The 288,358-nt window shown below is 45.3% G+C and overlaps 3 protein-coding genes across 7 annotated transcripts in view; 2 read left to right on the forward strand and 1 right to left on the reverse strand.

Moving 5' to 3' along the window:
* The first annotated feature begins 11,415 nt into the window (after positions 1–11,415).
* On the forward strand, positions 11,416–136,047 carry TBC1D12 (TBC1 domain family member 12). 3 transcript variants are annotated; one of them, XM_077258968.1, is made up of 14 exons: positions 11,416–12,039; positions 53,741–53,864; positions 75,491–75,547; positions 109,162–109,277; positions 109,921–110,003; positions 116,514–116,631; positions 117,988–118,094; positions 118,181–118,261; positions 122,194–122,288; positions 123,403–123,474; positions 129,851–129,979; positions 132,289–132,398; positions 134,290–134,548; positions 135,679–136,047. In XM_077258968.1, the coding sequence occupies exons 1-14, from the start codon at positions 11,552–11,554 to the stop codon at positions 135,742–135,744; spliced, it is 1,905 nt and encodes a 634-aa protein (XP_077115083.1). In that variant the 5' UTR covers positions 11,416–11,551; the 3' UTR covers positions 135,745–136,047. The 3 variants fall into 3 exon arrangements, with proteins under 3 accessions (XP_077115083.1, XP_077115084.1, XP_077115085.1); XM_077258970.1 differs by lacking the exon at positions 11,416–12,039 and adding an exon at positions 37,440–37,465; XM_077258969.1 differs by lacking the exon at positions 75,491–75,547.
* A 15,194-nt stretch (positions 136,048–151,241) lies between these two features.
* Positions 151,242–219,596, forward strand: NOC3L (NOC3 like DNA replication regulator). The gene is made up of 21 exons (XM_077258974.1): positions 151,242–151,406; positions 160,509–160,716; positions 161,550–161,673; positions 166,354–166,511; positions 166,810–166,860; positions 168,387–168,517; positions 168,812–168,973; positions 180,277–180,370; positions 183,302–183,477; positions 186,337–186,465; positions 187,356–187,487; positions 190,487–190,567; positions 191,265–191,365; positions 192,911–192,983; positions 204,866–204,929; positions 205,622–205,693; positions 209,633–209,814; positions 213,210–213,338; positions 214,314–214,411; positions 216,105–216,189; positions 219,340–219,596. Exons 1-21 carry the CDS (start codon positions 151,398–151,400, stop codon positions 219,457–219,459), a joined length of 2,379 nt encoding a protein of 792 aa, XP_077115089.1. The 5' UTR covers positions 151,242–151,397; the 3' UTR covers positions 219,460–219,596.
* Positions 219,597–219,646: 50 nt separating this feature from the next.
* Positions 219,647–288,358, reverse strand: part of PLCE1 (phospholipase C epsilon 1) — a 328,150-nt gene continuing 259,438 nt past the window's right edge. For 2 of the 3 annotated variants that reach the window (XM_077258972.1, XM_077258971.1), the window contains exons 18-34: positions 287,869–287,985; positions 287,619–287,777; positions 285,932–286,061; positions 284,362–284,403; positions 282,413–282,537; positions 282,109–282,226; positions 279,392–279,523; positions 278,949–279,239; positions 257,897–258,060; positions 254,845–255,106; positions 249,630–249,745; positions 247,257–247,385; positions 234,539–234,745; positions 233,250–233,417; positions 232,927–233,145; positions 229,902–230,114; positions 219,647–223,775 (exon numbers count right to left, since the gene is read on the reverse strand). In XM_077258972.1, the coding sequence (XP_077115087.1) occupies positions 229,935–230,114; positions 232,927–233,145; positions 233,250–233,417; positions 234,539–234,745; positions 247,257–247,385; positions 249,630–249,745; positions 254,845–255,106; positions 257,897–258,060; positions 278,949–279,239; positions 279,392–279,523; positions 282,109–282,226; positions 282,413–282,537; positions 284,362–284,403; positions 285,932–286,061; positions 287,619–287,777; positions 287,869–287,985 (2,559 nt within the window). In that variant the 3' untranslated portion in view covers positions 219,647–223,775; positions 229,902–229,934. The remainder of the gene's footprint in view (positions 223,776–229,901; positions 230,115–232,926; positions 233,146–233,249; positions 233,418–234,538; positions 234,746–247,256; positions 247,386–249,629; positions 249,746–254,844; positions 255,107–257,896; positions 258,061–278,948; positions 279,240–279,391; positions 279,524–282,108; positions 282,227–282,412; positions 282,538–284,361; positions 284,404–285,931; positions 286,062–287,618; positions 287,778–287,868; positions 287,986–288,358) is intronic. The other variant, XM_077258973.1, reaches the window with a different exon arrangement.

Raw genomic sequence — 288,358 nt, forward strand, 5'->3', positions numbered from 1 at the left:
AAAACCCAGAGTATTTTGAACAAGGGGGTTCTAGAGCAGATCGGGCTCAAAGACGTCTACAGGAAGAATGAATGTTATCATTGAACTCTATGGCTGGAAAAAAAAAGTAGGGCACTCGGCTGCTGAAGCTGGCAATATTGCGGGTACTCCACTGGCATGCCATCATGGGGCAGTCTACAGCAGGGGTGTCAAACTGCATTCCTCGAGGGCCTCAAACCATGCGTGTTTTCAAGATTTCCTTCTCATTGCACAAGGTGCTGGAATCATTCTGTGCAGGTGATTAAATGATCACCTGTGCAATACAAGGAAATCCTGAAAGCATGACCTGTTTGCAGCCCTTGAGGAATGCAGTTTGACACCCCTGGTCTACAGCATTGCTTATGTTGGATACAAAAACAAGACAAGATGACCTGAAATGTAATCTTAAAAGTAGTCATGCAAGAATGAAAGACCCTGTACTTGCTGTGGGGACCACGTAGAAGGAGATTCCATCATAGATAAGTTTTGCCCCTTTGTCAAGTGGGTCCATCCTTTCTGGGTCAGATAACCCTTCTCTCCAACAGCTGCTGGTGTACAAAAGTGGAAGCTCATTCTCAGGGCCGGCTCGAGGTTTTTGAGGGCCCCGGGCGAAAGAGTCTCAGTGGGCCCCCCCTTTAACACATACCACGATTCATGATCGCATATAACACAGCCATGTAGTATATAACACAGCCCACGTAGTATATAGCACAGCCACGTAGCATATAACACAGCCATGTAGCATATAACAGCCCACGTAGCATATAACACAGCCACATAGTATATAGCACAGCCCACTTAGCATATAACAGCCCATATAGTATATAGCACAGCTACATATAACACATGGAAAAACAGGAGAAAAAATGAGTCAAATGCTATTAATTGACAAAAGTGAACAAACTTTATTAAGTATCAATGTAAATAGAATTTAAAACCATAAATATATGTGCACACAGTTCATTGAGCAATCAATGTGTAATGTAACACTATGATGTACATGACAAAAAACCCAACTAAGTGAGTACCGATACGGCCTGCCTCCACAAATGGGCTTTCATAATGTAATATGGTAAAAAAAGGTAATTATTGTTTGTAACTATGTATCACTGTGGCTCACGTTGTTGTTATTAGCAGCTTGCTACATCGGCTGATATAGGTTTTATACACTTTGGGGGTGGTCAGAGTGGATGAGATTAGGAGCGGTCAGTATTCACAGGGATCTGAATTGCTTTCTCCGCTTACTGATTACATCAACCAGCCATAGATACCTTTATAAACTGTGGTAGTATATTGTGCATAGGTGTGCCACAGTGATTCCTTTTTCTACCATATTACATTATGAAAGCCCATTTGTGGAGGCAGGCCGTATCGGTACTCACTTAGTTGGGTTTTTTGTCATCTACCTCCATTACTACCTACATTACACATTGATTGCTCAATGAACTGTGTGCACATATATTTATGGTTTAAAATTCTATTTACATTGATACTTAATAAAGTTTGTTCACTTTTGTCAATTATTAGCATTTGACTCATTTTTTCTCCTGTTTTTCCATATATTTTTGAGTCGCTTTGCTCATTGAAATATGCAATTTAGCATATATATGCTACTATATGCATGGTAATATTTTGAGATTAATATGTCTTCGGGATTATTTGTTAAATTAATATTATACAACACAGCCCATGTAGTATATAGAACAGCCATGTAGTATATAGCACAGCCCACGTAGCATATAACAGCCCATATAGTATATAGCACAGCCACATAGTACGGTATATAACACAGCCATGTAGTATATAACAGCCCACGTAGCATATAACACAGCCACGTAGTATATAGCACAGCCCACTTAGCATATAACAGCCTATATAGTATATAGCACAGCCACATATTATATAACACAGCCCACGTAGTATATAGAACAGCCATGTAGTATATAGCACAGCCCATGTAGCATATAACAGCCCATATAGTATACAGCACAGCCACATAGTATATAACACGGCCCACGTAGTTTATAGAACAGCCATGTAGTATGTAGCAAAGCCCACGTAGCATATAACAGCCCACGTAATATATAACACGGCCCACGTAGTATATAGAACAGCCATAGTATATAGCACAGCCCACGTAGCATATAACAGCCCATATAGTATATAGCACAGCCACATAGTATATAACATGGCCCACGTAGTTTATAGAACAGCCATGTAGTATGTAGCACAGCCCACGTAGCATATAACAGCCCACGTAGTATATAACACGGCCCACATAGTATATAGAACAGCCATGTAGCATATAGCACAGCCCACGTAGCATATAACAGCCCATATAGAATATAGCACAGCTACATAGTAAATAACACGGCCCACGTAGTTTATGGAACAGCCATGTAGTGGAACGCAAAAACAGCAAATTTGAATATATCTATTTGGAAATTATCCAAAAAATCCCACCAATATTAGAGGAACAAAGCTATAGTAGGAATTAAAACATAACCTTTATTATTATATAAGGTAAAAACTAAACACCAAAAAACAAACAAATAGTGTCACCCCAAGAAAGGTACTCAATGATATAACCTGTATGGTGAAGTACCATTAATGAATAGTACCGATAGATTCTAGTAGGAACAGTCGTTATACACACCAGGTGTGCTGTCCCAAACTGTCAAGATACCTCTAGTTTATAACAAGAGCACACATAAGTGCGAAAATGCTTTACCAGGTAATCTTGTTTATATAAGTATCAGCAGGTATCAAAGGCAGATAATAGGCAGGCGGGATGAATTAAAGCAACATAAGGTAGACATCATATAAAAATGTTTAAAACAGGAATGATCTCACCAATTGCCGTAGACCAGGTAAGTGAAGCCCACAATTCGCTGGAGCGGAGAAATCCATAGATCAGCGATGTCGGGAGACAATACCCTGTCAATCCCTGAGGGGCTATCAGTAAACCTAGGTCCCAAGCTCCCGCCCCTTACAAAGGCAGTCCACAGCTACCCCTGAGCAATATCATGCCCTGCACTCTCCCTATTGAAGTGTCATGTAGCCATGTAGTATATAGCACAGCCCACGTAGTATATAACACGGCCCACGTAGTATATAGAACAGCCATGTAGTATATAGCAGAGCCCATGTAGCATATAACAGCCCATATAGTATATAGCACAGCCACATATTATATAACACAGCCCACGTAGTATATAGAACAGCCATGTAGTATATAGCACAGCCCACGTAGCATATAACAGCCCATGTAGTATATAACATGGCCCACGTAGTATATAGAACAGCCATGTAGTAAATAACACAGCCCACGTAGCATATAACAGCCCACGTAGTATATAACATGGCCCACGTAGTATATAGCACAGCCATGTAGTATATAGAACAGCCATGTAATATATAGCACAGACATGTAGTATACAGCACAGCCCCCCTCCCCCCAAGAAAGGCCCGATAGTCCAGTACTCACTGTTACAAAAAAAAACACTCCTCACCTCTCAACGTTCCCGCGCCGCGCTGCTCCCTCCCTGCTCTGGTCTGAGCGGCTGCCGCTGCACTGCCTGACACAGTGAGTGTGCGCGATGGCGTCATCGTGCACCCGCAGCGGCAGTGTCAGAGGCAGAGCAGGGAATGATGGGAGAGGGAGCGTCAGGTGATGCTCACTCCTCCATCCTTTGCTTTGAACTTTACCGGCAGATGCCGGTAAAGTTCAAAGTGGCGGCGGGGGAGTTGGCGCTTGCGACAGGCGGCCCCGGGCCCCCTCTGCCTCACAGGGGCCCCATAGCAGCTGCATGGTGTGCCACTAGCTGAGGGCCCCTGGGGGAGTGGGGGCCCTAGGCACTGGCAGCTGCCTGCCCCTAACGCCGGCCCTGAATGGGTCCCACTGACTCGCCAGGGCCCCGGCATTTGCCCGGGTACACCGGGTGCTGACACCAGCCCTGCGCATTCTCATCATTCTCTCACCAAATACAGTATATTGTGAGAATATTTGGCCACATTATGAGGACATCATGAGAGAAGGTCACATTGGTTCTACTTCCAGGATTATGGTGTGGGGTTAGGGTTACAGTAGCAGGACCCCTCTAGCTTACATTCCCCTCTAGTTTACATTCCATGTACTGTTACAATGATTTGGTGGTGGAATTCGTGGTACGGCCATTGCTCAAATTGTCCCAGGAGACGTTTTTCAACAGAACTCCAGACCACATGTTGCTGTTGTTACTGTGAGGGGCCTAAACATGCCACTATGGCCTTCATCTTCTCCTAACTTTTCTCTCATCGAGTACATCTGGGACGTCATTGGTCAGTGATTAGACAGGAGCTGCCAGCAGTGGATCTTGATGATTAGCCCAAGTGCATTCAGAGGCAGAACCTTCCTCAGGCAACCATTAATAACAGCATTGATAGCAGCCGAGGCTGTAAGTGGGGAGATTTCTGCACGTGGTGCTCATACTCCAGACTGAATAGATGGAAATGTTTTGAAAATTTGGCTTCTATTTTTTCATCATTTGCAGATGGGTAACCTGTCTCCATCCTGTGATTTCCATTACTCCATGACTTTTCCTTCCTGGTGGTGCAATTTCTATATTACGGAGTATAGTTACACTACAACTTTTTAAGTGGATTCCGCTAACTCAATTGTTGTGTTATGTGGCTTCTTGTCAGGGCTCCCAGTCTAGTACATTGTAAGCTGCTTCTGCACTGGAAATTAGAAAGTGACCTAGCGCTAAATGTGGGCATCAAACAATTAAAATGAACCAGTCATGGTGGAAAAGGCATCTGATCTGCATTTTGTTTATTGAAAATCTCTGGTGTTTGTATGCATGAGTCCAGTAGGCGGTCCTACTCAATGACTGACAGTCTTCTCTGTATGGCTGTGCATGCAGAGAACTGTCAATCACTATTAGGACCGCCTACTGGACTCTACATATAAACACCAGGGATTTAAATGAATACAATACAAGTTATAGTGAAACTTTTCAAACAAACCCATATATAATTCTGCTCAGCTTCTCCTTCCCTATACCATGCTATCCACAAATGGGACTGTGACAGGTTCCCTTTATGAAGCAAAGGAAACCATGTGTCATGTATTTCCAACTTCATCCATCATGACTTTTCAATTCATGAAATATTCATGGTTAATTTTCTGTCTGGCGTATATACGGATTACTTTATAGGTCAGACACAAGTATTCATGTATGCATTATAGAGCGCTCACATGGAACCCTAAGCCTCATTCCACCCGGTAATTGCCTTTGTATTAATAATTAGATGTCTACAACTGGAAACCTGCTGTAAATCACTTGATCCGCAGCTCAAGTGTTACACTTAGTTTTCATTTTCCATTTTGTCAGTATATTAGGGAAGTATCTCCATTATTTGAGCAAATGAGGAGTATTGTGTTTTAAAGGGGATAAAAAAACATGGCTCCTTTCTCTTGTTTATAGGTTGTGTGGCATCGGAGCTTCCTATTCACTTCAATGGGACTGAGAGAAATCTTTAGAATAAAATAATCATGTTTTCTAATCCTGGGCAACACATATAATATGTAACTGTAAGTGCTTATACACACTTCCGATCCCTGTGAACAGAGACTGTCCTGCAATGCATGGATGCCCAATTAACCATCGGATTCCGGATTTATGAAGAATATGACTTTAAGCTACATCCCAATTTTTGGGGGTTGGAAGATTGAATCAAACCCAAGGTCAACAATAAAATATAAGTAACACAAAACAAATAGATTCTGGTTCCATTTTTAGGAGTCCGGCCTATCAGAAAGATAGATTCCCTCCATCCCGGTTCACAATCCCAAAATTCTTGGATTAATCTATTCTTTATCATGCTTCACAATAGTCAGGACTCCCTCATTCTGTCAAAATATGGAAGCCCCAGATATGACCACACAGTGCATATCAGACAGGGACGTAGAGATATTGAGGACTTCAGATTTTTCTAAATTTTAAAGTTAGTTCACCGAATTGGTCAAAGGTGTCTAAAGGTTTAGGAAATGCTTTTTTAGGGTTGGATGACATGAGAAACGAGTTGTACTTTTGAACGACACCATTGGTTTTGCCATATCGTGTACTGGAAGTGAGGTGAAATTGCAAAAAAAGTGCAATTCCACAATTGTTTTGCTATTTTACCATTTGCTAAAGGCTAAAACTGACCTGAATTATGATTCTCCAGGTCACTACAAGTTTGTAGATACCTAACATGCCTAGGTTCTTTTTTATTTATGTGGTAAAAAAAATCAAAATTTACTAAAAGGAAGAAAAAGTCGCCATTTTCCAATTTTGGGCTGGGTGAGGGCTTATTTTTTGCGTGCCGAGCTGACGCTTTTATTGATACTATTTTGGTGCAGATATGTTCTTTTGATCACCTGTTATTGCATTTTAATGCAATGGTGCAGCGACCTAAAAAAGTAATTCTGACATTTTTACTTTTTTTCTCCTAACGCCGTTTACCGATTGGATTCATTCTTTTTATATATGGATAGATCGGGCAATTCTGTACACGGTGATACCAAATATGTGTATTTTTTTTTTCTTTAATGTTTTATTTTGAAAGGGGTGAATGGGGGTTGATTTGAACTTTCATATTATTTTAATTTTTTTAATAGTTTTTTAAAACTTTTTTTTTTCTTTTCACTTACTTCAATAGTCTCATAGCAATCTAGCAATGACAACCACAGGGGTCTGCTGCAGACCCGTGGTTGTCATGCCAACCCATTGGCGACCCACGATCATGTCACATGGGCGCCGATGGGCGGGATTAGTGATGCGCTTCTGGAGCGAGTATGTTAAATGCCACTGTCGGAGATTGACAATGGCATTTTACATGTTATTAGCCGCGGGTGGATCGCGATTACACCCGCGGATGTTAGGGGTGTAACAAATCAGCTAAAATGTGCCAGAAAAGTTGCAGGCTCATTGCCGAAGCCCACAGCAAACAGGCGGAGCCCACCTTAGACGTATCTATACGTCTAAGGTGGGAAAGGGGTTAAGATTGGACTTCAGAAAGGTAGATTTTTTATGGACTCCGAAAGTGGGTGGGAAAGGTCCAATGGCTGGATGTTCTAAAGGACAGAAACGTCCAAGAAGGATGGGAAATTTTGCTAAGTGAAATTCTCACTGCACAATTAGTAACAATCCCGAAAATAAGGAAGAATTGGAAGAATTTTAAGAGACCAAGATGGATGAACACAGAACTTAAACACTTACTAAAAAGGAAAAAAGAATTGTATATCAAATGGAAAGAGGGGGCATATATAAAGAAGAATATAATGTTGTCTGCAGGGAACGCAGGGCAAGAGTTAGAAGAGCTAAAGCCAGCAATAAAGTGAGGCTTGAAAGGGAGACCAAAAGCAATAAAAAAGGATTTGGGGGTAGGTCAAAAGCAAAAGAAAAGTCAAAGATGCTATAGGATTTCTAGAGTATGAAAGGGGTGAAGTGTTAAAAATGATGTTGAGAAGGCTGAACTTTAAATTCCTACTTTGTTATCTAAGAAAGCAATTGTAATATCAACTGATCTTCATGATGCCATTGAAGGAATAAAATAATCCACATCATGGTGTGGGAATACTTAGCTAATTTAAATGAATTTAAATCTCCTGGTCCAGATATATTACATCCTAGGGTATTGAAAGACTTATAGGAACTTGCAGAACAACTAGCCAGAATCTTTGAAAAAGGATGAAGAACAGGAGAAGTCCCAGAAGATTGGAGAAGGTCAAATGTTGTCCCTCTCTTCAGAAAAGAAGATAGAGCGAGAAACTTACAGGCCAGTGAGCCTTACTTCTATACCAGGAAAGATATTTGAACAAATCATTTAACAGCATGTAAGTACTTGGATAGGAATACAGTAATTAACCAGCGCAGGTTTGTAGCAAACAAGTCCTGCCAGACTAATTTAATTTCCTTCTATGATGGAATCACTGACTGGATGGATCAGGGAAATGCGGCACATATAGTATATCTTGACTTCAGCAAAGCATTCGATAAGGTATCTCATACTATCCTTATTGAAAAAATGACCAAGTATGGTATTGACAAGGCTACAGTTAGGTTGATTCATAACTAGCTCAGTGATCGTACTCAAAGAGTGGTAATAAATGGTTGCACATAAAATTGGAAAAGTGTTTCACGTGGGGTGCGACAAGGCTCTGTCCTGGCCCCAGGGTTGTTCAACATTTTTATAAATTATCCAGATAAGGGAACTGAAGGTAAACTGATCAAATTTGCAGACGATGCAAAGCTAGGAGGGATAGTTAACACTAGAGAAGATAAAGGATTCAGAAGGACCTAGATAAGCTTGAACAATGTGCACGACTGATAGAATGGTATTTAACAGGAAGAAATGCAAGATTCTACATCTGGGCAACAAAAATGAAAATTACATCTGCAGAATGGGGGAATAGATCTAAGCAACAGCATGTGTGAAAAAGACTTGGGTATACTAATAGATCACAGACTACACACGAGTCAACACTGTGATGCAGCAGCAAAAAAGACAAACACGGTGTTAGGGTTGGCGGATCGACCTAAATAAAATAAATAATAAAGCGCAATAGCAACCCGGGGTCCACCGTGCAGAGATGGAAAACTGCTGCTAGTGAATAATGATGGAATACACGGCGCGCAATTACCCGTACACACTGGGTTGAACGCCACTCAGTGTGAACAGCACATGAACCGAACTCGCACACAGAAACAAAGGAGATGCTCTGCAACTGAGCTGTGTCACTCGAACATAGAAACAAAAGAGATGCTCTGCAAATGAGCTGTCACTTGCACACAGAAACGAAAGAGATGCTCTGCAACTGAGCTGTGTCACTCGCACACAGAAACGAAAGAGATGCTCTGCAACTGAGCTGTCACTCACACACAGAAACGAAAGAGATGCTCTGCAACTGAGCTGTGTCACTTGCACACAGAAACAAGAGATGCTCTGCAACTGAGCTGTCACTCGCATACAGAAACGAAAGAGATGCTCTGCAACTGAGCTGTGTCACTCACACACAGAAACCAGAGATACTCTGCAACTGAACAGTCACGCGCACCCAGAAACAAAAGACATGCTCTGCAACTGAGCTGTCACACGCACACAGAAACAAAAGAGATGCTCTGCAACTGAGCTGTGTCACTCGCACACATAAACGAAACAGATGCTCTGAAACTGAGCTGTCACTCGCACACAGAAACAAAAGAGATGCTCTGCAACTGAGCTTTGTCACATGCACACAGAAACGAAAGAGATGCTCTGCAACTGAGCTGTCACTCACACACAAACAAGAGATGCTCTGCAACTGAGCTGTGTCCCACGCATACAGAAACGAAAGAGATGCTCTGCAACTGAGCTGTGTCACTCGCACACAAACGAAAGAGATGCTCTGCAACTGAACTGTGTCACTTGCACACAGAAACGAAAGAGATGCTCTGCAACTGAGCTGTGTCACTCGCACACAAAAATGTAACAGATGCTCTGCAACTGAGCTGGGTCACTCGCACACAGACACGGAACAGATGCTCTGCCTAATACCCTGACTAGGGTTTTGCTTGCTCTGGAACTCAGCTGTGCCAACCGCACACATGTAGGAACCAGATGCTAAGCCAACGGCTAATTGCCCCCACTGATGCTAGCTGCCTGCCTACGTGTACAGTCCCAAGGCTAGACAGACACACAACACATGCAGACAGAGTGGTAGAGTATCCACTGGCAACAACCACGCACAAATGATACTAGCGCCTAGGCGTGCGCCTCTGAGAGTCTTTTATACACTAGACTCATGTCCAGATGGACCAATCTGGAGCTGCCACATCACCAGAGCAGCTGATATCCGACCACAAATGAGAAGACGCCACCTCATGGACATGATCAGTAAGGTGATTTATGGACTTAGACGCCAGAGCTTCAGGCTTCAGATGCCCATCGCTGGTGGATATAGACTTGGCTGGAGAGCCAGCAGTGACCAAACGAACACTGCAAGCCTGAGCAAGACACTGGGACCGAGGTCTGTGCTGAGCAGCGGCCGAGTCCGAATGGGAGACTGCAGAGGCAGATAAGGCTTGGGATCTATACCCGCAGCAGGAAGATCCCGAGACCTAACACACAGTTCTAGGATGTATTAAGAGAAGCATAGAGTCTAGATCACATGAAGTCATTATTGCCCTCTACTCCTCCTTGGTCAGACCTCATCTGGAACACTGTGTCCAGTTCTGGGTTCCACATTTTAAAATAGACATTGAAAAACTGGAGCAAGTTCTGAGAAGAGCGACCAGGATGGTGAGCGGACTGCAAGGTATGTCCTATGAGGAACGGTTAAAGAATCTGGGAATGTTTAGTTGTTAATGCTAAGAGGAGACGTAATAGCTGTCTACAAATATCTGAAGAGCTGTCGCAGTGTAGAAGGATGATCCTTATTCTCATTTGCACATGGAAACACAAGAAACAATGGAATTAAACTGAAAGGGAGAAGATGCAGATTACATATTAGAAAAAACTTTTTGACAGTGAGGGTGATCAATGAGTGGAACAGACTGCCACGAGAGGTGGTGAGTTCTCCTTCAATGGAAGTCTTCAACCAGAGGCTGGACAGACATCTGTCATAGATGGTTTAGTGACTCCTGCTTTGAGCAGGGGGTTGGACATGATGACCCAGGAGGTCCCTTCCAATTCTACCATTCTATGATTCTGGGCCAAACCAAGGGAGGACCCAGCACCCGAATTAGCAAATTTAATAAAACTGATTTTTCGCAGACTGGAGAATAGAGGAAGCGATTACATCACTAATGCCACAGTCACATGGTCCTCATACACGGACTGTCTGGGCCTAATCCAAATTTAAAGGGGTAGTCCTCATATTATTCTATTTCATTTGTTGACGACATGGAAATAAGCAAGTTTTTTCCATCTGATGTCATTATCCTGCAGTGGAAGCTTTTATCTCCTACAGAGCACAGCTTGTTTCCAGGAAGCTTGGCCACTAGATCCTGATGCGACGCATGGCCGCTGCTTGAGATGAAATACAAGACGTCCCGGTTTTATTTTAAGGGGTTAGGTATGTAGCCGATAGCAACCGATTAGATTTCAGCTTTCAGTCTGTCAGGCCCTGACAATTACGTTGTGGAAAGTTGACTTTTCGTAAGAAATGTATTCCTTTCAGCGACACAAGAGGAAAAGACCACAGAACGGAGCCGCCAGTCAGTCTCCGTGGGTAGTAGTCATCATCATCACATGGCACAAACTACAACTCCCACAATGCACCGGGGCCGGGGAATCCAAGGACTTCCGTGTTTACGCGTCACGTGATCACATTGCGCAGCAGGGACGTTCCTCTCCTCAGACCCCCGGGCTGGCTGGGGATGTACTTGTGAAGCAGTCGGTGGCCGCCCACCACCACGGAGCACTACACCGGGACCAGGCAGCGGCGGCCCCTGCAGCGCTCCCGGGGGCCGGCCCGTCACACGCAGCTCCTGTAGGCCGTGCCTGAAGGTGGCGGGGGAAGCGGCAAATGGTTGGGCCGGAGGATGCCGGCGGCCGCTGCGGGGAGAACGTGACCGAGGAGGGGGAAGAAGCGGAGGAGGAGGAGACCGGGCCGTACATCAGCGCTCCGGGCATGAGGCTGACCAACGGGGACCTGGGCTACCTGCCCGGCGGGGCCAAGCTGCCGAACGGCGGGGTGAGCGGGGGCTGCGCCTGTCACCGGCAGTGCTGCTCCGCCCCGGCCCCCTGCACCCCGCCGCTCAGCCCGTCCAGCTGCGACTCGTCCCCGCTCAGCGCGCACACGGTGGCCGGTTACTTCGTGTCCGCCGAGGCTGATCGGTTCCGTTTCCTGGATGTGACTCTGAGCTCCCGGAATACGTACGAAGTGAGCCGGAGACAGAGCGCCCCCGACCACCTAGCGGACGGCCTGAGCCTCGCCGAGGGGGGCGGCCCGGGGCCCGAGGACCAGGATGGAGACCGGCCCTGGAAGATGGGCATCACCGACTTCTTCACCAGGTGAGGCGCCCACCTCCTGTCACCATGGCAACGGCTGCTGGCTGTGACGTCATGGAGGACCAGGAGGGCTTGTCACCTCACACCAGGGCTGTGGGAAAGCTGGGTGACGCCCTCCGCTGTGCCCCCTGACTGGCTGTCACCACAGTATGTGATAAAGCTGGGTGACGACCTCCACTGTACCCCCTGACTGGCTGTCACCACAGTATGTGAGAAAGCTGGGTGATGACCTCCGCTGTACCCCCTGACTGGCTGTAACCAGGGCTGTGAGAAAGCTGGGTGACGACCTCCACTGTACCCCCTGACTGGCTGTCACCACAGTATGTGAGAAAGCTGGGCGACGACCTCCGCTGTGCCCCCTGACTGGCTGTCACCACAGTATGTGAGAAAGCTGGGTGACGACCTCCGCTGTGCCCCCTGGCTGGTTGTCACCACAGTATGTGAAGACTGTAGGAAAGCTGGGTGACAACCTCCGCTATGCCCCCTGACTGGTTGTCACCACAGTATGTGAGAAAGCTGGGTGACGACCTCCGCTGTACCCCCTGACTGGCTGTAACCAGGGCTGTGAGAAAGCTGGGTGACGACCTCCGCTGTGCCCCCTGACTGGCTGTCACCACAGTATATGAGAAAGCTGGGTGACGACCTCGGCTGTGCCCCCCGACTGGCTGTCACCACAGTATGTGAGAAAGCTGGGTGACGACCTCCGCTGTGCCCCCCTGACTGGCTGTCACCATAGTATCTGAGAAAGCCGGGTGACGACCTCCGCTGTGCCCTCTGACTGGTTGTCACCTGACACCAGGGCTGTGGGAAAGCTGGGTGACAACCTCCGCTGTGCCCCCCGACTGGCTGTCACCACAGTATGTGAGAAAGCTGGGTGACGACCTCCGCTGTGCCCCCCGACTGGCTGTCACCACAGTATGTGAGAAAGCTGGGTGACAACCTCCGCTGTGCCCCCTGACTGGCTGTCACCATAGTATCTGAGAAAGCCGGGTGACGACCTCCGCTGTGCCCTCTGACTGGTTGTCACCTGACACCAGGGCTGTGGGAAAGCTGGGTGACAACCTCCGCTGTGCCCCCCGACTGGCTGTCACCACAGTATGTGAGAAAGCTGGGTGACGACCTCCGCTGTGCCCCCCGACTGGCTGTCACCACAGTATGTGAGAATGCTGGGTGACGACCTCCGCTGTGCCCCCTGACTGGCTGTCACCATAGTATCTGAGAAAGCCGGGTGACGACCTCCGCTGTGCCCTCTGACTGGTTGTCACCTGACACCAGGGCTGTGGGAAAGCTGGGTGACGACCTCCGCTGTGCCCCCTGACTGGCTGTCACCACAGTATGTGAGAAAGCTGGGTGACGACCTCCGCTGTGCCCCCTGACTGGTTGTCACCACAGTATGTGAGAAAGCTGGGTGACGACCTCCGCTGTACCCCCTGACTGGTTGTCACCACAGTATGTGAGAAAGCTGGGTGGCGACCTCCGCTGTGCCCCCTGACTGGCTGTCACCACAGTATGTGAGAAATCTGGGTGACAACCTCCGCTATGCCCCCCCTGACTGGTTGTCGTCACAGTATGTGAGAAAGCTGGGTGATTACCTCCGCTGTGCCCCCTGACTGGTTGTCGTCACAGTATGTGAGAAAGCTGGGTGATGACCTCCGCTGTGCCCCCTGACTGGTTTTCGTCACAGTATGTGAGAAAGCTGGGTGATGACCTCCGCTGTGCCCCCTCACTGGCTGTCACCACAGTATGTGAGAAAGCTGGGTGACGACCTCCGCTGTGCCCCCTGATTTTTTGTCATCACAGTATGTGAGGACTGTAGGAAAGATTGGTGATAACCTCCGCTGTGCCCCCTGACTGGTTGTCACCATAGTATGTGAGAAAGCTGGGTGACAGCCTCCGCTATTCCCCCTGACTGGTTGTCATCACAGTATGTGAGGACTGTAGGAAAGCTGGGTGACACCAGTGTTAATTGAAGACATTGATCAGTGGGAGCCGCAGCAATCACATTGATTGGGGTCCTGTTCCTCCTTACTATTGTGGGCAGTGACTGGGCTGGCATGGCTGCACTTGATTACTGCTGCTCTATTTAACATCTTTGGGTCTTCGGCCTGTATCCAGGTAATGGCGACCACCATACTCCACTCCCGGCTACAGAGAGACTAATTGTGACCTGCAGTGATCAGATATTTATCACCTACGTGGATTTAAAGGGAATCTGTCAGGCGGTTTTTACTATTTAATCAGAGAGCAGCACCGTTTAGGATCAGAGACACGTCCGTTTTATGTTCCCCTGCATGTGTTTTTTTTGTTTGGGCTGTGTTATTTTAGTACAATTAATGTTTTATCAGCAGAATATTATTACAGTGCTAGTTGCCTCATGCCTTGTACTTCTCCATATCCATGAGCTCTGTGTAATATTTCCTCTACCATTGAGTGGCAGCTTTCTATCAATGCAGAGTGTACAGAGTACGATGCCTCGTCACACTGCTTCCCCATGAGTTTCCCCCCCCATAAACAATACCAGGTTTTGTCATGTAAAAAAAATCATGCCAAGAAGAATCTTTTCAGAATTCTTTCCACTTTTAATCTGTACAAATCAATTGAGGTCGATTTGATTGTGAAAATAAAAATAACAAAACTAAAATGATGTGGTTGCATATGTGTGTATATGCTCAGAATTAGCCAATCACATGTAAACTCATGTTAAATAATAGGCGGTGCACAGCTGCCATTATGTACAGTGGTTTTGATTAACCCCATATAAAGTTAAGCTGTGCTAGTAGGGTATTCGTGACATTTTCCTACTTGCATTTTACAGTAAACATCATGGTCCATAAATAGTTTACAACACAGCAAAGGGATCTCAGTGTTGAAAGTTATCAGTTAGGAGAAAGGTGCAAAAACATTTCCACTGTTAAGACATTATCAAGAAGTGGCTTTCATTTGGCACAATAGAGACATTACCAAGAACTGGACGTCCCACAATAATGAAAACTTCTAAGGAAAATTGATCCATGTGGCTGAAAAGAGGCCTCCAGTAACATTAAAGGAGCTGCATGAATTTGTGGCCAGTACCTCGCTGGTTGTGTTCTGCTTGTGACCACAATCTGTCATATTCTTTATGTCTAGTGTGTGCGGTAGGGTGGCAATATAGAAACCTTTACTTGCAAGGAAAAATATCCAAGCCTGATAAGTTTTGCTAAAACTTGCATCATGGCTGCAAAAACCAAGCTGGAAAATGTATTGTGGTCCAATGGGACCAAGGCCGAACTTTTTAGCTGCTATTTTTCATCAGCTAGAACTGGGGCCCTTGGTCAAGGTAGGAGGAAATTATCTGTTGTGCTGGTTAGGCAGTGTGGAGGTTGTAATTGAAATGTCTGTGTCCAGACCTGGTCAACCTTTATCTGTGCTGCCCTCTCTGGTGCCATGGGAGTGATTCAGAAATGCTTCAGGTACAGCTTGCATTTAATGTGGTCTTGCTTTTAATACATTTAGGAGGCCGTAATGGCACAGCGAATATGAAAAAAGTAGAGTAGGACTGCCCCATTATGAGAATGCCGTGAAGTGGCGGGTGACTCAAAGAATTGATCAATTGTTTGCTAAATGTCTCATTTTGAAATACAGTTAGAAATCAATATGTGCTTGTGCGCTTTATGTTTTGCGTTCTGACCTTAAGCAGCGCTGGCTTCTCCCCTTTTTTTTTTACTTAGGAGGAAATTATGACCAGTTTCAAACATCAGTCAATTTTGCTTCAAAATGTTTATGCTGCTGCTGAAAAGCTTCCAACAAAGAGAAATTTCACTTTTTAGCAAGCCATCCGACCCTTAGCATATCTCCAAATCGATTAAAGAATGGCTTCACCAGTTTAAGATGAAGGTTTTGGAATGGCTCAGACCTCAGTCTTATTGAAAATCCGTTGGTGACCTGAAGAGGGCGCTGTACACAGGAGATGCCCTCACAATCTGACAGATTTGGAGCTCTTGCAAGGAAGAGTGGGCAAAGATCACCAATTCTAGATGTGCCCTGCTAATAGACCCTGAATGCTGTCATAAATTAAACGGTGATGTCAACAAAGTATTAGTTTAAGGGTGTGCATTTTTATGCAGACACATTATTTTAGTTCTTTATTTATCCTTTTCCACCCAAAAGATTTGTATATTTTTCACCAAATTTTAAATATCATGGATGACTTTAAGGCTATGTGCACACGTAGGGAGGTTCCTCTGCGGGTTCTCCCGCAGAGGATTTGATAAATCTGCAGGGCAAAACCGCTGTGGTTATCCCTGCAGATTTATGGCGGTTTGTCTTGCGGTTTCCGCTGCGGGTTTACTCCTACTATTGATGCTGCATATGCAGCAATATGCAGCATCAATAGTAATGTTAAAAATAATTAAAAAATGGTTATATACTCACCCTCTGACGTCCCGACCTCCTCGGCGCTGCACGCGGCGGTCCGGTTCCAAAGATGCTGTGCGAGAAGGACCTTCGTGACGTCGCGGTCATGTGACCGCGACGTCATCGCAGGTCCTGCTCGCATAGCAACCCTGCGACCGGACGGCCGCGTGCAGCGCTGAGAGGTGAGTATATAATTCTTTTTTATTTTAATTCTTTTTTTTTTTTTTTTACACAAATATGGTTCCCAGGGCCTGGAGGAGAGTCTCCTCTCCTCCACCCCGGGTACCATCCGCACATGATTCGCTTACTTCCCGCATCGTGGGCATAGCCCCATGCGGGAAGTGAGCGGATCAATGCATTCCTATGGGTGCAGAATCGCCGCGATTCTGCACAAAGAAGTGAATGTAAACCGCTGCGTTTCTGCGCGTTTATTCCCGCAGCATGTGTACAGCGGATTGCGGTTTCCATAGGTTTACATGTAACTGTAAACGCAATGGAAACTGCTGCGGACCTGCAGCTGCAGAAACGCTGCGGTTCCGCTGTAAAAACCGCAACGTGTGCACATAGCCTAAAGGTGGAGAGAGTTTTTTTTATATCCAGTGCATATTTTCCATGCAGGTATTTCTGTGGCTTGGACCCAAGCTATGGACCCCACAAGCACAAGTACCTCTCCCCCGGTGTCGGGGACAAATGTTGCCAAGTAATGGTGGTTCTATTCTCTGTGATGTGCTCCAGACACAGATTTCTGCTGATCTGATCTTGTACAGTTATGACTTTTGTATTTAACACTGTGGGAAATCCTCTGTCATCTCAGATTGTCCTTGTGAATGAGGATCGCATGCTGGTCACTGATGAATCTCCAATGTGTATTTTGTGGTCAGACACTTATTTATTTCCACTTTACTATTACACTTTTTCTTGAGTAACATTTCTCCTGATGTGTTCCTGCCATTGAGGTTATGTACATGACTATGCAGTGTGTGTGGACCCTACTTATTGCAGCAAGCCGTACATATCTTTTTTCATGAAATCTGATATAAATGAACACCTGTGTGCATGGGTCACCATGTATTGCTGGAGGTCCATCTGTACTGTGTGTGCTGTTTGTCTAAGGCTATGTGCACACGTTCAGGATTTTTAGCGGGTTTTTTTTTCCGGCCATTTTCCGCCGAAAAAACACTAGAAAAATGCTTGCATAAGCATCCCATCATATTTAATGCATTCCGCATTTTTTGTGCACATACTGCATTTTTTTCCGCTACGGAATCGCATTCTGGAAATAAGCGCAGCATGTTCATTCTTTGTGCTGAATCGCTGCGATTCCGCACACATAGGAATGCATTGATCCACTTACTTCCGTGGGTGACGTGGGTCTCGCGTGATGCTGTGTCATCTGGGGTCATTGCCGCGAGACATTACTGAGAACGGGAGTATCGCGAGGAGCAGGAAGGGTGCGGGGGACGCCGAAAAGTGAGAATATCACGATTTTTTTTTTTAACATTATTTTTAACATTAGATCTTTTACTATTGATGCTGCATAGGCAGCATCAATAGTAAAAAGTTGGTCACACTTGCCAAACGCTATTTGACAAGTGTGACCAACCTGTCAATCAGTTTTCCAAGCGATGCTACAGATCACTTGGAAAACGCTAGTGTTTAGCGGGAATATGCATGGAATATGCATGTCAATTCCGCATGCGTTATACCCGCGGCAGGGAGTTGCGGAATTGCCGCGGAAATTTCCGCGGAAAATTCCGGACGTGTGCACATAGCCTAAATTAGGATATCAATGCCAAGTAGGTAAAGTAAAGGTTACGTTTTACTCCCCTCACTGCACGCTATACCACAGTTTGATTTGGTGGGCTTTTTTTATCAATTTACTCAGCAATCTCTTTTTTTTTTTTTTTTTTTTTTTTTTTACAAATAATAGTGCAGAATATTGACCAAAATCCGGACATGTGATGTGATTTACAGCTGATTATTGTCCTTTACAATCCAGATCCCCACACAATATAAACTGACAGAGAGTTATGGCTGACACTGTTTTGATTTTTATGTTTTAATGAAGGGTGTTGGAGGTCCAAAACATTATGATGGTACCATGGTGAAGTATTATCGTGACTAATACAGTGTCTGTTGTATCCCGATGCCTTTTTTTTTTCATATTTTAGCTTAGGCTGCTTTCACAATTACGTTATTTAGAATCCGTCACAATACGTCGTTTTGGGGAAAAAACGCATCCTGCAAATTGACCCGCAGGATACGTTTTTTCCCATAGACTTGTATTACCGATGGATCGCGACGTATGGCCACACGTTTCATCTGTTGTGCACTGGTTGCGTCGGATTTTGGCGGCCCGTCGTCTGGAAAAAACGTTCAAGGGAATGTTTTTCTGTGCGTTGTATCCTGTTTTTCCGTCTGCGCATGCCCGGCAGGAAATCTCTCTCTTTCCTCCCCGGGACTGCAGACGGAAATGTGAAAGGACACACTTCTGTCGGTCCGTCGCGCTGACCCTTTGTGACGGGCGACTACTGACGGAAATGTGAAAGTAGCCTTACATTGTGGTACTCTTTGGGTAGTGACTGCTCCATGGACCATACCTACAGTTAGGTCCATATATATTTGGACAGAGACAACATTTTTCTAATTTTGGTTATAGACATTACCACAATGAATTTTAAACAAAACAATTCAGATGCAGTTGAAGTTCAGACTTTCAGCTTTCATTTGGGGGTATCCACATTAAAATTGGGTGAAGGGTTTAGGAGTTTTGTCTAATAAACATGTGCCACCCTGTTTTTAAAGGGACCAAAAGTAATTGGACATTTGACTCCAAGGCTATTTCATGGACAGGTGTGGGCAATCCCTTCGTTATGTCATTCTCAATTAAGCAGATAAAAGGCCTGGAGGTGATTTGAGGTGTGGTGCTTGAATTTGGAAGGTTTAGGCCACGTTCACACTTAGCGGTTTTTCCCGCGGATCCGCGGCGATTTTGATGCTGCGGGTCCGCAGCAGTTTCCATAGCGTTTACATTAACATGTAAACCCTATGGAAACCGCAAACCGCAGTGCACATGCTGCGGGAAAAACCGCGCAGAAACGCAGCGGTTTAAAACCCGCAGCATGTCACTTCTTTGTGCAGAATCGCAGCGATTCTGCACCCATAGGAAAGCATTGAACCGCTTACTTCCCGCATGGGGCTGTGCCCACGTTGCGGGAAGTAAGCGGCTAATGTGCGGTTTCTACCCGGGGTGGAGGAGAGGAGACTCTCCTCCAGGCCCTGGGAAGCATAAATAGTGTAAAAAAAAAAAAAAAGAATAAAAATAAATAATCATGTTATACTCCCCTCTCAGCGCTGCACGCGGCCGCCCGGTCTCAGTTGCTGTGCGAACAGGACCTGCGTTGACGTTGCGGTCACATGACCGCGATGACGCCGCGGTCACATGACCGTGACGTCACGAAGGTCCTTCTCGGCACAGCATCTTTGGAACCGGAGCGCCACGTGCAGCGCCGAGGAGATCCGGACATCGGAGGGTGAGTATATAACCAATTTTTATTATTTTTTAACATTACTATTGATGCTGCATATTGCTGCATATGCAGCATCAATAGTATAGGAGCAATCCCGCAGCGGAAACCGCGGAACAAACCGCGATAAATCTGCAGGGATAACCGCAGTGGTTTTGCCCTGCAGATTTATCAATTCCGCTGCGGGAGAACCCACAGAGGGACGCCGCAAAGTGTGAACGTGGCCTTAGGCTAGGTTCCCATTGCGTTAATGGGATAGCGCTGAGCCAGGTGGTCGGTATATGACGGCCATTTGGAGATTGGAGGGAGCGTAAATACGGACAGTAGCATGATGATACCTGTGTACCCTGAAGGTACAGTATGGTTCCCAACAATGCAGGGGACTTCATGTGAACTCTAGTACATTGATAATGACCAACAAAGCCTGGCATCTCAAACCTTTTTGTTGCAGACTCAGAGGTTTTCTGCCACCAGAAACCTGTAATGTGCGGTGTTCGCCAGTTTCTGATCACAGCCTGGAAAAACCCTGGAGGAAAAGCAGAAGTGAAAACAGCACCAGCTGTGACTAGTAGTGCGAACACCTCATAGCACTTCTTAACTATTTCACAACCAAGTTAGTATTTTCTTTTTTCTAATATCAGTCATTGGTTGAGGGCAATATTATGCAGAACAGATGCTGACCTCAGAAAGGTGATGGCTGTGTGGTCTTACAGCCCCTGGCTATTCCTTATTTCTGTGGAGTCTGGAGCCAGCTGCTTCTAGACACCTTTGACCACCCGTACAATGGGAGAAATAATAGGATCAGACCATTTGACATCCAGTCTTTCTGATCCCTGTTAATCCAGAAACCTTGGGTCACTCTCTTTGCTAGTGTTTCCCTTTGTTTTCTGGGACTTTGCTGCTGTCAAACTTTTTTCCTTTTACATTTAAACAAAATAAAAAAAAAAAAAAAAAAAAAAGTTTGTACTTAGAGCTCTAAGCAATTTGTCCAGCCCCGTGTAAAGTCTGATACTATTGCAATTCAATATTTAGGACAGTATTTCCCATGTTTTTCATGATTGAGGCTCTCCTGGAGAAAAAGCTGCTACCTTTGGGATTCCCTTCTGAATATTCTTTTTGCAAAAGACAAAAACCAGTAATAATACATAATATCTTTAAATCATGGAAAACTATTTGAACCTAAATTTAACTATAAAATGGAAAGAAGAAGCCTAACTTCTTTGTAACTCCTGTAAATTTGCAGAACGATTCAACTTTTGCGCAAAAAGCAAAGAAGTCAATCAATGGGCTTTTACCTTTCAATGCCATGCGGTTGATTGAAAAAAAAAGGGAAACTTTTTAATGTTATTGCACCGTTAGGCCTATTTTACATGTGCTTAATCTATACTATCAGTTAGGGCTCCAGACAGCTTTTAAAGGGAACCTGTCAGCTAAAACATCCACAAACTGTGGGTAGCATGTATTGGCGACTTCCTATCATATCCGAACCAGGCCAGTTTCACACATCCATGAAACACAAGGCTGTTCACTTATCGGATGACTTAGCTGCCAGACGTGGCCTGAGCTTTCTTATAATCATGAAAGACGAACGGAGGTATCACTTATGCGCTGCTGAGATGGAATATCCTTAGATTAAAAACACTTATTAGAACAGGTTAAAAGTCAACGCGTTTCGAAGTCACGCAGGACCTCTTCATATGCCACCATGACACCCATCCTCAAAAAAGCTAACCTTGACCCAACTGCTATGCCCAGCTATCGCCCTATATCACTGCTCCCATTTGCTTGCAAACTCCTTGAGCAGCATGTCCATGCTCAACTTTCCTCCAACCTCTCATCTGACTCTAAGGGTATGTGCACACGTTCAGGATTTCTTGCAGAAATTTCCTGAAGAAAACCGGAAATTTTCTGCAAGAAATCCGCATTTTTTTTTTTGCGTTTTTTTTCCGTTTTTTTTGCGTTTTTTTAACATTCTGCAAGCGTAATTAGCTTGCAGAATGCTAAAGTTTTCCAAGCGATCTGTAGCATCGCTTGGAAAACTGACTGACAAGTTGGTCACACTTGTCAAACATAGCGTTTGACAAGTGTGACCAACTTGTTACTATAGATGCTGCTTTTGCAGCATCTATAGTAAAAGATAGAACGTTTAAAAATAATAAAAAAAATAAAAAAAATGCTTATACTCACCCGCAGACATCAGATCTCACCGGCGTCCATTCCTATAGCTGATGTGTGCGCGCAGGGCCTTCCATGACGTCACGGTCACGTGAGCGGTCTCGACCAATCACAGGACAGTGACGTCATTCGGCAAGGTCCTTCTCCGCACACCAGCTACAGGAACCAGCCAGCGTGCAGCACAGAGGCGGGAACACTGCGCTGGACATCGAGGGTGAGTATAGGACTGTTTTTTATTTTATTTCTTATTTTTTGACCACTTATATGGTGCCCAGTGCGTGGAGGAGAGTTTCCTCTCCTCCACCCTGGGTACCAACCGCACATAATCTGCTTACTTCCCGCATCGTGGGCACAGCCCCGTGCGGGAAGTAAGCAGATCAATGGACCCCTAGGTGTGCGGAATCCCCGCAATTCCGCATTTTTAATGAACATGTTGCTTTTTTTTCCGCTATGCGATTTTTTCGCGGAAAAAATCGCAACATTTGCACAAAAAATGCGGAATACCTTGTAAATAATAGGAGGCATATGTTAGCGTTTTTTTCGCGTTTTTATCACGTTTTTATAGCGAAAAAACGCGAAAAAAACGCTAAAAATCCTGAACGTGTGCACATGGCCTTAGTCCTTGTCCTGTCCTGGATTGCTTCATACCTTTCTGACCGCACATTTAGCGTTTCCCACTCCCACACTACCTCCTCATCCCGCCCTCTCTCTGTTGGAGTCCCTCAAGGCTCTGTCCTAGGGCCCCTACTTTTTTCCATCTATACCCTTGGCCTAGGACAACTCATAAAGTCCCATGGCTTCCAGTACCACCTGTATGCGGACGACACTCAGATGTACCTCTCTGGCCCAGATGTCACCTCTCTGCTGTCCAGAATCCCGGAGTGTCTGTCAGCCATATCCTCCTTCTTCAACTCTCGCTTCCTAAAACTCAATGTAGACAAAACCGAACTCTTCATCTTTCCCCCATCTCATGTATCCCCCCTACCTGATCTATCTATTATGGTAAACGGCATCACGCTCTCTCCCGCACCTGAAATCCGCTGCCTCGGGGTAACTTTCGACTCTGCCCTGTCCTTCAAGCCGCACGTCCAAACTCTTGCCACCTCCTGTCTCCTCCAACTCTAAAATATTGGCAGAATCCATCCCTTCCTCAGCCCACAATCTACTAAAACTCTTGTGCATGCCCTCATCATTTCCCGCCTCGATTACTGCAACACCCTCCTCTGTGGCCTCCCCGCTAACTCCCTTTCACCACTCCAGTCCTCAACACTGCTGCTCAGCTAATCCACCTCTCTCCTCGCTACTCCCCTGCTTCTCCCCTCTGCAAATCCTTCCACTGGCTCCAAATTCCCCAACGAATCCAGTTTAAACTACTAACACTGATCTACAAAGCCATCCACAACCTGTCCCCTCCCTATATCTCTGAACTAATCTCCCAATATCTTCGCTCACGTAATCTTCGATCCTCCCAAAACCTCCTACTCTCCTCCACACTTATTCGTTCCTCACACAACCTCCTCCAAGATTTCTCCTGAATATCTACCATCCTCTGGAACTCCACGCCTCAACATGTCCGATTATCCACCACCCTCGGATCCTTCAGACGGAACCTGAAAACCCATCTCTTCAGGAAAGCCTACAGCCTGCAATAACCATGCTGCTTCGTCACCAGCCGCCAGAGCTGCCGTTCCTCCAACCTTCTGTCTCCTCCCCATTATCCCGTAGAATGTAAGTCCGCAAGGACAGGGTCCTCTCCCCTCTGCACCAGTCTGTCATTGTAAATTTGTTTACTGTAAACGTTATCTATAACCCTGTACGTAACCCCTTTTCTCATGTACAGCACCATGGAATTAATGGTGCTATATAAATAAATAATAATCAGGACAAACCCCGGCCTTACATTTCCCTCCTCCCTACCTGGTGATTGAAACTTTTGGCTTGTGTAGTGTGATCACTGCTTGCACAGAGATCGAGCAAGCCAGGGCTGTGGAGTCGGTAAGCCAAACCTTCGATTCCGACTCCTCAATTTCCATGACTCCACAGCCCTGGCCAGCGCTGTCAGTCACCGGTGAGGGAGGCAGGGAAGTGCAAATCCAGTGGGTGGAGCGATGCACTAAGGGTACTGTCACACACTGCAATTTTGATCGCTACGACGGCACGATCCGTGACGTCGCAGCGATCGTATGATTATCGCTCCAGCGTCGTAGACTGCGGTCACACGTTGCAATCACGGCGCTGGAGCGATGCCGAAGTCCCCGGGTAACCAGGGTAAACATCGGGTTACTAAGTGCAGGGCCGCGCTTAGTAACCCGATGTTTACCCTGGTTACCAGCGTAAACGTAAAAAAAACAAACAGTACATACTTACATTCCGGTGTCTGTCCCCCGGCGTTCTGCTTCTCTCCACTGTGTAAGCACCATAGCCGGAAAGCACAGCGGTGACGTCAGACGTCACCGCTGTGCTCGCTTTCCGGCCGCTGTGCTTACACAGTGCAGAGAAGCTGAGACGCCGGGGACAGACACCGGAATGTGAGTATGTACTGTTTGTTTTTTTTACGTTTACGCTGGTAACCAGGGTAAACATCGGGTTACTAAGCGCGGCCCTGCGCTTAGTTACCCGATGTTTACCCTGGTTACAAGCGAACACATCGCTGGATCGGTGTCACACACAACGATCCAGCGATGTCAGCGGGTGATCAAGCGACGAAAGAAAGTTCCAAACGATCTGCTACGACATACGATTCTCAGCAGGATCCCTGATCGCTGCTGCGTGTCAGACACTGCGATATCGTAACGATATCGCTAGAACGTCACGAATCGTACCGTCGTAGCGATCGAAATTGCAGTGTGTGACAGTACCCTAAAGGCCCCGTCTCACATAGCGAGATCGCTAGCGAGATCGCTGCTGAGTCACTAGTTTTGTGACGCAACAGCGACCTCCATAGCGATCTCGCTATGTGTGACACGTACCAGCGATCAGGCCCCTGCTGCGAGATCGCTGGTCGTGTCAGAATGGCCTGGACCTTTTTTTGGTCGTTGAGGCCCCGCTGACATCGCTGAATCGGTGTGTGTGACACCGATCCAGCGATGTCTTCACTGGTAACCAGGGTAAACATCGGGTTACTAAGCGCAGGGCCGCGCTTAGTAACCCGATGTTTACCCTGGTTACCAAAAAAAAACAAACAGTACATACTCGCCTTTCGGTGTCCAGGTCCCTTGCCGTCTGCTTCCTGCTCTCACTGACTCCCGGCCGTACAGTGAGAAGTGAGAGCACAGCAGTGACGTCACCGCTGCGCTCTGCTCTCACAGTACGGCGGCTCAGTCAGAGCAGGAAGTAGACGGCAAGGGACCTGGACACCGAAAGGCGAGTATGTAGTGTTTGTTTTTTTTGGTAACCAGGGTAAACATCGGGTTACTAAGCGCGGCCCTGCGCTTAGTAACCCGATGTTTACCCTGGTTACCCGGGTGCTGCAGGGGGACTTCGGCATCGTTGAAGACAGTTTCAACGATGCCGAAGTCGTTCCCCTGATCGTTGGTCGCTGGGGAGAGCGGTCTGTGTGACAGCTCCCCAGCGACCACACAGCGACTTACCAACGATCACGGCCAGGTCATATCGCTGGTCGTGATCGTTGGTAAATCGCTTAGTGAGACGGGGCCTTTAGTCTTTTGGCCAGGCTGAGTGACACCAGGCCCCTAATTAGCATGTTTGATTAAACTTCACTTCCTGCAGAATGAAGGCAGTAATTAGGACACTAAAGGTATAATTTGTATAGTGTTATGTTACCTACAAGGCTCTGTGCTTAGTTTACGCAGACTCCCTTTTTTCTCACAAAATATACCCTGATGAAGGAGTTATAATCCTCACTATGCCCACTTAATAAAATAAAAGTAATAATATTTATATGCATTTTTTGTGCCCCTTAATATAAAGAGGCCCCCACTGTGACCCCTTGATTGAAGATATGCCCCACACTGCACGCCTAAATACAATACTGGGCACCAATTTAACCCTAGAACGCATACCTGAGGCCTCCCAGGCCTGCCAGGTTACTGGTTTTCTATTTTCTGTAAAAGTACTTAAGTTAGAATTTTGAAAATCTAGGTAATCCTCAGGTATATAGTTGTTAGTAATTTCCAGTTATTCATATATTTTTATGTTACAGACATTTCGGTATAACAACCTTTTTTTGGGACTACCCCATATTCACGCACCTGGGGCCTTTTAGGCTAGGTTCAGATTGCGTTAGGGCAATCCGTTTAGCGCTAAGCGCTAGCGGATTGCGCTAACGCAATGTCTTTTAAGGGGTCGCGTTAAACGTCCCCGCTAGCGCAGATCCCCGATCTGCGAGAGCGGGGAACGGACCTCGGGCGCGCCGCGGACGCTGCAAGCAGCGTCCGAGGCGCGCTACAAAAGAACGGCACATCGCTAGCGCGTGCCGAAAATGACACGCGCTAGCAATGCGCTTAAACATTGCTGGCAATCGGAGCGCTAACGGACGCGGTGCACGGCGTTAATTTCGCCGTGCAATGCTGTCCGTTAGCGCTCACCCATTACCGCAATGGGAACCTAGCCTTAGGCCTGTACTAGGTTTACATGTGATACTCAGTCTTTTTGTCTGTATTGTTGCTGGGGAAGAACTTTTATGACTCTGCTATTGCTGCTATTGCTGGGAAGAGTGCGTATTCTGCATTCCCTTTTTTCCAATATCCTTGATGTGTCAGCCCTCAATAGCTACATTGTTTATTGTCAAACTAATCCAGAATTCCATGCCAACAGGAAAGACAAGAGACGTCTATTTTTGACAGAACTTTGTTATGAACTTTTGATGCCTACTATGATGGAGAGAAGCAGCATGATATGCTTATCAAGGCAAATTACGGAGGCAATGATCCGATGTGGAATACGCTTTCTGGAACATCCAGAGCAAAGAGAAAAAAAAAGAAAGCGCTGCTATATTTGTCCAGCAAAGAAGGAAAGAAAATCGGAGCGTTTCTGTTCTACTTGCAGACAAAATGTATGCAAGGAACATTCAGCCGAAAAAATAATACGCGAGAATTGTCGGGGGAATATGTAAAGTTACAAATAAATATTCCTGCACCAAGTTTGCTGCAACCAAAAAATGTTTTCATAAAAAAATTGCATATAGAATGCCTATATTTGGCGTGCCCGTTTACTGACTTTTTTGTTGTTTTATGCACATAATTATGTTTTGAAATATACACATCTTAGGCTGTGTTCCCAGTAGCGCTGGGGTTCGCCAGAAGGGGATCCATAATGGATCTGACCTCCTGGTAACTCCAGCTAAGGCTGCCGGAATGGCGGGATTCCGCCAGCCTTAGCTGGGGTCACCAGGAGGTCAGATCCATTACGGATCCCCTCCTGGCGGACCCCAGCGCTAGTTGGAATGCATCCTTACCTTGCAATTGTAAAACAAATTTTGAAAAGTATTTTTATTTGAGTTATTCCGTGTTATTTGCACACAGGCCTAAAAGGCCCCAGGTGCGTGAATATGGGGTAGTCCCAAAAAAGGTTGTTATACCGAAATGCCTATAACATAAAAATATATGAACAACTGGAAATTACTAACAACTATATACCTGAGGAATACCTAGAGTTTCAAAATTCTTACTAAAGTAATTTTACAGAAAATAGAAAACAAGTAACCTGGCAGGCCTGCGAGGCCCCAGGTATGCGTCCGCCAGCCTTAGCTGGGGTCGCCAGGAGGTCAGATCCATTACGGAATCCCGTCCTGGCGGATCCTTACTTTACAATAAACTTTAAAAAGTATTTTTATTTGAGTTATTCCATGATAATTGTAAACAGGCCTAAAAGGCCCCAGGTGCGTGAATGTGTAGATTTCAATGCGTATGCGTTCTAGGGTTAATAAAATGCCTAGACTTTGCCTCCTGAATACAGATATTTCCCAAAACTGAGTGCCTTGAGTGCCCAAACTGTGCTCCCTTGAACATAAGTATGCCAAACACATTGCCTCCTGAACACTACTACCATTATACCGCATATTTTGTGATGAATTAGAAAAATACTGACATGGTAACACTCTGCCCCCATAGTAATAATAATAATAATAATAAATAATAATGCTATTCTCTGATGAGAAGAGAAGCCCATGCTGCCCCTATAAAGAATCATAACCTCTCGATGTTCTCATGCTGTCACCCAGGAGGCACCATGATGTGATTGTGGGCTCTGTACCACTGAGATGATGTGCAGGAAGCAGGACTAGTGTTCTTCACCCTGTAGCCCAACACTATATAGAATTGTGTCCTATGTGGAAACACTGGAAGTCAAGAAGTGGGGACCAGGATTGACACAGAATCCTCTAGTCTGAAACTTCACAGGACCTCTGCTATAAATCCCTACTCTTGGAAGATGTCAGGACTATTGTTCATGCCATTCTATAATACTTACCTGAATTGACCATATCCCTCCCTGCCTGTTACCTACATACTAATGATGATAGAGTGAAAGATGAACTTGAAGAGATGATAGACTGGTAATCTGTACCAACCTGCCGGTCTATCACAGTGACGCCCCTCTGTTATTTCTCTGGCATCCAGTGTAATCCACTGTGAAGGCATTGCCCACGGTTCTGGTTGTTCTTTTGTTCTGTCAGATAGAATAAGTAATTGTATAAATCCTTGTAGGTTTCCAGATGTCTTTGTGCTGTGTTTGACGAGCACTCTATATCAGTGTGTTACATTCAGGCCTCAGGTTTTTCATGTTGTGCCAGGAAAGGATATTCATTTCTCTTTGTTTCTTTCTTTTTCTCCTGCCAACCAAGTCAGTGGGTGCGAAAAGTCCTGATGCCAGTGGTGCTAATCAGCTCTTATCTCTCTTCTCTTGGTTGGAGTTGTTGGCTTCTCTGGTGATGACCATCTTTGCTTCAAATGACGAAAAAATATCTACACTCTTGAACACTGAAATTATAACTCCAAAAAGAAAAATCGTGGACTTATGGAAATCCAGGGATGGATATATATGATAATGATATGGAATGATAAAAAAAAATGTAAAGTAAATTTTCTAAACATTTCAATCTACTTTGTTTGGATTGTGAGCCCCACATGCAGAAATCCCGACACTTAGACGGCCTGGCTGCTATCTGTGAGGTTATTAATGTTTGGGGATTGTTCTTCCATTCTGAAAGCACTGAGGCACACAAATCATCAAGATCCGCTGCTGGCATCTCCCTGTGCAATTTCCAACCAAATAAGACACAGATGTACTCAACAAGTCTGGAGATGCTGCAGGCCATGGGAGCACGTGCAGGCTGCTCAAAGTAGCACGAGAAACATGCAGTCTGGGATGGTTGTGTTGAACAACGGCTCCTGAAACACTTTGGAGAAATGGCCGTACTAGTTTCATGACCAAATCCATGTGACGCCAAGCTGAATATAAATGTTTTATTTGGAGCCAATTGGCTCTGTACCTGGGTAAATGGTGAAGAGGAAGCAATGCTCATCAGACCTCACCAGTCAAATATATAAAGCGATAGGCCATCACTTTCAAATTCAAGGAGAAGGCTGTTACGCTGGAGGCACCATAGAGCATTAAAATAACCTTGCTAAAACTTCACTTCTATTATAGCGATGCAGTAGGAGAGATTAGTGAAAACTGGAGGAGTTGCCCTTATTGATTTTTGGGGGGTCTGAGCTTTCTTTTCCAATAAGAGTCTGAAATACAAGAGTCAGGCTGATCACTGTAGGCAGACCAGCGGCCATCTTTCATTGTTTGAGCAATAAATGTCCCTCCAATACCTCTGTGGTTTGGAAAGTGTAGTCACATCCAGTGATGTTTTGCTGGTAGATGGCTTTTTAACTGCAGTTACATAGATGGTTCATTAGCTCTGTGCCCGGCCACCTCACTCCTGCACTGCACATTATCAATGGCCGGGTTCTAGTGCACATAGTTACAGCCTGTGTAGTGGCTCCATGCCCGGGCACCTCACTCCTGCACTGCATATTATCAATGGCTGGGTTCTCTCTAGCGCACATAGTTACAGCCTGTGTAGTGGCTCCGTGCCCGGCCACCTCACTCCTGCACTGCATATTATCAATGGCTGGGTTCTCTCTAGCGCACATAGTTACAGCCTGTGTAGTGGCTCCGTGCCCGGCCACCTCACTCCTGCACTGCATATTATCAATGGCTGGGTTCTCTCTAGCGCACATAATTACAGCCTGTGTAGTGGCTCCGTGCCCGGCCACCTCACTCCTGCACTGCATATTATCAATGGCTGGGTTCTCTCTAGCGAACATAATTACAGCCTGTGTAGTGGCCCCGTGCCTGGCCACCTCACTCCTGCACTGCATATTATCAATGGCTGGGTTCTCTCTAGCACACATAGTTACAGCCTGTGTAGTGGCTCCGTGCCCGGCCACCTCACTCCTGCATTGCATATTATCACTGGCCGAGTTCTCTCTAGCGCACATAGTTACAGCCTGTGTAGTGGCTCCGTGCCCAGGCACCTTATTCCTGCACTGCATATTATCAATGGCTGGGTTCTGTCTAGCGAACATAGTTACAGCCTGTGGAGTGGCTCCATGCTCAGGCACCTCACTCCTGCACTGCACATTATCAATGGCTGGGTTCTCTCTAGCGCACATAGTTACAGCCTGTGTAGTGGCTCCGTGCCCAAGCACCTCATTCCTGCATTGCATATTATCAATGGCCGGGTTCTCTCTAGCGCACATAGTTACAGCCTGTGTAGTGGCTCCGTGCCCAGGCACCTTATTCCTGCACTGCATATTATCAATGGCTGGGTTCTCTCTAGCGCACATAGTTACAGCCTGTGTAGTGGCTCCGTGCCCAGGCACCTTATTCCTGCACTGCATATTATCAATGGCTGGGTTCTCTCTAGTGCACATAGTTACAGCCTGTGTAGTGGCTCCGTGCCCAGGCACCTCACTCCTGCACTGCACATTATCAATGGCTGGGTTCTCTCTAGCGCACATAGTTACAGCCTGTGTAGTGGCTCCGTACCCAGGCACCTCACCCCTGCACTGCATATTATCAGTGACTTGGTTCTCTGTAGCGCACATAGTTACAGCCTGTGTACAGTAGTGGCTCCGTGCCCGGCCACCTGACTCCTGCACTGCATATTATCAATGGCTGGGTTCTCTCTAGCGCACATAATTACAGCCTGTGTACAGTAGTGGCTCCGTGCCCGGCCACCTGACTCCTGCACTGCATATTATCAATGGCTGGGTTCTCTCTAGCGCACATAGTTACAGCCTGTGTAGTGGCTCCGTGCCCGGCCACCTGACTCCTGCACTGCATATTATCAATGGCTGGGTTCTCTCTAGCGCACATAGTTACAGCCTGTGTAGTGGCTCCGTGCCCAGGCACCTTATTCCTGCACTGCATATTATCAATGGCTTAGCCAACTTGTGTGAAAGCACTATATGAGGAGAGCTTCTAGACAGGACGGCTGTACAGTCAGTGCGCATAGAACCCGGCCATTGATAATGATAAACTCCTTATTAACTGCGCAAGAGCGGCCGGGAACACCATAGTGGCCGAAACTATGGACACCCGAGTGACTGCAATACGTTCACATGGGGTGAGCGATGCAACTACATAAAGTATACAGAATGTCTAATTTGAGGTAATTGCTAATATAAATATTGCACCTAGTACATATTGAAATGGTATCTTTGAGATGAGACTACCTGTTTAAGTAAGGTAACGTTCATATTTGCGTTGTTGGGCGCAGCGTCGTCGACGGATACCGACGCATGCATCATGCGCCCCTATCTTTAACATGGGGGGCGCATGGACATGCGCCGGTATGCGTTGTCAAGCGTTTTGTGACGCATGCGTCATTTGGGCGCAACAGTCAGGCCGCAGCCGACGCTACATGATGCAGTTTTTTGAGCGTCAAATTTCATGTAAATGTCGGACGCATGCGTCACAAAACGATGCGTTGTGCATGCGTTTTGCGTTGCGTCGCCGACGCTGCGCCCAACAACGCAATTGTGAACGTAGCCTAAAAATCAATGGACAGTGTCTATTTTGCTTGGGAAAAATAAACATCTGCTTTAATGTTTTAAGACCGTTTTAGAATGAGATGCTTTACAATCTGTTATGTACAGTCTGGTTTGCTATGTTGTTGCATTAGTTTTGTGTGTTTTTTTTATGTATAACGTCACAGACTGTTACATTGCTTTGTAATTGTTGGACATTGGAAAACAGATCGTCTGCTGGAAAATAACACTGAGGCTTACCAGACCAGAGAAGGCTGTGTCCTGTTTCCATCATTTCTCTGTGCAGATGGAAATTTCCAGTTCTGGCTTCTCAGACAGTTTGTGAAACTTTATTACATACAGTTGTGTGAAAGTGTTTGCTTAATTCCTGATTTCCTATTCTTTTGCATGTTTGTCACACTTTTAAATGTTTCCAATCACCAAACAAATATAAGTATTAGACAAAGATAACACAAGTAACCACAAAATGCAGTTTTTAAATGAAGGTCTTTATTATAAAGGGAAAAAGAAATCCAAACCTACAGGGCCCTGTGTGAAAAAGTAATTTCCCCATAAAACTAAGAAATGGATGGGCCACCCTTAGTAGCAACAACCGCAATCATGCAATAACTGGCAATGAGTCTTTTACAACACTTAGGGTATGTGTCCACGGGCCGGTCTACTTCCGGATTAGCTGCAGATTGGATGCTGTGTACAACCGCAGATGTTACAGCATAGTGGAGGGGATTTTATGTAATCCCGTCTCCACTATGCGTGTGAACACGCACCCGGCGGCCCTGCGTTTCTGAACATGCGGCGCGTTTTTTTAGAACGCAGCATGTCTGTTTACCTTGCGGCGACGCTCTGTCGCCACAAGGTACAGTAAATCACAGGGCCCTTTGTATGGGGTGCGGAGATTCCAGATGTGTTCAATGAACACATCTGGAATCACCGCGCGTACAGAAGGGGGCGGCGCTTTGGGCGGAGCTGGTTATCCGCTCCGTCCAAAGCGCCGTAAATCCGGACAGTGGACATGCACCCTTATGTTGCAATATTTTGGTGGTGGGGATCTCTTTTGTGGCCCAGCAGGGTCCCTCTTTGAAACAGTTTTACATATCCGACTTTCCCAATCCTGGTAGGATCTGTGATGTCTGGTCCGGCTTTGGGTTTCGTCACCCAAACTCAGCTTCCGCATTAGTGTATATGAGACTGATGAGCTTAGTTCAAGTCAGATCGTGGAAGTCAGATGTGTGAATCTGCTCTTTGCAACTGTAGGGCAAAACCTCCTGAGTCCATATTGCTATCAGCTGAAATCCACAGCAGATTTTTCACTGTTTGCATTTACTCAAGTGGTTTTCTCAGTGCAGGATGTCCTATACCATCACATCCTCATCAGTGGGGTTCTGGCTGCAGGAAGGCAGGGTAAGGGGCTGCAGAATTGCTTATGGTCAGCTGTTCTTTTTTTGTATTTTCCTGCACTCTGTCACCCGCTAAAGTTCCCTGTATCTGAGGTGGCAGGAGAAACGTCCATTCATTTTTGCTTTTTCAGGGGGCCTGATAAAAGCTACTTGCATTTTCCATCCCAAAATGGGAAATCCTGTTAGAACGACGTCCTGATCTGACATAGAAGAACGTGAGAGAATGGGATTAATTTAGCAAAGCTATAAAAAAGAAAAAAAAAAACTTGTTGCCCATAGCAACCAATTAGAGCGCATTTCATTTTTGATACATGCTGCTCAATCTGTGGACAGCTTGTATCACTCTCTGGCTGTATTATATCAGATAGGTATGTTTGACTCTGGAACGCTACGAGTTCCGGTGATGGAGAGGTCACACAGGGGTCATTGCAGGCTGTGAGCTTTTTCGAGATGGGTTTTCAAGTTCTGTCTGAAATTTCCTAATGTGGTGGATAATCGGATATTTCGGGGCACAGAATTCCAGGATCAGAAATACTCCGGAGAAGTCTTGAAGGCAATTGGGTGAGGTGCGTATAAGTGATGAGGAGAGGAGGTCTTTAGAGGGTATTAGGAGATTCGTTCAGAGGAGACCGATTATGGACGGCGGTGTAAGGGCAATGTTAGTCCGAACTAGATTAGGAGCCATAGGATGCAAGGACTAGATGCAAAAACGCCGCTATCAGTTTTTGGTGGAAAAAAAAACAGGTTCAGCAGGTGAAACCCATTTATTTTTGTGTCCCCCCCCCCCCCCCCCCCCCTAAACAAATTTAAAGTATCTTGGTCTCCTCACATGAGTATGGATGTTAGTATTAGTACAGTTGAATTAATTTAGTGATAGGCCATGTTCACACGATCCTTTTTTTTATCCTTTTTTTTTCAGGTCCTGATTTGGAAAACCCGCAGTGCAAAACTGCACTGCTGATTTTCCTGCAGTTTCTTCTGCAGATTCCTCTGCGGGTTTTCAACAGCACTTTCCTATTGGTGCCTGTTGAAAACAGGAGCTGAATCCGCAGAAAGAAGTAACATGGTACTTCTTTTTTTCTGCAGGCAAATCCTCGCGGATTTGCCTGAGAAAAAAAGGATAGTGGGCACAGCAGTTTTTGTTTTCCATAGAGTAACATTGGACTGTACCCTGCATGGAAAAAGGACCTGAAAAAAAAAGGATCAAAAAAAGGATAAAAAAGAGGATCGTGTGAACATGGCCATAATGTGTGAAAGTAAACAAATCCTGGCCAATTCAACTTTCCTCTCTGTTTTACATTTGCAATTGTGTATTTTTTCATGAACTCGTGTAACCTCAGGGTGGAAGCAAAGCTGAACTTTGGGAACTTGAAAAATGTAGCAAGAAAAATAGCAAAAAAAGAGAGCAAAACCTGCGTTTTTACTGAAGCTTTTTTACTGCCCATATATCGGGTTTTGGCTGCAGGAAAAAAACAGCAGAAAAGCAATGTTTGAACATAACCATAATTAAATGCGTTATCCGGTCTAAAATGAAAAGTCTGTGTGACTTCAGACTTATGACTTAGGAAACCGCTGTGATGTATGCGATACGCCTACCCCTGGCCAGAGCCCGTCTAGTGGGCATGGCCTCTCTCAATACAAGTAAATGGAGCGAGGCCACGCTGGGGGGATTCAGAGGTCTGAAGTCACGCTGGGGGGATTCAGAGGTCTGAAGTCATACAGAGTGACTGCAAACTTCTCATTTTAGACCAGACAGCCCCTTTAATAGGTGCAGAAATAGTGCAGAAAATATGCAACATCAAAAGCTCATAGTGGGACATAGCTCCTGTTCTCTTTCCAGGTCACACAATATGACCGTTTTCTCGTTTAAAGGTTTTTTTTTAATTTAACACATTTTTTACGACTTTAGGCTGCGGTCACACTATCAGTATTTGGTCAGTATTTTACATCAGTATTTGTAAGCCAAAACCAGGAGTGGGTGATAAATCCAGAAGTGGTGCATATGTTTCTATTATACTTTCCTCTAATTGTTCCACTCCTGGTTTTGGCTTACAAATACTGATGTAAAATACTGACCAAATACTGCTAGTGTGACGGCAGCCTTATTCGCATGTGGTGAGGATCAATGCACGGATTTTAGGATGAGCTGTGCTTTTTCATTTTTTCAGTAGTAGTTTGGAGCAGAGACTTTGCAGATTCCTCTTGTTATTATTATTATTATTATTTATTGTTATAGCGCCATTTATTCCATGGCGCTTTACAAGTGAGGAGGGGTATACATAATAAAAACAAGTACAATAATCTTGAACAATACAAGTCATAACTGGTACAGGAGGAGTGAGGACCCTGCCCGCGAGGGCTCACAATCTACAAGGGATGGGTGAGAATACAGTAGGTGAGGATAGAGCTGATCGTGCAGCGGTTGGTTGATCGGTGGTTACTGCAGGTTGTAGGCTTGTCGGAAGAGGTGGGTCTTCAGACTCTTTTTGAAGGTTTCGATGGTGGGCGAGAGTCTGATGTGTTGTGGTAGAGGGTTCCAGAGTAGGGGTGATACGCGAGAGAAATCTTGTATACGATTGTGGGAAGAGGAGATAAGAGGGGAGTAGAGAAGGAGATCTTGTGAGGATCGGAGGTTGCGTGTAGGAAAGTACCGGGAGATGAGGTCACAGATGTAAGGAGGAGACAGGTTGTGGATGGCTTTGTACGTCATGGTTAGGGTTTTGTACTGGAGTCTCTGGGCAATGGGGAGCCAGTGAAGGGATTGACAGAGGGGAGAGGCCGGAGAATAGCGGGGGGACAGGTGGATTAGTCGGGCAGCAGAGTTTAGAATAGATTGGAGGGGTGCGAGAGTGTTTGAGGGGAGGCCACAGAGCAGGAGGTTGCAGTAGTCAAGACGAGAGATGATGAGGGCATGGACTAGGGTTTTTGCAGATTCTTGGTTGAGGAATGAACGGATTCGTGCAATATTTTTGAGTTGAAGTCGGCAGGAAGTGGAAAGGGCTTGGATATGTGGTTTGAAGGAGAGATCAGCGTCAAGGATAACCCCGAGGCAGCGAGCTTGTGGGACTGGGGAGAGTGGGCAGCCATTTACTGTAATGGATAGGTTCGTTGGGGGGGTCACGTGAGATGGGGGAAAGATGATGAATTCTGTTTTGTCCATGTTAAGTTTCAGAAATTTAGCGGAGAAGAAGGATGAAATAGTGGACAGACATTGAGGGATTCTGGTTGTTCCAATTGTTTGGTGTAATCACCATGTAGGGATGACTGGTGGTAACATTTGGTTACTTTGGGTGGGGTTGTATAGACTAGCATAGTATATAGGAATAGTCACAAGACGGCCCCATGTATGTGCAGCTATCTGGCCACATGACAAGGGGAAAGACGTGGGGAGGAAACTGCTCATACAGACAAGTTGTGCTAGTGTCACTGATGAGCAATCCCTTTATGTGGAATGTGTTTACTGGGAGTTTTCCTAATGAGCGCGCATCATCTCAATTACAAGAAATATAATTTCTCATATTCTTTCAGTGTTTCTGGACAAGTTTTTACAACATTATATAAAAAAAAAATAGGTGGAAGCTATGTAAAAAAAAAAAAAAGGGAAAAATCACAGCATGCTACATTTTAGTTTTTTTTCTTCACCAAGATGATGCCCCAGCGGACCCCATTATAGACTGATCAGTGGGTTGAGTGGCCTTTGTGTCCTCACAGCTGTGAATTGTTTTATTGCTCCTTTGTCAGAACAGACAACCAGAATTGATAATGCAGATGTGAACAGAGCCCAAAGGCTTTGAGACAGATCGCATGCTCAGGGCAGTGAAGAGTAAGCGGCTAACAGAGCCCGGGAGAACCAAATCACAAGCAGTCTAAATTTACACTACCCGATCTGTATCTTATAAATAAGGAGAACATGTGGAGCATCGATGAAAACTAGGTAACAAAGTTTGTTTAATTAATGATCCATATAAAAGTTAAAATTTGTTTGTACCACAAAGTAACACACTCACAAGATGATGCTAATCAAATGCTGAAAAACACCCACAGCGCCCCAAAAAAGAAAAACCCCATAATTTAATAATGTCAAATAATGACAAACCATAGCAAATGGTCTAAATTAGGTAAGCCAGCTGCACAGGATTTATAGTCATGGTCACCGACATCCCGAGAATATATTTTAAGTATCGCTAAATTCCATAACAAGTAAAAGGAGTCTGACGGACAAAAGGCCAGGCTTACCAATAAGGGGGACGAAGTGGGGGGACAGCCGGAGAATGGACCCCGACGCGCGTTTCGCGGCAGCACCGTGCTGCTTTCTCAAGGGGAAAGATCTGTATCTTTCCCGACATCGTTACTATGTATCAATAAATCCAAACTTCTACAAAGAACTTCCCCGGTAAGGGGGATAATGAGAGGTCGGGCTATTTTGTTATCACGGTTACAGAAGGGCAATGATTGGAACGTTTCTGGTATAAAACTGAAAATTACTTAGAATTGAGAGTCCTCGGTGGTTGATGCCTTTTAACTGAAAACTGTGGTATAAAATAATAATTTATACTTTTGATCTGTATCTTCGTTTGTGTCTTGGAATGAGATATTGTCGGGGTGTGTCATTCTGTGTAATTATGGTGCTTGAACCTCCTAGGTTCAAGCAACATATTGTAATCCGATTTCTTATATTTTCTTATTATTATTATTATTCTTCTCCGCGTTTTCCGCAATTAATGCGGCCCGAACCGCTCGGCGCAGAGACCCCGTTCAGGCGGCGTTTCGAAGCCCTCGGTGGGGACAGGTGTGCTATGACTTTTATAGTCGATCCGATATGTAGATTTTATTTAAATCGCATTTAAAAAAAAAAAATTCCCATAGGAAATAATGGCGAACTTTCCATTACCCCAAACTTGACCTTCCAAAGATGGCAGCTATGCAAATGTACGGTATCAATTTTAGGACATGATCATTTATCACACGGCCCCGTGTGCAAAAGTAAGTGCGCCCCCGGCCCCGTGTGCAAAAGTAAGTGCGCCCCCGGCCCCGTGTGCAAAAGTAAGTGCGCCCCCGGCCCCGTGTGCAAAAGTAATGGCGCCCCCGGCCCCGTGTGCAAAAGTAATGGCGCCCCCGGCCCCGTGTGCAAAAGTAATGGCGCCCCCGGCCCCGTGTGCAAAAGTAATGGCGCCCCCGGCCCCGTGTGCAAAAGTAAGTGCGCCCCCGGCCCCGTGTGCAAAAGTAAGTGCGCCCCCGACCCCGTGTGCAAAAGTAAGTGCGCCCCCGGCCCCGTGTGCAAAAGTAAGTGCCCCCCCGGCCCCGTGTGCAAAAGTAAGTGCGCCCCCGGCCCCGTGTGCAAAAGTAAGTGCGCCCCCGACCCCGTGTGCAAAAGTAAGTGCGCCCCCGGCCCCGTGTGCAAAAGTAAGTGCGCCCCCGGCCCCGTGTGCAAAAGTAAGTGCGCCCCCGGCCCCGTGTGCAAAAGTAAGTGCGCCCCCGGCCCCGTGTGCAAAAGTAAGTGCGCCCCCGGGCCCGTGTGCAAAAGTAAGTGCGCCCCCGGGCCCGTGTGCAAAAGTAAGTGCGCCCCCGGCCCCGTGTGCAAAAGTAAGTGCGCCCCCGGCCCCGTGTGCAAAAGTAAGTGCGCCCCCGGCCCCGTGTGCAAAAGTAAGTGCGCCCCCGGCCCCGTGTGCAAAAGTAAGTGCGCCCCCGGCCCCGTGTGCAAAAGTAAGTGCGCCCCCGGCCCCGTGTGCAAAAGTAAGTGCGCCCCCGGCCCCGTGTGCAAAAGTAAGTGCGCCCCCGGCCCCGTGTGCAAAAGTAAGTGCGCCCCCGGCCCCGTGTGCAAAAGTAAGTGCGCCCCCGGCCCCGTGTGCAAAAGTAAGTGCGCCCCCGGCCCCGTGTGCAAAAGTAAGTGCGCCCCCGGCCCCGTGTGCAAAAGTAAGTGCGCCCCTGGCCCCGGGTGTGGAAAGTAAGAGCCCCCCGGCCCCGTGTGTAAAAAGTAAGTGCCCCCCCGGCCCCGCCCACCAAATCGGAGGCCGAGGGTACCCGGCCACCGAATCGGAGGCCGAGGGTCCCCGGCCTCCAAATCGGAGGCCGAGGGTCCCCGGCCTCCAAATCGGAGGCCGATGGTCCCCGGCCTCCAAATCGGAGGCCGATGGTCCCCGGCCTCCAAATCGGAGGCCGAGGGTCCCCGGCCTCCAAATCGGAGGCCGAGGGTCCCCGGCCTCCAAATCGGAGGCCGAGGGTCCCCGGCCTCCAAATCGGAGGCCGAGGGTCCCCGGCCACCAAATCGGAGGCCGAGGGTCCCCGGCCTCCAAATCGGAGGCCGAGGGTCCCCGGCCTCCAAATCGGAGGCCGAGGGTCCCCGGCCTCCAAATCGGAGGCCGAGGGTCCCCGGACTCCAAATCGGAGGCCGAGGGTCCCCGGCCTCCAAATCGGAGGCCGAGGGTCCCCGGCCACCAAATCGGAGGCCGAGGGTCCCCGGCCTCCAAATCGGAGGCCGAGGGTCCCCGGCCTCCAAATCGGAGGCCGAGGGACCCCGGCCTCCAAATCGGAGGCCGAGGGTCCCCGGCCACCAAATCGGAGGCCGAGGGTCCCCGGCCTCCAAATCGGAGGCCGAGGGTCCCCGACCTCCAAATCGGAGGCCGAGGGTCCCCGGCCTCCAAATCGGAGGCCGAGGGTCCCCGGCCACCAAATCGGAGGCCGAGGGTCCCCGGCCTCCAAATCGGAGGCCGAGGGTCCCCGGCCTCCAAATCGGAGGCCGAGGGTCCCCGGACTCCAAATCGGAGGCCGAGGGTCCCCGGCCTCCAAATCGGACGCCGAGGGTCCCCGGCCTCCAAATCGGAGGCCGAGGGTCCCCGGCCACCAAATCGGAGGCCGAGGGTCCCCGGCCACCAAATCGGAGGCCGAGGGTCCCCGGCCTCCAAATCGGAGGCCGAAGGACCCCGGCCTCCAAATCGGAGGCCGAGGGTCCCCGGCCACCAAATCGGAGGCCGAGGGTCCCCGGCCTCCAAATCGGAGGCCGAGGGTCCCCGGCCACCAAATCGGAGGCCGAGGGTCCCCGGCCTCCAAATCGGAGGCCGAGGGTCCCCGGCCACCAAATCGGAGGCCGAGGGTCCCCGGCCTCCAAATCGGGCAGAGGGTCCCCGGCCTCCAAATCGGAGGCCGAGAGTCCCCGGCCACCAAATCGGAGGCCGAGGGTCCCCGGCCTCCAAATCGGAGGCCGAGGGTCCCCGGCCTCCAAATCGGAGGCCGAGGGTCCCCGGCCACCAAATCGGAGGCCGAGGGTCCCCGGCCTCCAAATCGGAGGCCGTGGGTCCCCGGCCACCAAATCGGAGGCCGAGGGTCCCCGGCCTCCAAATCGGAGGCCGAGGGTCCCCGGCCACCAAATCGGAGGCCGAGGGTCCCCGGCCTCCAAATCGAAGGCCGAGGGTCCCCGGCCTCCAAATCGGAGGCCGAGGGTCCCCGGCCTCCAAATCGGAGGCCGAGGGTCCCCAGCCACCAAATCGGAGGTCCCCGGCCTCCAAATCAGAGGCCGAGGGTCCCCGGCCACAAAATCTGAGGTCCCCGGCCTCCAAATCGGAGGCCGAGGGTCCCCGGCCACCAAATCGGAGGCCGAGGGTTCCCGGCCTCCAAATCGGAGGCCGAGGGTCCCCGGCCACCAAATCGGAGGCCGAGGGTCCCCGGCCACCAAATCGGAGGCCGAGGGTCCCCGGCCTCCAAATCGGAGGCCGAGGGTCCCCGGCCTCCAAATCGGAGGACAAGGGTCCCCGGCCTCCAAATCGGAGGACAAGGGTCCCCGGCCTCCAAATCGGAGGCCGAGGGTCCCCGGCCTCCAAATCGGAGGCCGAGGGTCCCCGGCCACCAAATCGGAGGCCGAGGGTCCCCGGCCACCAAATCGGAGGCCGAGGGTCCCCGGCCTCCAAATCGGAGGCCGAGGGTCCCCGGCCACCAAATCGGAGGCCGAGGGTCCCCGGCCTCCAAATCGGAGGCCGAGGGTCCCCGGCCACCAAATCGGAGGCCGAGGGTCCCCGGCCTCCAAATCGGGCAGAGGGTCCCCGGCCTCCAAATCGGAGGCCGAGAGTCCCCGGCCACCAAATCGGAGGCCGAGGGTCCCCGGCCTCCAAATCAGAGGCCGAGGGTCCCCGGCCTCCAAATCAAAGGCCGAGGGTCCCCGGCCACCAAATCGGAGGCCGAGGGTCCCCGGCCACCAAATCGGAGGCCGAGGGTCCCCGGCCTCCAAATCGGGCAGAGGGTCCCCGGCCTCCAAATCGGAGGCCGAGAGTCCCCGGCCACCAAATCGGAGGCCGAGGGTCCCCGGCCTCCAAATCGGAGGCCGAGGGTCCCCGGCCTCCAAATCAAAGGCCGAGGGTCCCCGGCCACCAAATCGGAGGCCGAGGGTCCCCGGCCTCCAAATCGGAGGCCGAGGGTCCCCGGCCTCCAAATCGGAGGCCGTGGGTCCCCGGCCACCAAATCGGAGGCCGAGGGTCCCCGGCCTCCAAATCGGAGGCCGAGGGTCCCCGGCCTCCAAATCGGAGGCCGAGGGTCCCCGGCCTCCAAATCGGAGGCCGAGGGTCCCCGGCCACCAAATCGGAGGCCGAGGGTCCCCGGCCTCCAAATCGAAGGCCGAGGGTCCCCGGCCTCCAAATCGGAGGCCGAGGGTCCCCGGCCTCCAAATCGGAGGCCGAGGGTCCCCGGCCTCCAAATCGGAGACCGAGGGTCCCCGGCCTCCAAATCGGAGGCCGAGGGTCCCCAGCCACCAAATCGGAGGTCCCCGGCCTCCAAATCAGAGGCCGAGGGTCCCCGGCCACAAAATCTGAGGTCCCCGGCCTCCAAATCGGAGGCCGAGGGTCCCCGGCCACCAAATCGGAGGCCGAGGGTTCCCGGCCTCCAAATCGGAGGCCGAGGGTCCCCGGCCACCAAATCGGAGGCCGAGGGTCCCCGGCCACCAAATCGGAGGCCGAGGGTCCCCGGCCTCCAAATCGGAGGCCGAGGGTCCCCGGCCTCCAAATCGGAGGACGAGGGTCCCCGGCCTCCAAATCGGAGGCCGAGGGTCCCCGGCCTCCAAATCGGAGGCCGAGTATCCGGCCTCCAAGTCGGAGGCCGAGGGTCCCCGGCCACCAAATCGGAGGCCGAGGGTCCCCGGCCTCCAAATCGGAGGCCGAGGGTCCCCGGCCTCCAAATCGGAGGCCGAGGGTCCCCGGCCACCAAATCGGAGGCCGAGGGTCCCCGGCCTCCAAATCGGAGGCCGAGGGTCCCCGGCCTCCAAATCGGAGGCTGAGGGTCCCCGGCCACCAAATCGGAGGCCGAGGGTCCCCAGCCTCCAAATCGGAGGCCGAGGGTCCCCGGCCTCCAAATCGGAGGCCGAGGGTCCCCGGCCACCAAATCTGAGGTCCCCGGCCTCCAAATCGGAGGCCGAGGGTCCCCGGCCACGAAATCTGAGGTCCCCGGCCTCCAAATCGGAGGCCAAGGGTCCCCGGCCACCAAATCGGAGGCCGAGGGTCCCCGGCCTCCGATTAAAGTGGCTACCAAGGATTCCTAAATGCCAAAATGGCTACCAAGGATTCCTAAATGCCAAAATGGCTACCAAGGATTCCTAAATGCCAAAATGGCTACCAAGGGGCCAAAGTTGCTAACAAGGGGCCCCGCACATCAAAGTTTCTACCAAGGGGCAAAAGTTGCTAACAAGGGGCCCCGCACATCAAAGTGGCTACCAAGGGGCCAAATTGGATACCCAGGGGCAGGGCCCTGCATGCCAGACTTGCTCCTGAGGTTCATTGGCAGCTGGCAGCGCTGTTCAAGCACCATGTATTTCCTTCAGGAAATGCCCATCTAGTTCTAACTATTGTTCCCAGCAGGAAAGGGATCGACCTGGTCGCAGTCATTATCTCTCCCCTCAGTCGGAGATCCTTCTGATAAGTAATAGGTGCCAGGCCCCAGATTCCTTCCTCACATATTTACATTGTAACATTTCTTCTGTGCTGCCTGGAAATACTTTGTCCCAGAGTTTATTTTTACCATGTGCACATGTTAAGTGTTTGCAGAAATTTCTGCATCTCTTGGCAGGAAAAACGCCACATAAAATACATATTTCTGCTTAGTTTTTAATGCATTTTTTTAACACGAGATTTTTTTTTACAGATTTTTCTCCACTCATTAGTATGGGTGTGATCTGCAGCAAAACTTGTTACCATGGCAGCACACGTCCTGCTGAAGACCCTCGTTGCTACTCCTATGAGGCTCAGTCACAGATCACCATAGTAGACTATAGGCCACTTTCACATGATCAGTATTTTCCATTAGTATTTGTGAGCAAAGACTAGTAGTGGGTAAATAAAATGCAGAAGTGTTGACATGTTTCTATTATACTTCTTCGGTGATTGTTCCACTCTTGATTTTGGCTTACGCATACTGATGTAAAATACTGACCACATACTGAATGTGTGAACGTTGCCATATACTGCAATACTGTATTATTATAGTAGAAAAGATCAACCCCCCTAACGGATGTGACCTGGACAGTCATATTTCCAGATCCTTTTCACCACACAAAAGCAAAAAACGAAACCCAAAAAGCAATGGCGGAATAACCTTTTTTTTTTCCATTTCATCCCATTTGGAAGTTTTTTTTTTCACGGTTTTCAGTGCATTGTATGGCAAAATGAATGTGTCAATCAAAACTACAACTTTTCTTGCAAAATTAAGCAAATCCCTCAAACATCTATTTAAGTTATGGCTTTGTATTATTATTTATTATGCTTTGCTTATATAGCATATTCCGCAGTGCTTTACATACATTATTGGCACTGTCCCCATTAAGGCTCACAACATTAATTCCCTGTGGAATGTGGGAGGAAACCCACGCAAATACGGGGAGAAAATACAAACTCCTTGCAGATGTTGTCATTACTAACCACTGAGCCACCATGTTGCCCCATAGAAGAAGGTGAGAAAAAACACAAACCAAAGCACAAGGCGAAAAATTCTCTGGTCCTTCAAGGGTTAAACAAAAGCAAAGACTATGGCTCTCCAGTGTGGGTGGCTGCATATCTTTATTCCATTCAGTAGAATAATAAGTCCAGGCGTCTAGATGTCTCCTCAGTCACATGTACAAGGAGGAGAATGGCAGGTTTGGCCATAAACACAAGGACAATATTGTGAAGAGATTTCTCTGATCGTTCACTCCTTTTTGGCTGACATAATCTGTCTGCTGCGGTGGTCATGGTTGTATTGTGCATGTGACATTACTGTTCATTTGTTCTTCTTCTTACAGTGGGTACATTGTTGGTAGCACATCACCTGGTTATGAGGGGCGATAAACTAGCGTTTTGGTTGTTTGTGGTAGTTGGCGTCATGTTTACACGTGCCAATGATTGTTCACAATCTGTAAAGTGACCTTAAAGAGGTCTATTCATTATTAATTTTCAGAAGTACACTGCTTGGTGGGGGCTTGGCAAGTCCGGCCGGTGGCATGGTGGAGCTGCTGACCTGAACTGTGGACTCTTTGATTCTGCAAGCCGGGGCAGCTTCGGAGGAGCTCAGAGGGACGGAAGCTGGCCGGGTCTAATGATACTGTAACACACGGCTTAGTTGTTACTCTCATTGCCTAGGAAACCAGCCACCTCTGATAGTCTGCATAGGTGGCCAGTAACCTAGGTAACACACTGTTGACTATAGAATTGAGAGGATATTTAATAAGGGGAACCTTGTGAAGTTGCTTGTTTCTACAATATAATTGTGCAGTGTAGCAAGTCTAATCATAAGTGTGCTTTAGTGATGAGTGAGCGTGCTTGGATAAGGTGTTCTCAGCACGCTAGTGTCTTGGAGTATTTTTGGCGTGCTTGGAAAAAAATACTCTGGCTGCCGCGGCTGTCAAACAACTGTGGTGTCGGGAGTATTTTTTCAGGCACGAGAAAAATACTCGATTAGGACATGAACGTGCTCGCTCATCACTAGTGGGCTTCAATGAAAGGTGAAGTAAGAATCCACAGAAGAAAATATTCGGCTTAGAAGTAGATATACAGATGTACAAAAAAAATCCACAATGGTCACTGAAATAAATTGAAAATTACTTTTGTCGGTTCCAAGTTATATTTACTGAACATCAACTAATGAAAATCAGACATTGCTTTTGAATTTTGGTTCAACAGAAAATTAAAATAAATAAATAAATAAAAAAAACTAATGAAAACGGCCTAGCTAAAAATGATGGTACATAACTTTATATTGTGTTGCACAACCTTTTGATGCAATTCCTGCAAACTAACGATTTCTGTAACTCAGTGAGACTTCTGCACCTGTGCACAGGTATTTTGGCCACTCATCATGATCAAACTAATCCCGCGGTCTCAGGCGTGAAGGCGCCTTCTCCAGACGGCAGGTTTAGCTCCGTCCACAGATATTCAACAGGATTTAGATCAGGGAACATAGAAGCCACTTTCAGAATAGTGCAATGCTTTGCTTTGAAATATTCTTGGATGTTTTCAGCTGTGTGTTTTGGGTCATTATCCTGTTGGCAGACCCATGACTTGCGACTCAGACCAAGCTTTCTGACACGGGGCAGCACATTTTGCCAGAATGCCTTCATAGTCGGGCAGCACATTTGGCCAGAATGCCTTCATAGTCTTCATATTTTGTTGTACTAGGGTAGGTGCACACGGTCAGTAATTGGCAGCGCTTTGGACGCAGCATATGTTGTCCTCTCCATCCAAAGCGCTGCCGGCTTTTGAACGCATGTGTTCATTGAACCGTGTGGATTCACCGCCTCCAATACATTGTATGAGTGAAATTTTATCTTACGGAGGCTCGCATCTCCACAAGATAGACATGCTGCGGTCTGGAAAGCCGCGCCACACGTCCGTCTCCGCAGATAAGCTGAGGTCGTCTGTGCACGCATAGTGGGCATGGGATTTCTTGAAATCCCATCCACTATTCTGTAACATGTGGACACTTCAGAGGTACGCAGCGTCCAACCTGTGTGCTCCTACCCCTATGCACAGTTTCAAGTCACCTTGTGCAAATGCAGCAAAGCAGCCTCAAAACCTAGCTGAGCCTCCTTCATGGTTCACAGTAGCTACAATGTTCTTTGTATGTTTGTTTTGAATCTGTGAACATAGATCTGATGTGACTTGCCAAACTGCTCATCTGTATTAACTTAGAGTAATTGTTTTAAGCTCATCTGTATTTAACTTAGAGTAATTGTTTTAATTAACAGTACACATGGAAATAAGTAACTTTGTAGATTATATTATCAGAGAAATGTTCTCCTTTCTCTTCCTGGACTGATCATCCACTCTCAATTCTCCATAAACTCTGTATTCAGTGATTACAGGCTTTTCCCATTACTGAGAGGCGGCAGTTGGTGCTTTTAACACTCTATAGGGAGGAGCTCGAGGCGGACACAGGCCTTCTGCTGCAAGTTCTGCTCTAAAACATCAGTTCCCGTTCTCCATAGAACTCTATGAGCACCAACTGTCAGCACCTATCTCAGTAATGGGTAAGTCTGTACTCCCTGAAAACAGTTTTCTCTAAGAAATGATATATTACAAGTTTCTTATTTTCACATATACTGCAGATTTATGGGGGGGAAAAAACTGTAATTCCCGAAGTGCCAGTGACATTTTGTAACTGCAGTAGCTATTGTTTGCCCTTATCGGTCATAAAGATCAGGTATGACATTTACATTTAGATATGGTTATAGATTATATATGACCTTCCTCATCCAGAGGATGAAAGCGTCTACAGTATACACATTGCAGGGTGAATACACCTGCCTTCCCCCATGTCAATGTGAGAGAACAATTTGGGTGTGTTGATGGGGGGTGAAGGTCATCAGCACTTAAGACCAGGCAATCTAAACCTCTTCCCTTTAGCCATCCTTTACCTCTCAGCTGGTTCCTAATGCAGAATTGCTCCCATTTTTCTCTTGCACACTTAAGGTACGTGCCCACGATCAGGAATAGTAGCGTTTTGGCTTCCAAAACGCTGCGTTCTACATTGCACACTTTTAATGCATGTGTTTTGTAACCAGGGCTGTGGAGTCGGTAAGCCAAACCTCTTGACTCCTCAATTTCCATGACACCAACTCCACCAAAATGGGCTCTGACTCCACAGCCCTGTTTGTAAATATATGGATTACGCTCATGAGACTAAGCATCTCCACTACAGAAATTGACATGCTTCTGCTTCATGAGTTTATGAAGCGTTAAAAAGCACAGTGGGCATGGGGTTTCTATAAATCTCATCCACTGTGCTTGTAATGTAAAAGACTGCAAAAATACGCTGCGTCCAAAACACTGCTATTCCTGATCGTGGGCACGCAGCCATAGATTTTGCTTCAGGTTCAGTGTTTTCCAGGACTTTTAATTAAAAAGGCATGTTTCTCATGTTTGTGTGAATGTGCTATGAAATCTATGGTATATTTTTATTTTTTGGATGTCATATACTCTTGAGTGGTTTCTCACCTAAGGGTACTGTCACACAGTGCCATTTTGATTGCTACGACGGCACGATCCGTGACGTCGCAGCGATCGTATGATTATCGCTCCAGCGTCGTAGACTGCGGTCACACGTCGCAATCACGGCGCTGGAGCGATGCCGAAGTCCCGGGGTAACCAGGGTAAACATCGGGTTACTAAGCGCAGGGCCGCGCTTAGTAACCCAATGTTTACCCTGGTTACCAGCGTAAACGTAAAAAAAACAAACAGTACATACTCACATTCCGGTGTCTGTCCTCCGGCGTCTCAGCTTCTCTGCACTGTGTAAGCACAGCGGCCGGAAAGCACAGCGGTGACGTCAGACGTCACCGCTGTGCTCGCTTTCTGGCTGGCCGGCGCTCACAGTGCAGAGAAGCTGAGACGCCGGAGGACAGACACCGGAATGTGAGTATGTACTGTTTGTTTTTTTTACGTTTACGCTGGTAACCACGGTAAACATCGGGTTACTAAACGCGGCCCTGCGCTTAGTTACCCGATGTTTACCCTGGTTACAAGTTAACACATTGCTGGATCGCTGTCACACACAACGATCCAGCGATGTCAGCGGGTGATCAAGCGACTAAAGAAAGTTCCATACGATCTGCTACGACGTACGATTCTCAGCAGGATCCTTGATCGCTGCTGCGTGTCAGACACAGCGATATCGTAACGATATCGCTAGAACGTCACGAATCGTACCGTCGTAGCGATCAAAATGGCACTGTGTGACGGTACCCTTAGGGCCCCTTCACACTGGTCGATTCTGCTACGATTACGACGCATTTGCGTCATATTCGACATCGCAGTACGAGCTCGTAGCCAGCGGTCACACTCTACGATGTTAACGCTTTTTCTGACGTAGTTGCGATGTGAACGTCACGCGTCGCAATCGTACGCTACCCTTCACACCGCCATAGTCCTACGACTCCGAGCGTGACGTATTACCAGCATGGGCGTGCTAAAACGTCACGCCCAATCAGGAGACAGGTATGCGGAAGCCCAACCCACGTAGTCGCATTACGAGCTCGTATGACCGCCGTCACATACTACGATTTCGACCGCCACAGCGAGACATTTACGACGAAAGAAAGTTCTGCTCTTTCTTTCACATCGTACGATGCTGGGCTGCGTCGCAAATCGTAACGCCATGTCACACTTTGCAACCTCGGAACGAGGACGGATAAACGTCACAAATCGAACGCTCGTTCAGACTTTGATTGCACAGTGTGAAGGGGCCCTTAGTCGAATATGCAGGACATCTCCATTTTCTTATTTGAACAGATGGCTATATTGGCAGGACCTCCCGAGCGATGTCAGAGTGTGATGTCTAAAGTGAGTCATGTTGAATGTAGCATTACTAACCAAAGCACCACTAGATTTATGCTAGAAATGCTGTACTGTGGAGACTTAATTTTTAACGTTCCACTTGTGATGCCCCTGGGGTTGCACATCTGAGCCACGTGATGCACGGGCTGACTGCAGGCTCACAACCCAAACTCACCAGCCTCCGCTGTTCTGATGAGCCCAGCGGCCGTCCATGCATCCATTCGTCTGCACTCAGACCACGACACACATGTGAATCCTGCATTAATTTTCTGAATGGTTTGCGTAACCCAAAGCTATTAAAACACATTTCCTTCATGTTATTGTAAGACACCCACTTTAATTAAAGTTATCCCAACTACAGGAGTACAGTGCACTTATCCTCTGCAGCGAATAGCTTGGCTCAACAGTCATGAAAAAATAGCTGGCACGAGACTGCCGAGTCCAGTGATTAGCTGCCACAATCACATATGCTGTAGTTGTGATGTCACCACTGCAGCCTGTCAGCAAAGACTAGGGGCAGCGGTGAACTGGCAGCATTTGGACCTTAGGTGAGTACAGTGCATCTTGTTATTTTTGTACTGGACAAGCCAGGACACACAAAATAATTGTTCCAGAAACCTCTTGAACCAGAACTGGCCAAGATTAAGATTTGTTAATGTTTTGGACCCGTTCCTGCTTTTTGGCATTTAGAAGTTCTCCTGATGCTCTGTAAAGACATCTGGACATAAATGAGTGGTGGTACTCATAGTAGCCATCTCTGGGGGCCAGAATGGAGCCAGTAGTACAGAGTAATCTTTCCATGTCTCCTTGTATTACAAGAACGGCCATACTGCTGCTGAGATGGCCCTGACTCTCCAATACAAACGAGCTGTTTGATGGAAGTACTGGAAACGGGACCTGGGGAAACCCATGACTGTTCCTTATTGCTGATATTTCTCTGAAAGATTTATTCTGTGTTGATCTGTGCAGGAGACAAAGTTAACTCATTAATGACTGCCAACATGTGTGGTGGTTTTTTTTTTTGGGGGGGGGGGTGGTATTAAGGGACTTTATTCTATAGGTTCATCAAAAGGCTGAAGTGTATAAGTCCTAACCCCCCCTCCATTGATTTCAGCCTCTGATCATGACTGTTTAAAGGGAACGTGTGATCTGCTTCTTGCTGTCCGAGCCACGGGCAGCATAACTCAGAGCCTGGTTGTGTGATTGCAGCCAGGCATGTTTTACCCTGAAGTGCCCAACTGAACGTGAGCTCCAGAAGCTTCCTGCCATCCATATTGGTTATTGGTTCTCTCGCTTCCTGGTAGCTTCAGCCATCGTTTCCTCCCTCTCCCTTCCTTTTCTCTCTACAGACACTCGAATATCTGTCTACTGATTATTGGGGGCTGACCAAGTATTTTTAACATGACTGAGCAAAGATTTCACCCTAAAGCCATATACTGCTATCCAAACAAAGTTTCTCCCAGCTCCCCGATATATAGTGTGCATGTGTTCTCAGTGGGGAGAGGGCAGTAAGTCTATCCAGGCTTCTCGCGAGGTGGGTAATGTGCTCTGTCAGCAGTTCCTCCCCTGACAACAAAACAAATACGCATACTGCAATCCAACATCCCCGATCCTTCTTTCTTTCCCCAGACATCTGCCATTGATTAGATTATTGTCCAGTTTTCGACAATTCAGCATCTCCATGTAATATTCATGTATGGTCCCTTTTAGGCTTAGTTCACAATACGTTGAGTCTGGTCAGGTTTTCTTTGACAGAGCTGGAAACAAATGATGAAATGTGCAGTTTTACGCGCTTGTTTTTTTCTACAGCCACCATTTCACTGTCATCAAAGGACACCACGTGATGGTGTCTCCGCAGTGTTGGATGTTTTGATCTCCCCGAGGTCATTAATCCTTATGTTTATAATCAAAGGACATCAGACACAAACGAAGAAACTGTCATGTTAGTTTTGTTATCTTTTTCCTTTTGATGCTTTACTAGACTGGAGAAAAGCGGCTGGTGGACCCTACAGATGTGAACAAGCTTTTCTTTTGCCCAAATGCTGAATTGATTGGATGATCTGACAAGAAAAAGGTCAAATAATAACAAAAAGGGTGGGTGAGTTCTGGGGTTGTCTCCAGTGCCGCATAGTTTCTGCAGGGCCGTATGGGACGCTGGTGTTTTGACACATGGTTTCACTCAGATTTCATGGAAGAAAAAGAAGAGGAAATGGCTGTGGTAGATCACAAGGATTTGAGAAGAAATCACATACCGCTCTCCAGCAAGGAGGAAAAGTGAAAACATCATTTGGATGACCTATTTTCCTTGGAAGAACTGAAACTCTATTATTAAGTGCAACCCAGAAGTTGTTAATGAAGGACTTGTTATCTTCAGTTTCTGATGAGACATCACTTCCATGATACTTTAGTAATTACAGCGGCAAGATCTCGCCACAGATGGGGATGGTACATTTCACAGCATTTCGGGCTGCATCATTGAACTAGTCCTCTAGGCCTTTAAAATATATTTGCAGTAGGCAGAAGGAATACTCATAAGAACTGAGCTTTCAGGAAATTACCTGAAGGACTGCTCGCCATGATACATTTCAGCTAAAGAGGTTAATAGATGCTGAAAGCTGAACCGAAGCTGTATTTTTACAGGGATTTTTCTACATACATGCCAAAATCTGCATCAAATCACTGTTTTTCACTGTAGGAAACGTATTTGGATTTTAACATGTTTTTATGTAATTAACAGATGCACACAAATTGTTAAAATCAGAACAAAAACTGTGGAAACTTACAATATCTGCTTGACAAATGCACGGCAGTGTCCTTTTTTTGCCACATGAAATGGCACAGTAGAGACATTCATGAAAGAAACTTTTGCCATGCGTGTTGTTGTATTAAGGGGAAAAAAGGAGCCTATGCTGGCAAATGGCACTGTATGCCTTTACATGTGTCGGAGGTATATGTTGGGGGAATTCTTCCATCCGATGGACACAGCTAATTTCACTTTGGAAAGACCCCTAGAGGAAAGACAAGTTTGCATATATTCAGACAGCCAAATTTTATGGTTATTGTGCACGTGATTAATTTTGCACATGAAAAATTGCAACATGGGCTAGTCTCGTCCATTTTAGAGACCAAATGTTGCATGTCTAAATGGCAGGCATCTCCATCATGCAGATGGGCAGCATAAAGCAGCACGTGGACCCTGCAGATTAACCTGAAATAAGAACTCGTACAGTAACTTTTAACAGGCGTGATTTTTTTTTTTTTTCTTTCTTTCTTGTAGCCACAGTCAAAGCTTTTGTCATCAAGCAACCCCAAAAACTTGAGTTAATTTTCCAGGCTCTTTGGCTGCTTTTGAGTTTGTTGAGGGCTGTGGCAACAGCAGAGTAGGAGCTAGTTTTTGGTGGAGTTGAAATTTGTAGAAATCCATTAATTCACGCACTAAAAAAAAAAATATATATATATATATACACATTGTTTATTTTTGGTTAATATATTAAATATCCAGAACTTTTTTTTTGCCTATTGGACTAAGAACTTACCAGAAGGTAGTTCGTAACTACCTGCTTGTTCTGCCCAGCGCCGAACTGTTTCAGCTCAGAAGGATTGCGGACCACTCCTGATAGCGGTTCTTACAGTGACGTGAGTTTGACAGAGCAGCTCCTTCTCTTCTCTGCTCTATTGGTCAGGCGTCACTGCCAATGTCATGCGGATTGATGGTCTGCTGCCCACTGCCTGACTGCAGGGAGTAGGCTGGCAATCAGCATGACGTCGGCAGTGACACTCCATCAACAGAGCAAAGAAGAAGAGCTGGTCTGTTGAAATGAGATCAAAGGAAGCTGGAGAATCACCGCCTGAGCCGGACCACATTGTCACAGGGCAGAACAGCCAGGTAGATGGCAACTACCTGCCCGTAAGTTCTTAGCCAGATAGGCCAAAAACCTCATAGTCCTGATAAAGATTAGAACCGTCAATAGAATATAAAATATATTTACAGTAAATCACTATATGGTCCCTATTTAATACTGATGTTACCATTTTACTGCAGTAAATTTGTTCTTACTAATTCTTGACTGTGAAGGAGTCAGAGTGTTGAAAAATAGGCAGTGTAACCATGGTTTACTGACTCCACAGCCCTGCTTCTATCAGCTGAGATTGTTACTACTTTTTGGAAAAGCAGCTACTGATACTTTCTAGTGTAGGAGAGGATAGCCTTTGAATCCATAGCTAGTTGTGACCTTCATTATTATATTTGTTTCCCGCTGTACAATATTGTGTTATGTGATTTTGCACATTATTTCGATAAGCGGTATCCTGCTAATTGTTATAAATTATTATTAAACCCTTTGTGCTAAGAGGCAGTGTCACAATCCATTCATTGATGACTCGTGTAGCTCTATGGCTAAACAGGCATTTAATATACGTCTCTTTTCTTCCAGGAACTTCTTTTCTAAAAGATCAAAGGACCTCAAATCCGCAGCATCGAGTGCTCCTGGCTGGAAGCTGTTTGGTAAAGTTCCTCCTAGAGAGAACGCTCAGAAAGACTGTAAAATCATTCAGCAGGTGAGCGGCCCCCTTGTGTAGACGCCATCCCTGTCCATATAGGATACGCCATGAACTGTTTAGATACAAACCTGACATGAGAAGTCTTCGCTGTGCGATCATAGACTGGACACACAATTGTTTAGTTTTGCACTCTCTGTCTAAGCTTTGTGCTCGGGTTACAGACATAAGCATCACTTATCTGCACTGTAAGTTTCCCAAAACCTGCTTTCTGTATTAATTTTATTTTTGTTTTCCTACTGCTTTCTGAATTTATTTTTTTAGGGTAAGATCAGACTTACTGGATTTTTCCAGTAGAAAATGTGAATAGGTGGAAAAACTGCAATATAGTAAAATCCACAGCACTAACTTTATCTGCTACATGTGAATAAGTCTTTGAATGTGGCCTCTTTAACCAGCCCTTCGGTCTCATTACCCTCTTATGTTCAGCAGTTAAAAATCAGTCTTCTTTTTAATTTTATTTTACTCACTTATATAGCCCCAATTCTTCTACACCGCATTACAGACATTATCATCACGGTCCCCATTGGGGCTGATCATCTACATTCCCTATCAGTATGTCTTTGTAGTGTGGAAGGAAACCAATGTAACCACGGAGAGAACAAATAAACTCCTTGCGGATGTTGTCCTTAAGCTCTTCCTCTTCAGCTCTTCTTCCCGGCTGCTCTGTTGCTGGGGCGTGATTGCCTACGTCATGCTGATTTGATTCACTGCCGACTTCACGCAGTTAGACAGCTAGTGTCGGTGCACGGACCCCAAACACAGATTTCTCCAGGAAGTCTGTACTACGGTTCGGAATCTGCACCCTGAACATCAGAGGTTTCCCACGCTGCCATCTGAATGACAGCACAGAAAATACTGGCAGTAAGAACCGTACCATCGGTCAGAGAGCTGTTAGATTACTGCATGTGAGCCAGCAGCTATGACTGGCCGTTAAAAAGGTTACTTATTTTTAGGGGGTAGGGGCAATATCCATGACCCGTTACAAGACTGAGAATCTTTTTTTTTTTTTTTTAATTAATATACATAATAAAAAAACACAGAGTGGGACCCCTCAATTCTTGATAGCCAGCCATGATAAAGCTGACAGCTGAGGCAACCCTCAGTTTTGCAGCTGTCAGTTTTGTCTACTCTGGTTAACAAAAATAGAGACCCCACCTAATTTTTTAAGTTATTTATAGCACTGGCGGTGGCTGATGAACTCTCATCACCGTACTTCTCCCGCTTCTATCAGCAACAGCAGGCGTACGCTGATGAAAGAAGTACTCATTAGCCGATGCCTGTGACCAGTGGTAACCTTTTTACCGCCAGACACATCATCCGACAGCATTGGAACCGCAGCTCTCTATCCGGGGGTAACGATCTTGCTGCCGATCAGAGCCCATGTTTGCTGCTCTGTCACATAGATGACAGTGGGGCAAACAGGTGTTCGGTCCCCTCGGTCATCTGAATAGGGTTGGGGTACTGGTCTGGTACCCAAACCAACCTTTTTTTTTTTTAATTTTGAAATGATCGGCTGAGCCTGAACATCCACAGGTTTGCCTATCACTATTAAGGACCTTTGGTGACATCACGATCATGTGACCATGATGTCAACGTTAAGGATTCTTTATTGTGGAAGTCAAGAGCAACTGAAGCGTAGACAGACTGGTATATAGTGTAGGCGTTAGAGGGAAGGGGAGAGAACTGTGCAATTTCTCTAGACCCCCGCTCTCTTAGAGGCCCCCAGCATTTCTTATCTGAGGTTAAGACTGCTTAACAACATTTGGTGACATCACGATCATGTGACCATGATGTCACCAAAGGTCTAAGTGCATAAGTCTAAAGGAACTGAAGAGGAGACGGGTTTTTATTTATGTGCAGTGTCTGTGTCTACACATGTATATGTGCAGTGTGTGTCACACGTGTATGTGCAGTGTGTCTGTATACACACGTGTATGTGCAGTGTGTGTGTGTATACACACGTGTATGTGCAGTGTGTGTGTATACACACGTGTATGTGCAGTGTGTGTGTATACACACTTGTATGTGCAGTGTGTGTGTATACACACTTGTATGTGCAGTGTGTGTGTATACACACTTGTATGTGCAGTGTGTGTGTATACACACTTGTATGTGCAGTGTGTGTGTATACACACTTGTATGTGCAGTGTGTGTATACACACTTGTATGTGCAGTGTGTGTATACACACTTGTATGTGCAGTGTGTGTGTGTATACACACTTGTATGTGCAGTGTGTGTGTGTATACACACTTGTATGTGCAGTGTGTGTGTGTATACACACTTGTATGTGCAGTGTGTGTGTATACACACTTGTATGTGCAGTGTGTGTGTGTATACACACACGTATGTGCAGTGTGTGTGTGTGTGTGTATACACACGTGTATGTGCAGTGTGTGTGTATACACACGTGTATGTGCAGTGTGTGTGTATACACACGTGTATCTGCAGTGTGTGTATACACACGTGTGTGTGCAGTGTGTGTGTATACACACGTGTGTGTGCAGTGTGTGTGTATACACACGTGTGTGTGCAGTGTGTGTGTATACACACGTGTGTGTGCAGTGTGTGTATACACACGTGTGTGTGCAGTGTCTATACACACGTGTGTGTGCAGTGTGTGTGTATACACACGTGTGTGTGCAGTGTGTGTATACACACGTGTGTGTGCAGTGTGTGTGTATACACACGTGTGTGTGCAGTGTGTGTGTGTATACACACGTGTGTGTGCAGTGTGTGTGTATACACACGTGTGTGTGCAGTGTGTGTGTATACACACGTGTGTGTGCAGTGTGTGTGTATACACACGTGTGTGTGCAGTGTGTGTGTATACACACGTGTGTGTGCAGTGTGTGTGTATACACACGTGTGTGTGCAGTGTGTGTGTATACACACGTGTGTGTGCAGTGTGTGTGTGTATACACGTGTATGCAGTGTGTATGTATGCACACGTGTATGTGCAGTGTGTATGCAGTGTATGTGTGTATACACGTGTGTGTGCAGTGTGTGCACATGTGTAGTGTGCAGTGTCTGTATATACACATGTGAATGTGCAGTGTGTCTGTATACACACGTGTGTGTGTGTGTGCAGTGTGTCTGTGTGCACGTGTGTCTGTGCATGCACGTGTGTGTATTGTCTGTGTATGCAAGTGTGTGTAGTGTGTATGCACGTGTGTGCAGTGTCTGTGTATGCACGTGTATGTGCAGTGTGTGTATGCACATGTGCAGTGTGTCTGTGTATACACATGTGTATGTGCAGTGTGTCTGTGTATACACACGTGTATGTGCAGTGTGTCTGTATGCACACGTGTATGTGCAGTGTCTGTATACACATGTGTATGTGCAGTGACTATGCACACGTGTATGTGCAGTGTATATGCAGTGTATGTGTGTATACACGTGTGTGTGCAGTGTGTGCAGTGTGTGTGTATGCACATGTGTAGTGTGCTGTCTGTGTATACATGTGTATGTGCAGTGTGTCTGTGTATACACACGTGTATGTGCAGTATGTGTGTATACACGTGTAATGTGCTGTGTCTTTGTATACACACTTGTATGTGCAGTGTGTGTCTGTATACACGGTATGTGCAGTGTGTGTGTATACACACGTGTATGTGCAGTGTCTGTATATACACATGTGAATGTGCAGTGTGTCTGTATACACACGTGTGTGTGTGTGCGCAGTGTGTCTGTATGCACGTGTCTGTGCATGCATGTGTGTGTAGTGTCTGTGTATGCATGTGTGTGTAGTGTCTGTGTATGCACGTGTATGTGCAGTGTGTGTATGCACATGTGCAGTGTGTCTGTGTATACACATGTGTATGTGCAGTGTGTCTGTATGCACACGTGTATGTGCAGTGTGTGTCTGTGTATACACACGTGTATGTGCAGTGTGTGTCTGTGTATACACACGTGTATGTGCAGTGTGTGTCTGTGTATACACACGTGTATGTGCAGTGTGTGTCTGTGTATACACACGTGTATGTGCAGTGTGTGTCTGTGTATACACACGTGTATGTGCAGTGTGTGTCTGTGTATACACACGTGTATGTGCAGTGTGTGTCTGTGTATACACACGTGTATGTGCAGTGTGTCTGTGTATACACATGTGTATGTGCAGTGTGTGTCTGTGTATACACACGTGTATGTGCAGTGTGTGTGTCTGTGTATACACACGTGTTTGATGATATGATGATTACCGTATATACTCGAGTATAAGCCGAGACCCCTAATTTTGCCAAAAAAAACTGGGAAAACTTAATGACTCGAGTATAAGCCTAGGGTGGGAAATGCAGCAGCTACTGGTAAATTTAAAAAATAAAGATAGATACCAATAAGAGTTACCGTAAATTAATTGAGATATCAGTAGGTTAAGTGTTTTTGAATATCCATATTGAATCAGGAGCCCCATATAATTCTCCATACAGTTCATGACGGGCCCCATAAGATGCTCCATACAAAATACACCCCATATAATGCTGCACAAATGTTGATTATGGCTCCATAAGATGCTCCATAGACACATTTGCCCCATATAATGCTGAACATGGCAGGAAGAATCTGTCAGCGCCCGGAGAACCAGGGACTGCACCGCGCCAGGAGCAGGTGAGTATTATTAAACAGCTGCCGCTCCCCCTCCCCTGCCGACCCCTGGGTATGACTCAAGTATAACCCGAGAGGGGCAATTTCAGCCTTAAAAAAATGGGCTGAAATTCTCGGCTTATACTCGAGTATATACGGTATATTTGAATAAATATTGATTTATTTTTTTGTGTTTAAGAATAAAGGTGGATTGTTGTTCATGGAAAAAAGCAAGACATCCCCTGAAACTAAATAAGCCCTAACCCATCTTTTGTAGCAAAAAATAATATAAGGTCCGGCCTTATTTTGGGGGAGCCTAGTAGATCAGATGGCCTGCCCAGCACTATACTAGTGCACAACACAAGAACAAATACACGGCTTCCACCACCAACACTACAAATGCCTAAGAAAAAGGGACGCGAGTCCAGCTCCAGATGAAACCAATGTGTTTATTGATGAAAAAATGCTTTAAAAATGACATCCTTGACAGGAGGGGCGTGAAGGGGTAGATGGGCACTGCTCCTCACATGAGCCATAGCAGGTGACCTGGCGTACTTCTACTTTACTACAAAAGCCTGTCTGCATCCTGCAATAATGGAAAATTACATGAGGTATTAGCTGATATTTTGACTAAACTATGCAGCACTGCACCCATATCAGGCTGCACATTGTTTTCCATATAATGCATTGAAAAAAAAAAAGACTGTTTAAAACAGGCAGTGAAATGCTTTAAGTCAGAGAATCCTGTGCGATCCCGTGCTGTCCTGTCTGTATACTCTTTTTATTCCTCCCCGGTACAGTCACAGCCAATATATAGTCTAAGATTTTCTTGGCATAATAACATAATTTTTTAACACATCCAGTTGTGGAACTTATTATTATTCCAAGGTCTATTGATTGAAATGTACTTTGTAAACCCCTTTGGTACTGGGCAGTAAAGGGTCCCTCCGTGCAGCAGTCCTAAAGGGCCAGAGGCAACACTCGCTTGTGGAAGGGCAGATAAGTGAGCGTGTTTGTTGGTAATGGCTGTATCGTCGGACGTTTGTGCCCTTTATTGAACTTGCAGTAGGCGTTGTTTGTAGCTACTTGTGGCATCTGCGCCATGAGAACCTACCCTTAGTTAAAGGGGTTGTCCGTACTTGGACAACCGCATCTTAAGTGCCAGTCTCTGTTGTGAAATAGGTAGACGGTATACTCTCCTCTCACACCAGTGCTCACGTGAGAATGTCACTGGAAAGCTGCAGCCAATTGGGGGGTGATCGTCCCCTCTGATGAAATAATAAAGGGAACAACTGGTGACATAAATGTCATGCTAGCACCAGGAGGTGGGGGAAAGCATTATTTAACATGGTGGACTTGGGCATTCAGGAACGAATTGTCAAAGTAGAACTGTTGTGTATATTATTGAGCCTACAACCAAAATGAAAATGTACACATGTGTAAGTATATTTAGCCTATTACTCTGAATTCAGTTATTTCTCCTCTGATCTGATCAATGGCTGTTCATTCAAAGCCACGAAGTGTGTGTGTCCTGATATCTGGTGGTGCAGCCTGGCCTTGCATGGGTCCTCCTCCTGCTTATCTCGGGCACGCAGTATCTGCACCCTCCCTATTTTCATGCCTCTTCTTCTTTATATCGAATGCAGGAAGACAACCAGGGAATGTAGCTTCTGATCTCTTAAGTCTTTTCTCATGTGATTGGTTTCATTATACCCTTATGCCATTCACTTGTAAAGCGCCATGGAATAAATGGCGCTATAACAATAAATAATAATAATAATAATAATTCACATCAGTGCTACAAAAAGGAGCGTAGGTGTGAGTTGTGCGGAGGTAGTGGCTGCACCCAAGGCACGTATTAAGGAAATGCCAGCTCCCCTCTGCCACATAACAATTCACCAGTGTTATTCATGCATGGTAGTTCAGCAGAGCCCTTTTATACATTTTACACTAGAATCTGTCTCAGCATAACTACTAAATAATTGTATGTAATAATGACACATCTGTTACCAGCAGTTTCTGAAGTTGCGGAGCAATGACCAGAATCTCCCCAGTTTGTTCTTTCATACCCATATTCACCAGCATTGGCTGCGATTTCATGACTTTGTGACAATGTTTCCTATTCTCTGTGTAATTACATCTATGGCTATTATGTAGCAAATGTCCAAATTAAAAAAAAAAAAAAAATCCGTTCCAACTTGCATTTCGAAATCAGAATATATGGACATCCCATTGCAGCGTCTTCATTTTCATTACTGTTCCTTAAAGGGAAGCTGTCAGGGTACATGTATGGCGCATGTTGGTTCTCCCTCTTTGATGTGGGCTGAGGCGCTGAGCCCACATCTGTCCCCGCACATGTCAACTATTTTGAACAGCTGATATATGCCCGGAACAGCTGCGGTGGAATCGCGTTCCTCCCCAGCTGTTAACCCGTTAAATGCCGCTGTCAAACTCTGACAGCATCATTTAACATGCGCTTCCGGCAATCGTGCTGGAAATCCGCCCATCGGTGACCCCGGTCACTGATGGGTTGGCATGACAACAAGAGGTGTCCCACAGACCTCTAAGGTTGTCACTGCCGGATTGCTATGAGCGCCGCCCAGCAGTCGGCGCTCATAGCGAGTCAGCAATTGTGCTACATACAGGCGATCTGATCATCGCCTGTATGTAGCAGAGACGATCGGGTTATGGCAGCTTCTAGTCTCCCATACACTATTGAAGCATGCCAAAAGTAATTTAAAAAATAGTCCAATCACCCCCTTTCGCCCCATTCAAAATAAAATTTTAAAAAAATCAACCATACACATATTTGGTATTGCCGCATTCAGAATCGCCAGAATTAAGTTTTTTGGGTCGACGCAACATTGCAATAAAATGCAATAAAAAATGATTGTACTTGCACCAAAATGGTATCATTAAGAACATCATCTTGGCACGCAAAATATAAGCCCTCACCCAACCTCGAGATCACGAAAAATGGAGATGCTATGGGTCTCTGAAAATGACACAATTTTTGCAGGGATTTTTTTTTTCACCACTTAAATAAAAAAGAACTTGGACATGTTTGGTGTCTGTGAACTCGTAATGACCTGGAGAATTATAATCCAAAAAATAGTTGTGGAATTGCACTTTTTTTTGCAATTTTACTGCACTTGGAATTTTTTGTCCCGTTTTTGAGTACACGATATGGTAAAACCAATTATGTCATTCAAAAGTAGAACTCGTCCCACAAAAAAACAAGCCCTCACATGGCCATATTGACAGAAAAATAAAAAAGTTATGACTCTGGGAAGAAGGGGAGCGAAAAACAGAAATGCAAAAAGCAAGGGGGGCACAGGGATGAAGGGGTTAAAGCGGACCTCCTGTAGGAGCTTCATGGCTCCCCGGCATCGCGCTCCTACGCAGGCGTAGACCTCCTGTAGGAGCTTCATGGCTCCCCGGCATCGCGCTCCTACGCAGGCGTAGACCTCCTGTAGGAGCTTCATGGCTCCCCGGCATCGCGCTCCTACGCAGGCGTAGACCTCCTGTAGGAGCTTCATGGCTCCCCGGCATCGCGCTCCTACGCAGGCGTAGACCTCCTGTAGGAGCTTCATGGCTCCCCGGCATCGCGCTCCTACGCAGGCGTACTGATTTGCCCTGTTGAGGGCAGAGCAAAGTACTGCAGTGCCCAGGTGCTGGGCCTCTGACCTTTCCTGGCGCCTGCGCACTACAGTACTTTGCTCTGCCCTCAGCATGGCAGATAAGTACGCCTGCGCAGGAGTGCGATGCCGGGCAGCCATGAAGCAACAGGAGGGCAGCATCGCAAGAAGATGGGAGGTGCCGGACCCAGACATGCGACACACGAGCCCCAACGCGAAACACGCATCGGTGTTATACACACTTGGTTCTTGCCTGTTCATGGACTCTGGATCTTCATCCTAAGTTCTTACCATATTATCTACTGAGCACTGGTCATTTTTTTGTCCTTTTTCTCACTGTGGACGTTACCATGGGTCTAATCTTCGGTGTAGATGAATAAATAGTTATTTTTGCTGTTTTTGTCCCTCCATACATTGTGCATTCTACCATGGTGTTTTTGCTTGAGTCTTCACCTTTGATTCAGATTTTATTTTCCCTTATTATGGTTTTGTGTCATTCTAATGGAATTTGTAATTTGTTGTTGGTTGCATGACTCCATGTTTTGCAGGACATATACTGTTTGTTGGTAGGATTTTCCTACTTGCCTGAAGTGGTAACAAGTCACCACTAATTCACAGTGGCCACGCGCAGACAATACATATGCAGCTTAACCCCTTCATGACTAGGCTGTTTTCCTTTTTTTTTTTTTTTTTTTTTTAGTTTTTCCCTCCTCTTCTTCTAAGAGCTATAACTGTTTAGTTTTCCATCCACATAGCCATATAAGGGCTTGTTTTTTGCCGGACGAGTGAATGGTGTCATTCAAAAGTACAAGTCATGCACTGGAAAGTGGGGGAAAAAATTGAAATGTGCTGATATTGCAAAAATGTCCAATTAATAATGTCCTGTTGACAACAGGGGAGATGATACAGCTCCAGTCAGTTGTCTTACCACCAGATAGTCAGAAGCAACAATGAAGAGAATGGAATTTTGGGGTGGGAATTATTGGCTTTTTTGTGTTTCATTTTTATGTTTAGTTACCATTCACCAACATGACCACTTCTTGCAGCCGGGACTCTGCTAAAAAAGACACATCTGAATTTCACACATTTCAGGCACCGTCCCCATCTATACCCAACCTGCACAAACTACTCATCCTGCTGATACCCCTCTGCTGCAAACTGCTTGGTACTGTGTGCCTCCTCCTGGTAAAAGAACCCTCTAGAGTACAATAATTAGAAAACAGTGCCCACATTTTGCTCCCTAGAAAGTAATAATGTCCTCAGTGTACCACTTTGACAGTCGCAATAACCTGAGTTCCCCTGTAACAACAAGTGCCCACTTAGCTTTTAACCCCTCTACTCCCCCCCCCCCCCAAGCTTGTTTTCACCTTCCTGATGAGGCCAAATTTTAGCATTCTGACCAGTGTCACTTTGAGTTAATATCTCTGGAGCGTTTCATTTCGATCACATTTGAAGTGATTTCGAGGGGCCTATATGGCGGAAAATGCGCAAAAGGTAAATCATTCTAAAAATTGCACCCCTCAAGGTGCTCAAAACCACATTCAAGAAGTTTATTAACCCTTCAGATGCATCACAGGAATGAATGGAATGTGGAAGGAAAAAATTAACACTTTTTCTGACAAAAAAATATTTTTTTTTATTTTCATAAGGGTAACAGGAGAAAATGGAATCAAAAATTTGTTGTGCAATTTCTCCCGAATTATGTTAAGTGTATGCCTTGTCACGTTTGGAGAGCCCCTGGTGTGCCCAAAGAGTGGAAACCCAGATAAGTGACACTTTTTTTCTAAACTAGACCCCTCAAGGAACATATCTAGATGTGTATTGAGCACCTGAACCCACAGATGCTTCACAGAAATTTGTATTGTTGAGCCGTGAAAATAAAAAAAAATCACATTTTTGCCACAAAAATGTGCTTTTAGCCGCATTTTTAACAAATTTTTCACAAGGGTAACGTGAAAAAATTAACCCCCAAATTTGTTGTGCAATGTCTCCGGAGTATGATGATACCCCATATGTGGGAGAAAACTACTGTTGGCAGGGCTCGGAAGGGATGGAGTGACGCTTTGGAATGCAGACTTTGATGGAATGTTCTTCTGGCGTCATATCGTGATTGGAGAGCCCCTGATGTACCTAAACGGTGAAGAGCCCCCACAAGTGACCCTATATTGGAATTGATCTAGGGTTTCCTGTTATATGAATTTTAGAATGTAATTGCATACTTAAATCGTGTAGTGTACGTGAGTTGTTCAAGTCAGAGATGAATGTAGTCGTCCATGTATGTGTGGTACAGTATGAAGCTTTCTTTTATACACAGGCCAGGTTTGTCGGGGCAGGTGTCGCATTGCCAAACAGTGTCCTTGTGTATCCCCCTTCTGTAACACACTTGGAACCTCTTTTATGACTTTCCTTTTTCTGAGATTTGAGGGACCTCACCGGCGAAATGTTGTTGACCTGGTACGATACGAGCACCTCCACTTCCGGAAGTACTGGGGCCCTCTCCTTCCTGACTGCCAAAGATTAGGGCCTTGATCACTACCTCCTGGAACTGAAGGTACGACCTACCGGTCTGGCCTGCACATAGTAAATGTGATAGAACGAGAGCGTTGTACAATGCCGTCTGTACGATGTGCACGCCCGGTTCTTTTATTTTCTTGTATTTTGTCTTTTCCCATGGTGCTGTATGCCTGGAGGACTTGATCAGAGAGATCAGCTCCAGCTATGTTCTTGTTGTACCCCAGTACACAGTCTGGTTTGGTGATCTGTGTAGAGGTACCTATTACAGCAGTGGGGTTGCTTTCATTACCATGTATAGTGGTCAAGAAAAGGACATCCCTTTTGTACTTTGCCACCAGCATGTTGTAGCTACATTGGGCTCTGCTCTCACCCTTTCTATGCAGCTGCCCAATTTGTGTCTCAGGGAGGCGTCTCTGATTTTTGCAGACATAACAGCATGCTGTGGTAGATCTCGCAGAGAGGGACTTAAAGTGTGGGGTGCTGGCAGGGCCGTATTTAGAGTTTCTGCTGCCCTAGGCACTTTTAGCGCTGCCCCCCCATTGGTGAGTATGACACTATCGGCAGTGACTTTGGCAAGAATCGCTGTTGTGAAAATAGCCTTTTGCAGCAGATCGGGCAGTTTTTTTGCATCTGCCACGTAACGGATCACTTACAACGGATCACTTACGGCAACACTGCGCTTGGCTTCATTCATTCCCTATGGGATTTGTGGCACTTGCTGTGATCTGGCAAATGCGGTACCATACCTCCCAACTCTTGAAGGGAAAGAGGTATAAAGGTTGCGGCAAATTTTAGGCCACGCCTCTGACCACACCCATTTCACAACTAGTCACACCCATATCCAAGTCCCAACCACACCCATTTAGCACTGCTGATCACAACTGTTTCATATACAATAATTATAACCAAAAAAATATGGCCACACATGATGCTCCATACTGTATAATGACCGCACATGATGCTCCATACACTGTATAATGACCGCACATGATGCTCCATACACTGTATAATGACCGCACATGATGCTCCATACACTGTATAATGACCGCACATGATGCTCCATACACTGTATAATGACCGCACATGATGCTCCATACACTGTATAATGACCGCACATGATGCTCCATACACTGTATAATGACCGCACATGATGCTCCATACTGTATAATGACCGCACATGATGCTCCATACTGTATAATGACCACACATGATGCTCCATACTGTATAATGGCCGCACATGATGCTCCATACTGTATAATGACCGCACATGATGCTCCATACACTGTATAATGACCGCACATGATGCTCCATACACTGTATAATGACCGCACATGATGCTCCATACACTGTATGACCGCACATGATGCTCCATACACTGTATAATGACCGCACATGATGCTCCATACACTGTATAATGACCGCACATGATGCTCCATACTGTATAATGGCCACACATGATGCTCCATACTGTATAATGGCCGCACATGATGCTCCATACTGTATAATGACCGCACATGATGCTCCATACTGTATAATGACCGCACATGATGCTCCATACACTGTATAATGACCGCACATGATGCTCCATACACTGTATAATGACCGCACATGATGCTCCATACACTGTATAATGACCGCACATGATGCTCCATACACTGTATAATGACCGCACATGATGCTCCATACACTGTATAATGACCGCACATGATGCTCCATACTGTATAATGACCGCACATGATGCTCCATACTGTATAATGACCGCACATGATGCTCCATACTGTATAATGACCGCACATGATGCTCCATACTGTATAATGACCGCACATGATGCTCCATACTGTATAATGGCCGCACATGATGCTCCATACACTGTATAATGACCGCACATGATGCTCCATACACTGTATAATGACCGCACATGATGCTCCATACACTGTATAATGACCGCACATGATGCTCCATACTGTATAATGACCGCACATGATGCTCCATACTGTATAATGACCGCACATGATGCTCCATACTGTATAATGACCCCACATGATGCTCCATACTGTATAATGACCCCACATGATGCTCCATACTGTATAATGACCCCATATGATGCTCAATAGTGTATAATGCCGCCCTCCCATCCCATATGCATGGCTCATATCCCCCCCACGTATGCATGGCTCATAATTCCCCCCCCCCCCCCCCCCCGTATGCATGGCTCATATCCCCATATGCATGGCTCATAATTCCCCCCCACCTCCTGTATGCATGGCTCATAATTCCCCCCTGTATGCATGGCTGATATCCACCCCCCCGTATGCATGCCTCATATCCCCCTATGCATGGCTCATAATTCCCCCCCCCTGTATGCATGGCTCATATCCGCCCCCCTGGCTGTATGCATGGCTCATAACCCCCCCCACCTCTTGTATGCACGACTCATATTCCCCCTATGCATGGCTCATCACTCCCCCCTCCCCCCCCATGCATGGCTCATCACTCCCCCCTCCCCCCCCCCATGCATGGCTCATCACTCCCCCCTCCCCCCCCATGCATGGCTCATCACTCCGCCCTCCGCTCCCCGCTCCTTCTCCCATGGCACGGGCGGCTTACCGTCCTCCTTCAATCCCCCCTGTCCTCTGTCCCTCATACTCACCTGTCAGCTGTCTCACACCAAGCGGGCGCGCCGACGGCGACATCCCTCCGGCTCTCTGTCCCGGCGCACAGGCGCAGGCTCGCAGCTCCTTCTTCCTGCGTGAGCGGTCACGTGATACCGCTTCATTAAGGCTCATGAATATGCGCATATTCATGAGCCTTAATGAGCGGTACCACATGACCGCTCACTCAGGACGCGCTACAGAAGCTGAGACCAGGCATCGCTGGAGCAAGGTGAGTATCGTCTTCAAGGAGGGCGGGGGGGCGGCGGTCGGAGGGTGGGTGGGAGGCTGGTCCCGGGGGGGGTTGGGGCGGTCGGGAGGTGGGGGAAAAAAAAAAACAAAAAACCTTGCTCGCTTGCTCTGGTGCCGCCCCCCGCATCGTCCCCGCCCTAGGCACGTGCCCTCGGGTGCCTAGTGGCAAATACGGCCCTGGGTGCTGGTATAAAAGTTATATACGTAGAGATGATAACCTTGATCCAGCAGTGGGTGCAGCAAATCCCACACAATTTTCACACTCCAAGGACAGGGGGCATTCGGGGGGTTGAATCTGGATGCCCTTCCCGTCCTAAACCTGTGGATGTACCCTGATGTACTCTCACACAGCTTGTAGGCTTTAATTCCGTAACTGGCCGTCTTACTGGAATTTGATCCTCCCCTTGAAATATATTGGTGATTCATCCACGCAAATGTCCCTTTGGGGAATGCGCACCTCGGCAAGTTTGTTGCGGAGTCCGAACTTGAAAACACGGTCAAAGTTGGGGTCATCTCTGGGAGAAAGCAGACACTGTGCATTATCGTTGTAATGCAAACATTTGTGGCTGGCCTCTAAAAGTTTCCAGGTCATAGCCATATGGAACATTGTTGTGAAAAACCTAAACATTCCAATATTGCTGAAGTTCTGGCTTCTTCTCTAGCCCCATGTGAAGAGCAAGGCACCAAATTGTCATAATTTCTACTGCGACTACAGGGGTCAAGTTAGAAAATTAAGTAGTTGTGTTTTGGGCCAAAAATTGTTGGGCGTACAAATTTGTCTCAGCCACCATGACGTTTACAAAATCCTCAGAGAAAAAGACTTTGAAAGTCTATTTCTGTGAGGCCGGTGGTGTCAAATTGGATTCCTAATTGCACCACAAAATCTGGAATCTGTGACTGGGTCAGTAACTGTGGGCACTTGTTCATTTTCAATCCTGGGGCGTCTGGCGGTTCAGTAATACTTGAGGAGAGGAGGAGGATGAAAAATAAACAAAGGTGGCATCCTCTCCCTCACTATCAGTGAGGCAAGGAAAGTGTATGCCTCCTCTGCTGAATATTGCATTTGGGATGAGCGGGATGACATTTTTTCACGTGTGTGTGTGTATGTATGTGTGTCTGGAAAGAAAAAGATTTACAAAAAAAAAGCTAAAAATTTGGTAAAATAAAAAACGATGTGAATACTTTTCTGCCCAATGATGACAGAAGTATTCTAGGAGTGATACCTTTATTGGCTAACTAGAAAATATGTTTGTAAGCTTTCAGAGCACAGTGGCTCCTTCTTCAGGTTTTGTAGTCTTGCCTGAAGAAGGAGCCACTGTGCTCTGAAAGCTTACAAACATATTATTTTCTGGTTAGCCAATAAAGGTATCACTCCTAGAATACTTCTGTCATCATTGGGCAAAAAAGTATTCACATCGATTTTTCTGGCTAACACGGTACCACAATACAATTTGTTATTGTACATCACGTAAAATAAAAAACAAACTTTTCTTTTTAAACTGACATCTCTTTATTTCTGACACTAACCCCGTCTAAATTCAGTCAAAAATACTATAGTAGGCACAGATTACTACTGTATATTTTTACTGTCCCTAATCTAGTCCTATCAACTAATCTAAATATTTTTTTTTATTTTTTTTTCACACACACAAACAACTGGAGGCCAACCAGTGATTTGTGTCACTGACCAGCGCTCAACGGCTGTAGGACTCCTACACAGATGTGGTGCAAAATGGGGATAAAAAAAAAAATGGGAAAACAAAAAATCCTGGCCAAAGGTGAGCACGCATGCAAAAATCAGTGATCTGCGGCTGTAGGACGCACACACGGAGGTGGTTCAAAGGATAGAGGGGAGACAGTGAAATAGCAAAGTCTAGGGAAACAACTAGCACAAGTGGCCTATCAGTGATTTTTGCGACTGACCAGCGCTCAGTGGCTGCAGGATGCACACACGGATATGATGCAAAGAGGCAGGGTAGGCTGGACCAAAAAAGTCCTGGAAAACAGCGAATACAGATGTTGATCAGTGGTTTGTGTCACTGATCAGCGTTCAGTAGCTGCAGGTAACACGAACAATAAAATAACTGCTAAAACTTGAGTAATCAAGTACTGATCAGTGATTGGTTGCAGAAGAGGGGTGCGGAGGGAGATTGAGGTGGATTAGGAAAGATCATGGAGCACGGAAGGATCAGGAATGTCATCTTTCTCCAGGAGCAGCACCAGCTGTGATGGCACAGGCTTGAAAAGTCTTTGGTGTCTCAAGGCACAGCCCGACAGTATGACCGCTCCTCATTCTAGCTTCGAACAGTCAAACTGAGATCAGATCACCTCTGTGCACTCTGGTTCAATCAGCGCCCATAGCACCAATCAGAGCTGGCCCTTATGATGCCGTCTTTGATAGGCTGGACATCAGTGTTTCAGGCATTTTCATTGCCTGAAACACTGAAAACACTTGGATAGGCTGTTTGTTGTAGTTACGGGGGGTGGCACCAACCCCCGTGGCTATGAGTCCCAGTGCTCTGCTGTTAAAAACAGAAGGCACCATAATGCGCTCACCATGACTGCGGTCACGGTGCCATATTTTAACCATGACGTACCCAGTATGTCCAACGGCGGAAAGTACTTGCCAACCATGATGTACTGGGGACATCCAAGGTCAGGAAGGGGTTAATAATGTCCCAAGTCTACCACCTGTACAGCTCCCCTCTACACAGTGTGATTATCTCTTATACACAGTATAGTGCCCCCTCACTGTATGTATACTGACCCCATAGTAACACCAAACTGTATGATGGCCCCCATACTGTGCAAAGACCCCACATTAGCTCCCACTTGTATGACCACTCCCTCACTGTATGATAGCCCACTCATTGTAATCCCCACACTATAATATGGCCCCCTAATTAGCCTCCATATAGTATAATACACCCCATAGTCCTCCATATAGTATAATGCACTCCCCATAGGCCTCCATATAGTATAATGCTCTACCCAGAAAAAAAAATTACAATACTCACCTCTCCTCATTCCCCCCAGTCCTCCAAGCACCCACACAGCTGGCGGAATGTAGTGACATCCTTGTGCGCTGTCAGTGTGTGCGTCGGTGAAGCCAGACGCAGAGGGGGAATGATGGGAGAGGGAGCGTGACGCTTCCTCTCTCATCATTTCTTTCAACTGTATCAGCCCCATGGTAGCTACACTTTTGCCTAGCGGTTTATGGAAATAGCCGTCATTCACTTGGTGTGGTAATGGCTGCCCAACGACTCCTACAGTGGGTCAATATCAGCCCCTTCTGTTGGACACGATCGGTGCTATACCTAGTAATGAACGCTGATTGTCCCCACTGTTAGAGTACCTTTAGCCAAATACTCTAGATGGAGATTATTACTGTGTAGATGGGACAGGTTTTTAGCTTCTTGTGCAGATTGGTAAGGAAATGATTGAGAATTTTGGAATGTGTGTGGGAGAGGCATCTCGGGTATCCCAGGGCTGGGCCTTGCAAACCTCTTCAAAGGAACAGATGCTTCTTGCTGCTTTCCTATGCAGTCCTTCTATAGCAATAGCACGGGACTTTTTCTTCAGCAATTTTGTCAATTTTTTTCAAATCGGCAAAGACATGAAAATAATTAAATTTGCTTGGCATTAGAATATTTTGCTGGACATATATTTTTTCACGTCTGTGTGTGTAGATGGCAATAAAAATCCCATTAAATGTGTGTATAGATACATTAGACATGACAGAATATAATATATATAATTTTACAGTAGTACGGTCATGTGCAATATCGATCTTGGGGTTGTCCAGTGAAAAGAAGTTATAAGTTATAACCTTTCTTCAGGATGATCGATGCTGAGACTTGCACCAATTTGACAGAATGAGGAGCTTTTCTCCCCGTTAAATCCAGTGGCAGGGCCCATGCTCCACCGCTGCTCCATTTGTTTCCTAGGGTGAGCACTGTTCTTGGCCTTTACTGGCAGCTCCTTAGATAACGAGTGGAGCCGCAGATGGGAATGGGCCGTGGCCGCTCCTCATTCTGCCAATCGATGCCGGTTCCAGTGAGACCTTACTGATCAGTATGCTGTCACCCATTCACTTGTTTGCACCAGGTGGCCACCTTTAAAATGAAGCATTCAATAAACAATATGAATGTGTAATTTTTGTGCAGGCTGCGACTCATGTGTGATTGCTGGCCATCGTCCCATTGATCTCAAACTTCCTGCTTCGTACAGCACATGTCTGCAGTGAGAAGTGACTCCGTCCGCTCTTACATGGCTGGTGGTGCATCTGCCACACAGGCCCTGTTCTAATGTAATATGTGTATGGTCTCTAGCCGTAATAACCAGATGGCCTTCTCCTGCTCCAGTACTGGTTCCTCATCAATAGGCCGTTTTTTTCCTGGCCAGATATTTTGCTCAGAGATCTGTTTACAGCAGCATTGTCCTTTCAGAATTAATCAATGGAGAAACTGTAGGAGAAAAAGAGCGCAAATAGGGTCTTATCTGGAATACTTGAAAAAATTATATTAGACTAGACTAACCTGATAGATCCAATGTTTGAGCATTAAGGGTATGTGCACACCTTCAGGTATTCTCGCGTTTTTTTTCGCGATAAAAACGCATAAAAAACGCATACATAAGCATCCCATTATTTAGAATGCATTCCGCAATTTTTATGCACATGATGCATTTTTCTCCGCGAAAAAAAACGCATCGCGGTAAAAAAAAAAAGCAGCATGTTAATTAATTTTGCGGATTTTTTCACGTTTTTCCCGCTATTTAATGCATTGGGAAAAAACGCGCAAAAAAACTTGAAAAAAACACATGCAGATTACTGGCAGAATTGTCCGGTTTTTGTCAGGAAATTTCTGCAAGAAATCCTGAACGTGTGCACATACCCTTAGTATAAGTGGTAGCTGCAGCAGATCCACGGGTCAGCAGGTGACGTTCACATAGATGTCAGGCTATCTGTGGAGTGATTCCGTGCTGCTGATAGTATGAAGACGTCAGTCCAGAAGTTGATTAATGAATAGTGGTTTACTCAACGCGTTTCAAAGTATTAATTGCTTCTTCATCAGGAAGACATGGTTATTTTACTGATTAAGAAGTAATTAAGTGGAACCTGTCACCAGGTGTGGGTGATACGAGCTACGACCTCCGCCTTTCAGGGCTGATATCCAGCATCCTATAATGCTGTATATCTGCCCCGATCGGACCTGTATGAGAAGAAAAATAACTTTTATTATACTCACCTGCGGGGCGGTCCGGTCCGATGGGTGTCGCAGGTCATTGTCCGGCACCTCCCATCTTCTTATGATCCCCGCCCTCCTGTTGCTTCACAGGCTCCCCGGCATTGTGCTCCTGCGCAGGCGAAGTCATTTGCCCTGCAGTGCGCAGGCGCCGGGCCTCTCTGACCTTTCCTGGCACCTGCGCACTGCAGGACTTGCTCTGCCCACAACAGGGCAGATAAGTAGGCTTGCACAGGAGTGCGATGCCAGGAAGCCTGTGTGGATGACGCAGGGACGCGTCATCCACATGAAGCAAGCAGGAGGACGGCATCGCAAGAAGATGGGAGGTGCCGGACCAAGACCAGCGACACCTGTCGGACCGGGCCGCCCCGCCGGTGAGTATATCTTTCTTCTCTTGCAGGTCGGATCGGGGCTTATATACAACATTATAGAATGCTGTCTGTCAGCCCTGAAAGGTGATGGCCGTAACTCGTATCTGCCAAAACTGGTGACAGGTTCCTTTAATACTTTGAAATGCGTTTTATAATAATAATAATATTATAAACCACTATTCTTAAATCTACTTCTGGATTGACGTCTTCATACTATGAGCAGTGTGGAGAAACTCCACAGATAGCCTTCTGACATCTTTGAGCATGAATAGCACTCCATAGGTAATGTGGCTGTAGTGATCACTGTAACGTCTATTGGTGGAGGGTACATGGGCATCCCCCTAAATGTATGACTAGTTTCCAGCAGTAGTGGGAGTAGCGGAGCACTGGTAGCCTGACAGTGATGTTATGCTACGTTCTCATTTGCGTTGTGCAGCGCAGCGTTGGCGGCGCAACGCACAATGCATACACAACGCATGCAAAACGCTGCGACGCATGCGTTGTGTTTTTGGATGCCAAAAAATGCAACTTGCTGCGTCCACTGCGCCCTGACGCTTGCGTCAAAAAAGACCCAAGCGTCTAAAAACGCAAGACAACGCATGTCCATGCGCCCCCATGTTAAATATAGGGGCGCATGACGCATGCGTCGCCGCAGCTGCGCCCGACGCTGCGCTGCACAACGCAAATGTGAACGTAGCATTACACAGTATACACTACACCACTTCCTTTCCTAGTAACTGGGGGATAATTCTGTGACTAATCACTAATGTGGAAAACAGTTTAAGCAGTGTATTTCTAATGAATAACTTTGTTGTATGGGGGTAAAAAAAAAATCCAGGACATACTGAGCAAAAATACAGTAAGATATTGTGATCTATTCTGAACTAATGTGACCATGCAAATGATAAAGTGTGATAAAAGTTACAAACTAGGTACTATTCTATACAATGAGGTACACTGACGTATAGCCATAAGACGAACAGCTTTCTTAAGGTAAATTGTAAATGAAGAGCTATGGGGCAGTCATGGGGTCTTTAGCAAGACAGAGATTTGGGGTATGTGCACACGTTGCGGATTCTCTGTGGATCCGCAGCGTTTTTTGCAGTGCAGAAACGCTGCAGATCTGCAATTGATTTACAGTACAATGTAAATCAATGAGAAAAAAAAAATGCTGTGCACACTTTGCGGAAAATCCGCTGCGGAAACGCTGCGGTTTAAAAGAAGTAGCATGTCACTTCTTTTTTGTGAATCTGCAGCGTTTTTGCACCCACTCCATTATAGAAGACAGCAGGGGTAAAAAACGCAGCAAATCCGCAAGAAAACCCGCAGCAAAAACGCACAAAAAAACGCTGCGGAACCGCACAAAAAACCCGCAGGTGCGTTTTCTGCCAGGAGAGACAGAATCCGCACCAGAAATTCCTAAGCCTAATCCGCAACGTGTGCACATAGCCTAACTGGGTAAGTTCACACAGGGCGTTTTTGCTGCGTTTTTTTATGCAAATTTTCAGCTGCTTTTTACAGTACCAGCAAAGCCTATGCGTTTTCAGAAATCTCATACACACACATTGGTTTTTTGTGTGATCAGTATTTTGTGCTTTGCTGTGTTTTTTGGACATAGAGCATGTCACTTCTTTCAGCGTTTTTGCTGCTGAAAATCCAAGGACATTAGCATGGACTAAGAGGGAAAAAAAAAAACGCTCTTTCCTTTCAGCCTCTTTCCTTCCAAGAATATCCGGTTTTGCTGCAGAAAAAAAAAGCAGCAAAAAAGCCCTGTGTGATCTTACCCTAATTAATAGTGCAGAAGTAGCTTAAAGGGGTTGTTTAGGATTTAAAAAAAAATGGGTAAAAAGCAGAAAATGGAATAAAAGTAGTATTGCTTGCCTATTCAAACGCCTCTCCTGCTGTCACAATGACATCACATCCATCATTACTGTGACCGCTTCAGCCAATCATATTCCACAGCTTTCACGTGGGCATGAATGACTGAGGCCAGTGATTGGCTGCAGCGAACACTGAAAGATAGACATGATGTTATTTTTATATCTAATGTTATCTGAGCAACAATGCCTTGATTAGGTGATTATTTTGTTAGTTTATACTATTTTATGCTTATTTAGACTTGTGCTTTCCCACAGGCGCCCTGTGTAGGGTGTCCTCATACTGTAGGTTAATAACCTATGGTCAGGAGGATGTCCCCTAGACAGAAGAAAGCGCTGATGACGTGTTAGGATGTGGGGAGGGGGCAGATATATCCGTATTGTTGAGTATTTCACATGTTTGTTGTTTTTCATCACAGATGGCATTATGATTGCTCTTTCTTTTCCTCCATGTTTAGTGTGTCACTAAGGCTTCACTTCTGTTTTTCTCATTAGGATGACAGTTCTGGCAGTCTCTCTTCAGTCTCCACACCAAATCTATTAAACACAGGGGTATGGAATTTAATATATTCATTTCTTAGTTACTGTTTGCTCGATGCATGGGCTGTCTGACAGTCAAGTCTTGTTGTGCATGTTTATTGCAACCCATTCATCAAAACGATCTAATGTGTACCGAACCCAGCGACAGCTCTGCATGTTACATGTCTGACCATTATGACCATTGCGAGCATTTGTATAAGACTTGTGCGGTTAGCATGGTATGTCCTGTGTCAGGCTCCTCATATACTGCTGTACATTAAAGCAGATAAATAGTAATTATTGTGTAAAAACAGTCTGCATAGATTGACCAGATGCAACATATTTGTACATTCTATAAACCTACTAGAATATTTCACATGCAGCCATGACAAATTGCCCATTTTGTGCCAAATTTAGCAACTAGGGCCACAGATATATAAAGTTTTGCACACCAGTCTTTATGAAGAAAGCTCTGAAATAGGAGGCACCAAATTCATTAAGATGCGTGCTCCAGTCGTGGACAACAGTACATTGTGGCGTAAGTTGATCGTCTGCACTCCCCATCCTGGCTAAGTTCTGCTCATTTTCCAAAAATTCACAACTTTTTTGTGAAACTTTTGAAGTATGTAAAAATATTGCCCTATTTCACCTTTATTTGCAAGATTAGGTCCTTTTGGAGTACCGTATTTTTTTGTTCTTTTGACAATATTACTTCCACTGTACAAGGGTAGTGTGGATTGAACTCATCGCCATCCTAGCAAAATTGTGTGCATGTACAGTCATAGCTGAAAGTGTTGGCACCTTTTGAAATTGTTCCAGAAAACTATTGTAATTACACATGTGTATTTCCATTGTGTGTATTGGAACATCAGAAAAACTGAGAAAGGCAAATTGGACATAATTTCACACAAAACCCCAAAAATGGGTCGGACAGAAATGTTCGCATCTTTCCAAAATTGTGGATAAACAGCTTTGTTTCAAGCATGTGATGCACTTTCAGATTCACATGTGGCAAGTAGTAGGTGTCTGCAATATGAAAATCGCACCTGAAACCAGATAAAAACTGTGGAAATTGACTTACCGTATATACTCAAGTATAAGACGAGATTTTCAGCCCATTTTTTGGGGCTGAAAGTCCCCCACTCGGCTTATACTCGAGTCATACCCAGGGGTAGGCAGGGGAGGGGGAGCGGGGGCTGTCTAGTTATACTCACCTGCTCCTGGCGCGGTCCCTGCAGGTCCCTGGCTGCCCGGCGCCCCAGCTTCTTCCTGTACTGAGCGGTCACATGGTACCGCTCATTACAGTAATGAATATGCAGCTCCACCTCCCATAGGGGTGGAGCCGCATATTCATTACTGTAATGAGCGGTAACGTGACCGCTCAGTACAGGAAGAAGCTGCAGCGCCGGGGAAACAGGGACTTTACCGCGCCAGAAGCAGGTGAGTATAACGGGGAGGGGAGCGCAGCGCTGCGCGATATTGTCCTGCTCCTCGTTCCGGGCGCCGCTCCGTCTTCAGCATCTTCTGCAGTGACGCTCAGGTCAGAGGGCGCGGTGACATGGTTAGTGCGCGCCCTCTGCCTGAACGTCAGTGCTGAAGATGGAGCGGCGCCGGAACGAAGTCAGGTGAATATTGAATGTGCCGGGGGCCTGAGCGACGGAGAGGTATGTGATTTTTTTTTTTTTTTTTTTTTTTTTTATCGCAGCAACAGCAAATGGGGCAAGTGTCTGTATGGAGCATCTTATGGGGCCATAACGTTTGTGCAGCACTATAACGGGGCAAGTGTCTGTATGGGGTCATAATCAACGTTTGTGCAGCACTATAATGGGGGAAGTGTCTGTATGGAGCATCTTATGGGGCCATCACGTTTGTGCAGCACTATAATGGGGCAAGTGTCTGTATAGAGCATCTTATGGGGCCATAACATTTGTGCAGCATTATATGTGGCAAATGTCTGTATGGAGTATCTTATGGGGCCATAACGTTTGTGCAGCACTATATGGGGCAAATATCTTTATGGAGCATCTTTTGGGGCCATAATTAACGTTTGTGGGGCATTATATGGGCAAGTGTCTGTAGGGAGCATCTTATGGGGCCATAATCAACATTTGTGCAGCATTATATTGGGCAAATGTGTCTATTGAGCATCTTATGGGGCCATTATTAACCTTTATGCAGGATTATATGGGGCATATTTTAATATGGAGCATCTTATGGGGCCATCATAAACTTTATGGAACATTATATGGGGCTCATGATTCAATATGGATATTCAAAAACACTTAACCTACTGATGTCTCAATTAATTTTACTTTTATTGGTATCTATTTTTACTTTTGACATTTACCGGTAGCTGCTGCATTTTCCACCCTAGGCTTATACTCGAGTCATTAAGTTTTCCAAGTTTTTTGTGGCAAAATTAGGGGGGTCGGCTTATACTCGAGTATATACGGTAGTTTTTGCATTGTGTGTCTGTTTGTGCCACACTAAGCATGGAGAACAGAAAGAAAAGAACTGTCTGGGGACTTGAGAACCAAAATTGCTGAATATTGGCTATCTCAAGGTTACAAGTCCATCTCCAGAGATCTTGACATTCCTTTGTCCGTGGTACGCAACTTAATCAAGAAGTTTACAACCCATGGCACTGTAGCTAATCTCCCAGGATGGGGAAGGCACAGAAAAAGGATGCAATGCAGGATAGTCCGAATGGTAGCGTCCCCAATCAAATTCCAAAGAAATTCAAGCTGTCCTGCAGGCTCAGGGTGCATCAGTGTCAGGGTGAACTATCTGTCGATATTTGAATGAAATGCTATGGCAGGAGACCCTCAAGGACCCCCACTGCTGACACAAAGGAATAAAAAAAGCTAGACTGCAGTTTACCAAAATGTATGTAAGCCAAAATCCTTCTGGGATCGTGTCTTGTGGACAGATGAGACAGAGAGGTTTTTTTGGTAAAGCACTTAATTTTTCTGTTTACCGAAAATAGAATGAGGCCTACAACGAAAAGAGCACAGTACATACAGTCAAATATGGTGGAGGTTCAAATATAGTTTGGCGTTGTTTTGCTGTCCCTTGCACTTGGTTCCTTGACTGTCTGCAAGGCATCATGAAATCTGAAGGTTACCATAGGAGTTACCGTATATACTCGAGTATAAGCCGACATTTTCAGCCCAAATTTTTGGGCTGAAAGTGCCCCTCTCTGCTTATACTCGAGTCATGATCGGCAGTGGGGTCGTCGGGTGAGGGGGAGAGAGGACTGTCGCATACTCGCCTAGTCCTGGCGCTCCCCCTGCCCGTCCCACGGTCTTCGGTGCCGCAGCTCTTCCCCTGTTCAGCGGTCACGTGGGACCGCTCATTAAAGCTATGAATATGGACTCCACTCCCATAGGGGTGGAGCCGCATATTCATTCCTCTAATCAGCGGTAACGGTGACCGCTGACAGAGGAAGAGGCTGCGGCACCCGGAGACCAGCTGTCCGGGATAAGGAGCCAGGGACGCCGGGAGCAGGTGAGTATTACATAGTTACCTGTCCCCGTTCCACACGCCGGGCGCCGCTCTGTCTTCCCGTCCTCTTGCTCTGACTGTTCAGGTCAGAGGGCGCGATGACGCACTAATCTGCGCGCCGCCCTCTGCCTGAACAGTCAGTGCAGAGAGACGCCGAGACGGGACGCTGAGGAGCTGCAAGCAAGAGAGGTGAGCATGTCATATTTTTTTTTTTTTTTTATTGCAGCAGCAGCATTATATATGGCACAGATTTATGTGGAGTATCTATGGGGCAACAATGAACGGTGCAGAGCATTGTATATGGGGCACAGCTTTATATGGAGCATCTATGGGGCAACAATGAACGGTGCAGAGCATTGTACACTGTGTTCCAAATTATTATGCACAAAGAGTTTAGGAGTGATAAGGTTAGAATTTTTTGGATTGTCATTTAAACTCATTGATGGTGATGTGTGTCAGGGCTCATTATATCACTGAAAGCAATTGCAGATACCTGTGCAAATTAGTTTGGCAGGTGTGTCCAAATAAAGGCAAGACTACTTAAGAAGGCTGTTCCACATTATTAAGCAGCCTACATTTTTGGCCAAAATGGGAAAGAAAAAGGATGTGTCGGCTGCTGAGAAGCAACAAATTGTGGAGTATTTAGGTCAAGGCATGACTACAATCAACATTGCCAAGACACTTCATCGTGATCATCGCACAATCAAGAAGTATGTAGCTGATTCCCAGCACACACGTGTGCGTGCTGATAAGGAAAAATTGAGGACCCTTTCCAACAGGCAATTGCATAAGGTTAAAAGAGCAGCTGCAAAAATGCCTTGTCATAGCAGCAGACAAGTTTTTGAAGCTGCTGGTGCCTCCATCGTCCCCAGAACAACAAGATGCAGGGTCCTTCAGAGGTTTGCAGCTGTGCGTAAGCCATCCTGTCGACCACCTCTATCCACTGCACACAAGCAGAAACGGCTCCAGTGGGCCAAACGATACATGAAGACTGACTTCCAAACTGTTTTGTTCACCGATGAGTGCCGTGCAACGCTCGATGGTCCAGATGGATGGAGTGGAGATGGCTGGTTGATGGACACCCCATGAAAACACGGCTAAGGCGCCAACAAGGAGGAGGTGGAGTAATGTTTTGGGCTGGAATCATGGGGAGAGAGATTGTCGGCCCCTTTATGATCCCTGAAGGGGTAAAGATGAACTCCATAATCTATGTGGAGTTTCTAAAACAACACTTCCTGCCATGGTTCAAGAGGAAGAACCGTGCTTTCCGCAGCAAGATCATTTTCATGCATGATAATGCACCGTCTCATGCTGCAAAACACATCTGCATCTCTGGCTGCTATGGGCATAAAAGAGGACAAACTTATGGTGTGGCCACCATCTTCCCCTGACCTCAACCCCATTGAGAACCTCTGGAGCATCATCAAAAGGAATGTCTATGATGGCGGGAGGCAGTTCTCATCTAAGCAACAGCTCTGGGAGGGTATTCTGTCCACATGCAAAACAATTGAAGCAGAAACCATCCAAAAACTGACAAATTCAATGGACGAGAGAGTTCAGAAGCTTCTTTCGAACAAGGGGTCCTATGTGCAAATGTAACATCACCTAGAATAAAGTTTTCACTTGAAAACTTTAATTTCATTTTGTAATAAGCTGATAATGCTTATAACTTCACAATTGACCATTTTTTTGTTCAAAATAAAAAAAAAAGGTTGAAAACTCTGCTGTGCATAATAATTTGGAACATGCATTTTGAGTGTTTATTTTTTTTAAAAAGATACTGTTTTCATAGGCAGTTTGTTCCAAAACATTGCAATTATACTAGAATAGTATATGACTGGAAAATAACAATGACTGCAATTCAGATAGGTAATTTAGAGAAAATATGAGGAAATATTATTTGCATAATAATTTGGAACACAGTGTATATGGGGCACAGCTTTCTATGTCACATCTATGGGGCAACAATGAACGGTGCAGAGCATTGTATATGGGGCACAGCTTTCTATGGCACATCTATGGGACCATAATGAATGGTGCAGAGCATTATATGTGGCACAGCTTTATATGGAGCATCTATGGGGCCATAATGAACGGTATGGAGCATCTTTTTTTATTTTTGAAATTCACCGGTAGCTGCTGCATTTTCCACTCTAGGCTTATACTCGAGTCAATAAGTTTTCCCAGTTTTTTGTGGCAAAATTAGGGGGGTCGGCTTATACTCGGGTCGGCTTATACTCGAGTATATACGGTAAGTCATGGGACTTCCAGCAGGACAATGACCCCAAACATACTTCAAGAAGCACCCAGAAATGGATGGAATCAAAGCGCTGGAGAGTTCTGAAGTGGCAGCAATGAGTCCGGATCTAAATCCCATTGAACACCTGTGTAGAGATCTTAAAATTGCTGTTGGGAGAAGGCGCCTGCACATGAGACCTGGAGCAATTTGCAAAAGAGTGATCCAAAATTACAGGTGAGAGGTGCAAGAAGCTGATGGTTATAGGAAACCAGTGATTGCAGTCATTTATTCCAAAGGGTGTGCAGCCAAATATTAAGTTGAGGGTGCCCACAATTTTGTCCAGCCCATTATTGGGATTTTGTGTGAAATGATGTCCAATTTGAAATAAACGTATGCAACAAAAAAATGTGTAATTGCAATAATTTTCTGGGAGAAATACTTCATTTTCTGGGACAAATTCAAGGGTGCCAACACTTTTGCCATGACCATATAGGATTCCTATGTTCTATCAACACTAGAGCAGCTTTCCTTCAGACTATGCTGTCCTCAGTTATTCCTTTCCTTTCAGAAGGAAAGCCATAATGCTGTGACTTATCCCTAATCTGATGACCGGCAGCAGCCCAACCTTGTCCAATCCGTGCTGACTGTCAGCTGCAGGGACACGTCCTACTGACATGGACAATGGCGACACTGTGACCTTGTCTATGGGGTGAATTGTGACGTGATACTGCGCTGTTACTTCACAGCATATTGTCAGTGGATTTGTGTTTCTACGAACAGCACATGAAGACATAACTGGAGCAGAGGAAAAAAATCCAGTCCTGTTAGATTTTGGGTTGCAAGTTGCACACAATGTTTTCCCCCAAAGGATTCAATGTAACAATGTTTTTTTTTTCAACCAAATCACAGGTCTAAAATGCTCACACCATATCTAGTCACACAAATGTTTTAGGAGGCTTATCTAAGAATTCTAATTGTCCCTACCCTAGGATGCTGATTTGTTCATACTTTTCTCAGGAGTAACCAAGAGTTTTAAGGAAAAGATTCAGTAGTCTTTCATTGCCGTCGCCAGCATTTCCTTACACAGGAGAGCTAACCGGTCCTCTTTACATACAAAGTGATGGTGTATGCAGGGATCTGGAGGATTCCTGAGTGGGATGTAATCGTGCTGGATTTCTATGTCATACATTGCATTTACAGCACGTTTGTATTGTGCAAATTGTTCTCCTGACAGAAAGATGAATGACTATAACAAGTGTATAGCACTGTATGAGCCATCACATATCAAAGTGCTGGAAAGTATATAGAATGGCAAAGAAAAGCTAAAAAATAACCTAGAAAAGACTGGACCGAGCTAAACTGATATCAGGAGTAAACTTTTCCAATCCTGGTATTTTGTGGGTGGTGAGGTCCAGTAGGCCAGAATAAAACTAGTTAAAGGGGATGAACCATGAACAAAATGTGTCACCTGTCCAGAAGATATGTGGTATCTATGTGATCTCTGATGGCCCCGGCCCTGGGATCCCCACTGACTATGTGCCCTTCCAGACCTGAGCAATGGTCCCACGTGCATTCATCGTCTATAGGACTGGCCAATGGCAGAGTACAGCGCTTAGCGATTTCCTTCAGTCCTATATACTGCATGGATAAGTGATAAATGTTGTACGTGGATGGTTTATGCCCTTCAGACCTCATTCAGACTTTCTTGATTTTTTTTTTTTTGTGTGTGCATAATGGCATTCATGTGAATATCACCCTATACTATACTAGTATGTGTTCCATTCAGGGGAAAAACAGTGGCACATGTACGTGAGATCTAGGCATCTGAATGATGTCTTTAAAGGGGTTGTCCAGCTACAAATCTGCAGTCACTCCATGTGACTGCAGACTTGTGAATCCTCACATCACACACACTGCGAGGATTCTCCGGTAACAGCAAGTATGCGATTTGCTTTCATGCGGTCACGTGCCCTCTAAACGTGCGCGGCCTCACGCAATGCAAGTGTATTGAGCGAGGCTGGACACAGTCGGAATGTGGCTGGGAGTATGCATATTTTATAGTTGTGGTCACATGACCACCCGCCACCACCCGAGAATCCTTACCGCGTGCAGTCCTCGCCATGTGAGGATTCACCAGTCTGCAGTCTTTGGTGGTACCCAAGTATCTTGGGTGTGCCCTAATAATATGTCCCTGTTACAGCCGCAACACATGCGGGGGTTGCCTAACAAACAAGCTGTACATTATTGGAGCCAATTAACCCCTTCATGACCTTGCCGTTTTTTGCAATTCTGACCAGTGTCCCTTTATGAGGTAATAACTCAGGAACTCTTCAACGGATCCTAGCGATTCTGAGATTGTTTTTTCGTGACATATTGGGCTTCATGTTAGTGGTAAATTTAGGTCGATAATTTCTGAGTTTATTTGTGAAAAAAATGGAAATTTGGCAAAAATTTTGAAAATTTCGCAATTTTCACATTTTGAATTTTTATTCTGTTAAACTAGAGAGTTATGTGACACAAAATAGTTAATAAATAACATTTCCCACATGTCTACTTTACATCAGCACAATTTTGGAAACAAATTTTTTTTTTTGCTAGGAAGTTATAAGGGTTAAAATTTGACCAGTGATTTCTCATTTTTACAACAAAATTTACAAAACCATTTTTTTAGGGACCACCTCACATTTGAAGTTAGTTTGAGGGTTCTATATGGCTGAAAATACCCAAACGTGACACCATTCTAAAAACTGCACCCCTCAAGGTGCTCAAAACCACATTCAAGAAGTTTATTAACCCTTCAGGTGTTTCACAGCAGCAGAAGCAACATGGAAGTAAAAAATGAACATTTAACTTTTTAGTCACAAAAATGATCTTTTAGCGAAATTTTTTTTATTTTCCCAAGGGTAAAAGGAGAAACTGGACCACGAACTTTGTTGTCCAATTTGTTCTGAGTACGCTGATACCTCATATGTGGGGGTAAACCACTGTTTGGGCACACGGCAGGGCTCGGAAGGGAAGGAGCGCCATTTGACTTTTCAATGAAAAATTATCTCCATCGCTAGCAGACACCATGTCACGTTTGGAGAGCCCCTGTGTGCCTAAACATTGGAGCTCCCCCACAAGTGACCCCATTTTGGAAACTAGACCCCCCAAGGAACTTATCTAGAAGCATAGTGAGCACTTTAAACTCTCAGGTGCTTCACAAATTGATCCGTAAAAATGAAAAAGTACTTTTTTTCACACAAAATTTCTTTTAGCCTCAATTTTTTCATTTTCACATGGGCAACAGGATAAAATGGATCCTAAAATTTGTTGGGCAATTTCTCCTGAGTATGCCGATACCTCATATGTGGGGGTAAACCACTGTTTGGGTGCACGGCAAGGCTCGGAAGGGGAGGCGTGCCATTTGACTTTTTGAATGGAAAATTAGCTCCAATCATTAGCGGACAACATGTCGCGTTTGGAGAGCCCCTGTGTGCCTAAACATTGGAGCTCCCCTACAAGTGACCCCATTTTGGAAACTAGACCCCCCAAGGAACTTATCTAGATGCATAGTGAGCACTTATAACCCCCAGGTGCTTTACAGAAGTTTATAACGCAGAGCCGTGAAAATAAAAAATAATTTTTCTTTCCTCAAAAATGATTTTTAGCCCAGAATTTTTTATTTTCCCAAGGGTAATAGGATAAATTGCACCCCAAATGTTGTTGTCCAGTTTGTCCTGAGTACGATGATACCCCATATGTGGGGGTAAACCACTGTTTGGGCGCACCGCAGGGCTCGGAAGGGAAGGCACGCCATTTGGCTTTTTGAATGGAAAATTAGCTCCAATCATTAGCGGACACCATGTCGCGTTTGGAGAGCCCCTGTGTGCCTAAACATTGGAGCTCCCGCACAAGTGACCCCATTTTGGAAACTAGACCTCGGAAGGAACTAATCTAGATGTGTGGTGAGCACTTTGAACCCCCAAGTGCTTCACAGAAGTTTATAACGCAGAGCCATGAAAATAAAAAATAATTTTTCTTTTCTCAAAAATGATTTTTTAGCCCACATTTTTTTATTTTCCCAAGGGTAACAGGACAAATTGGACCGCAAAAGTTGTTGTCCAGTTTCTCCTGAGTACGCTGATACCCCATATGTGGGGGTAAACCACTGTTTTGGCACACGTCGGGGTTTGGAAGGGAAGTAGTGACGTTTTAAAATGCAGACTTTGATGGAATGCTCTGCGGGCTTCATGTTGCGTTTGCAGAGCCCCTGATGTGCTTAAACAGTAGGAACTCCCCACAAGTGACTCCATTTTTGAAACTAGACCCCCAAGGGAACTTATCTAGATGTGTGGTGAGCACTTTGAACCCCCAAGTGCTTCACAGAAGTTTATAACGCAGAGCCGTGAAATTAATAAATGTGTTTCCTTTCCTCAAAAATATTATTTTAGCCCAGAATTTTTTATTTTTGCAAGGGTAACAGGAGAAATTTGACCCCAAAAGTTGTTTTCCAGTTTCTCCTGAGTACGCTGATACCCCATATGTGGGGGTAAACCACTGTTTGGGCACATGCCGGGGCTCGGAAGGGAAGTAGTGATGTTTTGAAATGCAGACTTTGATGGAATGGTCTGCGGGCATCATGTTACGTTTGCAGAGCCCCTGATATGCCTAAACAGTAGAAACCCCCCACAAGTGACCCCATTTTGGAAACTAGACCCCCCAAGGAACTTATCTAGATGTGTGGTGAGGACGTTCAACCCCCAAGTGCTTCACAGACGTTTACAATGCAGAGCCGTGAAAATAAAAAATCATTTTTCTTTCCTCAGAAAAGATGTTTTAGCAAGCAATTTTTTATTTTCACAAGGGTAACAGGAGAAATTGGATCCCAATATTTGTTGCCCAGTTTGTTGTGAGTACGCTGATACCCCATATGTGGGGGTAAACCACTGTTTGGGCACACGACAGGGCTCGGAAGGGAAGTAGTGACATTTGAAATGCAGACTTTGATGGAATGGTCTGCGGGCATCACATTGCATTTGCAGAGCCCCTGATGTGCCTAAACAGTAGAAACACCCCACAAGTGACCCCATTTTGGAAACTAGACCCCCCAAGGAACTTATCTAGATGTGTGGTGAGCACGTTCAACCCCCAAGTGCTTCACAGAAGTTTATAATGCAGAGCCGTGAAAATAAAAAATAATTGTTCTTTCCTCAAAAATTGTTTTAGCAAGTAATTTTTTTTTTTTGCAAGGGTATCAGGAGAAATTGGACCCCAACAGTTGTTGCCCAGTTTGTCCTGAGTACGCTGGTACCCCAAATGTGGGGGTAAACCACTGTTTGGGCGCACGTCGGGGCTTGGAAGGGAGGGAGCACCATTTGACTTTTTGAACGCAAGATTGGCTGGAATCAATGGTGGCGCCATGTTGCGTTTGGAGACCCCTGATGTGCCTAAACAGTGGAAACCCCTCAATTCTAACTTCAACACTAACCCCAACACACCACTAATCCTAATCCCAACTGTAGCCATAACCCTAATCACAACCCTAACCCCAACACACCCCTAACCCCAACACACCCGTAACCCTAATTCCAATCCTAACCCTAATCCCAACCCTAACCCTAATCCCAACCCTAACCACAACTGTAACCCCAACACACCCCTAACCCTATCCGTCACCCTAACCACAAGCCTAATCTTAACCCTATTTCTAACCCTAGCCCTAATTCCAACCCTAACTCTAATTCCAACCCTAACCCTAAGGCTATGTGCCCACGTTGCGGATTCGTGTGAGATTTTTCCGCACGATTTTTGAAAAATCTGCAGGTAAAAGGCACTGCGTTTTTCCTGCGGATTTACAGCAGATTTCCAGTGTTTTTTTTGTGCGGATTTCACCTGCGGATTCCTATTGAGGAACAGGTGTAAAACGCTGCGGAATCTGCACAAAGAATTGACATGCTGCGGAAAATACAACGCAGCGTTTCTGCACGGAATTTTCCGCACCATGGGCACAGCGGATTTGGTTTTCCATAGGTGTACATGGTACTGTAAACCTGATGTAAAACTGCTACGAATTCGCAGCGGCCAATCCGCTGCGGATCCGCGGCCAATCCGCTGCGGATCCGCGGCCAATCCGCTGCGGATCCGCGGCCAATCCGCTGCGGATCCGCGGCCAATCCGCTGCGGATCTGCGGCCAATCCGCTGCGGATCCGCGGCCAATCCGCTGTGGATCCGCAGCCAAATCCGCACTGTGTGCACATGCCATAACCCTAACCCTAACCCTACCCCTAGTTCTAACCCTAGTTCTAACCCTAACCCTAGTGGAAAAAGAAAAAAAAATATTTTCTTTATTTTATTATTGTCCCTACCTATGGGGGTGATAAAGGGGGGGGTTATTTATTATTTTTTTTATTTTGATCGCTGTGGTAGAACCTACCACAGCGATCAAAATGTACTTGTAACGAATCTGCCAGCCGGCAGATTCGGCGGGCGCACTTTGCATGCGCCCGCCATCTTGGAAGATGGCGGCGCCCAGGGAGAAGACGGACCGACTTCGGGAGGCTCGGTAAGTATGAGGGGGTGGTGGGGGGGTGGATCAGAGCACAAGGGGGGGATCGGAGGACGGGGGGAGCGGACAGGAGCACGGGGGAGCGGACAGGAGCACAGGGGAGCGAACAGGGGGAAGGAGGGGGGTACCGGACAGAGCGGAGGACTGGGGAGGAGATCGGGGGCGGTGGGGGGGGCCAGTACATGATTTCCAGCCATGGCAGATGCTATTGCAGCATCGGCCATGGCTGGATTGCAATATTTCACCATTTTCATAGGTGAAATATTGCAAATTGCTCTGATTGGCTGTTGCACTTTCAACAGCCAATCAGAGCGATCGTAGCCACGTGGGGGCAAAGCCACCCCCCTAGGCTGAAGTACAACTCCCCCTCTCCCTGCAGATCGGGTAAAATAGGAGTTAACCCTTTCACCCGATCTGCAGGGATGCGATCATTCCATGAAGCCACATAGGCGTCATGGGTCGGGAAGGGGTTAAAGGGGGGTCTTCTAAAATAATGTAACTCGCTTATAAATTGGACTCACATGAACATCGTAATTTTTCCCCACATTAGGATGGAGTGGCACTGTGCACACGCGACCACTGCTCCCCTTTCAATACTTCAGCTAGTTTTCAGCTGCTGCATAGCGTCTTCTGCAGACAGAGTGGCGGCCAAGCATTAGACCGTACAAGGTATGATGGAAATGTTTTATCCTCACTCACTCCAAAGGAGATGCAATGCTTGGTGTTAACAAAGATGTCTGACAAAGGCTATCCTCCTGCTCCACATTGAAACTTATACACAACACCTTATGCTGATGTCCACCACATTACAGCAGAGCTAAAGATGGCCATACACCACCTCCCGGTCAGCCGTTCAGATGTACACTCGGTGCACTCATTAGGTGGGATAGGCTCCTGTGGAAGCTAATCTGCTATACGGACAAAGGATCAGGCATGTTTCAATGCAACATGTCCAATCCCCTTTCACCCACCATCATCTTTTGGGGAAGAGTCTGGAGGCCCCATATCCCATAAGACCATGTGCCCCTTGCAGTTCCCTACTTGTCCTTTATCTGTAACATGGTCACCATTGTAGCCTTATTTCTTCCTGCTATATACATCACTTTTTGAGGTTCGCTTAGTAATTCCTAGTTTGGGCAGAATCGCTTCCTATAAAGGTGGAGCTGCAGCTGTCCTGACTCCCTGACTCATGGATGAGGGAGCCTGGAGAGCAGCGAGCGTGAATCCTCCTGTGATACTGCAGGAATGACCTCATCCCTGCCTGAATATATCATGGGGAGGGTCCGCATGACCTTGGGAACCTTTGGCTGCCTCCCTAATAACATCATTCTGATAAATGGGGACATCATATTTGTGTTGCCAAGAGCAAGGAGAGGAATGGAGCTGTGATTTATACAAGATGGAACAATCTGCTTTCAAGGACATTGCAGCTGACTGCCGTCTGAATGTTAATGTTGGCATCCACAACATATATTACAGCTCTGTACTCTCCATTCCCTAGACAATTAAGTTTCCTTATTTATTTTAGTCGCTTATACAGGGCCATCATGTTCCGTAATGCTTTACAGACATTATCATCGCTGTCCCCTTTGTGGCTCATATTCTACATTCCCTATCAGTCTGTCTGCAATGTGGGAGGAAACCAGAGAACCCGGAGGAAACCCCCGCAAACACTGGGAGAACATACAACCTCCTTGCAGATGTTGTCCTTGGTGCAGTGCTAACCACCGAGCCACCGTGCTGCCCAAGTCACGCTTTACCTGTCCACTCTCCTGGCATTGGGTAACCCTGCTGGAGCATCATTTCTCGTCTCTGCCATTCCTCTGCTATTCTTCCTGGAATTAAGTGACAACTGACTGGTGCCCTTTTTATGTCTTTGTCCATGCCCAATCTAAAGCCCCCTGTACACATCAGACTAACGTTGGCCGAACTTGTCGATATTGACTGGTTTGCCCTATTGTCAAATGTATATGGGGAACCCCAACAGATAGTTGTCAGGACAGATAAGGAACCAGCTTGTATGAACTCGGACTGCCAAACTTTTGTTCTCTGTGACATAAGCCACCTCTATATACGTCTGGCAGCATGTCTCTCCTAGAGCGCCCGGAGCGCTGGGCCGAGTGACTGCTACTGTGTATGGGAGAATCAGAGAGACTCTCCCAGGGAACCATTGTTGAGCCGACAACCATTTAAAGTGTATGGAGAGGGAGGCTTAGCTCTCAGCATTTTATCAGGGCATGCCCTATTAATAAAGGGAATGTTCATAGCCACTGATAATTCATACATTTCAGGGACCAATAATGGAGCGATACCATGTACAAGATTCTCTGGGATAATTGTTTTAAGAAAATTGCAATTATTTACTTAAAATGTCATGTTAGGATTTCAAAATGGGTAGTCTTATGGGTCCAAAATAAGATCCCATGCAGATTTGGTCAGTACAGTGGCTCAGTGGTTAGCACTGTTTATTTGCAGCCCTGGGGTCAAAGCTCACCAAAGACAACTTCTGCAAGGAGTTCAATGTTCTCTCCGTGTTTGTGAGGCATACTTATAGGGAATGTAGACTGTGATCCCCAATGGGGACAGTGATGATATATGTAAAACGCTGTGGAATATGATGAGCAAAGGATAACTAAGATTTTGTTGCTCGGTAAAACCCTTCATACACATTTGCTATATGTTATTTTACACCAATATTTAGGGAAGGGACAACTGACAGATCCTAGATGTCTGCTGTGAATGGGAGGAGGATCAAGCATGTTTTGAAACCTTAGACTTGACCATACAACTTGTGAATATGCCCTTAATAGTTTCCAATGGGCAGAAGGGAGTACACTGCTGCCAGACACTTCTTATCTCCAGAGATGTCAAAAGGATTCTGTGTTTTATTTAAGACTGCCAAGTCCTTCTCTTCCCTGACATTATCTGTTGGTGGAGAGTCTGAACATATCTATACACGTCAGATGGCCAGTTGGACCCGCCAAAATCAGTGTGTTCAAGGTGTTATCAGGGATGCTTTTGTTTTTTTTTTACAGTGTGCCTAAGAACTGACAGCTAGTTGTTACATGCCTGCCTGTTGTGACTGGCACCAATCTCAGCTGTCACAGACTGCTCCTGCCAGCGGCTCTGTTGATGTTACATCAACAGAGCAGCATCTTCTCTTCCACGCTGCTCTGTCGACGGGGTGTGAGTGCCAATTTCATTCTGATTAACTGTCGGCTCCCCGCTACCTAACTGCGGGGAGCCTGCTGTCAATCAGCATGAAATCGGCAGTCGTGCCCCGTTGACAGCAGCCCAGAAGAAGAGCTGCTCTCTTGATGTGGAGCGGCTGAATTGCCGGCAGGAGTGGTCGATGACCGCTAGTTAAGCCAGATAACTGTCATCTACCTGTATGTTAATTTTTAGGCCCATGGTTAAAAAAAAGAAAAAGTAAAGTAAGTCCTGGACAACCTCTTTAAGCTGACTTTTATTTGCATGGAGCGTTTGGGCTTTGCAGCCCACTACCTACGCGACAGTATTTCTAGGTTATTTTTTTTTTTCTTTTCTTTTTAGAAAGGTGACTTCATACACAGCATTTACTGCAGTCAGCAGTGGATACAAGCGGAATGGGAAATGTAAATGAATGACTTTTACTTCTCCATCCCACTGGATTCACTTCATGCACTGGCAAAAAGCTGCACTGAGTATTCCCACAAAATGGTAAAAGAGCAGGTCAGACACGGGTCTTGGCTGCAGCCCCAATGACCTCTTTTAGGGCTGTTAGTTATTTCTACCCACCAAGTTTAATTGTTCTGTTTTTAAAGGAGAAAAAAATGTCTGTGTAGATGATATTGCATAAATAGTAGGAAACATTTAAAGAGAAACTGTTGGCAAAAAAACAAACATTATTCATCCTTAGCCATAGTCGTAATCTGCAAGGAAATATTGTTCTATATGTGCAGCAGTGTAATTGGAAGTTCCATTCTCCCTGCAGTCGCTCGCTTCCAGGCACTGGGGCGGGTATTGGTGGGATCGGTGAGCGCTCGCTGCACAGTGATCGGCTGAATCACTCTCCTGCTCCCTGACACCGCACGCTGCACGCATAGGAGCAGGAGAGTGATGACTGTAAGCGAGCGGCTCAAGGAATATAGCTGCGTTTTCTCTCTGCAGTTGTGCTTCCCATTAGAACGCTGCACATTTTTAAGTGGTATTTGCATCAGGTTATCACTGTGGCTGCAGGTAAGGCCATGTTCGCATGAATATGGTGCGCCCTGCTGAGCGCTGTCAGTCCGTTTCTGAATTCCCAAAAATAGTTCTACAAAAGGAGCCCCGACATTGCCATTCACTTGAATTAATTCTGTCCTGTGGACACTGTGACATTCAGCTGTTGCACATACAACAGTGTCCGTGGTGACCCCGTCTGGTCCATTCACGGCTCTGGCTGCTGGGTCCCTCGTCGGAATACTGTTTTTCGGTTATTCCTATAGAAAACCTGACGCAGTGATCGGCAAAAGAGCGCTGTATTAGGCTGTGTGCACACGTTCAGGATTTTTCGCGTTTTTTTTCACGTTTTTCCACGATAAAAACGCATCTAAAACGCACACATATGCATCCCATCAATTATAATGCATTCTGCAATTTTTGTGCACATGATGCGTTTTTTTCTGCAAAAGAAACGCATCGCGGTAAAAAACGCAGCATGTTCATTAATTTTGCGGATTTTTCTCGTTTTTCCCGCTATTTAATGCATTGGGAAACGCCGGAAAAAACGCGCAAAAAACGCGGAAAAAAACGCATGCGGATTTCCTGCAGAAAAAGTTCGGTTTTGTTCAGGAAAATTCTGCAGAAAATCCTGACGTGTGCACATAGCCTTAGGCTACTTTCACATTAGCGTCATGCACTGCACGTCGCAATGCGATGTTGCGGCTCACCGACGCTAGCTGTGAATGCGCCGCACAACGGGGGCAGCGGATGCTGTTTTTCAACGCATCCGCTGCCCCATTGTGAGGTGCGGGGAGGCGGGGGTGGAGTTCCGGCCGCGCATGCATGGTCGGAAATGCTGGACACGACGCACCAAAAACGTTACATGCAACGTTTTTTGGTGGCGACGGTCCGGCACAACACGATGCAACCGTCACACGACGGTTGCGACGTGTGGCAATGCGTCGCTAATGCAAGTCAATGGAGAAAAAACACATCCTGCAAGCACTTTTGCAGGATGCGTTTTTTCCTACAAAACGACGCATAGCAACGTGCAGTGCAGGATGCTAGTGTGAAAGTAGCCTAAATGTGAACGTAGCCAAAATACAGTTTTTGTTTGTTTCTTTTTCTAACTGATTCAATGTAACCAAATATTTGGCAGATTTCCCAGATTGTCCCCATGGAAGCAGGACTGAGTGTCTTTGTTGGAATTGAATCTAGGTTGTAACATTGTACAAAACCGTATTCATGTGCATGTGATTGTTCAGAATAAGAGAGCAGTAACCGCCGGCCAAGCAATGCTTCAGCCGATCTTTCAGCCCACACCCATCCTCGGCCATATCACCCGTACACAGGAGCGCACGGTCGGCTGACCCGTCACCGACATTTGTCTATGTGGGGCCTTACACCGTAGCAATTGTTTCCAAAGTATGACTGGAGAGCCAGGACGTGCTCCAATATTTGGGGAGGGGTGGAAGGAGTGGGGTAGCACTCAGGTGCAGTGTCATGAAGGATAGCGCTGAGCCGTGGCCATAACATAAGTGTTGCAAGATTGTCTGTAAGAACCATAGTCACCCCTGTAGTAATTTACACAAGCAGCGCACGCAGAAGAAGTGGGAAGGTTTTCTATCGTTCAGTTTCTCATCTGCGGATATTAACATCACTTTGTGAGTCACCGAAAATTGTACTTTCAGAAAGCTCCAGCCCATTACAATGAAACAAGCGTGAAATGAAGTCTTTGAAATGGGAAGTCATCAGCTATTGTCAAATGCAATAATCCGTGGGCCCCACTTACAATCAAAAATATTTTTTTTTCAGCTCAACCCAGCAATGCTGCAACATTACGAAGATGTATCCCACTTAATCCCTTTGAAAAAGAATGTCAAAAGGTTTTTGCTATTTAATGAGAGCACCATAATGTAGGAGCTGAGATCCTGATTCCACTGATGTCACTTATTAGACTGTGTACTTTAGCTCCATTAAAGTCAATGTTTTATCAGCATGGGATTCTCACTAGAGGACTACGTGTCACGTGCAGACTAGATCACCAAGAAAATGGGTATTCTATCAAAACTACACCAAGAAGGCTATTAAGCGCCACAGCACTGGCATCAGGGTTGAGCAATGGGCAGAAGGTTACAGTGTTGTAGTAGGGTGATTTGAATATAATACAGATCCCGACCCCTCCCCAGGTTTGGTGACCGTAACAAGGAGCATAATAATTTTTTCTTCTCATGTGAAATTGCTGAGTTCCTCCAAGCTTTACCGGTGCTAGGATTTATTTATATATATATATATATATATATATATATATATATATATATATATATATATATATATATATATATATATATATATATACTAGATGGCAGCCCGATTCTAAAGAATCGGGAGTCTAGAATCCATATATACTTTATTTATTCAAATGTAAGAATAATACAATTAATAAATAATAGTAAGAAAGAACAAAAAATGGCTGCACTCACCAGCTCTTGACAATTCTTGACAGTACGGCACATTTCTGATTGGTCGCTCGCGGCAGGCGGCAACCAATCAGAAAAGTGCCGCGCACCACGAAGGCATATATCTTTGTCCACCCTGAGCGGGTGTAGGACGCTGGTGACGTCACTTATCTCCGGACATTATCTCCGGACAAAGCCACGGAAGTTGGCACAAATTGCCGGAAGTAGTATTCTAGGCAATTATATATTAGATTTTAATGTTATCAGTGTTTACCTTTGAACGTTTATATTGTATTGTCCTGTCACCAGCCATGTGTACGATTATCGGCCGAAAGCCTCTCTGGAACCAATAATCACCCCATGTAAAGGTATCTTTATAAGTTAAAGATTCAGAATACTATGACTTTTATCATATCCTGAACAGTCAAGTTTTTTATGAACCGTTAAGGTTTTCTGGTTGAAGTAAAAAAAACTCTGAGTGTTTACAGTTTGAAACCATAAAATGTTGAAAAATTATGTCATTCTTGAGTATATCACTCGATGGTGCTCATAAACGTGTCAAATTTGATCTATAATATACTTTAATATACGTTACTTTAATCTTTAATATACTTAAGAACAGGGCCCCAGACATCACACAGGGGGTCTGAAACACCGCACAGTGGTCCAAAATATCGCTGTGCTCTGCCTGGGGCCCCATATGCTGCCTGGGGCCCCTGTGCTCTGCCTGGGGCCCCATATGCTGCCTGGGGCCCCTGTGCTCTGCCTGGGGCCACTGTGCTCTGCCTGGGGCCCCATATGCTGCCTGGGGCCCCTGTGCTCTGCCTGGGGCCCCATATGCTGCCTGGGGCCCCTGTGCTCTGCCTGGGGCCCCATATGCTGCCTGGGGCCCCTGTGCTCTGCCTGGGGCCCCATAGGCTGCCTGGGGCCCCTGTGCTCTAACTGGGACCACTGTGCTCTGCCTGGGGCCCCATATGCTGCCTGGGGCCCCTGTGCTCTGCCTGGGGCCCCTGTGCTCTGCCTGGGGCCCCATGTTCTGCCTGGGGCGACTGTGCTCTGCCTGGGGCCCCATAGGCTGCCTGGGATCACTGTGCTCTGCCTGGGGCCCCATATGCTGCCTGGGGCCCCTGTGCTCTGCCTGGGGCCACTGTGCTCTGCCTGGGGCCCCATATGCTGCCTGGGGCCCCTGTGCTCTGCCTGGGGCCCCATATGCTGCCTGGGGCCCCTGTGCTCTGCCTGGGGCACCTGTGCTCTGCCTGGGGCCCCATATTCTGCCTGGGGCCCCTGTGCTCTGCCTGGGGCCCCTGTGCTCTGCCTGGGGCCCCATGTTCTGCCTGGGGCCACTGTGCTCTGCCTGGGGTCCCATAAGCTGCCTGGGGCCCCTGTGCTCTGCCTGGGGCCCCTGTGCTCTGCCTGGGGCCCCATATGCTGCCTGGGGCCCCATATGCTGCCTGGGGCCCCTGTGCTCTGCCTGGGGCCACTGTGCTCTGCCTGGGGCCCCATATGCTGCCTGGGGCCACTGTGCTCTGCCTGGGGCCCCATATGCTGCCTGGGGCCCCTGTGCTCTGCCTGGAGCCCCATATGCTGCCTGGGGCCCCATATGCTGCCTGGGGCCCCTGTGCTCTGCCTGGGGCCCCATGTTCTGCCTGGGGCCCCTGTGCTCTGCCTGGGGCCCCATATGCTGCCTGGGGCCCCTGTGCTCTGCCTCGGGCCCCATATGCTGCCTGGGGCCCCTGTGCTCTGCCTGAGGCCCCTGTGCTCTGCCTGGGGCCCCATGTTCTGCCTGGGGCCCCTGTGCTCTGCCTGGGGCCCCATGTTCTGCCTGGGGCCCCTGTGCTCTGCCTGGGGCCCCTGTGCTCTGCCTGGGGCCCCTGTGCTCTGCCTGGGGCCCCTGTGCTCTGCCTGGGGCCCCTGTGCTCTGCCTGGGGCCACTGTGCTCTGCCTGGGGCCCCATATGCTGCCTGGGGCCCCTGTGCTCTGCCTGGGGCCCCTGTGCTCTGCCTGGGGCCCCATATGCTGCCTGGGGCCCCTGTGCTCTGCCTGGGGCCACTGTGCTCTGCCTGGGACCCCATAGGCTGCCTGGGGCCCCTGTGCTCTGCCTGGGACCACTGTGCTCTGCCTGGGGCTCCATATGCTGCCTGGGGCCCCTGTGCTCTGCCTGGGTGTAGGACACTGGTGACGTCACTTATCTCCGGACATTAGCTCCGGACATTAGCTCCGGACATTATCTCCGGACATTAGCTCCGGACATTATCTCCGGACATTAGCTCCGGACAAAGCCACGGAAGTTGGCACAAATTGCAGGAAGTAGTATTCTAGGCAATTATATATTAGATGGGCATTTCCTGAAGGAAATACATGGTGCTTGAACAGCGCTACCAGCTTTACAGCAGCACTTTTCACACACGGGACTGGGGGGCGCGCTTACTTTTGCACCCGGGGCCGGGGGCGCGCTTACTTTTGCACCCGGGGGCGCACTTACTTTTGCACCCGGAGGCGCACTTACTTTTGCACCCGGGGGCGCACTTACTTTTGGGGCCGCACTTACTTTTGGTGGGCGGGGCTCCTCGGCCTCCGATTTGGTTGGTGGGGCCCCTCAGCCTCCGATTTGGTGGGCGGGGACCCTCGGCCTCCGATTTGGTGGGCGGGGACCCTCGGCCTCCGATTTGGTGGGCGGGGACCCTCGGCCTCCGCTTTGGTGGGTGGGGCCCGTCGGCCTTCGATTTGGTGGGCGGGGCCCCTCGGCCTCCGATTTGGATGGGGTGGACCCTCGGCCTCCGATTTGGTGGGCGGGGACCCTCGGCCTCCGATTTGGTGGGCGGGGACCCTCGGCCTCCGATTTGGTGGGCGGGGCCCCTCGGCCTCCGATGTGGTGGGCGGGGCCCCTCGGCCTCCGATTTGGAGGGCGGGGACCCCCGGCCTCCGATTATGTGGGCGGGGACCCTCGGCCTCCGATTTGGTGGGCGGGGACCCTCGGCCTCCGATTTGGTGGGCGGGGACCCTCGGCCTCCGATTTGGTGGGCGGGGACCCTCGGCCTCCGATTTGGTGGGCGGGGACCCTCGGCCTCCGATGTGGTGGGCGGGGACCCTCGGCCTCCGATGTGGTGGGCGGGGACCCTCGGCCTCCGATGTGGTGGGCGGGGCCCCTCGGCCTCCGATGTGGTGGGCGGGGCCCCTCAGCCTCCGCTTTGGTGGGCGGGGCCGGGCCCCTCGGCCTCCGCTTTGGTGGGCGGGGCCGCTCGGCCTTCGATTTGGTGGGCGGGGCTCCTCGGCCTCCGATTTGGTTGGCGGGGCCCCTCTGCCTCCGATTTGGTGTGTGCTCTGCCTGGGGCCACTGTGCTCTGCCTGGTTCCCCATATGCTGCCTGGGGCCCCTGTGCTCTGCCTGGGGCCCCATATGCTGCCTGGGGCCCCTGTGCTCTGCCTGGGGCCCCATGTTCTGCCTGGGGCCACTGTGCTCTGCCTGGGGCCACTGTGCTCTGCCTGGGTGTAGGAAACTGGTGACGTCACTTATCTCCGGACATTAGCTCCGGACAATAGCTCCGGACAAAGCCACGGAAGTTGGCACAAATTGCAGGAAGTAGTATTCTAGGCAATTATATATTAGATTTTAATGTTATCAGTGTTTACCTTTGAACGTTTATATTGTATTGTCCTGTCACCAGCCATGTGTACGATTATCGGCCGAAAGCCTCTCTGGAACCAATAATCACCCCATGTAAAGGTATCTTTATAAGTTAAAGATTCAGAATACTATGACTTTTATCATATCCTGAACAGTCAAGTTTTTTATGAACCGTTAAGGTTTTCTGGTTGAAGTAAAAAAAACTGAGTGTTTACAGTTTGAAACCATATAATGTTGAAAAATTATGTCATTCTTGAGTATATCACTCAATGGTGCTCATAAACGTGTCAAATTTGATCTATAATATACTTTAATATACGTTACTTTAATCTTTAATATACTTAAGAACAGGGCCCCAGACATCACACAGGGGTTCTGAAACACCGCACAGTGGTCCAAAATATCGCTGTGCTCTGCCTGGGGCCCCATATGCTGCCTGGGGCCCCTGTGCTCTGCCTGGGGCCCCATATGCTGCCTGGGGCCCCCATGTTCTGCCTGGGGCCCCATGTTCTGCCTGGGGCCCCTGTGCTCTGCCTGGGGCCACTGTGCTCTGCCTGGGGCCCCATATGCTGCCTGGGGCCCCTGTGCTCTGCCTGGGGCCCCATATGCTGCCTGGGGCCCCTGTGCTCTGCCTGGGGCCCCATATGCTGCCTGGGGCCCCTGTGCTCTGCCTGGGGCCCCATAGGCTGCCTGGGGCCCCTGTGCTCTACCTGGGACCACTGTGCTCTGCCTGGGGCCCCATATGCTGCCTGGGGCCCCTGTGCTCTGCCTGGGGCCCCATGTTCTGCCTGGGGCCACTGTGCTCTGCCTGGGGCCCCATAGGCTGCCTGGGACCACTGTGCTCTGCCTGGGGCCCCATATGCTGCCTGGGGCCCCTGTGCTCTGCCTGGGGCCCCTGTGCTCTGCCTGGGGCCCCATATGCTGCCTGGGGCCCCTGTGCTCTGCCTGGGGCCCCATATGCTGCCTGGGGCCCCTGTGCTCTGCCTGGGGCACCTGTGCTCTGCCTGGGGCCCCATATTCTGCCTGGGGCCCCTGTGCTCTGCCTGGGGCCCCATGTTCTGCCTGGGGCCACTGTGCTCTGCCTGGGGTCCCATAAGCTGCCTGGGGCCCCTGTGCTCTGCCTGGGGCCCCTGTGCTCTGCCTGGGGCCCCATATGCTGCCTGGGGCCCCATATGCTGCCTGGGGCCCCATATGCTGCCTGGGGCCCCTGTGCTCTGCCTGGGGCCACTGTGCTCTGCCTGGGGCCCCATATGCTGCCTGGGGCCACTGTGCTCTGCCTGGGGCCCCATATGCTGCCTGGGGCCCCTGTGCTCTGCCTGGGGCCCCATATGCTGCCTGGGGCCCCTGTGCTCTGCCTGGGGCCCCATGTTCTGCCTGGGGCCCCTGTGCTCTGCCTGGGGCCACTGTGCTCTGCCTGGGGCCCCATATGCTGCCTGGGGCCCCTGTGCTCTGCCTCGGGCCCCATATGCTGCCTGGGGCCCCTGTGCTCTGCCTGAGGCCCCTGTGCTCTGCCTGGGGCCCCATGTTCTGCCTGGGGCCCCTGTGCTCTGCCTGGGGCCCCTGTGCTCTGCCTGGGGCCCCATGTTCTGCCTGGGGCCCCTGTGCTCTGCCTGGGGCCCCTGTGCTCTGCCTGGGGCCCCTGTGCTCTGCCTGGGGCCCCTGTGCTCTGCCTGGGGCCACTGTGCTCTGCCTGGGGCCCCATATGCTGCCTGGGGCCCCTGTGCTCTGCCTGGGTGTAGGACACTGGTGACGTCACTTATCTCCGGACATTAGCTCCGGACATTAGCTCCGGACATTAGCTCCGGACATTATCTCCGGACATTATCTCCGGACATTAGCTCCGGACATTATCTCCGGACATTAGCTCCGGACAAAGCCACGGAAGTTGGCACAAATTGCAGGAAGTAGTATTCTAGGCAATTATATATTAGATGGGCATTTCCTGAAGGAAATACATGGTGCTTGAACAGCGCTACCAGCTTTACAGCAGCACTTTTCACACACGGGACTGGGGGGCGCGCTTACTTTTGCACCCGGGGCCGGGGGCGCGCTTACTTTTGCACCCGGGGGCGCACTTACTTTTGCACCCGGAGGCGCACTTACTTTTGCACCCGGGGGCGCACTTACTTTTGGGGCCGCACTTACTTTTGGTGGGCGGGGCTCCTCGGCCTCCGATTTGGTTGGTGGGGCCCCTCAGCCTCCGATTTGGTGGGCGGGGACCCTCGGCCTCCGATTTGGTGGGCGGGGACCCTCGGCCTCCGATTTGGTGGGCGGGGACCCTCGGCCTCCGCTTTGGTGGGTGGGGCCCGTCGGCCTTCGATTTGGTGGGCGGGGCCCCTCGGCCTCCGATTTGGATGGGGTGGACCCTCGGCCTCCGATTTGGTGGGCGGGGACCCTCGGCCTCCGATTTGGTGGGCGGGGACCCTCGGCCTCCGATTTGGTGGGCGGGGCCCCTCGGCCTCCGATGTGGTGGGCGGGGCCCCTCGGCCTCCGATTTGGAGGGCGGGGACCCCCGGCCTCCGATTATGTGGGCGGGGACCCTCGGCCTCCGATTTGGTGGGCGGGGACCCTCGGCCTCCGATTTGGTGGGCGGGGACCCTCGGCCTCCGATTTGGTGGGCGGGGACCCTCGGCCTCCGATTTGGTGGGCGGGGACCCTCGGCCTCCGATGTGGTGGGCGGGGACCCTCGGCCTCCGATGTGGTGGGCGGGGCCCCTCGGCCTCCGATGTGGTGGGCGGGGCCCCTCAGCCTCCGCTTTGGTGGGCGGGGCCGGGCCCCTCGGCCTCCGCTTTGGTGGGCGGGGCCGCTCGGCCTTCGATTTGGTGGGCGGGGCTCCTCGGCCTCCGATTTGGTTGGCGGGGCCCCTCTGCCTCCGATTTGGTGTGTGCTCTGCCTGGGGCCACTGTGCTCTGCCTGGTTCCCCATATGCTGCCTGGGGCCCCTGTGCTCTGCCTGGGGCCCCATATGCTGCCTGGGGCCCCTGTGCTCTGCCTGGGGCCCCATGTTCTGCCTGGGGCCACTGTGCTCTGCCTGGGGCCACTGTGCTCTGCCTGGGTGTAGGAAACTGGTGACGTCACTTATCTCCGGACATTAGCTCCGGACAATAGCTCCGGACAAAGCCACGGAAGTTGGCACAAATTGCAGGAAGTAGTATTCTAGGCAATTATATATTAGATTTTAATGTTATCAGTGTTTACCTTTGAACGTTTATATTGTATTGTCCTGTCACCAGCCATGTGTACGATTATCGGCCGAAAGCCTCTCTGGAACCAATAATCACCCCATGTAAAGGTATCTTTATAAGTTAAAGATTCAGAATACTATGACTTTTATCATATCCTGAACAGTCAAGTTTTTTATGAACCGTTAAGGTTTTCTGGTTGAAGTAAAAAAAACTGAGTGTTTACAGTTTGAAACCATATAATGTTGAAAAATTATGTCATTCTTGAGTATATCACTCAATGGTGCTCATAAACGTGTCAAATTTGATCTATAATATACTTTAATATACGTTACTTTAATCTTTAATATACTTAAGAACAGGGCCCCAGACATCACACAGGGGGTCTGAAACACCGCACAGTGGTCCAAAATATCGCTGTGCTCTGCCTGGGGCCCCATATGCTGCCTGGGGCCCCTGTGCTCTGCCTGGGGCCCCATATGCTGCCTGGGGCCCCCATGTTCTGCCTGGGGCCCCATGTTCTGCCTGGGGCCCCTGTGCTCTGCCTGGGGCCACTGTGCTCTGCCTGGGGCCCCATATGCTGCCTGGGGCCCCTGTGCTCTGCCTGGGGCCCCATATGCTGCCTGGGGCCCCTGTGCTCTGCCTGGGGCCCCATATGCTGCCTGGGGCCCCTGTGCTCTGCCTGGGGCCCCATAGGCTGCCTGGGGCCCCTGTGCTCTACCTGGGACCACTGTGCTCTGCCTGGGGCCCCATATGCTGCCTGGGGCCCCTGTGCTCTGCCTGGGGCCCCTGTGCTCTGCCTGGGGCCCCATGTTCTGCCTGGGGCCACTGTGCTCTGCCTGGGGCCCCATAGGCTGCCTGGGACCACTGTGCTCTGCCTGGGGCCCCATATGCTGCCTGGGGCCCCTGTGCTCTGCCTGGGGCCACTGTGCTCTGCCTGGGGCCCCATATGCTGCCTGGGGCCCCTGTGCTCTGCCTGGGGCCCCATATGCTGCCTGGGGCCCCTGTGCTCTGCCTGGGGCACCTGTGCTCTGCCTGGGGCCCCATATTCTGCCTGGGGCCCCTGTGCTCTGCCTGGGGCCCCATGTTCTGCCTGGGGCCACTGTGCTCTGCCTGGGGTCCCATAAGCTGCCTGGGGCCCCTGTGCTCTGCCTGGGGCCCCTGTGCTCTGCCTGGGGCCCCTGTGCTCTGCCTGGGGCCCCATATGCTGCCTGGGGCCCCATATGCTGCCTGGGGCCCCTGTGCTCTGCCTGGGGCCACTGTGCTCTGCCTGGGGCCCCATATGCTGCCTGGGGCCACTGTGCTCTGCCTGGGGCCCCATATGCTGCCTGGGGCCCCTGTGCTCTGCCTGGGGCCCCATATGCTGCCTGGGGCCCCTGTGCTCTGCCTGGGGCCCCTGTGCTCTGCCTGGGGCCCCTGTGCTCTGCCTGGGGCCACTGTGCTCTGCCTGGGGCCCCATATGCTGCCTGGGGCCCCTGTGCTCTGCCTCGGGCCCCATATGCTGCCTGGGGCCCCTGTGCTCTGCCTGAGGCCCCTGTGCTCTGCCTGGGGCCCCATGTTCTGCCTGGGGCCCCTGTGCTCTGCCTGGGGCCCCTGTGCTCTGCCTGGGGCCCCATGTTCTGCCTGGGGCCCCTGTGCTCTGCCTGGGGCCCCTGTGCTCTGCCTGGGGCCCCTGTGCTCTGCCTGGGGCCCCTGTGCTCTGCCTGGGGCCACTGTGCTCTGCCTGGGGCCCCATATGCTGCCTGGGGCCCCTGTGCTCTGCCTGGGTGTAGGACACTGGTGACGTCACTTATCTCCGGACATTAGCTCCGGACATTAGCTCCGGACATTAGCTCCGGACATTATCTCCGGACATTAGCTCCGGACATTATCTCCGGACATTAGCTCCGGACAAAGCCACGGAAGTTGGCACAAATTGCAGGAAGTAGTATTCTAGGCAATTATATATTAGATGGGCATTTCCTGAAGGAAATACATGGTGCTTGAACAGCGCTACCAGCTTTACAGCAGCACTTTTCACACACGGGACTGGGGGGCGCGCTTACTTTTGCACCCGGGGCCGGGGGCGCGCTTACTTTTGCACCCGGGGGCGCACTTACTTTTGCACCCGGAGGCGCACTTACTTTTGCACCCGGGGGCGCACTTACTTTTGGGGCCGCACTTACTTTTGGTGGGCGGGGCTCCTCGGCCTCCGATTTGGTTGGTGGGGCCCCTCAGCCTCCGATTTGGTGGGCGGGGACCCTCGGCCTCCGATTTGGTGGGCGGGAACCCTCGGCCTCCGATTTGGTGGGCGGGGACCCTCGGCCTCCGCTTTGGTGGGTGGGGCCCGTCGGCCTTCGATTTGGTGGGCGGGGCCCCTCGGCCTCCGATTTGGATGGGGTGGACCCTCGGCCTCCGATTTGGTGGGCAGGGACCCTCGGCCTCCGATTTGGTGGGCGGGGACCCTCGGCCTCCGATTTGGTGGGCGGGGCCCCTCGGCCTCCGATGTGGTGGGCGGGGCCCCTCGGCCTCCGATTTGGAGGGCGGGGACCCCCGGCCTCCGATTATGTGGGCGGGGACCCTCGGCCTCCGATGTGGTGGGCGGGGACCCTCGGCCTCCGATGTGGTGGGCGGGGACCCTCGGCCTCCGATGTGGTGGGCGGGGACCCTCGGCCTCCGATGTGGTGGGCGGGGCCGGGCCCCTCGGCCTCCGCTTTGGTGGGCGGGGCCGCTCGGCCTTCGATTTGGTGGGCGGGGCTCCTCGGCCTCCGATTTGGTTGGCGGGGCCCCTCGGCCTCCGATTTGGTGTGTGCTCTGCCTGGGGCCACTGTGCTCTGCCTGGTTCCCCATATGCTGCCTGGGGCCCCTGTGCTCTGCCTGGGGCCCCATATGCTGCCTGGGGCCCCTGTGCTCTGCCTGGGGCCCCATGTTCTGCCTGGGGCCACTGTGCTCTGCCTGGGGCCACTGTGCTCTGCCTGGTTGTAGGAAACTGGTGACGTCACTTATCTCCGGACATTAGCTCCGGACAATAGCTCCGGACAATAGCTCCGGACAAAGCCACGGAAGTTGGCACAAATTGCAGGAAGTAGTATTCTAGGCAATTATATATTAGATTTTAATGTTATCAGTGTTTACCTTTGAACGTTTATATTGTATTGTCCTGTCACCAGCCATGTGTACGATTATCGGCCGAAAGCCTCTCTGGAACCAATAATCACCCCATGTAAAGGTATCTTTATAAGTTAAAGATTCAGAATACTATGACTTTTATCATATCCTGAACAGTCAAGTTTTTTATGAACCGTTAAGGTTTTCTGGTTGAAGTAAAAAAAACTGAGTGTTTACAGTTTGAAACCATATAATGTTGAAAAATTATGTCATTCTTGAGTATATCACTCAATGGTGCTCATAAACGTGTCAAATTTGATCTATAATATACTTTAATATACGTTACTTTAATCTTTAATATACTTAAGAACAGGGCCCCAGACATCACACAGGGGGTCTGAAACACCGCACAGTGGTCCAAAATATCGCTGTGCTCTGCCTGGGGCCCCATATGCTGCCTGGGGCCCCTGTGCTCTGCCTGGGGCCCCATATGCTGCCTGGGGCCCCTGTGCTCTTCCTGGGGCCACTGTGCTCTGCCTGGGGCCCCATATGCTGCCTGGGGCCCCTGTGCTCTGCCTGGGGCCCCATATGCTGCCTGGGGCCCCTGTGCTCTGCCTGGGGCCCCATAGGCTGCCTGGGGCCCCTGTGCTCTACCTGGGACCACTGTGCTCTGCCTGGGGCCCCATATGCTGTCTGGGGCCCCTGTGCTCTGCCTGGGGCCCCATGTTCTGCCTGGGGCCACTGTGCTCTGCCTGGGGCCCGATAGGCTGCCTGGGGCCCCTGTGCTCTGCCTGGGACCACTGTGCTCTGCCTGGGGCCCCATATGCTGCCTGGGGCCCCTGTGCTCTGCCTGGGGCCCCTGTGCTCTGCCTGGGGCCCCTGTGCTCTGCCTGGGCCCCTGTGCTCTGCCTGGGGCCCCTGTGCTCTGCCTGGGGCCCCATGTTCTGCCTGGGGCCCCTGTGCTCTGCCTGGGGCCACTGTGCTCTGCCTGGGGCCCTGTGCTCTGCCTGGGGCCCCATATGCTGCCTGGGGCCCCTGTGCTCTGCCTGGGGCCCCATATGCTGCCTGGGGCCCCTGTGCTCTGCCTGGGGCCCCATGTTCTGCCTGGGGCCACTGTGCTCTGCCTGGGGCCACTGTGCTCTGCCTGGGGCCCCATATGCTGCCTGGGGCCCCTGTGCTCTGCCTGGGGCCCCATAGGCTGCCTGGGACCACTGTGCTCTGCCTGGGGCCCCATATGCTGCCTGGGGCCCCTGTGCTCTGCCTGGGGCCCCTGTGCTCTGCCTGGGGCCCCATATGCTGCCTGGGGCCCCTGTGCTCTGCCTGAGGCCCCTGTGCTCTGCCTGGGGCCCCATATGCTGCCTGGGGCCCCTGTGCTCTGCCTGGGGCCCCTGTGCTCTGCCTGGGGCCCCATGTTCTGCCTGGGGCCCCTGTGCTCTGCCTGGGGCCCCTGTGCTCTGCCTGGGGCCACTGTGCTCTGCCTGGGGCCCCATATGCTGCCTGGGGCCCCTGTGCTCAGCCTGGGGCCCCATATGCTGCCTGGGGCCCCTGTGCTCTGCCTGGGGCCCCATAGGCTGCCTGGGACCACTGTGCTCTGCCTGGGGCCCCATATGCTGCCTGGGGCCCCTGTGCTCTGCCTGGGGCCACTGTGCTCTGCCTGGGGCCCCATATGCTGCCTGGGGCCCCTGTGCTCTGCCTGGGTGTAGGACACTGGTGACGTCACTTATCTCCGGACATTAGCTCCGGACATTAGCTCCGGACATTAGCTCCGGACATTATCTCCGGACATTAGCTCCGGACATTATCTCCGGACATTAGCTCCGGACAAAGCCACGGAAGTTGGCACAAATTGCAGGAAGTAGTATTCTAGGCAATTATATATTAGATGGGCATTTCCTGAAGGAAATACATGGTGCTTGAACAGCGCTACCAGCTTTACAGCAGCACTTTTCACACACGGGACTGGGGGGCGCGCTTACTTTTGCACCCGGGGCCGGGGGCGCGCTTACTTTTGCACCCGGGGCCGGGGGCGCGCTTACTTTTGCACCCGGGGGCGCACTTACTTTTGCACCCGGGGGCGCACTTACTTTTGCACCCGGGGGCGCACTTACTTTTGCACCCGGGGGCGCACTTACTTTTGCACCCGGGGGCGCACTTACTTTTGCACCCGGGGGCGCACTTACTTTTGCACCCGGGGGCGCACTTACTTTTGCACCCGGGGGCGCACTTACTTTTGCACCCGGGGGCGCACTTACTTTTGCACCCGGGGGCGCACTTACTTTTGCACCCGGGGGCGCACTTACTTTTGCACCCGGGGGCACACTTACTTTTGCACCCGGGGGCGCACTTACTTTTGCACCCGGGGGCGCACTTACTTTTGCACCCGGGGGCGCACTTACTTTTGCACCCGGGGGCGCACTTACTTTTGCACCCGGGGGCGCACTTACTTTTGCACCCTGGGGACCCTCGGCCTCCGATTTGGTGGGCGGGGACCGGCCTCCGATTTGGTGGGCGGGGCCCCTCGGCCTCCGCTTTGGTGGTCGGGGCCCCTCGGCCTCCGATTTGGTTGGCGGGGCCCCTCGGCCTCCGATTTGGTTGGCGGGGCCCCTTATCCTCCGATTTGGTGGGCGGGGACTCTCGGCCTCCGATTTGGTGGGCGGGGACCCTCGGCCTCCGATTTGGTGGTCGGGGCCCCTCGGCCTCCGATTTGGTGGGCGGGGACCCTCGGCCTCCGATTTGGTGGTCGGGGCCCCTCGGCCTCCGCTTTGGTGGGCGGGGCCGCTCGGCCATCGATTTGGTTGGCGGGGCCCCTCGGCCTCCGATTTGGTTGGCGGGGCCCCTTATCCTCCGATTTGGTGGGCGGGGACTCTCGGCCTCCGATTTGGTGGGCGGGGACCCTCGGCCTCCGATTTGGTGGGCGGGGCCCCTCGGCCTCCGATTTGGTTGGCGGGGACCCTCGGCCTCCGATTTGGTGGTCGGGGCCCCTCGGCCTCCGCTTTGGTGGGCGGGGACCCTCGGCCTCCGATTTGGTGGGCGGGGACCCTCGGCCTCCGATTTGGTGGGCGGGGACCCTCGGCCTCCGATTTGGTGGGCGGGGGCCCTCGGCCTCCGATTTGGTGGGCGGGGACCCTCGGCCTCCGATTTGGTGGGCGGGGACCCTCTGCCTCCGATTTGGTGGTCGGGGACCCTCGGCCTCCGCTTTGGTGGGCGGGGCCCCTCGGCCTCCGTTTTCGTGGGCGGGGCCCCTCGACCTTCGATTTGGTGGGCGGGGCTCCTCGGCCTCCGATTTGGTTGGCGGGGCCCCTCGGCCTCCGATTTGGTGGGCGGGGACCCTCGGCCTCCGATTTGGTGGGCGGGGACCCTCGGCCTCCGCTTTGGTGGGTGGGGCCCGTCGGCCTCCGATTTGGTGGGCGGGGCCCCTCGGCCTCCGATTTGGTGTGTGCTCTGCCTGGGGCCACTGTGCTCTGCCTGGGGCCCCATATGCTGCTTGGGGCCCCTGTGCTCTGCCTGGGGCCCCATATGCTGCCTGGGGCCCCTGTGCTCTGCCTGGGGCCACTGTGCTCTGCCTGGGTGTAGGACACTGGTGACGTCACTTATCTCCGGACATTAGCTCCGGACATTAGCTCCGGACAATAGCTCCGGACAATAGCTCCGGACAATAGCTCCGGACAAAGCCACGGAAGTTGGCACAAATTGCAGGAAGTAGTATTCTAGGCAATTATATATTAGATATATAACACTGCCCACGCAGTATATAACACAGCCCACGCAGTATATAACATAGTAATATACGTAATATATAGCACAGCCCAGGCAGTTAATAACACAGGCCACGTAGTATATAACACTGCCCACGCAGTATATAGCACAGCCCACGTAGTATATAGCACAGCCCACGTAACACAGACAGCCACATAGTATATAGCGCAGCCACGTAGTATATAACACAGCCCACGTAATATATAGCACAGCCCACACAATATATATAGCACAGACCACGTAGTATATAGCAAAGACCACATAGTATATAGCACAGACCACGTAGTATATAACACAGACCACGTAGTATATAACACAGACCACGTAGTATATAACACAGACCACGTAGTATATAACACAGGCCACGTAGTATATAACAGCCCACGTAGTATATAACACAGCCCACGTATATAACACAGCCCATGCAGTATATAATACAGGCCGCGCAGTATATATCACAGCCCATGTAGTATATAGCAGTGTGGGCACCATATCCCTGTTTAAAAAAAAAAAAAAAAATAGTTATATACTCACCCTCCAGCTGTGCCGATACGCGTGATGCTGCCGCCAGCTTCTGTTCCCAGTGATGCATTGCGAAATTACCCAGATGACTTAGCGGTTTTGCGAGACTGCTAAGTTATCTGGGTAATTTCGCAATGCATCACTGGGAACGGAAGCTGGCGGCAGCATCGCGCACATCGGTGGACGGCGGAAGGTGAGAATAGCACAATTTTTTATTTTTTTTTAAATTATTTTTAACATTATATCTTTTTACTATTGATGCTGCATAGGCAGCATCAATAGTAAAAAGTTGGTCCGGGATGGGGCGACACACTGGCGCTGACTGGAGGAGAGTAGGGAGGGGGCACTGACTGGAGGAGAGTAGGGAGAGGCCAATTTGCGGCCAGACTAAGCCTGTCTCTGATTGGTCGCAGGATTTCCGTTACAGACAGACGGAAGTACCCCTTAGACGATTATATAGATAGATATATTCACTTTCTTTCCACTAACCACTCCTTTTATCTACTTTATAGTCCCTAGCAAATTTATTTATTTTTATTTTTAAGGAATATGAAGAACGCACTGCGAGGACATGCAAAGTCCCAGCACAATCCATAAGACGTAAAAAATTTGAGATTGAACCACTCTCTACCACCGCTCTCATCTTAGAAGATCGACCTGCGTGAGTATATGTGTTCGTACTGTGCTAACGCCATTTAATTGCATTTTTATTCTCCACTATGCTGGTTAGTATAGGCAGCACCTAGATCAGTGTTTCTCAACTCCAGTCCTCAAGACCCACCAACAGGCCATGTTTTCAGGATTTCCATAGGCGATGGAGTTAATGCTGGAGCAGATGATGAAATTATCACCTGTCCAATACTATAAGAGATCCTGAAAACTTGACCTGTTGGTGGGTCTTGAGGACCAGAGTTGAGAAACACTGACCTAGATTGTGTAGTCTACTGGGAAAGTGCATCTAGCTTAATATTTAAGGGTCTGCTCACTATCCTCTCAGGTTTTGAAAACTATTTCAGCATGTCTTCTTCTGGTCTTCAGTAACCAAGCCCTTATGGACCTCCTAGCCATCAGTGGGGTCTCTCGGCCTCTATTTGCATCAGTTATGGAACAGATCTGTTTGTGCTTGAATTCAGGTTGTGTTCATTTAACAAAAGCAAACAAAGTAATGTGAACTTAGTTTTAGTTATCTGCATTAACAGTGGAAAGGAAATCTTCCAATGTCTTGTCTCCTCCTTACATAACATATCACTACTTCATTGTAAGTGACATTAGCAATTTTTAAATTACTATTATTATTATAATAGGAATCTTCCAGCAAAATCCGTCCATGAAACCCTGCGCCACCGACAGGAGTATGATGAGATGGTAGCAGAAGCTAAGAAGCGAGGTAGGACGAGTTTCTACTCTGTGACTTGTAGTTCATGTAACATCTTTCTGAAGGGATTCTGCCCTGTATAATCTCAGTATTACAGTATATAATGCCCAATATTTTATGGCCAGAGATCTGAGTTCTGGTTTTGCTCTGTACAGAATAGAAGTGATGTTCTAATCTGGTGTCTTCTGCACATAAAGCAGCATTTTATATGGAGCTGACACTTCTATTCCACGTCACACCTTCCCTTCTGTAAGACTGGCCTTGTCATATTTGGCATTGCTCAACTTTTTGGAAAAATCTGAGTTATCCTGCAAGTCCAGCAAAGCCTCTCTGCTGCTGCTCCAGTCCTTTGTTGACTTGACTGGCTGCGGCGGTGAAGTCATGAAGTGCACTTGACCACTGCAACCAATCACTGGATTTGGCCGAGATGTTGAGCCTGCCACTGAGCCCAGTGATTGGCTACTTTGGGTACATGAGCAGTAGATGCCACAGAGCCTTTGTAACTGAGATACAGGCTTCACTAATTTAGTAGGCCCTTTTAGGCTCACAGGCCCCACTCATCATTGTTGATTTTCCAGTTTTCTGCGGTAATTTGCTTTTTTTTTTAGTGGCTTTAGTATTTGTACCTTATTTACTATTGGATTTGCACCATTTTGTAAGTAGTTTTTTTTTTTTTTCTTTATCCTTGACTGCTTTTCTTGTCCGGTTGTTTTAGACAGATTTGTGAAATGCCACTTTTAGGAAATGTTGCCATTTTTTGTCGCATCTCCAGTCCCCAGTTTCAATTTGGCAAACTTTTAGACTGACATTCAACTTTTCAAAGGATCTGTGACTTTTGACTCTGAAAAGTCCCCAAAACTGGTCAAAGACAAAAATGAAGCGTATTTTAGATTTCACACCACATTCATAAAACACAGGCAATTTTGAAGAGTGTGGTGTAAAAAAAAAAATAGTGAATACCACAAGACAAAAAAGAGAAGTGTTTTCAATAAGTTGGCGGTGAAACGTGCGTCGGGGTGAAGTGATGCAAGTGGTGACTATCTCCATTCTTGGGCTCATATCCAGGTTTGTCTGACATTGGCTTGACATCTGTATGAATCATTGATGTCTATTCTATTTTCAAATACCCAGTCCAGAAATTGGCTCAATAGGGAGTTGAATTTAATTGAATTTGCATTTTGTGGTGCGTTTTTTTTAATGATAATTTTCAGCTGCCTTTCACAGTACCAGCAAAGCCTATGAGATTTCAGAAATCTCATGCACAAACATTGGGTTTTTGTGTGATCAGTATTTTGTGCTTTGCTTTTTTTTGGACATAGAGCATGTCACTTCTTTCAGCGTTTTTGCTGTGATTTTTCAGCATTTTTCACCCATTGACTTGAATGGGTGTTGAAAAAACTCAGCAAAAACATAACAAAAACGCAGGTATCATTATTTGCTGCGTTTTTGCTGCTGAAAATTCAAGGACATTAGCATGGACAAAGAGAAAAAAGCGCAGCAAAAAAAGGCAACAAAACCGCACTAAATATGCAACAAAAAATGCACCTAAACTTGCGTTTTTGACGCAGCTTCTTTCCTGCCAAGATCCGGTTTTGCTGCAGAAAAAAAAGCTGCAAAAACGCCCTGTGTGAACTTTCCCTTAGAGACTGGATGTTACTGCTCCGCACCGCTGTCACATTGCTCATATACCTGATCCCGCTGAATAAGGCATTTTTCTTCTGCATGGTATACCTGTTTAATAAGCCCCAATAAGGAAGGGTGGTCTTGGTACCTGAAACATTTAAAAATCCCTTCCATTGATCTAATTCATTGCTTTTCCTGCATTTTGGTTATACCTATCTATTATGGTCACACTAGCGTCCCCTGTTGGACATTTCTTGTTTGTGTTCAATAAAAACTTATTTTTTATGGATCTCTTCAGTACTCGGCCTCTACTACTCTGAGTTGTTTGCGTTGATATATATTGCAGGAATCATGGTCTCTGTCCCTGCATCATCCCACTGTGTCCGATTACATAGCAAAAACCTGCTGACAGATTCTCTTTAGGATTTATTAAGATCTGATCCACATGGTTGGTACTGAAATCCATTGCAGATTTATTTTTTTTGGCCACATATCCCCTTAGAAAATTCGTATCATCTGACCTGTGCGGACATACCCCAGCTGTCGATGTGAGAGGCATTTTCACACCACCTCCTGGTAAATGCTGGTTGCTATTTGATCTGCAGCATAAAACAGTCAGTTTGTTTGCTGGGACTTTATGTCGTTTCATGTTTCTCATTCTACACAGCGTAAGGTAATTTTAGCCTCTCTACTGTAAGGGGCCGTCAGACGGCTGAGTACCACCGATGGCGATTGCATTGCAGTGCACGGACTGGCTGGCGGCTCTCCTGGCCCCGGTGTGACAGCATGTAATTCTATGTCACTGTCCCGCCTGGGTCAGCAGAGCCGCCGGTCAGTCCGTGCACTGCGATGCAATCGCCATCCGTGGTACTCGGCCGTCTGACTGCCCCTACTGTCAATTACACAGTGTATGATTCCACCACATAATGGAGGCAGGTTAGGATAATACACAGACAAGCAATGTATACGGCTGCAGAAGGTACAAGCTATAAAATGTCATTTAATCCCACACGTTTTATTGTTGGCGTCTTATAAAACCCCAATAGCTTCCCAGCCGTTCAGTGTTATGCAAGGTTGTATAAGAGTGATAAAATAAAGCTGCTGTGCCACAATTCTTACTTTATAGCTCGTCCTTCACTATTGGAAGGTGCTAAAACATTATGGGCTGTAATTTTGGATTATACAACATGCTGTCATATAAATGGCCTCATTGTCATCCGTTTTGGAGCTGAAAGCTGCACATTTTCCTACCAGCCTCTCCTCCTGTACTGTATGATCTCTAGTATCAGTACCGTGATCGATAGCAAGACCTCACTAACCAGCCTGACGGGTCACCGGGTCACTGCCTGTAATAAGTGCCGTGTACTGGTAGATCATTAGCTCTGGGCTGCGGACCCTCGGAGATGCATTACCATGAGACTAATGTGCCCGGCTTATCAAGACCAGAAGCCTTCTGCATAGTGTTTCTGCGCTATCACTTTCCTGCCCGCTGGGTAATTGCTCCTAATTCACGATGATATTGTTACAGCCCAATTATCTGGTGCATCCCGGGGCCCAATGCCTTTGTCCTGTTACTTTTTCTTCCCTTAGGGTAAGCTCACACTAGACACTTTTTCAGCAGTTTTCCTGCAGTAAAACCTGATCTGGCAGGAAAGAAGCTGCAGAAAAAAAATCAAGTTTTACTTGTGTGTTTTGCTGTTTTTTCCAGCGTTTTTAATCATGCTACATTTGTCTTTTGTGGATGCTGATAAAGTTTAGTGACAAAATCTCATTCTGTTGAACCAGGTTTTGGCACAAAAAAAGTTGCAAAACCTGATGCCTGCATTTTTTGTTTCAGATTTTCAGCATTTTTTCACCACCCATTACTTTCAATGTATGAAAAACACTGAAAAATGCATAAAAAACGGTGAAAAAAGTGACATGCTCTAGTGTGCAAAAAAACATTCAAGTCACAAGACACTGATGACAAAAAACCAGCGTGTGTGCATGAGATTTCTGAAATTAAAAAAATTAAATAAAAACACCTAGTGTGACCTCACCCTTAGAGTATGTTCACACATCCCGTTTTTGCTGTGAAAGCACAGCCTTTTTCAGTTCCAGCAAAGTGAATGAGATTTCTGAACTCTCATGCGCATTTTGGTTATTTTGTCCTAAAAGATTTGAAGTGGTTTCAATCCACAGCTCATTAGTCCTTTTGGCATCTTTGCAGCATTTTGTACAAATTTTAATGACTGAGAGAAATTCCAAAATGCACATTTGTTTATTATTCAACCTTTCTTGTATCGCACTGCAACATGGCATCTAATGTTTGACAGTGAGGTCCTGTAGTGACCCGCAGCAATGCTTCTGTCCCAAAAAAGTCCAGCCTAGTTAGATATTTGTACCCAAATTGTATGCAATCTCACCCCCACAGATCTCATTGGAAGTGGGATTGCGACTTGATTGTGACCTGTGTGCAATTTGTCGTTTTTTTTTGTTTTGTTTTTAGTTGTATTTTTTTAAGAAATATATAAATATATATTTTTTATATACCATAATAAAACAACCACAACACAAGTCTAATATAGTTCCTTAATAAGTTGCAGACAAGTTTAACAAATGGTTTTGGTCACACATCTTGTCTGGTAATTTGTGTCATGCCGTTTAGTCTTGGCCTCAACACCCATTGTGGCAGGACTATACTGCACCTATTCACCAAGTATTCTGTACAAGCCATTTTGAGCCAATCAGTGTATTGCAGCAGATCTGTCACCAGATTCCACAATACACACTGTATAGCACACACTATTAGATTTTATAGACCTGATGGGGCTGATATATTTACCATGCACATCTATCTCTGTAGGATACTGATTATAAAGAGACCAGGTAAAGAATGAGCGAGATCAGGAGTGGTGATGAGCGAGTGTGCTCTTTACTCGAGATTTCCGAGCATGCTCGGGTGTTCTCCGAGTATTTTGGGCGTGCTTGTAAATTATGTTTGAGTCGCCGCAGCTGCTAGCCAGCCTGATTACATGTGGGGATTCCCTAACAAACAGACAACCCCCACATGTATTCAGGCTGTCTAGCAGCTGCAAATCGTGCAGCTGTGGCGACTCAAACATACTCTACGAGCACGCCCAAAATACTGGGAGAACACCTGAGTAACGAGCACACTATCATCACTAATCAGGAGTCCATGTGTTTCCAGTCTCCACTCAGCATGGCTGCAGCTTGTGCTGAGCAGTGTGAGGTCTCTGCAGCAGGAGGAAGAAGGGACGCGGAGGAGCTGTCAATCAGGCTGGTTGGACAGAGGGTTGGTGTAAAAGTTCATTCAGAAGTAAGTACACAATCATTCTGACATGGCTTATCAAAATAAGTCTACCAGCCTCATCAGGTCTAAGATCTATTTAGTGATGCATTTGTCTTGTATTGTGAAATCTGGTGACCATTACTTTATTAATGTCCTTGCTTTTCCTAGTTACTTTCTGCTGGTTTCCTACATCTGTTTTGCCCAGTGTCTTTACGCTTCACTTTGCCATGCAGACATATCACTTTTATTGAGATAAATTTGGATGATGCTTTCCTAGCACCGTGCATGGCCCCAGAATGAAATGAGACATTAAGAGGAAGAAATAGAGCCGTAATTAAAGCTGCAATCAGTAAAGCGTTATTGGTAGAGTGTGTTTACGGCACACAGGCGGAGAGTCGATGGGAACGAATATAAATCCTTTCCACCCCATGTGGCTTTCCTAGACTCTGCTGGGAGCGATTTCCTGATAGTCCATCATCCTCGCCACAGCGCTAGTGCGGCTCACAGGCAGAGTTCAGCGCAATGATGGGGAATGGTGAAAAGTGGGGGATAAATCATCATCTGTTAATAGTCACTGACCTTCCCATTTCCTCCATCACTCAGAGGGGCAATAACTTAACTGAAAAATGTATTTTGATTAAAAGTCTCTTCCGAAGTCCCAGGGAGCGTGATCTGCCCACACACAATCTACAGTCTTCCATCACAGAGCTGTCGCGGGACCGCCGAGTGATGGCGAATAATGTCATTTACAGAAGCCGCACGTATCTGCTTTATGGACTCCAAACCATTTAGCCGCAGCTTTATGAGCCAGCGTTGGAGGAAAGGAGAGGCTTGTTTTTTCAGCAGTGTTAATATGGAATTTGTTTTAGCTGAAGATACGGATACTTTTACGGTTTTAGATGATATTACTAAACACTTGTCAACGAGGAAAGGTTAAAAGTCAATTAACCATAGTCATGGAGAGAGATCGAGGGGTTTATAAAAAATAATAATAAACAACACGATCCTTAAATATTAAAGGAAATCTGTCAGCAAGATTGTGCTATCTAATCTAAAAGCGGCATAATGTAGGGCCAGCACCTGATTCCAGTGATGTCACTTACTGGGCTGCTTGGTGCAGTTTAGATACAATCCCTGTGTTCTCTGCTGTAGATGTAGCAGTGGTCAGTATGCAGAGTTGTGGATAACCCTTGCCACGCCGCTGATTGGCATCTTCTTGTGTACACTGTGCATAGGCAGAAAACTGCCAATCAGTGCTGGGGTGGGGTTACACAGATTAGCCTGACTAAGTTAATAATCTCTTGCTGATAAAACACGGATTGCATTGAAACTGCCGCACCTAGCCTTATAAGTGACACATCCCTGGAATCGGGCTCTCTGCCCTTACCTTATGCTGCTCTCAGATTAAATAGTTGGGATATAGGAAATAGTCAGGTTTTTGCTGACAGATTCCCTTTATCATGTTCTAAGCTACTATTAGGAGGTTTGATGTCACACTTGGCTGACACGTACATCCCTGGGTCGTGGTGAGTATACAGAGACGATCCAAGGATTAAGCTTTTGAAAACGTTTTATCGAGTCATATAACGTGGTTTTTTTTTCTGTAGAAGTTAAAGAGGCACAAAGAAGAAAAAAGATGATGAAGGAAAGATTCAAGCAAGAGGAAAATATTGCGAGTGCCATGGTTGTGTGGAATTCTGAAATCTTGCCAAACTGGGACGCTGTGTAAGTTTTCTCCAGTCACGGTATCTGACCTGGTATACACGATGCACATGGTCAGATGGCATCGCGGCAGCACTGAGTGGCCACCTCACATTCTCTGCTAACAAGCTGGTTCTCACCATTAGTGATCACTTTTTGGCTGATTTTATGATTTTCGTTCCACCTTTCAGTCAGTGCTTTTTAATGAAATAGGAAACACTGACCTGTTATAGAGGAAAGATTCCGTGCTCTGTCAATAGAGGACACATATTTTACAGCCAGGTCTCTTTGGGAACACACGTGCCCCTTTTGGAGAGATGGCTCCTCATTTTATATTTATCTGAGCAATACTGAACAAAAGGGAAACCAGTGGCACCATGGCACAGTCAGAACTGATGGCTAGACATAATAAAGGGGTTGTAGATGTCTGATAGACGCCGGTCCTACTCCTACTGCATTTGGCTCATCCTTGTATTTTTTAGACCAATATTCAACTGACTGCAGCAGCTTTAAAATTCAGATACCGGCCCTGGACAATCAATCGTATGATAAAATCTTAGCTACTCCAAAAGCTAGTTCCCAGAGAATGGTTTACAAATAATGGTAACCGTTCTTACGTTTGTCTCATGAAGACCACCCTTGTTCACATGTCCCCCTATGAGTCAGAATTAAGACTGTTCTGTCGGACTTGCTCTGGTCTGCCATTCATCTCAATGGCCACTTCTTAATACTAATGGCTAGCCGTTGCTTTCCCCTGCATATTCTGCTGTTTGCTGAGGGTGCAAGGATCAGGTCCCAAGGGCTCCTTTTCTGATAGGTTATCAAATCCGAGACCGAAACCAATAACTAGGGACTTAAACGGGTGTGTGTATTGGAGATCATCTATTTATGAAGGTAAAAGTAAGTTTGCCACACAGTTAGATGGGCTTGGCACTAACATCTTTTCTGAGTATTGTTATTGCTTCCACCCATAACCTTAGGTAAGTAGTCTTACTTGACACGGTTTGCAGCAAACAAGTCTCTAGACAGGTCTGCTATGCATGTGTAGATGCCCTCACATAGTATTATTTAGTATCTATTGCACCTTTCAGAATGAAGTCACCATCCACACTCTCCACAATAGTAACTGGGGACAAATGTTCTTGAGATGGTTTTGCATTAATGAATGTATCTTTGCACTGATGATACCAGTATATGGAGAGAATGATTTCATTTTGGAAGGAAAAGTCTGTTGCTATAAATTTTGGATTTGGAGTCTGTGCCTGAAACACTTTGAGGAAGAAGTTTTTTGCTTATTCAGGAATTTGTGAATCCACATCTGTGGTGGAAATCTAAAATCTAGTTTAGTGAGTGTATCGTTTATTCCTTCCTTTCTTCCAGGAGAAATTCAAGGAAAGTTCGAGACCTTTGGTGGCAAGGCTTACCACCCAGCGTACGTGGCAAGGTGTGGAGCCTGGCTGTAGGGAATGAGCTTAATATCACCCCCGGTGAGCATATCCAGTGTTAATGATCCAGTGTGTTTCTTCTCAGGCACTATTCTTCTTTTATTCTCATTTTTATCTTACATTTCCAGAGCTGTATGACATCTTCCTCTCTAGAGCTAAGGAGCGTTGGAAAAGCTTAAGTGAGACCACCTCCGAAAATGAATCTGAAGGTAAATCTACTTTTACGGTATTCTAACTTAACGAAGAAAAAAAGTTGATGTTCCAGCTCCTCTTTAAAATAAAAAATAAAAAATTATCAAATTTTATTACACATGATTAAAATAACTCCAGCTCCTAGGACCACATTATAACGCACATGAGGACATGAGCGACGCATTTCGATCGCAGCTGCGATCTTTGTCAAAACTAATATGCATTATAAAGAGAGTAGAGATTAATAAACTGTTTGGGTTTTTGAAGGCATATTCTAACCATAAAGCATTTGTCCTTGACCTATCTACTGCATACTGTAGGTGATAAATAGTGATGTGTGGTGGTCTGACTTCTGAGACCCCCTACTGATCTCAGTACCTAGGAGGAGTATGAATGAAACAGAAGCCAAACGTGAAGCTGCGGCTCCTCTGACTGACACAGATGTGTTCCCAGCAGTCGGCCTTCCACCAATCCATCCTTATCAGCTACCCCAGTGTATAGGTGACAAATGCATTCTGCTGGAAACCCTCATAAATAAAAGCCGTCCTATTGTAACCCACTCGTGGATTTTCATTCCCTGGGTTTTAATCTACCCCCTGATATATGATTATTCAATGATTTATAAAATGGCACCAGGTAGATAGAGATTTTCTTACAGCATGTTTATATCTTAAAGGGGATCTCTGGCAATAGAAAAAGATATACTAAAGGGAATGTCTCTATAAATAACATCATAAATACATTTAATTAGCAAATCACGATAATTTTATCTAGGGAGGTTATTGCCATAGAATTAAACTGAGCAAAATGTTGACTCAATGGAGCACCTGATCTGGGTGCCAGGGCTTCCTACTTTTCCTTCAGATCATAGACCCAGAACGAGCCTGGTCTTGCTGCTGATACAGTACTCGCCTAGATGCATCCTAGAACCCTTCTTCCCTCCCGTAAAGGAAATCTGTCAGCAGGGTTCACCCCCACAAGAATTTCACCTCCACAAGCAGGAGCAGTTGGCACTCTACAGGAATGTGAATAGAGCTGGAGTGACAGAGGCTTCAGATCTACAAATAGCCCTTCAGCCTCATTTGCATATAAATTTAAACACTTCATTTTTTCAGTAATGGAGGAACAGACTGAAGTGTTAAACGGTACTGCTATACTTGTCTTGAAAAAGTTACATGCACATGTAAATAGTTTGTGGGGTGAAGTCCTGAACTCCTACTGACAGATTCCTTTTAAGTGGGCTTAGTATGGCTACTTCTCTCCCTCCTTAAACTTTTTCTTCTCCTTTCTTGTTCTTTCTCTTCCCCCACCTCATCTTCCTTCCATGCTTTAAACATTTATAGACCGCATTGTATTCTTAATTCTTTTTGTTGCCTGTTCAATACACACATTAGTTTGGTAATGTCCTCTTGTGTTTTCTATATGTGTTGTAGTTTTTTTATGTTTCCTGCTTATTTGTCTGACAATTGTTCAGTAAAAGTCTAACAAAAAAGCTGCATACTTTTCTACGAACACAAAACTGTCCTAAGATGTTAAACAAGTGACTGAGCATGTACAGTACGAAGATCCACTAGAGTGCTTGGAGACTATGCTCTCTATAGTCATTCAGCATGATAGGGTGGACAGCAGTGTGAGCAGCCTCTTCTTACCTTTCCTACCTCAGCACTCCTGGTATCTCCAGTATTAGATCAGATAGACAGCGTGGACAGCAGTATTGTGAGCAGCTTCCTATTTTACCTCAGCACTCCTGGTATATCTTATTAGACTGGTTAGGGTGGACAGCAGTGTGCACAGTTTATTTCCTCTGTACCCTTGGTGTCTCCAATATTAGACGAGATAGACAGGGTTGACAGCAGTGTGAGCAGCCTCTTCTTACCTCAGCACCCCTGGTATCTCCTAATGTTATATCAGATGGACAAGGGTGGACAGCAGTGTGAGCAGCCTCTTCTTACCTTAGCACCCCTGGTATATCTAGTGTTCGATCTGATGGACAGGGTGGACAGCAGTGTGAGCAGCCTGTTCTTACCTTTTCTACCTCAGCACTCCTGGTATCTCCAGTATTAGATCAGATGGACAGCAGTGTGAACAGCTTCTTATTTTACCTCAGCACTCGTGGTATATCCTATTAGACCGGATAGGATGGACAGCAATGTGCACAGTTTATTTCCTCCGTACCCTTGGTGTCTCCAATATTAGAGGAGATAGACAGGATGGACAGCAGTGTGAGCAGCCTCTTCTTACCTCAGTACCTTTAGTATCTCCAGTATTCGATCAGGTGGACAGCAGTGTGAACGGCCTCTTCTTACCACCCTCAGTACCTTTAGTATCTCCAGTATTCGATCAGGTGGACAGCAGTGTGAGCAGCCTCTTCTTACCTCAGTACCTTTAGTATCTCCAGTATTCGATCAGGTGGACAGCAGTGTGAGCAGCCTCTTCTTACCACCCTCGGTACCTTTAGTATCTCCAGTATTCGATCAGGTGGACAGCAGTGTGAGCAGCCTCTTCTTACCTCAGTACTTTTAGTATCTCCAGTATTCGATCAGGTGGACAGCAGTGTGAGCAGCCTCTTCTTACCACCCTCAGTACCTTTAGTATCTCCAGTATTCGATCAGGTGGACAGCAGTGTGAGCAGCCTCTTCTTACCACCCTCAGTACCTTTAGTATCTCCAGTATTCGATCAGGTGGACAGCAGTGTGAACAGCCTCTTCTTACCTCAGTAGCTTTAGTATCTCCAGTATTCGATCAGGTGGACAGCAGTGTGAACGGCCTCTTCTTACCACCCTCAGTACCTTTAGTATCTCCAGTATTCGATCAGGTGGACAGCAGTGTGAGCAGCCTCTTCTTACCTCAGTACCTTTAGTATCTCCAGTATTCGATCAGGTGGACAGCAGTGTGAGCAGCCTCTTCTTACCTCAGTACCTTTAGTATCTCCAGTATTCGATCAGGTGGACAGCAGTGTGAACGGCCTCTTCTTACCACCCTCAGTACCTTTAGTATCTCCAGTATTCGATCAGGTGGACAGCAGTGTGAGCAGCGTCTTCTTACCTCAGTACCTTTAGTATCTCCAGTATTCGATCAGGTGGACAGCAGTGTGAGCAGCCTCTTCTTACCACCCTCAGTACCTTTAGTATCTCCAGTATTCGATCAGGTGGACAGCAGTATGAGCAGCCTCTTCTTACCTCAGTACCTTTAGTATCTCCAGTATTCGATCAGGTGGACAGCAGTGTGAGCAGCCTCTTCTTACCACCCTCAGTACCTTTAGTATTTCCAGTATTCGATCAGGTGGACAGCAGTGTGAGCAGCCTCTTCTTACCACCCTCAGTACCTTTAGTATCTCCAGTATTCGATCAGGTGGACAGCAGTGTGAGCAGCCTCTTCTTACCACCCTCAGTACCTTTAGTATCTCCAGTATTCGATCAGGTGGACAGCAGTATGAGCAGCCTCTTCTTACCTCAGTACCACTAATTAAACACATCTTGGAATTTTAGCGACATTTCCTTTTTGTTTCTTTGTTTTTGGGTTTGTTTTTCTATTCCCAGAGAATCCCTTTAAGCTTTTTGGAAGCAATACATTAGCCTACTGTGTAGTATTGTGTTTCGCAAATGGGATTATTCATTAAGATGCCAGTGAAATTTGACCATGGAAGTGAGAAATTACAATTACTGTTGGCATGTGTTTCTGTTCATTCTTATTCTGACTATATAGCTATCAATATCTGCTCTGACTGCGCCGCTCAAGTCTCTTACCCTTGGAATTAATTAGTTGTGTCTTTAGAGCTATTGATTTATCCAGCATTAAAGAAGATGCATCTAGTGATAGAGCCACTGATGTATGAGACGTTGTAGCTATTGATTTATTCAGCATTTAATAATCTGCACTCATCGCTATTTAGACTCATTGACGTGTCCGATGGGTTTCTATTGCCAATGTCTTTCTATGTTTCATCTAGACGCCGGGGTGTCGGTTGCTGACAGAGAAGCCAGTCTAGAGCTAATTAAGCTAGACATATCCCGAACATTCCCGTCACTGTATATTTTCCAGAAGGTAAAAGTTTCTCCTTTTTTTTTTTTTTTTTTCTTTATTTAAAGTGGCTGCCAAGTTATGTGACTGCTAAAACAAATAATACTTCCTCGCCCTCTGCTCCAGCCCTTCTCCTCCACCTTTACATTGCAGGCAGCTGTAAGTCGCATGATGTCTGCAGTCAATCACTGTCCTCAGCGGTCTTGGGCCCTACAACACTGAGGCCAGTGATTGACTGCAGACATCACATTGGCTCCTAGGTCCACAGTGTACTGTACATTCAGTCCACAGTGTTTGGAGGGGACCATGGGGAAAAGTGAAGCTTTGTCCTCTTGTCTCGGTCCGCCTTCCCAGACATTATTGTTAGGCCTTGTCCTTATGGGCATGTTTACACAACAGTATTCTCAGTGACCGAAATCCCAGCGGATTCCCAAATTCATGCCACGGATTAGCATGTTACACTGGTGCAGAACTGCTCAGTGATTAGCAGATCCTCGCTTATTCCGTGCCATCTCCATGGGAAAAATGGAGTAACCACCTTTTTCAGCACAGATTTACTCCTCACAGTGGCACTAAAATCCTTGTGGAAAATTTTGAATGAGGCTGTGGAATCGCCCTTTACATGCCTGGGTTGTGAATTACTTGTGGAATTGGGCGCAGGAAACCAAAATGGTTGTGTAAACACATCCCAGTGAGGTTTCCACACAATCTCCCAGTCCCTGTAAAGGACGAGGCTCTGCTTTGTGTAGGACAGTCCATTTCATGTCCGCCTCTAGGACCAGTGCAGGTTATGGAGGCGAGCACCACTCAGTTTTATATTTATCAGTTTTCCTGGCCATTGTCACTGGCAGACATCAGGTCTGTAAAGGTTATCTGTGTGCTCCAGACGCTGGTCGTCCTGTGCACCATATTGCTGTATATTCCTGCTGATGAACACACACCCATCCTGTGCGGAAGTCTCACTGCTCTCTACTCCATCTTTAGAATGGCCTTTGATTTACATGTAAACACAGTTTTGTGTTTATTTTCACATTTTAGTATTGATATGAAACTAGGCGCTTTTTTTTTTTTTTTTTTGCCTCTGTATTAGAAAAAAAATTAAAATGACATGTTAACCAAATTTTCTTGCGGTTTTCAGGGGGGACCGTACCATGACTTGCTGCACAGTGTGCTGGGGGCCTACACGTGTTACAGACCAGACGTTGGCTACGTATGTTGAATTTTCTATTTTTGTGCTGAGCCTACGTATAAAACGTGCAAGGTTGCCACTAATTTAACTCTGAGATTTAGAAAATAAGTTAACCCCTTAAAGGAGTTTACTTAATTTCTTATTTGTAGTATAGAGGATAACTTAATAGCGGTGGGCCTCTGAATGGAGTAGCGGTCGGGCATGCTCCATAGCTTAGTAAGCCATGTGCTCCATTTACTTAGTTCGGGCTGCTGAAGATAGGCGTGTGCAGCCTATATAGTATAAACTATTTAAGAGGGGTTTTTTTAAGCTTTTTCATGTGTTTTTTGTGAGTAAGGTTAAAAAGGCTGTTAAAATTATTTTATAAAAAGGGAGTTATTTGGCAGGATTACAATACTAGACACCGCCTATGAAAAGGAGTGGAGGAGTTTCAGAAAAAAATTGCAGACACTCCCTTTAAGTGATCTCTTCACCAATAGATATGAAAGGCCTTGTATAATTTACTAGATGGTGGCCCGATTCTAACGCATCGGGTATTCTAGAATATGTATGTATGTATATAGCAGCCACATAGTATATAGCACAGGCCACGCAGTATATAACAGCCCACGTAATGTATAGCACAGGCCACGCAGTATATTGCACAGCCCACGTAATATATAGCACGGCCCACGCAGTATAAAACATAGCCCACGTACTATATAGCAGTGTGGGCACCATATCCCTGTTAACCCCTTAATCCCATATGACGTACTATCCCATCGAGGTGGGGTGGGCCTTAATTCCCACCGACAGGATAGTACGTCATATGCGATCGGCCGCGCTCACGGGGGGAGCGCGGCCGATCGTCACCTGACTATCGCAGCTGACATCCGGCACTATGTGCCAGGAGCGGTCACGGACCGCCATCGGCACATTAACCCCCGGCACACTGCGATCAAACATGATCGCAGTGTTCCGGCGGCCAGGGAAGCATCGTGCAGGGAGGGGGCTCCCTGCGTGCTTCCCTGAGACCCTTGGAGCAACGCAATGTGATCGCGTTGCTCCGAGCGTCTCTTACCTCCTATCCCTGCAGGCCCCAGATCCAAAATGGCCGCGGGGCTGCATCCGGGTCCTGCAGGGACTACTTCCGGGTCCAGAGCAGGCGCTGGTAAGCCTGCAGCGCTGTAAGTCAGATCGCTGATCTGACAGAGTGCTGTGCAAACTGTCAGATCAGCGATCTGTGATGTCCCCCCCCCCCCGGGACAAAGTAAAAATGTAAAAAAAAAATTAAAAAAAATTCCTAAATAAAGAAAAAATATATATATTATTCCCATAAATACATTTCTTTATCTAAATTAAAAAAAAACAATAAAAGTACACATATTTAGTATCGCTGCGTCCGTAACGACCCAACCTATAAACTCCCACTAGTTAACCCCTTCAGTGAACACCGTAAGAAGAAAAAAAAAAAAGAGGCAAAAAACAACGCTTTATTATCATACCGCCGAACAAAAAGTGGAATAACACGTGATCAAAAAGACGGATATAAATAACCATGGTACCGCTGAAAACGTCATCTTGTCCCGCAAAAAATGAGCCACCATACAGCATCATAAGCAAAAAAATAAAAAAGTTATAGTCCTCAGAATAAAGCGATGCCAAAATAATTATTTTTTCTATAAAATAGCTTTTATTGTATAAAAGCGCCAAAACATAAAAAAAGATATAAATGAGATATCGCTGTAATCGTACTGACCCGAAGAATAAAACTGCTTTATCCATTTTACCAAACGTGGAACGGTATAAACGCCTCCCCCAAAAGAAATTCATGAATAGCTGGTTTTTGGTCATTCTGCCTCACAAAAAACGGAATAAAAAGCGATCAAAAACTGTCACGTGTCCAAAAATGTTACCAATAAAAACGTCAACTCGTCCCGCAAAAAACAAGACCTCACATGACTCTGTGGACCAAAATATGGAAAAATTATAGGTCTCAAAATGTGGAGACACAAAAACTTTTTTGCTATAAAAAGCGTCTTTTAGTGTGTGACGGCTGCCAATCATAAAAATCCGCTATAAAAAAACGCTATAAAATTAAATCAAACCCCCCTTCATCACCCCCTTAGTTAGGGAAAAATAATAAAATTTAAAAAATGTATTTATTTCCATTTTCCCATTAGGGTTAGGGCTAGGGTTAGGGCTAGGGTTAGGGTTGGGGCTAGGGTTGGAGCTAAAGTTAGGGTTAGGGTTGGGGCTAAAGTCAGGGTTAGGGTTGGGGCTAAAGTTAGGGTTAGGATTACATTTAAGGTTGGGATTAGAGTTAGGGGTGTGTCAGGGTTAGGGGTGTGGTTAGGGTTACCGTTTGGATTAGGGTTAGGGGTGTGTTTGGATTAGGGTTTCAGTTAGAATTTGGGGGTTTCCACTGTTTAGGCACATCAGGGGCTCTCCAAACGCGACATGGCGTCCGATCTCAATTCCAGCCAATTCTGCGTTGAAAAAGTAAAACCGTGCTCCTTCCCTTCCGAGCTCTCTCGTGCGCCCAAACGGGTTTACCCCAACATATGGGGTATCAGCGTACTCAGGAGAAAATGGACCCCAAAGGTTGTTGTCCAATTTGTCCTGTTACCCTTGGTAAAATAAAACAAATTGGAGCTGAAATAAATTTTGTGTGAAAAAAAGTTAAATGTTCATTTTTATTTAAATATTCCAAAAATTCCTGTGAAACACCTGAAGGGTTAATAAACTTCTTGAATGTGGTTTTGAGCACCTTGAGGGGTGCAGTTTTTAGAATGGTGTCACACTTGGGTATTTTCTATCATATAGACCCCTCAAAATGACTTCAAATGAGATGTGGTCCCTAAAAAAAATAATGGTGGTGTAAAAATGAGAAATTGCTGGTCAACTTTTAACCCTTATAACTCCCTAACAAAAAAAAATTTTGGTTCCAAAATTGTGCTGATGTAAAGTAGACATGTGGGAAATGTTATCTATTAAGTATTTTGTGTGACATATCTCTGTGATTTAAGAGCATAAAAATTCAAATTTGGAAAATTGCAAAATTTTCAAAATTTTCGCCAAATTTCCGTTTTTTTTCACAAACAAACGCCAAGTTATGTCGAAGAAATTTTACCACTATCATGAAGTACAATATGTCACGAGAAAACTATGTCAGAATCGCTAAGATCTGTTGAAGCGTTCCAGAGTTATAACCTCATAAATGGACAGTGGTCAGAATTGTAAAAATTGGCCCGGTCATTAACGTGCAAACCACCCTCGGGGCTTAAGGGGTGTTAAAAAAAAATAATTAAAATAAAAAATTGTTATATACTCACCCGCCCTCGTCCAGCGAAGCTGTCCCGATGCGCGCGCGGCTGCCACCAGCTTCCGTTCCGTTCTTGCGAGACCGCTAAGTCTTCTGGGTAATTTCGCAATGCATTTCTGGGAACAGAAGCTGGCAGCTGCCGCGCGCGCATCGGCGGATGATGGAAGGTGAGAATATCAGGTTTTTTGGTTTTTTATTATTTTTAACATTAGATCTTTTTACTATTGATGCTGCATAGGCAGCATCAATAGTAAAAAGTTGGTCACACAGGGTTAATAGCAGCGTTAACGGAGTGCGTTACCCGCGGCATAACGCGGTCTGTTACTGCTGCCATTAACCCTGTGTGAGCGCTGACTGGACGGAAGTAGGGAGGGACTAATTCTCGGCCGGGCTGTGCCCGTTGCTGATCAGCGACGCCGGATTTCCGGGACGGACGGACAGACGGAAGTGGACCTTAGACAATTATATATATATATATATATATATATATATATATATATATATATATATATATATATATATATATATATATATATATATATATATATATATATATATATATTAATTAATTAATATATATATATATATATATATATATATATATATATATATATTAATTAATATAAATATATATATATATATATATATATATATATATATATATATATATATATATATATATATATATATAAGCTAAGAAAGTTTTCCATTTACATGTTGTAACAACAAAGAAGTTCCAGGGATGAGTTATGACATTTACTCACATAGTATGGCACCACTTGGTGTCCAAAGTGTACAGCAATGTGAACATCTGCTTGGTACGCCATGTGCTCGATTACTTCCCTCACAGCTAGTTCTCAGGTAATCCCATGTTTACAGCCAAAAAATAACTAAACTATTGCCCCTATGTCAAGAAAAGAGTAGAGCCCCCTGCGGTAATATGGCAGTGAAGCTGGATGACTCCATCTTGGCAAAGTAAGAAGGGATTCTGTTGTCAGCTGCCAGAGGGGGGAGCAGACTAATCTTGCTGTGTCTGCAGGTAGCAGCAGCAAGGGGACACACACTAAAAAGATAAAAACTGTATTTTTTTGGTTAGAAACACTGTTAATTACTTAAAAATGGCTATTATAAGCATTCCAGGACATTAGGTGTGTGCGATGAATTTCAGGCCTGTATTTTTCCATTTTCCTGCCTACCGTCTTCTATTAAAAATATCAAAGTAAGGGAGAGAATGCAGACTCTGAAATATACTTGTAGGATCAGGCCCTGATCTGTAAGGAAGCATCGTCCCCAGGCTATCCTGTAAATGCCCTGCTACAATAAAGAGCAGCATAGATTCTGGATATGTACAGGGCTGTGCAAAAGTTTTAGGCAGTTGCTGAGAAAAATGCTGCAAAGTAAACATGCTTTTACAAATAGAAGCATTAATAATTTGCACATCATTAATTGATAAAATATGAAGTAAATGAACCGAAGAGACATCTACATCAAATCACCATTGGTGTGGCTGCCCTTTATCTTCAAAACCGCAGCAAAGTATTGATTGTTCACGTGCACTTGAACTAACCAAAAATCCTTCTGTTTCTTCATGTAATCCCAGACAGACTTGATATTGAGATTAGGGTTGTTTGTGCAAGTGTAGCTAGGAGAAAGTGAAGCTTTGATGTTTTTAAAGATAAAAAGATGTCAAATATTTGTATTTAGATTTCTCTTTGCTTTTGTTCATTCAGTTTGCATTTTGTTAGTCGATAAAAATAAAGAATCCTATTTTCCATATCGCAAAAGATAAAAGACAGCGGCACTCACCAGTTTGCTGAATGAACGTCTTTAATGTGCCTTCAGTCCATAACACGGATTATTTTAGACACATATCAGGTTTTAGCGAGGTTGCGGGGAGTGAGGGAGGACGACGGCCATTTAGTGCAATCAGCACTTCTACGGGTCCATGAATATGAAAATAAAGGATAGTTTACTCTTCTATTTATGACATATTCTTGCATTGCTGCATTTTTTTGACACAACACATGCACCTTCTATTCAAATCAATAGGAGTTAGTAACAGACACAGAAATGACACCAATATAAAAAATGCTAATAAAGGTATCCAAAAGTTGTTGTAATAAATGGGTCACCCATGTGCCAAAGTTATAGTGTAAAACCACTACCAAGAAGGAAGGTAACACCAAAACATAAAAAATTGGACCAAGGAAAGTGACAGGGAATAATTATAATTAAAAATCAATAGGAGGCGGATGTGTAGTACCCTGCCACTGTCAGTAGGTGGAGCAGCTCTGCAAGTGAGTATTTCTGGCCTATGATCGGCGGGGTGCCAGGTGTTGGACCCCGACAGATCAGACATTGAGGATAGGTCATCAATGAAAAAGTCGTGAACAATCTCTTTAGCTACCCATAACACACCCAGTTTCCTAAAACATCCTATATGAGATGGGAAGATGATATACCAAATATTAGACCTTAAGAAATTAATAAACATAAAATAAGACTACAAGACGTGTTAATGCTAGACAAAATGTAGTACTGACAGAAATATTAGCCCTTCTATATCACTGTCCTCCTGGCCGCTCGGTCAGGGTCCGGCACATGCGCAGTGACGCGAGGTGTACTGGCCTCCGCTTGTTCTGCGCATACACCAGAGCTGACATGTGACAATGTATCCGGGCCAGGGGGATAGGAGACAAGCCAGGAACAGTGTGACTCCTCTGGACCAGAAAATGTGTATGGGGACATGTGTAAAATGCTATCCCCTGCCCTATAAAACAGTAGTGGCTGCTTTGTGGGGTGAATAGTCCTGACCGATTCTCTACCCAAGAATGTGGAACGGAGTTCTGTGGCTGAATACAAAGAGTTATTACTATATTACTATCTTATTGCTGCACAGCATTGCTGAATATTTGTTCCCAATTATTCGGGGTTTTATTAATCAGCATCCTGTGTGCAGCCGTAACACGTGCATCCTGTTTACAGTGTACACCCACCATTTCTATCCATCGCTCCACAGCTGTAAGCTTGGGCTGGGATGACAGAATTGTATATTAATGAACCACTTCTGCTCCTTTCTTCTTCTCCGCGCAGGTCCAGGGCATGTCCTTCATCGCAGCAGTGCTCATTCTTAACTTGGAAGAAGCTGATGCATTCATAGCCTTTGCAAATCTCCTCAATAAGCCATGCCAGCTGGCCTTCTTCCGGGTCGATCACAGCATGGTACGCCATAGCAGCATCTCCGTCACGTGAGGCAGACTCACAGAGCCACTCTTCATCGCGGACTTCTTGGCTTCCTGAGTTGGCAGCATTGATAAAAGAGCCTTTTTACTGGGACACAATGTCTTCCGCGATGCAGAGGAGAATATTTTCTCGTATTTGCACTTAGTTTTTATTCTGAATGGTGATGATACCTTTATCCGTAATATATCCGAGATGCAGACCTAGAAATGACATTACACTCTTTTTATTCTGCGCATTTTCTCTGTATAGGTCTCAATGAGGTTTCTTTGTTTTTTTGTGTTTTAACTCCCTGGATTTCATTATAGTAAGGAAACCTTACCTTTGTTCACACAACTCTAATGATTTACAATCCCACTCCCTATAAATGGTAATCTGGGTCACAAGTTCTCAAACACTTGGGTCTCTTCTGGAGTCTGTCTTTCCATATAGTCTTGTTGTGGACAGGGAATTATACACTGCAGCATCATCGGGACTGCCTGTTAAGAAGTGTTATATATAAAGTATAGTCCAGCAACCTCTCGGGACACCCTGGGTCCTGTTTTGTTCAGTAGTTTGTATTTTACGGAGAGACAGGGGTCTTCGCCTCCAGTACATGATATTTTATGTAGGGTAAAGTCACACTGAGCATGAACCTTCTGCGGACAAACGACTTGCAACAGTGGCCAATCTTTTCAGGTTACTAATGACTGCTTGATTTTGCAGTCGAATAGCACTTCTATCACCAAACCACACTGCCATTAATGATTATTACGCAGTCTTGTTTACTTATAAGTATTACTTGATGTTAATGGTATTGTGGTTTTAAAGGAAATAGTGCTGACTCCCCACAAAATCTCTCTGCTACTTTTCCACGACGTGTGTCTGTGGCTCCGTGTGTCCTTATCCTAAGGCTACCTTCAAATGAATGTTGACATTCACAGGACAGTCATATCCAGTAAAGTCGGGGCAAATTGATTTGTAGGACCCCAACCAGCAACTACATCAGGGAGGGGGCCCTGAGATCCACCTCCCGCCTTCTGTCATTTGTGGCTCTTCTTTTTTTTCTTTTGATTCTCCTATGATCCAATCATTTTGCATTAGGTCTTTGTGACGTGACATCCACGTGACTTCACCAAGCCGCTAAACAACATGAGAGCTGCGGATGCCATCAAGTGAGAGATGGTCCTCAGGGCTCTCGTCCAGATTATGGACATGATTGCTGAAACAGGTCTAATTTTTTTTTTTTTTTTTTTTTTTTTTTTAAAGCTCCAATGACAGATTTTTTACACGCTGATCATCGTTCAGTTCATATGGTGTAGAGAACTGACGTACATTGCTCAGTGTGCTGCTCATTGTGCCCATTGGCCATAAATATTAGCCAAATGAAGCCTAACTCTAGGACTACACCTAGTTTTTGTAGTAGGATTTTTTACTATACAGTGATTGAAACCATAACCGATTTGTAAGCGATTTTCATGGTGTTAATTATGTATTCTATATTGCATGTGTGTATTATTAATAATGTATAGTAAAGTAGTGCAGTCCTGCTTCACGTATGAGGGCAGGTGCACATGACCGTTTATTTCGGACGAGTGCTAGCTGTGATTTTGATGGCACTCGTACCCATGTTATTCTATGGGGCTGTGTGTCCGATTTTGAGTGTCTGCTTAAAATCAGCAATGCAAGTCTATGGGTCCATGGAAAATATCAGATTTTTCCAGACTGTCATAATGGAGAAGGTGGAAAAATGGTCTTGTGCACCTACCGTAAGGGTGCGTTCATGTACAACTGAGATTCCTGCAGCTGAAAATTGACTCCATTCCTCTAAAGCAGGTTGTTTTGTGCTTGGATTTCTCATTGAGAAAAATAGGACCGTTGTAGAAAAATGTTGCTGTGTGAATATACCCTTCGAGGAATATACACTTAAATGTCCTTTTAAGCCGGCTGTACAAAGCCAACAGCCTTCTCGGCCGGCTTCCTCGTACACAAGAGCACTCACTCTGCTGACCACTCCTGTGTTCTCTATGGGAAAGCCTTGTTGCCAGACTTCTCTGCCGGCGGCTTACCCCAAGACAACAGAGAGATCGGCAGACTGAAATCTGACATGGCCGATCGACATCTGTCCCGGCAATCACTATGTCCAGTGCCCCCATTTAGAGTGTGGCTGAACCCATGGCTACCTGCACATGAGGCGGACGTTAGTCTGTGTTAGGGGACGTGTAGAAGGATGAACAGACGTGTCTATGTCAGCGATATGATTGCATGCTCTCTCCTGGGTACTTCACTTCTCTTTTATCTCTCCTTTCTAGATGCTGAAATACTTTGCAGCCTTTGAAGTATTCTTTGAGGAAAATCTCCCCAAGCTTTTCCTGCACTTCAATTCGTATAGTCTTACTCCAGACCTCTACCTGATAGACTGGTATGCTCCGTGGAGACCGCCCGCCTCACTCCATTATGTAGACTGATCCACAGAATTGCCTATTGTACACCCCTTTTACTTATTCGCTATTGAAATTATACATTTGTTTTCTGTTAATTTTCCTACCTTCTGGGTTCATGCATAATTTTGTCCCTCATTCAGAAGACTCTCCCGTTCATTCTCTTTTGGGATGATCATCAAAGCTGCACATTTACATAATGTACAGGGGTCATTAGATATGCAACTGCTCATCTTCTTCCTTGGAACATAGAAAAGAGTCGTGTGTGACAATCGGAGGGCATATACGGTCTAATATTGGGGAGAGCGGTGACAACAGGAGGAAACGTTCCTCCACGAGTATCCTGTAAAGGTCTCTTGTGGTAGGAAAGAAGCTGGTATCAGGCCCTGACATTGTTCTACTATTACAACTACCCACAGGAACACTGATACGTTTGTGATCAGTGGAGATCAAACACCCAGCTGTCTCCTATCCTGTCAATTTTTGGGGGGTGATTTTTTTTTTTCTATAGTTTTTTTTAATTCATTTTTTTTAAAGAAAATTATTGAACTTTTTCATATGGGATTTGAACATTTTAATGCTCTGATCAATTCTGTAATTATGCTTATTAAACCTTACCTCTGGCTTCTGTAGCTGATAGACTTTAAGGACATTTTTTGGCTTCTGGTTACCAAAGGAACCATGAGCAGCACATGTTTGGATTGCAGGGGGGTAGTGGAGTGATAGAGGGAGCTTGGCCACCCTCCTTCCTTAACCGCTTAGATTCTACTGTTGCCATTTACTGCGGCATCTAAGTGGTTAGGATATGTCCTATCACCCGCCATGCCTTCTACAGCAAGAGCTCAGCTATCTGTTAAGCCAAACACTCTTATTGTTTGCTCTGTGTCCCTATCAAGGACATTTATATACATTTGTTTGGGTAACTATTTCCTAATTATGAAGAACTTGTTAGCACTGTGTTGGGAAGGTTTCATTCAGTTTAGTTACGGATTCTTGCTACAGTGCATCTGTCAGTGACCTCTCGGCATCTTACATTCTGGTGGTTAAGGTACCTTCACACTGAACAACTTAACAACGATATCGCTAGCGATCCGTGACGTTGCAGCGTCCTGGATAGCGATATCGTTGTGTTTGACACGCAGCAGTGATCAGGATCCTGCTGTGACATCGTTGGTTGGAGCTAGAAGGCCAGCACCTTATTTCATCGCTGGATCACCCGCTGACATCGCTGAGTCAGCGTGTGTGACGCGGATTCAGCGATGTCTTGACTGGTAACCAGGGTAAACATCGGGTTACTAAGGGCAGGGCCGCGCTTAGTAACCCGATATTTACCCTGGTTACCAGTGTGAATGTAAAAAAAAAAAAAAACACTACATACTTACATTCCGATGTCTGTCGGGTCCCCCGGCGTTCTGCTTCCCTGCACTGTGTCAGCGCCGGCCGGCCGTAAAGCAGGGCACAGCGGTGACGTCACCGCTCTGCTTTATGGCCGGCGCTTACAGTGCAGGGAAGCAGAACGCCGGGGGACCCGACAGACACCGGAATGTAAGTATGTAGTGTTTGGTTTTTTTTTTTACATTTACACTGGTAACCAGGGTAAACATCGGGTTACTAAGCGCGGCCCTGCGCTTAGTAACCCGATGTTTACCCTGGTTACCCGAGGACTTCGGCATCGTTGGTCGCTGGAGAGCTGTCTGTGTGACAGCTCTCCAGCGACCACACAGCGACGCTGCAGCGATCGGCATCGTTGTCTAGATCGCTGCAGCGTCGCTAAATGTGACGGTACCTTTAGACAGTTAACTTTATAGATCATTTGTTTTCTCTGAAGTCCATGTACTGTGGTTTCAATAAATGTTCTTTTTCTGCCTACAGGATTTTCACCCTGTACAGTAAATCTCTGCCACTTGATCTGGCCTGTCGAGTGTGGGACGTGTTCTGCAGGGACGGGGAGGAGTTCTTGTTTAGGACCGCTCTGGGAATCTTGCGGCTGTATGAGGATATCCTTTTACAGATGGACTTTATTCATATAGCACAGTTCCTCACAAAACTGCCTGAAGACATCACCGCAGAGAAGCTGTTCAACTGCATAGCCGCCATTCAAATGCAAAACAGTAATAAAAAGTGGACCCAGGTTAGTGGGGAGGCCCAGAGGCCCTTAGGTACCTGCTTCAGGTTGTGAGGAGGTTCACAATATGATTTACAGGGAATCTGTCAGTAAGATCAACCCTCCTAAGGGTACTCTCTCATTGCGCTTTTCTCCACGTTCGTGGCTCCTGATGGGACTTGCTTCTGAACCCAGGCGCATGTGCCTACTGGAGGCGGACACTCGGACGTAGTACACTGTGTCTGGTTGTCCGCCTCCTGAAAATGAACACACATTGGCTCTGTTTGCACCATTAAAGTCTATGGCCCTGTCGGCACATACGGCTGAAACCCTTTTGCAGGGGGATTCGGACGCAAGCCCCAGGATGGGTGTTATCTGAGTATCTTGGGCATGCTCGAATAATATGTTTAGAGTCACCGTGGCTGTTAGACCACCACAACACATGCGCGGATTGCCTAACAAACAGGGTAACACCCGAGCATGCTCAGATAATGCGTTATCCGAGCATGTTCGCTCATCACTAATCGTATATGGGCATGCAGGTCATAGGAAGCTGAAACAATGATACCTCGCTATCTGCAATGTGATGTCTTATCCAGAGAAACCCACGTTTTCTTATATCAACTCCTATATAGAGGCAGAGCACCCACAGTAAATATATTTATCAAGTGACAATATATGTGGATGAAATGATTAGTGCAAAAGGTTCAGCGCCCAAACATAGAGAATCATATCAGAAAAAATGGCACAAAAGAACCAATAATAAAATGAAAGCTTTATTACGATAATCATATAAAAACATACATAAGTACAGATAGTAGGATGATGACAGTGGTATGCCAAGTGGTGGAACTATGTTTTTATATGGTTATCTTAATAAAGCTTTCATATTTTATTATTGGTTCTTTTGTGCCATTTCTTCTGATATGATTCTCTGTTTTCTTATATGTAAATGAGCTGTTTAGTGTTAGTTTTCTAATCTACATGTTTTTACATCTAATGTGGCTTTAGATGGGGTCATTAAAGGGGTCCTCTAACAGCGACGAATATGCAGCTAATGAACTCCTAATATTACGGCTCCTCATTGTGGCACAGTATTGGCCATGTTACATCCTTGCTATCTTTCTTGTCAGATTTGACTCATGTCTGCGTTGCAGGTATTCACATCACTAATGAAAGATTACAAAGAAGCTGACAAAAATAGTCCGGCAACAAAAACTTAACTGCTGAGATCTTCTGACTACATGAAACCACTCCAAGAAGCGGAGGGACACGCGGTGTCCCAGGATAGAGAACCACTACAGACAAGTATGACCTGAGAATCCCTGCCAGGGAATTGCACATGGACTACACCCCAGGGAATAAAAGCAGGACCAGTCCTTCTCTTGTCAGTATTAAGAATAAACCCCAAATCTGTGCTTTTATTTTCTGGAGGACTTGGAAAGGGTTTTTTCCCCCAACTACATGGGACATCTTTAATATACAAACAATATTTATGGCAATAAACCTTTGTATTGGAACTTTTACCTGGTACACTAAGTTTTCAAGTAGACATAGAAAAAGAGACACTTTACTCTGTTTTGGTAACAGCATAAATGTTATTACCAGACATCAAACTGCAGTCTGAACCCAACATCTTGGTACCAATAGTCAGGAGACATGTGTGCGTTCAACTCCACAAAGGACCAAAAGCGTCTGTCTGTGGGGAAATGGCCGTCCACCAGCCAGCTACAGGGAAATCATGCCCAAATTCCATATTAAATGTGTGAGGTTTCTTGGGCTGTGTATGCACTACACTCCCCAGCAGGCACTCCAAGCACCCGCGACCTGACCATAATGTGACTCCATAGTGATGGTGCTTTGATGGTCACATATTGTTTATTGTAATCTGTATTCCACTGTTACAACCTTAGTAAATGGGGAGGTGCATTATTTCACTGTAAAGGAATAATTCAGGTAATAGTGATACTGTGTTCTGCGGAGCTAAGTTATTTCTTGGTTACCTCTTTGCGGACTAACAATTCCATGCAGAAACAAAATGGGAACCATGACGTCAAATCCTATAGATTGCTTAATGTGTGCCACAGGAGCTCTCCCCGCAAACACCTTGTGAAAAAGCCTTATTCCTCATGCAGGGCTCAGTGCGCCCACTAAAGCCCAGCAATGGGCATGACGCCATGTTTCAGTTTTACAAGGAGTGTTCCTTTTAGAGTTCAAGCACTTGGGACACATGTCCATATAGTAAATCCACTGTACATACCCCACAACGTGTCCATGAGATTTCTTTAAAGGGGCAGACACCCTGATTCCAGTGATATCACTTACTGGACTGCTGGCTGTATTATCAGAAGGAGATTATTAGAGGACTAGTAAACCTAATGTCAGGTAGTTCAAGCCACCTCCACTACTGGTTGCAGCTTTCTGGTTTCACTGTGCATGAATAGAAAGCTGCCAGTCAGTGGTGTGGGCAGGATTATACAGGGATCAGCATTAGAGAACGGCTAGATCTGCAGCAGATAAAACGGTGATTGTATCAAAATCACAACAAGCAGCCCAGTAAGTGACACATCGCTGGAATCAGGATATCTACATCAGGCTGCTCTCGGATGGGGTGGCAAAAACCTGGTGGCAGATTCACTTTAAATCTGAAACCTAGCGCTTCTACTATAAAAAAAAAAAAAAAAAAAAGCTGTTTTTTTTCAGACAGAAGCAATCTCATGCACAAACTGTGTGGAATGTCTGCATTATAATGCCAATCAGATTTAAAATCCATAAATGTCCATTTATTCTGCCGATGTGATAACAGGTTTCCCCCTTACAATGTGGCTCAGACGCACAATTTTCACAAAATCCTCAGTGCAGGAGATCTTCGTACCCCTAATGTACCTCAGCAAAGCCGTGTTATTATTTGCTGTCATTCTGTTTCCTTCTGTTTTGTACCGTGTGTTCCATATTTAGTTTTACATAACGTCCAGCGGACCTGGTACTTTTATGTCTAGTAAACCTCCGTTCACATATCCAGTTATCATCCATTTGTAAAGAATCCAGTATTAAAAAAACTGGATCCATTACAGAGAGCAAAAATAAATTCAAAAGTTTAAACAATCCTTTTATATTAATTTCCCATAGACTTCAATGTTAAAATATATATATTTATTAAACGATCCAGTTGCTATATGTTTTTTGGGCCTAACCAGAAAGTTTTGTGGACTAGTTTTTCGATCCAGCTTAAAAAAAAAAAAAAAAAAAAAATTTATTGCACCTGGAAAGTAGGCAAACGAAAGACACTTTGACACTTTAATTCCCATTTAAATGAATGGATCCTGTATTAAAACATTATATTTTTGTTTTTCTGATTGCAAAAATAGGAAAATTAGCTGGCCATGTGAATAAAGCCTAAGAAATACAGATATCACTTTGTACTGATACATAATTTAGAAGCAAGTTTTATGGGTTTAGAAATAAAGTTTAAAAGGCCTCGATGATAAAGATAGAAATGTTACTGCTCAGTACATGTACATGGTGATCTGCACCGTTCCTTGGCAGCTTCTCAGGTGACAACCTGTGCGGTTATCTGGTATCTGAGTACCGTACCTGTGGACGTCCGGACCAGAGAGGGGAGACTACATTGCTTCATCCTGGGCTAAATCATATCTGAATTCCACATCGACATTGTAAAACATTTTTACTGACCCAAGAATATAAAGGTATTTGCCTCAAATTCCGTTCTCTCAATCAGTAGACTCCATCTCTGCAGTTCTAGAAAGTTTAAGAGAAAACCGAAAGGACACACAACTAAAATTAAAAAAAATAAAGATTATTAACTTTCTTACATTGTTAAAGGTGCCATTCAGAATAGATAGATGGTGCCGTGTACGGATTCTCTCTTCTGCCAGGTGATCTATCTGTCAGAACTACAGCAATCTTCTAAACGCTGAGTAGTTGTGATTTCTGGGTTGTAGCCTTTAGACTGGTGGAGATCCATGTCCGTGACTGATTTCTCAGAAGGCTGTGTTGGAGCGCTGAGACTGCTCTGTATGAGGTGTGCACAGCCGGGTACTGAGCCCTTAGACTGACATGCAGAAGCTAGGGGGTTCTGCACAGACTTTTGAATGATCAGTGGGGTCTCAGGACCCAGGACCCCATTGATCTGCAGGACTGCTAATAGTTTAGGTACACTTTAACCTGCATCTGTCTTTATAAGAGTGCACTTTTTTTTGAGGAGGTCTTTAAAGGGAACCTGTCACCCCCAAAATCGCAGATGAGCTACGCCCACCAGCATCAGGGGCTTATCTACAGCATTCTGTAATGCTGCAGATAAGCCCCTGATGTAACCTAAAAGAGGTTAGATTATACTCACCCAGCGGCAGGGCAGACAAAGTACGCCTGCACTGGAGCCGCAGCGTGAAGACAAGAAGAGGACGTCATCGTAAGAAGATGGGAGGCCCTGGACCGCGACGCCCATCGGACCCAGACCCCAGCGGGACCGCCCCTGGGTGAGTATAATCTAACCTCTTTTTCTCATCTTTCAGGTTACATCGGGGGCTTATCTACAGCATTACAGAATGCTGTAGATAAGCCCCTGATGCCGGTGGGCTTAGCTCAACTTCGATTTTGGGGGTGACAGGTTCCCTTTAAAAAGTGCCCAAATTCAAGGGTCCATTTTGGAGTTGCTCTTAGAACCTGCACTTTGTTACAGTCTTGTCATGTCATTTGTTTTTTTTTGTGTTTTTTTTTTTCCCTTTCTCACTTGTTACATGACTGTTTTTTGGCTCTCTCGATATCTTCACACCGGACATAATTAAGTATTTGTAAAATGCTGTAGAGAAGTGTGGAGGGAAAATCCACAGCACATCCTCTCTGTGTGAATCTGCCTTAAAGGGAACTTGTCACTCCCAAAATCGAAGGTGAGCTAAGCCCACCAGCATCAGGGGCTTATCTACAGCATTCTGTAATGCTGTAGATAAGCCCCCGATGTATCCTGAAAGATGAGAAAAAGAGGTTAGATTATACTCACCCAGGGGCGGTCCCGCTTCTGGTCCGGTCTGATAGGCGTCGCGGTCCGGCCCGGGGCCTTCCATCTTCTTACGATGACGTCCTCTTCTTGTCTTCACGCTGTGGCTCTGGCATACTTTGTCTGTCCTGTTGAGGGCAGAGCAAAGTACTGCAGTGTGCAGGTCCTGGGCCTCTCTGACCTTTCCTGGCGCCTGCGCACTGCAGTACTTTGCTCTGCCCTCAACAGGACAGACATAGTACGCCTGCATCGGAGCCGCAGCGTGACTGCAAGAAGAGGACATCATCCTATGAAGATAGGAGGCCCCGGACCGAGATGCCCATCAGACCGGACCGGACCGCCCCCAGGTGAGTATAATCTAACCTCTTTTTCTCATCTTTCAGGTTACATCGAGGGCTTTTCTACAGCAATACAGAATGCTGTAGATAAGCCCCTGATGCCGGTGGGCTTAGCTCACCTTCGATTTTGGGGGTGACAGGTTCCCTTTAAGGCTATGTTCACACGCGGTTTGCCGCTGTGGTCCTTTCACAGTTTCCCTGCTCAATCACTAAATGTTGCAAGACTGTGCCGCCGATCATAACGGCTACGCGGTTTTGCACTCCCTGCACAATAAAGTGGTAGAGCAGAATAACTATGGAAAGAGTGCAGCGCTACAGTTTAAAGCCGCAGCATGACCCCTGCGTGTGAACAAAGCTTAAAGTCAGCTTTTTTTTAATTTTTATTTTAAACACTTCTGCAGGAGTATTGAATGAATTAGTCATTTACATGTTAGACATATGCAGTGATGGTGGTATGGTACTAAGTCCAGGAAAAATAACATGACTGGTAAGACAGGCTGTGGGTTCACAAAAACACATCTTGCTGCCTGAATTGCACATTAATACATAATCCCTTACAAGTCTGTTTTCGGCACTATGCTTTATGGTCCGGTGCCGAAACCACCATTCTAAATTAAGAATTTTTAACTATTTTTTTAAAATGGAAAAATGTGTCATCCACAGATGAACACTGCTCTAGTACAGCTCTGCAAGTGGTTGTCCACCATCCATACTGGCCATGGGCCAAGCAGGGCCGGGAGATGCCATGCTGTACCTCTATGGCACCTGTGAAGGGTTAATGTAAACTGCAGCGTTTCTGACATCCGTTGTATTCAGGGCAATTGTCATGTCCCTGCGGGATTCTGTCCCATTTGTTCAATAACACTAACCAATCTGGTTTATAGCTTTGCTGCCTTGTGACGTTGTGCAGATATATTACTAATATGACACATGTAGGACGGACCCTCACTGCTGCTTCTTGGCTGATCTGGAGGGCGGATTTATGATGTGCAATACTGACTGTCCAGGCAATTCTTCTGGTATCTTTCTACCCCTCTCCATGCTTTGTTGTGTAAGAGATGACACTTGTCTGCCGCTTTGCCGCCGTCTTAGGTTGCAGATGATAAAGTGAACATTTTTCTTGGGGTATTTGGGGGAAGTATAACTGTCTCTTGCTGGACTGTATTTTATCATTATCATTTTTGGCGATCAGTGCTGTCAGAAATGGAGTAAGTCTGTTTATGTTTAGTTATTTCTTTTGACTTCTCAATATATTTCCAAAACTAGTGTATTTTGGGGTTTGATCAGTCTGGCATGCCTCAGCATTCTTTTTCTTTTTTTTTCTTGTATAGGATGGTGTATTCTTCTGCAATTTCTTTCTTTTTTTTTTGGGGGGGGGGGGGGGAGAATCACCGCAAAAAGTATATTCCACTCTGAATATGTGACACGTGCTGCTTGGACATTCAATAGTATATGTAGCCCTTATGCTCAGCACATACATTGGATGATTTTTACCTATTTGTGTATATGCGGAATATAAAGGAAAAAATGTGACGTGGATAGAGTCGTTAATGCGCAGTCTACGCAATGGTTAGAGAGGAACTCCAGCAGCAATGAGCGTTTCCCGACACCTTGGTGTGGTGGAGACAGCGAGTGGCCTGGAGGATCTGTCACTGACCTCACCAGATTATCTGCTGTCGTCATGTCATGTTCATGTTACACAGTCCTGGGATATTCGTGGCCGAATACACGTCTGGCCGGCGGTAATCTCTCCTGACACCACTGAACATAAACCCTTAGTTTGGTCAAACATTCATGTTTGTTTCAATGGGGAGGGGGAAATATGCTGTAGACACCTATTGATGTTACTTTTCCCCAGTGATTGGGCACATTGAAATCAAACGTGTCCAATGTTTCACCTAGCTTCTACTGTATGAGAGAAAGTCAGTGTACCCCACCCATTAGATTGTCAGCCTCTTCTACCATATTTGGTTCGGCCTACTAATATGAGAAGTGCTTGAGCAGGTGAAGTAAGCATATAAATCACTGCCTTAAAACCGCAAGGTGACAATACATGGGGAAAAAAACACCTTTTATTAACTTTTACAGTTGTAAATAGTTAGGGAAGTGCAAATAATTCCTTTACTGTTGTGTCAATTTTAATTTTTACACCGGTTTAAAATAAGGAATAAAAAAAGTAGTACACAAATCAAACTATGTACTCTGGTGATGAGCGAGTGTAGTCGTTGCTCAGGTTTTCCCGAACACGCTCGGGTGACCTCCGAGTATTCGTTACTGTTCGGAGATTAAGTTTTCATCGCCTCAGCTGAATGATTTACAGCTATTAGCTAGGCTGAGTACATGTAAGGGTTGCCTGGTTGCTAGGGAATCCCCACATGTATTCAAGCTGTCTAGTAGCTGTAAATCATTCAGCTGCGGCGCTGAAAACGTTATTTCCGAACACTAACAAATACTCGGAGGTCACCCGAGCATGCTCGGGAAAACCCAAGCAACGAGTATACTCGATCATCACTAGTGATGAGCGCAAGTGCTCGTTACTCAAGGTTGCCTTGGGTGCTCCAGTGACATGTTCGAATCCCTGCGGATGTTAAGTTAGCCACGAAACATGCAGGGATTGCCTGGCAAACAGCCGCAAAACATGCAGCCGCAGGGACTCGAACATGTCACTCGAGCATCGGCGATACTCTGTGCATAACCGAGCATCCAGGCAACCTCGAGTAACCAGCACTTGCGCTCATCACTAATGTACACTATTAACTTTTTGCGTTGGTTGAAATGGTCACTTAGTGCTCTTAACTAAAGATCAGAACAATCTTGTGCTGAATATTCATAACTGGACATTTTTTACCATTTTTAAATGTTAAAGGGAAATATACCTAAATTTAATCTACATATATAGGTCAAGAGACGACTTCGTGGAGACTAATCATAAACAGGGCTGTGGAGTCGGTAAGCCAAACCTCTGACTCCTCAGTTTCCATGACTCCAACTCCGACCCCACAGCCCTGATCATAAACGCCACTAATTTCCCAAAAAGGCTGGACAGACCCTTTTAGATTTCTTCTCCCTAGAAACAATGGAATACAAGACTGAGGTTCATATATCAAAATACTCCCAGTTCTATGAAAGCCACAATTGGCTTGTGAAAGGCTACTGACCAAAAATGTGTGAAGAATTGGTTGGAATAGATTGCTTTGGTCGTGTAGACTTGGGTTGTTAGAAGACGAAAGTCTATGACCAACTTTTTGAAGTTCTCAGCTAGCTTTATATGATGTGAGCTTTTCTTAGTAATCTATTACAATTCCCAATATATTAACGTTTCTTATTGTATTGGAAACTTACAATGATGTATTTCACATGGAAGTCACTACTCTTGGTTGTAGTTTTCTCCAAGTCCCCTGGATCTTCTGAGGCAATTACCGTGCAATGGTAGTGTGTGTGTGTTGCTTATTTGTGATTTAGTACTTTCTCCTCCTTTGCAGAGACTCCTTTTCTGTGTCTGTGGGACAAAAAAATATATAAAATACCAATGTAAATTATTCAATGTATTACCAGGCCTGGGCAGCAATGAGGCGGTGGAGGAGACCCCACCAGACCAGCTCACATTTCCCTTGTTTTGTGTTGCTGCTCTACAATTCTTCTGAAGTCCTCATGTGTAAACTCGAATGTTACATATAATTTATGTATTTCTGTTATTCAAAGTATTTCTAAGTTTTTGTGGCTATTGTACAGTTTTCTTACTTTTCAAGTATAAACCTGTATATAGAACATGTACATAGAAGGGACTTAGCCTTCATTTGAGACCACTAGATGAACAATTCCTATGTAAATAAAACTTGGAAGCTAAAGATTTTACTCTGTGTTGTTTGTCTTTATTGACTCACAAGTAGGATAATTTTCTTCCAATAAGTTCACTCATTTCTGTGGTTTTTACTTTAACATAACAGAAAAGAGCACTCATTAAAGGGAAACTGCCAGACCAAACCCCCCCCCCCCCCAAACAGTAATATTATTGTGTTTCCTTTAAAAGATAAGCCTGTTGATCCCTGTATGACATTAAAGTGCTGCTCCAGCAGTGATAAATCACATTTTAAAGTTGTCTGGAAGGGCATTGGTGTGCGATTCGGCCTCCGCTGTATTTCCCACATAGCTGCACCCTCCCTTGGCTGACTGACAGGTGGATTGCTCTGGTATACTGCTCCTTACCATCATGATTCCTCCTATCAGTGTGTCTTGACAGTGAATGACAGTTCTGCCATCCAGTCTAGGATAGGGGCCTGCTGACCGTCAGTATGGGGACTAACAGCTCGGCCGACCAATCGGATGCTGGGATATGCAGAGCTGTCAGGGTCTTGAGTGACAGTTTAGCCTTCCAATCGGGACAAGGCTGTGTCGTGGCTTCATCGATGTGTCTCCTGTTCACAGTAATTACCTGGCTGTTCAGCCTAGTCAGCTCTCTGCCTTAGATTGCTGCCAATTGTAGCTTTGCTCCATGCTCCTAGTTTTGTATCCTGATCTTTGCTCCTTGACCTTGTATTTGCCTTGACCATCCGTTTGCCTAGCCCTTTTGTTGTGATCCGCTACCTTCTTGGAATTCTGACGTCGGACTGTTACCTGACTACACCTTTGTCTTACCCTCCTTTCTATGGCGTACCCGCCTGGCTTTTGACCTCGGACCTCTTGAATACACAGCCTCACGACTTGTCCGCGAGTACTGACGAGTGTCACACTAACCTGGCAGTCAGGTAGGGGAGGGTGCTGGAGCAGCAATTTATTGTCAAAAAAGTGACTGGCTTATCTTTTAAAGGGTTACACAGACATATAAGCTATTGGGTGTTTGGGGCAAAGTCTCTGATAGGTTTTCTGCACAGGAGTAGTTTCCTGTAGGCTGCTCATTAGTGATGAGCAAATGTGCTCGAGTGCTAACAGTGTCTTCAATGTGCTCGAAAAATATGTTCGAGTCCCTGCAACTAAATGTCTTGTGGCTGCTTGACAGTTGTAACGCATGCAGGGATTGTCTGTTTGTTAGGCCATCCCTGCATGTGTTGCTGCTGTCAAACAGCCACAAGACATGGAGCCGCAGGGACTCAAACATATTTTTCGAGCACACCGAAGTCACTGGGTTAGCACCCGAGCACGTTCGCTCATCACACGTAGCACTAGGTAAACCTCTGTTCACTATTCAGGTAGGACGTTAAGGTAAGATGCCCATGTTAGATTATAATCAGACAGCCATAAAATGGCTTTATACAGAACTCCTAGCTAATGGCAAAAAGGCTGCTCTCAGGGAAGAGTAGGAAATCTCTTTATGATTCTCTTCTTGTCACTACAAAAAAGGTGTTTAGACCGAGTGTCTGCACACAGCCTAGTCCCTCAATGGCCAAATATTCTAACCAAGTATGTTTTCTCATGTTCTAACACCCCAACAGAAATGAATCTAATATTGTTTAGCAGAACTACTGTATTACAGTTACCTATGCCAATATATGAACTATACTGCCACTGAAATCCTGTATACACACCACTTGGTAACGCAGTATTTGGTGGCTGGCACAGTCGCACTTGCCCTCCATAATACTGAGACTATTTTGGTAGCATGGACTAACTTTGGAGATGATAGATAAAAACCTGGATATGTTATCCCTTCCTAAACACCAGGGTAGTCATTAAAGGGGTTGCTTGGCTCTGACAACACAAATTCCGTTAGTAAATTGCTGGAGTTTAGCTGTTCTCCCCAATGGTGGTGGTCTGTGACCTGACATCATACAGGACCCACGCACATGGGATAACATGCTATATGGGGTAAACCACAGGGGACACCATAATCGTGGTTTCCCATAGATGTTACTGGAACATTTATCTAGGATTAGTTTTTGAAGACAATTCTCTGTGCTGCTACTTGGCTAATATAAGTAACATTATAACCATTAAGAATCCCCTTCTGTTACTTATCCCATTTACTATTAGCTCTGTCAGCCATTACACGCTTACTAATTAAAATCAGCCACAGGAAGCTCTTAATGATCTTTTCTCAATGCAAATGCAAATTTCCTTGTGACTGCACCCATATCTTGTATCCATGTGTCTTACCTCTAGAACACCCTGAGGACTGCATTTATTCAAGCGTTAAAGGGAACCTGTCAGCAGGGTTTCCATTATTAAACTAATGCCGTGATGTTAGTGCTTGTACAGTCCTTTGTAGATATGTTCCCGTGGATATCCGCAGTTTTACTAGTAGGGAGAAAGTGAACTTTTAATATCACGGTGTACGGCGCTCTGATGGCCACCTGGGCAGTTTGGACTGTAATTGCACACACTATTGGTTGATGTAACTGAAAATTTTGAGACTGACACAATTTCCACTGATTTTCAGCCAGCCACAAAATTACCTGCTAACATTACATCAGTGATCTTATTGTTGGCTCAAGAGAAACTGTCATGGAGGACAAAGGATCTGATATCACTCTGTTATGCTGATAATTATAGGAGCCTGCTGGCTGCTAAAAATGGGGGTTGGTGCTTGAAATCATCATCCGTTAACCATGGTCATCTCCAAGGAGACTGGCAACCATCATTGTATGATATCAAAAGGGCATTACAGGCAAGGGCATTGCTGCTTGTAAGATTGTCTCTAAATCAGCCATTTATCACGGGGCTGGGGAACCTCCAGCCTGCCCATTTACGCTAGTGCCAGTGTCACGTTCCTGGTGAGGGGGGTTGGCGTGCTCGGTGCTTCCCCCTCTAAGATGAAGGCAGCAGTCAGTCTCCTACAGTGGGGAAAATAAGTATTTGATACACTGCCGATTTTGTAAGTTTCCTCACCTACAAAGAATGGAGAGGTCTGTAATTTTTACCGTAGGAACACTTCAACTGTAAGAGACAATCTAAAAATAAAAAAAACAAAATCACATTGTATGATTCCACTGTATGTGAAGTCTATACGGCAGCCCGTGTCTTTATTTTTGTTGTCATGTTGTTTTTTTAGTTGTCATGTCTATACACCAGTCCCTGTCCTCTATGTGATGCCTATTTGCCAGTCCCAGTGTCTCCTATATGATGATTAACCCCCTTTCTGGCATTGGACATACTATTCCGTCCATGTGACCTGGGACTTAATTCCCATGGACGGAACAGTACGTCCAATGCGATCAGTCATAGGGGGGGGGGAGCGCCGGTGATCTCGGCCGGGTGTCAGCTGATTCTCACAGCTGACACCCGGCACTAAGTGCTAGGAGCGGTCATGGACAGCTCCCGGAACTTTAACCCCCAGAACACTGCGATCAAACATGATCACAGAGTTCCAGAGCCGGCAGAGGGGCTGATCGCTCCCATGGTAACTCGATGTCATCATGACGACATCCTGGTTACCGGAGCTGAGAGACTTCCTGTCATGCGCAGTGCAAGTCAGGAAGTCTCTATAACGTCAGTGTACAGAAACTGCAGCGCTGACAGCTTCTATAGCATGCAGATCTGCGTGCTATAGAAGCGATCAGCCTGCAGAAAATGAGTGTCCCATAGTGGGACAGAGTGTAAAACTTAGAATTAATTTAAAAAAAAATGTTTTAATAATTTTAAAAATATTTTTTTTAATTAAAAAAAAATCATTTTTTTTCCATCAGTAAATAAATATTTGAATTTTAAAAAAAAATCTAAACTATAAAGTACACATACAGATGCTTCTCACAAAATTAGAATGTCATCAAAAAGTTAATTTATTTCAGTTCTTCAATACGAAAAAGTAAAAATCATATATAGCGTCATTACAAACAGAGTGATCTATTTCAAGTGTTTATTTCTGTTAATGTTGATGAGTATGGTTTACAGCCAATGAAAACCCAAAAGTCATTATCTCAGTAAATTAGAATAATTAACAATCACCTGCAAAGGCTTCCTAAGGGTTTTAAAATGTCCCTTAGTCTGTTTCAGTAGGCTCCACAATCATGGGGGAGACTGCTGACTTGACAGATGTCCAGAAGGCAGGCATTGACACAATCCACAAGGAGGAGTGCTGTATCGTATCCAAGCATATTAATAGAAAGTTGAGTCGAAGGAAAAAGCGTGGTAGAAAAAGGTGCACAAGCAACCGGGATAACCGCAGCCTTGAAAGGATTAAGAAAAGGCCATTCAAAAATTTGAGGGATTCACAAGGAGAGGACTGCTGCTGGAGTCATTGCTTCAAGAGCCACCCCACACAGATGTATCCAGGACATGGGCTACAAGTGTCACATTCCTTGTGTCAAGCCACTCATGACCAATAGACAACACCAGAAGCTTCTTACCTGGTCCAAGGAAAAAGAGAACTGGACTGTAGCTCAGTGGTCCAAGGTGTTGTTTTCAGATTAAAGTAAATTTTGCATTTCATTTGCAAATCAAGGTCCCAGAGTCTGGAAGAAGAGTGGAGAGGCCACAATCCAAGCTGCTTGAGGTCTAGTGTGAAGTTTCCACAATTAGTGATGGATTGGGGAGGCATGTCATCTGCTGGTGTAGGTCTACTATGTTTTAACAAGACCAAAGTCAGCGCAGCCGTCTACCAGGAAATTTTAGAGCACTTCATGCTTCCCTCTGCCGACAAGCTTTTTGGAGATGGAAATTTAATTCTCCAGCAGGACTTGGCACCTGTCCACACTGCCAAAAGTACCAATACCTGGTTTATAAACAACAGTATCACTGTGTTTGATTGACCAGCAAACTTGTCTGACCTTAACCCCATAGACAATCCATGGAGTATTATCAAGTGGAAGATGAGAGCCACCAGACCCAACAATGCAGACAAGCTGAAGGCTGCTATCAAAGCAACCTGGGCTTCCATAACACCTCAGCAGTGCCACAGGCTGATCGTCTCCATGCCACACCGCATTGATGTAGTAATTGACATAAATGGAGCCCTGACCAAGTACTGAGTGCATATACTGAACATACATTTCAGTAGGCCAACATTTTGGATTTTAAAATCATTTTTTAAGCTGCTGTAATAAAGTATTCTAATTTACTGAGATAATGACTTTTGGGTTTTCATTGCTGTAAGCCATAATCATTAACAGAAATAAACACTTGAAATAGATCACTCTGTAATGACTCTATATAATATGAGTTTCACTTTTTGTATTGAAGAACTGAAATAAATTAACTTGTGGATTATATTCTAATTTTGTGAGAAGCACCTGTATTTAGTATCGCCATGTCTGTAACGACCCGACCTATAAAACTGTCCCATTAGTTAACCCCTTTAGTGAAGACCATTAAAAAAAGGCAAAAATGCTTTATCATACAGGTGAACAAAAAGTGGAATACACAAGATCAAAAAGATGGATATAATTAAACATGGTACAGCTGAAAATTTGTCCCGCAAAAAAACAAGCCGCCATATAGCTCCATCACCGGCGCAAAAATAATTTTTTCTTATATAAAATAGATTTTATTCTATAAAAGCGCCAATACATAAAAAATGATATAAATTAGGTATCGCTGTCATCGTACCGACCCGAAGAATTAAGCTGCTTTATCAATTGTACCACACACGGAATGGTATAAGCCCCCCCCCCAAAAAAAAAAAAAAGAAATTAATGAATTGTGGTTTTTATTCATCCTGCCTCACAAAAATCTGAATAAAAAGCGATCAAAAAATGTCATGTGCCCGAGAATACCAAAAAAAAAATCAACTCGTCCCGCAAAAAAACAAGACCTCACATGACTGTGTGACCAAATATGGAAAAATTATGGCTCTCAAAATCTGATGCAAAAACTATTTTTTGCAATAAAAAGAGTCTTCTAGTGTGTGACAGCTGCCAATCATAAAAATCCACTATAAAAGTAAATCAAACCCCCCTTTATCAACCCCTTAGAGAAAAATAACAAAATTAAAAAAATGTATTTTTCCATTTTCCCATTAGGGCTAAAGTTAGGGTTGGGGTTAGGGTTTGGATTACGGTTGGGGTTAGGGTTGGGATTAGGGTTATAGTTAGGGTTGGAGTTAGAATTGTTTTTTTTTCACTGTTTAGGCACATCAGGGGCTCTCCAAACACGACATGGTGTCCCATCTCAATTCCAGCCAATTCTGTGTTGAAAAAGTAAAACAGTGCTCCTTCCCTTCCAAGCTGTCCCGTGCGCCCAAACAGTGGTTCCCCCCACATATGGGGTATCAGCGTACTCAGCACAAATTGGACAACAACGCCTGCCCGAGAAATAATTGCAGAGTGCAGGCGCTGGTGACGGCACAAGACAGAGAGGAGGCGGCGCCTGGTGTAATGATGGACGGCTGCGAAGTGGCTGAGTCAGGGGGAGAAAATGTACCCCCTGGACTCAATAGAGGTATGCGCAATTTATAAGCGTGAATGTTTCAGCGTTAATAGGGATCAAAAACATAAGAGCCACCTTCACAGAATGCAGCCTTAGTGCCCCTGAAGGTGGCTCTTTTACCTTAAATGGGGGGGTGACAGGTTCCCTTTAAGTACTTTGTGTGACATCTATGTGTGATTTAAAAAATGGAGCTCAGAGTTTGATAAACTCTGTAACTTCTGCAAACACATTAGTCACTCAGTTACTCTTTGTCTATATAAATCTAGTCCTAAAGCTTTTATACACATAGCTTTCAGGCTGGAGCATGCACACATTTTGTTAGGGCTAACCCTGTATATTTATTAAGCTGGAGTCTGGCGCCGCATCTGGTTCAGGCTTGGCTCTGGTACTGCGTTTATGTAATGGGCCTCGTTCTGTTACCACACAGACTGGAAATATCAGGGTCATCTGTTCTGCTTACATTAAAAGGGTTAAAAGAAATTGTGAAATCATTGCAAAATCATTGTACAAGGCGAGGCATCATGAAAAATATTGTGACACTTGGCATTTTAATGCCATTTTTGCCCTGCTCTGACAAAGTGGCCGTAGCTGGGGCGTAGTGACCGCACTCGTCAAATGCATGCCCAGCTGTGGCACTAAGCCACTAATCTTACTGCAGTCCATGACTGGAGTAAGATTTGTGGTGAGGGCCTCTCCAGAGTCAGAGGCATGCACCCCAGTGAATCAGCACCTAGAGCTCCATCCTGCTCCCTCACCAAGGCTGGAGTGTAAAACAAGCTGAGGTGCCGCTGAATCATCTTTAGTCCTTTTTGCTGAGTTTTTGGAGCAGAAACTGAGGAAACTTTGGAGTGTCTGCTGGAAGAACCTCTCAAAATAGTGCGTGCGTGTGTGACGAATAACCAGGAAGACCTGCCCCGCTCATTGCACTTTCTCACACTCCAGCTACATCACTGTGACGCTGGAGCTACACAGACCGGCTCTACTGCTCCACAGACTCCTAGTCCATATTAATACTCAGATGATGTCCCATGTGTCACCAGAAATAGCGCCCCCTGTAGACGGCGGAACAAAGAGACGTAGTTCCGTATGTTGCCGGCAGATGGCGCTCGCACATATCCGCTCTGCTAGGTTCTCTCTAGCCAGCAGCTGCTCTCTATGTGCGGCCGCACTTCCTGTAGTCACACGTGTGTAGTGGAGCAGCGGAGTCCTCTACCGGAGCGCAGGCACCATGAAGCCGGTGAGTAGCGGTGCGGTCTCCGTTTCTGCCCCTCATTTCTACCGTATAGTGTATTGCCATGTAACGTGCGTGCAGTGTCTGTTGTGCACCAAGGTCTGACATGCATTAACTGTGCAGTTAAGCAGTCTATTGCTCCCTGTTATCAGCCGTGCCTGACCTGACTATAGGGGAGGGTATGCTCACACAGATGTGGTGCCCGCTCTCCAGCTATTGTGCCACTACAAATCCCACAATGTCCTGAGAGTTGTAGGCTTCCAGAGCATGCTGAGAGTTGTAGTTCTGATGCAACTTGAGAGCTCATGACAGGAGATCAGTGCTGTGAATGTAGAATGTCCCCCGATTCTCAGTGATCTTGTGTATATTTGTTACTGTACCAGAGGTGTTGTGATGTATATACTGTATATAGGGGGGGTAGGTTCTGACATACTGTATATAAACTGGGGGGGTTCTGACATACCGTATATACGGTGGGGGTACTGACATACCGTATACACGGGGGGTACTGACATACTGTATATGACATACCGTATATACGGTGGGGGTACTGACATACCGTATACACGGGGGGTACTGACATACTGTATATGACATACCGTATATACGGGGGGTACTGACATACCGTATATACGGGGGGTACTGACATACCGTATATACGGGGGGTACTGACATACCGTATATACGGGGGGTACTGACATTCCGTATATGCGAGGGGGGGTGCTGACATTCCGTATATACGAGGGGGGTGCTGACATTCCGTATATACGAGGGGGGGTGCTGACATTCCGTATATACGAGGGGGGGTGCTGACATTCCGTATATACGAGAGGGGGGGTGCTGACATTCCGTATATACGAGGGGGGGGGTGCTGACATTCCGTATATACGAGGGGGGGGGTGCTGACATTCCGTATATACGAGGGGGGGTGCTGACATTCCGTATATACGAGGGGGGGTGCTGACATTCCGTATATACGAGGGGGGGGGTGCTGACATTCCGTATATACGAGGGGGGGGTGCTGACATTCCGTATATACGAGGGGGGGGTGCTGACATTCCGTATATACGAGGGGGGGGGTGCTGACATTCCGTATATACGAGGGGGGGGGTGCTGACATTCCGTATATACGAGGGGGGGGTGCTGACATTCCGTATATACGAGGGGGGGGGTGCTGACATTCTGTATATACGAGGGGGGGGGGGTGCTGACATTCCGTATATACGAGGGGAGGTAGTGTACATCAGGTTGGCATTCGTGAGTTGCAAAGTCAGAAATGAATGTAGTCGTCCATGGATGTGTGGTACAGTATGAAACATTCTGTTATACACAGGCCAGGTTTGTCGGGGCAGGTGTCGCATTGATAAGTGGTGTTCCTTGTGTATCCCCCTTCTGTAACACACTTGGAACCTCTTTTATGACTTTCCTTTTTCTGAGATTTGAGGGACCTCACCGGCGAAATGTTGTTGACCTGGTACGATACGAGCACCTCCACTTCCAGAAGTACTGGGGCCCTCTCCTTCCTGACTGCCAAAGATTAGGGCCTTGATCACTACCTCCTGGAACTGAAGGTACGACCTACCGGTCTGGCCTGCACATAGTAAATGTGATAGAACGAAAGCGTTGTACAATGCCGTCTGTACGATGTGCACGCCCGGCTTCTTGTACCACATCTTGGCTTTTCTCATAAAGCCAGAAGAAGTAGACTTCAAGTGTGCTGCAGATTCAGGAAGGAATCATAAACAATTTAGTTGACGGTGGTTTATTTGTCAACACTTTTCAGAGTCAAATCTGACTCCATCCTCAGGACAACCACATGTGCACCATATCCCACTCACTCCCAGGCTGGGGGGACATTCAGAGGGTGCGGGTGTCCTTCCATCGTAGACACTAAACCTGTGGGTGTACCCTAAGGAGAGTGGAAAGGGGGGAGAGAGGGATTGGGGTGGCTTCGGAAAGATCAGGGAAGGATCAGAAAAATCTTCCTTCTTCAGCAGCAGAGGAAACACAAGCAGTGATGGCACGGGCTTGAATAAATCTGTGACACCACAAGACCCAGCACAATGTGCGGAACGACGCTGACCGCCCTGTACTTCTCATTCTAGCTGCGGACTTGTACAGGGCGGTCACTGTCGTTCTGTGCGCGGTGTCTCTGTGAGGGCAGATGGCGTTGGTGCGATCGACGTCATCGTCCATCCCATCAGTCAGAGCTGGCCCTGGTGATGCCATGGTTGCTCATGCAGCACCGATCACAGGCTGGACATCCGTGTTTCAGGCAATTTCCACCCACCAGGACGACAACTTCATATACCAGGCTGCAAGACTAAGCAGGCTACTGAATGCAATCACTGCGATTTTGGTCCCAGTGCTGCATTAAAGATATGACGTATCCATGCGTCCAAGGTCGGTAAGTACCAGCCAACCTGGACATATGGGTACATCATAGGTTGTAAAGGGGTTAGTGCATCACTCCAGCAGTTTTTGCTTTGTTTTCCACCTCCAGAGTGATATCACTAATGCATCCACCGGCCTCCACCTTCTGCTCTTCCTGGCACCGCACCAGTCCTGCTCCGCCATCTTGTGATTACAGCTCCTGACTTACTGGAAGTCACAGATTCTCAGTGTATATATTGAGGACGGAAAAGCCTCTCACACGTCGCCACTAGTGTTGTGGCTTCCTCAGGGGTAGTGTCAGCATATCTGTATACAATCTTGTGCTTGTGGCTATAGGGCCTCTCGCATTGTGCTGGTAGTATACTCTTGTCGCAACCCTTCTTTGTTTTTTGCAATTGTTTTTTCAAGCTTGGTAACACAGTCATTCTTATGTGTTGGGAGTTTTTCTACTTAAATTTCTTTCTAAGATTTTTCCACCGTGTATACACCTTATATGTTGATCCTTTATGGTGTGCTTTTGCACAGTGTTGTATTGATTTATCTTTTGGTTTATTTAATAGGTTAATATATATTGTGGATTTTTAAATGTCTTGATACACTGTATTTTGTGCCGCTGCTGAGTTATAGCATAGTGAGGTCTGTACATTAGAGATCCTTTATTTTGTACCAGAGGTCTATCCTCCTAATAGGGAACTTCATGTCTATTATGAACATAGTTTGTGTTTATATAACTTTGTTTGTTTGTTTTTGTCTATTTGTTGGCTCTTTATTCATTTGCTATTTCCATTAATAAACGTACTTATATTTGAAGGTGATCTCTTGGGTCTGCAAAAAAACAAAACATACATGTAAATAACACCATAGATTGTAATTGGTACGTGTTGCATCTGTGAAAAAGGGATAGGAGACAGACGTGTAACCCGGACATCTGAAGGAGGGCTTACATTGAGAAGTGACCTCCATGTCGCCCAGTAAACGCTGAAGCAATCTGGCAGGTCACAGCTAGTAGAAGACGACTGGTGAATGCTACAGACAGGGAACATACGGTACAGATATCACTCAAGTGGTAAAATAAAAAACAACAACAAAACATTAGATTATAATATAGTACTTAGTGTCCAGCTGCCACATAGAAATAGTTATTGAAAGTTCTGTATGGCCCCTGCCCGTAAAGTCTAGCCTCTGTGCCCCACAACACCTCTGCCAGCCGCAGCACGTGGAGTGGGCCGATGCTGACGTGTGCCCGCCTGCGTGGTTACTCTAGTATAATGCCAGTCACCAGTAGGCCGATTGCTTTTGCCTCTGGAGAGCGGTCGTAGTCTGCACACCATGGCGCTCTCTACTGCCCTTGATCTTTGTTGATATGGCTGAAGTGATGTCAAATATAAAAGAGGGACAGCACCACAGCAGTTGTGAAAAAGAAAAACCACGTTTTATTCCACCTCCTGCAACGTTTCGGTCTGCAGACCTTTATCAAGCATGATACAAAAACACTCCAGCCACCATTATATATCATTAGTCCCACCCCATCAATTGACTCGCAGCCAATAGGACGGTTCAGTACAATCAGAAAAAAACAAATCACAATAGAAATATATAAATACAGTTAAAAATCACACCCCATACATAGCCCACCATATATAATCACCACCCGCAGGGTTATATCCTCCCTGATCGTTCCTTTTATGCAAACTATCCCCAGAAAAGCCAAATACACATTCTCCACGTCCTGTTTGTATATAACGGCGATCGCACCAATCCATGCGGTGCATCAGCCCCTGTCATGGTAACGGGGCGTGTCCATAACGGCGCTGGTCCAATCGCGTCCACAAGATTCCCACATGACAAATAGACGTCACATATCCAGCATGCACTGCTCGGCCCCATACTGATCCGCTGGTAAGTTCTCCCAAACAGTCGCTGCTCAATGCGCATGTCCGTAACATCATCTTCCCCTCGCTTCTCTATGCGCAAGTCACATTCCAAGGTTCCTGCACCCTTCATACGCTGGAAAACACGGCGCAACGGCGCATGTCACATGGAAATCTCCTCGGACAACATCTCAAGATCCCGGGTGTGTGCAATAATCGATCTAACTGACAATCGAGGAACTTCACAGCATTTCATCATCTCAGGTCCACACGCAGGGATGCAAAGCTCAACCATGTCAGATGGACCTGAAATGAGAAATCACACATACAGGGAGAAACCAACATCTATATACAGAGATCTGTGCAATAAACGGAGACTCACTTAAATAGGGATATATGCTACCATAGAACCATAATGCATAAATATATTCAAATAGAGATGCACATACATATATTTTGGTTGCCATAACCCTCATATGATGTTATTATCTCCATATAAAATCATCCATGGGAAGTTAATTGCACAATGTATCCAAAGGGGGTAATTCCATAATAAGGGGGCTATTCTGATGAGTACCATAAAACACTATATAACAGAGGTTAAAAACAAAATTACACCGACGAAGAGACTGCAATGGAACAATAGAGCGTTTATAGAAGACAACCCTGTGGGTAATCGATATTTAAACCCCTAGGGGAGAGTGTATCCAACTCATATATCCACTTCAACTCTTTCCTTTTAAGCAAAGAAATCCGATCCCCTCCCACGTCTAAGTATTGGTACATCGTCAATGACACGATATCTAAGTTGATTAATCGAATGTCCCAAATCATGGAAATGTCGGGGTACTGGGAGGTCAATAAGTTTTTTTCTTATCGTGCTTTTATGCTTAGAAATTCTCGCTTTGACTTCCATCGTGGTCTCCCCTACATAGTAGAGACCACACGGGCAGCTCAAGACATAGACCACAAAACTACTTGTGCAAATATACCGTTTACGTATAGCATATTTCTTTCCAGTATGGGGGTGGTGAAAAACCGCCCCCTTCAGGAGATTATTGCAACTTGCACAGCCGAGGCATGGAAAATTACCCATGCTCGGACGGCTCAAAGTAGTCTGTAGGTCTCTCCTTGAACTGCCCACATCAGAGACCACCAACTTATCTTTCAAACTCCTATTACTCTTATATGAAAATAATGGAGGAGATTGAAACTCACTGACATTCCCATGTCCCCTACTTAATACCGACCAGTGCCTCCGAATAATCTCTGAGATCCGTCCACTTTGATTGTTAAAAGTTGTAACGAATGGAATCCTCCTTGCCAAATCTGGGGCCACCCTGGGGGTCAGGAGCTCATCCCTATTTTTACTCAATGTTTTTATTTTGAATTTGTCCAGATCTCTCCGTGGATATCCTCTCATTAGGAATTTTTGACACATTTCATTAAGTCTAGTGTCTATCCTGGACTCATCAGAGACGATTCTCCTGACCCTCAGGAGTTGACTCCATGGCAAAGACCACCATTCTACGTGGGTGTTCACTTGTGAAATATAAAAGATTATTTCTATCGGTCTGTTTAACAAACAGGTCAGTAGTATGTAACAGCCCTTCATGCTTGTAGACACTCGTATCAAGAAATTGTATCATTGTCTGAGAGCTCTCCGTGGTGAAACCCAGCCCAGGATAGATATTATTCAAATAGGAATGGAAACGCACAAGCTCGTCATATCCTCCATCCCAAATTAGAAAAATGTCGTCGATGTAGCGCCGCCAGCCCCTCACATGGCTCCAAAACTGTGACTTGTACACATGTTCGCCCTCCAGGACAGCCATATAGATGTTTGCATAAGTAGGGGCCACATTGGACCCCATGGCTGTCCCGCGGCGCTGAAGGAAAAATTCATCACCGAAGAGGAAAAAATTCCTCCCCAGGATGAACTCCAACAGCGTCAGGGCGAACCGTGCACAGTCAGGAGCCATGTCGGAGCCGGCCAGCGCCACACCGACGGCAGATAGTCCCCTTGTATGTTCAATGGATGTGTACAATGATGTCACATCAAATGACACTAACCACGTGGTCTCACTGACCCGCACACCCTGCAAGGACCTAATAAAATCACTTGTATCCTTAACATAGGATGGTGCTGCAATCGCAAATTTTCTCAACAAGTGATCTAAAAATGTTGCTACTTTATTACAAAGAGACCCCCTACCCGACACTATCGGACGGCCCGGGGGTCTCTGTAGGTCCTTATGAATCTTAGGCAGGGTGTACAGGACAGGAACCACTGGATGTTCCACCTTGAGATATTTAGCCAGTTTATCGTCAATTAAGCCACTGTTAAGTGCATCCTCAATTATCAAATCCAATTCCAATTTAAATCTCTGGGCTGGGTTCACCTGGAGCCTCTCATAGACCTCCATGTCAGAGAGTTGTGATTTAATCTCCTCCACATAATATGTGGTATCCATCACCACCAAGGCTCCGCCCTTGTCGGCTGCCTTGATGGTGATGGATTTGTTGTTCTTCAGGACATCAATCTCCCTACGTTCTGCATATGTCAAATTTGGACTACCATTACCATTACCACCACCCTCATGTTTAAGTCTGGCTACATCAGCCTTTACCAATTTACAAAAGGTCTCCACAACAGGATCCTGAACCGGAGGCACAAAATCACTTTTGTTGAAGAGACCCAACTTATCAAGGGAAAGATGTATCCGGGGATCTGATGTCACCACCCTCTCTTTTCCTGAAAAAAATGCCGCCAATTTCAACCGTCTAAAGAACAGATACAAATCATTGTCAATATTAAACCAATTCGCATTACTTGAGGGACAAAACGAAAGCCCCTTAGAAAGCACTCTGACCTGCAAATCAGAAAGGGTTAGTGAGGAAATATTTACCACCAGGGAAGATCTCTCATTTATCTCTTCTTCCCTTTGGATCTCGTCACCAGACCTTGTTTCTCTCTTTCTGTGTTTCCTACCACCCCTGTGGCCCCTCCGTCTCCTTGGGCAGTCATCGGTTCTTTGGATAAAAAATGGGTTGAATTCACCACTCCTCCTTCGTCTGTAGAGTCCGATTCTCCACCTGTGAAACCAAAGGCTGCCTGCACATTGGACCCTCTATGAGGTCTCCTCATTTTTTTAGGAACACCCCTGGGGCGCCCATGTCCCGATGTTGGCTTATTTGATGCAGAGTTCCTAAATTGCCAACCATAAATCCTGCCACTGCTGTAGTCCTCTAAATCTCTATGCCATTTGGATCTTTTGGTATCTTCCAATCCAGTTCTAAATTTGGCCAATTTCTCTTCCATTCCGGAATTAATATGGCCCAACTCATCAGCTGTGGTAATGGATAAAATGGTGTTCTTTGTATCCTCCTGCTTTTGTTTTTGTTTTTAACCTCTGTTATATAGTGTTTTATGGTACTCATCAGAATAGCCCCCTTATTATTGAATTACCCCCTTTGGATACATTGTGCAATTAACTTCCCATGGATGATTTTATATGGAGATAATAACATCATATGAGGGTTATGGCAACCAAAATATATGTATGTGCATCTCTATTTGAATATATTTATGCATTATGGTTCTATGGTAGCATATATCCCTATTTAAGTGAGTCTCCGTTTATTGCACAGATCTCTGTATATAGATGTTGGTTTCTCCCTGTATGTGTGATTTCTCATTTCAGGTCCATCTGACATGGTTGAGCTTTGCATCCCTGCGTGTGGACCTGAGATTATGAAATGCTGTGAAGTTCCTCGATTGTCAGTTAGATCGATTATTGTACACACCCGGGATCTTGAGATGTTGTCCGAGGAGATTTCCATGTGACATGCGCCGTTGCGCCGTGTTTTCCAGCGTATGAAGGGTGCAGGAACCTTGGAATGTGACTTGCGCATAGAGAAGCGAGGGGAAGATGATGTTACGGACATGCGCATTGAGCAGCGACTGTTTGGGAGAACTTACCAGCGGATCAGTATGGGGCCGAGCAGTGCATGCTGGATATGTGACGTCTATTTGTCATGTGGGAATCTTGTGGACGCGATTGGACCAGCGCCGTTATGGACACGCCCCGTTACCATGACAGGGGCTGATGCACCGCATGGATTGGTGCGATCGCCGTTATATACAAACAGGACGTGGAGAATGTGTATTTGGCTTTTCTGGGGATAGTTTGCATAAAAGGAACGATCAGGGAGGCTATAACCCTGCGGGTGGTGATTATATATGGTGGGCTATGTATGGGGTGTGATTTTTAACTGTATTTATATATTTCTATTGTGATTTGTTTTTTCTGATTGTACTGAACCGTCCTATTGGCTGCGAGTCAATTGATGGGGTGGGACTAATGATATATAATGGTGGCTGGAGTGTTTTTGTATCATGCTTGATAAAGGTCTGCGGACCGAAACGTTGCAGGAGGTGGAATAAAACGTGGTTTTTCTTTTTCACAACTGCTGTGGTGCTGTCCCTCTTTTATATTTGATTTGGACTTGGACACCGGGATGGATCCCCTGGTAAGGACGTGCACCCTGATATCCATAGAGATGTTATTTTTCAAATCTCATTAATAAGGGTGCGGCTGGACTACTATTCTGTTAGTTTTGCATGGCTGAAGTGATGATGACGGCTGCAGTCAATCACTGGGCTCAGCGGTCTGTGGCCGCCTACATTGGCATCAGTCCTTTCCATACCAGCAGAACATTTGGATGATTCAATGCAATAAAAGCCATTACTCGACTGCAGGTGAGAGAGTTCATGATATTTTCAGCTATAGATTAGTCAAACTCCCTTAATTACTCTTGTGATTTGTCCTCTTGTTTCTAGAGAAGAAATCGTAAGCAAGCTCCAAGCTTTCGCAAGCTCCTGAAGACCAGCAAGGTAAAACTCAACAACAAGCTAAAGAATAAGCAATTTAAGCAGGAGAGTTCAGCGAAGAAGCGCAGGAAAGAGCAGAAGCAGCTCCGCCAAGCTGTGCGAGATGTTGGATCCAAAGCACCGAAGCCCCTCGATGAGGTTAAGAAGAAGCCGCAAGGTAATAGCGGGATGGTGACCAGTCATGTATTCATATAGCAGGGACATTTATCAATTCCTGTGCGTAAAACAAACATTGTCACGTTTTTATGAAAGCTGTGTTTCTGGAAAAAAATAGTATCTTTTTCTAAATTTTTGCTCCAACTTTGTCACTATTCTAAAGAATATGTGGGGCTTAGTAGAAGGAAGGAACCAACCACTGCACCCCAGATTGCCGAAAATTAGATCAGCGATCTATGCCAGCTCATAGTTGGCATACAGTCATTTCGAAAAGCCCAAAGGTGCACTAAATTTATTATGAGGTGTGCGCCTCTCTAGATATGGGGCACACCTTACTACTAGGGAGCTTTTTATTGAAGACTGGTGCATTAAATGCTCCTTGCAGCATTTTCTCTGCTTTCTGGTAGTTGGAGGAAGGTCTGGAGAAAGCCGCCTTCTTACCGTGCACGTTGGCAGGCTGAGTGCTCATGTATATGGGTAGTCGGGAGAGTTCGCTGTCGGCCCAGTGAGCATTTGACCTATTATCATCTAAGGTTCCTCAGTGTGGGGAACCGCTTTAGTATCTGTTATATTAAAGGATTTGCACCAAGATTTCACGTTATCGGATGACTTCCTGATCTCGGGGTCCCATCCACTGTCTTTCCCAGTGACCCCAAGGTTGGAGCTGTAAAGAACCCCTTCTGTATGGAGCAGAGGTCCAACACCACTGATACATTCATTCTCACTGGCAGTGATGGAGACGGCCGATAGCGCATAATTTCAGATCTTGGTATAAACACTTTAAGCTTTAGGGGAAATGGTGAAATGTCTATTAATTTTTTTTTTTTCCTGAAGTTAATGAAGAGGAGGAATTGGATGAAGAATCTCTTCCCTTGGACATGATAGATGAAGATGACCTACAGCTAATGCGAGAAATGGCTCAAAGGGCATCCTTTCTAACCAGGGATCTCTCAGCCAGGTATGGTGCTTCCAGAGTAGTAGGAGGACGGTGATATGCTCATTGTGAGTCTGAATGTAACCTGTTCCCACAGGACATAATATAAAAAGTCCACCCAATATTCTGACTTCAGAGATATGACAATGTCTTGTTTTAAAATGATTCTCATATACTTGAGATGAAACATTTCCTGCAATGTAGAGCCGTCACTTGTGTAAGAGGTAGCGGCTAGCCGCAGATAACATGGGAGTGAAGCTGCAGGGAAAGCAAACTGCTGCGTTACTATCCCATGTAGTAAGAACACACCTGATAGCCACGTACTTCTCTACACTCACAATACAAGTGATGCGTTGGGTTTTTATCTATGGACCTGACACTATACCGCTCTAGTCGTATCTCTGATGAGCACCGACTGCGCTGACTGCTATTACAATGCTTTGATGTGACCCAGGCAGCTGTATTGGGGTGAATGCCTTTTTTGGGGTACTATTTTTGGGGGACTCTAGCAGCTTGAACAACCATGATTTCATGATATGTTATTTAGGTGCTATTGCTCTCCAGTAAGTGCTATGAGTGCCACATTTATCAATCTCTGCCCACGGTTCTACTAAAGCCAAAGGTCATTCTGTGACTGGAGACGCATTTCTCTCACTCTTGTTCTTAATATGGTGGAATACATTTCACAGATATGAGTGTTGAAGGTTCGGTTTTAATATAAAGCATATGGGTGCCCGATCACTTGGGAAAGTCTGTGATGTAAATACAAACTGGAATCACACCTGCAAGTAAAGGGAACAATTCCCATCAGTGGAGAAAATTAGGACATTGCTGATACTGGGGGATGTGATGCTTCAGGAAAGCTTAGCCTCCATTCATGTCACTGTGTGTCTCTAGGGCTTGTTCACATGAGCTTAAAGGGAACCTGTCACCAGGTTTGGCTGATACTGTTGAGGGAGGATCTAAATTGATCCTTCACGGTTAACTCAGTGATTTCCAAATTAATCTACAGGGCGTTGCCGGCAACTGAAAATGACCAGACGGAGACATGTGTCTCTGTATGGGGGATCGAGCAGATATCTGGCCCCCGTTTATTTTGTGTATGAGTTTTCATTGTCATAGAAATTATACTTCAACCAATCAGCATAAGAACACGCTCACAGTTCTTAACCTGTAAGAATGCAGGAAAAACTTAACCCATGAGGATACAGGAAAAATGGAAACTACAGATATGGTCATGTCTTTTTGGCTTAGTATGTGTTTTTCTAACAGATGCCTCAGTCTTGTATAGTGATACACCCCCGAATCTATTATCTGGCTTGAGTCAGAAGACTCAAGGTCTTTATACCAATTATGAACCATAGCCTAGTTGCATACCAGGGTTGTGAACAACAAGATAAAGTCAATTCATGGCAGCTGTAACCTTTTACCTAATTAAATAACAGAATTTATCTTTAAGCAACAAGAAAATGGAGTCAAAAACACAAAATGGAGAATCTAGCACAAAATGGAGAACCTTTCATAATTTGTTCCTTCACAATACGAGCTACGACCTCCGGCTTTCAGGGCTTATCTACAGCACTCTATAATGCTGTATATCTGCCCCCGATCCGACCTGCAAGAGAAGAAAAATAACTTTTATTATACTCATCTGGCGGCTGTCTGGTCACATGGGTGTCACAGGTCCTGGTCTGGCGCCTCCCATCTTCTTGTGATGCCGCCCTCCTGTTAACAGGCTCCCCGGCATTGTGCTCCTGCGCAGGCGTACTTATCTTCCCTGTTGAGGGCTGAGCAAATTCCTGCAGTGCGCAGGCGCTGGGCCTCTCTGACTTTTACCAGCACGTGTGCACTGCAGGTCTTGCTCTGCCCTCAACAGGGAAGATAAGTACGCCTGCAAAGGAGCACTATGCCAGGGAGCCATGAAGCAAGCAAGAGGGCGGCATCGCAAGAAGATGGGAGGTGCTGGACCCAGACATGCGACACACGAGGCCCACGCGAAACACGCATTGGAGCGCGATGCTGTAGAGCCCATGTGAATAACGCAGGGACGCGTCATCCACATGAAGCAAGCAGAAGAGCGGCATCGCAAGAAGAAGGGAGGCGCCGGACCAAGACAAGCGACACCCATCGGACCGGACCGCCCCGCAGGTGAGTATAATGAAAGTTATTTTTCTTCTCTTGCAGGTTGGATCGGGGCTTATCTACAGCAATATAGAATGCTGTCTATAAGCCCTGGAAGGTGGTGGCCGTAACTCGTATCGGCCAAACCTGGTGACAGGTTCCCTTTTAATACATGCACGTTTGCTGTCCAAGTGAAAATATGACAGTGCACCACGGACCAATGTTATTCAGTAAGGTTGTTAAGATGAGTTTTTTCGCACAGGGAAAAAAAAAATCAACATGTCCTAATAATAATAATTTAATAATAATTTGTATATAATATTTATATAGTGCCATCATATTCCGCAGTGCTTTACCTTATAGAGGGGACTTGTACAGACAATAGACATTACAGCATAACAGAAATCACTGTTCAAAACGGATACCAAGAGGAATGAGGGCCCTGCTCGCAAGCTTACAAACTATGAGGAAAAGGGGAGACACGAGAGGTGGATGGTAACAATTGCTTTAGTTATTCGGACCAGCCATAGTGTAAGGCTCGGGTGTTCATGTAAAGCTGCATGAACCAGTTAACAGCCTAAGGCTTTGTGCACACGTAGGAAATGTGCAGAATTTTCTGCACTAAATCTGCATCTCCTGGCAGAATCCGCAGGTGCATTTTTTAGTGCGTTTTTTGTGCAGATTTTACCACTGCAGATTTCTATTAATGGAGGGGTGCAGAAATGCTGCAGAAACGCACAAAAGAAGTGACATGCTCTTCTTTGAAATCTGCAGCGTTTCTGCGCAGATTTTTCTGCACCATGTGCACAGCTTTTTTTTTTTCACATTGATTTACATTGTACTGTAAATCACAGTGCAGTTCTGCACAAATTCTGCACTAAATCTGCATCGTGTGCACATACCGTAAATATGTAACAGTACAGATACAGAGGGCTATTAACTGCATAAAGCGTGCGAGAACATGATGTGAGGAACCTGATTATGGTTTGTTTTTTGAATGGGCCACACAGGGATAGTTAGGTTAATGCATTGAGGCGGTAGGCCAGTCTGAACAAATGAGTTTTTAGGGCACGCTTAAAACTGTGTGGATTGGGGATTAATCGTATTAACCTGGGTAGTGCATTCCAAAGAATTGGCGAAGCACGTGACGTCTTGGAGACGGGGATGGGAGGTTTTGATTATTGAGGATGCTAACCTGAGGTCATTAGCGGAGCGGAGGGCACGGGTAGGGTGGTAGACTGAGACCAGGGAGGAGATGTAGGGTGGTGCTGAGCCATGCAGTGCTTTGTGGATGAGGGTAATAGTTTTGTACTGAATTCTGGAGTGGATGGGTAACCAGTGTAATGACTGGCACAAGGTAGAGGCATTGGTGTAACGGTTGGTGAGAAATATGATCCTGGCAGCAGCATTCAGGACAGATTGGAGCGGGGAGAGTTTGGTAAGAGGGAGGCCGATTAGTAGAGAGTTACAGTAGTCCAGACGAGAATGAATGAGTAAAACAGTAAGAGTTTTTGCAGAGTCGAAAGTAAGAAAAGGGCGAATTCTAGAAATGTTTTTGAGATGCAGATAAGAAGAGCGAGCCAGTGATCGGATGTGGAGGATGAATGAAAGCTCGGAATCAAGTATGACCCCCATGGCAGCGGGCTTGTTGCTTGGGAGTAATGGTGGACCCACACATGGAAATGGCAATGTCTGGTAAAGGTAGGTTAGTAGACGGAGAAAACACGAAGAGTTCAGTTTTTGACAGGTTCAGTTTCAGATGTTAGAGACAGTGGTAAGACAATCACTGGTGTTTTCCAAAAAGGCAGGCGTGATTTCAGGAGAAGTGTCATCAGCATAGAGATGGTACTGGAACCCAAATCTACTGATTGTTTGTCCAAAAGGGGCAGTATACAAAGAGAAGAGGAGGGGGCCTAGGACTGATCCTTGAGGAACCCCAACAGTAAGGGGAAGGTGAGAGGAGGAGGAACCAGCAAAACATACAGTGAAGGATCGGTCAGAGAGATAGGAGGAGAACCAGGAGAGAACGGTGTCCTTGAGGCCGATGGAGCGAAGCATAGTCTTTTTCTCTAGTTTGGATGAGACTCTATGGGTGCAAAAAAAAAAATTGTATGCCACATGGACCATTCAATTTTTTTTTTTTCAAATAACTCTGCATTTGTTAACCTAAGAAACTGTATTTAATCATGTGCATTTTTAAGTGTTGATATATAAGACCACAGCATCCCTGTGCCTCTGCGGTCTTCCCACTGTTTCCATGCACAATCCTGTATCTTATTGCTTGCAATGTTGGATGTAATGATCTTTTATGGAGAGGCTTTGTGACCTGCGACATGCCTCTGCAGTCACACATATTTGTAAACGTGTTGGATGTTCCCAGGATTAGGTGAGTATGCAGGAACACAGTGGAGCTGCCTTAGTGTCACAGGGCTAATGTGGATTAAAGTCGAAGCGTGACTGCTGCGTGTGAACACAGGCAGAATGTTCGTGCAGACAGTCATCAGCCCATATAACAAAACCTTTACACTTGTGTAACTAACAGGATGCAGAGAATTTTTGACTATCTCTTATTATTATTATTAGCGAACCAGTTCATGCCGCAAAACGAAAATGGGACAGTGTGATTGATAAGTATGAGAAGACTCCCAGACGCATGAAGATTGAACCTGAGAAAGAAGTTATTCATCTTCTGCCCATCAAAGATAAAAGTGGAATCATTCCCCAGAGTATGGAGAAGCCAGGTAACTGCATTTTTCTATAGTGACGTAGGAAGGGTTAGTTTAGGCTGGATCTCTACGGCGTCTCACAAGGGGCAGTATAATAGCGGCTCACCCAGTGCGTATCACGTCTTGTGTTTCCTTACATAAGGGGGGGGACTTGCCGAGCTTTTTAGCTTTTTTTATGATACAGGTTACATGACTCTCTCCCTTATAGGAACATTGAGATTGTAGTTGCATTATTGCTCACCAGCATTGCTGAGGGGCTGTATCCTAACGTGCTAAGTCTGACCTTGTATAACAGCCTGTCTGTCTCCTGCAGTTGTCTCTGTTGAGGATGAGGACGAGGAGATGGAGGCCGAAGAGCCTGAAGGTAACTCCTGAGCGCTCAGTTCTATTATTATAAGAAAGAGTCACGGCTGGTAGAATAAAGGTTCATAGAGATGTCTGGTAACTATTTCCCAAGGAAAATCCTCCCTGGATATTCCCCGAGACTGGGTCTTATCTTACTAAATGTATTACCATTGAACAGATGTGTCCTAAAGGTACCTTCACACGAAACGACATTATAACGATATCGCTAGCAATCCGTGACGTTGCAGCGTCCTCGCTAGCGATATCGTTTCGTTTGACACGCAGCAGCGATCAGGATCCTGCTGTGATGTCGCTGGTCGCTGAATAAAGTCCAGAACTTTATTTGGTCGTCCGATCGCTGTGTATCGTTGTGTTTGAAAGCAAAAGCAACGATACCAGCGATATTTTACACTGGTAACCAGGGTAAACATCGGGTTACTAAGCGCAGGGCCGCGCTTAGTTACCCGATGTTTACCCTGGTTACTAGCGTAAAATGTAAAAAAAACAAACAGCACATACTCACATTGCGTCCCCTGCAGTCTGCTTCCTCCTCTGACTCAGCGCCGCAAAGTGAAAGTGAAAGCAGCACAGCGGTGACGTCACCGCTCTGCTCTCACTGTACGGCGCTCAGTCAGTCAGGAAGTGGACGCAGGGGGACGTGAATGTAAGTATGTGCTGTTTGTTTTTTTTAGATTTTACGCTGGTAACCAGGGTAAACATCGGGTTACTAAGCGCGGCCCTGCGCTTAGTTACCCGATGTTTACCCTGGTTACCAGGGGACCTCGGCATAGTTGATCGCTGGAGAGCGGTCTGTGTGACAGCTCTCCAGCGACCAAACAGCGACGCTGCAGCGATCGACATCGTTGTCGCTATCGCTGCAGCGTCGCTTCGTGTGAAGGTACCTTAAGCCATCTCAGCAGTTTTCCTTCCAGACAGGTTGGGCTTTGTGTTATTTCTGGCACTTTTACTGTCCTATACATTTAACATATGGGCCCAATGCAAAAAAAAAAAAACACTTCTATACTGTGAGATGTGATTGTGTGTTTTTATATACGTGTGTATATAATATTTATATATGTATATAAAAAACAACATTTTTGTCCTTATGATTAGAGTTGAGCGAATTTGCACGGGTTCCCTCTTATTCGGCAAGCTATAGCACTTATCGAATAAGCCGCAGAGAGAACTTGGCTTCCCGGATCGCTCCTGCTGATCAGCTTATTGGTGCCGCAGCTGCATGTGTCATGGCTGTGTGACAGTTGCAGCACATGCATGGAGAACCCAACACACAGGCTATCCATGCATGACTGCCTCTCATGCAATTTGCCTTTAAGGCAAATTGCAGCAGCGTACCTTTTATTATATGGAAGCTAACACAGGGAGGATCATACAATTGTGGCTGGTCAGAAAAACGAGATCTACTTGCTGCTGCTGTATTAAATAATGGCTCCTTCATATTGTGGCTGTAGAATCTGTTATAGTCTGTTTACACACCCGGGTATAGTTTGTCACATTTGCTGATGGTGGATCCATCTCTCTTCTCAGTTGTGTCTGCAGAGCCCGTTCCTGTACGGAGCACAGAGGAACTGATCGAGCACAGGAGAGCCACGCTGGAAGAAAAGAAAGTTCACATTGCAGCCCTGGCCTCTGCTATACTGGCAGATCCTGAGAACAGCGTGCGTGGTTTATATTTTTAATGGAGGAAGCATATTAGCTCAAACTTTTTCATTTTTGGGGGGGATTTAATTTTGGACAGAAAGCAGAGAATTATACATTCCTCTGGAAGTAGACCTAAGTCAGGTCTATAAAATGGTCCAACTAATTGGGCAATCATTCATATTGCTCGATCTCGATTACAGCTCTGTTTCAGTAATACTGACAGCTAAAAACACTGATGAAGAAATTTGATTGATAAATCCTCATGATAAAGATTACTCAGGACTAACGGATATTCTTATTTACCCCAATAGATAAAAAAGCTGAAGGAGCTGCGTGCCATGTTGATGGAGCAGGACTCCACCGTGGCAGTAACGGTTCGGAAGCTTGTGCTGATTTCATTAATGGAAATATTTAAGGACATTGCCCCTTCCTACAAGATTCGCCCTCTGACAGAAGAAGAAAAGAATGCCAGGGTGAGACATAACATTTTTATAATTGACACCTAAAGAGAGGAGCCGTCTGTGCCAGCAGAATTGCTATTGCTGCTTTGATTCATGTGTAGAGAATTTCCACCTTGAATTTGGCACAATTTCACTATTTAAAAAGCAAGCTACTGATCTGAGAATGAGCAGCATGGCCTGAAACCCATGTAGATTTATTGGTGACAATGTTGGTGAATTAACTTGTGTATTAGCTCTACCTTTTCAGTTGCACAGTACAAATCAGGGTCTACAGATAAAACCGCAAAACCATTTTAAATATAAATTGAATATGTCACCAGATTTTGGCCTCCTAATCTAAAAGCAACAAAAAATAGGGGCAGAGAACCGGACTCCAGCAGTGTATCACTGGGCAGCTTGCAGTAGGTTGATTAATCTCCTGCTGATTTAATAGTTATATTATTAAGAGGACTAGTAAACCTGCTGCCATGTAGTCCTCCATATTCTGCGTAACCCTGCCCCAGATTGGTAGCATTCTGTACACTCTGCATAGGCAGAAAGCTGCCAATCAGTGGTGGGGATAGGGTTATACACAGCTCAGCATTCAGGAAAACTATACTACATTTCTAAATGTAGTCAAGTGCCAGTAAGTGATGCATCAACTTAATCGTGGAGCTACAATGGGCTTGGCTGCATGATTACATGGAACTTTGTATCAGAACATTTCTGTGATTCAATATTGCAACTCACATAAAATAAAACAAACATAAATGAGAATGTCCACTGGCACAACACCATACATTTCCAGTAGTATACCCAAAATCTGTTAGAATACATTTCTGCATGGACGTCATAACTGGCTCAGTACATACCAAGGTAGACTCGTAGAAAGAGACATATGTACTCCAGAACCACAATGTAATATGATAAACAATAATTACAGTTCTATTATGTCAAATACATAGAATTAAAAACACATACAAAAGGACAAGTATAAAAAGTGGGAGACCACAAGGTGGCACCACTCCCATGAACTACACATTTATGGCAGCAAATACATGTAGACACCATAATATTTTTATGAGGGATAAGGGTATGTAGTACACATCATTCATAAAGGTATTACCCATACATATAAGGGAGCTAGAAAAACAGTGACTCTCAAAGGAAGGTCCGATAACCCCCAACTCACACCGAATATTAATACAAATATATTCTGGAGTAGAAGAACTACATGTAAAGAGGACGTGGAGCATACCAGACAACCCGGCGTACGTTTTGGTTACATGTAAGGGTTTGTTTTATGCATTATTCCTTTTTAAATGGTATTTTATAAGATTTGATGGCACAATATTGGTCTGACAACCCCCTCCTGTTTGGCCTTCTCCTGGCTCTCTTCATAGCTCACCAACGGAGCATTTAGTGTATCTCAATTACACACTATTTGCTCTCCTTTTTGTTGTGGTCCCTCCAGGCTGTCCTGGACCCCCTGTTCTTTTCCATCTATAACTGGTACAGCTCATAGAAGCCCCTGGCTTTCATTACCACTTCTATGCTGTGGCTCTCAAGTCCACCTTTGTGGCCCAGATGTCCCCTCCGCTGTCCAGTATCATTGGAGTGTCTATCAGCCATCTCTGACTCCTCATTCTTGTCACATTTCTTAAAACTCTGTGCAATATGGCAGGCACTCAATGGCTAGCGACTGGGTGCTCCATGGTAGGGAAAACCTGTAGAATATAGAAAAGAATCCACTGCGGGTGCTTCTAATTCCAATGAAAAAGAATTTAGTTAGCTGTTGAATTCATCAGTAAATCGATTGATCTTAGCTACATGGAAACTTGTCAGTGGGCATTTCATCGGCTCCCTTCCACTCTTTCCATATGGCTGCGATCGAGGTCTGAATAAGACAATGACATTGACCCATCTGTTGACCCATCTGTCATGTATTCATCAGCAAAAACCGATTTGCTGATGAATACATCTAAACACGTTCCTTAAGATTTAACACAGACAGAACCGAACTCGTCCTCTTTAATCCATATCGCTCCACCCCCACCAGACCTATTCATCAGAGTTAGAGTAAGCAGCATTTTACTTATTTTTTCATAAATCAATAGTACACATGAAAATCAGCAACTCCATATTTTATTTAAGAGAAATCTGCTTCTGTCTCCTCCTGGACTGATCAATCATCTTCTAAATTTGAGTAAAATGTGTGATCAGTGAAGACAGATTGTTACATTACAGAGATGGAATCTTGTCTGATTACCGTGCTTGTGGGAAGAGGCAGATAAATGTTGATATATTGTATCTTCTAATATGTTCAGTTAATGAAGACTTTTTAGAGAAAGATTCCTGTATCTGTCTATGGAAGATGAACTGTATGGACAAAGGTATTGGACATTCCTCATTCAGTCCCATTACCACAGATGTATCACATCCAGCCCATCTCCTTACGATCTGCCTTTACTAACAGTGAAACAATGGTGCATGCTAAAGAGCACCTTGATACTAGTGTGGCCCTTTAATAGGATGTCACTGGTGTAATAAGTCAGTTCATGACTAATTAAAAATATTCGCAGTCAAATGTGAGTGATATTATTGAAAAGTAGGCACCTGTTCATGGCTTACGTCTGGACCCCCCGCAACATAGGATTTGGACTTATGTGCTGACGAGGCCATAGACTATAATTGTGCTGACAGAGCAAAGGTGTTCTAACACCGGGCTGTGGAGTCGGTGTCCATTTTAGTGGAGTCGGTATAAAATGGACCAACTCCTAAAATATATAATATATTGGGTACAGTAGTACAATGCAGGAAGTGCTGTAAATGTTTTCATAAGAATTTGGGAAAGTTATGAAATGTCCTATAAATGTCTGTTCTATTCCTGACCTAAGGATCTGGGTTTTTAGTGGAGATGAATCTGTGCTGCACTTTATGTACATGCTCAGTAGTGAGGCAGGGCTGTGGGGGCGTAGATGAGATGAATCTGTGCTGCACTTTATACACATGCTCAGTAGTGAGGCAGGGCTGTGGGGTCGGAGATTTGGCTTACTGATTGCACAGCCTTGCTCTGATGTGCACAATTTTTGGGCGTGTACTCCTACAGGAGGTATTAGGGTTGAACAATTAATATTATGTTCAATTCTCTAGTTGCCTACTCCTGGCCTAATGGATATTGATCATGTGCACTAAAGAAATACACCAGACACAGTCAGCTGTAACTCTCCTTGATCAATGTGTGGCTCAGCTCCAAGAAGGGGAGTTTATTAGTCAAACACAATGTTATATATCTCCTGTAAGGGGGCTCGGTTAGCTCTAAAATGGGAGTGATCGGATGTATTCCATTGGTTAGTGGGTTGGGCATGAGCAAGTCCATGGGCGGATCCATGAGGTCATCAAGGTGGGCGTCACTGTGGATACCAGACCGCACGGCATGCAGATACAGGAAATGGTGGCCATCTTCAGTGTCTTCATTGTTCATCTTGGATACCAGAGCACATGGCTCTGGTAGAGGAGATGGCAGCCATCTTAAGTGTCTTACTTTGTCTGAGGAAAACTTATGTAAGGTTAAACAATACATGTTATAGGTTGCTTCCCTCAATTACCTTATGTGTTGAGGTTAATTAAGTATTTGATCTTATGGCTCTCCTCAACAGTCCCCCCTAAATACTTTATTAACCTTTTCTTTTATCTTGATCCCACCATGGTTCCCTAACCCACCGATGTTAAGTGTTATTATAACATCAGAGGCTTCATGACAATATGGATGCTATAGACACCAGAGAATGTGTGACTAATTATGGGTATACTGAGGAGGTATATCGAAGCGTGTTACCAGTGTCCTCGGGACTTCCCAACCTGCTGGATCTATTACTCTCCAATCTCCCATCTCCATGGTTACTTAGAGTAAAATACACATGCGACTAACCCTGTTGTACACATCCTAGATCTGACCGTCTTGCCCGGGAGGGGGGAATTGGAGTTTTCACCAGTTTGAGACAAGTTTTCCCTTGTGGAAAACCTCCCTTTGTAGCTGGACTTTGACAAGCAGGTCAGATCCTACTCTGTCCCTAACTGTCTAACAAATTTACAATGTGAGAGATGGATCCAGAGGCGCTCAGCAACCCTGACCGAAGTAGGAGTAGTCAGGAGCACTTGGTAGGGACCCTTAAATCTCGACTCCAGGGATGTCTTTCTGATGAACTTCTTTACCAGCATGTAGTCACCAGGTTAGAAAGTATGGGTACCTTCACTGGAATCTGGACCTGGAATGGATGATAAAACTCGTACATGTGTTACTGACAGTTCTTTAGTAACAACAATTAACAACAATTACAGAATTTACAAGAGTATCACTTCCCAAGGCTAGCTGTTGTGGAAAATATTGACCCAATCTTGGAGGCCCCCCAAAAAGAATCTCGTATGGTGTGAGTTTGGTGGGACCCCTTGGAGTGTTTATAACTGAGTATAAGGCAACGGGCAAAATGTCTGTCCAAGGAAGTCTGACCTCCTGACTGGCTTTCAGTATTTTATTTTTGAAGGTGCCATTCAGTCTTCCTACTTTCCCACTGCTCTGGGGTTGATATGGAGTATGTAAACCCAAATAACCAATGTTCATAGTTCCTTAGACAGTGCTGCAATGAATGCGGGTACTTGGTCACTCTCAATTACCTCTGGGACCCCATATCTGCAGACTACTTCAGTCATCAGTCTCTTAACAGTCACTCTGGCAGTCATGTTTGTTACTGGATAGGCTTCGGGCCATCCTGAAAACATGTCAGTCACTACCAGTACATACTCGTACTTCCCTACTTTTGGCATTCGAATGTGGTCAATCTGAATTCTCTGAAAGGGATAAAGTGGTTTAGCCAAATGTTTCTGAGTAACTTTCTGAGGTGGTGCTGGATTGCATGCTGCACACAAAAGGCAGGACTTGAAATAATTTTGGGTGACAGTAGAGATCCCAAGTGCCATATAAATCTTCCAAATCAGGTCATTCATCCGATTCTTGCCTCTGTGGGTGATACCGTGTGCCCATTCTGTCACTGAGGGGCACAGATTACGGGGTAGACAGACCTTTGTGTTCACCCTCCAGCCTCCATCTTCATCCTTTTTAGCTCCTCCTTCTTGCCATGACTTCTTTTCATCATCTGATGTCTTGATGTATATGGATAATCCTCATAAGAGAGGCTTTAGTCCCTTCTTCAGTGTCTTGTGACACGTACACCGCTGCTTTCTCTTTCCTAAATGGATCCACAGCATAGGTTTTTGCTGTTTTGTCAACAAAGAAGTTCCCCCTTGCTTCTGGAGAATCCAGTCTCCCGTGAGCTTTGATCTTGATCACTGCAACCTTTGAAGGTAGATCCAGAGTGACCACAAGTTCTTGCATGGTAGCAGCATGTTTTAGAGGAGTTCCACTGGACGTTAGGTATCCCCTGGCTGCCCAGATACTGCCGAAGTCATGAGCCACTCCAAAAGCGTATCTTGAATCCGTGTAGATGTTGACCACCTTCTCCGTCGCTTCCTGACAAGCCAGCATCAAGCTTTAAGTTCTGCTTCTTGTGCAGACATGTGCGGTGGTAGCGATCCAGCTGAGATGATCAGGTCATGTGTAACCACGGCATATCCCGTATGGAACCTTCCTGTTTTATCTGCAAATCTGGAACCATCAGTGAAGAACGTCAGGTCAGCATGTGGGAGTGGGTCTTCAGACACGTTTTTCTTGGAGGCTGCTTCTTCCTGCATTTGTTTGAGACAGTCATGATCCTCTGAGTGTGTAGAGGCATCTTCTCCGAGAGCATCAGTATCATCCACATCCCCCCTGGAAAGAGGAAGCAGCGTGGACAGTTTGAAGATGCTGCAGCGGACAAGAGTGACATTATCCGGAACCAAGAGCGAACATTGGAGTCTCTTATGATGCTGCACCAACAGATGTTTAGGTTCCAACAATAGCAATTATGTCGTGTGGAGCCATTAAGAGAACTGGATGTCCTCAGATGATATCAGGATTTGGGATTCAAAGAGCTGGTGCAGACTGTATGGCCTGTTTGAGAGCGTAGAAAGCTTCCACGGATTTAGTACATAGTGGAAACGCTGACGTCTTGAGGTCATCGTACAATGGCTGCATCAGCTTTGAGGCATCTGGAAACCTTTGGCGATAATAAGCGATAGGTCAGCCAACTCATCCGAGGCCCTTGTCTTAGGTTCTTGGCAGAACTCAACACCAGAGTCCCATGTCTCGTCATGCTCCTGTAGAAAGGCATCGGCTGTTTTTCTGGATCTAGAACTTGGTTCAACAGAGTAGCAGCTTGCTGGGGTGTAAACTTGACATAGATGGTGGGCTCCTCAGACATGAGCATTGGCACTGTTGGCGGTGGCACCTGAGGCGGGAGTAGAGATGGCACCGGGAGTGCAGATGTAGTCCCTTGTGTATGAGGAGCCGGAGGAGGTAACAGTCCTGGAATGAGGGGCTCTATTTGGGCAGCTCCAGTATCATGGTGTGGGCTCCAGGTGACGCAGGCAGTCTTAAAAGCTTTAACAGTCCTGTCCTCATTAATGCGAGTTATTGCTGCATGAAGTTGTTGAGCACTAACGTCTGGATGAATAGGGTCATAAGTAGGGGTCACAGTATGTATGATCATTCTACATGGAAGATTGCCAGCTTTAGTCACCGCTATGTCCCCAACAGCTATCTGACCATGTGACTCAACAATGATTTGACTGTCAGCTTGAATAGTCGCCCCTCCTGCTTCCACTATAGCTCTAGCTACACCTCCATTGTGCTCTAACCGAGAATTGGCAGCATTAACAATAGCGTCTGTCTCCATTGTTGTTATGTCACCCTTTCCCACCACTAACAAGGGTCCCTCAGGAAGTTCTTTTTCAAAAAATAGGTTGCCAACATTCCCTCCCCTTTGTGCTTCCTGTGCTATTGGTATCCCCCTCCCACATTGAGCCCCCCCTTGATACAGTCGCCACCGTCCCATACAGGTGTGCACTTGGCTGCGAGACAGCCTGTGAGGTACCAGGTATAGGGTTAGGTAAGCTGCGTGAGAGTGCTGTTGTGGAAGCATTGGGAGGAGAGGCCGCTGCTTGGAGCATCTCATGTGGGTGTGCGGCTAAATTGGCATTGGAAGTGATAGTAGAAAGGGTAGGTGCTGGGGACGATCCAGGTGGGAGGACTGCTGGATTCACAACAGGAGTGATAGGGGAAAGGGTTGGTGCCCCATTGGAAACAACTGAGACAGGAAACATGGGTAAAGCCTGTTCACTTCCCGAAGGAATATAGTATTGGCCGTTAGTGGTCATTACTGGGTAACAAGGATTTGGTGATGTGGCGTGTAGCCTTAATCTGAGATGTTCACCACCAGGAGCAGCACATTCGCCATCCACAACATGGCCGCCGTCAGAATTACATTTGCCATCCATGAAATGGCCGCCATCAGAATTATATTTACCACCAACAAGATGGCCGCCATCAGAATTATATTTACCACCAACAAGATGGCCGCCATCAGAATTATATTTACCACCAACAAGATGGCCGCCATCAGAATTATATTTACCACCAACAAGATGGCCGCCATCAGAATTATATTTACCACCAACAAGATGGCCGCCATCAGAATTATATTTACCACCAACAAGATGGCCGCCATCAGAATTATATTTACCACCAACAAGATGGCCGCCATCAGAATTATATTTACCACCAACAAGATGGCCGCCATCAGAATTATATTTACCACCAACAAGATGGCCGCCATCAGAATTATATTTACCACCAACAAGATGGCCGCCATCAGAATTATATTTACCACCAACAAGATGGCCGCCATCAGAATTATATTTACCACCAACAAGATGGCTGCCGTCAGAATTGTATTTACCACCAACAAGATGGCCGCCATTACATTTACCACATGGCTCTGGGCCACCATTTTGGCTGCTATTACATTTAACACATTCGCCATCAACAAAATGGCCGCCATTACATTTAGCACATGGCTCTGGGCCACCATTTTGGCTGCTATCACATTTAACACATTTGCCATTAACAAAATGGTTTTGTAATACACAACTCAAAACTCTATTCTTTCTATTCCTTTTCTCTTCTACCCAATTTCCATTTTTTTTTTTTTTTTTTATATACAGACTTTCAGAGACTCTTTCTCCTGCCCTAGCAATAGACAACAATCCATTATCTTCTAGGATACCTTTTCTTTCTTTCAAGACAAGCTTCCAGTCCAGGGGCTGCAACCTTCCCCCTTCTGGCATTCCACACAACTTCATAAGCTTTTTACATTGCTTAATATGACTCTTCCCTTCACGAGTCGCTACTAATGTGCATGAGTCTAACTTGCCATCTGAATTTGGCTTAGTGCCTATACGACAGAACTTCATTAATTTCTCCATCTTTCTATAGATATACAGTATATATATATATATATATCTATCTATCAAGATAACAAACACCAAACAAACAATAAGACGGGGGAGATGACTCAAACCTGAGATTCTAAAGGGAACTGAGTCTGCAGTACTCAGTTCCTATTGCTTCTTGTCACGTGGTCCCTGTCTGACTTCCGTGCTCCGTACTTTACAAACCAATTATTCCCTACTTTGTCAAATTGCTCCCTAACTTACCGGTCCCCGTGCAGAGTCAATTACTCGATGTCACGGGGCAAAAAAAGAAAAACTATAAATTTAATTGGCCCAAACTGAGCCAATTGCTCCAAGTTTCAATGAGCCGCTACACAATTTATTATGCCCGAACTGAGCCGATTGCTCCAAGATTTACCGGGCCCCCCTAGGCCGAGTCAATTACTCCAGGTCCTAGTCTCTCTTGTACAGAACTGAAAATCTTATCACAGGCGACAACCGTATACCACAGACAAAAATTATTTTTCTACACTTGCTTGCTTTCCTTCCCTAAAAAAAAACAAACTTGTTTTTCCCGTCCTACCACATGCTTTTCTTTCTGTAAACACTTGCTTTCCTTCCTAGAAACCTGTCCTGTTCCAAACACAATGCTTCTCCTAACTACCAGTGTAAAAACCCGTTTTTCCTGTTTTATCACTTGCCTCTAGCCCTCTGTAAACACTTGCTTTTTTTTCTTTCTTAGAAACCTGCTTTGACTGTCCTTACACAATACTTCTCTTCACTATCAGTCATCTCCCCTCTTCACAACATGTAACAGGCAGTAGGCAACTAAAACATGTGACGGTTCTTGCAATTAAATGACCAGCAGCGGAGATACCCTTTCTGCCGTCTTCCAGATACCAAGAAAACCGGACACGGTCAGGCAATCTGCACAGGATACCCCGAAGGACACAGGTAAAGACTACAGATTATAAAAAATCAGCAGACTTACCGTGTTCTGTTAAAGAGGTGATCAGTCTCCAGATTCGGGGTACTCAGTGCATCCAGCCGTTCCACCCGCCGGTTTTACAGGGTTCAGGGCTCTCCTCTGCTGGCCCCAGGTTGGGCGGCCAAATATTAGGGTTGAACAATTAATATTATGTTCAATTCTCTAGTTGCCTACTCCTGGCCTAATGGATATTGATCATGTGCACTAAAGAAATACACCAGACACAGTCAGCTGTAACTCTCCTTGATCAATGTGTGGCTCAGCTCCAAGAAGGGGAGTTTATTAGTCAAACACAATGTTATATATCTCCTGTAAGGGGGCTCGGTTAGCTCTAAAATGGGAGTGATCGGATGTATTCCATTGGTTAGTGGGTTGGGCATGAGCAAGTCCATGGGCGGATCCATGAGGTCATCAAGGTGGGTGTCACTGTGGATACCAGACCGCACGGCATGCAGATACAGGAAATGGTGGCCATCTTCAGTGTCTTCATTGTTCATCTTGGATACCAGAGCACATGGCTCTGGTAGAGGAGATGGCAGCCATCTTAAGTGTCTTACTTTGTCTGAGGAAAACTTATGTAAGGTTAAACAATACATGTTATAGGTTGCTTCCCTCAATTACCTTATGTGTTGAGGTTAATTAAGTATTTGATCTTATGGCTCTCCTCAACAGAGGCGGACACCTAGCCGCAGTCTATTATGTCGGTGTGTCCGCCTCAAGTAGGCTTATATGTCTGAAAATGATGCACAGCAGAGAGCACATTCACTCTGCTGGCACTATTATAGTCTATGGCCCCGTCTGCGCATACGTCCAATTCTCGTATTCTCCCCTGATAGAGGCCATTGAACAGGTGCCTGAGCGTAATGTAAAAGAGCCCTGTCTGCAGTGTCCTAAGTGTGAAGTTTGATGGTGGAGGGATGATGCTACTGGGTAGTTTTACAGGGGTTGGCACAGGACCCTTTGTTGCCAGAGAAGGCAAAGCTATTTTCTTTAGCGTAAAGACATGTTGTATGACTGCAGCTTCAGGATTTTTGGGGATGGCCCTCTCTGTTCCAGTATTACTGTGCCCCAGTCCAGTAGATAAACACCCGACCTCACCCCTATCAAAACACCTTCGGGAGGATTCAGCACAGAGATTGTGACCCTGGCCCTCTCACCCCACAATAATGTCTGACTTCACAAATGCTTGTATTGATGAATGGAAAAAATTTCCACTGATGAACTGCAGAACGTGAGGACTAGCTCTATATTCTGGTCTATGGTTGGGAGGTCATAAAGACTCCTGTAGGTGATGTGTGTCGGGCAAACAATGCTTTTGCTGATACAACTATATACACATATTGACTTGATGCCCCCAGACTCTGGGTGTTGGCAGACAGTTTGTAGACTCCTTTGATCTGAAGCTCGCTGGACCTTGTCCAATGTTGTCCTCTGAAGACATAAGACCCTGCAGTTATCCTAATGAATCAGTTCGGTAGGAGTACGCTGGTCAGTTTGCAGTCCATCATTGTTTTGAGCACTCGTAGTTACAGTAGATACAGATATCTTTGTGGATGTAATATACACAGCTGTAGATGGATTCATGCTGGCGCGGTGTGTTCTGTCACAGGACCAGACCACCTCTTCTTCCCAGGCCAAGAGTTGCTGATTGCAGCTTGTTCTCCAGCATTTAGTATTTTTCATCCACATTTTTCACCAATCTTCAGCACACTGACTGCAGACAGTGCGGAGAAAGCTGTCGTAATGCCCGGGCTTCTGCCGCTTCTGCTCAAGCTCTTCTAGGATCATTTGATGTCTTGGTCACACGGCTAGCACCACCGCACTGGTCTCCTGTATTAAATGGTTCATGAACCTTACAGCATCTTGCTACTAGTTTTACTTTATGGCACCAATTGCTGTTTATTAATATTCATTTTTATTTATTTATTTTTTTCACGTCTTTTATTTTACCTTTGTTAAACAGGTAAAGAAAGAAACTCAGAAGCTTCGAGAATTTGAAGAGGGTCTGGTCAGTCAGTACAAGTTCTATCTGGAGAACCTGGAGCAAACAGTAAAAGGTAATGTAAGACCGACAATAAGAATCTGTGTATACCTGGTGTATCTTTTGGGCTCTGTTCACACCACATTCAGTATATACACAGGGCACCACATTCAGTATATACACAGGGCACCTCCTGTCGTGCTGAACGTGTGCCTCTGGCCGTTATCATACAGTGCCATACCTTCCACATGACTGGCATATACAGTCTGTGTGCCCATAAGCCTGTTATCGGGGAAGGTGTGATGGGATAGCCCTTAGCTAACCACTTCCTGCACTGTTGTAAGCGACGGGGAGACACAACCTCAGGAGCTAAAGCCATCATCAATGGGTGGCAGCTGTAAAACATGTCGCTGACACTGTGCGGCAGTGCTCAATTTCTGGCTCTCTTAACCCTTTAGTTGCTGCTGTGAGTTGTGAGCAATGCACCGAAACTGTTATCAAAAATCCAAAGAAAATCTAATTTTTTTTCTAAGAAAAAATATGCAAGACCTGAATCATCCCATCTCTAGTGTCCCATACTGTAAAAATATCACAGTATAGAAAAAAAAAAATCAGACTTTTCATGTAGTAGGATGTTTGTACATTCCCAGCGCCCATGCAGCCTTTCCTCTATGACTATGAAAGCCAGAAGACCTGTCAGTCTTTGTATCTTCACTTTTGCCGGTCATTGTATTGTCTATACTTGTGATTGGTATAGGATAAGGCATCGGGCATGCAATAAACATCATAAAGAAAAGCAGCCATATTTACCGACACCAGGTACCAATACTAGAGCACTTCGTGATCATGGTGGAGGCAATGGTGGTCCCAATACTAGAGCACTGCATGATAATGGTGGAGGCAATGGTGGTCCCAATACTAGAGCACTGCGTGATAATGGTGGAAGCAATGGTGGTCTCAATACTAGAGCACTGCATGATAATGGTGGAGGCAATGGTGGTCCCAATACTAGAGCACTGCGTGATAATGGTGGAAACAATGGTGGTCCCAATACTAGAGCACTGCATGATAATGGTGGAGGCAATGGTGGTCCCAATACTAGAGCACTGCATGATAATGGTGGAGGCAATGGTGGGGAAATAACTCGCACCTACCATTGATGGAGGGGGTGGTATACATGGATAATGCTTGCATAAGGCTGCTGAGCACACAAATGTGTGGTGCACAGTGTCTGGCTTACAGCCTATTGGTGAAACCCATGCTCTTAGATCAGGTGGGCCGCCCAGTGCTATATAAGCGCACCCCACAAGGACAGACGCCTTAATTTCCCCCAGCTACACTGCAGGACCAAGAAAGCCCACAAGCCCCTCTCTGGTATCCCTGATTACCGTATATACTCGAGTATAAGCCGAGATTTTCAGCCCAAAAAAATGGGCTGAAAGTGACCCTCTCGGCTTATACTCGAGTCAGTGTCGGTGTGGGGTCGGCGGGTGAGGGGGAGCGGCGGCTGTCACATACTCACCTGCTCCTGGCGCGGTCCCTACATGTCCCACGGTCTCCGGGCAGCTCTTCCTGTGTTCAGCGGTCATGTGGTACCGCTCATTACAGTAATGAATATGCTCGCATATTCATTACTATAATGAGCGGTACGTGACCGCTGAACACAGGAAGATGCCGCCGGCTCCCGGAGACCATCTGACAGTGAGACGCTGCCAGGGGACCGCGCTGGGAGCAGGTGAGTATATCGGGGGAGGTGAGCATTGCGCGATAGTCACCTTCCTCGTTCCACCGATGCGCGCTGCTCTGTCTTCCGTCCTCTGGCTGTGACTGTTCTGGTCAGAGGGCACGGTGACGCGATTAGTGTGCGCCGCCCTCTGCCTGAGCAGTCAGTGCAGAGGATGGAAGACAGAGCAGCGATGGAACGTGGAAGGTGACTATTGCAGCAACAGCAAATGGTGCAAATGTGTGGAGCATCTTATGGAGCCACAATGTATTGAGCATCTCATGGGGCCATAATGTGTGGAGCATCTCATGGGGCCATAATGTGTGGAGCATCTCATGGGGCCATAATGTGTGGAGCATCTCATGGGGCCATAATGTGTGGAGCATCTTATGGGGCCATAATGTTCTGAACATCTCATGGGGCCATAATGTTCTGAACATCTCATGGGGCCATAATGTTCTGAACATCTCATGGAGCCATAATGTGTGGAGCATTTCATGGAGCCATAATGTATGGAGCATCCCATGGGGCCATAATGTGTGGAGCATCTCATGGGGCCATAATGTTCTGAACATCTCATGGGGCCATAATGTTCTGAACATCTCATGGAGCCATAATGATGGAGCATCTCATGGGGCCATAATGTGTGGAGCATCTCATGGGGCCATAATGTATGGAGCATCTCATGGGGTCATAATGTGTGGAGCATCTCATGGGGCCATAATGTTCTGAACATCTCATGGAGCCATAATGTATGGAGCATCTTAATGGGGAATAATGTTTTGAGCATCTTATAGGGCCATAATTTATGGAGCAATCTCATGGGGCCATAATCTATGGAGCATTTCATGGGGCCATCAACCTTTATGCAGCATTGTATGGGGCAAATGTGTCTATGGAGCATCTTATGGAGCCATTATTAACCTTTGTGCAGCATTATATGGGGCATATTTTAATATGGAGCATCTTATGGGGCCCATCATGAACTGTATGGAGCGTTATATGGGGCTCCTGATTCAATATGGATATTCAAAAACACTTAACTTGCTGATGTCTCAATTAATTTTACTTTTATTGGTATCTATTTTTATTTTTGACATTTACCGGTAGCTGCTGCATTTCCCACCCTAGGCTTATACTCGAGTCAATACGTTTTCCCAGTTTTTTGTGGCAAAATTAGGGGGGTCGGCTTATACTCGGGTCGGCTTATACTCGAGTATATACGGTATATTTTCCTAGACTGTTGTCTGATCCCTAAGTCTCAGTCTGTCTCTTCTCACACAGATTGGAAACAAATGAAAACCAAGAGGAGCGAAGTGGTGTCGCTGAAGGCGTACAAAGGGCTGGCGGAGGTGGCGGTGATGTGCCTGTGTGAGCTCATGCTCTCCCTTTCCCACTTCAACTTTCACAATAACATCATCGTCCTGGTCGTACCGCTCGTTGATGACCAGTGTAAAAAGGTCTGTAAGTTTACTGTATATTAAAGATTGGTTTATAAAGTATACAGGTTTTGCCCCGGATCGTCTGGGTCACTGGTGTCAGGAGTTCATTCCCCTGATCAGCTATTGTCAGAGCATGTTAACATAGGGTCCTCCCAACCATGGTGGGGCTGCAGGAGACCCTCTGGTTTCCATACACTTTCGCTAAGACCTCTGGCACAATTAGGCTGACTGCTCCCTATTCCTCCATTATATTCCGGAGCATGCACATATCAGTGACACTGAGATGCTTGGTGCAGAGCGGCCCCTTGGTGCGGGATGCCCAGTCGTGGACTTAAAGGATCCCCCATTAATGTACGATTGTGGGGGTCTGACCTCTGACTCTCCCATCGACCCTGAGAGCTATAGGGGCACATGGCTGCTTTAGCACGCTTTACCCTTCTGAGTTTTTTCTGCACAGCCATACCCTGCTCCACCACACTATTGTTTTAATCCTTATTCACACATAGCGGATTCTTTTCCACATACAGAAATAAAAAAAAAAAACTGAATGTTTTTCATCCTTGTACGGGATCCTATTTTTTTAAAAGTGTAATTGTTTTTTTTGTCCGCTTCCATTTTTGCTCTGTCAGTGAAAAAGCAGTGACTGCACACGAGAAATACTGAGGTGTGAATAAAGGTGACCCGGACTGCAGGTTCCTATACAGCCGCCAGTGCTCTGCGGTACAAGGCAAGGGGACATGGCAGTGCTGGGGTAACAGGTGAGGGTCCCTGAGGACCCCACATCTGTCATAGTGACGGCATCTACTAGTCAAATGCCATCACTCTGAGATGGGAGCTCTTCTTGATGGAAACCTGAGCTGCTCATCTTTAGTACTATAGCGTCATAGCAATATACCACCATGGCAATGCCCCCTTCAGTCATGTCTCGGCTCTGATCCGTCTCGCAGCCGATCAGTTCTCTGCCATCATGGCACTTATGCTATGTTCATCTGACTGTTCATCTCCAAACCTCTAAATGCAGCGCATATTCAGACGTAACATATTGCAGAGTAGATGTCTGACATTTAATAGTGGCCGCGGGGAGAGCCCCCACTTAAGAAGCCGGGAAATAGAGCCCCCACTTATGAAGAAGCTGGGCAATAGAGCCCCCACTTATGAAGAAGCCGGGCAATAGAGCCCCCACTTATGAAGAAGCCGGGAAATAGAGCCCCCACTTATGAAGAAGCTGGGCAACAGAGCCCCCACTTATGAAGAAGCCGGGCTCTGGGCTTATTTTCACATAAATCATCCACGATGTCCTGGTTACTTGTAAGTCCTGCGGTCACAGCTAGAGGGCAGCAGCGTTCCTGGTATGTGATGGCGAGGATGAGCTGCTGAGAAGAAACATGTCTGCTGAAGAATGTGCGCTCTGAGGCAGATCCAGAAGAAGAGCTACCGTAATATCTCTTCTATAAGGCCGGCAGAAAGTATTCGTGAGCGCTCTGACCTGATGGTACCGTTTTGTTCATTCATCTGCTAGACAGTTACTGGAAAGTTGCTACAAATTCCCATCTCTGCTGCATGTCCCCATGCGCCTTTTTTATCGTATGTTTATAAGGAGAACTATTCTTTGATCTGCTCACATCTGCATCGGAGGCAGATTCCATCGTCTGTCATGGATAAATAATAGTGTGCCGTGATATTTTTTTTTCCCATCAAGACAATAAAATTCAGTGTGGTCCATCTGTCAGTCAGCAGACCAAGCAACACATCATCGTATGTGAATAACCACCACCCGTGTGAACATGGCTGTAACATGTTTGTATACCACCTGTTTTATGATTGCTTTCTTGTATTAAAGAGAATGTGGATCTGTCACATCTCCTGGACCTGATGATGCCGGTGTACTTGACTTGCTGTGTAAAGCCACTTCTGAATGGCTGTTTGTTTCTTTTCTAGTGTTCCTCTGTAGTAATAATTTAGCATTTTTATCACCAGCCGGACTCCTAAAATGCTCATTTTTAATACCCAGTTATACAGCCATTCTGAAATTAATTTTTCCAAGTACACCAGCCTCATCAGGTCTAGGAGATCTATTTACAAATATTTAGCGTGTATTGTGAAATCTGGAAGATTCGCTTTAATCCAAGAAACCGGCCTTCCTGTGTTAGCAGCACAAAAAAGAACTTGGCTAAGGTTCGGCTCAGCACCGGTTTTCATTCCAAGTGATTCCACACACCCCCCCCCCCCCCCCCCCCCTTCACAAAACATAAAAAAATGCTGCAGTTTTTTTTTTTGTCAGATGTGACACTGGTATTCAAGTCTCTGGGTATACAAACAAAATCTGGTCCCGTACCGATCAATCGTATAGCACACGGATATATTGTAATTCTTTCACACACAAATATATTTGGTCTTTTCAAACTTTTAATAACGGGGTATGTATAAAGATTAAATGACAATACCGATGAAAAACCTATTTTTTTTCTCTATGAAATTCAGATGATTTTTTATATGCTTGTGTGAACTAAGCCCAAGAGAACTGATCAGCCCAGTAATAAGCTGGCAGGAATCCTACTGCCTAAAGAAACAGGGCTCCAAGGATTATCCGTAAGACACAAGAATCGTTCTGCCTTATTGGAAATCTATGCCGGCTGTGTTTCCATCCATCCGCCGGTCCCCACACCCTCTGACACCGGCAGTCCCTGCTCCTGACCAGGATATGGAGATGGCCAGTTGTCAGGAACGGCACGATGCGGAGCTCTAAGAAAAGCTGTCCCACAATGATTGCTTCAGGGGTTTAATCTTGGTGAATCAGGCAGGATGGATGTGTGATCATGTCACATTTCAGTGCCCATTTTATAGACTGTAAGTGACTTTCCTCCTTCCTTCCTACAGATTGCCGATATGAGTGCAGACGCCGTAAAGAAACTATTCAGACAGGATAAATTGGGCCACGCATCCCTGGCAGCAGTAAAGATAATCTCTGGGTTGGTGAAAAGTAGAAGCTATTGTGTCCGGCCAGAGGTAAATGACAACGGGGGCTTTACTTTATTCCTCCATGGCCCTGTGATGATACATTCATATCATATTTCTACAGAAAGTGCCCTCCACCCTCCTACCTATGTTAAAAATACCAGTGAATCTGGGCCCATGGGTTGTTTTTTGTTTTGTTTTTTCTGGTTTCTTGGGAAGCCATTGCAGCACCCACAGGGATTGTCACTCAGCTTTCCCAGACTCCTGAATGACAAATCAGGTAATCAGATGCTTGATGAGGCAGACGTAGCATTGACAAGTCTATGAAACCTGGACGACAGCTTCTTGGAAGGTGTAATGGTGACCAAATTAGATGTCGCTCAACTCCCCCCAGGAAGTAGTTACTGCAGTGAATGGTTAGGGCTAAGCACATGTTTTTTGGATCTTCTGGGTTTTTTTTGTTTTTCTAACTGCCTATGTAAATAATGGCTTACACCCTGCTTGCCGCATTTCCTGCTCCACACAGGTCTTTGACATGAAAGCGATCTTACGATTTACGTTATTGCTCTACTAGGTTTTCTGCACCCATAACAGATGTCATTGACAAAGACCGCTCCCGGTCAATACGTTGGCCCATGTCTGTTTTTGACTCCTTGCCAGATCAAAGTAATCGATTACTGCAGCAACACCTACAGTCTCATTGTGGCGTTGAGGTTCCTTCCTCAATATGTGAATAATGGCGTTCCTTATGCATAGTGTATTACTGCAGTGTAGGGTAAGCAGTATGGCGTCTGTGTGACAGCATGCTGGATGTGGCCCTGCTGACGTAGGGACCCCTGTACCCATCTGGGCTGTGATTCACGTGTGCCATGTTGGCGGGCACACGACTGGATGTGTCTGTTCCACGCTCTTCTCGTTTATGACTCTCTCTCCAACTTCAGGTGCTCAAGATCTTTCTTCACCTAAGGATTAAAGAAGTTGAAGTGAAAAAAGACGTAGATGACATTGCTCCTAAGCAAAAGATGATGACTTACAAAGATAAGAGGAAAAATCTGTCAAGGATGCAAAGAAAGGTAAGAATGTGTGCTGAGAAGTATGAGATCTGTTGGATTAACAGCAATCGAACCATAAACGATCAAGAGAGCGTTCAGATGCTGCCGAAAGTTTCTGTAGTTTGTGGATGATGTTCTGCAAACCCCATAAATAAACCTAGAATAGTCTCAGAAGCGTCTTACCCCTTAACGACCAGAGGTATTTTTGGTTTTGCATTTTCATTTTATTTTTTGCTCCCCTTCTTCCCAGAGCCATAACTTGTTTTATTTTTCCGTCAATATGGCCATGTGAGGGCTTGTTTTTTCTGGGAAGAGTTGTGCTTTTGAACGACACCATTGGTTTTACCATATCATGTAGTGGAAAATGGGAAACAAATTTTAAGTGCGGTGAAATTGCAAAAAAAAAAGTGCAATCTCAGTTGTTGGGGTGTTTTTTTTTTTTTTTTCACCATGTTCACGAAATGCTAAAACTGACCTGCCATTATGATTCTCCAGGTCATTACGAGTTCAGACACCAAACATGTCTAGGTTCTTTTTTCTTTAAGTGGTGAAAAAAAAATTCAAACGTTTGTTTAAAAAAAAAAAATTGTGCCGTTTTCCAATACCCGTAGTTAGGGTTGAGCGACCTTTACTTTTATAAGATCGGGTCGGGTTTCACGAAACCCGACTTTTTCAAAAGTCGGGTCGAGTGAAATCGGCCGATCCTATAAAAAAGTCGGGGTCGGGGTCGGCCGAAACTCGAAACCCAATGCAGTGCATTGGGTTTCCAATGGTTCCCAGGGTCTGAAGGAGCGGAAACTCTCCTTCAGGCCCTGGGATCCATATTTAAGTGTAAAATAAAGAATTAAAATAAAAAATATCGCTATACTTACCTTCTGACGGGCCCTGGTACTAACCGGGAACCTTCCTTCCTTAGAATCAGCCTTCCAGGACCTTGCGGTGACGTCACGGTGACGTCGCGGCTTGTGATTGGTCGCGCGGCCGCCCATGTGACCGCTGCGCGACCAATCACAAGCCGCGACATCACCGTAGGTCCTGGAAGGGCTGATTCTTAGGAAGGAAGGCTGCCGGAACGAAGCCGAGGGTGAGTATATTCCTATTAGGTATATACTCACCCTCGGACACGCCCTGCTTCTTTCCGGCAGCCTTCCTTCCTAAGAATCAGCCCTTCCAGGACCTACGGTGACGTCACGGTGACGTCGCGGCTTGTGATTGGTCGCGCGAGCGGTCATATGGGCGGCCGCGCGACCAATCACAAGCCGCGACGTCACCGAAGGTCCTGGAAGGGCTGATTCTTAGGAAGGAAGGCTGCCGGAAAGAAGCAGGGCGTGTCCGAGGGTGAGTATATACCTAATAGGAATATACTCACCCTCGGCTTCGTTCCGGCAGCCTTCCTTCCTAAGAATCAGCCCTTCCAGGACCTACGGTGACGTCACGGTGACGTCGCGGCTTGTGATTGGTCGCGCAGCGGTCACATGGGCGGCCGCGCGACCAATCACAAGCTGCGACGTCACCGTAAGGTCCTGGAAGGCTGATTCTAAGGAAGGAAGGTTCCCGGTTAGTACCAGGGCCCGTCAGAGGGTAAGTATAGCGATATTTTTTATTTTAATTCTCTATTTTACACTTCAATCTGAATTCCGATACCAATTCCCGATATCTTAAACATATCGGGAATCGGTATCGGAATTCCGATTCCAGATTCAGAAGATCGCCGACCTCATGGCCGACCCCACACAGGGGTCGGGTCGGGTTTCATGAAACCCGACTTTGCCAAAAGTCGGCGACTTCTGAAAATTGCCGACCCGTTTCGCTCAACCCTACCCGTAGTGTCTCCATTTTTTATGATCTGGGGTCAGGTGAGGGCTTATTTTTTTGCGTGCCGAGCTGGCGTTTCTAATGACACCATTTTGGTGCAAATGCATCTTTTTATCACCCGTTATTGCATTTAATGCAATGTTTCGGTGACCAAAAAAAACATAATTCTGGTGTTTTGACTTTTTTCTCTTTGCACCGTTAAGCGATCAAGTTAATTCTTTTTTATATTGATAGATCAGGAGATTCTGAACGCAACGATACCAATTATATGTATGTTTGGCTTTTTTTTTGAAAGGAGGGGTGATTTGAACTTTTATGTGTTTATATTTTTAAAAACTTTTTTTTTTTTTCCGTTTGGCATGCTTCAATAGTCTCCATGGGAGACTAGATGCTGCCATAACCCGATCAGGCTCTGCTACATAGAGGCGATGATCAGATTGCATGTGTGTAGCAGAAATGCTCACCTGCTATGAGCGTCGACCACCGGGTGGTGCACATGGGAATCTGCCAGTGACAACCATAGAGGTCATGCCAACCCATCGGTGACCCACAATCACGTGACAGGGTCACCGATGGGCAGGATTTTCGGCACGCTTGCCGGAAGCGCATGTTAAATGCCACTGTCAGTTTGACAGCGACATTTAACTAGTTAAAAAGCCGCTGGTTGATCGCGATTCCACCCGCGGCTGTTATGGTATGTGTCCACGTTCAGGATTGCATCAGGATTTGGTCAGGATTTTCCATCAGTATGTGTAAGCCAAAACCAGGAGTGTAACAATTAGAGGAAAAGTATAATAGAAAAACATGCACCACTTCTGCATTTATCACCCACTCCTGGTTTTGGCTTACACATACTGATGGAAAATCCTGACCAAATCCTGATGCAATTCTGAACGTGGACACATACCCTCCGAGGCACATGTCAGCTGTTCAAAACAGCTGACATGTGCTGGAAAAGATGTGGGCTCAGCGCTGAAGCCCACATCAAAGGGAGGGAGTCCGACATTGCCATATTACATTCGCTGTCGGAAAGGGGTTAATTGCTTGATCAAATATCACAGGATCATTTTCAAGTTTTCAAAAAAGATTTAGAATCCCCACCCCTGCTTAGTGTCCTGAACGTACGGAGAGAACCACTGGGTATGCATTTCTTGTACTTGAAGTATTTTCTATAAACCTTCATGATCTGTCCCTGATTCTTATAGTGGAAGAAAGCGGAGGAGAAGCTGGAGAGAGAAATGCTGGAGGCGGAAGCGTCAGAAAGCAAAGAGAAAAAGCTAAAACTGGTGAGAGGATGTCGCTCATGTCTGGACGTGGCAACTGTCCGAGCTCCATACTAGAGGGACCTGCAAGACCTCCGCATTGCAATGTCTGCCTCTTATTCCTTTATGGATTTAGTGGGTTGTGTGTATTTTTTTTGTTAGCTCTTTTAAAACCCATCATCTCCTTTTTTTTTTTTTTTTCCCATCAACCCCTCTTAATTAGGGCTTTTTTTGGAAAATATAATGTAAGTTGGGGGGACTTGCAGCAAACAATCTTTGGATTCTGTTTGCATGGCATTTGCACTGCACTATAAATGATACAGGACTTTGATACTAAAATTATATAGTTTTTGACCACTTTTATTCTCTCTTTTTACATTATACACCCACTGTGCAGGGTAAATGCCATAATAATTTTACATTACAGAAGTGATAACGCCAATTTTGTACTGATTACTTTATTTTTTTTAGTTGTATTTTTCATTTATTTTTTAATTATATCTCAAAATTGAATCTATCCGCCAAGGGCTTCTGTACCCGTACCCCTGCCATCGCCGTGCCTACATTTACGACAAGGTACTGGACCTACCACCCACCAGTGCTGTAAATGCCCAGCTGGAGGATGGTGGAATGAAAAGATCGAGTTCTGGCTTTCATACAGTTAACTTGAGCGCTGCAAAGAGATTATTGTTCCTTAAAATAATTCTGTCTTTTCCCACAGCATACGGAGACATTGAACATTGTTTTCTTAACCTACTTCAGAATACTGAAGAGAGCGCAGAAATCTGTCCTCCTTCCTGCCGTCTTGGAAGGTTTGGCAAAGTGAGTGTCTGTGCATTGGGAGGAGTGGTCCGTGGGATGTGTGCCGCTATACTGAGGGATTGTCGCCAGGCTGGCATGGTAGTTGGTGTGGTGGACACATCCTAGAAGGCTTTTACTACTTTTTACCAATGATCTTTTGTCTTCCGTGATCTAAACACTAGTATAAGTGCCGTTCCTCGCTGCTGTTTATACACATTACCAGAATTAGGTGTTACGTAAAAGCAGTTCTAGGAATATTTCCCAGAATATCACAAGTCTGGCGCTTGTACAGATCATTATATTACATCAGTATTTATAAGCCAAAGCTGGGAGTGGTACAAACAGAAAATAATGATCATGGACTTCTTTCTTTCTTTTCCATTTTATTTTTGCTTTACAATTGCTGATACTAAATACTCGCCAACGTGCTGCCATAGTGTGCAATCTCTGCACCGTGGCATAGGAGCTATTGAAGTTTGTGAATACGCGCAAGATGTTTTGTCAAGCGCTTTTCTGAATTGTGTGAAATCTTCACAGGGAATTTGTCACCACTCCTGACTGCTGTTCTACTAGGTCCTTGCATTCCCTAGGAAGCAACAATTCTGGAGAATCTTCTCTTGCCGTTCTTCTGTTATCCCTCTGAGAAATGTAAAAAAAGAATAAAAAAATATTTTGGTTATACCAGAAAACGGATGGTTAAGGCTATGTGCACACGTTCAGGATTTCTTGCAGAAATTTCCTGAGCAAAACCGGACATTTTCTGCAAGAAATCCGCATGCGTTTTTATTTGCGGTTTTTTTGCGCGTTTTTGACCCGTTTTTTTTCCAGAGCTTCCCAATGCATTAAATAGTGGGGAAAACGCGAAAAATCCGCAAAATTAATGAACATGCTGCGTGTTTTACCACGATGCGTTTTTTTCGTGGAAATATACGCATCATGAGCACAAAAATTGCGGAATGCATTCTAAATGATGAGATGCATAATGTATGCGTTTTTTATGCATTTTTATAGCGAAAAAGCGGCGAAAAAAACGCAACGTGTGCACACAGCCTGAAGGTATTTTCCCACTTTTCTAAGAATAGTGCTCCTCAAACACTCCTCACTTCTATTTCCCTGGTCCAGTGTCTTCTCTGTGCTTCTCCTTTCTCTGTGGTTTGAGGGCATCGGTGACATCACTTTGACGGCATACATCACCGCTGCAGCTGATCACTGAGCTTAGCAGCTCATGTCATTGCTGAGCTCAGTGATTGACTGCAGCTGTGATATGCGCTGTCAACACTGCAGCCTAAATACAGAAAGGAGCAAAGACTGAGAGCCGGCAATGAACTCTGGGAGAATAAATAATGAATACCTTTTTTTAATATTTTATGTTTAAAAAAGCATTACAGGACTACTTTTCTTAAAGTGGAAAACTCCTTTAAGGACCCAGCAAAATGGAGCTACTTCTGCTATAAGACTCATTTTGTCCTTGGTCATGAAATTGACCCCTAACTGGAATTTATATGGATGAATTTCCTCTGAGTGATGACTTCAGTACTATAGTGACACGGTTTGTGCTTCTTTCAGATTTGCTCATCTAATAAACCTTGAATTTTTTGATGATCTCCTTGTGGTGCTCAATAAGCTCATTGAATCTGGTGTAAGTATGGCTCGTTGTTTCCATGTACTTACCTTCATGTAACACAACACACTGTTCTCCTTACTTATATTACTTCGCTGTCTGCCTCATGAGGTTAATGTTCAGTGATTCAGCAGCCAAAAAATAAAACTTTGAGGCAGTTACCAAACATTAGGTAAAATAAATTACTTTTCAACTCCAGATACATCAGCAAGAATTAAAGGGGTATTCCCATCTCCAAGATCCTATCCAAATATGTAGTAGCTGTAATAATATTAGCAAATGCCTCCAATCAGAAATGTAGTATAGTTTTTCTGATTCGCTATGTCTCTTTCCTCTTGTGCAGGCATTGCAGTACCTTAGGTGTCCATGGTTATGACCACTGATATAGTAACAGTTAGTTAGCTAGATTCTATTGGTTGTAACTAGAGATGGGCGAACCTGAACAGTAAACTTCAGTGTCCGTACCGAACACGGACTTCACCAGGAAGTCCATATAACTGTTCATGTTCAGCCCCCTGAACACAGGGTGATTGTCATGTGCGCAGCAAACACTGCTTCTGATTAACGATAAAATCTACAATGCTGGTCAGACAGCCGCCGTTCCCACACTGTCAGATGACAGCGTGAGTCCACAGCTGTGATCGGAAGTATAAAGTTCACCTCCAGTCACTGGTGTCGGTTGATAGGACTACTGCTCCCATCAGCTGCCGCCTGCTACCGCTAGTAACAGTAAGAGAAGGAGCGGCTGATGGGAGGATTTATCAGCCTGCGCTGTAAATAAATAATTAAAAAAATAAAACGGCATGGGTTCCCCTGTATATTTCATAACCAGCCAGGCAAAACTCACAGCTGGGAGCTGCAACCCTCAGCTGTCATTGTTAGCAAAGATGGCTATGAAGAGTAAAGTGGTCCCCACACTTTTTTTTTTTTTTTTTATTAATTATTTAAATAATTTAAAAAAAAATTGTGTGGGTTCCCCCCCATTTTTGACAACCAGCCTTGCTAAAGCAGACAGCTGGGGGATGGTATTCTCAGGCTAGTACGGGGCCATGGATATTCATCTATTAGATGCCCCACTTCTGGCGCTTTGCCTGGCTCTTCCCACTTGCCCTGTAGCGGTGGCAAGTGGGGTAATATTTGTGGGGTTGATGTCACCTCTGTATTATCAAGTCACATGAAGCCCATGTGTAAGTAATGGACAGGCGTCTATAATACACCTATCCATTACTTATCCTATAGTTGTAAATAAACACAAAGCCAGAATAAAGTCCTTTATTTGAAATAAAACAAAACACATCAGAAATGGCGCATCTAATAGATGTGCCTTTTCTGGGCAGCTGTGGGCTGCTATTTTTAGGCTGGAGGGCCAATATCCATGGCCCCTTACCAGCCTGAGAATACCAGCCCCCAACTGTCAGCTTTAGCAACCCTGATTGTCAAAACTGGATTATAGTGCAGGTGCCGGCTGATGACTTCTCCCATCAGTCGCTCCTGCTCTCATATATTAACTTTATACCTCCGATCACAGCTGCGGGCTCACGCTGTCATTTGACAGCATGGGAACCGCCACTGTCCAACCGGCAGTAACGATTTTACCGCCAATCAGAAGCGGTGTTTGCTGCACTATCATGCACATGACAGCATGGCAAGCACTGGATGTTCGGGGCCCCCCATTCATGCGAATGGGTTTCTGGTCCGGGTACTGTTCTGGTACCGAACCCGAACTTTTTCTAATTGCTCAGCCGAATCCACTAGACCCGAATATCCAGATGTCCGTCCATCCCGAGCCATAACCACAAATACCTAAGGTCCTGCAATGCCTGCACATGAGAAAGACATAACGAATGAGAAACACTATACCTTTCTAATTGTAGCTATTTGCTAATATTATTACCCCTACTATTCAATGGGATAGTCTCTAGTAGATGGGAATATCCCTTTAAATCTGTAGCTCATCAGCTCACCTCCAGCAGTCTAGTAAAGCCAGTGTGTTTTATGTCTTTTAAGAAAGTAATCTTGTTAAGCCGTCCTCATAGTGGATGCCCATGTGATATACACAACAAAATGACCATTAGACCTTGCGTTGTGGAGACTTTGTTGATTACAATGTACCCTTCTTTTATCTTCTCGTTTACAATATGTTTTATTTATGACCCATTTAGATGTTCTGATCCGGGCCGTTAAATGCCCAACTATTAAGCTGATTGGCGGTCGATTACCGTCCTGTTTACATGGGAAGACAAACAGTGATGGGGACAGAACGATTAATACGCTCGTTCTGTTCCAGTACAGTACCATGTTATCGGCAGCACATCTCTTTCCATGGGATGACGTGCTGCCAATAACGATGCCGCGTGTATAATCATCGCACCTGACAAAGCAGAGTTGGCTCTTTCGTCGGGTTATATAAAGAAGCTGATAGTAGGGAAAAAGCATTCTGACTAATGCTTATTGTCCCGCCAGAACCGGCCTCTACTCCTTCCTGCAGTTATTTTTTGTCTAGCGTGGCTGTAATGGATGTAGTTAGAGACTTAGCCGACATTGCACCCGTCTGTATGCAGGAGAAATGATGAAAGTCTATAACCTGTATGTCTGATATATAGTCCTGCTCTCCGTGTTTACATTCCAGCCTGGACTCTGCAGTATTAATAGTGCGGCAGCGTTACAAAGTTATAAACCTGCAGAATGCGGATGCTCACTGTTACACCGCTGACATTGGGCTGTGGTATGGTGGAAATCTGCTGGAAGAAAGCGCATCTGTCATGGTCCAGTGGTAGATTTACCACCGGGACACCGTGCACACATTCTGGATATTTCCACACATGTGAGATATGGATGTCTTAAGAAGGTGGCCTAGGGTTAAAGATCAGAATCATCTTTTTTTCCCCCTTTAGAAACAGCGCTACGTCTGTCACACAAACCATTCTATCTTCATTTTCCAGTATATTTCATTTTACAGAACAGATGAGAAATCATCCGTTTGTCTCCTCCCCTCATTAATGTGGTTAGGTTGTGGAGGGAGTAGTCATGTCCTTTCCCCTCATCATGATGATCATATGCCTGTTCTGCCGTTCATAACCGTTCATAATCCACCATGTGGATTCATTTCCCCAGTGTACTGATTTTCTTTAGTTTTATTGCTGGGCTGAGCTTATTTATTGGCCAAAGTTAGTAACATGGGGGAGACATTTTTTTTTAGTTTAATGGATGACTTGTTAGATCCCTGGCCTAAGTAGAGGTCAAGACTGCAGATAGAATGAACCGGCCACGGAGAGGAGCACAGCCACAGTACGCCTGCTTCTTCTTTTCTGGTGTTCCTAAATGTCTTCTGCTGTTATTCACTTATTTTCTAGTTAAATAATCATTCCCATCAAACCTTTTTTTGTGCCTACACCTGTGTATATGTAGTCTTCCTCAGTTTCCAGCGCCACTCCGGTTCTCTTCTCACTCATGTGACTGCTGTCCCAACTCGCCGGGTCCTGTTCGGCTTTGTGTTAGCTGGACTTCACTTTTATAATGCAAATTTATGGAGTGTTAGAACAAGACCCTATAGGTTTATATTGTACCACACATAAACCGAAGTCAGAATGGAAGTCACATGAGCGAGAAGGGACTGGAGCGGCGCTTAAGGCGATCAGTGAGTATATTAGAACATTTACAGTACACTAGGACATTCACACAGGTTTAGGTAATGTGTTTGCTGGGAATCCTTCTTTACAATAACGGAGTTGATTTGTAGTCTGTGTTTTGAAATGTAGAGATTGTCCTAGTGTATGAAGAATTTTCCTGTGGGTGGAACAATGCAGCTATAGAATAATACGCTCCTGTCACTATGTGATGTATATTTGGTGGCCTATCATTTGGGAACTCTGCCCTGACTATCCTGTATATAATTTCTCTTGTAGGCCATTGTTACTAACTTGCTGTGATGTTGCTTCCCATAAATAGCAGTTGTATAACCCTTTTTCATCACTGGCCTAATATCATAAAGATGTCAGCATTTATCAGTGATCCTATATGCAGTGATGGACCACTACTCCTTTTTTGATAGTAGTACACAAGGATCTGTAGGTTTCAGAAAGTTGTATTGTTCAGAAGACGAATCCAGACTATATGATGAATCCAGAATGGCCTATGTAAATCACTTACAGTACTTGTCATGCTTCTGCCCCCTGCACTGATAACGCACTCTTAATTCACTAGTAAAATCAATCTTCATAGAGAAGACCTGCTCAGTTCACTGAGGCATCAGGTTACAGCTCTTGCCCCTAGAATTCTGTAGAGAGCAGAAGGATGCAGACGCACACGAAAGTTGCTGCTTTAAATGTTCTTCCATCTTGACCCACTGCTGTATTTAAAGGGGGTGTCCCCTTTCAGATAATCTTTGTCTCCTGGTGACGTTTATTAAAAAAATAAGCTCTAATCACCAGGCCAGGGTTCAGTGCTCAGTCCCAGTGTCAGATGTTGACTGCGGTGCTGACATCACATCGACGGTGTGGCATCTAATCAGTGGGCTCCTCCATAGAGCCACTGTCCACAATGATTAGCTGCCGGGTTATTGATGTGATGTCAGGGCCACAGTCAGTAATGGACACTGGGAGAAGAGACTCACAGCACAGTAAGTCTACGTTCACATTTGCGGTCTGCGCCGCAGCGTCGCCGCATGCGTCATGCGCCCCTATATTTAACATGGGGGCGCATGGACATGCGTTGCACTTGCGTTTTGCGACGCATGCGTCACTGCGGTACACGCGTCCGGGCGCAGAGGACGCAGCAAGTTGCATTTTTGCTGCGTCCAAAATCAACCAAAAAAAAGACACATGCGGCGCAAAACGCAGCGTTGTGCATGCGTTTTGCTGCGTTTTTGTTTGCGTTGTGCGTTGCGTCGCCGACGCTGCGGCGCACAACGCAAATGTGAACGTAGCCTAATTGAGAGGGTGAGTAAAGCGTGGTTTGTTATATAACAAAAATAATCCTGTACCCACATAGTGACTTACAGGTGACGTCCTTTCTGGAGTAGTCGTTCACTTTCTCCTACGCCTCATTGTGGGACATAGGACCATGGGTGTTATGCTGCTGCCACTAGGAGGACACTAAATAAACACAGAATAGCTCCTCCTCTGCAGTATACACCCTCCTGCTGGCTCTCAGTGAACCAGTTCTTGCTTAGTGTCTGTAGGAGGCACTTGGGTCTGTTTCAGACCCCACCGTTTTTATTTTAATTTTTGATTTTTCCTTCTATTTTTTCCTTTAACGGAGCGAATGGGGGCGACGGATCCTTTCTAGGCTCCGATCTCCCCCGAACCATCAACAGGCGAGTACGTGGAGCGTTCCTCCCGTATCCTTTCCTGCAACGTTGGATGCCAGCCCTGAACTCACATTATGGGCGACGGTTCCTTCGCGTTCCGATCTCCCCCCTCCATAGCAGGCGACCACATGGAGTAGCCCTCCGTCTACCTCTCCTGGAGCCAGGTGCATAGCCGGACATGATATATATGGCGTTCGTGCAGCCCCCCTCTGCATCACCACTGATATAGCAGATGACGCATGGCGGCAGAAGCTCTCCACCCCCTCCCTGACTATGGCGACTGTGGATTGAGCACCGGCCCACCGCATCTACCGTGAGTACACTGCGGGGGCCGAGGCGCTGGGGGGTCCTGGTCCCCGGGGTATGGGAGGTCCGCACCTTAAGCCTGTGTCCGTGGGTGGTCCTTGGTGTGGCAACCCCACGAAGGAGTGCAGCTAATGATGGCGCTAATAGCGGTCGCTGCGCTGCAGGCCGCAACTCCAAAAAGAAAAGAAAAAATTCCCTCAATACAGGCCAGAGTTTGGGCCACACCCACTGGTAGTTAGCCACGCCCACTTTTTATGGCGCTTCTCATTCTCTGTGATGAGCTCCCACTTCCTGCTCTCGGTGGCCATCTTGGGACACCCACAGTCCTGATGCTGCAGCACTGCTCCAGCATTTCCTATTACAGCCTTCAGGACTAGCGTTTTTCTCTGCCTACACTGGGGACTCAAGACACAGGACCTGGGTAAGCTGCAGACACATAGCTTAACCCTTCCCCTGCTAGTAAGCGCTTTCCTCCAGGCTTTACTATGTCTCAACCAAAGCCTCACAAAAAGTCTGGGAAAACCCACACTGTATTTTTCGCTGCATGTACCTCTTGTAAGGTATCATTACCCCGGGGTCACAATACTGCATTATGCACAGCTTGTGAACCGGTGACGGCTCAGGAACCACCTGTTGCTGATACTGAACCCAGTGAGCCTAGTCCCCCTGAGTGGGCTACCTCCCTTACCCGGTCTATGGCATCCCTCCCTGGCAAAAGCGTTAGACTCGTTCCGAGACCCTTCCTCTAACCAGGGCACTAATACGGACATCGCTTCCGATGGTCAGAACCCCTCGCACTCCAGGGGTCGTACCTTGCCAAGGAGTTCTCACTCTTCCAGGAAAAGGACTCATGCCATATTCCCAGACCATCAACGGTTTTCGGGTTCTGAGAGCTCCATTTCTCACTCCCCTTCCATTGGGGCTAGTAGAGAACCTGTTTCAGAGGACGATTCTGATACATCCCTAGATCAGGAATTTCATCACGATCAGGAGACTCTCGACTCTAATTGAGTCAGTGAATAAGGCTTTGAGACTTGAGGAGGAACCCTTATCTAAAACGGATCATGCCGTGTCCTTTAAGAGGACCAAACGAGCTCATAGAGTGTTCGCCACTCATCCCGAGTTTAAGCAAATTGTTGAATCTCACAGGATCCGTCCGATTCACAGGGCAGAAGCCCATGGAGTCCAAATATCCCTTTGCCCAGGATCTAAGAAAAGATTGGCCACAATCTCCCCCAGTACATCCTCCGGTATCGCGCCTGGCTACCAAATCTGTTTTATCCTCCTCGGAGGGCGCCTCTATCAAAAACCCAACCGATCGTCAGATCGACAATATGGCGCGTTCAGCCTTTGAAGCCTCAGCGGCCGCACTCTTTCCATCTTTTGCCGCTATGTGGGTGGCTAAGGCTATGACCCACTGGGCTGAGGTCTTGTCTACAGCAGTACTGGATACCAATCTTACCCCCGAGATAGCAGATCTCGCTACTCAGATAGCCAGAGCTGGAGATTTTGTAGTGACCGCGTCCCTGGATGCCGCTGACTGCGCTTCTCAAGCAGCAGCAAATGCCATCACCATCCGGAGGTCCTTATGGCTCAGGGACTGGCATGCGGATTCTACTTCCAAAAAGTCATTGACTTCTCTCCCATATCAGAGCGGTCGCCTTTTTGGCGAAAAGCTCGACCAGTTAATTTCTGACGCCACTGGAGGGAAGAGTAAAGGCTCGTTCCCGATTTTTTTCGTTACAACTCAAACTGGTCCTCTACTTCCACATCTCCCGGTTCCGGCCAGGCACAACGTGGAGACAGAGGTTCACAGGCCTCTTTTAAGCCTTCCCCTTCATGGAGAAGCAGGCCAAGGCAGCCGGGATCCAGAGGTGCCAGAACGGGCAGACCTTCCACACAATGACTCCCTGCGGTATCCGGGGGACACCCTCAAAGTAGGCAGCCGCCTGCTTTCCTTCAGTGCCGCGTGGCTCTCGGTCGTTCACGACGAGTGGGTCCGCGATCTAGTGTCCTCCGGATACAAGATAGATCTTATTTCATCCTCCAAACCGTTTTTTCCTGTCTTCTCCTCCCAGGGCAAAAGCATCAGAGTTCTTCAAAGCTATAAGCTCTCTGAGAAAAGACGGAGTCATTATTCCAGTCCCTCAAAACGAAAGGTTTCAAGGTTTTTATACAAACCTCTTCATTGTTCCAAAGAAGGACGGTACAGTACGGCCCTTACTGGACCTAAAACTGCTGAACGGGTTCGTCAGGGTACGACGGTTCCGGATGGAATCGCTTCGTTCTGTCATCGCCTCCATGGAAAAAGGCGAGCTCCTGGCGTCTATAGACATCCAGGACGCATACCTCCACATTCCTATTTTACCTTCTCACCAAAGGTTTCTTCGCTTCGCAGCTCAGGAAGATCACTTCCAATTCGTTGCTCTGCCCTTCGGCCTCGCCACCGCTCCCAGGGTATTCACCAAAGTCATGGCGGCTGCCGTGGCCATACTCCACACTTGAGGAGTGGTGGCGCTCCCGTATTTAGACGATATCCTCATCAGAGGCCCCTCTTTCTGCTCCTGCAAGGAAGCCGTGGCCATCACAATAGATACCCTTTCTCGCCTGGGTTGGAAGATAAACTTCAAAAAATCTTCCCCAGTACCGACTCAGCGAATTTCCTTTCTAGGAATGATACTCGACTCGTCCCGGGGGTTGGTTCTTCTTCCCCCGGAAAAGATCTGTCTTACAGAGAGAAGTTCAGAAGCTCTCTCAGCCTCGCTCTCACTCTCTGCGCTTCAGTATGAGAGTCCTCGGCAGGATGGTAGCAGCTATGGAGGCGGTTCCATTTGCCCAACTACACCTCCGTCCTCTACAGCATGCCCTCCTGGCTGTTTGGGACAGGAACCCGTTCTCCCTAGACCGTCGGTTCCTCCTTCCCCAGCGAGTCAGACAGTCTCTCAGGTGGTGGACATTGAAATTCTCCCTGAATCAAGGGAAGTCTTTTCTTCCAGTACACTGGCTGGTTGTGACGACAGACGCCAGTCTTCTAGGCTGGGGAGCGGTGTTCCTTCATCACACTGCTCAGGGCCGCTGGTCCCCCCAGGAATCACGCCTTCCAATCAACATCTTGGAAATCCGGGCGATCAGGCTGGCACTTCTCCAGTTCCATCCCTTCCTAGCAGGTCGCTCAATCAGGATTCAGTCCGACAACGCCACTGCAGTGGCATACTTCAACCGCCAAGGGGGAACCCGCAGCAGGGCGGCCATGACAGAGGTAGGCCACATCCTCTGATGGGCCGAGAAAAACCGCTCAGTGATCTCTGCGGTTCACATCCCGGGCGTGGACAATTGGGAGGCAGACTTCCTCAGTCGGCAATGCCTCGACTCCGGGGAGTGGTCTCTCCATCCGGAGATCTTCAACCAGATCTGCTGTCGTTGGGGAACCCCGGACATGGATCTGATGGCCTCACAGCTGAATTCCAATGTTCCCGACTTCATGGCTCGGTCCCACGATCCGGCAGCCATCGGGGCAGACGCTCTTGTACTGCCGTGGCATCATTTTCGGCTTCCGTACATATTTCCCCCGCTTCCTCTCCTACCGAGAGGCATCAAGAAAATCAGAGCGGAGAGGGTACCGGTAATCCTGATTGCGCCAGATTGGCCGCGCCGGGCGTGGTACGCGGAACTAGTTCAACTAGTTGCCGACGTTCCCTGGCGATTACCAAATCGCGCAGATCTGCTACCTCAAGGCCCCTTTTACCACCAGAACTCAGAGGCCCTGTGTTCGACGGCATGGCCGTTGAGTCCTGGGTCCTAACCCAGGCAGGTTTCTCTCCAGAAGTCATAGCTACCATGATCGACGCTAGAAAGCCTACATCTATGCGTATCTATCATCGCACTTGGAAGACTTTCTTTTCATGGTGTACCGACCGAGGACGTTCTCCTCTACATTTTTCCATCCCTTCCATTCACGAGTTCTTACAAACGGCTTTGGACTTGGGTCTCGCCCTTAGTTCTCTCAAGGGGCAGATCTCAGCCCTGTCTGTTCTCTTCCAACGCAGGATTGCCAACAGATTACAGGTCAAAATGTTTATTCAGGGAGTCTCCCATCGGGCGCCCCCCTATAGGATGCCGTTGGAAACATGGGATCTTAATCTGGTCCTCGGAGTTTTGCAACAGGCTCCTTTCGAACCTCTACAGGAGGTTTCCCTGTCTCTCCTTTCATGGAAAGTTGCTTTTCTAGTTGTGGTCACCTCTATCAGATTAGTCTCCGAGCTGGCGGCTCTGTCCTCTCAAGTTCTGTTTCTGAATTTTCATCAGGATAAGGTGGTTTTGAGGACATCCCCGTCTTTTCTACCGAAAGTTGTATCCTCTTTTCATCTCAATGAGGAGATTGTCTTACCCTCACTCTGTCCGGCACCAGTCCATCACATCGAGAAGGCCCTTCACACACTGGATTTAGTGAGAGCTCTTAGGAGATACATCTCGCGGACAGCGTCTTTCCGCAAGTCAGATGCCCTATTCGTGCTCCCGGAAGGACCGAGGAAAGGGTTTCCCGCTTCCAAGGCGACAATAGCCAAATGGATCCGTTCGGCTATTCAGGAGTCCTACCGAGTCAGAGGTCTTCCTGTCCCAGCAGGGATTAAGGCTCACTCCACTCGGTCAGTGGGTGCGTCTTGGGCCATCCGGCACCAAGCTGCGACTTGGTCCAGCCTGCATACCTTTACAAAACATTACCATATTCACTCTCAGGCCTCGGCAGATGCGACCGTCGGCAGATGAATTTTGCAGGCGGCTGTGCCGCATCTGTAACTTGTGGGTGCAAGTAGCAATTGCAGTTAATTGTTTCCCACCCAGGGACTGCTTTAGGACGTCCCATGGTCCTGTGTCCCCCAATGAGGCGTAGGAGAAAAGGAGATTTTTGTGTACTCACCGTAAAATCCTTTTCTCCGAGCCAATCATTGGGGGGACACAGCACCCACCCTGTTAGCCTATTGGCTTTGGTTTTTGTTGAGTTAACTTGGTTTTTGACATAGTTCATCCTTGTTAAATATTAAGCTCCTACTGCTTTGTTACCTACCTGGTTCACTGAGAGCCAGCAGGAGGGTGTATACTGCAGGGGAGGAGCTATTCTTTCTGTGTTTACTTAGTGTCCTCCTAGTGGCAGCAGCATAACACCCATGGTCCTGTGTCCCCCAATGATTGGCTCGGAGAAAAGGATTTTACGGTGAGTACACAAAAATCTCCTTTTTCCCATGTTTTCCATATAGCCCTGACCGACATGACAACTTCTTATAACCATATCAGAGTTTACGAGAAGGACACAATAGACTTGTTTCATTTCCAGCACCATCCCCAACCTGCACAAAACCAACCCTGAGGGGCTGCTACAGTATTTTACCCTATTACTGCACCTGCTGTGTGTACCAAGAGGTTTTTGACTGTGGCCAATCTCTTTAGTGCTACACTCCTCAGTAACGCTGTATTAAGAGCTCCATAATGATGCTGCTCCTGAGGGTGTGCTGCAAAGATTGGCGGCGGGGTCCCCTCTTCTCTATTAGCGGTGTATGGCATACATCATATGCCTGGAGAGGACGGTCTATTGACTCTGCATGTGATGTGCCTATAATGGGGGGCAGTGGCCCACTGAGTAATATATAATATATAAATATCTAGAGTGCTTTTTTCAGCCACTATGTTTCACCATAATGATACACTTGACGCAGATTACTAAAACACATTTTTTAAAAAATTGTCAGTGCCCTTCTCAGTGTTAGAGCCGGCAAGCAATGTGTCACATGTCTCGCTTTCTTGGTAAATTTGACACAAATTGCACCTTGGTATGTATGGTAAGAATTAAGGCTGCAACATAAATGTATTTATTCCCCAGATATTTCTTGTATATGACCGACCGTGCAGAATATTGAATGTGTATTGAAGCTTGGCTGATCATTACCCATTGAGCCTTTTCTCACTGGTGTCAGTATGGAGCCAGCCTCTATATATACCGGCTGCGGCTACATTCCTGGTGAATATTTGGAATGTGGATTATAGACGGTATATGATGCCTCCTGTGGCAAAACTGAAGGTTTCTTCCTTCTAGATCCTACTGAGCGGTATTGCTCATGAAGATATGTAGAGGTGGATGGTGCCCTCCCTTTTACCTCTCGCTGTTTGCCTGCTCAGCATTGCTGAGTTGTAATTAGCCATTCGTTTGTCTACTTCTCGTCTAGTGCTTCTTTGCTATAATTTTGCATAAATCTCAACAAATTCCTAAAAGCAAGTTCTGTGTTTTCTCCAGGATCTCAGCTACAGAGAGAGCCTTCACTGTGTGCAGACTGCATTCAATATACTGTCCGGCCAGGGTAAGATGACTCTTTATACAATGGCTGATGGTTTAGATATTGGATATCGTCTAAAAGGTGAAGCTTAAATGTCTCCAGAAGATAACATGTTGTGTTTAGCAGCAGCTCTATATTGAACGCAGGCAATGCTGTAAATTAAGGCTAATGGGAACCTAATTTGTTCATGTTGTATAGAGTATGGCGGCTGTTACCAGAGAGTGCGATATTGGTGATATGAGGAGGCCTTATGAAATCCTCAATTTCATATCTCCAAATTGGGGAGACTTGTAGCAATGCCCCAAGATGTCACACTGCTTAATTCCGTTTTAACGTTTGTATGATGTCTGTTTTGGATGTCAATGATTAAAAAATAATGAAAAACCAAATACTTTTTTGCAGTTAGGCCATTAAAAACAGATGACATACATGAAGCACCCAATGTTTACACTTCCGTTAATGCACATGTCTGGCCCAAAATCTGGTCAGAATAGTTCATGGCCTCCCTGATTCCCCTGTATTGGTGCATGTGCTGCCTGTGTGCGGGCCGTTTGGCTTATGGACGGTATACCAATTAAGTTCTGCTTTTCTGACTGAGACCTGAAGGATCTAAAGTTTGAGGCTTCTTTATACCCTGATTGATTGCTGGCTGTCAGTATCACTTTACTATCGCCTAGTTATTCTGATGACTTTATAAAACATTGTTTTTTCAACAGGCGATGTCCTCAATATTGACCCCTTAAATTTCTACACTCACCTTTATAAGACACTGTATGGCCTCAGCGCAGGTAAGCCAAATGTTTTGTCTTGCAACATATAAATGTACTATAATCACAATAACCGTAAGTACAAATAAACCCAGGATATTGCATATCAGTATATTACCATGAAAAACTTGATTAAATATTATATTAAAAACATTAACTCATCAGTGCTGCTATAAAATGCAGGGGTATACAGTGTACCCGGGCCAGTCACAGCATTTGGCCAATAATGCCTAATAGAAAGTATATTCAGTACAACCCAATCTGATCACATGCAGGACTGTCATAGTGTATTGTCACCGGGCCGTGTTGTAGGTGATATTTGGCTAATTACATGCAGGGCATAGCCACAAATCTCCACGTCCTATTAAGTATATTTAATTACCACCACTGCAGTGATTCCTATTTACAGTAGTTGCTTTGCCTAAAATCTCCATCTCTCATGTAATGGGCAAAATTTGACCCGAAGCATTTAGTTGTGAAGCAATATATAGCTGAACGTATGTGGGTACATATAAATAGGCACATATAAAGTATATAAGTCCTGCAGGTCTCACTGTTCATGAAAAAACTCGCCTGACACCTTCACCTCCCCAAATATCTATGTAACCAATTTTATGGATTAAAACCACATCTTGATAGAGGGATAGGCTGAGTGCTGTTTTTCTTGTTACCTTTTCCGATATAAGGTACAGAAGTACTTACAAATGCATGCTGGGACAGTGCTGTGCCTGCCACGTTTCGCCCTTTCTTCATCAGGGGGTGTCTCTAAGTGGTGTAAGGAGTAGTTATAGAGGTGTAATGTAATCCAATCGTGCTTGTTTGGCGCAGTCATGTCAAATGCTGTGACAGGCACGGGTACACTGTACACCCCTGCATTTTACAGCAGCACTCTGATGTGTTCTAATATAATTAGTAAAGTTTTTCATGGTTAAATATACTCTGCAATAACCTAGGTTTATTTGTTGTTGTGATTATAGTACTTATTGAGTTTTGACCTCTTTAATAGTGGGACTCCATATAGGAAATGTTGTATTTAATATAAATGTACTACTGCCGGTCTTGATGTGTCCTCTGGAGCAGTTATCTTGGCTAACAAATGATCATCTCCAAGGGACAGCGTCAGATTATGTTTCTTGGTATTGGATTCTGACTTGGCATTTCTCTCTCCAGTGAGAGTATATATTAATACTGGGCCCAGTAAAGCCGTTCATTGTAAATCTCTGTCCTGACAGTACTTGGTCATCAGAAGCGGCTCTGATAAGCTTCCCAGACAGGACAATAACCCAAGGGATAAAGACCTGTGATTGTGATGTGCAGAATCCCAGGAGAATGATTGTTGGCTGAAGCTGTAGGAGAGATCTAGAGAGCGGACATTCTAGCCCCGGCAGGGTTATCAAACATACACGAATACTGTTAGCCAGCCAGAGCTGTAACTAAGCTCATGTTGCCCTGTGGGCTGCATTCATCTGGACTATATTTTATGAATAGTCACTGTATTTATTGTTTGTCATCTGTATATGTGACCACACACCACCATAAAATCATGTCTGTGTGGGGAGAATAATGTATGGTTTTATTGTCAGTCCTGGTTTACCCATTACTCCTAGTTCTTTATCACTAACCACCGAAAAATGGGAGTCCTCTGGTTCTAATATTTTCCTATGACTTCTAGTGTCTCGTCCAGCCCTCTGCGTCTAAGCATCATTCCTCTGTTTGAGCACCAGCCTCCACGATTCTGATTCTATTTTTTTTTGCACCTATAAGATGGACAGTCCGTGTTTTGCTGCTTCCATCAATCTCCTAAATACTTCCCTTGCAGCAATCCAGTACCTCCGCAGAGGTGTCTGTCCCAGTAACTTATCAGTATTGTATGTGCTGTTACAGCTCGATGCTTCCCTGTGCCTTCATAGTGCGGCTTTCTAAGGCTCGCTGCGACATGGCTGCGCTTTCTCCTCTGCACACAGCTACTTGGCGTATTCCTCTGGGGTTTCCCATTTTCTGGTGACTTCAACTCTAGATCCCTAGGACGCCAGAGGAATATAGCTGAGCCATTTCTCATGACCTTTCCTTTCAGCAGGATCCCACAAGTCATGGTTATATTGTCTCCATACCCTGCTCTATGCCTTCAGGCCGTACATCTAATGCTGAGAATCTTCTGCGTCTTGTCATCAGCCGCTGCACAGCGATAACACAAAGCATATGGGATAGCTGACGCACCACTACAATATGTAGATATATAGAGGGGGTGCAAGACTGATGGCTAATAATGCAAACTAACCAAAGCACAAGAAACAAGAGCCATCAAAATATCTGCAGATATTTTGATGGCTCTTGTTTCTTGTGCTTTGGTTAGTTTGCGATAACATAAAGGACGCGAGCCGTGTACTGTTCTCACTAGTCCGGACAATATAGCGTGTATCATTCTGTGTCGGAGGAGGCCGCAGCGTCACAGCCCTGCTCGTCTTCTTCCTCCAGAACAGAGCGTACCGTGCTTACATTCATGAGGGAGACGCTGGAGAAGTAACACTGGGAAGCTTGTCCGAGACCTCTCTGCTTAGTGTTCATTCATTCTGTCTGATCTCTCTAACGCCTTGTAGCTAGAATATAGATTCTTACTTCTCTTAAGTTACAAGTTTTAATCCTGTACTCCGTTTCTCCCTCCTGCAAAACAAATAAATATTACCCTGCAGAGCGGTCTAGGAATGTATATTTCTGCAAGTCGCATCATGGTCTGCCCTCGCTGGTGATGTCCCAGATGAGAACGCACCAGAAGTGTATCCAGTGTAACACTTAGTTGTGTCAGGCAGAAGGCACGATAATAGAATTCATATTGTGGGTTTAGGCGGTTTGTTAATCTTCAAACTAAAATCCTGATTATTTTTTTTTTATTAGGGATTTACACAGTAATTATTTTCTGAGTAACAGATCTGGAAAGAAAACACAAGATTAAGAGTTATTCCCATCTTAATAAATGGATATTGTTGGCTAAAAAAAGCTATTTTGCAGTTTACTGCTTATTAAAATTTGCTGTCATTAAGATATTAGCACGATTATTTCCTTTTGTTTACAGCTTGTCTCCTTGGAGACCGACCACATCTGTGAGATCGAAGCCAAACATGCGCAGTGCTTACAAGCTCTTTTATGTTCAGCATATAAGCATTGCTTTAAGCTTGACCAGGAACTCTGGAGTGTGCAGTTACCTCCTAATCCTGGCCAGCTTCACAGAGTGCATACCTACCAAACGCCGGTGGTGGTCTGTTTCCTAGGCATCGAGCTCAGACAAAGTGTTTATCTCAGGAACAGCTGAAAATTTTAATAAGTAGTAAATTGCAAAAGGGCTGTGTTTTTTTTTGTTTTTTGTTTTTTGTTTTTTTTTTTTGCAAACCACCATCTATGAAGGTGGGAATAGCGCTTTAAAAACTATATCTGGAACCTACTACTTGGTGCTATGCTCCATCTACAGCTTTTCAAGTAATTTGCAATGTAAAGCGCTGAATGCACTGCTCGTATATACCGGCTCCGCTATATACATATTATATCATTCCTGGAGGATACATACCGCTAGTTTTCTGGCGCCAGCCCTCTAAACTTTGGTGGGTTGGTGCTTTCCTTAGTGATGAATGTGTGGAGACAAGGCCGTCACTACCATAGGCACCACTATGGACGCGATTATACATTACATGACTACATCTCTGTGTCTGTGGAACTTTGTTGGAAACGATCTCTGAAGCCGTAACCTGAAATTCCTTTAATCCAGAATCTGAAAATCTTGTTTATTTGTTTTGGGGGTTTGTTCTGAATCGGCAGCATAGAATGGCGAATAATCCTCGGCAGTGTCTGCCTCCTCAGTAATACGCGTCACATGAGTATTAGGGCTACCTGGGGCAAGCATTGGAGTGGTCTGTCATTTAGTGACATGTACAATGTCTATTAGTGTATGACTGGTCTTTCTGCTTCCAGGGTCTACAAATGATGACACGGTGATCGCCCTGCAGTGCCTGGAGCTGATGCTCACCAAGCGCAGGAAGCAGGTGTCCCCGCAGAGAGCGCTGTCCTTTATAAAGAGACTTTCTATATTGGCGCTACAAGTCCTGCCGAATTCCTGCATTGGCCTCCTGTCCACCACCAGAGGACTCCTGCAGGTAAGGACAGCATTGTAGGGGTTATATCTGGAGACTTCTAGGTTGAGCACGCACTGCATCAGTCATTGGGTTTCAGCAGGTTAAGGAGGTCTTCATGTGACATCTGTGCCGACTGCCTTTCAGTGTCTGCTTCATTGTATAGCAGGAAGACAAACTTTTTGGGGAAATAAAAAAAACAAACAAAAAAACAACTAAATTTGCATCCTGATAAGTAATGCCTCCATCTTATCCACTCGGCAGAAAATTGCTTTTTGGACTTTTTGATTGATTGAGCCTGGAGGATCCAGCGATGCATAAAAGCGCCACGATAAAATATTTGGCTTGCACGCTTACGATCATGGTTCCTTCACCTTGGGCTTTTGCAGACACACATGGCAGTAGTAGCCATGAACAGTGCAGATTGCGACCTGCACATCTTACTGGTGTCCACCACACTGAGGCACACGGCATGTAAAATGGGATCTACCTCAATAGGTTCTTTGTGCCTATTTCTTCAGTTTATGGTAAATACAGATGTAGAATATTTGCTGCAATTTCCATGTGAATTGGGATTGGACAACACACAGCCGTATCAGCAGAGTGCACACGATTTGGGACATTTCAGTTGTGCCCTGCCCTCGGCACCACAGCGTGGATTTCACCTTATTCATTCAAAGCCAAGGGTGAAACCCAAAGTACAGTAAGTCCACATATTACAGAGGCAGCAACGATGGAAAACGTTACTGTGGAAGTTGACCTTTGGGGCAGATGTGAGACCTGCAGAATTTCAGTTATGCTGCAGACCCTTTACATATGAGGAATCCCTCCCCAGAATCCATGATAAGTCTGGCCAGTGTAGTTTTTGCAAAATCAGCAATGGAAATTTAGCTGCAGTGAAGTTAAATGAAGACTTGCTTCTACAGGAAATTAGGACCGTTGGATGCCAGAATAAAATTCTAATTTACAGTTGTTAAAAAAATAAAAAAAAGTTGATTTTCACAGACTTTGAGTAAATTCCATATGTAGGGCACAATGTGCGGCACTGAAAATGAGCTCTGTTTGTAAGCAATAAAAAAGGCATTTGTCTCTAGGGCAGATACTAAATAAGGGATGAAACGTGCTAAATTCACTTTAATGTGCGCATTCTCTCTGCAGCCATAACAGAGACTCACAAATATTCCCATCAGTTGGGGGGAGACCAGACAAGTGTTCCTCTCTGATGCATTATGCAGATGACTTTGTACCACAAATGCAGATTCAGATGTTTCCCACAATCCCTGGGGATGTGACCGCTGCCGCCCCTCATGGATATTGTAAACAGTCCTTCTACGTCCTCGTTTCCATTTTAATTCACAGAATGAGATGAAAATGTCGCACACAAGTGCAGTGTCCCACAGGACTCCATTACGGCCCATCAAAAGCTCCCTGCATGATATGGCCCTGTGTCATCATCTGATTGACCTCCTGTTGGGAAAGCGGTGACCATAATACACAGGGGAGATTTATCAAAACACTGCAACATGACTACCGGCCCACAGCCACCATTCACATATCTGCCTTTATGTCTTAAAGCGCCCTGGAAAAAATTAAGCCACACGTTGTTTGCTATGGACAAGGTGGTTTGGATTTATGTATGGACACAAACATGGCTGATATGGACAGGTATATGCAGGGCTGCGGCAGCACAATGCTTCTGGATGGCACAGAAAGCTGATATTTGGAGTACATGGGTGATCAGCTGCAGAGCTGCTTACATCCGGCCACTACCGAGAGCTCCACTATGTAAGGAAGCATTTGCTCTATACAATTATCGGGAACAAAGGTTCCTAGAAAGACCAAATACATCGCTCTTAGGTCGGGTGAAATTGTTTTTTCTTGTCAACAGGACATGTGCTGTGTAGAACCACGATAGTCTGTGCGCACAGTGTCTGAACACGCCATTAAGCCACCGCCGGTCACAAAACAAATAGCCATTTAAAGCCGCAGGTTGTTCAATATAAAAGAGTCCTTAAGGCTGCCATCCACATTACATGGCTGTCAGATGGCAGCCATCTCTCCCATACACAGGAGAGCTTTCTGGCTGACGCTCTTGTGTTTTATGTGAGAGAACCGCCACTGACCACTGGTCAGATCAGCAAGTCCAAATCACACTAGCCGGATCCTTAATTCCCCTCCCGAAAATCAGTTGTCCTGGGCTCTAAACCTCTCTATATTGGTGTGTTCATCTCGTGTATAAGGGGGCTTTAATGTAAAATTAACATTTTCTAAGACTAAAGTTGTCATTCTCATGGCATATGTAATCTATGGGGCAAGTACAGATTTCTAATAGTGACCTGTTATCGTGCCCAATGGCAGAATTCAAACTGCATCAGTGCCTCCATAACTGAACCAACCAGCAACATGTAAAATAGGGCAGGTCAGTGACTGGGGGTTCTAATCCTTGTATGCATGCCCCCTCATCCACAGCCCAATATGCACGGCCCCCTCATCCCCATCCTTGTATGCACGGCCTCCATTCCCATCCATGTATGCATGGCCTCCTCATCCCTATCCTGGTATGCATGTCTCTTCATCCCCATCCTGGTATGCACGGCCCCCTCGTCCCTATCCTGGTATGCACGGCCCCGTCATCCCTGTCCTGGTCTGCACGGCCCCCTCATCCCTATCCTGGTCTGCACGGCCCCCTCATCCCTATCCTGGTCTGCACAGCCCCCTCATCCCTATCCTGGTATGCACGGCCCCCTCATCCCCATCCTGCTATGCACGGCCCCCTCATTCCTATTCTGGTATGCACGGCTCCGTCATCGCTATCCTGGTATGCACGGCCCCCTCATCCCTATTCTAGTATGCACGGCCCCCTCATCCCCTTCCTGGTATGCACGGCTCCGTCATCCCTATCCTGGTTTGCATGGCCCCCTAATCCCTATCTTGGTCTGCACGGCCCCCTCATCCCTATCCTGTATGCATGGCCCCTTATCCCCATCCTGGTATGTATGGCTCCCATCAAAAAAACATAAAAAATAAAAAGCATTCTACTTACCATCCCTGCGCTCCCTCGCAGCGTCTTGGTCCGATGCCAGCAGTTGCGGCAGCCGGGTGATCACATGTGTCCGCTGCTAAAGAGAAATTAATGTTTACGTCACTTTCAGTGAATATTCGTTCCCTTAAGTAGCAGTCACACGTGATCGCCCGGCAGCTGCTGGAAGCCTGTGACTGCTGTGTCCGCTAATAAAGAGCAATGAATATTAATTTCTCTTTAGCAGCGGGCACAGGTGTCAGCCACAGCAGCCGGCTCCTGCCTCCTGTGACCCGCTGCTCCGCACTTAAGCAAAAAATGTGCTGAAAAACTCGGCTTATACTTGAGTATATACAGTATATATTTCTGTCCCACTATTACGATTTCTGTATTATTTCAGACATTTCCAAAGACTGACATTCTTCTTGACAATGAATCTCAAGGCAGTGGGCTGTATCTACCCGAGCTGGATGAGCCGGAGTACTGTAATGCGCAGAACACCGCGCTGTGGGAGCTGCACATCTTACAGGTAACTTGCCTGTAGCCGTCATTCTAAAAAGTCTGGAGTCTGTTAGGAATGGAGATGATATATTCCAGTGCTGGCATTAGGGGCAGGCCAGATGGTATTTACCATAAAAAGAAACTGAATTCCCATAAGTGCCCTTAATGTATAAATGCTTTCCACCAATCTGACTTCCAGAATTGCTGCACAGCAGTGCCGTATGTCCGCCTGCACAGCAGAGGGTACTGTGTACTCATATTCCTAGTTTTCCATCCACGTCTCACGTGTACGGACGCCTCTGCTGGGAGAGTGTCTAGAATAACGGAGTACCTGATTTATTAAGACTTGTGCGCTGCTAGATGAGAATGTGCCAGTGATGTGTGAAAGCCGTGACCCTGTAAGAAATTAGTGTGAAGATATCCAAAATCAGCAGCGAGAAGACGTTTTTATCTCTCGTCCTCCAGTTTTATATAGAACTGCTAATAAATCGAGATGAGACTTGCAGATAAGCGACTTCACACCGTGAGAATGAGATGTCTATATCCAGATCCCGGGACATTCGGCCATGTGTGCACTGTGGCTCCTAGAAATGACGCGCTGCCATAAAGAAAAAATATTTTCTCATGTGAATTGGTAACTGGACCTTCTCTGCTGTAGATATCTGTACACCACCTTGGAGAAGATCGTAGAATTCTGTATATGTCACCTCCGTGAAGATTTTGTCCTTGGTTGCCACTGTGCTGCCGAAACCATAGTGGGGTTTCTTATTTCTACCCCAGCCATTACTGAGCGGGATTGTGTTTGGCTTAGGTTCCTTTGACACAGCTCTGAAGTTGGGACAGACTGTGTGATCGCCACTCCCGTCATACCTGTTCACCAATATGTACCCCTAAAAGTGGGGTTCTAGAACAGACTTGCCTCATAACATTGTGCGCTACTGCTATTACTACATTCTGTACGTGCACTGCTATATATTCCCTCTTTTTTTTCTTTTTATTGCAGAGACATTATCACCCTGTAGTCCGGGATTTCGCTGCCCACCTTCGGGCTGGGGCACCCTCTGAGGGTTCATCAGCACTTACTGCTTCATTAAGCAGAAGGTAATCTTAGCAAAAGTCTTAAAAAGTACCTTAACTTTAATTTATCCTGCACGCATTGCAGAGTTATGAATTTTTGTAACATACTTCATTACCTTATTTTACATCCATCTTTCAAACCGTACTTGCGCATCAATGTTCAAGCTCCTTTAGACGTTGCTTTCAATTGCAGCTCAGCAATATGTGTACATTGTAATAAGTCTGTGTACGAGACTCATTGTCTGAGCCTCTCTGCGTTCCTCCTCTGGGGTTAATGAAAAAGGTAATGAAGTTAATTATAAAAAAAAAAATCAACACTTTGTAAACTTTTACCAATGTCTGAAGGAAAATAATAAACAAAATTAGTTACCTATATTAGAAGGAATTGCCAATGATTTAAAAGAATATCCAAAAATAACATTTTCTCAAGTTACTGCAACAATTATAATGTACCAAATTATCCTGGCCTCAACAAAGAGAAATGCAAACCGCAAATATTATAGCATTATCATTCAGTCTATTATAACATTATCATTGAGAGCTGGGAAACAGGACGACTACTCCATGACTTGGGGTCTTGTGCGTTCCCTCATAGAGTGCTTCTATATTGATAGGACATTTTCCTTGTTGGTCACTGTTACCTGTTACTACATGCACATTGTGTATTTTTCAGACTTTCTCACCGATTTGTCTTTTTTGTGCCTCTGCACTCCATTTATTAGTTTGTGTTACTCACTAGAAGTACATTTTGTAACCCTGTCTTCTTTTAGACTTTAATCTCTCTTTTCTGTCTCTGGGGCTATGCTTATGACATAAGAACCCAGTCTGATATGGGGTCCTTAACCCCATAGTCTGTAACTTAAGTTCCCTTCCTTGGAGATTCCTGCTGGGAATAAACTTAAAAAATGAAAAGGAAATGCACTTCTTTCTCATGGGACCCTCCATGCTGTAGGCCTTCGGTTAATGAGTTGGATTTTTGGATGTAATGGAAACAGTCTTGATTTATAATTGAATACAATTCTCCATTTGGAAGAATAATCTGTGATGAACTGCAAGTTGTAGCCTCAGTGAGGGGAGGAAAGGTCCAGCTAGATAGAGGATTGTAATAAGTCAAGTTAAAAAATAGATAATAAGGAAAAGACCAAGACTGTTGGGAACATTACACAAGACACTAAGACGTGTCTACTCGCGTTGACCCAACTATGGGAAGAACTAATTCCCCCGGTTCTTGGCCAATACCATAGGTAATTTCTCGTTAAGGAGGAAAGATGCACATCTGATACTTAATATTAAACTGACAATATTCTCTCTATGTTTCCATAACATTAACAATATGTCATCCACATAGCAAAAACTACAGACGCAAGAGTAATGCTCTGTTGGAATCATGGAAATACATGATTCTGACTAAGGGGTGCTACTCTCCCCAGGAACGAGTACTATGTGGACAACATATTAATACTATTTTATAAGAATCTTGGATACAAATATTCTAATTTTAATATAAATTATGGGACGTGACATTTTTCTCCTTGATGAGGCATTGAAGTTGACGGCCTACAATGAAACTGGCACCTGAGACCATTATCATTTACTTGGCTCACTGATTTGGCACGTCCTTATAACTTGGATAACAAATCCATTTTGTAGTGAATGAGGTACAGTATAGACGGCGTTGTGGTATCACTATCTTAATTTGCGTATTCGTTATTTGCAGATCTCCTGTGGAATTATTTAGTGATTACTCTATGAATGAAATGAACTTCAATCCACCCGTTCCAGAAACTGTTCCCAAGATTAAGGTATTTACTGAAATGTTTACGTCTGCTTAAATTTTAGTAGCAGGATTGGAAGTGTGTGCGCTCTCACCACTAATTGTGTCGTATTCTGGAATGTAGTGATGAGCGAGTATACTCGTTGCTCGGGTGGTCTCCGAGTATTTTGTAGTGCTCGGAGATTGTTTTCGTCTCACCTCAGCTGCATGATTTACGGCTGCTGGACAGCCTGAATACAGGTGGGAATTCCCTAACAAGCAGGCATTCCACACATGTATTCAGCCTGTCCGAGCACTAACAAATACTCGGAGACCACCAAGCGACGAGTATACTCGCTCATCACTAGTGGTATGGTAAGATTTTAGGTTTAGTCAACGCGTTTCAGAGTCCACCGACTCCTTCAAGACCGCCATACATAACCTAGTGGACTCTGAAACACTGACAATAAACCTACAATTTCATCAGACCACTAATTGTGTTGTATTCCGGAGAGCACAAACACTTCCAATCCTGCTACTAAAATCTTCTCTCGTAGAACTTTCTGTGTAAGGTTTTCAGGCTACATAAGTGTCTCACACAACCTCATAAGGAGAGAGCAGTTCTACCTTTTGACGTGGATAAGACCTTATCGTGCTGTTGCATTTGTTTTATGTCTGTTTAAAGGGATTGTTCAGTCATAGTATATTGATTGTTGTGATAGGTCATTAGTATGAGAACCATGACAGCGTGTCCCACCGATCTGCCAAGACTTTGGATGGAGCAGCAAAGCCCAGTTCCATCCATTGTGCAGCATCGGCTACTACAGGACAGTTCTGTTTTTTTGCTAGTTGTTCTGCAGTACTTGTAAGTGGCTGCTACATATTTTTTTGAGCTGTGCTTTGCAGCAAGTGTCTACCCCCCATCAATCTCATCCTATGGATAGGTCATTAATATGCTGTGACCTGACAACCCCTTTTAAGGCCGTTTTCATCCATCCATGTTTCGCTGTTTGTCCTTGAAACATTCCATATATGTCCGAGACTGCCGAGTTTGGGTCAGGAGTAGACATGACCGAATATCGTCGGATCTCTCCTTATTCGGCTCGCTAATAGCGCTTACCGCATAGCTGCAGCGGAAACCCGGATACCTGGCGCGCGCTCTATAATCAGGTGACAGTCACAACACATGCATGACACATGCAGCTGTGGCACCGGCCACCTAATTATCGGGACAAAACCATATCGCTATAGTGCTGGAGGAGGATACTACTATATGATAGGGTTCATTCTCATTGTATTCAAATGGATCCCAAATAAGGGAGATGAATCAGGCTGAAGATTCATCCTTCGTTCCTCCGGTTCGTTTCTACATGTAAGGGAACAGTGTTTATAGTGAGAAATGTATACATGGCTTCACTGCTTCTTCTCCGTAGCATCTAAAGTGTGTTTATAGACCAGCCCTCCTCTCCGTCACTGATCTACTTAACCAGTTCAGGACCAGAACGTTTACCCCCCATTTGTGACCAGGCACAATTTTTCTTTTTGTTTTTACCCCATTATATGTCAGGTGTAATTTTTGTTGTGTTTTCACACACTAAAAGAAATAAGTGACTATGGTTCACATTTTTCTAGAATCCCAAAATACATTTTAAATTGGTTTTACCAATTATTTTTCTACATATCAACAGGGCAAGTAGCAGCGATTCAGACACTGGCAGTGGGGTTATTGTATCCCCCTCATCCTGCCTTTTTGTTTATTCAAGTAACAGTCATAAATATATATATGGTCAAGACATTCGTATATATAATTTTTTTATTTAAGATTTGACTTCCCTTGTACTTGAACTGGTATAATGGTCCCTTCCCTCCAAAAAAAAAGTCCATCAGCACAAAATGACTGGTCAAATCAAACAGTCCAGTGCACCGTCCTGCCTCCTTGTTTCGCATCAATTTCTGCTCTCCTTTTCATTGGCAACTTTAATAATAATAATTATAATAATTTTATTTATATAGCGCCAACATATTCCGCAGCGCTTTACAACTTATAGAGGGGACTTGTACAGACAATAGACATTACAGCATAACAGAAATCACAGTTCAAAACAGATACCAAGAGGAATGAGGGCCCTGCTGCTCGCAAGCTTACAAACTATGAGGAAAAGGGGAGACACGAGAGGTGGATGGTAACAATTGCTTTAGTTATTTGGACCAGCCATAGTGTAAGGCTCGGGTGTTCATGTAAAGCTGCATGAACCAGTTAACTGCCTAAGTATGTAGCAGTACAGATACAGAGTGCTATTAACTGCATAAAGTGTATGAGAACATGATGCGAGGAACCTGATTGTTTGTTTTTTTTGTTTTTTTTCTTTGGATTTACAAGAGCTTGAAATGGATGTAGGTAGATAAAAAGTGCACTAAACTGTTTGGTATGTACCGAACGCATGTGATTGGTTTGAAAAGTAATTTTGTGCTGAAAGAATCCCTTTACCATACAGGAGGGGTCAGTAATAGTGATGAGCGTGCTCGAGTAATATGTTCGAGGCCACGCGGCTTGTGCAACACACGAGGATTGCCTGCATATCCTGCACAAGCCGCGGGGACTCGAGCATATTACACAGGCCCCCGAGCATGCTCGGATAAGGCTATATCTGAGCACACTAGCTCATCACTAGTCTGTAACCTGCAGCACTTCAACAACTGTGAGACTACAACTACCAGCAGACATTGACCGATGGTTGTTAGGGCATACTAGAAGTTGTCCTTTCACAACAGCTGGAGTCTGGACCCCTGACCGCAAGAAGTAGGCAGTAGGTGACTTTTATACGGCCGTGTGACCGTGCACTTAATTGGACCGAGATCAGAACGCAGTGTGGCCGGTGGGTCGTCCAACCAGAGTGATAGCTGCATAGAAATACATGAAGATGTCACCCTCGGGTCTGGAGAGCCACCAGCCAGTGCCTTCAGATATATATATATATATTTTCTCCAATTGATTGCACCATTCAGCTGCATTTTTTTGCAGATATATTTTTTGGGATATTGGAAAATGCTAATTGTGTTTTTGCCATGAATGTGACGAAAAAGAAACATGACCGCACCGCATGAATTTAACTGTGAGAACTTACATCCAAGAATTTTTTTTTTCCTGTGATGGAGGGAGAAAATGAAATATCTAATGATTTTTGGTTTGTGATTGCAGAACAAAGGTAGAAGCCATGAGCTGAGTGAAGACTTGCAGACGATGATTGAGGAACAGCTTGGCAAGGTACCATCAGCCGAGCTGGACTTTGCCTCACAAGTGAAATCTGTGGACCCATGATGGTGGTCAGAAAGAAGATATGCATTATGAGTTCTCAAGGACTTGCAGATATTTATTCAGGACTTTCTTCTTCTCAGTCTTTGTATATATGTTTCAGACCGAAACACTCTGATAAATAAAAGGTCTTTTATTTTTTTTTTAGTCGTCTTATCAGATCGCCAAAATGATCAGAAACCTTACTGACAAGTCATAAAGCAAACCATCTTTATTCTCAACATATACAAATACAACAGTGTTTCAAGTCTGTATATATTAAGTAGTCGAATGGAAAAATCATTTTTACAAAACCAACACTTCAAAACTGGCACAAAAAGTCAAGATACCGTCACACACTTCACGACATGCATAAATCAGGCACAATGACGACAAAATAGCAGAAGGCCCATTTATTACACACACCGCAGCACGTCAGTGCCCGTTACACTGCTCCATGCCTCCTTCACCAGGTCTGCAATGTCACATTAAGCGCCTACCATGACCTTTAATGTTGCAGATTTTCGCTGTACAAAAAAAAACAAAAAACCACAACCTCTTACAGTTCCAAAAGTTGGGATTGTAGTTATAGAAATCTCACACCAACGGAAGGGGTTTTTTTTTTTTTTTAGTGCAAATTGACTTGTTACGGATATCAAACACACACAGCCAGTCAATTTCTCTTGCGGGTACGCTGAATTTTGTGTGGATTTTCCCCGTTGAATTGAATTTGATACAGAAAATCTGCATGTAATTCTCACATGACTGTATCAAAGACAAAAATGCAATTAACCTAATGGGTGCAGAAATGCTGCATAAAACTCAAACACCAAATACTCATTGTGGGAACGTAGCCTAAATGTCCTTGTAGAACATTGAGCACTACTACCCATGGAACTGTCTGATAATTTAGGGTGCTCATACACCTTAGAGAAGCGACGGCCAAAAATATTCTGGTAACCGTCTCTGAAAACAAAAGGATTGGGAGTTTAAGTACAAATTGCACCATCCTTCGCTCTCCCAAAACATAGGCCCGTACCCATTAGATGGTCGGCCTGTGTTTAATTTGGGCAACTTTAGTTCATTTCATCACACTAAGTCCCCAAGTAAAAAAAAAAAAAACCTAGTGTTAGTAGCACTTAATGTTTTTACTGTTGAATCCATACTGTCTTCATGCAGGAGCTGCGCACTTCAGAGCAGTATGTTAACCTATTGGTGAGGGTCTCAGGACCCTGACTGCCACCGATCAGAAACTCTATGCCTAGAATATAAAAAAAGATTTTCCAAAATGATACTTGAGGTGGATTCATCATTGCTTTTGCCCTTTCTTTCACCACTATGGTGGTGGCTTAGGTTATCCAGATGCTTTAAAGCCTAATGCGACAAATCAGAAATGTTGAACGTTTTTTGCACACCCGTACCTTATTTGAGTACAGGGGAATAAAATCTTCTAATGTTTTTCTTGGCATAGTAAAGGACTAATGTGTTACATTGTGAAGCTTATTCAAAAGATTTGTGCCTTTTAGAGTAAAACCTTGTGCAAAGGATAAGCATCTCTAAATTTCTGCCAATTCATAAAACATTGGTTTCATATTGACAAATTTGGCTCAAATTCTACCGGTGAAAAAATAAAGATTAAGACAATAAAATGACTTAAATAATGCAAATGATGAATCGGGGGCTTAGAGTCTATCACCAGTGCAATAAGTACGTATTATTAGTGTTACACAAAATGCCAAATCCATGTGGATTTCTCTTATTTCATGTTGCCCAACAGACATCACAATTTTGACCTCGGAACGCAACTAGCAATCTGCAACAGTGGTCCAAGAAGTTTAATTTGCTGTACAATAAATAGCATAAGTGATGAGCGAGTGTGCACGGATAAGATGTTATCAGAGCATGCTTGTGTGCTAGTAGAGGGGTCTTCGGCGTGCTTGAATACTATGAGTCGCCGCACCTGCATGTCTCGTGGCTGTTCGGCAATACCTGCATCTACCAAACAGACAATCCTTGCATGTGTTGCGGCTGTCTAACAGCTACAGCGACCCGAACAAGAAGATACTCTTAGCACACGAGCATTCTCGCTCATCACTACATATTAATTACAATGAGCTTGTATTAGGCCCTACGATCTGACCATCACATTTCACAAGAATATATGCCAGATAAGTGCAATATCAAGCAAAAGAATGGAGAAGATTGCAGATGAGTCAGATTAGGTTTAGGCCATGTAGCAAATGCATAAGGCTTTGAAAAAACCTGTGATCAAGAAGAGCCTGAAGTATTAACTACAACTCTATACGGTGAACATCCACCATAATTTTCCTGCCTTTACAGAGAGCGGTTCATGTCTTAACCCTATACAAATTGCTGTTCAGTATTTTACAAAGAGCAAAACATTTCTTAGAGCACAAAACCACGACTATGCCAACGTTCTGCGCTGCCTTTCCAGGCCCCATGAACTTGTCTGGCTTCTAGTCACATGTAACCAAACGTAGTCCTATGACTTCAGGTCTAAAGAAAATAAATACTACAAGAAAGTTTTCTGAAATGTATGAGAAGGTTTCTCGGACAACACGCAATCTACAGCAACCTCCTGGTGCAATAGTTATAGATCTGAGAAAGTCTGCCTCCGAAGATGGCACACCCGACCCAAAGTAAATACTTCTGCAATCTACAAGCCAATGTCTCAGCTCACAAGTCTGAATAGACATAATAAGATAATTACACTTTCATTCATGACATGGTCCATTAGGCAGAGCGTAACAAAAGCACAAACTATTTACATTCACAGGCGTGATCTGATTGTCCATGATGAAACCCAGGTGACCAATTAATGGGACTGCTATGCCCAATTTCTTTCAGTTTCCTGGCTCATGTCATTAGATACTGTACAATGCAAGGCAATGGGCCAGCCGTCCTCCATGTTGTGTATAAATACAAGTTTTGGATAACTGAAATGTATCCGATATATGGCACTGCCCACAAATAAAGGAAATGCCTACTACTCACTACAGGTCTCCGCTGGGGGATCAAAATAAAATAAATAGCAAAGTTTGCCGATATCTGAATAATGTCTATAAGCATCGTAATAGGAACTTAAAGTAACAACCATCACTAAACTAAAATAATGCTCAACCCGGAAAGAGTCTGAGTCTCCGGCTTCAAGCTAAACGGATCCTTGCCCAAAATCAGCCTGGGGGGACAATGAAGTGTACGCCGCCACTGTGACCTCCTTGTACAGCAATCTAAATACTGTACGATAGCAATATCAGCATGATTTCCCTTTATCAACCACTCTCAAATAATTAAAAAAATATATATATATACTGGGACACAAACTTTGGGCTCGACTACTAATGGTTTAAAAGAATAAAAAAAAAAAAACATGTAAGTATACAGCAGAGTGGGAAGATGAATAATCTGCACGGTCCTGTGTGTGGTTTTGTTTCAGTGTCATTGAAAGTCTGTTATAGAGAGGCATTATATAAGGTACGCGCGGTACCGGCTGGACCAGCACACTAGTTCAGCGCCATATTTGTAGCCCATGTCGGGTACGCTTGGTTGCTGCTGTACATCAGATTAGCCATGTAGCGAGTACGACATAAAAATAATCAAATTGCTTGTAAACAAATAAAACATCTTAAATAAAAATATGTCCGACATCGCCGAGTACTAAAATCATAAGGTGCTACATGTCCATAAAAAAAATGAAGAATAAAAGATGTATAAAGACAAATATTTCATATAACCCCCTGAATATATAACGATACAGTAACATTACAGCGCACAGTAGGACGGACATGGCTGCTGTGCTTTTCTGTACCACACCTCCTCTGCAGTGACTCTCCTACTTTACTTCCATGGAAGAGTAGTAATGAGGGTCACATCTCTGCTGTCATTTCACTGGGGTGTAGATGTACAATTATATACACGCCTCCAAATATTCTTTAGCAATACCCAAAGTGACGCGTCAACAGACTTCACCCGGTCTTATGAAGTTCAAGTTCCTCTGTGTCCTTTCCTTCGACCATGCGTCACATAAAACGACCAAAACCCTATTCTCCATCCTTTACGCTGCGCCACCAAAAAGCTCCTGCTCTGCAACGAGCGCCACAGGAAATCCGCTGTGATAACCGATAAAGGCAAAGTATTCATGGGAAGTCCACTACAGTTCTATCACTTGTGTCATTTTGGCAGTTTCCAATTTTTAAGTAACTGGAAGTACCAAGGTGCAGTAAGTCTCCTACAGCAGGATCGATGTCCGCTGGCGTGTCTGTGTCCGACGGAAGCGATTTCTTCTCTTTTTCTTCCCACTAGATCAGAGCATACACCGCAGCCTGCAACACAAAGGTGTAGGTATGAGTGTAACATGGCGGACTTCCTGCACTTCACACAATAAACCTGAAGCATTTTTTTTCTGCTGTCTTTGGTTCTTTCAGTATTTTTTTGGTGCGTTTTTTCAGACTTTTTTTAATCTCCATTAAGCAATGAAGAAAACGCTGGTTTTTGTGGCAGAAAAGAAGAAAAAAAAATGCCTAAAAATAACACCCAGGCATCTTTCAGGAGTCTTTTTTAGCATTCTCATTGACTTGTTCTGTAAGTATTGAGTGGTCACCTAGTGGTAAATGACAGTAGAATTTACATTTTACTTCTGAACATTTAAAAGAATCTCAAAAGTCTGCACATATGAACAGAGCTGTATTTACACATAAATGAATGTTTAGTCTTTTGAGCCTTTTATTTTTTCTTGTTTGTCACATTTTCTTCACAAAAAAGACCCAACATTGGAAAAAGACAGTGTGACCACCCCCTAAAAAGCAGTCATCTCTACCCTGTGGTTCCCCTTGATTTGCAAAACAAGCTCCCAGCACTCTCTGACAGCTGATGGCATGGTAGTAGAGGCAGCCGAGGGCTGAACAAAGTGTCCGGTTTGGCAAAATATACAAGTGCTTCTAACTAAATTGGAATATCATCAAAAAGTTAATTTATTTCAGTTCTTCAATACAAAAAGTGAAACTTATATATTATATAGTCAGTACAGACAGAGTGATCTATTTCAAGTGTTTATTTCTGCTAATCTTGATGATTATGGCTTACAGCCAATGAAAACTCAAAAGTCTTTATCTCAGTAAATTAGACTAATTAACAAAAAAAACAACTGCAAAGGCTTCCTAAGCATTTAATAAGGTCCCTTTGTCTGTTTCAGTAGGCTCCACAATCATGGGGAAGACTGCTGGCTTGACAGATGTCTAGAAGGCAGTCATTGACACACGCCACAAGGAGGGTAAGCCACAAAAGTTCATTGCTAAAGAAGCTGGCTGTTCACAGAGTGCTCCATCCAAGCATATTAATAGAAGGTTGAGTGGAAGGAAAAAGTGTGGTAGAAAAAGGTGCACAAGCAACCGGGATAACCGCAGTCTTGAAAGGATTCTTAAGAAAAGGCCATTCAAAAATGTGGGGGAGATTCACAAGGAGTGGACTGCTGCTGGAGTCCATTGCTTCAAGAGCCACCACACACAGACGCATCCAGGACATGGGCTGTAAGGGTACTGTCTCACAGTGGCACTTTTGTCGCTACGACGGCACGATCCGTGACGTTCCAGCGATATCCATACGATATCGCTGTGTCTGACACGCAGCAGCTATCAGGGACCCCGCTGAGAATCGTATGTCGTAGCAGATCGTTTGGAACTTTATTTCGTCGCTGGATCTCCCGCTGTCATCGCTGGATCGGTGTGTGTGACACCGATCCAGCGATGCGTTCGCTTGTAACCAGGGTAAACATCGGGTTACTAAGCGCAGGGCGCTGCTTTCACTTTACAGACGGCACTCAGTCAGTGCGGGAAGCAGACGGCGAGGGACCTGACGGACACCGGAATGTGAGTATGTACTGTTTGGTTTTTTTTACATTTACGATGGTAACCAGGGTAAACATCGGGTTACTAAGCGCGGCCCTGCGCTTAGTAACCTGATGTTTACCCTGGTTACCCGGGGACTTCGGCATCGTTGGTCGCTGGAGAGCGGTCAGTGTGACAGCTCTCCAGCGACCACACAACAACTTACCAACGATCACGGCCAGGTCGTATCGCTGGTCGTGATCGTTGGTAAATCGTTTTGTGTAACGGTACCCTAAGTGTTGCATTCCTTGTGTCAAGCCACTCATGACCAATAGACAATGCCAGAAGCGTCTTACCTGGGCCAAGGAGAAAAAGAAAAGGACTGTGGCTCAGGGTTCCAAGATGTTATTTTCAGATGAACGTAAATTTTGCATTTCATTTGAAATTCAAGGTCCCAGAGCCTGGAGGAAGAGTGGAGAGGCCACAATTCAAGCTGCTTGAGGTCTAGTGTGAAGTTTCCACAATCAGTGATGGTTTGGGGAGCCATGTCATCTGCTGGCGTAGGTCCACTGTGTTTTTATCAACACCAAAGTCAGCGTAGCCGTACACCATTAAATTTTAGAGCACTTCATGCTTCCCTCTGTCGTCAAGCTTTTTGGAGGTGGAAATTTCATTCTCCAGCAAGACTTGACACCTGTCTACACTGCCAAAAGTGCCAATACCTGGTTTAAAAACAACAGTATCACTGTGCTTGATTGGCCAGCAAACTTGCCTGACCTTAACCCTATAGAGAATCTATGGGGTATTGTCAAGAGGAAGATGAGAGACACCAGACCCAACAATGCAGACAAGCTGAAGGCTGCTATCAAAGCAGCCTGGGCTTCCATAACCCCTCAGCAGTACCACAGGCTGATCGTGGCCATGCCGCATTGATGCAATAATTGAAGCAAAAAGAGCCACGACCAAGTATTGAGAGCATTTACTGAACATACATTTCAGTAGGCCAACATTTCAGATTTTAAAATCATTTTTCAAGCTTGTGTTATAAAGTATTCTAAATTACTGAGATAATGACTTTTGGGTTTTCATTAGCTGTAAGCCATAATCATCAACATTAACAGAAATAAACACTTGAAATAGATCTCTCTGTGTGTAATGACTCTATATAATGTAGGAGTTTCACTTTTCGTATTGAAGAACTGAAATAAAGTAACTTTTTGATATTCTAATTTAGTGAGATGCACATGTATGTAAATTCTAAATAAATGGGAGACCTGAAGTGTGTATGACTTTCCTATTCCACATGTGCTCAAATGTTAGTACATATGTGATTTGTTTATAAAGAGAAAACTTACATGATATAGAAACATTCTATACTTGTATTTTTGCAAATTAAATACAAAATCCTGTTTACTATTGGGTTTCATACTTTTTTAGTGGTTTGCTTTCTATAGCTGCTGTATTTCACTGCCTATTGCTTGACTGAAGAATGAGTTATTGAAAAGTTCATCAGTGACATCATTCTGATGGGGAGTTTCTATCTCTTTTGGCTGTTGGCTCCTCAGCTTATTTATGATGATAAACTACATTAACATAAGTCAGCTCAGCAGAATTCAGAAAAAGACCAAAAAAAAAATCAAACTGTCAGTAGCTCTGCAGGTTAATAGTGTTCTACATGTGCCTGTCTGCTGTACTGAAAGCCTGGCTGCCGGGAAGGAAATGATCTTTATTTTTCCTGGAAGCCTCTGGCTTTCAGTTATAGAGGTGCGATTTTTGTAACCGCTCAGTACATATTGAGCGGCGGCTGTAACCGCGCCCCTAGCACTGACTGACAGCCGGCTCTGTGCTGATACAAAGCTGAGCCAGCTATCAGTCAGTGCTGGAGGCGCAGTTACAGATGCCATTCACTTTGTACTGAGCGGTGACTGAAGCTGCACCTCTATCACTAAATGCCGGAGGCTGCTGGGAAGAAAAAAAAAAGTTAATTTCCTCCTGGTAGCTTGGCCTTCAGTGTGTCCCAGGACGAAATTAACTTTATTCTTCCCGGCAGTCTCCGGTTTTCAGTCATGGAGGCACAGCTTCAGTCACCTCTCAGGACATAGTGAGCTGAGGCTGTAAGGGCAGCTTTGGAATGCCATTCACCTGTAGATTAACCCCATATCTGCAGGTTAACAGGATTTTGGAATGTGACTGTTTCCTTTAAATTTATTCCGCAGCAAGCAATGTGCAGGAAAACAAAAATGTCTACAAAAGCCAAATGGTGCAGAATTTATAATGAAACGCAATTGCGAACAGTTTTGAATGCAAATATTATGTAGTAGTAGTAATATGGGGAAAGAGAATTAAGAATGGCTAATATTTTGGGGGCGAATTCTCACCACTGCAATAATTTTCTTCAGGTGCTAATATAATGTAGCATTTTATTTCTGACATTGCTGTGTTTAATTGACATACAGGTCTGTATGTTCATTTGTGTCATGTAAGAATACAGGAGTGACAACCTGATAAATTAGATCCTACAGAAGGAAGAAAACAACAAAAAACATTAGTGCAAAACAATAAACACATACCATGCAGGAAAAAAAAACTCCTGTACAAGCCGCGGACCTTTTGATAGGAGTGTGTTCAAAATAATAGCAGTGTGTTCACAAACCTGAGTTAATCACAAAATCTTTATACTGGATTTTATTTCCAGCATTGGGAACATTGCACACTGTCTTCTAACCTAGATCATGAAGAGAAATATATATAATTTTTAACTACTTTACAGAAAATAACAAAAAAATGAACATTGGGCAGAGTTCTAAAAAACAGCAGTGTCTGGAATTTGTCTGTACAAACTCACCAAATGAACTTTTTTTTGTGGATCTAGCATTCCTGTGAATCACTAACCTAATATTTAGTTTTATACCCACAGTTTTTTAGAACTGCTTCACATCTTTGTTGCATAGATGTTGTCTGTGTTGTCAACTTATTCCAGACAAGGATGCTTGGACTACATCCCACAATTTTTTGGGCATTGTTGGCTTTGCCTCAGAAACGGAATATTTAATGTCACCCCACAAGTGTTCTATTGGATTAAGGTCCGGGGATTGGGCTGGCCTCAATTTTGTTGGACTGGAAATAAGATTTTGCTCGTTTCCCGGTGTGTTTAGGATTGTTGTCTTGCTGAAACACCCATTTCAAGGACATATCCTCTTCAGAATAAGGCAACATGGCCTCTTCAAGTATGTTACATATGAAAACTGGTCCATGATCCCTGGTATGTGGTAAATAGGCCCTGCACCATAGTAAGACATGCGCACATCATGTCTTCAGGGTGCACTGTGGCTTGAATGCAGAGTTTGGGGGTTGTCTGATGAACTGTCTGCGACTCTTGGACCCAAAAAGGACAATTTTACTTTCATGAGTCCAAAAAATGTTTCTCCATTTCTCTTTAGGCCAGTGGATGTGATCTTTTGCATATTGTATCGGCTTCAGTACATGTCTTTTTTTATCGGTGGGACTTTGCGGTGACTTCTTGCTCAGAGATTAGCGTCACACAGAAGTCTTCTCACTGTCACAGTCCTCACCGGTAACTTGAGACTGTCTTTGATCATCCTGGAGGTGATCATTGGCTGAGCCTTTGCCATTCTGGCTATTCTTCCATCCATTCGCATGGTAGTCTTCAGTTTTCTTTCACGTCTCTCCGGTTTGGCTTTCCATTTTAAAGCATTGGAGATCATTGTAGCTGAACAGCCCATCATTGTCTGCACGTATTTAGAAGTTTTACCCTCTACAATCAACTGATTGTTCAGAAGAACAGCGTACTTTTGATTAATGTCTCAAATGACCCATATTTCTCAGGCTTTCAATGAGAAATGCATGTACAACATGTCCTGGCTTCACCCTTAAATAATGGCCACCTGATTCACACCTGTTTCTTCACAGAATGATGGACCTCACTAATTGAACTCCACACTGCTATTATATTGAACACTCCCGTTTTTCAATTAATTATTCTAATACACAGACTCAAAAACCTGCAGATCATTAATGCGGAGTCTGGTGGTCTCCTTAGAATCTACTGCACCAACTGGTAAATTGTGTGACATGTGGTAATATATTTTATACCAAAACCAGTGATTAATATGGTTAGTCATATTGGACTGCTATTATTTTGAACAGTACTGCAGGGGTAGTTGACATTCTCTTGGCTGCCCGGCTTTTCCTTCTGGATCACTTGTGCAGCTTACGCTCTCTACACACTGCTCGCATTGTACATTTATGGCTGCAGTTACTTTCTATACGATTACACCGCTAATGATGCATAAAGTGCCACATTCATGCTGATCATCTCTCCATAAAGGTCAGTGCTCGCGGTATCATCCTCCGCAGAGGACAGGACGCGTTAGTGCTATGTCTCACTGCTTGGTATATCATGATGCGGCTGGGGAAATATGTTAGTAGGAGTTAGAAACAACCAAAGATCTATTACACAAAGCAGAACAAGCCGCGGTTTAGGGTTGGTTTGTTTTTTTTATAAAACACAAATATACATTCTCTTGAAATGGTTAGTAGTTCACTTTTTTGGATTTAGTCAATTCAGTAACTGGAGTAATAGAGGAACAGGTAAATCAGCCATACCTGCATGGAACAGGATGCACACAAATATAGCTGCTATTCACTGATGTCATTGAAGGACAAACTGCATGCAGGTTTCTCATCTCTAGTCTGGGTACCTTCTGGTGACATGATCTGGGGCGACAGTGTGAAGTTCCGAGACTGCCTGCTGGATTTTGCTAGTTTCTTCAGTTCACTTGCAATAGAAATGCCTTTTCTCTTATCTTCTCTCGCTGCCTGCAGAGAAACATCTGTGCATAAGACGTACATTCACCGCGTCAAGCTTCCCGATCCTTTTCTGTTAGGGATGTGTATATCTCCATTCTGTGCCCCGCTGGATTTTATATTCCTTGAGGTGCAGCAGTTCAAGCGAAACATTGGAGGTGATGCTGGATTTATGATTGCTACATTTTGTGTCTGTAGCAATTATACATTTCCCAGACAATTTACCAAACCACGCGCCATTCCAGAGTTATCTGATTACACGGATTTCCACTTCCGAAAGCTTACAGGCACTGTTCACATCAAACAGCGCAGATAAAAAAAAGTGCCCCCACTCAGGAAAGTCCATTACTGTGCAGACTCCCTGAACGATCTGCCTAAAGGCAATCTGTCAGCAAGATTTCACATGACAAATTATTTCTATATGCATGTGGCTCTGAGATCAGCAATATACAATACCTTTCTTACATGGCTAGTCCGTTCCACCATTACTGAGAAATACCTGTTTGAACTGATATTCTAATTAGACTGAAGGGCTATTTGTAGATCTGAAGCCTCTGTCACTCCAGCTCTATTCTCCACCCAACTCCGCCGCCTCCTCCTGCTGCTTGACTGGCAAATCCTTTACCTGAAGTCACACAGCATAGAGGCTGACAGTGAACTGGGAGGAGGCAGCACTGGCCAAAGAACAGAGCTGGAGTGACAGAGGCTTCAGATTTACAAATTGCTCTTCAGCCTCATTTGTATTTCAATTCATACGCCAATTTCTCAGTAAGAAAGGAATGGACAGGCCATGCAAAGATATTGCTGAACTTGTCTTTGAAAGAGCTACATGCGCATATGAATTGTATGGGGGTGAAATCCTGCTGACAGATTCCCTTTAATGATGGGGCAGTGTGCTGGGGAAATTGCTTTTGCCAATCGGAGAAAGAACTTTTAAGCAGTACAGAATCTGCACAGTCCTCTCTTCCTTGGCACTCATCTTTACGATTGACTCAGAGAGGAAGAAAAAGTTGAACATATGGGGGGTCACTGGATGTTAGTGTGATAGAATATATGTAAAGGGGGCGCAGTCTGTGAAAGAGTGATGGCTGCCCTAAAGAGCAGTCTGTAATAGGAACCTTTTGGAGTCAGTCTGTGAGGAGGATAGAGGACTATAACAAGCAGTTGGTGTGGGAGGAAAGGCCATAAACATCAGTCTTCAAAAGGTGTTTGGAGCGACGGGAGCAGTGTGCTAGAAGAGGGACCAAGTATTTTGTGTTAGGAGTGGCATGGGGTGCAGAACAGGAGAGAGATAGGCGACCATGGGAAGCAGTCAAATTAATGGAAGAGGGGCATGGGGAGCAGTCAAATTAATGGAAGAAGGGCATGGGGAGCAGTCAAATTAATGGAAGAAGGGCACCGGGAGCAGTCAAATTAATGGAAGAAGGGCACGGGGAGCAGTCAAATTAATGGAAGAAGGGCACGGGAAGCAGTCAAATTAATGGAAGAAGGGCATGGGGAGCAGTCAAATTAATGGAAGAGGGGCATGGGGAGCAATCAAATTAATGGAAGAGGGGCATGGGAAGCAGTCAAATTAATGGAAGAGGGGCATGGGAAGCAGTTTCAGAGAATAGAAAACAGTCCATGATATAGAAGGAAGGAAAGCAGTCTATGTGAAAGGAGCGTGAGCACAAGGAGAAGTAGGTGTCAGAGGGTGCCATGTTGAACAGCCTGTGAGAGCAAGAAGTCAGAGCAGCACATGAGAGATAAGAAAGGGATAGAGGATAATTGGGAGCAGTCTGTATAGCACAGGAGAAGTATGGGGAGCAGTCTCTGAGATAGCGGGAGTCAATGACACGATAGGGCATGCATAGCAGTATGTGTAAGAGAGAGGCTAAAGGAATTCATTTTTTGAGCGGGGTAGGACTATCAGCCATGTATTATTACAGGGCTTTTCCAATTGTAGACTACTTTAGTCCATAGGCAGCAAAGCTTTATTTTTCCATCCCCGAGTGCAGCACCGTCTCTCGCTACTCTTCCAGTCTTTTGTAGTGGTGAGTTTATCTCGGCAATATTACAGCCAATCATTGAGGTCAGCTGCTCAAGCCTCCTACATCTTCAATGTTGCCGAGTTCAGTGATTGACTGCAGCTTATCGACTTGTTGACACCGCTGCAGCTAATCACCAAAGACCAGAGCAGTAATGAGATTCATCACTGGAATCTGGAAAGGTAAGTAAAGCTCAGTTTGTTTATTTCTTTTTTTCATAAAACATTACTCTGCCTATGAACTAAAGATAACTGAAATGAGACAATCACTAACTTTTTTAAACCCTTGACCACTGGGTTTTACGACATTAACCCCTTTACTACCCCTCAGCCTCCATGGACGTTACTATAAACCTTTTAACAACTATGCCACATTATTAAGACCCACACAACAATATTTATTTGCCCTGTTTTGGATCTCTGCCCCATTCAGAAGGTGCTACGCTCCGGTCTCACTTTGCATTCATTTCTGGTTCTATGCAGTGAGACCAGAAGAGAGTACACTGTTAGAAAAGTTATTTTCGTTACTTAGTGACACTGATTCACTTTTCAACCTTCCCAAAGTTATATTTGACAGAGTAATACTATCTTCAAAGCAAAGACCCAAGTGATAAGACAGAGCAGGTGCCTGGCAAGTCGGGCACAAAATGTACCAGCCTGCAGAGCAGACGTTTAATCTTGCAAAGGGCGACTGACCGGAAATGACACAGACATCCTCTCTGAAATCTAAGAAGGTGTTACAATTTCTGAATACTTCAGCGTAAAGAACATCCACACACATCCTGAAGGTTACTGTACCTGGACCTGCTCCTTTAACTTGAGGATGAATTTCCCTGCTCCCTTCCATTTGCTTTGGGCATGGAAAACACATTCGTGGTCAAAGAGAACCCTCTGAGATATTTTTGTGGTTGACGACTTCTTGTTTGATGAGTCTTTTGTCACCTCTTCCAGGAGCACATAGTCACTCGGGTTGGGATGGTTTAGGATGGTGTATGAATATTTGGCTTTGCTGAGGGCCTGCGATAAGAACACAAATGAATATTACATAAGTTGTGTTTTGTGCAGAGTTATAGATGATGAGTAAACCATGAACGTTGGCTGTGCCGAGACTCTTCAGTTACCTGTTGGATAACGTCTTGCGCTGTACTGAATCGTAATGCTCGTATGACAGTGCGGGGCTGTTCTGGAGAAACATCATGCACCTGGACAAAGAAGCTGTCATCATCTGGAGTGACGGGCAGCTCCTTTTCTTCCTTTATCTCCACAAGTATGTTTTTGTCATTTAGATTCTAAGGAAACAAGGAAAGTAGCAATTGGGCTGCAAACTTCCATTAGCATAGCATAGAAAACCTATAATGACTACTAATCGATTACATTATACACTGCCTTTGCTTCATTTTTTGGTACGTAAGTTTATTTTCGACATAAAAGAGATGGTACAATTTTGGAAAAACATTTTTTTTTTCCCAGAATGTATGCCATTACTGTCCATGGTCTGTGACCGGTAATGTAGTTCAGCTCTGTTCACATGCTGCAATATCAAAATCCGTGGGCAGACATATTGCTGTTTTTCGGGGGAAAAAAGCAAAGCTTTTTGTAATTTTGAACAACAACTTTAAAAGGTGTTTTTAAACACTGCAACCCCTATCTATATTACCCATTTTGTCACATGATCAGTATAGATTCCCATCATCAGGGGGCCCGGAACTTGGCCGTGCAGATTAGACCTTTGTGGTCTTTCGGTGGCACCAACTGGTATTTATGTAATGTGTATATAGATGACATTCTTTTGGCCAATTTGGGGGAAAAAACTATGGGAATGTTTTGTTTTCAAGTGAGGTAGGCTGCCGCCAGAAGAGTTTGGTAGCATCTAAGTCACCTTTCCTCATCCAGAACATAGACATACAAAAAACAAAACCCTTTCCCACAGAGAGACCTTAAAAATTGACAATTTTATCCTTTATTATTCGCCCAAAAAGCATAATTACACAAATAATCACATGACAATATAAGACACCCAATAACTGAATTTATATTGTTTTTTTTTTAATTATTACAGTAATACTCAGGTAAAACTAATGCACTGTGCTATAGTGAGGTATATTGCACCATGTGTGATGCCTGAGCAAGTAATGCACAGACCAGGAATCAAAAATCAAAGAAAATCCCTCACACTTCGGGATCATACTGTGCATCAGTCTGGTCTGGAACGTTCCTTTAATTCCTTTTCACCATAATTTGCTTCTCACTAACTGTCCCTAGTCTGCCCTCGCTTTCCCCTTTATTCTTTCCACACTTCTCAGAGCCAAACTCTTATCTCTCATATGACCACATGCTATTTTTAAGTACATTTTATGATTTTACTACACAAAGTACATCAGCAGCTAATTCATTTTCCAAGAAAACATACTTCTTCTTGAGTTTTGAGAATAATTCTTCCAACGTATCCTTCTTCTGGAAACCAGCTATTCAGAATCTGCAGGATGTCTTCTTCAGGGCCCAGCACCCTTTGAAATGGCAGTTTCTTGCATTCATTCTTGTCTTTTGATATAAAACATTTTTCTTCCATTAAGAAATAATCCTTGCTGGTTTCCGGTCTGTTTTTAGTAGCCAGAATCTGTTCACAAATCAAAAAATAATGTATTGTTAATTCACAATATTTTGTCTGGGACCCATTGATTTATGGCATTTTTTACCTCTATTTTAGGGGCACCATCTGTACTCATAAAATGTCTGTAATTTGAGAACTTGTTATGCACAAAGGGCTGGGTCTAATGTCTTAAGGAGTAATCATCTTAGACATTCATGGCATATGCCCAGGATATGCCATTAATGTCCAATAGGTGGGTACCACCCTAGATCTGCAGCCACCTCCATTCATTTTTTAGGTTGTGAACCCTCGTGGGCAGGGTCCTCTCTCCTCCTGTACCATCGGTGACTTGTATTGTTTAAGATTACTGTACTTGCATTTTATTATGTATACTCCTCCTCACATAAAAAGCGCCATGGAATAAATGGCGCTGTAATAATTAATAACAATTCACCTCTTTGTGAGATCTGGACACAGCAGAGTTAGAGAATCTAGTATTCGAGATAGGTGCAGGTCCGAGTGAACCCCAACATGTTCTGGTCTAAAGTACTTTCTTCAAACTTTCAAAGAGTAACTCATACACAAAATATTCCTCTAATTTTTCCATGCATATTAATGTCGGATACATGTCTATTATGTAACATAAGACATGGATTAACTACATCCAAACGTGAGACATTCATGGTGTATCCACCAAATATGTGATAGATATGGGTACCACCACTGAGACCCACACCTATCATGAGAATAGGGTTTCTCACATCTGCAGTCAGTGTAAAAGTGGCCGTAAATGCATGCATCTGTCCATTGACATCTATGCGCGTCCCAAAAACAACCAAGCTGGCTGTATCCTCAACTCCCAAAGAAGAGAAAGGAGAGAGATGCAGGTCTAATGTGATGACCCTTTGGATATGCCAGAAATATCTAAGATGAAGATGTTTATGATAAAATATATGTGGAACGAATATAGAGTTTGTGCTATTTAGTACACATATTTCACATCATTATGGACATGGGGAGGCGACGATAAGAACTTGAGGGCAGACTAAGAAACAATGAGAAAAAAACTATGCAACAAACAAAAAGGAAAGACTTTGCTGTGGGCATGAAGAATCAAAACATCATGGTCATGAAAGGATTAAAGACAAAACCATTTTCATGAAGATATCAAATAGGAGATGACTGGCATGGCCAAACTCTTCTCCATTAATAGTATCTACTAATTAAAGGGAGTCACAAAATAACTGTTCAAACCAAGCTCAGTGTATCTTTGTCCAAGTAGTTTAGTACATCTTCTCTCCTGGTTTTCCATCGATCTCTGCCCCCCTCTCACCCCACCTTCTTTGATTGACAGCTCTGGTTCTACCTGATCTAAAGGAGGGCAACAATAGACGGAAAAGGTGTGAAGATGTACTGAACTGCTCGGCCACATCAAGGATCCACAAAGTGCTTGTGCTTGATGTAAACTGTTATTTTGTGTTGAAAGTCTCCCTTTAAAGCAGAGGTTGGGGAACTCCGGCTGTCAGGCCATTTCCGGCCCTCGATGACCTTTTATCCAGCCCCTGTGGCATATTCCCAGGGACCACAACGCTTGGGCCGGTAACTATGTTTTGATGGCCACTGGCCCATTCATTTCTTCTTGCTCTGTGAGCACGTGTACACAGTGTTCACTACAGAACGTTGAGGCGCGTGCAATGACGTAGTGCCAGCATACTTTGTGGGCAGAATTAGCCTGCCATTTGTACAGCCCCTGAAAGATGGTATAAATAAGCAAATGGCCCTTGGTAGAAAAAAAGATTCCCCACCCCTGCTTTAAGGGAACCTATAACCAAATAACATGGCTGCATTTGACTTTTGAAGTTGATTACAGACAAGCCCTTTGTGTGGGACACGTTTACAGTATATCACAATTTTCACCTCTTCTCTCGCTGCATATTCTAATGTCCAAAGGACAACTTAGAGATGTCAGACATGCCTCAATGGGCTATTGGCAGACGTGGCAGGACAGGTCAGCGGAGTGCACACTTTTCCGACTAGTCTGGACATTTAAATATGCGGCAAATGAAGTTTGATCATCGCGATATACAGTCAACTTGTCCCACACGATGAGGTTGCCTTAAAAGACAAATTCAGCCATGTGATTAATTTAAAGGTGTTGATCCTGCTGTCAGATTCCCTTTACGAATAAAAACATTTCTTTATTATTAATGTTATGAGATGAGAAAGATCTCGGCGGAAAATTTTCTGAACATTATTGCAACACCCTCACTACTAATAAAATAGTGGCTCCCGCAGCGGCTCAGGGATCACGTGTACCCGCTACTAAAGAGAATATTCACTGCTCCCCACGCCCATGGGAGGGGAGAACAGTAAATATTCATCCTCTTTAGTAGCGAGCACATGTGATCGTCCAGTAGCTGAAGGAAGCCAGCGGCTGCAGCTAACAGAGATCCTGCTATTAAATAAATTAATATTCATTGCTCCTCACAGCCATAGCCTAAGGAGTGGGAAGCAGAGAGTATTCCGGCAGCTGTCCTAGACTTGTAAACAGAGCATGACGTAAGCAACACATGGCAGTGACAAGCGTAAATCAGTTGCTGGCAATTCAGAACAGGACACCGCGAGCAAGCATCATACCAGAATGAGGATGAGGGGGCCATGCCTTCCAGAATAGGGATGAGGGGGCCATGCACACCAGGATGGAAATGAGGGGGCCATGCATATCAGGATGGGGATGAGGGGGCCATGCATACCAGGATAAGGATGAGGAGGCCATGCATACCAAGATGGGAATGAGAGGGCCATGCATACCAGGATGGGGATGAAGGGGACATACACACCAGGATGGGGATGAGGGGGCCATGCATACCAGGATGGGGATGAGGGGGCCATGCATACCAGGATGGGGATGAGGGGGCCATGCATACCAGGATGGAGATGAGGAGGCCATGCACACCAGGATGGGAATGAGGGGGACACGTATACCAGGATGGGGATGAGGGGGCCGTTTATACCTGGATTGGGCACATATATACACCAGGAAGGGGTATATTATCCCGTAGCAACAGCAGATCCCCCCTCCCATAACAGTCCATCATGACCACATTTTTTACTTCACGTCAATTTTTTTCTATTTTCCTCCTCTAAAACCTAGGTGTGTCTCAATGTCCAGTGCGTCTCATAGTCCGAAAAATAAGCTACTTATTTTTGTCACTGTACATTGGATTGTGGTGATCATTATACTTGGGTCTGTGGTGACCACACTGGATAGGGCGCTGTGGTGAATATCATAATGTTTGGGGTGTTTGTGGGCTATAATACTGTATGGGCTGTTGTGGGGCTCATCATAGTGTACATGGGGGCTATGCGTAGTGCTTTTTTCTCTGTGATTTTTTTCAATTTTTTGGAGGATTTTTAAGTCCTCTTTTTGTGTCTGTGAGCTTTTACTCAATGTTTAGCGTTAGGACTGGCAAAATGTAAGGACCCTTGACGGGGGTTGCCAGCTTACGTATTGAGGCCCCAATATAAACTAATACCTTACATACATTGATATGTGGTTGTTTTTTTTTGCACTTTATCTAGCAGGGTGCAGTCGGACCAAGATGGCTCTAAACTGTAGGCCTCTATTCACACAGCATGCATTTTGTAGCACTGGGCGGCCCGCCTGTATGTGCGTTAGTAATAGGCTGTAAACCAGATGCTCTGCATTGCCTGTGTGAACAGTGCCACATACAGACTATTATCGCTTATCTTTTTGTGCACTAATACGAAACAGCCAACACTGGATTGAAAGTGGTTGTTTCATCGGTATTTTTTGCACCTGTGTTTTTGCCATCATTTATCGGGTCCACCGCACCCTGCTGGTGCATTTGTTTGGAGGCTTCAGCAGGTAACCATCTCTGCTTTTTTCTCTGTGATTTTTTTCAATTTTTTGGAGGTTTTTTAAGTCCTGTTTTTGTGTCTGTGAGCTTTTACTCTATGCGTAGTGGGACCATATACCAAACCAGTGAATGAAACCGTGCGCTGCGCCTCTTGGATACACCAAGGGTGCATTGAGCATCCTCATTAGTATATTTAATTAAAGTTCAGTTTCTGCAGAATGGAGGCAGTGATTAGAACACCAAAAGTGTGATTTTTATAGGGTCTACAAGGCTATGCGCTTAGTTTACACTATGATATTGGGCTGATAAGACTCCTTTTAATGTCACCTTGGAAAACGCTATTTTACCTGCATATATGGGGTAAATATTCACATAAATACCATCACAATGCTGCCTGGCCACCTTACTTAAGGTGTAGCTTCTGGGAAAATATGAAGGTATTTCCTCCTGGGAGCCACCAGCTTTCAGTCGTGGGCATACGCAGATCAGTAAGGCTACTTTCACACTAGCGTCGGGCTCGGCCCGTCGCGGTGCGTCGGGCCGAGGTTCCCGACGCTAGTGCAGCGCCCCAGAGTCCTGGTCGTTGCAGTACTGTGGCTCCGCCGCTAAGGGGGGCTATGGTACATCTGATGGCACTGAAGGAGTTCATCTGACCAGGTATCACAGACACCAATACATTTCACAGTCTGGCCTCCAGGGGGAGCTAAGGGTACTATTCATTAGGCCACTCCTCACAGTCTGGTAAAACTGGGGGTTAGGCAGGAAGTTAGGGAGAAAGCTGACTGGGTTGGAACCAGGCAACACCTTGTGGCAGAGGGTGTTGTAGGGGAAGATTCAGAGGGGTCCCTGTCAGGGGTGGGATCCTGACAGAGGCCTAGCGAACAGAGAGAACGTTACGGGACCGCGCCTGCACGATATAGCGGCGGTACCCCAAGAAAGGATAAGAAGCGAAGTTTATTGTGCTGAGTGAGAAACGAGATCAACGCAACAAGGAGAATACCAGTAGGAGTCGTGCTGTAAGACGAGGCAACATCCTATTGAGGCGCATAACCGGTGGCCGGAACGCCGAGGAAGTATAGAGCTCCAAGCCAAACTTCAGACCTACGGCAGGACAGTCAGTTACAGGCGGGCTGTCTCACCCAGACCCAGGAAGACACAGGGGGGTAACAACAGGAGTGGGGCGACGCTGGAGTCCCGGAAAAGCTCCGAGCCTCCCCGTCATACGGGTGCGTCCTAACCGTAAGATCAGGGGGACGTAGAGGGAGAACATCAGAATCGAGTTGTGAGGGAACACGAGAAACAGACACAACAGTTGTGGGTGCTATCCCGTAAGCACAGCAGGGGAGGACCACAACACACAAGCGCAGGAAGGTAGGCACAGATTTCCACCTGCAAAGGGAACTCTGGAGGTGCCATCGGACCGACCGGACTTGCGCAGCCCTGTTAACCGTATTCTGGATTGAGGACTCAGAAGCCTTCAGTAAAGAGGTAAAGAGACTGCAACCTGGTGTCCTCGTTATTTACTGCACTGCACCTCCACCACCATCCACATCTATTATTGTACGCCCCTCAGCAGGGTCACGGACCGGGCCTAGCCACCGTGACAACCCCAGAGCAGAGACTCAGAGGCCCGGTACCGGGTACCCCTCGGCCCTGCGGCAGTGGGGGCGCTACAACTTGGCGTCACGAACAGGATCTACTTAAGCCTGAAGAATCAGGTCATGTGTGCCTTGGAACTGTGATTTATTGTACTTGGACTGTGATTTATTGCAAAAACTGTGCCGCGCCACTTGCCACCGAAATCCGCCATTATAGCGCTGAGGAGAGCGCAGGAGAAGAAGAGGGGCGTGGAGTGGGTGTAGACAAGCTGAAGAGCGCGAAAGACAATGGCCGCCCAGTCTAAATATTTCTGCACCGTGAGGACGTGTCCGTCAGCAGCCGAGATCCGCCTCCTGATTCTCAATGGTGGGCGGAGGCAGAGAAAACGAAACCGCCCACGAAGGAGAGAGCGGGAAAAGAACCAGGAAGCGACTCACGTGGAGGACGCCATGGCCAGCAGCTCGGAACCCGAATGTGGGGTGGAAGCAGAAGTCTCCCCCAACTACCCGGACGAATACTGCAGCCAATTCTCCATGGACAGCGCTGATCTCTTGCAGGCTGAGATGGGAGACTTGATCCATCAACTTCTTCAGCTGAACATGAAGGCCCAAGCTCCGCACCAGGTAGCGCCGGAAGGAAGTCCTCTGGCATCGGATCCTGTGCCGCTACCGGAGTTGTTGCTGAGGCCCTCGCCGACACCGCCAGCGGAACCCGTCGTGGAGGAGAAGCCTGCATTGGCCGGTGAGTCCGCCGACCCCGTCCCGCTAGCAGAGGGCTTGTTAGTAGGCCCCGTGGCGGCACCCCCTCTCCCTGGGACCCATAGACGCCAGCGCCTGTTACCATGGGAGGAGACCACGGGCATGGAACACCTCCTGAAAGCCCCGATTACGCCAACTACCCTGCTGTGTGAGACCCACGCGGAACGCACGGTCTGCCGCTGGGTGAACCCAGGATCCAACCTCATGGGGTTCCCCGGGGTGAAGACACGGGAAGGGGAGATGGTGCAGGCCCTGAGCTGGGAGGAATACCAGACCCAGCTGGAACAGCAGTGGAGGGAGAAGCACAAGGCATACCAGGCCGGGCTAGAGGCCTACCATCAAAAAGACTTGGCGGTCAAGGACCGGGCCCGCAAGGACCCCGCCGCTCACCAGGCCCCGCGCAGGCAGGGCACCATCACCACCTTCAAGCTCCGCGGAGGCTGGGGCTTCATTAAAGAGCCGGGCCTGTATGCGGAGGTGTTTGTCAACCGAAGGGACGTGGAGTCGCATCTCAGAGAGGGCCACCCAGACCGGGATCTCTACCCGGGGGATGAAGTCTCATACACTAGGCACTTTGGGGAAAAGGGGTGGTTTGCCCTGAATGTCCGCAAGAGGCAGAACCCTGTGATACCCCCGATTAAGGTTCCAGTGAAGCTGACCCCTGTAGCAAAGGTGCCCCCTTGTGGTCAGCCCATGATCGTTACCAGGACCACCGAGGTCACTCCAACGTGCACTATGGTCAAGACCACGACATGCAGCATCGTCACATCAACCACCCTCGTGGCCGAAGAGGCACCTCTTCAGGTGGGTGGTGCTCGTGCTGCTCCAGAACTGAAGACAGTGGGTACGCAGACCCCCAAATGGGACAACACGTCCCCTTACGCAGTACCGGGCGGTGCGCAATACCCTAAGGGGTTGCCTCCGCCGGTGCTGCCTCCTGAGTGGTTCAAGTAACTGTACTAACACTCTGCAACTGTAAATAAGTTAAATTGTTTTCACCGTTTTGCTGCTAAAACCCGTCTAAGGTTATTCTTAAAGGGATCCCTTTGTTGACCCGGGATCCTTATTGCTTTTTGTTTGTTTTCTACTTTTTGCACAGTTATCAAAGGACTGCCGAATCATGGACGGTGAATGATTCAAAAACTAATATTGTAAATAATTTGCACCTTCTTAAAGGTGCTCTCTACTGGTTTTATACGAGAAAAGGACTCTGCGAAGATACTGTTTTTGAAGACATTACCGGAGCCCTTACTGCAAACAGACTTGCAGCTTGAGGAGTTGCACTACCTCATAGAGACTTGGTCCCCTCTTAAAGGGGATGTTCATTAAAAGCACTTAGAGAATGATGATGCTCTAAAAGGAAAAGTAATAATGCTGATATGTGAAAGTTATATGTAGCCAACTGGTTGATTGTAAGAAGTGTTTAATAATGTTAATAGAAGAATGAGGACAGGAAGTGGACCCGTAGGGGTTAGTGGTGAGTCCTCCTAGGGGCCATATAGAGATGGCTCAGTGATCTTGAACTGAAAGAAAAATGATATGTTCTATACTGTGTATAGTAGTGGAAGGACAGTAGGCCCGGGCGGAAAGGGGCGGTCCTGTACAGAAAGGAGAGGCAGTAGGTCTGGAGCAGTTAGGACAGGCGGTCCTGCAGATTTAAAGAAGGAGAATGCATAAAAGTTAATTAGCCTTATATGTGATATAAGAAGGTCTTTAGTGGATTTAGCGAGTACGTCCTTAAACGCAATGTTAAATTATTGTTCAAAGATTTTGCACTCAGTAGAATACCCGGTTGGGTAAGAAAAGTTATTTATAGTAAGTTAGTTAAAGTATTTAACTATGTTTGTAACGTTCAAGTGTCCTCACCTCCCATAAAGGGAAGCTCTGTTAAAAAATGTACTTGTACTTGCATTTTCAAAATTGTATGTCTTTTTGTTGACATGTATTGTTGTTTTCTTCCCAGTCCAGGAGTACTGGATTTAACCGGGGGGAGTGCAGCGCCCCAGAGTCCTGGTCGTTGCAGTACTGTGGCTCCACCGCTAAGGGGGGCTATGGTACGACTGATGGCACTGAAGGAGTTCATCTGACCAGGTATCACAGACACCAATACATTTCACAGTCTGGCCTCCAGGGGGAGCTAAGGGCACTATTCATTAGGCCACTCCTCACAGTCTGGTAAAACTGGGGGTTAGGCAGGAAGTTAGGGAGAAAGCTGACTGGGTTGGAACCAGGCAACACCTTGTGGCAGAGGGTGTTGTAGGGGAAGATTCAGAGGGGTCCCTGTCAGGGGTGGGATCCTGACAGAGGCCTAGCGAACAGAGAGAAAGTTACGGGACCGCGCCTGCACGATATAGCGGCGATACCCCAAGAAAGGATAAGAAGCGAAGTTTATTGTGCTGAGTGAGAAACGAGATCAACGCAACAAGGAGAATACCAGTAGGAGTCGTGCTGTAAGACGAGGCAACATCCCATTGAGGCGCATAACCGGTGGCTGGAACGCCGAGGAAGTATAGAGCTCCAAGCCAAACTTCAGACCTACGGCAGGACTGTCAGTTACAGGCGGGCTGTCTCACCCAGACCCAGGAAGACACAGGGGGGTAACAACAGGAGTGGGGCGACGCTGGAGTCCCGGAAAAGCTCCGAGCCTCCCCGTCATACGGGTGCGTCCTAACCGTAAGATGAGGGGGACGTAGAGGGAGAACATCAGAATCGAGTTGTGAGGGAACACGAGAAACAGACACAACAGTTGTGGGTGCTATCCCATAAGCACAGCAGGGGAGGACCACAACACACAAGCGCAGGAAGGTAGGCACAGATTTCCACCTGCAAAGGGAACTCTGGAGGTGCCATCGGACCGACCGGACTTGCGCAGCCCTGTTAACCGTATTCCGGATTGAGGACTCAGAAGCCTTCAGTAAAGAGGTAAAGAGACTGCAACCTGGTGTCCTCGTTATTTACTGCACTGCACCTCCACCACCATCCACATCTATTATTGTACGCCCCTCAGCAGGGTCACGGACCGGGCCTAGCCACCGTGACAACCCCAGAGCAGAGACTCAGAGGCCCGGTACCGGGTACCCCTCGGCCCTGCGGCAGTGGGGGCACTACACTAGCGTTGTCTCCGCCGCACAACGGGGGCAGCGGATGCATTTTTCCAGCGCATCCGCTGCCCCATTGTGAGGTGCGGGGAAATGCGGGGAGGTGGGGGCGGAGTTCCGGCCGCACATGCGCGGTCAGAAAAAGCGGACCGTCGTGAGCAAAAAAACATGTAGCGTTTTTTGGTCCCGACGGTCCGCCACAACACGGCGCAACCGTTGCACGACGGTTGCAACGTGTGTCAATCCGTCGCAATACGTCGCTTAATGTTAGTCTATGGGGAAAAAAACGCATCCTGCAAGCACTTTTGCAGGATGCGTTTTTTCGGCAAAACGACGCATTGTGGCGGAATGCAGTTAACGCTAGTGTGAAAGTAGCCTAAGTCACTGCTACTGTGCATACTACTGTGAGCAGCGGGTGTAAGCACAACCCGACTCTTTCATTGATGCTGTGCACAGATGTGCTAAAGAGCTGTCTCTCAATAAAGGTGATAAAGGTGTGGGGGCTTGCTAATACCCACTGCTCACAGTAGTGAGTGGTGCTGTAAGGTCACATTCACACCTTTAGTATTTGGTCAGTATTTTACCTCAGTATTTGTAAGCCAAAACCAGGAGTGGAACAACCAGAGGAAAAGTATAATAGAAACCCGTCACCACTTCTGTATTTATCACCCACTCCTGGTTTTGGCTTACAAATACTGATGTAAAATACTGAATGTGCGAGCATGGCCTTTGTGGTGACTGTAGCAGCGCCATGCACGCTCCCAGGAGGTATTAACGTCATTTTCCCCCAGTAGCCACACTTTACGGCTGGGCAGCATTGTAACACTGTTTACATGAAGATTAACCCTATATTTGCAGGTAAACCGCATTTTCCAAGGTGACAGGTTCCTTATAAGATGGACCATCTATATTAAGTCTGAAACCCCCAAAAACATTTTAGATATTGCAAACCTGTAATTAACATAAGAGCAATTACAATGATCAAAAAGGATCAAAGCTGCTGAACACTTCAGTTCTAGATATCCTGAATTATCCAGGAGGAGGATGTAAGTGATGGGGTATGAGATCCTGGATGGAGTGAATGTTAGTGACCAGCTACAGGACATTCCTGCTGACTTCATGACACTGATCGATCATTTCTCTACGCTCATGTTTTAGTATTCCAGCAGACATTACTAGTAATTCTGGAAATATATCATTATCGTGCTCCTCACTACAGACTATCGTGATAAACAGTAGGACGGAAGTTCACATACTGCACACAATGCGGAGCTTGACTATATAAGGGAAAGAGAGACCTAGAAACAATAGGACAAATCAAGCGGCTGATGGCAGCGCAGAATGAGCCTCACAAGAGACGTCACTGTGCTTCAAGACATGGACACCGTCTAACTCCTGCTGTGTCTCATATGAAGTGAAGCCGCTCAGACGCGACATCATTTAGTCTGTAGGAATTAAAATATATGGCATCAAAGTGATTAATACTAAACAATTACAAGTGAAGGGTGAATTCAACAGTTGTGTGATGGGTTTACACCTTCTCATTGCTTAGACTTCGTGTTACCATTGCCAGGATGACTGCCAAAACACGAAGTCCTTGGCAGAACCATCAAGAATGCCGGAGGCTTTACTGGACATCCTTTATCCAGATATAAATGAAAACTGCTGATTTCACCGAGCAGAGATTATATGAAATATACTCACAAGATTTTCAATAAAAAATGAACATTTGATTATAGTTAGAAGAGACACCTCTGATCACCTGACTGTTCACCCTGCAGTGCTCCCATCCTTCCTGCATCAGGCATGTCACACCTCACACCAGGCACTCATGTCACACTGGACACTCATGTCGCACCTCACCAGTCATTCATGTCATACCTCACAATGGGCAATCATGTCACACCTCACACATGGCAATCATGTCACACCTCACACAGGTCACTCATGTCACACCTCACACCAGGCACTCATGTCACACTGGACACTCATGTCGCACCTCACCAGTCATTCATGTCATACCTCACAACCGGCAATCATGTCACACCTCACACTGGTCACTCATGTCACACCTCACACCAGGCACTCATGTCACACTGGACACTCATGTCACACCTCACCAGTCATTCATGTCATACCTCACAACCGGCAATCATGTCACACCTCACACCAGTCTCTCATGTCACACCTCACACAGGGCAATCATGTCACACTAGACACTCATGTCGCACCTCACCAGTCATTCATGTCATACTTCACACCAGTCACTCATGTAACACCTCGCAGGCCGGCAATCATGTCACACCTCACACCGGGCAATCATGTCACACTGGACACTCATGTCACACCTCATACAGGATAATCATGTCACACCTCACACCGGGCAATCATGTCACACATCACACTGGACACTCATGTCACACCTCAACACAGGGCAATCATGTCACAGCTCACAATGGGCAATCATGTCACAACTCACACAGGGCAATCATGTCACCCCGGGCACTCATGTCACACCTTACACAGGGCAATTATGTCACACCCACCAGGCACTCATGTCACACCTCACGCTCGCTGAATGTTTGCAGTTTTTACTCTTTTGTTACAGCGGTTGTCCACTCTGACAAAATAGTAAAGGCTTCAGAGGGTCAATGGCCACTGATTGGCTGCAGCGCTCATGAGATATAATGGTACACAAGCGCCGGGACCAGGACCAGCATTGCTGGAATGGCGCCGATGCAGGATGTGCGAATAAGGTTTTCGCATTTGACTGAGGGAACTTGGGCATTTGAGAAGAATTTGTCCTAGTAGTAGATAACCCCTTTAATTCTCAATGCTGGTATATTTGATTACTATTGATCAAATGTAATTTTTATTGCTGTACTAGGGTCCATAAACCACAAATCATCTTTCTGGTAAGCTCCCATTAAACACAAACCAGTATGTGCCCTGTGTATCAGAGAATGCCATGTAACATAATTGCTGTCACTTTTCTCTGCCCCTTTGTACTACTAACGGCATCCTTTTTTAATCTATCAATCATATGACATCTCTCGGAATCTCAGTGAGCCCCCACCACATCTGCTATGGGCCCATACATTAATACAGATGGAGGTCTGGGAGAGAACAGGAGAGGGAAGCTACACCTATAAAACAAAAACTAGTTATGGAAGAAGAGAGACTGTTAAAAATGGAAACTTACATTATCCAGTAGTTGCTTTGCCGTTGTCCCACCATTTATACTAAAAATGGAAAATGGTTCTGGACCAGGAATTCCATGTACCGTGACTTTAAATGTTGATTCTGCTCTCCTTTCTTCTGAACTGAAAACCTTTTTTTTAAGAAAAGGCACAATATAACAAACCTGGTTTTACACTGAAAAGACTTACTGATAGACAGAATATAGACAAAGACCATGTTAAAGAAGCACTCCTCCTCCTCCCATCAAAGTTTTTATCTTCTTTATATTTTGCTGTCATATAGCGTTGTGTACTTACAATTGCTCATTTTGCCTTTCTACCCGGCTAATTCTTCTCTTTCCCATCAGGTCTATGACATCACGTGAGTAATAGCTAACCATCTGAATCCTTCTAAGCTCTATGTAGAAACAAGTATAAGCATAAGTCATAAGTCACTGCAAAAGTCCATGGCAGGGGAGAAGAGAGCAGCTGGGAGAGGAGTTGAAGAGGGGAATGATAAAGGGACACAAGACTTCCTGTTTCTACATAGAGCAGATAAAGAGAAGAATTAGCTGGGTAGAAAGGTAAAATGAGCAATTGCAAGTGCACAGTGCTATATAATATAATGATTGCAATATATTAGGAGGATAAATACTTTGATGGGAGGAGTGCTTCTTTAATTCCTAATATTGGTGTTGTAGGATGAAGACAACTCTTTCCATATGCCCTAGTGGGGCCATTTAGACTTCAAAGAGAGATCCCCTGCTTGACGGCCCCTGAGCAATGAGGTGCTCACAAAGAGCCGCTCTATGTATTACATGGGTGATTATTTATATTGGATAGCTGGAGGTTTCTGAAGTAATGCAGACAAGAGACAAGCCAGCTCACCGATGATTCAAAGCAGGTGCATGGAGCTCCGTCCTGGTCAGACGTCGATAATCCAATAGAAAAACAAAAATGTTTCAGCTCATTGAATAAAATATAAATTCTTAATTGGAAAAAAATTAAAACATAAGTGTTCCGGGAAGGATCGGATGGCAAGAGATGACAAGCGATGCGTTTCGATCACATCCGTTATAAAACACCATTACCCCCACAACTTTAAATATCATGTGATAAACTTAAGGCCCCGACAGGTGAAACAAGTTCTTCAATCACATGTAAAAAATATTGTCATTATACAAAAACATGACTAGATTACTGACAGACATAAAAAAAGAAAAAAAACAATATGGCATATTGTTTTGGCTTTTTTTTTTCTTTCTTGAAGAACTTGTTTCACCTGTCGGGACCTTAAGTTTATCACATGATTTGATGTTGAATTTTTGATTGGTCCTTGGTGTATTTATGTATTTAAAGTTGTGGGGGTAATAGTGTTTTATAAGCTTTGACAAAGATCACGGATGTGATCGAAACGCATCGCTTGTCATCTCTTGCCATCTGATCCTTCCCGCAGCACTTATGTTTTAATTTTTTCCAATAAAGGATTTGTATTTTATTCAAGGAGCTGGAACGTTTTTGTTTTTCTGAAGTAATGATGTTAGAATAACCGGTAAAGACAGTTTACCATGAACGGTAAAACCTTTCCAAAAGACCACTGAGGTGAGGAGATCACCCCCTTATCCAGATCAGATTTTCAGTATCACCACATAATATGCAAACTAGCCATTTTCTTTTGGATGACCACCACCCTAAAAGACCACCTTTCAATGCAATTTTGTCTGAAAAGGTTTACTGTATTGACATAAGAAATAATTAATTTCTCATAGACATGGTCTAAAATAAAATTTCAGTTCTGTAATGTTAGGCCATATCATATAAAGAAACATACGGTCGGAACTACCACATATATTCATCAGCCGGAGTCCTAATCATGGGAATGGACAGTGCTCAACAGTTAAAAACAGTAGGGCAGTATGTACCGAGGAATATGTACCAACACACCAGGCTGTGATAAAATCCATGAAGCCATTTATTTCATTTGTGGATAAAACGATTGAGACACACTACAACTGCTAATGGTCTGCAGATTCCCCACGGCCTTTTCAAGCACGCTGAACTTTCTCAAGATGCCTTCAGAAAGCACAGTGTGAGCGAAACGGCCGTAGGCACCTTGCAGACCTTCTGTCTGTAAATAAGTAAACAACTTCAAGGATTTTAGTGCAGCTTGGCATGCCATATATTTCTTCACACATACAAAAAGTACAATACGATCGGATGAAGTAGGACACTCATAGAAAGGGTTAGTTTGGCACAGATGTTTCTATTCTGTTAATTATCACACTTTCACTGAGAAATCTTTAGACTCAGACATCATACAGAATAAACACTGCTCATATGGTCACTAGCAGCTGACAGCACTTAATAGTTAAAACCCCACACACATATTAACCTACCAAAGATGCGGGCAGACTGCCGCTCGGGATTTCCTCCATCCTTCTGCTATTAATGAACAGAGTGGATATCTCCAAAGACTCATTATGTAAGTTACGAAGCTGTAAATGCCTGTAGCCTGCAGACAAATGCAAAAGTAACATTAAAAGTCATCACAAGAATAAAAACATTACCGTTACTTGGAAAGACATAAGCTAAAAATAATACACTATGAAACACTTTTGTTGACCGACACCACAACTAATAAAGGTCTATATAAAGGTAATATTACCAGATTTTAAAGATGTCACAGGGTCACTAAAATCAACCCGCACATCCATCATCATCCATGTAATATACAACCATGGAGCCTAAGTGCAGTTTGCACAAAAAAAATAGGATTTTTTTTACTTACATAAGGACGATTTGCAAACGTGCTGCTGCCCTAAAAATGAGTGCGAAAGTGCCCTTTATAGGCTTTATTGTTTTTTTCATCAATTATCAAATACTAGTTAAGATATGTCTGAAACAAGCTTCATTAATATTCTGAAACTACCTCTGTGGGGAGTGCCAAGCATGTTCAGCTATATCCATATATACAATAGTTTACTGTCACAGTCAATGATTTGTAGGGGTTATTACTATGAATTCCTAGGAAGGAGGCTGCAATCAGTGAAAACCTTTTCTAGGACTGTGTTAACAAGAAGTGCTAGTATAGAATCTGCGTGGTACAATATTTTACAAAAAGACTGTGGGAAATGTACAGCAGCAAATCAGCCCAAAATTTTGCAGACTTTGGTGCAGATTAATCTGCCGACTTGCCTCCGTGGATGGCTATAAATTAGAAAAAAAAGTATATTCTCTTAAACAATGCAGCTCCAATGCTCACACATTCCTGATCCCCGGATGGTGTCTGCTAGTGATAAAAGGACTAGTGTTAAAAAGGAAAAAAGAAATGTATATTAAATGGAAAGAGGGGGGGATAGCTAAAGAAGATTATAATGCTGTTTGCAGGGAATGCAGAGCAAGTGTTAGAAGAGCTAAAGCCAGTAATAAAGTGAGGATTGCAACGGAGACCTAAAGTAATAAAAAAGGATTTTGTGGGTATGTCAAAAGCAAAAGAAAAATAAAAGATGAAATGGGATTTTTACAGGATGAAAAGGGTAAAGTGGTAGAAATGATGTTGAGAAGGCCGAAATTTTAAATTCCTTTTTTGTATCTGTGTTCTCTAAGAAAACAATTGTAACATCAACTGATCTTCATGATGCTATTGAATGAATAAAATAATCCATTCTATGCCTATGCATGAACAGAGTGATGGAGAGGGAACAATTAGCTAATTTAAAATCTATTTAAATCTCCTGGTCTAGATAAATTATATCCTAAGGTACAAAAAGAGTTAGAGGAAATGCAGAACCACTACCATAATCTTTGAATATTCCTGAAGAACAGGAGAAGACCCAGAAGATTGGTGAAGGGCAAATGTTGTCCCCATCTTCAAAAAAGGAAAGAAGATGGAGCCAGGAAATTACAGGCCAGTGAGCCTTACTTCTATACCAGGAAAGATCTTTGAACAAATTATTGAACAACATGTATGTAAGTACTTGGATAAAAATACAGTAATTAACCAGAGCCAGCGTGGGTTTGTAACAAACAAGTCATGCCAGACTAATCTAATTTCCTTCTATGATAGAATCACTGACTGGGTTGATTAGGGAAATGTGGTAGATATTGTATATCTTGACTTCAGCAAAGCATTTGATAAAGCATCTTATACTATCCTTATTGAAAAAATGACCAAGTATGGGATTGGCAAGGCTACGGTTAGGTGGATTCATAACTGGCTCAGTGATCATACTCAAAGAGTGGTAATAAATGGTAGCACATCTAGTTGGAAGAGTGTTTCAAGTGGGGTACCACAAGGCTCTGTCCTGGCCCCAGTGTTGTTCAACATTTTTATAAATGATCTAGATAAGGGAACTGAAGGTAAACTGATCAAATTTGCAGATGATGCTAAGCTAGGAGGGAAAGCTAACACTAGAGAAGACAGAGAAAGGATTCAGAAGGACCTAGTTAAGCTTGAATAATGGGTAGCGACTAATAGAATGGTGTTTAACAGTGAGAAACAAAAGATTCTAAATCTGGGAAAAAAAACAAACAAAAAGGACATCTAAAGAATTGGAGGAATAGAACTAAGTAACAGCTTGTGTGAAAAAGACCTGGGTATACTAATAGATCACAGACTACATATGAATCAACACTGTGATGCAGCAGCAAAAAAGACAAACTCAGTTCTAGGATGTATTAAGAGAAGCATAGAGTCTAGATCAAGTAAAGTAATTATCCCCCTCTATACCTTCTTGGTCAGGCTGCATCTGTAATACTGTGCCCTGTTCGGGGCACAAGATTTAAAAAAAAAAAGACATTGAAAAACTGGAGCAAGTTCAGAGAAAAGCTACCAGGATGGTGAGCAGACTACAAAGTATGTCCTACGAGAAATGGTTAAAGGATCTGGGAATGTTCAGCTTGCAAAAAAGAAGGCTAAGAGGAGACTTAATAGTGGTCTACAAATATCTGAAGGGATGCCACAGTGTAGAAGGACCATCCTTATTGTCATTTGCACATGGAAACACGAGAAGCAATGGAATTAAATTGAAAGGGAGAAGATACAGATTAGATATTAGAAAACCTTTTTGACAGTGAGGGTGATCCATTGAAGGAGAACTTGCCACACCTTGTGGCATCCTGTTCCACTCATTGAAGTCTTTAAAAGAGGCTGGACAGACATCTGTCGGAGAGGGTTAATACTGTTCAGCATTAAGCAAGGGGTTGGACACAATGATCTTTGAGGTCCTTTCCAACTCTAACATTATATGATTCTATGAAGGTGTTATCCGAGCATGCTCGTGTGCTAACCGAGTGAATTTTCCATGCTTGAATAAGATGTTTGAGTCCCTGAGCCTCCATGTTACACAGCCGTGAGACATGCAGCTGTGGATACTCGAACATATTTTTCGAGCACATCGAAGTCACTCGGTTAGCACACAAGCATGCTCACCTCATCCGAGCACGTTTCGCTCATCACTAGTGTCTACTCCTCTAGATTCAGCAATGTCAAGCAAACACAGGGCAACTGCAGTGTTGATAATCCAGCTGGTAAACATGGGCGGACCTGTGGATGTTCGGGTCCAGAACGGTACCCGAACTTGATCCCGAAACCAAACCCCATTCAAGTGAATTAGAGGCATTGAACATCCAGCGTTTCTTGCGCTGTCCTCTGTGTGAAAACACGATGAACACCGGCTCTGACTGGCGGTAACCTTCCTGAAATCACCGCTTGTCACTGCCACTGGGTATCTGTGCCCGGTGGTGAAGAGGTTACCGCTGGTCAGGCGTCAGCTGAGGAGTACCTACTGTCATCAGCGTTGCCTTCTCTCGCTGATAGCAGCCAGCGTAGGTGACGCTGATGAGAGTATTCACCAGCTGACTCCTGTGCATAGAAAAAAATATGTCAGTGAGATATATTATTAGTGTAGTGCGAGTGTAGTTTACTGTACATGTATTTAGCTAATAAATAAAGAAATAAAAGAAAAAAATGGAGTGGGGTCCCCTTATTTTTAATACCGAGCTGAGGGAAAGCAGACAGCTGGGGACCATTATTCTGTGAAGAGGCCAATATACATGAAGCTTCCCAGGCTATTAATATCAGCTCTCAGCTGTCTGTGTAGCTTTTACTGGTTATTAAAAAGGGGGACCCCCAAAAAAATGACATGTGGTCCTCTCTATTTTTAATAACCAGCAAATTCTAAGCAGAGAGCTGCAGGATGATATTAGTAGGCTGGTAAGGGGCCATGGATATTGGCCCCTTCCCAGACTATTAACACTAGCCCTCAGCGCCCCAGAAATGGCACATCCATTAGATGGCGCTTTTGGCACATAGTCCCGGCTTTTCCCACTTGCCCTGGTGCATTGGCAAGCGGGAAAATGGTTTTGGAGTTGATGTCAGCTCTGTATTGTCTGCTGACAAAGTCCAGGGGTTAGTATTGGAGAGGTGTCTATCAGACACCTGCATTCCTAACCCTGTAGTCAAAGGCAACACACACAGAGAAAAGTCCTTAAATTGTAAAAAGCACTCCCCTTCTTTTACCCATCTATTACCTTTAAAAAATAAAAATATCTAATATTCCAAAGGGGTTCGCCGTAATTCCATCTCACTACAATCCCCGACTCTGCTACATCCGGATGCAGTGCTGAGCGGTGACATCAGTAATGTGACCGCTCATCACAACAACTGGACCACATAAAAGTAGCGGGTGAATCCCACTGCTGCGAGAGCACTGACGTCAGTAAGCTTATCACAGTTCATAGACAATGAGCTCTGGTCACCCACGTCTTCTTTTTTTCAAACATACTGTGCCAGCCAATCACAGCAGTGCCAATACTTGGTATGGCTGTGATGGGGCCAGAAGTGCCACACTGGAAAAGCTTGTGATTGACTGCGCTGCAGCCTTTCAACAAGCTTTAGTTGGGCTGCCGAACCCGAACAGTAGCACAGACTTCAGGGAGAAGAGACACGGGAGCAGCAGGGGATTCAATGGCTAAGTAAGAGATGTGTATGCAAAAATCATCAGTTTTTGCTCCAGAAAAAAAAGACAGTTTTTCATCCATATTGTCATCCATATGCAATAGTTTTTATATCCGTATGACACCAGGTTATTATATGTACAATTTATTAAATAATAAACTCTATTTAACCTTTTATGTTAATAACTGCAATGGATCCATAAAATAAATTCCATACAGATGGTGTCGGTATGGCATCAATTTGCATGCTGCAATTTTTTACATGTGGACCATCAGTCCGAGTGGAAAAACGTTCATTTGAACTACCTCATTGACTTGCATTGGCCGGTGAGTTGTTCGTATGCTTTCCATTTTGGCCTAGTCCCAATTATGTATGAATGAGACAACCCCTTTAAGGAGGATAGCGCCTCTTCTTGTTCCACTCAATAATTAATCCTGTCTTAATATTTTGGTTCATGAACTAGAGACATATACCACATGATACTTTTTCCTATACCGCCATGTACTACAATAAATCATATTCTTAGTGGCCTTTTTTACTCAACCTACAGTGCTGATCACTTGAGGAAACTTCTGGCTACATAAACACGAGTGAGATTAAACAAGGTAATGTTCCATATCACAGTGAAGGATTATCCGACAATGAAAGATTACCTCTCTTCAGAACTTTAAGAGGAATAATTCTTTGGGCAGTTACAGCAGAACTGTTATTTTCAACGACAGCAAAACGAAGAAACACGAGATCTTCAAAGTAGACGCGAAACATAAACTGTTCGTTCCACATTGGGTTTAAAGTATTGCGGTGGATGGGTTTAGTTCTGAAGTGACAGCTGTCCACCGGCATCCCAAGCACATCAATTTCAATGCAAGGACTTCCTGTACTGTTACTTGGACAGACATTCTGTCCGGAGACAATCTGTAAGACAAGCACAGTTTCAGATTTACAGTTTGTTGAAGGTGTAGACTACCTAATATAGATAAAGCACAGAGACGTTGTCCTGTAAGGAGCGTCTCATAAAAGTCCTCATTAACTGGTTTATAGAAAGAAGAATCATAAATCTCATGTAATATATATTGCACTCATATTTGTATGCATCTGTGTGTTGATTACTTTTGGTCCAAGTTTATGGCAAAGCATATTATACAATTTCCTATTATCTTTAATTTTATCATCTTGGCAATGTTTGGAGAAGTAACCAGATCTTCTGTGGATGGAGGCTTACACAAATCCTTCTGTCTCTTCTTTAATCAATGATGTTGAGATCAGGGCTCTGTGGGGCCGTATCATCACTTCCAGGACTCCTTGTTCTTGTGTTACGCTGAAGATGGTTCTTAATGACACTGACTGCATGTTTGGGGTCATTGTCCTGCTGACGAATACATTTGTAGCCAAACAGATCCCGGACTTTCTCAGTATTGAGGACACCGTTAATCCTGACCAAATCCCCAACTCCATTTACTGAAATGCAGCAAACCTTTAAGTATGACCACACATGTATTAAAACAATAACTTGTATTGTATCAAAATATAATTCATGCATATTAGATAAAAAAGGGGTAATAACATCACAGAGAATTTACAAAGGAAGTATGACAGAGCATGATGATCAGAAAAGAGTGCAGTCAATACATAACCACAAACATAATTGCCCCTAGAAGAAGCCACTCGAAACGCACGCCGGGCATCAAAAGGTAATACACATTACGCACCATGAAAATGTTACATTTATGAGAAATATATTCGGATGTGACTAGGTTATTCCTAACTCAGTTCTTAGATGTTATAGGCATACTAATATCTATCCTTTCTAATTAGCACTAGGCACACTTTATTCACTTGGGACATTTTAGCTTTATTTAGGTGTGTGCCTTTGTGATTCGATTCCATCCTATATATTTTGTGATGGTGTTCCCTTAGTCATTTTCTGTGGTCACTTGACTTTACAGTGCAAGCAGTGATCATTTTTCTGGTTACGTATTGACTACACTCTTTTCTGATTGTCATCTGTGGATAAGCTGCTCTGTCCTTTGCAAATTCTCTGTGCTGTTATCACCTCTTTTTATCTGCTATGTAGGTTTTATGCTTTGATACAATAAAACTTATAATTTTAATATATGTGTGGTTTTACTTCCAGATTTTGTATCCATATGCTGCTCGTGACCACCGTTTTTTCCATTGGTTATTTCACTGGCCCATTTGCTTGCTGCCAACTCTGTAGGCTGTATTTACTGAAATGCAGCCCTAAACTCGCAAGGTACCACCGCCAGCTTCACTGTTGTCTGCAGACACTTATTATTGTTCTCTAGCCCTCCAGCAAACAAACTGTTACAGCCAAATATTTCACATTATGACTAATCAGTCCAAGGCACCTGCTACCTTTTACTCTGCATCCCAGTTCATATATTTTCGTGCATAGTTGAGTCGCTTGTCCCAATTTGAAAGATTGTTTTTTGGCCGCAATTCTTCCATGAAAACCATTGCTGGCCAGACTTCTCTGAACAGAACATGGGTCTGCTGCCACCGCTGAAATGATGGCACTGCTGGATATGTTTCAATTTCCAAGACAAGTAATCGTGATGCGCCTTTCATCTCTTCGTTTCAGTTTCCGTAGCTGAACACTTCATCAGTAGCCCACAATGTTGCCTATTTTTGGTGCTTCTTCAAAAGAGCTTCAGTAGCACATCTTAAAACCTTGGTTTGCTTTGAAATCTTTGGGAGAGACTTTAAAGTCTAACTACATTGTGTCTTCTTGCTGTGGTCAGGCTTGCCATGGTGTATGACCTGTGACATAAAATTGTCTTCCACAACCTCACCTTTGTAGCACAGGTTGTCTGCTTCTTACCCAGTTTTAAAGAGAATCTGTCAGCACAGAATGATTGTTCAAACCAAGTACAAGCGTTTGTGGCATGGCCAAACCTTTCTGTGCACCTTCCGACCTACTTGTTTTCCAGTTATCTGACTCTATAAAGCCATAAATAAGAGAAGGCGTGAAGATAAAATAAATAGATGGGAAGGTGCACTGAGTGCCTGTACTTGGTGTTAACAGTCAGTCTGTGCTGACTCACTTTAATTGTTGGGTTGTAGCCTACATATAAAAATTATCATTATCCACGATTTGGTATAATTAGTTACTCATACACTTGATTATAATCCTAGAAATCTCTCCCTTTGTGCAAGTATAGCTAGAAGGATCACACACATATATATTTTTGCAAATGTGTTACACATGAGTGAATATTGGCCTTGGTTTTGTTAATGAAGTAAATGTGCATAGATGTGCAGTTCTTGTTCGTGGTCGGTATTTCGCACATTGCTGTTGTACAGGGGCTTGGGGTGTGTGCTAAATCTCTCCTTGACACTATTATCAACAGTCAGTGAAGGTTACTAGAAGAAAATACTTAAGCGAGCAAAATAATTACAGAAAAACTTTTGTATTAAAAACATCATTCCCTCCGAGCACAATGTATAGATTACAATCTATAAATTTATGGCAGCTAATTAGGTAGACTAAGCGGTGTGTGAAGTGTTTAGAGCAGAGATAGTTGGGTCACATATGTGTTTTGCTACAGGATCACATCGGCAAGTTTCGTATGTGACAGTGTATGAAAATGGCTTTAAAACAGCATCAATATATAGAGCACATCCAAAATAACATCTGTATCCAGCACACATCCAAAATAACATATTGAGGAGGAAAATTCTTACTGATAAGGAGTATATTGCTGGCTCCATGCTCTCTAACTCACGATCAAGTGGCGAGAATGACTGGTACATCGGGCAGCCCTTATCCCACAATACTGGTGGCTTCAAAACATAACCACATCCACCATTGGCTTCAAACATGGCAGCATTCAACTGTAAAGGGAGATCTGAAAGAGAAAATAGTGTCCAAACCATGGGTCTTCATGAAAACATCAATTATAGCAATCATTACCATGGCTGTTACTGAAATTCCACTGATCCTGCAGTTATTGCCACCTCTTTTCTTCCTCAATAGTATGGCTTACCAAACGTGAATGTGCTGGAGAGGTTACATAGAGGAGGATCATCATGTGTCTGCTCACTTCTCAGTTTCCAGGTCTTTGCGTAATCCTCCTGAGTGTTCTTATCCCTCCATCATACCTAAATTTTGAGCCCAATTGAGCAAAGTGTTTACAACAAAATTCTGGAAGCAAAATTTTGTTGCAACGTGACAAAGTGGGCAGAGCAGGTGTGGGACACAGGGAGTGACAACCCCCGCTTGTCAAAATTAATGATGAGCGGCAGCACTGTTGCTATACCACAAAACTCACTTCAGTCTCCTTAGGCGCATGCCACTTTTTAGACACGCCAGATTCATTCCGAGATGTGTGCCTCTGAGTCAGGAGCATGTGACTCCTTCACGTGCCTTCATTAAGATCGCTGTAAAAACTGCCGCTCTTGATGAATCGGGGCCTGTAGAAACCTGATGACAGTGCAGGATGTTTTTGTAAGCATGCACAATATAGACCCCAAATTAGTCTCTATTATTATTGCAGATTAGTAAAATTGGTGAACTATCTGCTATGGATAAACTGAAACAAATAAATGCAGCCCTCCGGAAATTTGGATGACATACTGGTAACTAGTGATGAGCGCAAGTGTTCCTTACTATAGTTTGCCTAGGGTATGCACAGAGTATCGCGGATGCACAGAGTATCGCGGGTGCTCGAGTGTGCACAGAGTATCGCGGGTGCTCGGGTGTGCACAGAGTATCGCGGGTGCTCGGGTGTGCACAGAGTATCGCGGGTGCTCGGGTATGCACAGAGTATCGCGGGTGCTCGGGTATGCACAGAGTATCGCGGGTGCTCGGGTATGCACAGAGTATCGCGGGTGCTCGGGTATGCACAGAGTATCGCGGGTGCTCGGGTATGCACAGAGTATCGCCGGTGCTCGGATATGCACAGAGTATCGCCGGTGCTCGGGTGAGCACAGAGTATCGCCGGTGCTCGGGTATGCACACAGTATCTCGGGTATGCACAGAGTATCGCGGGTGCTTGGGTATGCACAGAGTATCGCGGGTGCTTGGGTGTGCACACAGTATCTCGGGTATGCACAGAGTATCGCGGGTGCTTGGGTATGCACAGAGTATCGCGGGTGCTCGGGTATGCACAGAGTATCGCGGGTGCTCGGGTTTGCACAGAGTGTCGCCGGTGCTCGGGTATGCACAGAGTATCGCCGGTGCTCGGGTATGCACAGAGTATCGCCGGTGCTCGGATATGCACAGAGTATCGCCGGTGCTCGGGTATGCACAGAGTGTCGCGGGTGCTCGGGTATGCACAGAGTATTGTGGGTGCTCGGGTATGCACAGAGTATCGCGTGTGCTCGGGTATGCACAGAGTATCGCCGGTGCTCGGGTATGCACAGAGTATCGTGGGTGCTTGGGTATGCACAGAGTATCGCTGGTGCTCGGGTGTTCACACAGTATCTCGGGTATGCAGAGAGTATCGCGGGTGCTTGGGTATGCACAGAGTATCGTGGGTGCTTGGGTATGCACAGAGTATCGCGGGTGCTCGGGTGTTCACACAGTATCTCGGGTATGCAGAGAGTATCGCGGGTGCTTGGGTATGCACAGAGTATCGCCGGTGCTCGGTTATGCACAGAGTATCGCGGGTGCTCGGGTATGCACAGAGTATCACGGGTGCTCGGGTATGCACAGAGTATCGCGGGTGCTCGGGTGTTCACACAGTATCTCGGGTATGCAGAGAGTATCGCGGGTGCTTGGGTATGCACAGAGTATCGCGGGTGCTCGGGTATGCACAGAGTATCGCGGGTGCTCGGGTATGCACAGAGTATCGCGGGTGCTCGGGTATGCACAGAGTGTCGCGGGTGCTCGGGTATGCACAGAGTATTACGGGTGCTCGGGTATGCACAGAGTATCGCGGGTGCTCGGGTGTTCACACAGTATCTCGGGTATGCAGAGAGTATCGCGGGTGCTTGGGTATGCACAGAGTATCGCGGGTGCTTGGGTATGCACAGAGTATCGCCGGTGCTCGGTTATGCACAGAGTATCGCGGGTGCTCAGGTGTGCACAGAGTATCGCCGGTGCTCGGGTATGCACAGAGTATCGCGGGTGCTCAGGTGTGCACAGAGTATCGCCGGTGCTCGGGTATGCACAGAGTATTGCGGGTGATCGGGTGTGCACAGAGTACCGCGGGTGCTTGAGTGACATGTTTGTGTCCCTGCGGCAGCATGTTTCTCGACTGTTAGGCAGCCACAAAACAGGTTGGAATTGCCCGTATTTGTCTTGTATTTTGTCGTTGTCTAAAAGCCGCAAAATATGCGGCTGCGGGGACTCGAACATGTCACTTGAGCACCCGCGATAGTCATTGCATACCCCAGCTCCCTAGGCAAACTCGAGCAATGAGCATTTGCGTCATCATTATTGGTAACACTCTTCATAGACTTTAATGTGCAGTTTTCCAGCTGAAAAACATACAGTTGATCCATGCTATATACTGTAAAACACATGCATATTTTATACACCCATGTGAATTGACTCATATATTAACATTGCCTCAATTTTATGCATAGAAAAATGTGTGTGGAAGACACAAAGAGGACCTGTCATCTTGTCTTGTGTCCTCTAGACAGGTCTACTGTGGTAAATAAATGTATTTCCTATAATGTCCCAATTCTGGAGCCTCCCTATGTTCTCCCTGTTGTCCTCGGTTATTCCTCCTAGAAATGTGAGTAAATCGGGTGTTACTATTTGGGGTTGTTCCTACATACTCTGACACCATCCAATCAGACATTGTAGGGGCGCACCCCTGTGACAAACAAACAACTGGATGTTACTGGGTTTCTTTATCAATTTCCATGAGGAGCAACAGAAGAACAGCTCAAAATTGTTATTTCATGGCAAATATATTAATTTCTAAAATAAGCAGGTAACTTCATGTACAGCCCCAATGGGTGACTATTCACGGAGCTGTGGAAATCAGACACATAAACCCCGACTACTGGAGTTAAGGGCACCGCAGGGCACAGTCCTATGCTGATTGTATGCTGGTTTAAAACTAAATTGGGCCATTTTCTGCATGTATGCCGTCTACTACCGCTGGTCTAAGCACGAACCATTCAACAATGGCTGCAATCTGCCAAGTGCATGTGGTCACAGGATAACCATAATATTTAGTTCCTATAAGAACGAGTTTTATAATCTCCGCGCTGGATCTGTCTAGTTTAGTTGTGCGAGATGAGGCCAAATGTAGGTCATGCCTAGTTTGTAAAGCTCTTGGATGAAGGTGTCATATTGCAGATATCCAGCGCTTATGTTTTGTTAACAATTGTACGGATAAGTAACAGGTTTTTTCTATCAATTAACACCTTTTTTTGTGTTAAAGGCCTCTGGGCGATTCAGAATCAGTCTCTGAAATATGATCTCACAAGATTATGCTGAGCATTTATATAAAGCTGCTGTACAGGACGGACACATAAGCACACCAACCAGCAAATATCTGCACCAAAAATATAGCAGAGCCAAGTATATATGTATACATCATACAGAGCACCCGCCACCACTACATGCCATATATACAACATACAGAGTCTCTACCACCACTACATGCCATATGTACATGGATACATCCCACAGAGAACCCGCCACCACTACATCCCATATATACAACATACAGAGTCTCTACCACCACTACATGCCATATGTACATGGATACATCCCACAGAGAACCCGCCACCACTACATCCCATATATACAACATACAGAGTCTCTACCACCACTACATGCCATATGTACATGGATACATCCCACAGAGAACCCGCCACCACTACATCCCATATATACAACATACAGAGTCTCTACCACCACTACATGCCATATGTACATGGATACATCCCACAGAGAACCCGCCACCACTACATGCCATATATGCAACATACAGAGTCTCTACCACCACTACATGCCATATGTACATGGATACATCCCACAGAGAACCCGCCACCACTACATGCCATATATGCAACATACAGAGTCTCTACCACCACTACATGCCATATGTACATGGATACATCCCACAGAGAACCCGCCACCACTACATCCCATATATACAACATACAGAGTCTCTACCACCACTACATGCCATATGTACATGGATACATCCCACAGAGAACCCGCCACCACTACATGCCATACACTGTGTTCCAAATTATTATGCACAAAGAGTTTAGGAGTGATAAGGTTAGAATTTTTTTGTTTGTCATTTAAACTCATTGATGGTGATTAGGGTTGAGCGAAATGGATCGGACAAATTAAAAAATCGCCGACTTTCGGCAAAGTCGGGTTTCATGAAACCCGACCCGATCCTAGTGTGGGATCGGCCATGAGGTCGGCTATCTGCGCGCAAAAGTCGCATTTCGTATGACGCTTTCAGCGCCATTTTTCAGCCAATGAAGGAGGACGCAGAGTGTGGGCAGCGTGATGACATAGGTCTCTGTCCCCACCATCTTAGAGAAGGGCATGACAGTGATTGGCTTTCTTTCTGCGGCGTCATAGGGGCTATAAAGGGGCGTGCACGCCGACCGCCATCTTACTTCTGCCGATCTTAGCATAGGGAGAGGTTGCTGCAGCTTCATCAGAAGAAGGGATATAGTTAGGGAGGGAAGATTAACCCCCAAACCGCTGTTGCTGTAGTGATTTCCACTGTCCAACACCACCTTTTTTTTGCAGGGACAGTGGAGGCTATATCTGTGTGCATCAGCTCTGTAGGTTATAAGGCTCCCTGATAGCTGCATTGCTGTTTGCACGCTGCTGTGCAAACCAACTGCTTTTTTAAAAGCAAAAATCCTGTTGCTCCTTTCTGCCCAGTTATCTTGTTTATTTGTCCACACTTTTTTGTGCAGCAGTCCTTTTTATTGCTCCCATACTTGTCCTGAGACCATTGTAGGGAGATTGAAACTGTACTACAGTCCTTGTATTTTTTCATATATCTTCCAGCCACTTTCTGCCACTTAGATTGCGTTGTTATATACACTGGGCCTGAGTTTTGGTTCAGTCTCCCCAAAAAAAGTGAGATTCAAATTCTCACAAAGTGGATATACTTCAGTCCTGTTAGTTTGTCGTATGTCAGCCAGCCACTTTCTGCCACTTACATTGTGTTGTTTTATGTACAGGGCCTGAGTTTTGGTTCAGTCTCCCACAAAAAAAAAGGGAGATTTAAATTCTCAACAAGTTTATATACACCTTCTACCTTGTTTTACAGTACCATATAACGGTTGTTATTTTGGTTAGATTTCCCAGAAAATGAGGAAGTCTGGTGGAAGAGCCCGTGGGCAGTGGTTGCCAGTTGGTACTGATGGTGGCGGTGGTGCATCTGGTGGTAGTGGCAAAAGCACAATAGCACCTAAGGCTGGAGGTGTTGAGCCAATTCCTCCATTTGCAGCTGCTGAATGTCCACCATAGGCCATTTTTATACCTCCCTAAATGGGCTGACTCCCCCCACAGGGCCGTGATCACCACCTGGCGCAAGCACCCGTGCGAGTGCCGTTTGCCTGGACAGGTGGGTGGGCCCACTCTTGGGCGACGGCACTGGCACAGGGTCCCTCATAGTACAATGAAGTGTCTGACGGTGGTGGTGCACAACCAACGTCAGACACACCGTCCTAATATGAGGGGCCCTGTGCCAGTACCGCCGCCCACGAGAGAGTGTTCCCCCCCAGCTCGAACAGTGCTCTACCACTTGCAATACTTACCTCTCCTTGCTCCACCACTGTGTAGTCTGTGCTGTTAAATCCTTCAATGGCACTGCCAATACAAAATTTGTTGAAATTATAGATGATAGTTAAAATATACAGGGGTCCTGGCCTCCATTTAGACCAGTTAATACTTTGCGCCTACTACCACTGTCTGCTACTCAGCAGAGGAGCCCACCCCTGTACCTAGCTATGCCACCTGTTTATTTATGAACAATTTTTTGGCAGACATTTAGCCCACTTTATTATTTGGGCCTACTAACTGTGTCTGCCACTCATTACAGTTTTCCTCCACTGAACAAAGCAATGCCGCCTGTTTAGTCCTGTTACCACATTTGAACTGCATTTAGCCTATTTTATTATTTGGGCCTACTAACTGTGTCTGCCACTCATTACAGTTTTCCTCCACTGAACAAAGCAATGCCGCCTGTTTAGTCCTGTTACCACATTTGAACTGCATTTAGCCTACTTTATTATTTGGGCCTACTAACTGTGTTTCCTCCTCATCCTGCCCATTGCCCAGCCACGGCTAGATGAGTCTGCTGGTACATTGACCCAGACCACTACATTCCCCTTGCACTCTACACAGCCAGAATCTGACCCTGCTGAAAGTCAGGTTCCCCTTCCCGCATACTATACCACCTTACAGGGTGACAAAGAAGAAGGTGCAGATGAAAGTGCAGGTTCCTTCATCAGGTGGGGGGCATACTCGTTGGCGATGTCACTGGCACAGGGCCCCTCATAGTACGCAAAAGTGTTTCTGCCAGTGGGAGGCGCCACCCGCCGTCAAACACACCGCCGTACTATGAGGGGCCCTGTGCCAGTGACGTCGCCAACGAGTATGCCCCCCACCTGATGAAGGAACCTGCACTTTCATCTGCACCTTCCTACGAATGAGTGGGCCCCCCCTGCTTGCTCAGGATCACAGCACTTGCACAGTTGAAATACTTACCTCTCCCTGCTCCACCGCCGTGACGTATTCCGCGTTTCCTGGGCCCACGAAAATCTTGAGCCAGCCCTACCCCCCCACAACTTTAGCCAAATGACCCCCAGTTTTCAATGCCTAACTATTATTATAAAGTAAATTAAGATTGACAAGCTTAAGTAATAAGAATTGAAGCATTGAATATTGTAGCATTGCCACTATCCCATGGCTTACAAGGGGCAGGGAGAATGTGGACTCCTACTTTTTGGAGGTGGAGCAACAAGATGAAATTCTGTCTTTGAGCACAAAAACTTTAGAACATAAACTGTTCAATTTAGCAGAAAGAGAGGTCAATTTATTTTGGACAAATAAATCGTTACAATCTTATGCAGACCATGGCCGAGTTCCACGAGGTCTTAGAGTCTATAAAGATATGTCCCAATTTAAAGATAATGAGAATTTTGTAAAAGAGTGGGAGAAAATTTTATTAAAATGCTCCCAAGACCTCCTACAACTAGTTTTACGTCAGAACATCAGTAATTATGAAACAGTGAAAATGGACTTAATAAAAACAAAAGAAGAAATCAAGACATGGCTTACGGAATCCCAAAGGTCTTCTATGGACAAAAAATTAGACAACAAATTAGTTATACTTCAATCAGAGATAAAACAAAGGAAACGTGACAAGTTCATCAGAGACAAACTGGATTTTGATAATGGACAAGTTTTTTCCTGGAACAAAAATAAATCTAATGTTCATGGTTTCCGTAGGTTTCCCAGATCTAGGAATAATAGAAATAGGAATCTTAGAAAAACCAGGGGAGATTATTTAACCACTGACTCAGATTCAAGTATTAATGACGATTTTTCTTTACCATCACCTTCAACTAGTTTACCCCTGAATGAGTCTTCATCATTGGAGTCCATCCCTTTAGAAGAAAGACGCGGCGGGGTAGTAGGAGATCTAGATTTGGAAAATCGACGCAAAAGGAAGCAGGTGTCATGGAAACAATCTGCTCCACAGCCACAACGTCGACCTCAGTAATAAATTTGTCTTCACGCACCCTGCATGATGACCATATAGCAGTATTATCTAAAGGTCTAAGTTATTGTTTACCAGCATCTTTCGATATAGTTGATTTCAAAATTGATTTATTTAAAGCTACGAGAAAAATGCACTTGTCTAAATTCTTTTCTTCTACAGGGAATGACAATACACGATCTCCAGATGTTGTGCGGTGTTCTGTTGGCCCTTTGGGCTTCATGGTTGATCCTGTTATGGATGTGGAAGCACAGAATGATGCTTTACTGTTACTTAGTCTCACGGACTCAGATATATCTAATGCAATTTCAGTTAGACCATCTATTGGTCCGTTTTTAGGTGGAATAAAATCAACCTTTATGCCGCCGATTACATCGGGCAATGTCATTGATATTTTTGAGAAACAAGTAACAAAGGATATTGAAGCCTTAATTTATCGCCAGTTACCAGCTAATCTCTCTGAGTCAGAGAAACGTGCTTTGTATGATATAAAGGGTTGGCGTGATGTCGTAGTTCGACCTGCGGACAAGGGGGGCAATTTGGTTTTGCTGTCAAAGGATTATTACATACAGGAAGCTTTAAGACAATTGTGTAATTCAGAGACCTATTTGCGGTTAAAATCCGATCCTACGTCTAGGTATAAGAATGAGTTACGGTCCTTATTAAGACCAGCAGTAGAAAAAGGAATTATGTCTGCAAAGCAAGCAGAAAAATTGTTTCCAGCATTCCCACGTAAACCAGTGTGGTACCATGTACCAAAAGTCCATAAATAATTGACAGCCCCCCCAGGTCGTCCTATAGTGTCAGGGGTAGGGGCACTAACAGAACCCTTGTCACGTTACCTAGATTGGTTATTACATCCCCTCCTCTTGGATATTCCATCATATATACGAGATACTAAGCATTTTTTAAAAACATTAAAAGGCTTTGACTGGCAGGAAGGTTGCTCTTTCACATCCATTGATGTAGAAAGCCTCTACACTCGCATTCCACAACAATGCGGAGTGGAGGCTGTTAAAGAGATACTTTCTTTTACTTCCACGGATCAGAATACAATAGATTTCGTTTGTAGTGGCCTTAAATTCGTTCTTACTCATAATGCTTTTCAATTCGACTCTGAGTGGTTTCTTCAAACCGAAGGTACTGCAATGGGTACGCCCGTTGCATGTACCTTCGCAAATTTATATCTAGCTGTCTTTGAAAAAAGATATGTATACACAGTGGAAAATCCATTTTTGAAATACATTAGACTTTACGTTAGATTTGTGGACGATATTTTGATCGTCTGGGATGGTGATCAAACAGAATTCCAGTCATTTGTGGCGTACTTGGATGCCACAAATGATATGAACATGAAATTTACCTCCGTATTTGGAGGCAATAGCATCGAGTTTCTAGATGTTAAAGTATGGGTCAATGAAACAGGCATCCAAACGGAAATTTTTCGTAAGCCGTCAGCCACCAATTCCTTGTTACACTATCAGAGTGCACATCCCTATTACACTAAGAGATCACTCCCTTACAGCCAATTCCTTAGAGTGAAGAGGATTAATAGTTGTAAGGAGGGTTTCGCACGGCAGTCACGAGAACTGCATGACAGATTCAGAAACAGAGGCTATCCCTCCTCAATTCTAACAGAAGCATTGGCTAGGGTTAATAGTGATCATACTCTTGATAAAATGGAGAACAACACAGGTAATCCAGTAGGACCCACTAGTTATGATGATAACAACAAGAGATTTGTCTTTAGTTTTCAGTATGGTCCAATGGACAGCCAGATTAGAACGGCCATACGCAGGAATTGGCATATTTTAGAGGGTGATCCAGCATTAAAAGATCGTATTAGGGAAGGTCCATTATTTGCCTGCCGCCGTGGACAGAATTTAAAGGATATCTTAGTACATAACAGAATAAAATCTCAAAACGATAATTGGTTAACCAAAGGACTCCCAACGGGTAACATTAAGTGCAGACAATGCAATTTTTGTACGTATCACATCACAGGTAAAACCCTTCAGATTGGTTCCGTTATTACCACAGTCAGAGATTTTATCTCCTGTAGAACGAAGTTTGTGGTGTACGTTTTGCTTTGTCCGTGTGGACTATTTTATATAGGTAAAACTATCCGTCCCTTATTTGTCAGGGTTAGAGAACACTTTAGGTCCATTAGCACGGGAAAAGGAGTCCCAAAACTGATAAACCACATTCGTACAGTTCATGAGGGGGACGCTACAGTTTTACGGTTTGCAGGTATAGAAAAAGTCAATCTACCTGAACAGGGAGGGGACCATCATAGATTGCTGTTAAAACGAGAAGGGAGGTGGATCATGAAGGTAAATGCTACAGGACCTTTGGGGTTAAACGAACGTATTGATATGTCTGTTTTCCTGTAATCTTTTTTGGTGTTGTATATGCGTACGTGTTGTATATTCTTTTCTTTATATTGTTGCTCCATGTGTTTAGCTTGTTTTTATCGTACTTTATATCGTATTTTATATTAGTAGGAGCATTCAAATGGTAATGTGGTCAGGTGGGTGAACACTCCCATAGCGGATGTTACTGAATAAAATAGATTACTCACCTGTGGTTACCATCGGACCCGTAGAAGCGCAGGAGCGCGAAACGGCCGTCGTCCTCTTCCACAATTTCTCCCTGCAATGCTCCGCTATTTTATTGTAATGCCACTTGAATAAAAGGATTTTGCACGGACGGTGAGTGCTCCTTTTTCTTCTTTCTTATCTTAAGTAATAAGAATTGATGTTTTTGGCATTAAAATGGGCACTGTAGGTGTTTTCCTGTCCTCCACTCACTGCTGACTTTGATTCCCCATTGACTTGCATTGGGTTTCGTGTCTCAGTCGGCCCCTGACTTTTCGCAATAATCGGCCGATTTCACCCGACCCGACTTTTGACAAAGTCGGGTTTCGCGAAACCCGACTCGATCCGAAAAAAGTAAAAGTCGCTCAACTCTAATGGTGATGTGTGTCAGGGCTCTTTATATCACTGAAAGCAATTGCAGATACCTGTGCAAATTAGTTTGGCAGGTATGTCCAAATAAAGGCAAGACTACTTAAGAAGGCTGTTCCACATTATTAAGCAGCCTACATTTTTTGCCAAAATGGGAAAGAAAAAGGATGTGTCGGCTGCTGAGAAGCAACAAATTGTGGAGTATTTAGGTCAAGGCATGACTACAATCAACATTGCCAAGACACTTCATCGTGATCATCGCACAATCAAGAAGTATGTAGCTGATTCCCAGCACACACGTGTGCGTGCTGATAAAGAAAAATTGAGGACTCTTTCCAACAGGCAATTGCGTAAGGTTAAAAGAGCAGCTGCAAAAATGCCTTGTCATAGCAGCAGACAAGTTTTTGAAGCTGCTGGTGCCTCCAACGTCCCCAGAACAACAAGATGCAGGGTCCTTCAGAGGTTTGCAGCTGTGCGTAAGCCATCCTGTCGACCACCTCTATCCATTGCACACAAGCAGAAACGGCTCCAGTGGGCCAAATGATACATGAAGACTGACTTCCAAACTGTTTTGTTCACCGATGAGTGCCGTGCAACGCTCGATGGTCCAGATGGATGGAGTGGAGGATGGCTGGTTGATGGACACCCCATGAAAACACGGCTAAGGCGCCAACAAGGAGGAGGTGGGGTAATGTTTTGGGCTGGAATCATGGGGAGAGAGATTGTCGGCCCCTTTATGATCCCTGAAGGGGTAAAGATGAACTCCATAATCTATGTGGAGTTTCTAAAACAACACTTCCTGCCATGGTTCAAGAGGAAGAACCATGCTTTCCACAGCAAGATCATTTTCATGCATGATAATGCACCGTCTCATGCTGCAAAAAACACATCTGCATCTCTGGCTGCTATGGGCATAAAAGAGGACAAACTTATGGTGTGGCCACCATCTTCCCCTGGCCTCAACCCCATTGAGAACCTCTGGAGCATCATCAAAAGGAGTGTCTATGATGGCAGGAGGCAGTTGACATCTAAGCAACAGCTCTGGGAGGGTATTCTGTCCACATGCAAAACAATTGAAGCAGAAACCATCCAAAAACTGACAAATTCAATGGACGAGAGAGTTCAGAAGCTTCTTTCGAACAAGGGGTCCTATGTGCAAATGTAACATCACCTAGAATAAAGTTTTCACTTGAAAACTGTTTGATTTCATTTTGTAATAAGCTGATAATGCTTATAACATCACAATTGACCATTTTTTTGTTCAAAATAAAAAAAAAGGTTGAAAACTTTGCTGTGCATAATAATTTGGAACATGCATTTTGAGTGTTTATTTTTTGTAAAAAAAGATACTGTTTTCATAGGCAGTTTGTTCCAAAACATTGCAATTATACTAGAACTAGATGGTGGCCCGATTCTAACGCATCGGGTATTCTAGAATATGCATGTACACGTAGTATATTGCACAGTCCACGTACAGCACAGAGCCACGTAGTATATTGCCAGTGACGCAGTATATTGCCCGGCGACGTAGTATATTGCCCAGCCATGTAGTATATTGCTCAGCCATGTAGTATATTGCCCAGCCACGTAGTATATTGCCCAGCGACGTAGTATATTGCCCAGCCACGTAGTATATTGCCCAGTGAAGTAGTATATTGCCCAGCCACGTAGTATATTGCCCAGTGACGTAGTATATTGCCCAGCCATGTAGTATATTACCCAGTGAAGTAGTATATTGCCCAGCCATGTAGTATATTGCCCAGCCACGTAGTATATTGCCCAGTGACGTAGCATACAGCACAGAGCCACGCAGTATATTGCACAGCGATGTAGCATACAGCACAGAGCCATGCAGTATATTGCACAGCGATGTAGTATACAGCACAGAGCCACGTAGTATATTGCCTAGCCACGTATGTCACAGGTTAAAAAATAAAAAATAAACATACTCACCTTCCGATCCGAGGGCCCCTTGTAGTTCTAACATACTCACCATACTTGTAGTTCTGTCGCCTGTGCGAGGTACAGGCGGCAGCTTCCGGTCCCAGCCTGCTCGCGCAGGCGCGCAGGGCCTCTGATGACGTCGCGGTCACATGACCGCGACATCATGGCAGGTCCTTCTGCCAGACCATCCGTGCCAACAGAACGTGGTGGTTGCATCGCGAGGAGCGGGAAAGGCGGCGTAGGTGAGTATATAATCATTTTTTATTTTTTTAAATTATTTTTAACATTAGATGTTTTTACTATTGGCGCTGCATAGGCTGCGTCAATAGTAAAAAACTTGGTCACACAGGGTTAATAGCAGCTGTAACAGAGTGCGTTACCCGCGGCATAACGCGGTCCGTTACCGCCGGCATTAACCCTGTGTGAGCGGAGGGGTGTATGCGGGCACCGGGCAGTGAGTGCAGGGAGTAAGGAGCGGCCATTTTCTTCCGGACTGTGCGCGTCGCTGATTGGTCGCGGCAGCCATGACAGGCAGCTGGCGAGACCAATCAGCGAACGAATAACCGTGACAGACAGAAAGGCGGAAGTGACCCTTAGACAATTATATAGTAGATAGTAGATGACTGGAAAATAACAATAACTGCAATTCAGATAGGTAATTTAGAGAAAATATGAGGAAATATTATTTGCATAATAATTTGGAACACAGTGTATATACAACATACAGAGTCTCTACCACCACTACATGCCATATGTACATGGATACATCCCACAGAGAACCCGCCACCACTACATGCCATATATACAGCTCTGGCAAAAATTAAGAGACCACTGCAAAATGTTCAGTTTGTCTGATTTTTCTCTTATAGGTATATTTTTGAGTAAAATGTAGTTTGTTCTTTTATTCTATAAACTTCTGACAACATGTCTCCAAATTTCCAAGCAATACATTTTGGAGTTTTTTTTCTGAAAAGGAGAAATGGTCAAACATTTTTTCTTTCAAAACAGTGCTTTCAGACCTCAAATAATGCAAAGAAAACAAGTTCATAATCATTTAGAAACAACAACACTAACTCAGGAAGAGTTCAGAAATCAATATTTTGTGGAATAACCATGATTTTTAATCACAGCTTTCATGCGTCTTGGCATGCTTTCCACCAGTCTTTCACACTGCATCTGGCAAAAAATGTAAGCAGTTCTTCTTTGCTTGATGGCTTGTGACTATCCATCATCCTCTTGATTACATTCCAGAGGTTTTCAATGGGGTTCAGGTCTGGAGATTGGGCTGCCCATGACAGGGTTTTGATGTGGTGGACTCTTAATTTTTGCCAGAGCTGTATATGGATACATCATACAGAGACCCTGCCACCACTACATGTCATATGTACATGAATACATCATACAATGACAACACCACAACTACATGTCATACCGACATGGATACATCAAACAATAACACCGCCACCACTACATGCGATTTGTATATGGATGCATCATACAATGACACCGCCATCACTATATGCCATATGTACATGGATGCATCCAGGGCCGGCTCCAGGTTTTCGTGGGCCCCAGGCAAAAGAGTCTCAGTGGGCCCCTTTAACACATACCACAATTCATGATGCAGATACGGCAGAATAATATAGGTGTAGTACAATGTCAAAGATTTCACTTACTTCTACATTACATGAGTGATATCTATAGCTAAAAAAACGGACAGCATAGTCCTCCATACAGTATTATGGGCACCACATAGTGCTCCATACAGAATAATAAGCCCCATATATTGCTTCATACAGAATAATGGACCCCATATAATGCTCCATACAAAATAATGTGCCCTATATAATGCTCCATACAGTATGATGAGTCACATACTGTATATTGCTCCATACGGTATAATGAGCCACATATATTGCTCCATACAGTATATAATGGGCTCAGTACAATATAATGGACCCCATATAATGCTCCATACAGAATAATGGACCCCTTATATTGTTCCATACGGTATAATGAGCCTGATATAGTGCTCCATACAGAATAATGGGCCCCATATTTTGCTCCATACAGAATAATGAGCACCATATAATGTTCCATACAGTATAATGGACCCCATATATTGCTCCATACATAATGAGCCCCATATAAGGCTACATACATAATGGGTCCCATATACTGCTCCTTACAGTATATGATGGGCCCTATATATTGCTCCATACATAATGAGCTCCATATATTGCTCCTTACATAATTAGCCCCATATATTGCTCTAGTATATGACCGGCCCCATATAAAGCTACAGTATAAGATGGGCCCTATATAGTGCTCCATATATAATGGGCCCCATATAATTTTCCTTACAGTATATGATGAGCCTCATATAATGCTCCATACAGAATGGGCTCCATATATGATGGGCCTCATATGATGCTCAAGTATATGATGGGCCCCATATGATGTTCCAGTAAATGATGGCCCCATATGATGCTCCAGTAAATGATGGCCCCATATGATGCTCCATATATAATGCTTCATGTATGATGGGCCCCATATGATGTTCCAGTAAATGATGGGCCCCATATGATGCTCCAGTATATGATGGCCCCATATGATGCTCCAGTATATGATGGGCCCCATATGATGCTCCAGTATATGATGGGCCCCATATGATGCTCCAGTATATGATGGCCCCATATGATGCTCCAGTATATTATGGGCCCCATATGATGCTCTAGTATATGATGGCCCCGTATGATGCTCCAGTATGTGATGGGTCCCATATGATGCTCCCCATCTGATGCTCTAGTCTAGTATATGATGGGCCCCATATGATTCTCCAGTATATAATGGCCACCATATGATGCTCTAGTATATGATGGCCACCATATGATGCTCTAGTATATGATGGCCCCATATGATGCTCCAGTATATGATGGCCCCATATGAAGCTCCAGTATATGATGGGCCTGATATGATGCTCCACTATAAAATGGGCCCTATATGATGCTCCAGTATATGATGGCCCCATATGATGCTCCATATATAATGGGCCCCATATGATTCTTCATGTATGATGGGCCCCATATGATGTTCCAGTATATGATGGGCCCCATATGATGCTCCAGTATATGATGGGCCCCATATGATGCTCCAGTATATTATGGGCCCCATATGATGCTCTAGTATATGATGGCCCCGTATGATGCTCCAGTATGTGATGGGTCCCATATGATGCTCCCCATCTGATGCTCTAGTCTAGTATATGATGGGCCCCATATGATTCTCCAGTATATAATGGCCACCATATGATGCTCTAGTATATGATGGCCACCATATGATGCTCTAGTATATGATGGCCCCATATGATGCTCCAGTATATGATGGCCCCATATGAAGCTCCAGTATATGATGGGCCTGATATGATGCTCCACTATAAAATGGGCCCTATATGATGCTCCAGTATATGATGGCCCCATATGATGCTCCATATATAATGGGCCCCATATGATTCTTCATGTATGATGGGCCCCATATGATGTTCCAGTATATGATGGGCCCCATATGATGCTCCAGTATATGATGGGCCCCATATGATGCTCCAGTATATGATGGGCCCCATATGATGCTCCATCATATGGGGCCCATTATATATGGGGCATCATATGGGGCCATCATATACTGGAGCATCATATACGGCCCATTTTATACTGGAGCATCATGTGGGGCCCATCATATACTGGAGCATCATATGGGGCCATCATATACTGGAGCATAATATAGGGCCCTTATACTGGATCATCATATGGGGCCCATCATATACTGGAGCATCATATGGAGCCCATCATATACTGGAGCATCATATGGGGCCCATCATATACTGGAGCATCATATGGGGCCCATCATATACTGGAGCATCATATGGGGCCCATTATATACTGGAGCATCATATGGAGCCCATCATATACTGGAGCATCATATGGGGCCCATCATATACTGGAGCATCATATGGGGCCCATTATATACTGGAGCATCATATGGAGCCCATCATATACTGGAGCATCATATGGGGCCCATCATATACTGGAGCATCATATGGGGCCCATCATATACTGGAGCATCATATGGGGCCCATCATATACTGGAGCATCATATGGAGCCCATCATATACTGGAGCATCATATGGAGCCCATCATATACTGGAGCATCATATGGAGCCCATCATATACTGGAGCATCATATGGGGCCCATCATATACTGGAGCATCATATGGGGCCCATTATATACTGGAGCATCATATGGAGCCCATCATATACTGGAGCATCATATGGGGCCCATCATATACTGGAGCATCATATGGAGCCCATCATATACTGGAGCATCATATGGGGCCCATTATATACTGGAGCATCATATGGAGCCCATCATATACTGGAGCGTCAAATGGGGCCCATCATATACTGGAGCATCATATGATGTTCCAGTATATAATGGCCTTATATGATGCTCTAGTAAATGATGGGCCCCATATGATGATCCAGTGTTTTATGGGCCCCATATGATGCTTCAAACATAAAAAAAAAAGAAAGTGAAATACTCAACTCTCCTCGCTGGCTCCTGCTCTTCTCCTGACTCCTCAGCGCCGGCGTCTTCTGGCTCTCTGTAGTGACTGTTTAGGCAGAGGGAGCACAGATGTGACGTCATCGCGCCCTCTGACCTGAAATGTCAGAGTCAGCAGACGTGGAAGATGCCGCAGCGCAGGAATGGCGAGAGGTAAGAATCGCAAGTACTGGGGCCCTGTGCTAGCACTGGGCTCCCATAGGGAGCCTGTGTCCTCAACGACGAGTGGGTCTTCCCCACCACCTGCTTAGGGCCCTGGAACTTGCCCGGGTGCTGACGCCGGCCCTGGATACATCATACAATGACACCGTCACCACTACATGCCAGAGGAGCAGCTTTTACCCTAATTCACTGCCTTGTTAACCCTTATGGTGTGGATTAGAAGCCCTCATGAGCAGTGTTCTCTATACCAGTCTAACACACGTTTAGTCATGCTTATTGCACTTGTTTTTTTACCTTATGGTAAAATAATAGTACAAGACTAGATTAACTAATTAGATAATAACTGGAATCCACAATAACAAGTGATGATTTAACAGCCCAGAAACAAAAGGTCACAGTTAATTAATATTCTTAGAAAAGTGGATGTCAAAAGTTTCCTTTAAAATAAAATAAATCCAGATATTACAGACCCCCCCCCCCTTTGCCAGTGCTAGCTCTCCACTGCTGCTCAGGTATCTGTATTTTGGGTGCAGCGGTGATGTCATGTCGACTGTGTACATCACCGTCTCAGGCAATCGCTTAGCTTAGCGACTTCTGCCGTCTACCTTGGCAAAACAGATGAGGTCACTGAGTGGCCATAGTAGTGATGCGAGCTGTCAGTGACCACTCCAGGCGGTCACATAGCTTAGTGGCTTCTGCCGTCTACCTTGACAGAAGGGATGAACTCACTGAGTGGCCATAGTAGTGATGCGAGCTGTCAGTGACCACTGCAGGCAATCACTGAGCTTAGCGGCTTCTGCCGTCTACCTTGGCAGGACGGATGGGCTCACTGAGTGGCCATAGTAGTGATGCGAGCTGTCAGTGACCACTGCAGGCAATCACTGAGCTTAGCAGCTTCTGCCGTCTACCTTGGCAGGACGGATGGGCTCACTGAGTGGCCATAGTAGTGATGGGAGCTGTCAGTGACCACTGCAGGCAATCACTGAGCTTAGCGGCTTCTGCCGTCTACCTTGGCAGGACGGATGGGCTCACTGAGTGGCCATAGTAGTGATGCGAGCTGTCAGTGACCACTGCAGGCAATCACTGAGCTTAGCAGCTTCTGCCGTCTACCTTGGCAGGACGGATGGGCTCACTGAGTGGCCATAGTAGTGATGGGAGCTGTCGATGTGACGTCAATGTTGCAGCCAATCCCGAAACACTGGAGCAGCAGTGGGGAGCGGCATTGGAGTGGGGGAGGGCGACTACTATCTGGCTTTGTTATTTTGTGTTACAAATATTGTCTGGGGTCCATTTTACTAAAAATTGGAAAGTGCTGCCTCCATTACTTTTATGCACTGGATAGATGATCACTGTTACATTGGCGTGATTGAATAGGAAGCGTATATAATACTACAGTTTACAGAACTGTGCTGGGCAGCTCCACAACTGAGCATTTCCTCTGCTGCGACACCGGGAACAGCTAATCGGCGGGTGCGTCATGATGTTGCACTCCCACCAGTCAGATATTGATGACCATTCTTAAGGATAGGCCATCAATGTAAAAATCCCGGACAATCCCTTGAAGTATAAGTCGCTAGCAATATGCATTGTTCTTTATAAATAATAAAACCGCAAATCATCTAAGTGTGATGTACATTTAATTCACTGGAAAATACCAGAAGGTAATACAAATGAATGAGATAATGTGTATAGATCAGGCTATGAGACAGACACTTGTTGAGTTCAAGAAGAGCAAAACTTACGTTAAAAAGAAAAGCCCTGTGGAACCATATCAGACTATTAAAACAAGCAGTGAGAACAGTTCTCGTTCACAGAGAATTCCAAGAATGAGGATCAAAGCTCAACTGCACTATTCGCACAGATGACGGTCCAGATGTGAACATATACAGGGGTTAGCCCTATACCAGAGGCACAGATCACGTGCCGTGAATGCATAAATAATATGAAAAAAAAAGCATGGGAAAAAGAGTAATTCTACCTCAGATTGAGAATTTGACATCACTAAGCCACTTGGAAGCAGGCCACAAAAAACAAACATGAGAACTTCTCATTTATAAGGTTTAACGGAGCTATTTAATATAAATGCACCTAGTAAACTACACCTTACCTAAAGTCACATCACAATTAGTCACTAAAATTCCCATAAAAGAGATTAAAAGTGAAAAATCTGCTAGGTTACAGAAACTGCTATGTATATAGTATATCACATAACGTATAAGAGCTGTCGATGGATATAACAATGCAGCATTTTACTGGAAGTCCTTTGTAGGAATAGAGAATGGTGAGAACAATGTTTGACGAGATCGGCAATTCCTGGATGTTTCCCAGCTAATTTCTTATATCTAATGCCAAAAAGCGAGCCAATATCTCTAGACGAAGGTAAAGATGATCTAATACTGAGCAGTGTGCAAATCTACTAGCAAGGCGTTACTATAGAGCAGGCAGTGTTATTAGATACCAAGGAAAGCAAAAAGCATAAAATATAGAGTAATAGAGAGTAATGAAGCAGGGCGCGGAAATACGTGAACACACTTCATGTAGACAGGTTCTTGTCTCTGCATTTCACCTTGACAAAAGAGGGATATAACTATTGAGCAAGCTGTCATCGGGTCATTATTTTAGCCAACTGTGCTGAGATACACACACTATAAGACCCTGTACCCCTGATGAAGCCAGAGTAAAGGGGAAACATGTAGTCATGGTGGAGTTATGTAATACGTGGTGGCTGAATCTGGCACAAGAAAGGTGATGTGTAGTGAAGACACATCATCAATGCAACTATTGCAGCAATACGAGAGCTGGGGAGTAGGGCTCCCAATTAGACAGAAATATTGGAAATTTAGCAAATTACAAAAATTTCACTAGTCACCAGTTATATTTTAATACGTTAAGTTAGTGTTGGGTAGAGCACATCATTCATTTTGCATACCTAATAAAAGTGTAGATCACATCATTCATTTTGCATAACTAATAAAAGCGTAATAAAAGTGATGCTTTAATAATGACACTTGATATTGTGGAAGAATGGTAAAATTTTTCTGTCCATTTGGACAATTGTAGATGCACTGTATGATATCATATAACTAAAGTTAATATTCACGTCAACTCCACTTTGCTGCTCCCAAAAGAATGAGCACCCGTGTACCACCACCTACGACTACCTATATATTTGCCAAAACAAAGAAAGTCAAAACCGCACCCTTTTATATAGAGATTGTAGGTCTCAGGGACACAAGGGCGCACGTCCAAAACCAGGGAGCCCATCCCGGACAGTACTGGCACTGTCTCTTTGTTTTTTGTGGTACCTATATTTGCATCCTCAGGAATAATGTACATATACTTATAGATGCATGAACATGATGGCTTACTTACCATCGGTTTGATAGTTAAGGGCAACCAATTGTATTCCATGAAGCCAGAAAATGAGTGGATGAGGATTGGAGGAGTCGATGCGTGTAGCAGCTGGATATGTTCTTAGTAACTGGTAGGAAGTGTGCTGAATCAGCTTCTGGGAATACCGTCTGCACAGACGCTTGGCAGCATTTTCATTCAGTGACGAGATGTGATAGCACCTTGGGGTCCGAATTATGGCACTCAACGAAGTGGTTGGGTTGAATGGAGGTGAACATGGCTCCTCCCAGCTCTGCCGTGACTCGCTTGTGCCTGCAGAGAATAGATGTGGTTAATAACATACTCACCTTATCCATACAAATATACAATAACATGTATATCATTGAGGAAGATAATAAAACTCCATATTTTGTATCATAGAATGCAGCAAAAGTCCAATTAATAAGGCAGAACACATACATTACCTTTTCCAGATGTTTTGACTTGTGTCGTTGGTTCCCCGGGGCTTGTTCTACCAGGATTGTTGCCAAAAATGGACTTCCTGCCTCTTCTGTCCTTTCCTCTGCCAGAGCCACATGGGTTTAATGTTGAAAGGCCTGTTCCCATAAAATGAAGACTAATGAACCAAACAAGCAGACCAAGAGGGCACGACATTTTCCGTGGCCTTTGTAGAGTACGTTTTATGGAACTGAACCAGCTTGTCCTGCTCTACACTACATCACTAATCTCCCATCCATATCTTCTATGCAGTTTGTATCTTCAGCAGTCCAAGACAAATAGATGCTTTTCAACAGACTACTGTGAGTAGAAGGGTCATGGCAAGATGACTCAAGCATGGAAGTCCAGATTAATAAACACATATGGGCATGTGCAAAAAAAAAATCACTATGTATCATAGTAAAACCAAGAGAATTGTCTCAAAATGGTGAAGTGTGTACACATCGCACTGAAACATCATGTACAGTATCTATAGATAAAAAATATTTTGAATTGATTTATAATTTTAGTTTTCAATATCCTCTTTTTTATTACATTATACTACCGATTTTATATTTTTCATTAATGTCGAATCATAAATATTGAACTTAATCAAAAGCCAAGAGAAAAGATTCATGTCCACAGCTCACTATAAAACTAATTCATTTGAGGGGTTGTCCAGGACTATTTTATTGTTATTATTTTTTTACAATGGGCCTAAACAGTAACCAATAGGTAGTTGCTGACCAAGACAACTGACTGTCTGTTCTACCAGGCGCCAGCTCAGAGTGGTCACAGAACGATCCTGCTGGCGATTCAGCTGCTCCATGTTAACAGAGCAGCTCTTCTTCCAGGTTATTCTGTCGACAGGGTGCGACTGCTGACGTTATGCTGACTGACAGCAGAAGTACTTGGTTGGAATCCAGCTTTTCCCAACACAGACGTACAAGTAAGTGAATGATATAGCTGAAAGGAGGTTTTGGAAGATGAAAGCAATCTAAAACCTAATTACAAATAGTAGTGATTTTTGTTGCATGAAATAATTGTATTAATATATTATTTTGGTAGTTAACATATTAGTGCAATGGATGTGGCATCTACCAATTCTCACAATTTTACCCTCTAATTGCAGCTTTAGAGTCATTCATAGTGAACCCCAAATATTTGATTTAATATTTATCTAACACAAAATAATTCTGTATCTTATTTTTGTAGGTTTATTCACTTCCTGTTCCTCCAGGAAATGTATATTTCCACAGCCAACTAGGTGTTACCATACCCTTGTCAATGGGACACACCATACTGAATTGTTATTCTTATGTGTCAATGTATTCATTTCCTGATGAAATAAGGCATGATGAAGTTTTGTAAGAATTTTACTTAATTAATTAAGTCTTTAACAATACCTTTCTCTTGGGACAACTCAAGTCTTATGGTGTCCAGTACCACGTATACACTGATGACTCTCACTGGCCCAGATGTCACCTCTCTGCTGTCCAGAATCCCAAAGTGTCTATAAACCATGTCCTCTTTTTTCTTATCATGCTTTCCTAAACTCAATGTTGATCAAACCATCTTTCCCCCGTCTCACTCAACCAGACCTATCTATCACAATAAACGACATCATGCTTTCCCTTGAACAACACATCCAAGGCTTTACCACCTCCTGCCTCAACCAACTCACAAAATATTTTCATAATTGTCCTTTCCTCAATACAAGAATCAACTAATTTGTCAGATACGCCCTCATCATCTCCGGCCCACACTATTGCAATCTGAAATAACCTCATCTGTGGCCTCCCAACCAACACTCACACCTGTCCAGTCAATCCTCAACTCTGCTGCCCACTTAATCCTCCTCTCCGCTCACTACTCCTCCACCCTCCAGCTCTGTAAATCCCTTCACTGGTTTCTAATTTTCCAGTGATTCCAGGTTAAATTTCTAACACTGACCCACTAGGCTGTCCATAATCTGTCTCCCCTACACATCTCTACAACTAATCTCCTGATACCTCCCTACACTTAATCTTGGGTCCTCACAAGACTACCTACTCTCCTCCACTCTTGTACGTTCCTCATCCAACCATCTAAAAGTTCTTATATGAACATTCCCCATTGTCTGGATTTCAGTGTGTGAACATATTCAATGGTCTCCCACAAATAAAACTTTGAAACGCATCCTGAAGGCCTATAACCCCGCTGTCACCTCATTAACCATTGGAGCTGTTGCAACTCCCCAATCAACTGCTTCCTTACTCATTACCTGCAGATTGTAAGCCCGCGAGTGCAGGGTCCCCACCTTGGTACCAGTCCATCACAGTTTGTTTACTATCTCACATATATATAACCCTCTTCTCATGTACAGCGCCCTGGAATTGTGCTTTAAAAATAAATAATAATCTCTCTATACAAACAGTACTTGTATTTGAATATCTCCTAGGTCTGTTTTCATGGATATTAACCTTATTGTTCTTTGCTAGTATATTTTATTAAAGTTTTTTTTACCTAGAAGTGGCAATAAAACATTCTCATACCTAAAAAAAGTGAATCTAATCTAAACTAATTGTCCAGCGTTAAAAACACTTCAAAAGAAGATGTTCCGAACAAGTATTTATTGAATTGGCCTAGAGCTGGACAAACTACACTCTGCGTTCAGCATTGGAAATATTGCCAAGGATTGATTAAGACGGATTATTGAACTTACCAGGAAATTTCACAGCTTGGCAATAGATGATAAGGTCTGATAGTTCTGGGGCGATTTGTCTACTTTCTTTCTTGTTTTGAGGGAGATAAAACTCTTCATCCAGTTCCATGTCGTAGACCTGTACAAAACAATAAATATACCTAAGCTTTATGTCAAGATGAAAATCCTTATTGGAGTCCACTGGAGCTTATCGATAGCTACAAATGTTCTATACAGATGTGAGAATATATTGATACAATATACCGAGCTCCAATATTTGTGATTCACCTCTTGGGACCCATTTAGTCCAAGAAGAAACAACTACCTTTCCTTTGTTGCCAACAATGCTGCCATCGGTCTTCTTGATTCTCTTAGGAGCTTCCTCAATGTATTCAAACTGCAGGTTATCCCTGCAAGCCTTTGTCTCAGGACGATCATCGAGTATATTATCTGAAAGTAATCAATATGTTGGTGAGAAGGGCAACGCCGACATTATCGAACCATGGATACACTGCTGTTAGACGCTGCCTGGCTTCTGTGCTCAGCCTTACAGGATTTATACCGAGGAACACGCGTAAGAATCAAGCATTAGCAAAAATGTTTAATAACGCTCTTATATTATTACATTTAGGGGATTGACTGACATAAAATCAGACATGTCTGATGTTTTCACAAGCAAGCTGTAGAGATATAGCAATCAGCAAACCGCTGGTGCAGTACATGGTTAATGCAGTGAGCCTTGCAATATTTGCAGAGTGCAGCCATTTTAATATATTAGCAAACCCTCTATGCAAACAGAGTGGGCACGCCAACTTATCACCAAAAGTGCTAAATTGGTTAGATCAGGAAGTACCATTTGTATAGTTTGCTAGGGAATAACTGCCTGCCATCAAGTAAAGGTTGCCATTTAAATGCATAGTCTGTCTGGTATGTAAATAGTTCTTCAAACAATCCCCTTAATCTCTTAGAACATCCATCTCCATGTTAAATTGAAGTCTATAACCTAGAATTATATTATAAACAACACGCATTTAGTTTATTAGCTTCATTTAGGGTTCGTATAATATGGCCGAGCACTCTCTGATGTTTTATTGGATAGCACTCGACCCAATGTTATTCTATGAGGCAGTGCAGATCTGCGATTATTTTGTCATGCCGATTCGGAATGAGAAAATAATCGCATAATCAGATCACACTCACCCATTCAAGTCTATAGACGGATGTCATCTGAGTGCAGTCTGATGTATGGGCACAGAGACAATGGAGAAGATGGAGAAATTAACCTCTCCGTCTTCTTCACAGTTTGAGAGTTAGAACCGATTATTGGATGCACTTGATGCATGCCGCGATTGTTTTTTCTATTCCGAATCGGCATGAGAAAATAATTGCAGATCTGCACTACCTCAGAGTTTGAGCCCAGTGTCATTAGCATAATCGGCCCGACTCTCTTGCATGAGAGAGTATATGTGTGTGTGCGCAAGCCTTCTATTGCCGGCTGCAAACTCTGCCCTATTGAATGAGCAGGAGCTTTGAACCACTGCATGATTTTACTTTCTCCATTGTAGATGGTGACCGGGAAGAAATAAAACAACTTGACTAGTACAGAGTTAGAAGCTATTATTGTGTCTGCAGATCAAGATTGCTAGTTAATATACTGTAGTCATGTGATTCCAGCAGCCTCTGCACTGATTCAGGCAGGGTGTATGAGTGTACTAACAGGAAGAAGAGCAATAGTAAATGTAATGTGACCAAGCAGGCTGGTTAAACTAGTAACCATGATCAACATGGACTATTTGATACAAAATAGTATAATGTTTTTATTTTTAACTTTAATAGATCAGATTGTTGTTCATTTAAAAAAAATGCAGTTTGATGGTTTTATAAAGTTTACATGGAAACATGGACACAATCGCCTAAGAATATGATCAAAATCTCTATCCACAAATTAGGTGCAGTGGGTAATAATGACATAATGAAGATACATGCATAACTGAAATAAAGAAATTAATAGAATATCTAGAAAATAACACACCAATTGCACCAGGGTACATAGCATACATGTTATTAAAGATTATACCTAGGTATAGCATGCAGTAGTAGTAGCCAAACTGTGCAAATCAAACACCACAAAATGCAATATGGAGAAAAAGAATGATGATCACAGACACTGTGAGCACATATGGACAAAGCTTTCCATAACCGAGCACTTGGTTAATTAACACGAGAGGAGTTCTAAATCCATGCAGTCAGAACATCCATTCACATGGCTTTTACCTTCCTGGCTGTTAGGCGCAGGGGAAGCATTAAGGCCATCAGCTACAGGAAGAGAGTCAAACAGGCAATCAGAAAAGGAAATGATAAATTATCAGGCAATACCAGTCATTATCATTCAGAGAAAAAACATAATGAGACAAGAAGAGGTTACTGGCTAAATCTGAAAAATGGAAATAGACGCTAGAAGAGGGGGTGATCCGTGCAGGCCCATTAGTGTATTAGTGACGAAAAGGATCATTCAGTGCACCCGAAAAATCATCGAAGACTCAAGAATGACATTTGATATTCAGTAGCACGCACACAAATGTATGGTATATTCATGATTTATATTGCTTGTCAACATGTAGATACGAGGCCAGTACTAGATGACGGCTTTGGCTATGTGCTCTCAAGTGCGAGGAGCATTGCAGAACTCAAACCGTCTGATATGTTTTTCATAAGATTCCAGTTGTGTCATTTTTCCTTTTTACTTCTACGTAACATAGTGGCAACATTTACACAACAGGGTCCATAATAAAGAAAGTGAATTCTTCTAAAGTCAAGCATTAGAAATCCTACTAAAGAAATACACTTCTAGTAAACCAGCCTTGATATAATAAGCATTAATATGACTTTCTATATAGACAAAGCCTCTTGAATTTAGGATCATCTTGATAGAATTCTTAGAATAATTGCATGTGCCATTATGTTAGAAGCAGCCTATGAGTTACATGTAACACATGCACTTTCAGGATCCATTCATCAAAGCTTTTAAGCCAGAATTCTGGTGTAAAAATCTTTGAAAAGTCACAAAAACTTGGCATTAAAATTTAACGACTTTTGGCCTTTTCACATTATTTTCACCCACCTCCGAGAAAGTGGGGGTGGGACAGGTGCGTAGCAATCCCCTCTCATTAAATTCATGAGTGGCGGTCTGTGTTATAGCACAAATTAGTGACTGGAGTAGGATTTGTGGCCAAGCGCAGGTGGAGGTGCACGCCACTTGTCAGATGCTCTTGACTAGAGATGAGCGAGTATACTCGTTGCTCGGGTGATCTCAGAGTAGTTGTTAGTGTTCGGAGATTAAGTTTTCATCGCCTCAGCTGAATGATTTACAGCTATTAGCCAGGCTGAGTACATGTGGAGGTTGCCTGCTTGCTAGGGAATCCGCACATGTAATCAAGCTGGCTAGTAGCTGTAAATCATTCAGCTGCGGTGATGAAAACGTAATGTCCGAACACTAAAAAATACTCGGAGATCACCTGAGCAATGAGTACACTTGCTCATCACTAAGTCTTGACTCATTAACAGCACATTTTAATGAGTTAGAAGCATCGGACTCCGACACGTCCCCTCATCAAGACCAGCATGCAAAACGGCAGTCCTGACGAATTGGGGCCATTATGTCTACTTTTGTAATCTATAGCTTGGTAAGGACATAAATCCATAGATAATGGCCGGTGACTCAAAATGTTTTGCTGGATCAGGGTAGACAGTGAATGAAATCGCAAAACGGCAATGGTGTCCTTAAATGTTAGGAATCTAAATCCCAAGAAGTACAGTAAAGCTTATGATAAATATGCACGCTCACCATCCGAAAGTGATTCATAGTCATAATCATAATCATCTTCGTCATCATCTTCCTCTTCGTTGTTGGCGCTGGTATTCATCAATTGGTTACCGTTGCTGGCTTGTGCCTGCATGTTGGCGAGCTGATGTGCCTGAAAGAAGAGTGCGGGGTGAAATGATGCCAAACCCCATAGAGATTTTACATCTACCTGTAAATTACTAATCTCTTAGGATGTGTCTCAGGTATCAGAAAAAAACAAATACACGACCTCTAAATATTTATATATCAGACTGTTCATAAATGTAAATGGCGTCTAGAATGGTGTCCTTGTACTGCAAGCTCCATAAACAGTGCTGGAAATACTTCTAGAATATCTGGCATTATACTTTCAATAAGCCGTATAGATAGACAGTATATGTGGTTTCATTTAAGGTTCACTGCACTTTAGCAAATCTTAATATCTGGCAAAGTGAGATATCGCATTTAACCCTTTATTGCACACCTCCTCCGGGCAATAAACCAGCTTTATAGTGTAAACTACAAGTAACACTGATTTTTATATGCTGTCATCAAGGAAAAATAAGTGAAAATTGTAAATGCGGAGCAACAAATGTATAACTACACGGACCTTACTAACAAGGGACTATGGAATCAAGCTTTAAAAAAAAAACAAAAAAAAAAACAACAACCGAAACTTGAAATAGCGTATGTGTAAAAGTCTGCAGTAAAGAGCTAAGAGTGAAAACCAATATTAATGTGTGAATACCATCCCCTTCTTCGAAGTAAGGCTGAATCTTCACAAGGGGATGCAAGTCTGGCATTGGTACCCATATTGTGTGAATTAATCCAAGGCTACTGCTTAGAACACAGTCCAGATAAAAAAAATAATTAGGGAAAATAAAATAATAAAATTATAGTAGAGATTTGGAGCAACTGGAGAAAAAAAAAGTCCAAGTAAGAAAAAAAAAAAATTAGATAAGAAATTGATATGGGAGTTTAAGGCCGGGGTCACACTTGTGAGTGCAAAGCGGGAAACTCGCAAGAGTCTCTCACATCAATACCCGGCACTGCCGCCGGCATTTGGTACTGGAGCGTTCAGCTGCATAGAAATACATGCAGCCGCACACTCCGGTCACGAGTGCCGGCGGCAGTGCCGGGTATTGATGCTAGAGACTCTTACCAGTTTCCCGCATTGCACTCACAAGTGTGACCCCGGCCTAAAAGTGAGGCAGATAATATAGCAAAAAAAATAATAATAATAATAGCGAAAAAAATAAGACAGCCTGGAGAACCTTTATACAAAACAAAACAACTCTTTTCCCTCCTTTGCCTTCCAGTCCATCGCCCCTCTTCATTTCCTGGTTTCCATATTTTCCAACAATTTTCTTTTCCTTTAAGAAAGTTGTATCCCTTCTAGACAACCCTCTACATTCTTTCTATCTGGGGTTTTATTATTTTTCTGGACAGCCAATCCAAAAATCTCAGCATTTTACAGCAATTCTATAAAATGCTGACAATGACGACCACGATCATGTCTATAAGCTCCTTCTTTCGAAAAAAAAATATCACAGATATTCTTAAAGTTTTTGTCAACTATTTCTTTTTTACTTTAATTATAGTTAACCTAATCGAGGGTGAAAAAAAAGATAAAATGTCCAGTAGTAGCCCAAGTCTCTCTTTTGCAGCTTGCCACAAAGCAGACCCTTACCTTCTGTTTTAGAATATCCACCGGTGTTTGATGCGCTTTAAGTTTCTTGTTTTTCAGCAGCACTTTATTCCTTAATTGCCACGGAGAGGGGAGCATTGGATCGTCCGAAAAGTCACTTTCAAACAGAAACTTTGCCACCAGCTTTTCTCCAAAGACCGTCTAAGACAGATTATTTACAGTATTTAGTGACAATCGTGCCCCCCTATGTAACATTAACAAAAGTAAATGCAGTAATTGAATACATGATCACCTTGAATATGTCAGCCATCTTGCGTTGCTGCGGTAAAGAACAATGATTCTCTATGGACAGCACAATAGGCATTTCAGAGTTGACGAAGGCGTTGCGATCAATAGCCTCTATGACATCCTGGTAACAAAAAGTACAAAAGCATATGTGTGGAAGTGAAGATTAGTCTACAGGCATTGTAGATCACAAAACTCTTAGGATTTATGTAAGGAAAAAAGCTGATTCAAGCACTTAAAGGGAATCTGTCAGGTGTTTTTTGCTATGTCATCTGAGAGCAGCATGATGTAGGGGCTGAGAGCATGATTCCAGCGATGTGTCACTTACTGGGCTTCTGGTTGCTTTTTCCAATAAAATCAATGTCTTATGCCTTCACTACTGATTGCCAGCTTCCTGCCTATGCAGAGTGTACACAGAAATCTGCCAATCAGTGGTATGGACGGGGTTATACCCAACTACGCATTCAGAGAACTGGTAGATTTGCAGCATATAACCC

The sequence above is a fragment of the Ranitomeya variabilis genome, chromosome 4, assembly GCF_051348905.1.
Source record: "Ranitomeya variabilis isolate aRanVar5 chromosome 4, aRanVar5.hap1, whole genome shotgun sequence".
NCBI lineage: Eukaryota > Metazoa > Chordata > Amphibia > Anura > Dendrobatidae > Ranitomeya > Ranitomeya variabilis.

What these genes read in the sequence shown, in the direction of transcription:
- TBC1D12 (XM_077258968.1), top strand. Translation starts at nt 11,552, where the DNA reads ATGGTTGGGCCGGAGGATGCCGGCGGCCGCTGCGGGGAGAACGTGACC. An exon ending in ATCACCGACTTCTTCACCAG is followed by an intron (nt 12,040 to 53,740) that starts GTGAGGCGCCCA and finishes CTTTTCTTCCAG; the next exon opens with GAACTTCTTTTCTAAAAGAT. An exon ending in TGAGCTTAATATCACCCCCG is followed by an intron (nt 118,095 to 118,180) that starts GTGAGCATATCC and finishes TTACATTTCCAG; the next exon opens with AGCTGTATGACATCTTCCTC.
- NOC3L (XM_077258974.1), top strand. An exon ending in GGAGGCCGAAGAGCCTGAAG is followed by an intron (nt 166,861 to 168,386) that starts GTAACTCCTGAG and finishes CTCTCTTCTCAG; the next exon opens with TTGTGTCTGCAGAGCCCGTT. An exon ending in ACTGTATGGCCTCAGCGCAG is followed by an intron (nt 205,694 to 209,632) that starts GTAAGCCAAATG and finishes TTCTGCTTCCAG; the next exon opens with GGTCTACAAATGATGACACG.